The 243,793-nt window shown below is 45.9% G+C and overlaps 3 protein-coding genes and 1 pseudogene across 4 annotated transcripts in view; 3 read left to right on the forward strand and 1 right to left on the reverse strand.

Moving 5' to 3' along the window:
* The window catches only part of lpgat1 (lysophosphatidylglycerol acyltransferase 1), a 263,316-nt gene extending 225,149 nt beyond the window's left edge, over positions 1–38,167 (forward strand). Inside the window, exons 7-8 of the mRNA XM_072506379.1 lie at positions 13,454–13,560; positions 33,461–38,167. Coding sequence (XP_072362480.1) covers positions 13,454–13,560; positions 33,461–33,615 — 262 coding nt within the window. The 3' untranslated portion in view covers positions 33,616–38,167. The remainder of the gene's footprint in view (positions 1–13,453; positions 13,561–33,460) is intronic.
* A 35,505-nt stretch (positions 38,168–73,672) lies between these two features.
* ints7 (integrator complex subunit 7) lies at positions 73,673–181,248 on the reverse strand. The gene is made up of 20 exons (XM_072508625.1): positions 181,099–181,248; positions 177,220–177,349; positions 176,979–177,125; positions 176,042–176,179; positions 161,448–161,494; positions 138,824–139,023; positions 137,908–138,030; positions 136,297–136,414; positions 134,118–134,249; positions 125,409–125,506; positions 115,675–115,914; positions 113,690–113,827; positions 109,757–109,963; positions 108,361–108,555; positions 107,145–107,248; positions 106,452–106,520; positions 92,995–93,127; positions 84,370–84,468; positions 81,797–81,982; positions 73,673–78,132 (listed from the first exon to the last, which is right to left on the reverse strand). Exons 1-20 carry the CDS (start codon positions 181,190–181,192, stop codon positions 77,842–77,844), a joined length of 2,889 nt encoding a protein of 962 aa, XP_072364726.1. The 5' UTR covers positions 181,193–181,248; the 3' UTR covers positions 73,673–77,841.
* Positions 161,884–173,253, forward strand: LOC140429180 (large ribosomal subunit protein eL24-like; annotated as a pseudogene).
* On the forward strand, positions 181,235–240,046 carry dtl (denticleless E3 ubiquitin protein ligase homolog (Drosophila)). 2 transcript variants are annotated; one of them, XM_072508639.1, is made up of 15 exons: positions 181,235–181,430; positions 184,303–184,425; positions 185,188–185,283; positions 186,354–186,415; positions 186,501–186,621; positions 186,721–186,786; positions 200,702–200,817; positions 200,958–201,031; positions 214,481–214,584; positions 214,997–215,101; positions 217,532–217,644; positions 226,829–226,918; positions 227,876–227,990; positions 229,221–230,070; positions 237,928–240,046. In XM_072508639.1, exons 1-15 carry the CDS (start codon positions 181,250–181,252, stop codon positions 238,022–238,024), a joined length of 2,313 nt encoding a protein of 770 aa, XP_072364740.1. In that variant the 5' UTR covers positions 181,235–181,249; the 3' UTR covers positions 238,025–240,046. The 2 variants fall into 2 exon arrangements, with proteins under 2 accessions (XP_072364740.1, XP_072364750.1); XM_072508649.1 differs by having other exon boundaries at positions 229,221–230,056.
* Positions 240,047–243,793: the final 3,747 nt, after the last annotated feature.

Consider the following 243,793-nt stretch of genomic DNA (forward strand, 5'->3'; position numbering starts at 1 on the left):
TCGTGATCCCACACAGCATGCACAGGCTTATCTTCGAACAACTGCACGAAGGCCATCTCGGCGTTGAGAAGTGCTGGCGGAGGGCCCGAAAGGCTGTATACTGGCCGGGAATAAGTGAGGACATTGCTAACACTGTGCTCAATTGCCCCACCTGTTAGTGGTTTCAGCCGGCACAACCCCGTGAGACCCTTCAGCCCCATGAGTTGCAAAGCAGAAAAGGGCATCCATATCGTTAAAAGGCTCCTCTGCAAGGCTCAGGATCTGACTTCTGCCTCGCCTTGCTGGCCTATAGCTCGGCCCCACTGTCCACGGGCCTATCATCGGCCCAGCTGCTTATGGGTCGCACCCTCAGGACCACTGTGCCATCCATTCACGTCCCAGACCTCGACCATGCTCCGGTACTTCGACGGATGCAGCAACAGCGTGAGCAACAAAAGGCGACACATGATGCTCAGGCGACTGATCTTCCTGCCCCGGTGCCTGGAGATAATGTCTGCATACACCTTCCGGAGGGCGGCTGGTCGGCAACCGCTGAGGTTCTCCGACAGATAGCTCCCCGCTCGTTCCTGGTTTGTCTGCCTGATGGCTCTATTCGCCGTCGCAATCGGCGTGCCCTTCGTCTGGTTTCGTGCTCGCTACGTGATCCTCCACCGGTGCCACGCCCTCCTGTTGTCCCTGCAATGGACTTTGTTGACCTTCCGGACACCCTGCATCCTCCTCACTCGACCGTGGCCCGGCCCGTTCCTCAGCCGGTGGATCCTGACCCACCCTTGAGGCGGTCAATCCGAATTCGTCGCCCACCTGAGAGACTTAATTTATGAACCTTTTCATATTGGACTCACTGACTTGTTCTGACATACCGTTTCAGACTTTTTGCCATACTGTTTAAGATTTTGTTATTGTTTGTTAATAATATTGGTTTCGTTCTTGGTGTAACATAGTTAGTTTCCGCACCTTGCACCTTCCTGTGTATATAGTATAGCCACATGTACATATTGTTGTAAATATTGCACACACATGATTAGATGCATTCACCACACTTCTTTATTTATTATCATGTAGGCACATATTCTTTGCGAAAAAGGGGGATGTCATGATATTTAGATCAGCATATCATGGTGCAATCAAACACACACTGATGGACATGCAGTAGGACCAACCAACACACACACAACATCGCAGCCAATCACCAGTGAGAGCACACGCCCTGTAAAAACTGGGGACACTCCAGTTCCCGCTCATTCCAGCAGCAGCCAGCTCAGAGCCTGCCACTCAGACATTCACCATGCGCTGAGTGCCTCGCCCAGATAGTGATAGGACAGGGTCCACAGATTAGCTGGTAATGCACGTACCCAAGTTAGCAGTGTGCTGTTACAGTTGAGTAGTTAATAAAATTGAGTTACACCATCTCCAGCCGTGTTGGATCGTTTGTACATCAGAACACCCAACACCGCCTGAGGAACCCCTGCACAGACCCTCGCAAGGCAAACTTTATCCTCTCCAGCTTGATGAATCCTGCCATGTCATTGATCCAAGTTTCCACACTAAGGGGCTTTGCATCCTTCCATAGTAGCAAAATCCTCCGCCGGGCTACCAGGGACGCAAAGGCCAGAATTCCGGCCTCTTTCGCCTCCTGCACTCCCAGCTCGTCCGATACCCCAAATAATGCTAATCCCCAGCTCGGCTTGACCCGGGCATTCACCACCTTGGACATAGTCCTCGCAAAACCCCTCCAAAACCCATCCAGTGCCGGGCACGACCAGAACATATGGACGTGATTTGCCGGGCTCCCTGAGCACCTCCCACATCTGTCCTCCACCCCAAAGAACCTACTCAACCTTGCCCCTGTCATATGCGCTCTGTGAGTAACCTTGAACTGTATTAGGCTGAGCCTGGCACAAGAGGAAGAAGAATTAACCCTACTCAGGGCATCAACCCACAGACCCTCATCTATCTCCTCCCCAAGCTGCTCCTCCCACTTGCCCTTTAACTCCTCCACCGAGGCCTCCTCCTGTTCCTGCAGCTCCTGATAAATCGCCGAAACCTTGCCTTCTCCAACCCGTACACCCGAAATCACCCTGTCCTGAATCCCACGTGCCGGAAGCAGCAGGAATTCCCTCACCTGCCGCCTCACAAACGCCCTCACTTGCATGTACCTGAAAACGTTTCCTGGGGGTAGCCCAAACTTCTCCTCCAACGCCCCTAGGCTCGCAAACGTCCCATCGATGAACAGGTCCCCCATTCTTCTAATCCCTGCCCGGTGCCAGCTCCGAAACCCCCATCCAACCTTCCCGGGACGAACCGATGGTTCTCCCGAATCGGGGACCAAACCGAGGCCCCCACCTCGCCCCTTTGTCGCCTCCACTGCCCCCAGATCTTCAGCGTCGCCGCCACCACCGGACTCGTGGTGTACCTTGTCGGCGAGAGCGGCAGCGGTGCCGTCACCAGCGCCCTCAGGCTCGTGCCCACACAGGACGCCATCTCTAACCTCTTCCACGCCGCCCCCTCTCCCTCCATTACCCACTTACGGACCATCGCCCCGTCCCTGCTACGCTCCAGAAACACCCTTGGGGTCTTATTCGCCCACACAAATCCCATGATGCTCCTGCTTAGCCGTTTGAAAAAGGCCTTGGAGATCAAAATGGGAAGGCACTGGAACACAGAGAAACCTCGGAAGGACCGTCATTTTTACCGACTGCACCCTACCCGCCAGTGAGAGTGGCAGCATATCCCATCTTTTAAAATCCTCCTCCATCTGCTCACCAACCGCATCAAATTAAGCTTGTGCAGGGCCCCCCAAAACCTAGCTACTTGGATCCCCAGGTACCGAAAGCTCCTTTCCACCCTCTTCAGCGGTAACCCTTCTATCCCCCTTCCCTGGTCCCCTGAGTGCACCACAAAGAGCTCACTCTTCCCTACGTTGAGTTTATACCCCGAAAAGTCCCCAAACTCCCTAAGGATCCGCATGACCTCCGCCATCCCCTCCACTGGATCCGCAACATACAACAACAGGTCATCGGCATACAACGACACCCGGTGTTCCTCCCCCCCCCCCCCCCCCCCGACTAATCCCCTCCATTTCCTGGACTCCCTCAGTGCCATGGCCAGCGGCTCAATTGCCAGTGCAAACAACAAGGGGGATAAGGGGCACCCCTGTCTCATCCCCCGGTACAGCCGAAAGTACTCCGACCTCCGCCAGTTCGTAGCCACACTTGCCACCGGGGCTCTATATAGCAGTCTGAACCAACTGATGAACCCCTCCCCGAACCCAAACCTCCGCAACACTTCCCATAGATACTCCCACTCCACCCGATCAAAAGCCTTTTCCGCGTCCATAGCTGCCACTACCTCCGCTTCCCCCTCCACCGAGGGCATCGTAATCACATTGAGGAGCCTCCACACATTTGTATTTAGCTGCCTACCCTTCACGAAACCCATCTGGTCCTCATGAATCATCCCCGGGATACAGTCCTCAATTCTCATCGCCAGCAACTTAGCGTCAACATTGAGGAGCGAGATCGGTCTCTACGACCCACATTACAATGGATCCTTGTCCCGCTTCAAGCTCAAAGAAATCAGCGCCCTGGACATTGTCGGGGGCAAGGTCCCCTCCTCCCTCACCTTATTAAAGGTCCTCACTAGCAACGGGCCCAGCAGGTCCACGTATTTCCTATAAAATTCAACCGGGAACCCATCCGGCCCCGGGGCCCTCCCCGCCTGCATGTTCCCCAATCCTTTAACCAGCTCCTCCAGCCCAATCGGCGCCCCCAAACCAGCCCCCTGCTCCTCCTCCACCCTCCGGAACCTCAGCTGATCTAGGAATCGTCGCATCTCCATCTCCCCCGCTGGGGGCTCAGAGCAGTACAGATCCCCATAGAAGTCCCTAAATACCTTGTTTATTCTCACCACACTCCGCACCGTATTCCGCCCTCTATCCCTAACTCCACCAATCTCCCTCGCTGCCTCCCTCTTACGAAGCTGATGTGCCAGCATCCGACTCGCCTTCTCCCCATACTCATAAACCGCCCCTTGCGCTTTCCTCCACTGTGCCTCTGCTTTCCCTGTAGTCATCCGGTCGAACTCCGTCTGGAGGTTCCGTCGCTCCCTAAGAAGCCCCTCCTCGGGGGGCCTCTGCATGACTCCTGTCCTCCCTTAAAATCTCCCCCACCAACCTCTCCCTCTCCCTCCTCTCTCTCTTCTCCCTGTGGGCCCTAATGGAGATTAGCTCTCCCCTGACCACCGCCTTCAACGCCTCCCAGACTACCCCCACCTGCACCTCCCCGTTGTCGTTGGCCTCCAAGTATCTTTCAATACACCCCACCCCCCCCCACCCGCCCGCACACACCCTCATCCGCCAACAGTCCCACATCGATTGATAAATTGATAAATTCTTGATTTCTCGAGGAATTAAGGGCTATGGAGAGAGAGCGGGTAAATGGAGTTGAAATCAGCCATGATTGAATGGTGGAGTGGACTCGATGGGCCGAATGGCCTTCCGCTCCTATGTCTTATGGTCTTATCGAGGCGCCACAGGGAGCGCTGATCGCTCTCCTCCCCAACTCCAGCTCCACCCAATGCGGGGGCGCGGTCCGAGATGGCTATGGCCGAGTATTCCGTTCCCTCCACTTTTGGGATTAGCGCCCTACTCAAAATGAAAAAATCTATCCGGGAGTAGGCTCTATGGACGTGGGAAAAGAAGGAAAATTCCCTGGCCTGCGGCCTGGCAAACCGCCCCCCTTTCATAAATCCGGCATCATCCCAATTCGGGGCATATACATTCACCAATACCACCCGCACCCCCTGCAACCTACCACTTACCATCACATATCGACCTCCATTATCCGCTACAATATTCAGTGCCTCGAACGACACCTGCTTCCCCACCGGTATTGCAACCCCTCTGTTCTTCCCATCCAGCCCTGAATGAAAGACTTGCCCTACCCATCCCTTTCTCAGCCTAATCTGACCTGCCACCTTCAAATGTGTCTCCTGGAGCATAACCACGTCTGCCTTCGGTCCCTTTAAGTGCGCGAACACCCGGGCCCTCTTGACCGGCCCATTCAGGCCCCTCACATTCCAAGTTATCAGCCAGATCAGGGGGCTACTCGTCCGTCCCCCGTCCCCCCCTGCCGACTAGCCATCTCCTTTTCTAGGCCAGCCACATGCCTGCACCTCCCGCACCCTCCAGTCGCCCAGGCGGCGGACCCCCGCCCCGACCACCTCTCCTACTGCCAGCTCCCCTTTGGCCAATGCAGTAGCAACCCAGATCCCCCCCCTCCCCCGCTAGACCCTCATCGAGCCATTTTGCTCCCCCCATGACACTCCCGTAAGTCAGCTGACTCCTGCTGACCCCGGCCTCTCACGCCATTCCATCGACCCCCCCAGTGTGAGGATCCCCCACCCCTTGGCAGTCAGTGTGCGCTCCTCTCCAGCACTGCCCCCCCCCCGGTCCCGCCCCCATCCTTCCCTAGCGCTGGAAAAAGCCCGCACTTTCCGTCTGAGCCGGCCCCACCCCCTCTGGCGCATCTCCTTTTTGCGGCCTTACCCCAACTCCCCCTCCCAGGCCTCCACCCCCCCTTTTCCTCCGCGGGGCCCTGCCCCTCCAACACTGACGCCCACATTTTCCCACAGCCCCCACATCAAATTCATTCGCTCATCCCCACCCAGCACCGAAACAAAAAGAACATTCCCCAAACGCAGTAAACACTGTAAACATCCCCCCACGACAAACCCTCAGTTTGAGTCCAACTTTTCAGCCTGGATAAAGTTCCATGCCTCATCAGGCGTTTCAAAATAGGGGTGCCGATCTTGGAACGTGACCCACAATCGTGCTGGCTGCAGCATCCTGAACTTCACCCCCTTCCAATGGAGAACCGCCTTAGCCCGGTTAAAACCAGCTCTCTTCTTAGCCACCTCCGCACTCCAGTCCTGGTAAATTCAGATCTCCGTGTTCTCCCACCTGCTGCTCCGTTCTTTTTTGGCCCATCTCAGGACACACTCTCTGTCCATAAAAAGGTGGAACCTCACCACTACAGCCCTCGGCGGCTCGTTGGCTTTGGGTCTCCTTGCCAGGACCCGATGAGTCCCATCCAGCTCCAGGGGCCTTGGGAAAGCTCCCGCGCCCATCAACGAATTAAGCATCGTGCTCATATATGCCCCGGCATCGGGCCCCTCCACTCCTTCAGGGAGACCCAGAATCTGAAGATTCTTCCTCCTCGACCTATTCTCCAGGTCCTCAAATTTTTCCTGCCATCCCTTGTGCAGCGCCTCGTGCGCCTCCACCTTCACCGCCAGGCCCAAGATCTCGTCATCGTTCTCCGAGGCTTTTTGCCGCACCTTCTGGATCGCCACCCCTTGGGCCTTCTGGGTCTCCACAAGCTTCTCAATCGCCGCCTTCATTGGCGCCAGCATTTCTGTCTTCAGCTCCGCAAAGCAGCGTTTAAGGAATTCCTGCTGCTCCTGCGACCACTGCGCCCACGCTGCTTGGTCTCCACCCGCCGCCATATTGCTTTTCCTCCCTCGCACTTTCCGCTGCACCAGGATCACTTTTTTAACCGCTCCACCCCTGCTCCAATCCATATAATGTCGCCTTGCTGTCCCCTTCCCACACTGGGAACCGTCGAACAAATGCCGTTGGAGCCCCTCTAAAGTGCCCAAAAGTCCGTTCCCAGCGGGAGCTGCCGAATGTGCGACCTACTTAGGCATAGCCGCAACCGGGAGTCACTATTTTTTGAGGATATGACCAGTCCAGTGGTCAAGGGTGAACAAGTGGATGTTGTTTATCTGGACTTTCAAAAGGCTTTTGACAAAGTCCCATACAGGAGATTAGCAAAATTAAATTAAAGCTCATGGTGTTGGGGGTGATGTATTGACGTGGATAGAGAACTGGTTGGCAGTCAGGAAGCAGAGAGTGGGAATAAACGGGTCCTTTTCAGAGTTCAGTACTGGGACCCAGCTGTTCAAAATATACATTAATGACTTGGACGAAGGAATTGCATGCAATAGCTCCAAATTTGCAGATGACACTAAGCTAGGTAGCAGTGTGTGCTGTGAGGAGGATGCAAAGAGGCTGGCTGAGTGGGCAAATACTTGGCAAATGCAATAAAATGTGGGTAAATGTGAGGTTATCCACTTTGGTGGCAAAGGCAGGCAGATTATTATCTGAATGGTGGCAGTTTAAGAAAAGGGCAAGTGCAACGAGACCTGAGTGTCATGGTGGAACAATCGCTGACGGTTGGCATGCAGGTACAGCAGGCGGTGAGGAAAGCTAATGGCACGCTGGCCTTCATAGCGAGAGGATCTCAGTATATGAGTTGGGACGTATTGCTGCAGTTATACAGGGCCTTGGTTAGGGCGGCACAGTGGTGCAGTGGTTAGCACTGCTGCCTCACGGCGCCAAGGAACCAGGTTCAATCCCGGCCCCGTGTCACTGTTTGCACGTACTCCTCGTGTCTGTGTGGGTCTCGCCCCCACAACCCAAAAATGTGCAGGGTAGGTGGATTGGCCACTCCAAATTGCTCTTTAATTGGAAAAAAAAAAGAATTGGGCACTCTAAATTTATTTATTTAAAAAAATATATATATCCAGGGCCTTGGTGAGGCCACATTTTGATATTTTGTGCAATTTTGGTCCCCTTGTTTGAGGAAGGGCATTCTTGCTATTGAGGGTGTCCAGCAGAGGTTCACCAGACTAATTCCCGAGATAGCAGGACTGACCTATGAAGAAAGGCTGGATCGACTGGGCTTGTACTCACTGGAATTTAGAAGAATGAGAGGGGATCTCATAGAAACATATAAAATCCTGATGGGACTGAACAGGCTAGATGCGGGAAGAATGTGCGACCTACTTAGGCATAGCTGCAACCGGGAGTCACTATTTTCTGAGGATATGACCAGTCCAGTGGTCTGATGTTGGGGCGTCCGGAACTAGGGTCACATTCTAAGAATAAGGGGTAAGCCATTCATGACTGAGGTGAAGAAGAACTTCTTCTCAGAGTTGTGAACTTGCGGAATTCTCTACCACAGAAAGGTATTGGGGCCACTTTGTTGGATATATTCAAGAGGGAGCTGGATGTGGCCCTTGCGGCTAAAGGGATCAAGGGGTATGGAGAGAAAACTGGAGTGGGATACCCAATTTGCATGATCAGCCGTGATCATATTGAATGGTGGTGCAGGCTTGAAGGGTCAAATGGCCTACTCGTGTACTTATTTTCTAAGTCCCCCATCGTTGGCAGGTAGGGTGCAGGTGGTTAAGATGAACATTTTGCAGCGGTTCTTATTTTTGTTTCAGTGCTTACCAGTCTTTTTGCCAAAATCGGTTTTTTGGGTGAGTGGAAAGGTTGGTTTAGTTGTTTGTGTGGACAGGTAAGGTGGGAAAGATTAGGAGGTCGGTAGTTCGGAGAGGCAGCAGTCGGAGGGCTTGGCCCTTCCAAACCTGTTATACTATTATTGGGCGGCGAACACTGAGAAGGTGCAGGGTTGGAGCAGGGAGACGGATGCTTTGTGGGTGAGGATGGAGGCAGGCTCTTTTAAGGGGTCGGGGTTGCGGGTGCTGGCAATGGCACTGCTCCCGTTTGCCCCAGGGAATTTATTGAGGCATCCTGTGGTGGTGGCCACGCTGAAAATATGGAGCTAATTTTGGCAGTACTTTAGGTTGAGGGAGGGGTGGAGGTTGATGCCGATCCAAGGGAATCACGGGTTTGAGCCAGGAGGTTGGATGCGAGGTTTTGGAGATGGGAGGAGCAAGGTGTGATGGATATGAAGGACTTGATTTTGGACGGACGGTTTGCAAGTTTTGAGACGTTTGGGGTCCCACGTGGGGAGGGTTTCGGGTACATGCAGGTGCAGGATTTTGCGAAAAAGGTTCCCCCGACCTTTCTGGTGGCACCGTTATTATTGCTGGAGGGGATGTTGTCTGATGGGTTTGGAGGGAAGGGTCATCTCGGCGATCTATGGGAGGATTTTGGAGGAGGATAGGGTATCTCTGGAGGGGGGTGAAGGCTAAGTGGGAGGAGGAGCTCGGGATGGTGATGTGAGGTGCTGCGAAGGGTGAATGCCTCAACCTTGTGTGCGAGGCTGGGGTTGATACAGCTAAAGGTTGTACACAGAGTACACCTGACAAAGTCAAGGATGAGCCTGCTGTTTGAGAGGTGGAGGATATTTGTGAGCGGTGTGGGAGGGGCCCAGCCAATCACATACACATATTCTGGTCCAGCCTGAAGTTGGAAACATTTTTGAGGTCGTTCTTTGTCACCATGTCGGCGACCTTGCATGCGCATTTAGAGCCCAGTCACCTGTGGGTTATATTCGGGTGTCTGAGACTTGCTGGAGTTGCAGAAGGGAGCGGGGGCACATGTTTTAGCCTTTGCCTCGTTGATCGCTCGCAGGCGGGTTCAGTTGAGGTGAAGGTCAGCTTCTTCACCTTGTGCCTTGGTATGGCTGGGGGATTTAATGAAGTTCTTGTCTTGGAAAAGGTGAAATTCACTTTTAGAGGGGTTCAGTGAAGAGCGTAGGAAAGCATGCCAGGAGAAACATTAGGAATACCAAAAAATGAGATGTCAACCTGGTGAAGCTACAACACAGGACTATTTGTGTGCCAAACAGCATAAGCAACAAGTAATAGACAGAGCTATGCGATTCCACAACCAACGTATCAGATCTAAATTCTGCAGCCCTGCCACATCCAGCCGTGAATAGTGGTGGACTATTAAACAACTCACTGGAGAAGGAAACTCCACAAATATCCCCATCCTCAATGATGGAGGTGCCCAGCACATATGTGCAAAAGACAAAGCTGAGGCATTCGCAACAATCTTCGGCCAGAAGTGCTGAATGGATGATCCATCTCGGTCTCCTCCAGAGGTCCCCAGCATCACAGATGCTAGTCTTCAGGCAATACGATTCACGCCACGTGATGTCAACACACAACTGAAGGCACTGGATACTACAAAGGCTATGGGTCCTGATAATATCCCTGCAATAGTACTGACGACTTGTGCTCCAGAACTTGCTGCACCCCTCGCCAAGCTGTTCCAGTACAGCTGTAACACTGGCATCTACCCGGCAATGTGGAAAATTGCCCAGGTGTGTCTTGTACACAAGAAACAGGACAAATCCAACCCAGCCAATCACCACATTATCAATCTACCCTCCGTGATCAGCAAAGTGATGGAATGAGTCATCAACGGTGCTCTCAAGTGGCACTTACTTGGTAATAACGTGCTCACTTTGGGTTCTGCCAGGGTCACTCAGCTCCTGACCTCATTACAGCCTTGGTTCAAACATGGCCAAAAGAGCTGAATGCCAGAGGTGCGGTGAGAGTGACTGCCCTTGACATCAAGGCAGCATTTGACCGAGTATGGCATCAAGGAGCTCTAGCTAAACTGGAGTCAATGGGAATCAGGGGGGACCTCTCCACTGGTTGGAGTCATACCTGGCACAAAGGAAAGGTGGTTGTGGTCGTTGGAGGTCAATCATCTCAGCTCCAGGACATAATTGCAGGAGTTCCTCAGGGTAGTGTCCTCATCCCAAATATCTTCAGCTGCTTCAACAATGACCTCCCTTCCATCATAAGGTCAGAAGAGGGGATGTTTCTTGATGACTACACAATGTTCAGCACCATTCGTGAATCCTCAGATAATGAAGCAGTACATGTCCAAATGCAGCAAGACCTGGACAATATCCAGGCTTGGGCTGACAAATGGCAAGTTACATTCGTGCCACACAAAGTGCCAGGCAAGGACAATCTCCGACAAGGGAGGATCTAACCATCACTCCTTAACATTCAATGGCATTACCATTGCTGAATCCTCCCACAATCAACAGCCTGGGGGTAACCATTGATCTGAAACTGAACTGGACTAGCCACGCAGGTCAAAGGCTAGGAATCCTACGATGAGTACCCCCCCCCCCCCTCCCCAAAAAAGCCTGTCTACCATCTACAAGGCACAAGTCAGAAGTGTAATGGAATACTCTCCACTTGTCTGGATGAGTGCAGCTCCAACAACACTCCAGGTGCTTGACACAATCCAGGACAAAGCAGCCCGCTTGATTGCTCCAAACACTCCACCACCACAAACAGTGGCAGCCGTGTGTACCATCTACACGATGCACTGCAGTAACTCACCAAGGTTCCTTAGACAGCACCTTCCAAACCCACAACCACTACCATGTAGAAGGACAAGAGCAGCAGATACCTGGGAACCCCACCACCTGGCGGTTCCCCTCCAAATCACTCACCACCCTGACTTGGAAATATATCACCGTTCCTTCACTGTCGCTGGGACAAAATCCTGGAACTTCCTTCCTCACAGCACAATGGGTGTACCTACACCTCCAGGACTCCAGCGGTTCAAAAAGGCAGCTCACCACCACCTTCTGAAGGGCAACTACAGATAGACAATAAATGCTGGCCTAACCAGCGACGGCCACATCCCGTAAATGAATTTTTAAAAACATGAGTGGTTCCATAAAAGATGGGGTTTGTTTATACTACATTTCGGGGAGCTGGTTGCTGTCAACTGCTAGGGGGGTAGGGAAACAACAAGGTGGGGAAGTTGGTTGGGGTTTTGTGGGTGGTTCAGGAATTGGCGTTGGGTTTATAATGTTATGTGTTAAATGTAAAATTGTTAAAATTTGAATAAAAATACTTTTTTCTAAAAATCATCAAAACAGTCGAGTCAGTGTGGCACATTCCTTGACACAACATGTAAATGATAAAATTGTTGTACTTAAAAATATTGAAGAAATTTGCAATCAGCATTAATTTCTGCATAGAAGGAAGAAAGTACTGAGCTAAGTATTCTCAGTTTTAAGTGTCAGCTTTCAGCTTGGGAAGATTGTGGGTTCAAGCCCTATTCCAGGACTAGAGCATTTAATCTAGACTAACACTTGTGGCTGGACTTTACACCCACAAATTGGCAGCCCTGCCAGGCATCTACGTAAAATATGGCAGGTGACGATAGGTCGGCAATGCAATGCCATCCCACCTGCCTCTGATAATAGGCAGCACGGTAGCACAAGTGGATAGCACTGTGGCTTCACAGCGCCAGGGTCCCAGGTTCGATTCTCCGCTGGGTCACTGTCTGTGCGGAGTCTGCACATTCTCCCCGTGTCTGCGTGGGTTTCCTCCCACAGTCCAAAGACGTGCAGGTTAGGTGGATTGGCCATGATAAATTGCCCTAGTGACCAAAAAGGTTAGGAGGGATTATTGGGTTACCGGGATAGGGTGGAAGTGAGGGCTTAAGTGGGTCGGTGCAGACTCGATGGGCTGAATGGCCTCCTTCTGCACTGTATGTTCTATATACATGTTCTATGTAATACGAAAGGTGAGCAGGTACTGAAATCTGAAGCCTGCCTTCCTAGTTGGGGAAAAAATAAATAACAGGCTGTTGAGCTTGTTAAATGGGTCATTCAGACACTACGACAGTAAACACACGTTGGGCTCCTTGAATCATTCCTATCCTCTGTACTGTCTCTTTTACTACATTTAAGAGCATCTGCCTTTTCATTTCTACCACCCCACTCATTGTAATTAGTGTTCTGTTCATTACCACTTCACTTCTCCCTCCAGCTGCTTTTGTGGGTTTGCAAACAATTTCTTTTGGTCCCCTATGTGTTTATAGACAAGCTCATAGCCATCAGCTAAAGCTGCAGTGTCATTTATTTTAGAAACTTTATGGACTTCTAGATGGGACCTGATTCCTAAAGGAATACAATGTTTAAATTCTTCTAATAACACCCCTTAAAGCTTTTTAAATCCTGATATAATTTCATCGACCAACACCATTCGTCAAATACTATCTTTTTCTCTAGCAACGTGAAATACGTTAGCCTTATATCTAGGTTGAAATGTTAATTAACTATCTTTGATCCCAACTTGGAAGTAAATGGAACCTTAACAGCACAACTGTTTCCAACCCGATGCCGATCACACTTTTTGTGGGACATTGGGAGGCTCAGTACCGACTTATGGTATACCCAGAAATTGGTGCTGTTGTCTCAAAGTCTGATATTGTGCATCATCTTCCCAGTAAAACATCATCTTCCCAGTAAAACAATGAGACGTCCATTGATCTTTAACAATCAGACCATCCAGGTTTACTAGAGGGCAGTCTGCAGAACCAATCACATAATCTCCTTCATAAGTACCATCCCAAAAACATCATAATCTTATACAGCTCACAATTGTGACACCACCAAGATGTAGATGTTGAAGAGATGTGCTCTGAGTATTAAGGTCAGTGGGAAGTGGCTGGACTTTTTCTTAGTTGCAATGTTCTTGGACTGATATTTACATGGTAGAAATACTCTGGGAACCTGTCAGTTGTTTACTATGCAAGGGAATAAAAAAAAGTTGGTTTTAAAGAAAATATTCAGCAGTGAAATGAATATCCTTAGGCACCAATTTTGCCTCTAATTAGTTAAAGAATACTTACCTTGTTTCTTTCCTACAGGATCTATCCCATTAAGGATGTTCCCATGGAAAGTGAGGCACTCACTAGATGGCTGTACCAGCGGTTTGTCGAAAAAGATGAACTCTTGGCACATTTTTATGAAACAGGTGAGATCTGCTTAGCTGCTCAGGGTGTGAAAAGAGCTTAAATTTTAAGTTTTGTTTCCTGAGCCACGGACCTCCTTGTATGGCCTTTATATTGTACTGTCCTAGCAATAGAATCCAAATCTCAGTTTGCCTTGCCACTGCTCTTGTGTCATGATTTATGGACTTTAATCTATCAGCACTGACTCCCAGGTCCTATAAGCTTTTGCAGACACCACTGCATCAGAATTCACCAGATCCAAAGACTACAGTATTTATCTACATTAAGGAACATTTGTTACTGGCATAGTTACTCCCCTAATGCGTTTTAATCAATCTGGAAACTTTCTGGTTGGAAGGATTTAGCTACTCATTAAATACTGTTACCTAAGTTGCTGTCGTTTGCTTTAAGGAAGGTAGCTGACAGCTTTTGTTCTGGAATTTGCGGTACATCATGTGTAACCTCAACTACTTTGAATTCTTAATTTTTAATTTTAAATGAAGAGTAAATTAACCAACAGTGGTGCTTAGCAACTGGGGCCTTGTAAGGTAAAGAGCTTTTAAGTTTTAGTTCAGCTAATTTGATTGCAGTTGGAGATAGGTAGAGGGGGAAAAGGCAGCTCTCGCAGCTCTGCAAGAAGCAGTTGGTTTTAGATGACGAAAGAGGGGGTATCTCTCTTAGCCTTGCTAGAAGAAAAGTTATACTATGGAGTACTGGTTAAGAAAAAAGATACCGGAAACCTTAAGTCCAATTAGTTAAGGAAACTAGAGAAAGGAAGAGAAGTAGTCTGGAGTACGGAATAGAGGAAACTGGGAACTAGAACAGATTACTGTTCAGTAAAGTTACACAGTTGAAAAAGCATTAGATCGCGACAGGCCAGAAAGATATCTGCTGTAGCGTTAAGGTTTAAATTGGGAAATTACAACAATTTGGAAGACTTTATTTGAAATAATTATGAAAATCGGTGGCTAGACCTAAAAGCTGTTAAGACAATTGAAGGCTGAAGGGAGGGGGTGTAAAACCTGAAAGTGCAACATTGGATGGAGGGGAAAAAGAAGATTTAAAAGTGTGACTTTTGAAAGCAAAATTTGAAATCACTCGTGTGGAGGTGGGAGTTCAGTAAAACAATGTGGCTCACAGTATAAGAATCATCTGGGGGGCATTTTGAGGAGAGTCCACAGACATTTACTTGGGTTCAGAGAGGAGTGTGTCTTACCACAGTCATCTTGCCTGCTTAATGTGGTATATATCAATGAGACCAGTGTAGCTTAAGACTTACTTTGTATTCCATGTTAATCCTAAAGCCTCTGTGTAATTGTTAAGCCTAAAGGGGGAGTAAAGGAGTATTTTCTTATAATCAATTTTTCATGTTTAATCATTTTTTTCTTATTAAAATTAATTAGCAATTCTGTGACTCTGTTCCTCCATGTTTTACAAAAAATAAAAGTTACGGTCTTTTGAGTCAGGGTTCCAATCTAGGATCATCCCAACCAGTTATAATATGAACTGGAACCGTAACAATTCTGAATCACAAACACTCTGTTATGGGCGAGGCGTTTTCAGAACCCCAAAATGTATCATGGAATTCAACCAACCTCTCCCTTTAGTGGATTTGTTGCTTTTCCGAGTACGCGGCTTTTTCCCTAGGTGTGGGATTACAATTATGGACACGTGGATTTTTAAACACAAAACACTGTTTATTCCATGAACTCAACTTAACATCTTAAATAAACATTGGATCTCTTAACATCCCTTACTTCAAAGATAACTCAGAAAATATTGCAACAGTAAATAACTCCTTAAAATGTTCCTTCAAACTTCCAAGAGACTTAACACCTTTAAACAGTATCACATCAGGTTAAAGGATATATATATTTTCAGACACACACAAACTGCTTTTTCCAACTGGCTTTCTCCTTTTAATCAGCTCACAGCAAACCAGGCAGGCACTTTGAAACTGCTCTCAGCAAAACCAGCCAGGCACATTTTTAAAACTGAAACTTCAAAATGATTGAACTGAGCTGAGCTCCACCCACTCTCTGACATCACTGTTTTCTTAAAGGTACATTGCTTACACATCCATTTCTTAAAGGCACTCTTGCATGACAACTCAGTGTAGGAAAGCAGGTGTACATGTCTCCATTAACGATCCATGGACCAAAAACAATAAAGCCAAAATAAAAGAAATGAAAGGAATAACCAGGAAAGGCCCTTGCAGTAGTTACCCAGTAATTGCACGGTAGCACAGTGGATAGCACTGTTGCTTCACAGCTCCAGGGTCCCAGGTTTGATTCCCGGCTTGGGTCACTATCTGTGCGGAGTCTGCACGTTCTCCCCTTGTCTGCGTGGGTTTCCTCCGGGTGCTACGGTTTCCTCCCCCAAGTCCCAAGAAGAGGTGCTGTAAGGTGAATTGGATATTCTAAATTCCAAACTCCAAAACCTCAGACTTGGCTCCTCACTCTGCAACTGGATCCTTGACTTCCTGACCCACAGACCACAGTCAGTAAGGATAAACAATGACACGTCCTCCACGATAATCCTTAACACTGAGGCCCCGCAAGGCTGCAAACTTAGCCCTCTACCATATTCTCTATACATACACGACTGTGTGACAAACTCTGGCTCCAACTCCATCTACAGTTTGCTGATGACAAGACCGTGGCGGGTCGGATCTCGAACAACGATGAGTCAAAGTACAGGAGGGCGATAGAGAAGTTAGTGACATTGTGCAACAACATCAATCTCACTCTGAATGTCAGCAAAACTAAGGAGCTGGTCATTGACTTCAGGAAGCGAAGTGTTGTACACACCCCTGTCTGCATCAATGGTGCCGAGGTGGAGATGTTTGACAGCTTCAAATTCCTAGATGTTCACATCACAAAATCTGTCCTAGTCCACCCACGTCAATGCTATGACCAAAATAACACCACAACGCCTATACATGGGTTGGTTTAGCACAGGGCAAAATTGCTGGCTTTGAAAACAGGCCAGCAGCACAGTTCACTTCCCGTACCAGCCTCCCCAAACAGGCGCCGGAATGTGGTGACTAGGGGCTTTTCGCAGTAACTTCATTTGAAGCCTACTTGTGACAATAAGCGATTTTCATTTCATTTCACTTCCTCAGGAAACTAAGGAAATTTGGCATGTAGCACTGACCCTTATCAATTTTTACAGATGCACCATAGAAAGCATCCTATCTGGCTAAATCACAGCCTTGTATGGCAACTGCTCGGCCCAAGACCATAAGAAACTACTGAGAGTCGCAAACAGCCCCCCCCTCCCCCTCCATTGACTCTTGTCTATATCTCCCACTGCCTCGGGAACGCGGGCAGCATAATCAAAGACCCCTCCCATCTGGGGTATTCCCTCTTCCAACCTTGTTCATCATGCAGCAGATGCAAAAGTCTGAGAACACGCACTAACAGATTCAAAAGCAGCTTCTTCCCCGCTACTACCAGACTCTTGAATGGCCCTCTTCTGGACTGAACTGATCTCTCCATGCATCTTCTCCACTGTGTAGCACTGCACTCCGTATGCTTCACCCGATGTCTATACATTGTGTAGCTATCGTTTGTTCTATGTTTTTCATGTATGGTACGATCTGACTGGACTGTACGCAGAACAATACTTTTCACTGTACCTCGTTACACGTGACAAATCTAAAGTTCACTCACCATGCTGACTTGGAAATATATCGCTGTTCCTTCATTGTCACTGGGTCAAAATTCTGGAACTCCTTCCCTAACAGCACTGTGGGTGTACATACACACCATTAAAAACAGCACTTTAAGGAGACAGCTCACCACCACCTTCTCGAGGGCAATTCGGCATGGGCTATAAAGACTGGCCTAGTCATCGATGTGCACATCCCATGAACAATTTTTAAAAAACTTGCCCACCCCTGCCGACCACCCAACACTCTAACCCAATCTAATTATACATCCACCAAATCTGACTACCCATTCACACTCTTACCATTCTCCCCTCACCCACCTATCGAACCTAACCCACCTACCCACTCCATTCACCAGGCTTCGGCCCACTTGCCCGTTCATTCACCTGTCGCCTGTCCACCCACTTGTCCGTCCATTCGCCGGCTTGCCTGTCCACTAACATTAAATTTTGACCTTTAAACTTGCCAAATGGTAACTAGTGCTCTAAAATGGTGTGCCCTGACTTCTCCTGATTCTGCTTTGCTCCAACAGAGTTCCCTGAAGGACAGTGTATTGTGTATTTCTGTGAAACCTGGAATCAGAAGGTCCTCTTAGAAATGCACAGCAGTGTCGAGTCAGAGGAGTTGACAAGCACAGTGGCAATCTGACTATCATTGCCACTGCTTGATAGATCCTGGACAACAAAGTTACAGCCTGAAGAAGGCAACTTGTTCACTGAACAAGTGCTATCACCAACCTTTCAACTGCACGTTTTTCCTGATCCAATTTCGCTGCCTTTTCCCCTATATCTTTTTATAGTTTTTTGTTTCTGTACCTTTTATTTATATAGCACCTATAACCTAAACAAAAATACACTGGATTATGGGCTCTCAGGTTCCCCGGCTGTTTAAAGCTGACAGTGAGCAGGCATGTTAATCTATGAGGGGAATGTGGCACAGTGGTTAGCACAGCCCATGGTCCAGGGTTCAATTCCGGCCTCAGGTGACTATCTGTGTGGAGTTTGCACTTTCTCCCTGTGTCTGCATGGGTTTCCTCAGAGTGCTCCGATTTTCTCCCATAGTCCAAAAATGTGCAGGTTAGGTGGATTGGCCATGCAAAATTGCCCCTTAGTATTCAGACGTTGAGATGGGGTTATGGGGATACGGTGGAAGCGTGGGCTTAAGTAGGGTGCTCTTTCAAGGGCCGATGCAGACTCGATGGGCCGAATGGCCTCCTTCTGCACTGCAGATTCTATGATCTATTTTGATCTGCCATACATGATTATACAGTCTTCTTCAGAGAGGTGAGAGGACGTTATTGGTCACTAGAAGGCGGCCAAGGTCACTGATGGGGTAAAAACTGCGACGCAAGATGGGAAGTTTTATCTGACTGCGTGAGCTTGGTGAGGATAGAAGAGGTGCTTCGCTCTCAGGCACTGGATATATTATGAAAGCTAGGACAATACATCCTTATTAACATAGGAACAGGAGGAGGCCATTCAGCCCCTCGAGCCTGCCCCACCATTCAATGAGATCATGGCTGATCTGTGAACTTACTCCATGTATCTACTGTTGGCCCATATCCCTTAATATCTTTTGCTCACAAAAATCTATCTCAGATTTAAAATTAACAACTGATCTAGCTTCAACTGCTGGTTGTGGGAGAGAGTTCTAAACCTCTACCACCCTTTGAGTGAAGAAATTCTTCCTAACATCTCTCCTGAATGGTCCAGCCCTAATCTTTAGACGATGCCCCCTTGCCAGTGTGTGGACATCTGAAATGCCATTGGAGCAACCATGGATCTCGTTCCCCCAGTTTTCCTGCAGTTAAGAGTGGAGGAGAAATGATGCAGTGACACAAATGGCATCAGGTCACCAGCATGGAGCTCAGTCTGTGGCAAGACAGAATTCTGAGAAAGGTCAATGGGGACAAAACTGGGCCAGTCAGACAAAGATCTGTGACGTGGGCTAAAGTACAGCGATCTCGCATGAACTTGCTTCAGATATTAGAGAGTCAATGCCAGTGAGGATTACAAATGCCTCGGGAGGCCATCTCAGACCTGTGTACTGTGCTGCAGGACGACCTTCCGGCTCTGGGACCCAATGCGTGTGGTTCTGAAAGTCGCTGCGGCCTTAAACTTCGATGTAAGTGGTTTCTTCGCAGGCTGCACCAGAGGGGTGTGCAGGATCGCCCAGTAAGCTGCTGATCATGGGCATGGGCAGCACGGTAGCACAGTTGTTTCACAGCTCCAGGGTTCCAGGTTCGATTCCCGGCTTGGGTCACTGTCTGTGCAGAGTCTGCACATTCTCCCCGTGTCTGCGTGGGTTTTCTCCGGGTGCTCCGGTTTCCTCCCACAGTCCAAAGATGTGCAGGCTAGGTGGATTGGCCATGCTAAATTGCCCTTAGTGTCCAAAAAGGCTAGGTGGGGTTACTGGGTTACGGGGATAGGTTGGCAGGGTGGCCTTCAGTGGGGTGCTCTTTCCAAGAGCTGGTGCAGACTCGATAGGCCGAATGGTCTCCTTCTGCACTGTAAATTCTGAAAGTCGCTGTGGAAAGAGAACCCTACCTAAGCTCACATCTCCACCCTATCCCCCATAACCCAGTAACCCAAACCTAACCTTTTTTGGGGGACACTAATGGCAATTGATCATGGCCAATCCACCTAACCTGCATGATATTCTAGGAGACCTGGGTTATCCACTCAAGACCTGGTTAATGGCACCAGTGTGGAATCTTTGAGTGTCGAAGAGTGGTATAACGAATGCTGTGGGTCCATACGAATGAAAATTAAGCATGCAATCCAGATATTCCTTCCTATCGCACGTGTACAAAGTATACTCCAGGATTGATTTTATTTTGTGGTGAGCCAATAGGTGTTGGTGGGGGTGGTGGGGCAGAGTAAGCGGGAATCAGAATCACTGACCACGTGCTGCACTGGCTGGAGGTTCGACTTCGCTCGAGGCAGGAATAGAGGCTGGGATGGAGGCTAGGCTCTGGGCTGTTAGCGGACAGGGGCTTCTGCGATAAGGTGTGGCCAGTGATTAAGGACTATGTGGAGCTGAACCAAAATGGGACGGTATCGACGGCTGTATTCTGGGAGGTATTGAAGGTGGTGGTTCTGGGGGAGATGACCTCATTCAAGACACATGGGGATCGGGAGAGGAGTATGGACGGTTACTGGATGAGATAGCTGATTTAGGTAGGGACTATTCGAGGGACCACACTGTGGAGGAATTGACGAAGAGAAAGAAGTTACAGGGGTAGTTTGACAGGCTGACGACTGGAAGGGCTGTTGGGCAGCTACAGAGGGTGAGAAGGGTGTAATATGAATATGGAGACAAGGTGAGCCGCATGCTAGCCCATCAGCTATGGAGGCAGTCCGCATCCAGAGCATCTCTAAGTGTGCCAACAGGGAAGGGGGGGTAGTGTCGGAGCTGGGGAGGATGAACTAGGTGTTCAGGGAATATTACGAGAAATTGTAGAGGGCCGGGCGGGGACTGAGGAAGGGGATATGGGGCAGTTTCTGGACGGACTGGATTTCCCAAGGCTGGAGGAGGAAAGGAGGCAGACGCTAGAGGAGCCATTAGGGTTGAGAGAGGTGATGGGAAGCATAAGAGGAATGAAGTCGGGGAAGGCCCTGGGGCCAAGCAGTTAACCGGCGAAGTTTTATAAGGCACCACATTTATTGGGGGCGTTTAGTGTGGTGCTGCTGGAGACAATGACACAGGCGACAATCACGTTAATTCCAAAGAAAGGGAAGGACCCACTGGAGTGTGGGTCATATAGGCCCATATCACTGTTAAATACGGATCTGAAAGTGTTGCCTAAGTTGGTGGCAGGGAAGATGGAAGGATGCGTTCCGGGGATGGTTGCAGAGGATCAAACGGGCTTCATGAAGGGTAGGCAACACTCTAGTAATAGGCGGTTATTGAATGTGATCGTGACCCCATCGAGGGGATGGGTACCAGAGGTAAGTGTTGCCTATGGACACAGAGAAGGCTTTTGACTGGGTGGAGTGGCAATACCTGTTTGAAGTTCTGGGAAGGTTCGGGTTTGGGTCAAAGTTTGTTGCATGGGTGCGGTTGCTGTACGTGGTTCTGCTGGTAAGTGTAACGGGAGTTTTGAGTTTCATAGGGGAACAAGGCAGGTATGTCCTCTGTCACTGCTGTTGTTTGCACTAGCGATGGAACTCTTGGCGATGGCCCTTAGGGAGTTGGCAGAGTGGCAGGGGATTATGAGGAGGAATAGGGAGCACCAGGTACCGTTGTGTGCAGATAACCTGTTGTATGTGTCAGACCCGCTGGAGAGTATGGGAATAATTATGGGCTTATTAGAGGGGTTCGGGGCACCTTGGGTTACAAGTTGAACGTGGGAAAAAGCGAGGTGTTTCCGGTGAGAGAGGCGGGTAGGGGAGCGAATTTGGGAATGTTGTCATTTAGGGTAGCCAGGGACAGGTTTAGGTATCTGGGGATCCAGGTGACGGGGGAGTGAGCGACGTTGCACAAATGGAACCTAACAAAGTTGGTGGAGAAGATAAAGGAGGACTTCAGGAGGTGGGATATGCTGCACCTGACTCTGGCGGGATGGGTCCAAGTGGTCAAAATAAATGGCCTGCCAAGGTTCCTATTTATATTCCAGACACTCCCGATCTTTATCCTGAAGGCCTTTTTACGGAAGCTGGACGCAGTGATTTTGGAGCTTATGTAGGCGGGGAAGGTGTCAAGGGTAAAGAGGGCCCTGCTACAGAGGCAGAGGCAGAAAGGTGGGTTGGAGGGCAGCACGGTGGCGCAGTGGTTAGCACTGGCAGCAGCCGAGGTCCCAGGTTCGATCCCGGCTCTGGGTCACTGTCCGTGTGGGGTTTGTACATTCTCCCCGTGTTTGCGTGGGTTTCGCCCCTACAATCCAAAGATGTGTAGAGTAGGTGGATTGACCACGCTAAATTACCTCTTAATTGGAAAAAATGAATTGGGTACTCCAAAATTTAAAAAAAAAAGAAAGGAGGGTTGGTGTTACAGAACCTGCTACACTATTATTGAGCATTGAATGTTGAGAAAGAGATGGTGGTGGGAAGGAGAGGGGTTAGGATGGAAGAAGGGTCCTGTAGGGGATCCAGCCTGAGGGCCATGGTGACGGCGACACTGCCGCTGGCATCGAGGAGGTATACGAAGAGCCTGGTTATACATTCCATGATTGGGGTGTGGAACCAGCTGAGGAGACACTTCAGGTTGGAGGAGATGTCAGTGTTAATGCCATTGTGTGAGAACCACGGGTTCAAACCGGGGAGATGGATGGTATGTGCAGGAGGTGAGGAGAAATGGGCAGGTGTGGGCAAGGGATTTATATTTGGAGGAGAGGTTCGCAAGTCTGGAAGAGCTGCAGGAAAGGGTAGAGCTCCCGAAGGGGAGTGAATTCAGGTATTTACAAGTGAGGGACTTGACATGGAAGGTGTGGAAAGGATTCACCAGGCTGCCGAAATATACCTTTCTGGAATGGTTGCTGCTGCCGGATGAAGAAGGGGAGGGTAGGATTGAGGACATATGTGGGTGGCTGGGGGAGCAGGGGGGCTCGCAAGTGGTGAGGATCGGGGAGAAATGAGAGGAGGAGTTGTGGGGGGATGATAGTTTGTGGAGTGAGGAACTGCGCAGGATGAATTCAATCTCCTCGTGTGCGAGGATGAGTCTGATACAGTTTAAGATGGTACATAGGGTCCACATGTTTGGGAGGGGATGAGTGGGTTCTTCCAGGGGTGGAAAATGAGTGTGAAAAGTGTGGGCGGGGACCAGCAAACCATGCGCATAGGTTCTGGGGATGTGAGAGTTTGAGAGGTACTGGGTAGGAGTGTTCGGGACGTTAGCAAAGGTGGTGGGGGTAGAGGCTGGGCCGAACCCTTTGGCGATTTTTGGGGTATGAGAGAGACCGGAGCTCATTGAGAGGAGGAAGGCTGATGTTGCGGCCTTCAGCTCTCTGGTTGCCTGGCGAAGAATCTTGCTGGAATGGTCATCAACAACGCCATCAGGGGTGGCGGTTGGCTAGGGGATCTGTTTGATTTCCTCTGGTTTCATAGAATTTACAGTGCAGAAGGAGTCCATTCGGCCCATCGAGTCTGCACCGGCTCTTGGAAAGAGCACCCTACCCAAGGTCAACACCTCCACCCTATCCCCACAACCCAGCAACCCCACCCAACACTAAGGGCAATTTTGGACACGAAGGGCAATTTATCATGGCCAATCCACCTAATCTGCAATCACATTCTGCTTGTGCTGACCAGAACTGCACACAGTGCGCTATCTGTATCCTAACGAGTGTTTTCTACGGCTCCATCATAACCTCCCTGCCTCGTCAGTTGCCCAAGGCACTAAACAAAAGCAATATAAAGAAACGTAGTTGACATTTTTCGACACCAAGCCACAGAAGGCAAAATCAGAACACAGGACCAAAAGCTTGGTCAAAAAGAGGTATGTTTGAAGGAGCATCTTTAAAGGGGAGAAAAAATACATGGTTGGAGAAGATTAAGTTTGAATTGAGGGCTGGGTGGGAGTGTTCGCAGTCTTAACCAGGATAGTGGAGGAGGAGGTGGACCTGGACCCATTGGTGGCTATATTTGGGGTCTCAGAGAAGCCGGAGCTTATGGAGAGGAGGAAGGCCGATGTCTTGGCCTTCGCCTCTCTGATTGCACGGTGACTAATTTTGCTGGAGTGGCGGTCGTCAATGCCACCGGGGGTAGCGGCTTGGTTGGGTGACTTGTACGACTTAGAGAAGATAAGGTATGAGTTAAGGGGCTCTTCAGGGGGGTTTGAGGAAAGGTGGGGGATGTTTGTGACCGTGTTTGAGGAGCTGTTCGTTGCGGGGGATTGGGGAGGTGAAAAAGGGGCAAAATCTGTACACACTGTATAGTTGATTGTAGGGAAGCATTTTTTGGGGGGTGTTTGTTCGCTGTAACCTGTTTTGATACATGTTTGTAATAAAATTATTTTTTTTTAAACGTTTGAATGGTGGGGATCAGCGGAGGGCTTTCAGACACGGTGGGGACTGTTCACGATCATGTTTGAGGAATTGTTCGTCGTTGGTGGGGGGCAAGGAGGGAGGAGGTGAAAAAGTGGAAAAACTTGAACAAACTGTAAAATTGCAAGATAGGGAGAATGTTCCCCAGATTATGTATGTTTTTGTACTTTTGGATATGTATGGAGTAAAATACATTTTTTTTAAATTAAATGGGGGAGACCACAAAACTCTTCTGGCACATAGGATCTGGGTGCCCCAGAATCAAAAAAAAAAGTTGGTTTGCAGGTATAGCAAGTGATTAGGTTGGCAAATGGAATGTTGCCGTTTATTGCAAGTGGAATTGATTATAAAAGTAGGGAAGTGCTGCTACATCTGTACATGGCCATGGAGCATCTGGAGTATTGTTTACTGTTTTGCTCTCTTTAATTAAAGGATATAATTGCATTGGAAGCAGTTCAGAGCAGGTTCACTCGACTAATTCCTTGGATGAAGGGGGCTGTTTTATGAGAGAAAGATGAAACAGGTTGGCCCTGTCTCCTTTGGAGTTGACAAGAATGAAAGATGATCTTATTGAAGCACATCAGATCCTAAAGGAACTTGATAGCATGGATTCTAACAGGGCTTTTCCTGTTATGGGAGAGACTAGAGCTAAGGGACACTGTTTAAAAATTAGGGGTCTCCCATTTAAGACTCTGAAAAGGAGAAACCTTTTCCCTGAGGTTTGTTAGTCTGTGGAATTATCTTGCCCAGAAATCAGAGGAGGCAGGATCATTGAATATATTAAAGGCTGAGTTAGATGGATTTTTGATTGACCAGGGAGTCACATAAAGTGGAGTTGAGGTCACAATTTGATCAGCAATGACTTTATCAAATTGTGGAACAGGCTCAAGGGGCCAAATGACCAACTCCTCCTAATCCTTCTGTTCCTGTGGGTATCCTGGAAGAGAACCTTCGGGGAGGTATCGCTGAACTGTGTTGCCACTATTTGTCTGATTAGTGCCATTTGTCTGTTAGCCACCCTCTGCTCTACCCTTCTTTGAGCCAAGTCTCTGTTATAGCCACAGCGTCATATTTCGACTAAGTAATCTGCACTTGTACTACAAACTTGCATTCACATACACAATAATCCTGATTTAGACTTTATTATTTCTCACTTACTCTGAACCACCTAATAACTTACTATTTCCTATTCTAGTGTTATCTATCTTTCCCAGTATTCTGTGCACCTTGATATTCCCCTGACGGACTTCCGGGTGCGGCGATGACCAGCTGAGTCGCACGTTTCGGCAGCTCCCGGTGAAACGGACTTTTGGGCTCTTGATAGGAGCCCCAACGGCAATTTTGACGGCTAAAAACACTGTGCGGTAAACCAGAAGGGAATCCCCCCTGGATACGGATGAAAAAAGGAGGAGAAAGTGGCCAGATTGCAGTGGATCCTTTGGAACAGCGGCAAGGAAGACAAGCAAAAACCAAGATGGCGTCGGAAGGTGGCAGTTTAACATGGGGCCCTGAACAACAAGAGTTCTTGAAATGCTGTGTGGAAGAGCTCAAAAAGGAAATGAAGAAAGAGCTGTTGGCCCCGATACTACAGGCGATCGAAGGGCTAAAGGAGGAACAAAAGACCCAGGAGCGGGAGCTTCGGGTCGTGAAGGCAAAGGCAGCCGAGAATGAGGACGACATACAGGGCCTGGTGGTGAAGACGGAGACGCATGAGGCACATCAGAAACGATGTGTGGAAAGGTTGGAGGCACTGGAGAACAATGCAAGGAGGAACAACCTGAGGATTCTTGGTCTTCCTGAAGGTGCGGAGGGAGCGGACGTCGGGGCATATGTGAGCACGATGCTGCACTCGTTAATGGGAGCGGAGGCCCCGGCGGGTCCGTTGGAGGTGGAGGGAGCATACCGAGTGATGGCGCGAGGGCCGAGAGCAGGAGAAATTCCCAGAGCCATAGTGGTGAGATTCCTCCGTTTTAAGGATAGAGAAATGGTCCTTAGATGGGCAAAGAAAACTCGGAGCAGTAAATGGGAGAACGCGGTGATCCGCGTTTATCAAGACTGGAGGTGGCGAGAAGGAGGGCGAGCTTTAATCGGGCCAAGGCGGTGCTTCATAAAAAGAAGATAAAATTTGGAATGCTGCAACCGGCAAGACTGTGGGTCACTTATCGAGGGAGGCACCACTACTTTGAGACGGCGGATGAAGCGTGGACTTTTATTGTGGAAGAAAAACTGGAATGAGCGGGTTATTAAAAAGAACGTTTGAACAAAGTGGTGGGGCGAATGTGGGGGGCGAAGAGGGGGGTTAAAAAGGGGGGAAAGAGGAGTTTTATGTACTAATCCTGCGATGTGGTAACTTTTCTCTCTTCCACAGGTGGTGATGGGGGGAGGAGGGGAGGTGGAGGAGATGGGGCGTTGGCCATTGGGGGCGGGGCCAAGGGAGAAGCGCGGGCTTGGTTCCCGCGCTATGATAATCATGGCGGGAATAGAGAAGCAGGAAGGAGGGGGCGTCGCACGGTGCAAGCCGAGGTCACGGGGGGAAGCCGAGGTCGGCCAGAGTTTGCTGACTTCTGGGAGCAACATGGGGGGAGTAATTACGCTAGCGGGGGATCTAGCGGGGGGGGGGGGAGGGGGGAATTACTGGGTTGCTGCTGCTGGGGAGAGGGGGAGCTGGTATGGGAGGGGATGGGCGGGGGGGCACCGCCTGGGGGAGATACAGCTGCGTGGGAACCGGGTGAGGAGCTGGAAAAAGGGGATGGCTAATCGACAGGGGGGGGGGGGGGGGGGGGGGGGGGGCGGTGGGCGGTAGGAAGCCCCCCCAACCCGGCTGATCACGTGGAACGTGAGAGGGCTGAACGGGCCGATAAAGAGGGCACGGGTACTCGCACACCTTAAGAAACTTAAGGCAGATGTGGTTATGTTACAGGAAACGCACCTGAAACTGATAGACCAGGTTAGGCTACGCAAAGGATGGGTGGGGCAGGTGTTCCATTCGGGGCTAGATGCGAAAAACAGGGGGGTGGCTATATTAGTGGGGAAGCGGGTAATGTTCGAGGCAAAGACTATAGTGGCGGATAACGAGGGCAGATACTTGATGGTGAGTGGCAAACTACAGGGGGAGACGGTGGTTTTGGTAAACGTATATGCCCCGAACTGGGATGATGCCAATTTTATGAGGCGGATGCTAGGACGCATTCCGGACCTAGAGATGGGAAAGCTGATAATGGGGGGAGATTTTAATACGGTGTTGGAACCAGGGCTGGATAGGTCGAAGTCCAGGACTGGAAGGAGGCCGGCAGCAGCCAAGGTACTTAAAGATTTTATGGAGCAGATGGGAGGTGTAGACCCGTGGAGATTTAGCGTGGAGATAAGGAGTTCTCGTTTTTCTCCTATGTCCATAAAGTCTACTCGCGAATAGACTTTTGTGCTGGGAAGGGCGTTGATCCCGAAGGTGAGGGGAACGGAGTATACAGCCATAGCCATTTCGGATCACGCTCCACCCTGGGTGGACTTGGAGATAGGGGAGGAAACAGGAGGGCGCCCACCCTGGAGAATGGACATGTGACTAATGGCAGATGAGGGGGTGTGTCTAAGGGTGAGGGGGTGCATTGAAAAGTACTTGGAACTCAATGATAATGGGGAGGTCCAGGTGGGAGTGGTCTGGGAGGCGCTGAAGGCGGTGGTTAGAGGGGAGCTGATATCAATAAGGGCACATAAAGGGAAGCAGGAGAGTAAGGAACGGGAGCGATTGCTGCAAGAACTTTTGAGGGTGGACAGACAATATGCGGAAGCACCGGAGGAGGGACTGTACAGGGAGAGGCAAAGGCTACATGTAGAATTTGACTTGCTGACTACGGGCACTGCAGAGGCACAATGGAGGAAGGCACAGGGTGTACAGTACGAATATGGGGAGAAGGTGAGCAGGTTGCTGGCACACCAATTGAGGAAAAGGGGAGCAGCGAGGGAAATAGGGGGAGTGAGGGATGAGGAAGGAGAGATGGAGCGGGGAGCGGAGAGAGTGAATGGAGTGTTCAAGACATTTTATAAAAAATGATATGAAGCTCAACCCCCGGATGGGAGGGAGAGAATGATGGGCTTCTTGGGTCGGCTGGAATTTCCCAAGGTGGAAGAGCAGGAAAGGGTGGGACTGGGAGCACAGATCGAGGTAGAAGAAGTGGTGAAAGGAATTAGGAGCAAGCAGGCGGGAAAGGCCCCGGGACCGGATGGATTCCCAGTCGAATTCTATAGAAAATATGTGGACTTGCTCGCCCCGGTATTGACGAGGACCTTTAATGAGGCAAAGGAAAGGGGACAACTGCCCCCGACTATGTCTGAAGCAACGATATCGCTTCTCTTAAAGAAGGAAAAGGACCCGCTACAATGCGGGTCCTATAGACCTATTTCCCTCCTAAATGTAGATGCCAAGATCCTGGCCAAGGTAATGGCAATGAGAATAGAGGAATGTGTCCCGGGGGTGGTCCACGAGGACCAAACTGGGTTTGTGAAGGGGAGACAGCTGAACACGAATATACGGAAGCTGTTAGGGGTAATGATGATGGCCCCACCAGAGGGGGAAACGGAGATAGTAGTGGCGATGGATGCCGAGAAAGCATTTGATAGAGTGGAGTGGGATTATTTATGGGAGGTGTTGAGGAGATTTGGTTTTGGAGAGGGGTATGTTAGATGGGTGCAGCTGTTGTATAGGGCCCCGATGGCGAGCGTGGTCACGAATGGACGGGGATCTGCATATTTTCGGCTCCATAGAGGGACAAGGCAGGGATGCCCTCTGTCCCCATTATTGTTTGCACTGGCGATTGAGCCCCTGGCGATAGCGTTGAGAGGTTCCAAGAGGTGGAGGGGAGTACTTAGAGGAGGAGAAGAACACCGGGTATCTTTGTATGCGGACGATTTGCTACTATACGTGGCAGACCCGGCGGAGGGGATGCCAGAAATAATGCGGATACTTGGGGAGTTTGGGGATTTCTCAGGGTATAAATTGAACATGGGGAAAAGTGAGTTGTTTGTGGTGCATCCAGGGGAGCAGAGTAGAGAAATAGAGGACCTACCGTTGAGAAAGGTAACAAGGGACTTTCGTTACCTGGGGATCCAGATAGCCAAGAATTGGGGCACATTGCATAGGTTAAATTTAACGCGGTTGGTGGAACAAATGGAGGAGGATTTCAAGAGATGGGATATGGTATCCCTGTCACTGGCAGGGAGGGTGCAGGCGGTTAAGATGGTGGTCCTCCCGAGATTCCTCTTTGTGTTTCAGTGCCTCCCGGTGGTGATCACGAAGGCTTTTTTTTAAAAAGGATTGAAAAGAGCATCATGGGTTTTGTGTGGGCCGGGAAGACCCCGAGAGTGAGGAAGGGATTCTTACAGCGTAGCAGGGATCGGGGGGGGGCTGGCACTACCGAGCCTAAGTGAGTATTATTGGGCCGCTAATATTTCAATGGTGAGTAAGTGGATGGGAGAGGAGGAGGGAGCGGCGTGGAAGAGATTAGAGAGGGCGTCCTGTAGGGGGACTAGCCTACAGGCTATGGTGACAGCCCCATTGCCGTTCTCACCGAGGAACTACACCACAAGCCCGGTGGTGGTGGCTACACTGAAGATTTGGGGACAGTGGAGACGGCATAGGGGAAAGACTGGAGCCTTGGGGGGGGTCCCCGATAAGAAACAACCATAGGTTTGCCCCGGGGGGAATGGATGGGGGATATGGAATGTGGCAAAGAGCAGGAATAACGCAACTGAAAGATCTGTTTGTGGATGGGAAGTTCGCGAGTCTGGGAGCGCTGACCGAGAAATATGGGTTGCCCCAAGGGAATGCATTCAGGTATATGCAACTGAGGGCTTTTGCGAGGCAACAGGTGAGGGAATTCCCGCAGCTCCCGACACAAGAGGTGCAGGACAGAGTGATCTCAAAGACATGGGTGGGGGATGGTAAGGTGACAGATATATATAGGGAAATGAGGGACGAGGGGGAGACTGTGGTAGATGAACTAAAAGGGAAATGGGAAGAAGAGCTGGGGGAGGAGATCGAGGAGGGGCTGTGGGCAGATGCCCTAAGCAGGGTAAACTCGTCGTCCTCGTGTGCCAGGCTAAGCGTGATTCAGTTTAAGGTATTACACAGGGCGTATATGACTGGAGCACGGCTCAGTAAATTTTTTTGGGTGGAGGATAGGTGTGCGAGGTGCTCGAGAAGCCCAGCGAATCATACCCATATGTTTTGGTCATGCCCGGCACTACAGCGGTTTTGGATGGGGGTGACAAAGGTGCTTTCAAAAGTAGTGGGGGTCCGGGTCGAACCAAGCTGGGGGTTGGCTATATTTGGGGTTGCACAAGAGCCGGGAGTGCAGGAGGCGAGAGAGGCCGATGTTTTGGCCTTTGCGTCCCTAGTAGCCCGGCGCAGGATATTGTTAATGTGGAAAGAAGCCAAGCCCCCGGGGGTGGAGACCTGGATAAATGACATGGCAGGGTTTATAAAGCTAGAGCGGATTAAGTTCGTTCTAAGGGGGTCGGCTCAAGGGTTCACCAGGCGGTGGCAACCGTTCGTCGAATACCTCGCAGAAAGATAGATGGAATGGAAAAAAGAAGGCAGCAGCAGCAGCCCAGGATCCGGGCAGGGGGAGGGGGGGAGGGGCAGGGGGAGGGTGGAGGGGGAGGGGCGGAGGGGGAGTGGCGGGGGGAGGGGCGCAGGGGGGGGGCGGGGAGGGGGAGGGGGGGCGCGGGGGCGGGGAGGGAGGGGGGGGCGGGAGGGGGGGGAGGAGGAACCAGAAGGACTCTTGTTAATATATACTGTATAATATATATAGGTCGTTGCGACAGATAATTATATATTGGACTGTTAAATTATATTTTTGTAGAGTGTTATTTGTGATAAGGCAGTTGCCAATTAGGGTTAGTTTTCATTTTTGTTGTTTATTATTTATTCATTTTTTGTTTATAAAATAGGTCATTGTTATTTGTGTTGTTATAATATTGTGTAAAGGATGCACAATGTACTGTGTTGGTTGACCAAAAATTTTCAATAAAATATTTATTAAAAAAAAAAGATATTCCCCTGACAGTACCTCCTGGTCCCCACACCCCTGTGAAGTTTGTTCAAACCCTTCCCAATAGTACTCGCAAATCTCCCCACTCAGTCCCGGCACTGTTTGCGTGCAACACCTCTGGCTGTTAAAGTGCTTGTCCCAATGTTGCAGGAATCTAAAACCTTCCTTCCTACACCATCCTTCCAGCTATGCTTCATCTGCTTTATCCTATTTATATACTCGCCCATGGTACTGGAAGTAATCCAGAGATTACTGCTTTTGAGGTCCTGCTTGCGAATGTCCTAACTAGCTCCCTAAATTCTGGCTGCAGGATCACATCCCTCTTTCTGCCTATGTCATTCATACCAATGTGGGCCATGACTGCCGCTGTTCATCTTCCCTCCTCATGGTGCTCTGCAGCAGTTCAGTGACATCCTTGTCCCTGACACCATGGAGGTAACTCACCCATCTTGGATTCATGGCTGCAGCCATGGGATGGGATTTTAAGACCCTGACACCAGCAGACATTGATACGGTAGGTCAGAAAAAATCTGGAGAGCCATTAACAGCTGTCCAAATTTTCCTGTCCTGCCCACGATGATGCCCATCGTTATTGAGGCCAGAAAATCCTGCCTGCAGAAACACCTGTATATTCTGCTCACTATTGTATCCAGTATCATTATTACTCTTCCAATCTTATTTTTGCTCCCCTGTACATTTGAACCACCAGTGGTGCCATGGAACTGGCTCAGGCCACACTTCCCCGGTGTACCACCATTCATTTTTAAAAATAAATTTAGAGTACCCAATTCATTTTTTACAATAAAGGGGCAATTTACCTACCCTTCGCATTTTTGGGTTGTGGGGGCGAAACCCACGCAAACACGGGGAGAATGTGCAAACTCCACATGGACAGTGACCCAGAGCCGGGATTGAACCTGGGACCTTAGCGCCGTGAGGCAGCAATGCTAACCACTGTGCCACCATGCTGCCCCGTGTACCATCATTCTAATCATTTAGAACTGAACAACAGTTGGCCAGTGAAATGCACTACTGTACTATCTGCCGGTTTCTTCTTGACTGTCTGATGGTCACCCATTCCCTCTCTCCCAGCATATTTTTAAACTGCAGTGTGTCTACATCTATATATGTGCCATGTACAAAACTCTTAAACCTCACGGATGCACCGCAGCGATGCCAACTGCTACTCAAACACTGAAACTCAGAGCTCAAGCAGCTGCAACTGACAACAGTTCCTGCACAAATGGTTATCCAGGACATGAGTTGGAGCAGCCCTGCCATTTATATTCAATAACATACCTTCCGACTACTTGTAAACCTTAATACTGCTAATAGACTTTACTACTGTTAATAATTTCACCTACTACTACAGTAACCTGATTTAAATTCTAAATTTCCCAGCCCCTAATTTGAAGCAAGTATTGAGTTTCAATAGAAAAGCGAAACATACTCACCAACCAATCACTTACCCAGTTTCCAGTGATGTCACACTTTGATTTGGTGTCTCCTGCTGGTCTCTCAATGACTCACGCTCTCTCTCCAACGCCCCTTTTAGCCCCTCTTAGCCCCTCTCTGCTCTCCTGCTGGTCTCTCAGTGACTTGCGCTCTCTCTCCAACGCTCCTTTTAGCCCCTCTACACTCTCGCCTCTCCTGCTGGCCTCTCAGTGACTCGTGTTTTCTCTCCAACGCTCCTTTTAGCCCCAGTACGCTCTCGCCTCTCCTGCTGGTCTCTCAGTGACTCGTGCTTTCTCTCCAATGCCCTTTTTAGCCCCTCTACTCGCTCGCCTCTCCTGCTGGTCTCTCAGTGACTCGCGCTCTCTCTCCAACGCTCCTTTTAACCCCGCTACGCTCTTACCTCTCCTGCTGGTCTCTCAGTGACTCATGCTCTCTCTCCAATGCTCCTTTTAGCCCCTTTACGCTCTCACCTCTCCTGCTGGTCTCTCAGTGACTCGCACTGTGTTGGATGATGGCAAGTGAGTCATTTCAGAGGGGGAGGAAATGTCAGTCCTGTCCTTCGGAAGTTTATACCCTGTCCACCTGTGATACAAACCTGCAGCTCTCCACAGACCTGTTACTCCCACGAGTGGAGGAGTGCAATCATGGCAGGGAGGTGGAGGGAATGTTGATTTTGGGTGGGGATTATCCAATAGATTAAAATTAAACCGCTTCCTTTTACCAAATTACCAAGATAACAGAAACCATTTTTGTTTTTTTTTCCACAGGAGCATTCCCACCTCCCAAAGGTCAAACAACAGCAACTTCCAGAGCTATGACCCTTGACCCATTGTGGCTCTTCCTAATACAACTAATGGGATTTCTTTCTGGCTACATGTGGTATAACGTTCTGCAGTATATGTATAACGGCCTGGGGCTTTAGGAATTTTCAGAACTAAACATTGAATTAGGACTTGAACCCAAGCACGTGTGTCAGTGTCCATGTGTGAATGTAAATGTTTCTTGAAGGATGATAAAAAAAGAAGGATGGATTGGTTGCCTCTCATTTTTCGTCAAGATTTTTAGACTCAAATTTAAAATATTAATCCAGATCATCAAGTCTACAGCCTGGTGTTAAGAGTTCTAACATGTTTACATGGTCTTTAAAATCCTCACTGTTCAATTATGCTGCATATCTACGATATCCTCTTTGAGAGAAAAAAGTCGGCGAATACTTTGTTGTTGCAGTTAAAACCAAACCATCACTTCCTATTGCTTCAGGAGGCAAAATTGCCAACAGACAAGACTGTCAGGAGGACGCCCATATCTCCTATCTTCCCCACATTAAAATGATCCAGATGAGAAACTCGTCAGTGCTGCCACTGTTTTATATATTTTTGGCAGCGAGAAGTTTTTGTTTTCCTTAGCAGTTATTCAATATACTTTGGTTTGTGATTCATTAAATGGCTACTGGTCTAAAGCAACTAAAATTCTAGTGATTGCAGTCATTAATTGTGACATTTTGACACTTACACAGTTACAGATAAAATAGTTAGGAAAGCTGAAAAAACATGCTTCATTCTAGTTCTAGTATGTATGATACATTTTGAATAAAGTTTAGTTGAAATGACCAAATAAAGTGATGCAGCCAATCATGAAATATCTTACAATTAGTAAGAAGCTGCTAGATGTAGTTAGTTCAGGACAATTACAGCATTGCTGTTGCAGAATAGCCGGGCTGTCAGATAGCACAGAAAGTATTTGTTACAAAAGACTTCATACGATGGACTAGAAACAGCAAAAAAAGTTCACAATTTAGTGCAGGACATCTGAATAACTTTTACTCCTTTATTGAACTCATTGAATTTGTCTGCATCTTTTATTGTACACATTCTACGACTTAGTTGAATTGTGTCAATGTTACTGATGGGATTGTATGAATTGATGCAGATGATTTTTAATCTTGATCCATATATCTGTTGAGTCTGGAGATTTTTTTTGGTTGTTCCAATTTGATGCTTGTAAATCATGACTTTTTCAAAAGATAAAATGACTTCAGTCCCGATTCATCTCCTGAACTTCAATATTTCATTTCAATTAATGGGCTGGCAGCCGAGGTGTTAAGATGGAGCTTCACTACCTGACACTGGATTCTGCCACCCACTTAGGAAACCAGTTCAATTGCTCTTTGGTCATTTTGGTGAGCAAAATGGCTCACCTTAGGAAGAGGGAAAATGCATTACTATGTATTTTAATCTTTTGGGACTGAAGGTAGACACACTAGTTTATTTATGATGTGTGTCTTAAATCAAAATATTCCATGTCAAAAATTAGGTAAAGCAGTGACAAAACAAATCTTTAATTGGGTGGTTTTTTACCCCTCCAGTCACAAATGAAGGAAATGCATTTTCAAAAATCCTTCCTGCCTAGATGTTTTAGGAGTCGAGGAGATGTCTGTGTTCACATATGTTGCTGGGAGCACATGTGGTGGTCTGTTGCACTATGTTCCATCTGTATATCTACCCTTTCCCTTCAACAAGTGTGCACCCAGTTGGGTAAACATTATACTACATTGGCAGAAACGTTGTGAAGCAGTTGATAGCTCTTTCTGATCTTTACTGCAGCAGTAGATACCATGGAGGTGACAGTCATCAAAAAGACAAATGGCCTATTTTGATTAGCCAGCAATTTCAAAGTACTATTTGATGACCAGTCAGCATGTGGCTGTAAATGAGTAAGCATTATGAAATAAAATATTTAATAGAGGAGTTTGGATCCCCTGAATGGAAGCTAGTCAAACAGCATTCCTTTAAAACCAGAAGTTACAATAACTTAAAACCCAACAGGATGGGAGAAAGGGAGAGTTAGCTAGTTGAAAATGATGTAGAATAGTTGGACAAAAATGAGTAATTATAGAATCTGTACACAGATGGTGATATGTTGAGTTTTTTTGAAAAAATCATAAAGAATCTATAAATGACAAAATGATGTAATCACTCTCTCTCGCCTCCAACGCCTGCCGTGCCCTCTTTAAGGAGATAACTCTGAACTTCATAATTTTTAGTTTAAGCACTGTCATACACCAGCTGGATGTTGGTTACACTGAATTATTGAAAATTTAATTGTTTAATTCGCTGATCTGACTGTATTGCACCTTTTTAAAGAATTACCTTTTTGTGTATTCCGTTTCAGTGTTAATTGTTGTTACTTTGACTAGTCTGAAATCCTCATTTCTTTCAATTAGGTAGAAGTGTGCTACTGCAAAGCTGTAGTAGAAGACTGCAGATATCAAAGTAATAATAAATTAGTTACTGAAACCTGCTACATGCCACAAGGCAGTAGGATATTTTTGCTTTTGTAATTTTGGGATTGTCAACTCAAAAATGTTAAAATTAGTAATTTCAAGAAGTCTATAACTTGTTGAATAATTAATTCTTTATTAAGTCACTGTATATAAGGTATGAGGCTCCAACACATTTGGCTTTTGCTCTTGAATTGCATTACATGACTTGAGATTGTCTGCTTTAAAATGTCTGTACTTCTGCTTTAATAAGTAGAAACATTGTTTAAATTGCTTGTTTAATACATCAACGGTGTCCCAATGGTTGGAATATGGGTTTTATTTTAGAAATAAATATAACCAACGTTTTGCCATTTTTTAAGATTAGGTATGAGTATCCTCAATGGAGTTACACTGGCTCTCTTCGGCCTATTTCTAAGTAACGAGACCAGTGTAACACAAAACAATACAATCCATATGGGTAGAGCCAATGATTATGGAGAGCAGAAACCAATCTGACACCTCACCTGGGTCACCCTCTAGACTAATCTCTTTCCTTCAGTTTTCATATGGCAATCCCCACATCATTCACAAATCAATCATTCAACACACTCCAGCCTTCAGAGTTTCAGTCATCCTACACTGACTAATGTGGATTTATATTCATTGTTCAATTTCAAACTAAAATCACTGAAGTAACAAAAATGAACTTAAGATTTGACTAAACGTAAATTGGTGTCCTTTCCCACCACAATCCCCAGTTCTATAGTCAGAATTCCTGGAACAAATCTAGATCAACAACAGTTTACATTACATTGTTTAATGTTGCTGCACACTTGGGGGTTTGAAGTCATCCTTAAGATCTTTCAACTCAGAGGCTCCTGTCCTGAGTTGGTTTGCACACCGTCAGCTTTCTGGGATCCCTCTTCTTGCGTAGCTTCTGGGTACCTTGCAACTCACAACTGTAATCCATACACCTTCCCGCAGCACCTATACTAGGGTGACTGTAATTGCCTCAATGTTAGCTCTTAAAGCTACTCAAAACATGCAAACTGGAAGCATGTAAAACAATGTACGGTAATGGGATTGTTTAATATAAATAAATCTGGCTGCAGCATTTCAGAAAGGAAAATCATTTGGAAGCCTGCAGTTATAATAAAAATGATATATATCTCCATCCACATAGATACATTTTGACCCTTCGCCATTTACTGAGTATCAGCTACTCACCAATCCATCTGTTTTTTCTGGCTTAGGTTAACATATGGAATGGGGAGGGGGGAACCATTGAAAGAGATAGGGGTAGCAAAGACTCATTTAGGTAGGAGACAAGCCAGAGCAGTTAACTTTTATGGAGGAGCTGTAAAAAAAAATGAGGGAATTAGCCTTGCATCTTATCAAGTGGGTTCTTCAAAAGTGTTATTTACAATGTACCTTTTCAAATTTTGGTTTTTTATAATGACATTGATTTCCACAGAAATGTGGAGAATCCTATTCACATTTATACTTTCATAGATAAAGATTTATTTCATTGGGATCAGAGAAGTTGTAGAGAAAATTAAATATTGGTTTTAATGGCCTCCCCAATTTTTCTTGAAGAATATTTACTCCCCTGTTCCCCAGCAACTTGTGGAATCCACCTTCCTGAAAATATCTGTTTTTGCTGAAGTAATGCTGCTAGTTCACAGTATCTTTCTTGTAAAATATTTCGTGTTCTGAATGTTAATCTTCTGTGTGAAGAAATTAGGAAAGTTTCCTGTATAAGTCCCAAATTAATGGATGAACAAAACTAAGACTCCATATCCAGGAAGGAAGCATTCAAAACCACAGGTGGGAATACATCTTGAGGTAGTTTGCTAAATTTAAATCTGCCGATTGTTTGCCAGAGAGTCTAATGGAGGAGTTTGCAAAAAAGAGTTAATGCTACAAATCTGAAACAAATGAATTTTAAATATTGCTGTTTATTTTCTATGAGTCCTGCATAAAGATAGTTGACAGGTGTGTGTTGAATTTACTCTTGCCATTTTCTTTTAAAACATGCTGTTTACAATGTTTTTAATCTTAACTCGTACATAATCCTCTACCAGGTTACTGTCAATGTCAAACTGCAAAAACTCTTGATAATCTTTGTACCTAATTGTATTCATTATTTTACAACTATTGTATACTAAAATATGCACAGAAGGGATATTAATAAAATATTACATTAAAAATGTTTGATATGCATACTACTTCACTTTTTTTAATATTCATTTACTGGATTTGGGCGTCTCTGGTTAGGCCAGCGTTATTTGCCCATCCCTAGTTGCCCTTCAGAAGGTGGTGGTGAGTTGCCTTCTTGAACCACTCCAGTCCTTGAAGTGTAGGTACACCCACTGTGCTGTTAGGGAGGCAGTTCCAGGATGTTGCCCCAGCGACGGTGAAGGAACGGCGATATATTTCCAAGTCAGGGTGGTGAGTGACTTGAAGGGGAACCTCCAGGTGGTGAGGCTCCCAGGTATCTGCTGCTCTTGTCCTTCTAGATGGTTGTGCTCGTGGGTTTGGAAGGTGCAGTCTAAGGAACCTTGGTAAGTTACTGCAGTGCATCTTGTCGATGGTACACACAGCTACCACTGTTCATCGGTGGTGAAGGGTTTGAATGTTTGTGGAGGGGGGGCAATCAAGCTGGCTGCTTTGTCCTGGATGATGTAGAGCTTCTTGAGTGTTGTTGGAGCTGCACTCATACAGGCAAGTGGAGAATATTTCATTACACTCCTGACTTGTGCCTTGTAGATGGTGGACAGGATTTGGGGAGTCAGGAGGTGAGTTACTCGCCACCGGATTTCTAGCCTTTGACCTGCTTTGGTAGCCACATTATTGATATGGCTACTCCAGTTCAATTTCTGGTCAATGGTAACCCCCAGGGTGTTTATTTCTAAAGGTGAGAACTTTTCAAGTCTGCAATGTTATTTATATACACTAATGGGGAAATAGTTTCATATCTACTTGTGACAGTAAAGATTATTATTATCTAGGTGTTGTAGGTTGCACGTTGCTGTGTACAGTAATGTGTGTGGCGGAATTTTGGTCAGTTCAATGCAGAGATCGATATTTTAAGATGTTATTCTCTCAGACGCCACTATTCAGGGGAAAAGCTGTAGAATAAATCCATGTAGCCAAATTCATACTTGCCAGTTTGATCAAAATCAATAATTATTTTACAAAAGTCAATTGTAGTTCATTCTCACGAAGAATTAATTGAGTTGTAACATTTGCTATATGGTAAAAGATACAGATGTAACATTGATAGAGGAATCTGGAAGCATAATTAAAAACATGATTATTATTAATAAGGTAGAAAAAGACCATTTTTAATTAACTTTTTGTATTTTCATGTGTGAAAATTGAGGGAAATCATTCTGTCTCTTCCACCCGCTCCCCACACACACATCTTTAACTTAAGATGCCCACAGAAATTGGTTTCTGAATTAAGAATTATCTATCAACGATGCAACAGCACTAAGAAATTTCACGGTTATAAAATTTAATTAAATCAGCCAATGGGCCTGTGCTGCTTGAAATAAAAATAGAAAATGCTGAAACTACTCAGTAGACCAGACAACATTTGTGGAGTGAAACGGTTAACATTTCAGGTCATCATGATCCTTCATATCTGTACTTTGAGAATTGAATTGCAAGGGCTCAAGGCTGCATGGGGCCCGAGAGCCACGGGTTAATCATCTCGGATTCATGTCCACCTTGGTTCGATGGTGTCAGAGCATCTTATCTTTGTGTGGCTTGACTAACACTGTCCTCTGTTTACTTATACAATAGCTTATCTGGAGATGTAACAATAGCATCCCCATTTGATATTTCATTTCTTTTATACATTTGCAGATTTAGTTACTACATCATTAAGGTATTTCATTTCAAGGTAAGGTGACCATTCAAAGTAACTATTTAGATCAGACTTACTTAGTTCAGTCAGAAACAAATTATCTTTGTATAATTATATAAAAGTAAGGAATGCTACTCAGTGACTGAGTAGATCTCCACTGCATTCTGCCCAGTATGTGAGAGGAGAATCTCCTTTTTCTTAATACTTTCTCCAGTCCTAGCTGTAAGTCATACATCTCCACCCATGCAGTGGAATCCGCCAGCCTAATTTGGCAGTGACCACAGCAAGTTCAACTGAAGAGTATTAATGCAGGAGCTGCGAGTGAACAATCACTGGAATGTTAACTGTCTTTCATTGTCTCCAGAAAACTAAGCCAAATGCCTATTGGAAACTTTATCTTTGCCTGCCATGTTGACCTGAGAATTTAGCTCTTTGAGACCTTTGATTAGCTCAAAAATAGAACTTTTAATATGTATTGCACGACAATCCCTTGCGATGGGACACACTTGTTCTAAAGCACATGTTGGAAACACGATAAAAGCAGTGGTGAATTGAAGTGTGCTGATAGATGTGTCTTCTGCTTTCTTCACAAATTATGGGTGGTACAGGAACCAGGATCAGATCACCAGTAGGTGATACATATCATCCTTGAATTACAGAATTTGGTATTTAGTAGGCTTGCTGAGTACATTATTTTGACTACATACCTGAGGTAATTGAAACAATTGATCAGGTTAGTTCCCCCTAAATCCTCCACTCCATACCATAGTCCATCGCTATTCTCTAAGTCTGTGGCTTGAATCTCTTTTTAGTAAGGTCACAGCTACTCTTTGGTCTATTTGAAGAATGGCCAGAGGCACGATGGGGCATTTGTCACTGCCCCCTTATGAGCAGCAATGCTGCTGCAGCATTTTCTTGTTGCTCTTTCTGCCCAATGTACTCCGATACTCCCTACCGGCCATTCCTCCTGAAATTCTGCTAACAGATTAAGAATCACTGTCCCCTATCTACATTTTCCTCCAGAATATTGAACACACCAACAAGGAAGTCCCTTGCCAGCACATTGTGGGCAATTGAATTGACAGCAGGATGACATCAGCGTGGCAGAAAATTGGGTCCCAAACCAGCACCATTCCCAGCACCTAGATATCCATCACTGACCATGCTTCAGTTTTACCAGCGGTAGGAGAAGCATTAGACAGTATTCTTGCCTGTGGGCCAAGTGTAACCAATTAATGACCACTTAAGAGCTATAGAGGTCTACAACACAGAAAAGGCCCTTTGGCCCATCACATTTGCATCAGTCAAAATCAACAACCTAACCACTCTAATCCCAGTTTCCAGCATGTGGCCCATAGCTTTGTATGCCTCGGCATCGCAAGTGCTCATCTAAATACTTTTTAAATGCTATGAGGATCTCTACCTCCACCACCCTTTCAGGCAGTGAGTTCCAGACTCCCACCATCCTCTGGGTGAAAAAGTATTTACTCATCCTCTTGCCCTTTACCTTAAATCTATGCCCCCGATCAATGATCCCTCCACCAAGGGGAAACATTTTGTTTTATCTACTGTATCTATGGCCCTCATAATTGTATTCATCAGTCTCTTGTGCCCCAAGAACAATAACCTCAGTGTATCCAATCTCTCTTCGTGGCTAAAACCCCGGCAACATCCTGGTAAATCTCTGCGCCCTTTCCATGGCTTTCACATCCCTTCTAGAATGTGGATTCCAGCACTGCACACAATACTCTAGCTGTGGCTTAACCAACATTTTATACAGTTCCAGCATAACCTCCCTGCTCTTAAACTCAATGCCTCGGCTAATATAGGCAAGTATACCATATGCCTTAACCACTGTATCCACCTGTCCTGCTACCTTAAGGGACTGGTGTACGTGCACACCAAGGTCCCCCTCATCCTCGGTGCTTTCCAGGGTCCTGTCATTCATCATGTTTCCCTTGCCTTGCTTCCCTGCCCAAGTGCATCACCTCACACTTATCCTGATTGAATTCCATTTGCCACTGATCAACCAGTCTATATTCTCCTGTAATCTAAGGCTACCCTGACCATTTACCGCCCCACCAATTTTCGGATCATCCACAAACTTACTGATCAACCCTCCTACATTCATATCTAAATCATTTATATAAACCACAGCGAGAGCCCCAAAACTGATCCCTGCGGGACCACACTGGACACAGGCTTCCAGTCAGAAAAGCACCCCGCGACCATCACCCTCTGCTTCCTGCCACTCCACTAATTCTGGATCCAATTTGCCAACTTTCCTTGGATCCCAGGGGCTCTTACCATTTCTATCGGTCTCCCATGTGGGACCTTATCAAAAGCCTTGCTGAAGTCCAAGTCGACTATGTCAAATGCATTTCCTTCATCTACACACCTGGTCACCTCTTCGAAAAATTCAATTAAGTTGGCCAGATATGACATCCACTTAACAAAACCATGCTGACTGTTCTTGATTACCCCATCTGTCCAAATCTGATTAATTCTGTCTCTCAGAATTGCTTCCAATAATTTCCCCAAAGAGGTTAGACTGACAGACCAGGGGCGAAATTCTCCGGAAGCGGCGCGATGTCCGCCGACTGGTGCCCAAAACGGCGCAAACAGACGGGCATCGCGCCGCCCTGAAGGTGCGGAATGCTCCGCATCTTTGGGGCCGAGCCCCAACCCTGAGGGGCTAGGTCGGCGCCAGACGAATTTCCGCCCCGCCAGCTGGCGGAAAAGGCCTTTGGTGCCCCGCCAGCTGGCGCGGAAATGACATCTCCGGGCGGCGCATGCGTGGGAAGCTGTCAGCAGCCGCTGACAGCTTCCCACGCATGCGCAGTGAAGGGAGTCTCTTCTGCCTCCGCCATGGTGGAGACCGTGGCGGAGGCGGAAGGGAAAGAGTGCCCCCACGGCACAGGCCCGCCCATGGATCGGTGGGCCCCGATCGCGGGCCAGGCCACCGTGGGGGCACTCCCGGGGCCAGATCGCCCCGCGCCCCCCCCCCCCCCCCCCCAGGACCCCGGAGCCCGCCCGCGCCGCATTGTCCTGCCGGTAAGGTAGGTGGTTTAATTTACGCCGGCGGGACAGGCATTTTAGCGGCGGGACTTCGGCCCATCCGGGCCGGAGAATCGCGCGTGGGGGCCCGCCAACCGGCGAGGCGCGATTCCCGCCCCCGCCGAATCTCCGGTGCCGGAGACTTCGGCAACCGACGGGGGCAGGATTCACGTCAGCCCCCGGCGATTCTCTGACCCGGTGGGGGGCCGGAGAATCTCGCCCTTGCAGTTTCCTGGTTTATCCCTTCCTCCCTCTTGAATAATGGTACTACATAGCTATCCTCCAGTCCCCTAACCCTCTCCTATGGCCAGAGAGGAATTTAAAATTATTGCCAGCCTCCCTTACCTCACTCAGGAGCAAGTTTGTCACAGACCTTCTCCCTGATTTATATGCCCACATCGTCCCTCTCACTAGTGAACGCCAACACAAAGTATTCATTTGGAACCCTACCTATGTCCTACAGCTCCACACAAATTGCCACTGTGGTCCTTAATGGGCCCTAGTTATCCTTTTACCTTTAACATACTTGTAAAACAACTTAGGATTCTCCTTTATTTTACCTGCCAGTATCCATTCATGTCCCCTTTTTGGTCTCCTAATTTCCTCCTTAAGTTCCCTCTTGCACATTCTATATGCCTCTGGGGCTTCTGCTGTTTTGAGCACTTGATATCAGCAATAAGCCTCCTTTTTTCTTTTTATCCAATGCTGCATGTCCCTCAATATCTAGAATTCAGGACTTCCAGGTGCGGCGATGACCAGCTAAGTCGCACGTTTCGGCAGCTCCCGTTGGAACAGACTTTTGGACTCTTAATAGGAGCCCCAACGGCAATTTAAACGGCCAAAAACACTGTGCGGTAAACCAGAAGGGAATCCCCCCCCCCCCCCCGGACACGCATGGATAAAGGAGAGGATAGTGGCCGGATTGCGGAGGATCCTCTGGAGCAGCGGCAAGGAAGGCAAGCTCAAAGCAAGATGGCGTCGGAAGGTGGCCGTTTGTTATGGGGCCCGGACCAACAAGAGTTCCTGCGGCGCTGTGTGGAAGAGCTGAAAAAGGAGTTGAAGAAGGAGCTGTTGGCCCCGATATTACAGGCGATTGAAGGGCTAAAGGAGGAGCAGAAGACCCAAGAGCTGGAGCTTCGGGTCGTGAAGGCAAAGGCTGCTAAAAATGAAGACTAAATACAGGGCCTGGTGGTGAAGACAGAGACGCACGAGGCACAGCACAAAAGGTGTGTGGAAAGGCTGGAAGTACTGGAGAATAATTCGAGGAGGAAGAATTTAAGAGTTCTGGGTCTTCCCGAAGGCGCAGAAGGGGCGGACGTCGGGACATATGTGAGCACGATGCTTCACTCGCTAATGGGATCGGAGGCCCCGAATGGGCCTTTGGAGGTGGAGGGAGCTTATCGAGTTTTGGCGCGAAGACCAAAGGCTGGAGAAATACCTCGAGCTATAGTGGTGAGGTGTCTCCGCTACAATGACAGAGAGACTGTCCTCAGATGGGCGAAGAAAACTCGGAGCTGTAGGTGGGAGAAGTCGGTGATCCGCGTATACCAGGATTGGAGTGCGGAGGTGGCGAGAAGGAGGGCAAGTTTTAATTGGGCTAAGGCGGTGCTTCACAAAAAGAAGATCCAGTTTGGAATGTTGCAACCGGCGAAATTGTGGGTCACACACCAAGGGAAGCACCACTACTTTGAGATGGCAGAAGAGGCGTGGACATTCATTGTGGATGAGAAGCTGGAATAGTCTAGCGAGAGAAAGAACTTTTGGGACAAAGTGGTGGGGTGACTATGTGGGGCGAGGAAAAAGGGGGGGGGATGATTTTTCAATTTGTTAATCTTGCGATCCTGTAACTTTTCTCTCTTCCCCCCCCCCCCCCATGTTGGGTGGGGGGGAGGGGAGAGGAGTATGAGGAACTGTGGGCGCCGGCCATTAGGGGCGGGGCCGAGTGGGAAACGCGGGCCTTGTTCCCGCGCTATGGTAATTATGGCGGGAACAGGGACGCAGGAAGGAGGGGGCCTCGCACAGTGGGGGCCGAGGATAAGGGGGGAAGCTGAGGTCAGCCAGAGTTCGCTGACTTCTGGGAGCAACATGGGGGTGCAACTACGCTAGAGGCGGATCTAGCGGGGGGAGGGGGGGGTTAACTGGGTTGCTGCTGCTAAGGAGAAGGGGGAGCTGTTATGGGATGGGGTGGTCGAGGCGGGAGGGCGCTGTCGGGGGAATACACGGGTACGTGGGAACCGGGTGAGGAGCTGGGCTAAAAAAGGGGATGGCTAGTCGACAAGGGAGGGGGGGTAAAGAGCCCCCCAACCCGGCTGATCACGTGGAACGTGAGAGGGCTGAACGGGCTGATTAAAAGGGCACGGGTACTCGCACACCTAAAGAAATTAAAGGCGGATGTGGTTATGTTGCAGGAGACGCATCTGAAACTGATAGACCAGGTCAGACTACGTAAAGGATGGGTGGGGCAGGTGTTTCATTCGGGTTTAGATGCGAAGAACAGGGGGGTGGCTATCTTAGTGGGGAAACGGGTACTGTTTGAGGCAAAGACCATAGTGGCGGATAGTGGGGGTAGATATGTGATGGTGAGTAGCAGATTGCAAAGGGAGGCAGTGGTTCTGGTGAACGTATACGCCCCGAACTGGGATGATGCAAATTTTATGAGGCGTATGTTGGAACGTATCCCGGACCTGGAGGCGGGAAAGTTGGTAATGGGGGGAGACTTCAATACGGTGCTTGATCCAGGGCTCGACCGGTCGAGGTCCAGGACCGGGAGGAGGCCGGCAGCGGCCAGGGTGCTCAAGGACTTCATGGAGCAGATGGGAGGGGTAGACCCCTGGAGATTTAGTAGGCCTAGGAGTAAGGAGTTCTCATTTTTCTCCCATGTTCACAAAGTATACTCACGAATAGACTTTTTTGTCTTGGGAAGGGCACTGATTCCGAAGGTGACAGGGACGGAATATACGGCCATAGCTGTTTCGGACCACGCTCCACATTGGGTAGACCTGGAGGTAGGAGAGGAAAAAGAACAGCACCCACTCTGGAGAATGGATATGGGCTTATTGGCGGATGAGGGGATATGTCTAAGGGTGAGGGGGTGCATCGAAAGGTACTTGGAGCTTAATGACAATGGAGAGGTTCAGGTGGGAGTGGTCTGGGAGGCGTTGAAGGCGGTGGTTAGAGGGGAACTGATATCCATAAGGGCACATAAAGGGAAGCAAGAGGGTAAAGAAAGGGAGCGATTGCTGAAAGAACTTTTGAGGGTGGACAGGCAATACGCGGAGGCACCGGAGGAGGGACTGTACAGGGAAAGACAAAGGCTACATGTGGAATTTGACCTGCTGACCACGGGTAAGGCAGAGGCACAGTGGAGGAGGGCACAGGGTGTACAGTATGAGTATGGAGAGAAGGCGAGTCGGCTACTGGCCCACCAATTGAGGAAGAGGGGAGCAGCGAGGGAGATAGATGGGGTGAGAGATGAGGAGGGAGAGATGGAACGGGGAGCGGAGAGAGTGAACGGGGTGTTCAAGGCATTTTATGAGAGGTTATATAAGGCTCAGCCCCCGGAAGAAGGGAAGGAGGGAATGAGGTGTTTCTTGGATCAGCTGGAATTCCCTAAGGTGGAGGAGCAGGAGAGCGCAGGACTGGGAGCACAGATTGAGATGGAGGAGGTGGTAAAAGGGATTGGGAGCACGCAGGTGGGGAAGGCCCCGGGACCGGACGGATTCCCGGTGGAATTTTATAGGAAGTATATGGACTTACTGGCCCCTCTTTTGACGAGAACCTTTAATGAGGCTAGGGAAAGGGGGCAGCTGCCCCCGACTATGTCGGAGGCAACAATATCGCTCCTTTTGGAGAAGGAAAAAGACCTGCTGCAGTGTGGGTCCTACAGGCCCATTTCCCTTTTAAATGTAGATGCTAAGCTCCTGGCCAAGGTGATGGCGACGAGGATAGAGGACTGTGTCCCGGGGGTGGTCCACGAGGATCAAACTGGGTTCGTTAAGGGGAGACAGCTGAACACGAACATACGGAGGTTGCTAGGGGTAATGATGATGCCCCCACCAGAGGGGGAGGCGGAGATAGTGGTGGCGATGGACGCCGAGAAAGTATTCGACAGAGTGGAGTGGGATTATCTGTGGGAGGTGCTGAGGAGATTTGGTTTTGGAGAGGGTATATCGGATGGGTACAGCTGCTGTATAGGGCCCCGGTGGCGAGCGTGGTCACGAACAGACAGAGGTCTGATTACTTCCGTCTTCATAGAGGGACGAGGCAGGGGTGTCCCCTGTCTCCGTTACTGTTTGCATTGGCGATTGAGCCCCTGGCCATAGCACTGAGGGGCACCAGGAAGTGGAGGGGAGTACTCAGGGGAGGAGAAGAACACCGGGTATCCTTGTATGCAGATGATTTATTGCTGTATGTTGCGGACCCAGTGGAGGGGATGCCTGAGATAATGCAGACACTCAGGGAGTTTGGGGAATTTTCGGGGTACAAATTGAATATGGGTAAGAGTGAGTTGTTTGTGGTGCATCCGGGGGAGCAGAGCAGGGGAATAGATGACTTACCGCTGAGGAAGGTGACAAGAGATTTCCGGTACTTAGGGATTCAGATAGCCAGGAGTTGGGGAACCTTACATAGGCTTAATTTAACAAGATTGGTGGAACAGATGGAGGAGGATTTTAAGAGATGGGACATGGTGCCCCTGTCACTGGTGGGTAGGGTGCAGGCGGTCAAAATGGTAGTCCTCCCGAGATTCCTCTTTGCGTTTCAGTGCCTTCCGGTGATGGTCACAAAGGCTTTTTTCAAGAGAATTGAGAAAAGTGTCATGAGTTTTGTGTGGGCCGGGAAGACCCCGAGAGTGAGGAGGGGGTTCTTGCAGCATAGCAGGGATAGGGTGGGGCTGGCACTACCGAGCCTAAGTGAATACTACTGGGCCGCCAATATCTCAATGGTGTGTAAGTGGATGGGAGAAGGGGAGGGAGCGGCGTGGAAGAGATTGGAGATGGCGTCCTGCAAGGGAACCAGCCTACAAGCAATGGTGATGGCGCCGTTGCCGTTCTCCCCGAAGAAATACACCACAAGTCCAGTGGTGGTGGCAACACTAAAAATTTGGGGGCAGTGGAGACGACAAAGGGGAAGGACGGGAGCCTCGGTGCGGTCCCCGATAAGAAATAACCATAGGTTTGTCCCGGGGAGAATGGATGGGGGATTTGGAGCATGGCAGAGAGCTGGGGTTGTGCAACTGAGAGATCTGTTCGTAGACGGGACGTTTGCGAGTCTGGGAGCGCTGATGCAAAAATATGGGTTGCCCCAAGGGAATGAATTTCGATACAATCAACTGAGGGCTTTTGCGAGGCAGCAGGTGAGGGAATTCCCGCAGCTCCCGACGCAGGAGGTTCAGGATAGAGTGATCTCAGGGACATGGGTGGGGGATGGTAGGGTGTCGGATATATGCAGGGAAATGAGGGACGAGGGGGAGATCCTGGTGGATGAGCTGAAGGGGAAATGGGAAGAAGAGCTGGGGGAAGAGATTGAGGAGGGGCTGTGGGCTGATGCCCTACGTAGGGTAAACTCGTCGTCCTCGTGCGCCAGGCTAAGCCTGATACAATTCAAGGTTTTACACAGGTCGCATATGACCGGAGCAAGGCTCAGTAAATTTTTTGGGGTAGAGGATAGGTGTGGGAGATGCTCGAGAAGCCCAGCAAACCACACCCACATGTTTTGGTCATGTCCGGCACTGCAGGGGTTCTGGGTGGGGGTGGCAAAGGTGCTTTCGAAGGTGGTGGGGGTCCGGGTCGAGCCAGGCTGGGGGTTGGCTATATTTGGGGTTGCAGAAGAGCCGGGAGTGCAGGAGGCGAAAGAGGCTGATGTCTTGGCCTTTGCGTCCCTAGTAGCCCGGCGAAGGATATTGCTACTGTGGAAGGAAGCCAAACCCCCGGGCGTGGAGACCTGGATAAATTACATGGCAGGGTTTATAAAACTAGAACGGATAAAGTTCGCACTAAGGGGTTCGGCTCAAGGGTTCACCAGGCGGTGGCAACCGTTCATTGACTACCTCGCAGAACGATAAAGGAAATGGGAAGGTAGCAGCAGCAACCCGGGGAGGGGGCCGGGCCGGTCCTCAGGGATGTTTGTGTATAGATATTTGTACCAGGTTATGTATATTGGATTGCTTGATTTTATTTTTGGAGAGTTATTATTTTTGAAACGGCAGTTGCCATTTAGTTTATATATTATTTATTTATTTGTTAAAACGGCCACTGTTATTTATACTGTTTTATTGTTGTAAAAAGGAAAACCTTTGTATTGTTTTGTTTGGCCAAAAAATTTTGAATAAAATATATATATTTTTTTTTTAAATCTAGAATTCACTAGATTTGTTGGTCCCACCCTTTTTCTTTATTGGAACATGTTGGCCCTGTGCCCCCTATTTCCTTCTTGAATATGTCCCACTATTTTGTCACAGATTTACCTAACATTGCTCCCAGTCCACTGGCCAACTCGTATCTGATCTTAGTAAAAACGGTCTTCCCCCAGTTTAGAACTTTGATTTCAGGCCCATCCTTATCCTTAAGGGTCTCCTTCTTCAGTTGCTGGGGCTTTACCCACTGCAGAAAATGTCCAGCCTGCCCAGTGGCAAGAGGGGGCATTGTCTCCTTTTTGGGCCTCCTGTGGTAGAAGCTTGTGTACAGTGGGGTCCCGCAGGGATCAGTGTTGGGGCTCTTGCTGTGTGGGAGAATGTGCAAATTCCACACTGACAGTGACCCAGGGCCGGGATCGAGCCTGGGACTTCGGCACCGTGAGGCAGCCGTGCTAACCACTGCGCCAGCGTGCTGCCCAGCCTGTGTATTTTTGATATGTTTGAGTTGAGGGTGATTACTTAAAATTGTTTTACTACAAACTCTGGAGTTCTGGAGATTCTCCTTTGGATTGGGTTCCACCTGCCATTTTTAGAGGTCCTGCCTCCATTTCCGATATATCCTATTTTGACCAAGGTAGGATGTGACTCCCACACGTGGTAAACCTGAACTCATTAGGACCACGCAAACTCAGTGCCGAGTTCAAACAGACCTCATTTTTGCTGTCGGAGAAACAAATCTTTGGCGTGATCATAAATGCTCTTGAAGGGCAGGTAAGATGCACAACTGTTAAGCTGTTGTTGTTTAAATATTTATTCCTTTAAAAATTGAAAAATAAAATGTCTGCCTGTGTCATGAGGACTGAAAAAAGTGGTTTCAATAACTTGGCATAACCCTAAGTGCTATCATTATAGTGTTATTAATGCTTGGCTGCTTTCCACAACGTATCATCACAGCATGGGGTTGTAAGTTCAGTTTGATTGACAGCTGAAAGAGGTTCTTAATACATCAGCTATCTTTGACGTGGAGTTATAACTACAAATACTTGCTCGTATAAGGGATTGGGTACGTGAGTAGATTTAAATTCATTGAGTAGGCTTTCTTCAATGGTAATATATTTAGAACTTTGTTTCATTTCAGCATGACTTCTAAAGTCTGCCTATGGCAGATACTAGGTGAGTTGGCATGGAGTGTGTCAAGGCAAAGGTGATTGGTGGCAGAGTATGGATTGGCATGAGTTAGCCCTAAGTTAGCATAGGGACCTTTGGGGTGGGTTATGAGTTGACATTAAGCAAGGGGCTATAGTGGCCATGTGGGTGGGTGAAGGCATAAGTTGGCATATATGGGCAGGAGGAGTGAACCAGGTTTGAGAGGTGATGGCTAGAGGGCCTAATGCTGTTTAACAAAACTGGGACAAAGTTGCAGACTCGCTCAGCAGCCCTGTGTCCATTTCCGATCTGTGTCTGGGAGCAGTGGGCCAAACTTCATTTCATGTCCACCTGTGTCAACCCTTGCACTCCTCTTCCCCCCCCCCCCCCCCCCCCCCCCCCCCCCCACGCAACCCAGGAGAGAAAATCACACCATTAGGAACAGTTTTTCCCACGTTGTGTGCTACAAGCTGGGAAACGTCCTGGGAGTGAAAATATTGGCCAAGTATCTGATTGGGATATGCTTTAAGTCCATACCAGGTATTCTCTTAGCTGCGGCATCCCTGTTCTCTCCCAGAAGTGGATCCTTTGCGCTTTTCAAGAAGGGGTATACACAAATTACATTTGATAGTAAGTAGCAATGAACCCCCTGTGTGTACTGGAAACCGTCATGTCACACATACATTTCTGTGTCTCCTATCTTTCCTGAAGGTGACCTGAACAGGTTAGTTAGAAAAGGCCAAATTTAAATAAACAAGAAAAATAAACCTGCATTTGTCTGGCACATTTCCTAACTACTGAGCATCTCCAACACTTTACAGCCACCAATGCAGCACTTTGAAAGTGTAGCTGCTGTTGTAATGAAGGAAGCACAGCAGCCAATTTGCACCCAGCAAACTGCAGTGATGAGGACAAGATTAAATACTGGCCAGGACATGAGAGAAGTCCTCTACCCTTCTTCAAAACAACAAATGGGGTTCCTTTACATGTACCTAAGCAGACATAAGGTTTAATGTCTCAACACCGCTCCTCTAACAGTGCAGCACTGGAGTGTCAGTGTTGATTTTTGTGCTCAAAGCCTGGAGTGGGATTTGAGCCCACTGAGTGGTATCTACTGAGTCGTGACACAAGCTGGTTTAGATGTAGCATTTGAACAAATGGAATATAGTTTTCAGTGAAATGTAAATTATTTTCTATTCCTTGCAATATCAAAAATAACACATGCCTATCTACTGTAGATTAAATTTTACAAGTCATTGTTAACTGTACTGACTGGCAGTTAACAAAACAACTGGGACAAAGTTGCAGAGAACAGGGAGTATTGTAGGGAGGAAAATCTAGCTCACTATGTTGAGGATTAGCAAGTCAAACCCACACCTGCTCTCTGAGGTGGGGATTTCTTGGCTACTATCCGCTGCTGAAATAAGGCCAATGCAACAGATTGTAAGTATCATTACAATGCAATAATTAGATATTTCAAACTGAGTCTTTATTTTGGCTTCTGGGTCAACTGAATGGCTTGTATGCTTTGTAGATTTAATCTACTGTGAGCTATAATTAATTTACAATTAGCACATTAATATAAGTTTCCCACATTTTCTCTTAAGGTCCTGAAATGTGACAGGATCAAATCACATCCCTATTTGTGACTGGAAATTACATTGAAGATACCAGTTTCACAGCATTTTGTCTCTGATCAAGTGTTTCACACACGTTATTTTTGAAGTACCCTGTACTGTCATCAGTATATAGGCAAATGCAGTATCCAATTTGCACGCAAAATTATCCCACAAACCAATGAGACAAATGGCCAATTTGGCTGTAATATTTTTTAACTAATTAATTGCAAAAACAGTAGTGTTGATAACACTCGAAGCACTTACTGATAATTATCCCCATAGTTACCAGTTTATTGAACCTGTCAGGGGAACGATTAGTCTAGCTTCTGATCCCTGCAGGGAGTGACAGCTGAACATGGCTGTGTGAAAACATTTTGTTATTTTGACCCTGTCCAGTCTTTACCTTAAAACAATATTGTTGGTGGAGCAATTGAGATAATAGAATCATAGAATTTACAGTGCAGAAGGAGGCCATTCGGCCCATCAAGTCTGCACCAGCCCTTACAAAGAGCATCCTACTCAAGCCCACGTATCTACCCGAACCCAGTAACCCCCACACAGCCTTTTTGGACACTAAGGGCAATTTAACATGGCCAATCCACCTAACCTGCACATCTTTGGACTGTGGGAGGAAACCGGAACACCCGGAGGAAACCCACGCAGACCCGGGGAGAACGTGCAGACTCCAGACGGACAGTGACCCAAGCCGGGAATCAAACCTGGGACCCTGGAGCTGTGAAGCAACTGTGCGAACCACTATGCTACCATGGTGATAGGTGGCTGATGGGAAAAGGCTCCTGGTCCTTGGATATTGGCTTATAAGGCAGCTCGGTAACTAGGATATTATAAAGCGATTAAACCAGGTGTGGGAACTTTTATTATTCTGAACTCAAATGTTGCATCATCAAATGAAATCTGCTGGGCATTGATTTTCTGCTTCTGTTTAATATTTGCTTTTAGTAAACTTGACTGATAGTTTATAGTATGAGTCACAAAATCAAATAGTGTTTTTTTTTCTGTTTATCTGCAGTCTAGGACAATGGAGGAGTACTCGTGTCAATTGCATTCACCTATTTACAGTAACTAAGGCTTTGTTTAACACTGAATATCACATGACAAAGTATTGTGCATGTAATGTCGTACTCCATTGTACCAGAGGTAACTAGCAGGAAGAAATTTGGACATGTCATGGATGTGCACTCTTATAAGCTCCAGCAGTGGAATGTGCAATAAAATGCATTCAGTGGAACAACATTGGAGCAACATAGTGACAAAATACAGCATGCCACTAAGTTGGGATCTGCATAATTATTTCTGGGGGGGGAATGACTGACGGTGAGAACATAGAAGCTTTCTGTCAGTGGTGAAGGTATGGTGAAGGTGCTTCAGTCAGACAGGCCTAGTCTTAGCAACATGAGCCAACATTGGTGTGAGGGTCGGGAGAGAGGTAAGCAGATCAGTGGTAGCATAATGTAACTGGATTAGTAAGCCAGTGGGCCAGACTAATGCTCTGGAGACCCGAGTTCAAATCGCACCAAGGCTACAATTGAAATTTATATTTGATCAAATACTTTTTTAAATTCATTTATGGGATGTGGGCATCGCTGGCTGGGCCATCGTTTATTGCTCACCCCTAATTGCCCAATTATTTTTTTTCCAATTAAGGGGCAATTTAGCGTGGCCAATCCACTTACCCTGCACATCTTTTTCGGTTGTGAGGGTGGAACCTACGCAGATACAGGAGAATGTGCAAACTCCACACGGATAGTGACCCAGGACTAGGATTGAACCCAGGTCCTTGGCACTGAAGCAGCAGTGCTAACCACTGCACTACCGTGCCTCCCTTTGAGAGACCATTTAAGAGCCAACCACATTGCTGTGGATCTGGAGTCACAGACCAGGTAAGAATGGCAGTCTTCCTTCCCTAAAGGACATTAGTGAACCAGATTTTATGCGATAATCAATAATAGTTCCAGGGTCGTCATTAGACTTCTAATTCCAGATTTTTATTCGATTCAAATTTCAACCATCTGCCATGGTGGAACTCTAATCTGAACCCCAAGAGCATTACCCTGGGTCTCTGGAACTTTAGGCCAGTGACAATACCAAAGGCCACTGCCTCCCCGTCTGGAGTAGAATGCTAGTCTCATTGATAACGATGATGAAGATAATAGATTGTTCTTAAAAACCCATCTAGTTCACCAATGTCCTTCAGGGGAGAAAACCTGCCACCTTACCCATTGTGTCTACATATCACTACATGTGACTACATACCAATAGCAATGTGGTGGGCTCTTAATTGTGCTCTGAAATGGCCCAGCAAAGGCAATTAAGGATGGGCAACAAATGCTTCCCAACAAACTCAAGATGAATGTAAAAGAATAACAAGAGGTTTTAGTGCACTAGTCCAGCTAAGAAAATCTGGTGAGCTGAAAGTACAGATTTATTTGTAAATCAGACTAGGCATCAGCAAACGTTTAAAAAATGTGCTAGGTGTCATGATGGAGGAGGAAAAAACAAATTACGCACAAAATATTGAACTTTAAATAAGACCTGTGAGTTTTTAAAATGGACATACAAGCCATAGATGGCTGAGGATTGTGAAGGCAGTCACAGACTGAATTGCTAGGTGGGTGATACTTAATGTTCACCCACCCTGTTTCTAAAGCATCCAGGAACTGATCACCCTTTCCAGTAAAGGCAAAAGGACATAATGGCCATCTCATTTGAAGAGATCATATGAATGATGCCAGAGAGAATTGTGGATTCCATCTTCCCACTTGGAATATTGTATGTGTGTCCATGTGTGACCAGTGTTGGGAGTGTCCGAAGGTGTGTGACATGGAGGGAAAAAACAGGTATCTTGCTCTCTGACTGTGAAAGTCAGCCCACTCAGCGAAGGGATTGCAGCTGAAAAGAGAGTGGGGAAGGTTCTCTGCTAAGTTACAGAACACTGCTGAAGTCAACTCGATTGCAGTCTGGAATCTGAACAGCTGCAACATTTCACCAACCACTCCTCATGAGTCATGGATTGTTCCACCTACCCTTTTTGTAAAACTTACTTCAGACTCCATTCTCACTTCTAATCTGTATGAATGTAGATGCATTTTTTCCCTTGCTTTTAGTAATTAATAAACTCTATAAAACGTATCTGGCAGTGGGGTGTGAACTGGAGCAATAGGTCAGATGGTGAAATAACTTGTGGGGGAACTAGAGAATAGAGCCAGTAAGACTCCGAGGAAGAGCAGGCAGGGAGATGTTGCTGAACACAGCAGGACTGGTGGTCTGAAGTACATTTGTTTCAATGCGAGATGTATAACAGGTAAGGCAGATGAACTAGAGCTTGGCACTATGATGTTGCTGCTATTACAGAGACTTGGTTGAGGGAGGGACAGGATTGGCAGCTAAACATTCCCGGATTTAAATGTTTCAGGCAGGATAGAGGGGGATGTAAAATGGGTTGGGGAGTTGCATTACTGGTTAAGGAGAATATCACAGCTGTACTGCAGGAGGACACCTCAGAGGCTCATGGAGAGTGGCAATATGGGTAGAGCTCAGGAATAGGAAGGGTGCAATCACAATGTTGGGGGTTTACTACAGGCCCCCCAACAGCCAGCAGGTGATAGAGGAGCAGATATGTAGGCAGATTTTGATAAGGTGTAAAAACAACAGGGTTGTTGTGGGTGATTTTAACTTTCCCTATGGTTGTGTTGGGTGCTCCGGATCCGTGGACACAGACAGGCCACCAACACTTAAAATAGTGCAACACTACTTTATTAAGTTAGAAACTGTTGAACATACTTTCACTGTGAGTTAACACGATGTTAGAATAAACTAAAGACCTCTGCCTGTCCTAACCAGTCTATGCACTCAGCACATGGTGAGGATCTGCGCTGTAAGCTGTGAGCTCTGTCCTTCTGAGAAGCTGCATCCCGAATGAGCGGGAACTCAGATGCCCTCTGTCTATATAGGGAGTGTGCTCTAACTGGTGATTGGCTGCGGTGTTGTGTGTGTTGATTGGTCTTGCTGTGTGTCCATCAGTGCGTGTGTGTCTGCACCATGAAATACTGGTGTATATTATGACACCTATATTGAGTGGGACTCCCTTAGTGCTAGGGGCTAAGTTGGGGCAGAGTTTGTAAGGAGCATCCAGGAGGGCTTCTTGAAACAATTTGTTTCATTCAGGACTGGATATGAAGATGAGGGGGGTGGCGTTCGAGGTGGGGAACATTGTGGCTGATTCGGGGGGAAGGTTTGTGATGGTTAGTGGAAGGGTGCTTTTCTGAATGGAGGGTTCTGACTAGTGCTATTCCAAGGGAGCAGTGCTGGGACCTTTGCTGTTTATAGAAAATATAAATGATTTGGAGGTGAATGTAACTGGTCTGATTAGTAAGTTTGTGGGCAACACAAAGGTTGGTGGATTTGCGGATAGCAATGAGGGACAGTAGGATACAGCAGGATATACATCGATTGGAGACTTGGGTGTAGAGATGGCAGATGGAGTGTAATCCGGACAAATGTGAGGTAATCACGGTAGCACAGTGTTTCGCACTGTTACTTCACAGCGCCAGGGTCCCAAGTTCGATTCCCGGCTTGGGCCACAGTCTGTGAACAGGCACATTCTCCCTGTGTCTGCGTGGATTTCCTCCGGGTGCTCCGGTTTCCTCCCACAAGTCCGAAAGACGTGCTGTTCGGCGAATTGGACATTCTGAATTCTCCCCGAACAGGTGCCAGAAAAATGAAAATGAAAATGAAAATCGCTTATTGTCACAAGTAGGCTTCAAATGAAGTTACTGTGGAAAGCCCCTAGTCGCCTCATTCCGGAGCCTGTTCGGGGAGGCTGGTACGGGAATTGAACCGTGCTGCTGGCCTACCTAGGTCTGCTTTCAAGGCCAGCGATTTAGCCCTGTGAGGCTACTAGAGACTTTTCACAGTAACTTAATTGCAATTTTAATGTAAACCTACTTGTGACAATAAAGATTATTATAGATTATTATATTATAATGCATTTTGGAAGGTGCAACACAGGTGGAAAATATACTGTACATGGCAGAACCCTTAAAAATATTGACAGGCACTCCTAAGTGTATTGATCGGCAGAGGGATCTGGGTGTCCAGGTCCACAGGTCACTGAAAGTGGCAATGCAGGTGGAGAAGGTAGTCAAGAAGGCATATAGCATGCTTGCCTTCATCGACCAGGGCATTGAGTATAAAAATTGGCAAGACATGCTCAGCCGTATAGAACCTTAGTTACCCCGCACTTGGAATATAGTGTTCAATTCTGGTCGCCACACTAGCAGAAGGATGTGGAGGCTTTGGAGAGGGTATAGAAAAGGTTTACGAGGATGTTGCCTGGTAGGGAGGGCATTAGCTATGAGGAGACGTTGGATAAATTCAGTTTGTTCTCACTGGAACAACAGAGATTGAGGGACATCCTGATAGAGGTCTACAAAATTATGAGATGCATGGACAGAGTGGATAGCTAGAAGCTTTTTCCCAGGGTGGAAGAGTCAATTCCTCGGGGAAATAGGTTTAGGGTGCGGTTTAAAGTGCGAGGGGCAAAGTTTAGGGGAGATGTGCGAGGAAAGTTTTTTATACCGAGGGTAGTGGGTGCCTGGAACTCGCTGCCGGAGGAGGTGGTGGAAGCAGGTACGATAGTGATGTTTAAGGGGCATCTTGGCAAATACATGAATTAGGATGGGAATAGGGTGTTATGGATGCTGGAAGTGTAGGAGGTTTTAGGTTAGATGGGCAGTATGGTCGGCGCAGGCTTGGAGGGCCGAAGGGCCTGTTCCTGTGCTGTACTTTTCTTTGTTCTTTGTATTGGGTACCTGCGAAAAGGGATCCTTTTTAAATTAAATCTTGTTGCTACCAGCAGAGGGTGGGTTGAATGGAGACACAGAACCAGTTCATCCTTCCTCATTGGGCTTGTACCAATTTGGGGGATATCCCAGTCAGATGGTGACAAATTGAGGGGTCTCACCCGATCGACAACAGAAAATACCAATAGAATGACAGGTGGCATGGTGGCACTGTGCCACATTATGCTATTGAGAAGATATTTTTCAACTGCTTGTTAGGGGAAAGGTGTTTGAGATAATAAGGAAAATTACTTTTTTTAAATCTGCAATTTCTTTTCATTTTATAAATTTAGATTACCCAATTTCTTTTCTTTCCAATTAAGGGCTAATTTAGCATAGCCAATCCACCTACCCTGCACATCTTTTTTGGTTTGTGGGGGTGAGACCAACGCAGACACGGGGAGAATGTGCAAGCTCCACAAGGACAGTGACACGGGGCCGGGATCGAAACCCGGTCCTCAGCGCCGTGAGACAGCAGTGCTAACCACTGTGTCACCGCGCCGCCCGAAAAACAACAGAAATAATGCAGGAGTACAAGAAGAGGCATGTGATAGATGAGCCTTATGTCAATGCTAACCCTGTAAAATTGGCATTCAGGAGCGTCTCCAGAATTTTAGAACAATAGACCAACAGGTAAAAGCAGTGCTGGATTTGTTCCTGTTTATAATCCATGGTGAATATTAGTGATGTATATTATGAAAGTGGGAGCTGAGTGTCCTACAAGTACAAAGGGAATCTGTTTCTTGGCAAATATTAGGTATCTGATATTAGGTACCAGCAAGACCTCTGAATCTGAAGGTTGTAAATTCAAGTCCTAGTACATACAGCACTTGAACATGTAACTATGTTACAATAGTGCAGTACTGTGGCAGTATTGTGCTGTTGGAGAGGTCATCTTTCAGATGAAAATTAAACCAAAGTCCCTTCTGCTTATGCAGTTGAACATAAAAGATTGCATGGTAGTACTTGAAAAGAGCAGGGTGTTGCTCCTAATGTCCTGTTTAAGATATATCCCTTAAACAACACCTAATTACGTCACACCTAATTTCTATTTGCAGAACCTTACCGCATTTAAGTTGTTGCTGCATTTTGCCTACTATACAATTCTAACTGCACAAAATGATTAATTGGCTCTAAGTATGTTGTGATGCCCTGTATCAAAGAATTACAGGAGGCCATTCGAGTCTGCACTGACCCTTGGAAGAGATTACTTAAGCCCATGCCTCTACCCTATCCCCATAACCCAACCTAACCTTTTGGACACTAAGGGGCAATTTAGCATGGCCAATCCACCTAACCTGCACATCTTTGAACTGTGGGAGGAAACCAGATCACCCTGAGGAAACCCACACAGACACGGGGAGAAAGTGCAAACTCCACACAGACACAATAAGAAGTCTCACAACACCAGGTTAAAGTCCAACAGGTTTGTTTCGAATCACTAGCTTTCGGAGCACAGCTCCTTCATCAGGTGCGACCCCAAACCATCTACACGTTTGCTGACTACTGGGTTGGATCTCGGACAACGATGAGTCAGAATAAAGGAGGGAGATAGAGAACTTAATGGAGTGGTGTAATGACAACAATCTCTCCCTCAATGTCAGCAAAACTATAGAGCTGGTAATTGACTTCAGGAAGCAAAATATCGTGCACACCCCTGTCTGCATCAATGGTGCCGAGGTGGAGATGGTTGACAGCTTCAAATTCCTAGATGTGCACATTACCAACAATCTGGCCTGGTCCACCCATGTCGACACTATGCCCAAGAAAGCACAACAGCACCTATACTTTCTCAGGAAACTAAGGAAATTCGGCATGTCCACATTGACTCTTACCAACTTTTACAGATGCACCATAGAAAGCATCCTATCGGGCTGCATCACAGCCTGGTATGGCAACTGCTCGGCCCAACATCGCAAGAAACTTCAGAGAGTCGTGAACACCGCCCCAGCCCATCACACAAACCTGTCTGTCATCCATTGACTCTGTCTACACCTCCCGCTGCCTTGGGAAAGCGGGCAGCATGATCAAAGACCCCCTTCTTCCAAAAGTGAAAAGATTCACTTTTCCAACTTCTTCCATCGGGCAAGAGATACAAAAGTCTGAGAACATGCACGAACAGCTTCAAAAACAGTTTCTTCCCCACTGTCACCAGACTCCTAAACGGCCCTCTTATGGACTCATCTGATCTCTTCACACATCTTCACTATGAGTAGTACTACACTCCTGTATGCTTCACCCGATGCCTGTGTCTATGTATTTACATTGTGTATTTTATGTTTGCCCTATCTATTTTCTTTTCATGTACGGAATGAAATGTCTGAACTGTACGCAGAACAATACTTTTCACAGAACCGCGGTACACGTGACAATAACCAAATCCAATCCAATTAGAGAAAAAGTACGAGAGAAACTAAAGGCCAATAAGTCCCCTGGGCCTGATGGGTTGCATCCTAGGATATTAAAGGAAGTAGCAACAGAGACAATGGATACACTGGTAATCTAACCAAAAATCCATAATGTAATCCAGTAGAGTCAGCATGGCTTCATGAAGGGGAAAACATGCCTACAAATCTATTAGAATTCTTTGAGGTGATAACAATCAGGATAGTTAAACGGAAACCAAAAGGTGTAATATACTTGGATTTCCAAAAAGCTATTGCACAAAAGACTACTAAATAAAATACGAGCCCATGGTGCTGGGAGTAGTGTATTAACATGAATAGAGACTTGTCTAACTGATATTTTACAATGCATATTAATGACTTGGACGAGGGAAATCTATGTACTATTGCCAAATTTGCAGATTACACAAAAATAGGTGGGAAGGCACGTGGTGAGGATGCGACAAAAAGCCTACAGAGGGATATAGACAGGTTAAGTAAGTGGGCACAAAACTTAGCAGATGGAATTGAACATAGGAAAATGTGGTTACTTTGGTAGGAAGAATAAAGGAGCTGGATATTATTTAAACGGAGAAAGGCTGCAGAAAGCTGCAGCACAGAGGGATTTGGGGGTACTTGTGCATAAGTCACAAAAAGCTAGGTAATAGGGAAAGCAATGGAATGTTGACCGTCATTTCAAAGGGAATTAAGTCTTGCTAAATCTGTATATATTTTTTGTGCAGCTGATGAGGCTGATAAGCTGCTGTCCAAGGCCACTATCCTTAGTAGGACACCAGTCCCAGCGGCAGCCAAGCCAAGGGTCTGCCTCCCCCCCCCCCCACTCCTCCCTCTCCACCGTCCCCATCCCCAGCCACAATGTCAACTCGTGGGACTCCTGCCGCCCACGCAGAACTCAGTCCGTGGTAAAGAGAGAGTAAAAATAATCAAGTCCTGGCATCTTTCTATTTATGCAGCATGGGGAAATCTATCCTATCAACATTTATTATCTGTTTCTTCTGACTCAAACCTCCCCCAATTCTTAGGAAGGGCACTTTAACCAATCTACAAATCCATTATTTTGCTTTTATAACCCACAAATTAAAATTAATATATTTGTATTATTACTTTTCATGCTTTATTTAAAGGACCCAGGAGAAAGTAAACAAAACAGTGAGGCCTAGCTGTGATATCATAGGTTATGTCTCATAGTACATAAGCATTTCACGTCGTCTGTATCAAAAACACATTGTTGGACCAGCCATGTCTCCACTAACATTTCCTCACATGGTGGGCGAGTTTGAGGTTCTAGAAAGTATTCAGAGGATTACTAGATTAATGCTCAGTTTAAAACATCCTGGGCGGAATTCTCCGTTTCTCAGACTAAGGGCTGGATTCTCCGATTTTGAGTCTATGTCCAGAACATGTGTCTAGTATTGCAACCAAAAAGTCGGCGGCGCCCCCGCACTGATGCTCCGCCCATTGGGGGACTAGCAGCCGCGCCCCGTAAAGCCCTACCTGCAGTTACAAACGGAGAATTGCCGGGTCTGTGGCTGCGCATGCACACAGCGGCGACCTGAGGCCGCCGCGCCGTACATTGCATGGCCGTGCACGGTACCGGCCTGCCAGATAGTGCCTCCCTGTAACTCCCCCTCGTCACCCCCAGACCACTCCCAACCAGTCCCCCCAGCCCCCACCGAAGCCTCCCCCGGTCAGCAGAAGCCCCCCCCCCCCGACTGTGGCGTAAAAACGGATTTTCCGGCCAATCGCTGGATGCGATTTCGGTGTTGGCAATCGGAGAACCCAGCCCTAAGTGTTGATGCCGACGCAGAATTAGTGGAGTTCCACTACAGCAAAACTGCCGCCACATCTGGAGCGATTCCGCTACTTTGGGGCGAGCACCGGCGCGACGTGGAACACAATCGATTCTAATGAGAATTCACCGGTTTTGCGAATGACACTCGGGAGGTTGACAAGCTGCAGCCGCATATACACATTACAATACCCACACACACCATCCCAGACAACAAGATGGTAGTGAGGAGAGCAGCCCCAAAGGTACACCACCACCCTCACTCCCATACCACCCCAACATCACCCTCACCCTACACCATCCTGTAGCCACCTAAATTGGCCAGCTTCCGATTTAAAATGGCGAACGGCAAAGGCTGATGGGAAAGTCAGCCAACATAAACAGAACCAGCAGGTGCAGGTTTGCTGTATATTTAATTCTGCAAAAGGCCAGACAACATCGATACAAGCGACCATCAGCATAACAAAGTAGCAGCCATCTACATACTGATGAGCAATCCCCGGGAACAATAAGTAACATTTTTGACACACAAAGCAAAGCCAGACTCCCCGGCGCCAGCAGGAGCCAACACAAAGGAGGTGAACGAGCACCTCAAGACCGGCGATCGATCAGGGAACCGCTCCAGTATTGGAGAAATCGAACCAAGCGATTGGGACAAAGTCCAATCACTTGGGACCAGGTACAGGGTCCGCCCCGAAAGGCAGGAAGCCCCTGGGGACTATAAGAGTTAAGCCCCAAGTTCAAATCGCTCTCATCACCTCTTCGTCCTGCCCGGGTCATCCAGCAACACGAACCAACATTGACCGTGACCGGTGCAGTGACCACCGACAGAAGTAAGTCTTAAGTCAACGCTCACTACGAGATAGACGCTCCTAGCTACCAATCTGTACCAACTTCGAATCCCGCAGACTCAGAACCCGAACGAAAGGCCATTTGTTCCCCTGACCTGGTGGGCCAGTCCGAAGTTAAGTATAGACCTGTTAGTTGTAGAAGTAGCTTAGACGTAGAATTTGTGCATGAGTAGCGATTACTGTATATAATAAATGTGCTTTGATTTGAATCTTACTAATCGGTGTATTGGATTATTGATCATTACTTGGACTTGAACCTCGTGGCGGTATCATAAAGATACCTGTCGACTCGAGAGCAAAGGTAATAAAACAGAGCAATTGAACCAATGGAAGGTTTGCAACAATCCCTACCCTCACCACCCCACACACACACACTCACCAGCACCCCCCCCCCCCCCCCCCCCCCCCCCGGCCGGTGTCTTATCTTGTGTCTTGCAGGACCCGCTGGAGATGGGGTGGGTCCATCTGGTGTCCCCCCCTAGTGGAGCTCCCCTGTGAGCCGTGCAGTGACACTGAGAGCAGTTCGAACACCAGCCCTCTGCCCGAGACTCAGGAGACCCCGGAGCTCAGGATGGAGGATGACAGATTTCCCATTCAGCTGTCTCCAACACCCTCCACCATCCCAGAGACATTAACTTTGGTTGGGCATTTTAGTGAAGAGGCTCCTAGGACACACTCTGGTGCGCACCACACAGTTGCTCCGGTACAGAAGGTGGAGGTAGGAACTCGCAAGGAGGTGGACGGAAGGAGGGCAGACTGACCAACGGGATTGGTGCCGTTCAGACGAGTTTCGGGCTTCTGGAACGGACGGTCCCATCGATTGTGGAGATGCAGTCGAGAACCAGGGACTACGTGAGGGGTTGTCGGCAAGCATCCAGCACCTGCAGGTGCAGTTGGAGGAGTCCAAGCGGTTGCAGCCGCAGGAGGTGGTGCTGATCAAGCGTGCCACTCAGGCCAACACTCCACGGGTGGTGTCCGCGATGGAGGCATTGGGGGTGACGGTTTTGGCTATGGATCAGCATGTCCAAGGCCTGGGGCATTCTGTGCGGGAGCTGGCCGAGGCCAAGGGCAGGGTTGCCGTCTCACAGGCAACCATGTGCCAGAGTCACCTGTGCATCGCAGCAGTGCTCATGTGCGTGGCCCAGTCACAGCAGGCCATGGCTGGTAATGTCAGTGGCATTGCCCAGGCGCTGGCCAAAGTGGCACAGACACAGAGAGAGGTGGCCGAGTCCATGCCCTGGCCAGTCCCCCCCCCGCCCCACCCCCTCCTATTGGTGAACCTGGAGGGAATCAGAGCATCCCATGTGTGTTGTCCTTGGCGCACACGGCATCCCATGCCTGCCTAGGCCTCATGTCCTGCCCATCCTCGCTCTCCCCCGCATCCTCCTCATCGGACGAGGCCTGGTGGTCCACCTCCTCCTCCACCACATCGATCCTCTGCTGCACGATGTTGTGGAGGACACAGGCTGCCACGATGTGGGCGACCCTCTCAGCATCATACTGGAGGGCCCCTCCAGAGCAGCCCAGGCACCTGAACCGCATCTTCAAGAGGCCGGAGCACCGTTCAATCACGCTCTTGATTGCTTTGTGGGCGTTGTTGTACTGGGGCTCCGCATTGGTCTGTGACCTCCGGACAGGTGTCATCAGCCATGGCCGCAGTGGATAACCCCTGTCACCCAGAAGCCAACCCCCCATTGTGGAATGAGCCTAGACAGGTGGTTGAGGTTTCAGTATGGGAACATTTTGGGAGTAAGACATAGATACATAGAAGATAGGAGCAGGAAGAGGCCTTTTGGCCCTTCGAGCCTGCTTGGCCATTCATCACGATCATGGCTGATCATCCAACTCAATAGCCTAATCCTGCTTTCTCCCATAGCCTTTGATCCCCAAGTGCTATATCTAGCCGCCTCTTGAATATATTCAAAGTTTTAGCATCAACTACTTCCGGTAGTAATGAATTCCACAGGCTCACCACTCTTTGGGTGGAGAAATGTCTCTTCATCTCTGTCTGAAATGGTTTACCCTGAATCCTCAGACTGTGACTCCTGGTTTTGGACACACCCATCATTGGTAACATGTTCCCTGCATCTATCCTGTCTAGTCCTGTTAGAATTTTATAAGTCTCTATGAGATCCCCCCTCATTCTTCTGAACTCCAACGAGAACAATCCCACCCGAGTCAATCTCTCCTCATATGACAGTCCCATCATCCCTGGTATCAGTCTGGCAAATCTTCGCTGCACTCCCTCGAGAGCAAGAACTTCCTTCCTCGGAGAAGGAGACCAAAACTGCACACAATACTCCAGGTGTGGCCTCACCAAGGCCCTGTACAATTGCAGCAACACATCCCTGCTTCTATACTTGAAACCTCTCGCAATGAAGGCCAACATACCATTAGCCTTCTTTACCGCCTTCTGCACCTGCATGCTTACCTTCAGCGACTGGTGCACAAGGACATCCAGGTCCCGCTGCACACTCCCCTCTCCCAATTTACAACCATTCAGGTAGTAATCTGCCTTCCTGGTTTTGCTTCCAAAGTGAATAACCTCACACTTATCCAAATTATACTGCATCTACCATTGATTTGCCACTCGCCCAACCTCTCCAGATCATGCTGTAGGAGCCACAATTCGATAGGTTTTAGGGGACTTTTGGGCAAAGATGAGGGTAACCCTCGCATTAAGGTGCTAAACTGAGGAAAGGCAAATTACGATAACATTAGACAGGAATTGAAGAATTTGGATTGGGTGCGGCTGTTGGATAGTAAATCAACATCGGACATGTGGGAGTATTTAAAGCGACAGTTGATTAGGATTCCGGAAAGTCATGTTCCTGAGAGAACCAAGGGTAAGTACAGGACGTTTATGGTGCCTTGGATAACAAAGGATAATGTGAACCTTGTCAAAAAGAAAAAGGAGACTTTTGTACGGTCTAGAAGGGTGGGAACAGTCAAAACCCTTGAGGTGTATAAAGAAAGTAGGAAGGTACTGAAGTGGGAAATTAGGAGGGGTCATGAAAAGTCCTCGGCAAGTAGGATTAAGGTGAATCCCAAAGCTTTTTATTCATGTGTAAAAAACAAGAGGGTGGCCAGGGAAAGGATTGGACCACTTAAGGACACTGGGGGAAATCTATGCGTTGAGCCAGAGGAAATGGGTGAGGTACTAAATGAGTACTTTGCATCAGTGTTCACCAAAGAAAGGGACTTTGTGGAAGATGATTCTTGGGTAGGGTGTATTGACAGTCTGGATCATGTTATGTTATTGGGTCTTTTAAAAGATATTAAGGTAGATAAGTCTCCTGGGCCGGATGGGATTTACCTCAGAAAAGCAAGGGAGGAAATTTCAGGTGCCTTGACTGACATCTTTATATCCTTATTGGCTGCAGGTGAGATCCCAGAGGACTGGAGAATAGCTAATGTGGTACCGCTGTTTAAGAAAGGTAGCAGGGATAATCCTGGAAACTGCGCTGGTGAGCCTCACATTGGTAGTTGGTAAAGTATTGGAGAGAATTCTCAGGGTCAGAGTTTATACCCATTTGGAAACAAATGGACTCATAAGCGATAGACAGCATGGTTTTGTGAAGGGGAGATCGTGCTTCATTAACTTGATTGAGTTTGTGGGGAGGGCGGTGGATGTTGTTTACATGGACTTCTAGGTGCCTCATGACAGACTGGTACAAAAGGTGAAGTCACACGGGATTAGAGGTGAGGTGGTAAGATGGATACAGAACTGGCTCGGTCACAGAAGGCAATGGGTAGCAGTAGAAGGTTGTGACTAGTGGTGTTCCACAGGGATCTGTGCTTGGGCCTCTGTTGTTTATAGTGTACACAAATGATTTGGAGGAAAATGTAACCGATCTGATTAATAAGTTTGCGGACGACACCAAGGTTGGTAGAGTGGCACATAGTGTTGAGGATTGTCAGAAGATACAGCAGGACATAGGTTGGAGATTTGGGCAGATGTTAAAGTCAATATTTTCCCGCTTTTGTAGTAGAAAGATTGTAGTAGAAAGATTCAACACACTCGTTAAGACAGATTAACAAAGTTTTATTTTCGAAACAACTGCATGCAGTACTGGCTGAAATTTGAAGTCAGAGAGCAGTCAACAAAACTGCTGAGTCTTTCACAAGTTCCGCGCTTTCGCAGAGAATTAGCTCAATATTTATACATTAATGTTATCAAGATTACGTGACAACAGTATAGTCAGGAGTTTGATCGAAAATACAAACGGAAGCATAGAACAGACCATTTTTGGTCACATCACCCATACCATTATTTTGTCCTTGGAGGGAACATTGAAAGGTCGGAATAGAATTGTTTCTTCCTGAACTTATCTTGTTTTAATTCCTACTGCCCTGGGTTACGAGGAGTTAGTTTTATCAGGAGTTGCCGAGGTTCAGTGTTTTGGAATGGCTCGACCTTCACTGATCTTTTCAGACTTCAAGTTATGCAGAGTTGGCCTTATCAGTCTTACAGTCTGAAATGGTTAGGGCAGCATTTCTTACATGGGCCTGGTGAGCCGGAATGAGTAGTTTCAGCCTTTCTTACATTGTCTCAAACCTTTTGACCAGTCTTCCCATTGACCAGTTTTCCCATCATGCCATTACTTAATTCGTACTATATCACACAGAGAAATGGCAAATGGAGTTTAATCCAGACAAATGTAAGGTGAAACATAGAGGGGAAATATACTGTAAATGGCAGAACTCTTAGGAATATAGAAAATCAAAGAGATCTGGGCGCGCAGCTCCACAGATCTTTGAAGGTTGCAACACAAGTGGACAAGGTAGTCAAGAAAGCATACGGAATGCATGCCTTCATTGGACAGGGCATAAGAGTACAAAAACTGACAAGTCATGCGACAGTTGTATGCAAAGTTGGTACGGCCGCACTTGGAATATTGCGCACAATTCTGCTCACCACACTACCTGAAGGATGTGGAGGCTTTGGAGAGGGTACAGAGGAGGTTTACCAGGAATTTGCCAGGTCTGGAGGGTGTTAGCTATGCGGAGAGGCTGGACAGACTCGGACTGTTTTCATTAGAAAGACGGAGGTTGAGGGGTGACCTGATGGAGGTCTACAAGATTATGTGGGGCTTGGATAGAGTGGATGGGCAGGCACTCTTTCCCAGGGTGGAGGGCGGTCAGTCATCAGGGGGCATAGGTTTAAGGTCCGTGGGACAAAGTTTAGAGGAGATGTGCGAGGCAGGTTTTTTTACACAGAGTGTGGTGAGTGCCTGGAACGCATTACCAGGGGAGGTTGTGGAAGCAGATACATTAACGGCATTCAAAAGGCATCTTGACAAATACATGGATAGGATGGGTATAGAGGGATATGACACAAGGAAGTGCTGAGGGTTTTGGCCAAGGTTGGTATCATGACTGGTACAGGCTTGGAGGGCCGAAGGGCCTGTGCCTGTGCTGTATTGTTCTTTGTATATCAGCTGCACATTCATTGAGTGGAACCCCTTTCAGTTGATGTACAGCGGCCTGTCATCTGCAGGTGCTCGTAGGGGAACAACATCCCATCATCAATCCCTGGACCCGGATATCCCATCGATGGCGGCGAACCCCGCTGCCCGGACATTCTGGTGGGCTCGGTCCACATGGAAATGGATGTATTGAGCCGGGTGGGCAGATAGGGCCTGAGTGACAGCACAGGTGCACCTGGGCCCCGCGGTCTGTGAGGTCCCAGACAGATCCCCACGGCGCCCGGAAGGACCCCGTTGCGTAGAAGTTCATGGTGACCGTCACCTTGATGGCCACTGGGAATGGGTGTCCTCCCCAATAACCCTGGGGTGCCAGGTGTACCATCATCTGACATATGTCGCACTATCCCTCTGTTCAGCCGGAGTCTTCGACGGCATTCCCAGTCCTGCAGATCCTCGAATGACAGGCGCTGCCGGTACATGCAAAATGGCATTTTGGCGTAAAAACAGATTCTCCGGACATTTAATCAGGTGGGAGTGTAGCGATTGGTGACCCTGTCATCTTCCCACCTCCATCTCGATTTAGTCTGTGGCAGCAAGTCCCATGAATGGCCTTCTCACCTTGATACCAATTGGATTGGATTTTGTTTATTGTCACGTGTACTGAGGTACAGTGAAAAGTATTTTTCTGCGAGCAGCTCAACAGATCATTAAGTACATGGGAAGAAAAGGAAATAAAAGAAAATACATAATAGGGCAACGCAAGGTACACAATGTAACTACATAAACACCGGCATTGGGTGAAGCATACAGGGGTGGAGTGTTAATGAGGTCTGTCCATAAGAGGGTCGTTTAGGAGTCTGGTAACAGCGGGGAAGAAGCTGTTTTTGAGGCTGTTCGTGCGTGTTCTCAGACTTCTGTATCTCCTGCCCGATGGAAGAAGTTGGAAGAGTGAGTAAGCCGGGTGGGATAATGCTGATTATGCTGCCCACTTTCCCCAGGCAGGGGGACGTGTAGATGGAGTCAATGGATGGGAGGCAGGTTTGTGTGATGGATTGGGCTGTGTTCACGACTCTCTGAAGTTTCTTATGGTCTTGGGCCGAGCAGTTGCCATACCAGGCTGTGATGCAGCCAGATAGGATGCTTTCTATGGTGCATCTGTAGAAGTTGGTACGAGTTAATGTGGACATGCCGAATTTCCTTAGTTTCCTGAGGAAGTATAGGCGCTGTTGTGCTTTATTGGTGGTAGCGCCGACGTGGGTGGACCAGGACAGAATTTTGGAAATGTGTACCCCATGGAATTTGAAACAGCTAACCATCTCCACCTCGGCCCCGTTGATGCTCTCAGGGGTGTGTACAGTACTTTGCTTCCTGAAGTCAATGACCAGCTCTTTTGTTTTCCTGGCATTGAGGGAGAGATTATTGTCGCTGCACCTCTCCACTAGGTTCTCTATCTCCCTGCTGTATTCTGACTCGTCGTTATTCAAGATACAGCCCACTATAGTCATATCGTCAGCAAACATGTAGATGGAGTTGGAACCAAATTTTGCCAAAATCTCCGCTGCGGGGAAGTACTGGACGACAAAGGGTATTCTGTCAGTTGTGTCCCGTGTTTGTCTTCCGAGGAGGTTGGTGCAGAGAAACTACGACATCATCTTCGCAGCCTTCAACACGCCATTGATGAAGACGAACATCTTGCCAAGGTCATCGCCACCCCCCACTAATTGCCTTCAAACAACCGTGCAACCTCAAACAGACCATGGTTTGCAGCAAATTACTCAGCCTTCAGAAGTGACCACATGACACAACCCTGCCATGGCAATCTCTGCAAGTCATGCCAGATCATCGACATGCATCCCACCATTACACAAGAGAACACCACCCATCAGGTCCGTGGTACATATTCGTGCGACTCAGCCAATGTTGACCTCATACGCTGCAGGAAAGGATGCCCCAAAGCGTGGTACATTGGCGAGACCATGCAGACGCTGCGACAACAAATGAACGGACATCGCGTGACAATCACCAGGAGGGAATGTTCACTTCCAGTCGGGGAACACTTCAGCAGTCAAGGGCATTCAGCCTCTGATCTCCGGGTAAGCGTTCTCCAAGGTGGCCTTCAGGACGCCCAACGCAGAATCGCCGAGCAGAAACTTATAGCCAAGTTCCACACACGAGTACGGCCTCAACCGGGACCTCGAATTCATGTCGCATTACATTCACCCCCCACTATCTGGCCTGGACTTGTGAAATCTTACCAACTGTCCTGGCTTGAGACAATTCACACCTCTTTAACCTGTGATTATCCCGCTCTCCAGTTGCTCCATCTGGACCTGTAAAGACTTAATTACCTGCAAAGACTCGCATTCAAATTATCGTCTTCCATCATTGACTTTGTCTATATGTTTCTGGAACCCACCTCTTCATTCACCTGAAGATGGAGCTGTGCTCCGAAAGCAAGTGATTCAAAACAAACCTGTTGGACTTTAACCTGGTGTTGTAAGACTGGTTGGAGGCTATGGCGGGAAGATCACCAGAGGTGGAGGGCGGTGACCATCCTGGAAACAATGGTTTGATGTATCATAGTGGGGTCATGGTCCAGGAGGAGATAGGAGGAAGTGTCTTGAGAGTTGGCACTCAGCCTCTGCACAGTAGGGGTCAGTATGCCAAACAACAGCAATCCACCCTGGTCAAGCAGGTTTGATCACGAGGTCAGGGTCGGACCTAAGAGAATGGAGTGCAGCAAGTTCAGAGGGTGACATGTTGGGAGTAAGTGAGGGGGCAGAGAAATTGAGATGGCCGATGTCACGTTGAGTTTTCAATGAAAGGATCAAGTGCAGGTAGGAGGCCAGAGAATAGGGTCCAGGTAGAGAAAGAATGCTAGAAGTGGGTGAAAGGATCCATTGAATGGGGGAAATACTCCTGTCCAATGAAGTGGGCACAGAGAAGAACATGTTCTTATTACAGCAATATTTTCTGTTGCATACTTGTACCATAAATTTGAAACATTCATTGTACCTCAATAAAAGGTGCTTAATTATGTTGTATCACCACTCCCAATAATTTCAGCTGTAACCAGTAAAGACTGCACTCAACAGAGGCCAGCAAATAAACGGTTAATTGATGTATTGTTTGAAACTGGAGCTAGGATTTTGGTGAGTTCAGATTTTTTGCATAATTAGTCTTCATATCTCATGTTCTTCTGGATGAAACCAGATGGTAAGTACATTGCAGTCTCATATGTATTTATGGATGAATCTGCTGACATAAGGTGTTGAAGAAACAACTACATGCACGAGAGGTTCATCATCAAATTTACAGTCATACTAACAGCTGCAGATATGAAAGTCTGTCAAAATTGATTTCTTTTGAAGTGCTTGAGTATTGCTGTAAAAAGACAATTTGTCAAAGCTTTTTGTCCCACACTCATCAGGACAATCACAAGAATAGCAACGTCAGAAAAACAACAATTTTATACCAGAAGAGAGTGCTGATTGGTTGGCATGGAGAATGCACTGGTTAATGGTGACAATTAACTGCCAAGCACTGCTTGAAAATTAAAATTGGCAGCTTGACTCAGATAGGGGCAGCATGGTAGCATAGTGGATAGCATAATTGCTTCACAGCTCCAGGGTCCCAGGTTCGATTCCGGCTTGGGTCACTGTCTGTGCGGAGTCTGCACATCCTCCCCGTGTGTGCGTGGGTTTCCTCCGGGTGCTCCGGTTTCCTCCCACAGTCCAAAGATGTGCAGGTTAGGTGGATTGGCCATGATAAATTGCCCTTAGTGTCCACAATTGCCCTTAGTGTTGGGTGGGGTTACTGGGTTATAGGGATAGGGTGGAGGTGTTGACCTTGGGTAGGGTGCTCTTTCCAAGAGCCGGTGCAGACTCGATGGGCCGAATGGCCACCTTCTGCACTGTAAATTCTATGACTTCTATGGTCAAGGTCATGCGCTGAGGAATAAACCAGTAAATGATTATCATTTATTACATACGTAATACACAGGGCCCTATTCTTTGCAGACAGAAAGAACATGTACACATATTGCGTCCGTTTCAGCTAAATGAATAGAAGCGATAATATGTCGAATGCAATAATTAAAGAGAGATGTTTAGTAGTGTTTAGCTGTATTGTTGAGGGGAGATAAGAGTTTAGCTGCGCTTGGTGCAATCTTGTTATTTGATTGCATTGATTGGTGGCTGTGCTTACATTGGGAAACTGTCCTAAGCCTGAACAATATTGGGTCCTGGTGTTTGGTGGTACTGCATTGGGATGGTTGGAGATTGTATTTGCCATGATGTAGGGGTAGAGGGAGGGATTGGATATGAGGCTTCACTTGCTGGTGGATTTCTGGGATGTCAGCAATGAAAGGAGGACTGGGCTAGGCAATGGTAGAGAAATTCCATGTGACACAGTGTTAGTTTGTGACTTTCTGAAGAATCTTTGTTAGTTCTGATTTGTTGTTTTGTGATTACTTCTAGGATACCTATCTGTATCTATCTGTTATTCCACGGGGCGATTCTGTGGCCCCTCGTGCAGGCACAAATCGTGTTATGACCAGAGACTCCCATGGGAGGGCCATAAGGTAATTTGAACGGGCGAGAACTCATTTTGAGGTTCTCTCCGCCCCGGGCGGCGACGTAACCTGGTCCATGCCCTCTAATTTAAATATGCAGAATTGACTTTAAGCCAAACTCACCGGGTCCCTTCAATTCTCCCACCAGCCGGCGCAATGTGAAGCCGGTGGGAATCACTGCTGGTCTTCAAAAATGGAGACCAGATGTGATGACTACGCCAGGGGGCGCGGAGGCCATTGAAGCCACAGGGTGGTCAGGGACATGGCTAGGAAGTGCTCTGGCACTGCCAGGGTTCCAGAGGGCAATACCAGGTTGGCACTATCAAGGGGTGACCCCATAGTGGGGTGTCGCTCACTTGGGGGGTGGGTCTGATGACAGAGATTGGAGATGCGGGGGGGGGGGGGGGTGTGGTCCTTTCTATCAAAGAAATGTCTAAGTGTGGGTGGAGTGCGATCTGGATTGCGCCGATCTACCTGGCAGGAATTGCACTGTGTGGTTAGGACTGCTGCCTCACAGCGCTGAGGACCCGGGTTTGATCCCGGCCCCAAGTCAGTGGCCACGTGGAGTTTGCACATTCTCCCAGTGTCAGGTGGATTGGCCATCCAAAATTGCCCCTTAATTGGGGGGGGGGGGGGAAAGAATTGTGCACTTAAAATCTATTTTAAAGAAGAAATTTTCTTGGAGAATTGCGCCCTAGTTTCTCTCACAGATGTAAGAAAATGCAAACATGCCAATTACTATTAACAAAATACAGGTAATATTTTTAGCTTTCAAAATTCAACTGGTTTGTTTTAATTTGGAAAAACAAAACAACAATGTGATAAACAGCTGTTAGAAAGACAAGTCTACATTTTTCTAACAGTGATCAACGTGGAGAGCAATGAAAGGTTGGTTGCTCCAAAATTTGACATTTTTAAAAATGAATTCAATGAGGAAAGCCAGGTTTCTCTTAATTTAATGTATTTCTTGAAATTCAAAACATGTACAGCCAGGCTCTCTAGCACAAATTCACAGATTTTCTTTTTTTAAACCTCAAAATAAAGATTAACGGTTTCTTGAAATCATTTTGAAAAATATTTGATCACAATCTGCTGGAGGCTAATTAAAAATATTCCATCATTTGAGAGTTTCCTGGAAAATTAAGTACCCAATACACGGTTCACAATTTAACTTTAACTTGGAACACTGAGAACAAATATTAAATCCACACCCAGCCAGCAGCAGAAACCAAGGAGCTCAAAAAAGGCGTTAAAGATAGAAAAGACAATTCAATGTTACATGTTACTGTGTTGGGAGTTATTAAAAATATATTTAAACCTTTCTTTTGGACAAAGGAAACCCCAGATACTGAGAAAAGAAATGGCTGAGGCATTTAAAAAAAAGTATTTTAAGCAATTCGTGGGAACCCAGAGTCAGATTACAAACAATGACAATATTACATTGATAAAGTCCAATTTAAATGTGGACAAATCAAATTTATAATTAGAAAAGTTTCACACAATGTGTTAAAATAATGACAGGGGATATCAAGTTGTGTCAAGGTAAAATTAGATTGATTTCCAAGGATATGAAACCACTTCAATAATCATTAAAAGCTACGAGCTGCAAAGTGTTAGGAAATGAAGATAGCATTCATGTCGAGAGGGCTAGAATACAAGAGCAGGGATGTGCTTCTGAGGCTGTGTAAGGCTCTGGTCAGACCCCATTTGGAGTATTGTGAGCAGCTTTGGGCCCCATATCGAAGGAAGGATGTGGTGGCCTTGGAAAGGGTCCAGAGGAGGTTCACAAGAATGATCCCTGGAATGAAGAGCTTGTTGTCTAAGGAATGATTGAGGACTATGGGTTTGTATTCGTTGGAGTTTCGAAGGATGAGGGGGGATCTCATTGAAACTTACAGGATACTGCGAGGCCTGGATAGAGTGGACATGGAGAGGGTGTATCCACTAGTAGGAAAAACTAGAACCAAAGGGCAGTCTCAGACTAAAGGGATGATCCTTTAAAACAGAGATGAGGAGGAATTTCTTCAACCAGAGAGTAGTGAATCTGTGGAATTCTTTGCCGCAGAAGGCTGTGGAGGCCAAGTCACTGGGTGTCTTTAAGACAAAGATAGATAAGTTCTTGATTAATAAGGGGATCAGGGGTTATGAGAAGGCAGGAGAATGGGGATGAGAAAAATATCAGCCATGATCGATGGGCCAGGTGGCCTAATTCTGCTCCCTTGTCTTATGGTCTTATAAATGATATTTTAAAAATCCTATTACGGCGAGGTATATATAAATGTAACAAAGATCCAACTGGAGATTTTGGGTGCTTAAAGTCCATTGGCAACTGCCAGGATCCAGAAGTAGTAAGCATTACATAAATCTACAATCTATATTTGTAATTCTGGAGACAGTAAAGGTTACTCATCAGTAGATTACAGGAAATGGCCTTCACATAAAACATGCAAGGCAAATGATGATCCATTATCTTGACTGCTTTTTATCTGAGCAAACTTCATGGAGCATTTAAAAACTGAAATTCTTCATTTCCAGAATGTACAATAAACCAAACATTTTTCTTTTAAAAATCACAGGGGCAGTAAATATTAAGGTCTTCTGGTCTATGAGAACAAGAAGAAACTGATGCACATTTTATATTTTGCTTCCTCACCGCAGAAGAACAATAAGATTTGTTCTTTTCTATGCTCACCGCCTGATATTCCAGAGCCTCATCACTTACAAAGCATTATTCAGGAATGTGAAGAATGTGATTCTTCACATATCTGGATAGGTGCGGCTGCAACAATACTCCAGAAGCTCAATATCATTCAGGACAAAACTGTCCACTTGACCAGCATTCCATCCACTGCCTTAAACATCTGCCAGTGGTGCAGTGTGTACTATGCACAGAATGCACTGCAGCAACTTGCTCATGACGACAGGATGCAGAAATTTGCAGCAAAGGTTCTTCAGCAGAACCCCCACCACTGAGAATGGAAAAAGCACCAGCTACAAGGGTACACCATCAAGTTCCCTCCCAAGACATTCACCTCTTTCTGACTTTGACATGCATTACTGTTCCTTCAGTGCTGGTCAACCTCCTGGAAACCCCCTCCCACCTCCCAGCATTTTTTTTTTAAATTTAGAGTACCCAATTCATTTTTTCCAATTAAGTGGCAATTTAGCGTGTTCAATCCACCTACCCTGCACATCCTTGGGTTGTGGGAGCGAAACCCACGCAAACATGGGGAGAATGTGCAAACTCCACACGGACAGTGACCCAGAGCTGGGATCGAACCTGGGACCTCAGCGCCGTGAGACTGCAGTGCTACCACTGCGCCACCGTGCTGCCCTCCCACCTCACAGGATTGAGACGGCTCTTTCATTGTATAGACAGCAGCATTTCAAGAAGATCCAGCATCACCTTCTCAAGGGACACTCAGGGCTGGCATTAAATGTTGGCCATCGATGGCCAGGTTCATGTTTTTTTTAAAAGATGGGAGTTGAAGGTGGGGAAATGTGAGGTCTATCACACTGATCAGAAAAGATTTAATCAGGGTATTTTCTTAGCGGTGAAGACTCGGAGCTGTGGAGGAGCAACTGGATTTGGCTGTCTATGTGCACTGGTCCTAGAAACTGGTGCCCAAATACAAAAGTAATCAAGAAGATTAACTGAATGGTGACTTATCGCAAAAGGACTTGGAATTCAATAGTAAGAAATAGAAATTCTTCAACTGCACAGAGCCTTGTTCAGCCCTCATGTGGAGTACTGCATTCAGATTTGGCCAGTCCCTCAGGGAGGAATACTGACCATGGAGGGGTACAGTATAGACTCACCAGAATTCTATTGGGGCTTAAAAGATTAAATCGTGAAGAGAAGTTGCAGAAACTTGGATTTTATTCCATTGGTGTCTAAAATAATAAAGGGATTTGATGGGATTCAACTGACGTACAATTGAGAAACAATTTCTTGTGGTGGGAGAAATCCAGAACAAGAGGGCATAATCTTAAAATCAGAGTTCGATCATTTCGGAGTCAAATCAGGAAGGGTATTTTCACACAAAGTGTGGTAGATATCTGGGACTCCCTCTCCTCTAAAAGGCTATGGAAAGCTCGGTATTGAAATTTTCGAGGCGGATTGATAAGCTCTTGTTAGCTAAGGGAATCGGGGATAAGAGGCAAAGGCTGATAAATAATCAGTCATGGCAGAGCAAGCTAAGGAGGTTTAATGGTATACTCATTCCCAACAATGGCCAGGACAGAGAACCACAATATTACCTTCATGGATACTGCCTCTGGATGTTCCTTTAAAAAGTGTGGCACTTCCAGCTGTGCCACAGCCATTAACATTTGCATCAATTCACAATCATTTGAGAGACACTGCTTGATCCAAGTTCACAATCCCTCCAAATTCAAAAATAGCAGATAAAGAATTAACTTACAAAAGCATAACCAAAAAATACTTTCATATCTAGGCTCTGGCAGGTACTACCTTCAAATTGATTTGCTACAAAACTTAGCTTAGTTATAGCCAGTTAAATCACAGCATTGCAAATCTGAAATACAGAGTTTAGAGAATCTTTTAAATTATTCGTTCATGGGATGTGGGCGTTGCATTTATTGCCCATTTCTGAGGGTTTTTAAGAGTCAACCACATTGCTGTGGGTCTGGAGTCACATATTGTGGCGGATTTGGTTTTTTTCTGAACGACAGGGCTGAAAGAGTTGGCGAAGAAAGCAAGATGAAACCCAGTGGAGAGTTGGTTGGGAAAAAAAACGATTAATGTGGGCTACAAATTGCAGACTACAATATCAGGAATTTATAAGACAGAGTGCATCCCTGATGTCCCCTAACACAGCATTGAGCATCTGATATTTGGCAGAAGTCTTCATTACCTTGCAAAATATTCTCACACACAGTCTATTTCCTAAGTGCAAGTAATTCATCATTAAAATCTGCAGAGTGCATTCCTTTGCAGCTGTGATTGTTGTTGTGACTGCTGTTGCTGCTGCTGCTGCAGACGTAACTGCTGAGAGAATGGATCCTCCATGGATTTGATAGCAATGGTAGTTTTGGGTCCTGTTTTCCAAATGATGCCATTAGAGTCAATAACAGATGCTTCAACAGAAACACTGTGGTTCCCAAGTGCAGTAAAACACAACAGGAACTGAGTACTGAAATAGTCATTGTGTGGCTCCACCCGCTGCTCCATTTCATTCGTCATACTCTCCAACAATAGCTGGGAAATGGATAGAACAATAAATTTAAACTCATACCACATCAATCAGCATTATAATGCTCAGAAATTCTACTGAAGTTATAACTTCAATTGACTTTATAAATCCAAACTTTTAACAGTCGCAATTACACATCTAGTTCTAATAAAATACAATCAATGAACATTGTGAACAATCTATCAGGTGACAATTGGAAAAAGATCTAAACACACAGCTGCACTACACAGTAACAGCAGGATTTATCTTGAATTAAACACGTTCATTTTCAGTAACATACAACATTCAAAGACCAGGTTAAGGCTATGCATGAAGACACATGGCAAGCTATCTAAGGAAGGAACAAAATCTGTTGCCCTTACCTGGTCTGACCTACCTGTGAGTCCAAACCTAGAATAATGTGGTTGACTCCTAAATACCCTCTGAAATGACCTAGCAAACCACGCAGTTGTATCAAAACTACCACATGTCTCTGAGGAATTAAATCAAAGGACCACCCAGCATTGACTTAGGTACTGAACTTCTTGGCAAACGTAGCTTTGTCGACCCGTGTGGGCAGCACGGTAGCATTGTGGATAGCACAATTGCTTCACAGCTCCAGGGTCCCAGGTTCGATTCCGGCTTGGGTCACTGTCTGTGCGGAGTCTGCACATCCTCCCCGTGTGTGCGTGGGTTTCCTCCGGGTGCTCCGGTTTCCTCCCACAGTCCAAAGATGTGCAGGTTAGGTGGATTGGCCATTATAAATTGCCCTTAAGTGTCCAAATTGCCCTTCGTGTTGGGTGGGGTTACTGGGTTATGGGGATAGGGTGGAGGTGTTGACCTTGGATAGGGTGCTCTTTCCAAGAGCCGGTGCAGACTCGATGGGCCGAATGGCCTCCTTCTGTACTGTAATTTCTATGAAATCTATGACCCTGCAAAGTCCTCTTTACTAACATCAGGGAATTTGTGCCAAAATTGGGAGAGCTGTACCACAGACCAGACAAATAACAAACAGCCTGACAGAGCCATACTCACCAAATCATACCCTACAGATAGTGTCTCAGACTTCACCATCACCATTCCTGGGTCTGTCCCACCAGCATGACAGACCCAGCAGAGGTGACGGCATAGTGGTATACAGTCGGGAGGGAGTCACCCTGGAAGTCCTCAACATCGATTCCGGAATCCTCGAAACCTCAAGACATCAGATTAAACATGGACGAGGAAGTGTCCTGCTGATTACCACATACTGTACTACCGCCATCCCACCAGCTGATGAATCCTCTATGTTGAACACCACTTGGGGGAAGCACTCAGCGTGGCAAGGGCACCGAATGTATTCTGGGCAGGGGAGTTCAATGTCCATCACCAAGTGAGGCTCGGTAGCATCACTATTGACCAAACTGGTCAAGTCCTAAAGGACATAACTGCTAGACTGGGTCTGTGGCAGGGAGTGCGGGAACCAACAAGAGGGGAAAAACATACTTGATCTCATTCTCACCAACCTGCCTGCCACAGATGCATCTGTCCATGACAGTATTAGTAGGAATTGACCACCTTGTGGAGGCAAAGTCCTGTCTTCACACTGAGGGTCCTTCCATCGTGTTGTGTGGTCCTACACCCGGGCTAAATGGGATAGATTTCAAACAGATCTAGCAACTCAAAATGGGGCATCTCTGAGGCATTTTGGGCTATCAGCAGCAGAATTATACTCAACCACAATCTGTAACCTCATGGCCCAGCATATCCCCCACTCTACCATTACCACCAAGCCAGGGGATCAACCCTGGTTCAATGAAGAGTGCAGGAGGGCATGCCAGGAGCAGCACCAGGAATACCTATAAATAAGCTGGCAACGTTGAGACGCTACGATACAGAACTTTGTGTGCCAAACAGCCGATGCAGCAAGTAATAGACAGAGCTAAGCAATTCCACAACCAACGGATCAGATCCAAGCTCTGCAGTCCTGCCACATCCAGTCATGAATGGTGGTGGACAATTACACAACTTACTGGAGGAAGAGGCTCCTTAAATATCCCCATCCTTTATGATGGAGGGCCCAGCACATCTGTGCAAAAGATTTGCAAAAATCTTCAGCCAGATGTGCCACAAGTATGATCCATTTTGGCCTCCTCCGAGGGTCCCCAGCACCACAGATGCCAGTCTTCAACCAATTCAATTTACTCCATGTGATATTAAGAGACAGCTGAAGGGTATGAGCCCCGACAATATTTTGGCAATAGTACTGAAGACATGTGCTCCATAACTTGCCGCACCCCTAGCCAAGCTATTCCAGTTTATTTTTTTCCAATTAAGGGGCAATTTAGCATGGCCAATCAACCTACCCTGCAAATCGTTTGGGTTGTGGGGGTGAGACCTCACGCATACGTGGGGAGAATGTGCAAACTCCACACGGACAGTGACCCAGGGCCGGGATCGAATCTGGGTCCTCAGCTCCATCAGGCAGCAGTGCTAATCATTGCGCCGCCATGCTGCCTGATGCTGTTACAATACTGACATGTACTTGGCAATGTGGAAAATGCTAGATTGCCCCTTGGTGTCTAAAGATGGGTAGGTTAGATGGGGTTATGGGGATAGGGTGGGGGAGTGGGCCTAGCTAGGGTGCTCTTTCAGTGGGTCCATGCAAACTCAATAGACCAAATGGCCTCCTCCTCCACTGTAGGAATTCTATGATTCTCTGAATCATTGATGAAACAGCCCTCGGTTGGGTCTCAGGCACTACCTGAGGAACTCCTGTAGTGAGGTCCAGGAGCTGAGATGATTGTCCTCCAATGACCTCAACCATCTTCCTTTGTGCTAAGTATGACTCCAAGAGAAGAAAGTTTTACCCCGATTCCCATTTACTCCAATGTTTCTAGGGCTCCTTGATGCCACACTCGATGCCATGCTAAATTGCCCTTAATGTACAAAACGGTTAGGTTATATATTAATAGTAAATTACTAGAAGTCCATTATTAGAATCCTTACACTGCAGTAGGAGGCCATTTGGCCAAGCGAGTCTGCGCCAGCCCTCTGAAAGAGCACCCTACCTGGGCCCAAACGCCCACCATGTCCCGATAACCCCACCTAACCTAGACATATTTGGGTACTTGAGGGACAATTTAGCATTGCCAATCCACCTAACCTACAATTCTTTGGACTGTGGCAGGAAACAGGAGTACCATTATGATCCTTCACTGTTGCTGGGTCAAATTCCTGGAACTCCCTTCCAAACAGCACTGTGGGTATACCTACAGCACATGGGCTAAAGTGTCTCAAAAAGGCAGCTTAGCACCACCTTAAGTGATTTTCATTTCATTTCTGAAGGTCAACTAGGGATTGGCAATAAATGCTGACCTCGCCTGCAATGCCCACATCCCATGAATGAATAAATTAAAAACTGCATCATAACATGTACAACATATCACCAAGGAATACGTTAATCAGTAATGTAAAATGAAAACTGCACCGATATTCTAATCTTGAACATTTCCATTCTAACACCAACAATCTACAAGAACTACAGATACGAGTTAGAAATCATATTCAGAAACATATTCTTCACAAACATTCATCAATATTAGTTTTTTACAACACAATACATGAATAAATGTTTCATTAGGTTATTAAGACTGTGCTAGAGCCTATTTTGGTTAAATTCAGCTTTTAAAATCCTATAGGGGACACTACCTTGTAATCTTGCACACCCTTGGTCTGTAGTGAGGACGAAACATTGAGGCAAACTGCCTGAATTTTCCGGAAGAACCCAGGCTTCGAGCCATGCTGGATAACTCCTTCCACTTTCAGAGCCAGTTGTTGGTTATTCTGCACGGTGATTGGTTCCATTGGAGTGCGGGGCGAAGGTGACAGTGCTAACTGCAAAAACATTAGAGAAAATGTATTAGTTTTATTTGCAGCTACCCCCTATGGAAAAGTTGAATTAATAAAAAGCCAGTACCAACTTTTCTTAATTCAGTTAGGTTAGAGGCTAGCTCAAAGCGGTGATATTTGGGTTATTCAGTCGAAGTGTTCCGCAAAGCAGAAATTTTATTTTACAGTTCCAAGAAGTGTGGTGTCAAACAGCACTCTGGACAGTAGCTAATAAGGCCTAATTTCATAAGGGAGTACGTGTCAGGTAATTATAGGCCAGTCAATTTAACATCTGTGGTGGGGAACATTTTGGAATCTTTAATTAAAGGTGAAATATCTGAATGACCAAAGTATATTTTAGAAGGAGCCAACATTAAATTTTGTGTGGTAACCTGATACAGTTCTGTGAAGACATTATGGATATGGTGGAGGAAATGCAGTTGACATGGCGCACATCAATTTTCAGAAAGCCTTTAAAAAGAAAATCAAGGGGTACGGAATGAGGGGAAAGAGTAGTAAACTGGATTAGAAACTGGTTGAAATGGAAGAAAGAGTGGTGAGTTAAGGACAAGGTGACGTAAAAGTGACTGCCCTTGGCATCAAGGCAGCATTTGATCGAGTGTGGAATCAAGGAGCCTCAGCAATATTGAAGTCGATAAGAATCAGAGGAAAACTCTCCACTGATTGAAATCATATACAGCACAAAGGAAAATGGCTATGGTTGTTGAAGGCCAATTATCTCAGTCCCAGGGCATTGCTGCAGGAGATCCTCTGGGAAGTGTCCTAGGCTCAACCGTCTTCAGCGACTTCATCAACAATTTTTTTCCTCTGTCAGAAGCAGGGATGTTTGCTGCACAATATTCGGTACCATATAAAACTCATCAGGTACTGAAGCGGTCTGTGTCCAAATGTAACAAGACCTTGGCAACACTCAGGCTTGGGCTGATAAATGGCTGGTAACACTCTTGCCACACATGTGCGGGCGATGACCATCTTCAATAAGAGAGCACCTGACCATCTCCTCCTTCAAATTCAACTGCATCACCACTGCTGAACTCCTATGACCAGTTTCTTGGGTGTTACCATTAACCAGAAACTGAACTGGACCTGACACTAGGAATTCTGAGTGAGTGTCTCACCTCCAGTATCCCCAAAGCTGGTCCACCAGCAAGGTATAAGTCACAGGGGTGATCAAATGCTCTCCATTTACCTCGATGAGTGCGGCTTTAACAACACTCAAAAAGCAGCCCACTTAATCGGCAATCCATCCATCACCATAACATTGACTCGCTCCACCAGTGACACACAGTGGCAGCACTATAAGATGCACTGTAGCAACTCACCAAGGCCCCTTCGACAGCACCTTCCAAATCCACCTAGAAGGACAATGGCAGCTGACGCATAGGAACACCGCCACTTGCAAGATCCCTTTCAAGCCACACACCATCGCGACTTGGAACTATATAACTGTTCCTTCACAGGTGCCAAATCAAAACCCTGGAACTCTCTTCCAAACACCACCGTGGGTGTGCCTGTACCAGATGGACTGCAACGATTTTAAAAGGTGGTTCGCCACCACCTTCTCAAGGGCAATTGGGGATAAGCAATGAATGCTGGCCCCATCAGTGACACCCACACCCCATGAAAACATCCAATAAAAAAGAATTCTGAGAGTGGTAGAGGTGGCATCCCACAGAGTTCTATTCTGAGACTGCGTCTGTTCATTGTGTATATCAATGAATTGGCTCCGAGGCCAGAAGTAGTGGTAGCCAAGTTTGCAGGTGTTACTACAAAAAATGGGATTGAAAATAATACTGATGGCCAAAGGAAGCTTTGGGGATTGTTGATAAGACATTGGATGGCTAATAAAGTGGCAGATGAAATGCAAAAGCAAGAAGTGTGAGGTGCTACATTGTGATATACCAAATGTTGAATGTAGCAGGCTGGGTGAATGTGGACAGAGACAAGGAGTGTGAGGAGTTCGAAACTGGGGAAGTAGGAGTTACTTGTGACTTAAAATTTTATTTAAAAGATTTTTTAAAATTACTCAAGAATGAAGTATACTATTTAAGGGCAGTGCGGTGGCGCAGTGGGTTAGCCCTGCTGCCTCACGGCGCCAAGGTCCCAGGTTCGATCCCGGCTCTGGGTCACTGTCCGTGTGGAGTTTGCACATTCTCCCCGTGTTTGCATGGGTTTCGCCCCCACAACCCAAAGATGTGCAGGCTAGGTGGATTGGCCATGCTAAATTGCCCCTTAATTGGAAAAAATGAATTGGGTACTCTAAATTTTTTTTTAAAGAATGAAGTATACTATTTCAGAACCGGAGGAATCACCTTCCAACAATGTAATTAAGATCAGAAGTAAAAATCAGACAGTTAATTTAATAGACATACCTTAATGCTGGTAGATTGAAGCTTTTGGAAGAAATATCTCTGGAATGACAAGGGGACTCTCAACAAGGAAATAATAGCCCCACAAAGGCACATGGTATGCTGGAATCAAATTACAAGCTATGATCAATAAGCATCACATTGGCAGGAAATAAAATGCTTAGTATATGACACTAATTGTATAGGTTTTTAATAATCTACGTGCAGATAATTAAATAAGTTATTTACCTGCAAAATTACATGTATAGTTTTTGAAAGCTAAACTAAATCAATATATCATTAAATCCCCACCAGTCTTTTGACAAGTTTTCCTCAATTCTCAGCCAAGAACTGACCTCCTTGCCCCCCATCTCCACTGTCTTCCAATTATTTATCTGCCTCCTAAATTCCGCTTGATTTGAAGAATGCACTTGGTCAACTCCATATGTGCAAAATCATAGAAGACCAACATATTATACACAGTAAATGTGTTTTATTTGATTTAAGAGTGTTAACCATAAGCTACTTAGCGAGGAATTATGTCAAAAAAGACATCACAAAGGTTAAAACAATTTTGTTAAATTTTGTTATTCTGGAGGTGAATTATTTTAATATTAAACATAAATACTACAGTAATTCTTTATCTAATTAAATAAATGCTCATCTTATTGATATTTTAGCTAAGCGAATAAAAAGGAAAATAACTGGGGACATACTGAACTGGGACCCGAACACCAGACTAACAGGTTACATATGTTCTACAATAGTCTCAATAGTGAAAGAAAGATCATTCATTCCTAGGACTCTTTTATGAACTCAGGACATCTCAAAAGCTTAACAGTCACTCAGGTACTTGTGAAGTGTACTCATTGCTTTAATGAAACATGACACCAAAGTCCCACAACAGCACTATGAGTCAAATAATCAGGTTATCTGGTTTAGTGGTGTTGATTGAAAGACGGTTGGGAAAAAAAAGTATCATGAAATTTTTAATGTTCATCCAAGAGGTCAAACTCAACTGAAAGAAGGCACCTGTAACAGTGCAAGATTCCTTCAGTACTTCACTGAGGTGTCACCCTGGACTATCTGCTCATGTCTGTGCAGTGGGGCATGGACATGCACACTAACTCAGAAGCAACATTACTACTACTGAGCTGCAACTGACACCTGAAGAAACACAACCGACATTGCTGAATGTCCAGCTAGTCTGTGCACTACTGAATTGGCACAACTATCTGTTGTACGTGGATGCAGTGAGAGGGACTGGTTGAGGTTTTCCTGTGTTCCTCCTCTGGTCAAGTCATCTGCAAACTGTACTGTTCATACATGAGCTCATACAAATTTAGGTGGGAAAGTTATCTGTGATGTGGACACAATGAGGCTGCAGAGGGATATCGGCAGGTTGGGCAAGAGGTCAAGGACATAGTAGGTGGAATACAACTAGGCCAAGTTGCTTGGCAGGACAAATATAAAAAGCAGAATATTTTTGAATGCGGAGAGGCTTGCATTTAGAGGGGCCTGACTGCCCGTGTACCTGAATCACACAAGATATATATGTAGGTACAATAAGCAATTACAAAGATAAATGGTTTGTTAACTTTTGTCACAAAGGAATTGATGCAGAAGAGTAAAGATGTCTTTCAACAATTATACAAGGCAGACTTCCGGTGGTGGCTATTAGGGAGTAAGTCGCACACTTGGTGGCTCCCGCTCTGGCCGGGATTTTGTACCTTTTCCCCCGACTTTTTCGTGGCTTTAAATTTTGGTTTTGAAAGTGCGGACATTTAGGCTCTGGATCCACACAGTGGTGCATGGAATGGAGAACTCCAAGGGACCGGAAAGGAAGAAATAGAAAGATAACCAAGGCATCGATGCAGGAGCTGATGCAGGTCATCCAAGAGGGCTTTGCCAGACAGAAACGAGATTGTCTCGACCCAATAGAGGAGTCGATCGATCGGCTGTAACGCAGGCTGGATGCCCAGGATCGGACGATCCAGAAGTTGGAGAAAGCGCTGGCGGACCAGGAGGAGCACCAAATGGTGGTCGAGCTGGAGGTCGGGATCCTGAAGAGCTCGCCGGCAGAACTTAAGAATTGTCGGTCTCCCTGAAGGGACTGAGGGGGCTGATGTGGGCGCTTTTGTGGTAAATATGTTCCAGAAGCTTCTGGGGGAGGGGGCTTTTCCCCGACTGTTGGAGGTGGACAGGGCGATGGCGAGGAAGCCACAGCTGGGGGACCCCCCAAGGGGATGGTGGTTCGGTTCCACAGATTTTTAGATAAAGAGTGCGTTCTCCAGTGGGCCAAACGTACCGGGAGCTGCAAGTGGGACAATAGCATATTGCGCATCTATCAGGAACTGAGCGTGGAGGTGGCCAGAAGGAGGGCAGGCTTCAGGCAAGTGAAGGAGATCCTGTTCAAGAAGAAGGTGAAATTCGGGCTCCTCTACCCGGCCGCGCCTTTGGGTCACACATGAGGACCAGCACCACTATTTTGAGTCGCCCGAAGAGGCGATGGACTTTGCCATGAAGGGTCTGGTGCTGAACTGAGAACTTTTCAGACTTAAGTGGCAGTATCTTTCTCTTTTCGTGAACGATGTAGATATGGTTAGATTGTTGCCTTTTTTCTGTTTTTGAAGTTTGGGTGAAGATGGGGGGAGTAAATTTATTCGGTTTTTGTTGGGTTTTACGGTTTTGATGGGGATGGTTGGTGGGGGCTTTTTATTTTGTATTACTTTAATTTGCACTATTGAGGGGTATGCTGTGAGGGTCTCTGTCTGTTTTGGGCTGTCTCCTATGGTAATTAGGAGATTGTTCGGTTTTGGTTTGATGAGGGAAGTGGTTTCGATGGGCGGTGGGAGGGGAGTAGGGAACAATAGGTGGGAAACTTTTTGGCGCCGGAGGCGAGGGTTACCAGGCTAGTTGGGTGAACTAGTCTACAGAAGCACAGTATTGGTTCGCGTATTGGTTCAATACAGGGCAGGGGTTGGGTTATAGGGTGATGTTGCTAGAGGGGGGGGGGAATTACTCTGTTGACGAGGGAGGGTCCTAGGTTCAGGGACGGAGAGGAGGTCCGGGGTGGGGGCTACCTGGAGGCGAGCAGATGGAGGTGCGGCACATGGGTGGGGGGACGGGCCCAGGAAGGGGGATGGCTGATCGGTGGGGGGTGGGGGGTGCCCCCCCCAACCAGGCTGATCACCTGGAATGTTAGAGGGTTGAATGGGCCTGTCAAGAGGGCCCGTGTGTTCGTGCACCTGAGGGCTCTGAAGGCGGACGTGGTGATGTTGCAAGAGACACACCTGAAAGTAGCGGATCAAGTTAGGCTGAGGGAGGGTTAGGTCAGTCAGGTCTTCCATTCGGGGCTGGATACCAAGACGAGAGGGGTGGCGATTTTAATTAATAAGCGGGTGCAATTCCAGGCGGTTAGTATAGTCTTGGACGGGGGGGCGGGGGAGGGCGTTATTTCATGGGGAGCGGTAAGCTGGAGGGGAGGAAGGTGGTATTGGTTAACGTGTATGCGCCGCATTGGGACGATGTTGAATTCATTTAGAGTGTACTAGGGAAGATACCGGATCTGGACTCGCACAAGCTGGTGATGGGAGGGGATTTTAATACGGTTATCGACCCCGGCCTGGACCGGTTGTGCTAGAAAACGGGGAGGGTGCCAGCGATAGCAATGGAGCTGATAGGGTTCATGGAGCAGGTGGGAGGGTTCGACCCATGGAGGTTTAGGCAGCCGACGGTTAGGAGCTCTCTTTCTACTCGCATGTACATAAAGTGTATTCCCGGATTGAATTTTTCATTTTGAGTAGGGATTTGCTGGCGGGGTACTAGGCCATCATTATTTCGGATTATGCCCCACATTGGGTGGAACTGCAGGTTAGTGAGGAGAGCTTCCAGAGCCCGCAGTGGCGATTGGACGTGTGCTTGTTGGCGGACGACGCGGTGTGCGAGAGAGTAAGGAAGTGTATGCAGAACTACCTGCAGGTCAAATACACGGGAGAAGTCTCAGCAGCGGTGGTCTGGGAGGCGCTGAAGGCAGTGGTGAGAGGGGAGCTGATCTCAATCTGGGCTCATAGGGACAGGAAGGATAGGGCAGAGACGGACCGACTGATCAAGGAGATCTTACGGATAGATAGGAGGTATGCGGTGACCCCGGGGTGGAACTGTTAAGGCAACGCCGGAGGCGGCAGGCTCAGTTTGGGGTGCTGTTCACGGGCAAGGCAGTGGAGCAGCTTAGAAAGGCGAGGGGGACGTTGTCTGAACATGGGGAGAAGGCCAGCAGAATGCTGGCACAGCAGTTGAGGAAGAGGGAGGCGGCCAGGGGAATTGATAAGGTGGTCGACGGAGATGGGAACCTGGTAGGGGATTCGGCTGGGCTAAACAGGGCATTCAGGGACTTTTACAGCGGACTGTATCGCTCGGAACCCCCCAAGGGGCCTGAGGAGATGAGACGCTTTCTGGATGGGCTGACTTTCCCAAGGGTGGGCAGGGAGCTGGGGGCTCCGATTAGGGCCAAAGAAATAACTGAGGGCTTGAAGGCAATGCAGTCGGGTAAAGCCCCGGGGCTGGACGGGTTCCCGGTGGAATTTTACAAGAAATGTTCGGGGATATTAGGGCTGAGGTTCCTGGTCAAGGTTCTTAACGAGGCGAGGGATAGAGGGGTGCTGCCCCCGACGATGTCACAGGCCACCATTTTGTTAATACCCGGAGCTGTGTGGGTCCTATAGGCCGATCTTGTTGCTTAATGTGGACGCTAAGCTGCTGGCCAAAGTGTTGGCCCCCTGGATTGAAGATTGTGTGCTGGAGGTGATTATGGAGGACCAAACCGGATTTGTCAAGGATAGGCAGTTGGTGGCCAATATAAGAAGGCTGCTTAATGTGATCATGATGCCCCCGGAGAGAAGGGAAGTTGAGGTAGTTGCGGCCATGGATGCGGAGAAGGTGTTCAACCGGGTAGAGTGGGACTATCTATGGGAGGTGCTGGGACGGTTTGGGTTTGGTAGGGGCTTTATCGACTGGGTCAGGTTGTTGTACCAGGCCCCGGAAGCCAGTGTAAGGACGAACAGGACGACCTCGGACTATTTTAGGCTGCACCGGGGGACAAGACAGGGATGTCCCCTTTCCCCACTGCTGTTTGTGTTAGCCATAGAGCCGCTGGCAATTGCTCGGAGAGCTTCTAGGGGCTAGAAAGGGCTGGTTAGGGGGGGTGGAGCATAGGTTATCACTGTACGCGGATGACCTACTCCTATATGTAGCAGATCCAGGGGCAGGGATGGGGGAGATTCTGGAGATTCTGGGGGAATTTGGCCGGTTTTCGGGATACAAACTGAATATGACGAAGAGTGAGATGTTTGTAGTCCAGGCAAGAGGTCAGGAGGGTCGGCTGGGGGAGTTACTGTTCAGGTTGGTGGGGGACAATTTTAGATATCTGGGGATACAAGTGGCGTGCGACTGGGGCCGGTTACACAAGTTAAACTTGTCCCGGTTGGTTGAGCAGATGAGGGGCGAGTTTCGGAGATGGGATGTGCTTCCGCTATCACTGGCGGGGAGGGTGCAGACGGTTAAGATGACGGTATTGCCGAGATTTTTATTTGTGTTCCAATGCCTCCCGATTTTCATCCCGCGGTCCTTTTTTAAGAGGATCAACAAAATCATTTTGGGCTTTGTTTGGGCAGGTAAGTCCCCACGGGTGAAAAAGGTGATGCTCGAGAGGAATCAGGGGGAGGGGGGCTTGCCCTGCCAAATTTTAGTAATTATTACTGGGCTGCCAATATTGCAATGGTAAGGAAGTGGGTGGTGGGGACGGGGAGGTTTGGGAGCGGATGGAGGCAGCTTCATGCAGGGGCACCAGCTTGGGGGCGCTGATAACGGCACCTTTGCCGTTCCCGCCGGCGAGATATTCCACCAGTCCCGTGGTGGTGGCGGTCCTGAGGATCTGGGGTCAGTGGAGGAGGTACGTTGGTGCAGTGAGTGCATCGGTTTGGTCCCCAATATGTGACAACCATCGGTTTACTCCGGGGAGCTTAGATGGGGGATTTCGGGTATGACAAAGGGCGGGAATTGAGAAGATGGGGGTCCTATTTCTGGAAGAGAGCTTCCCCAGCTTGAGGAGCTGGAGGAGACGTTCGGGCTGCCAGCAGTGAATGACTTCAGATATCTACAGGTGCGGGACTTTCTGCGCAGGCAGGTATCATCCTTCCCACTCCTGCCACTAAGAGGGATTCAAGATAGTGTCTCGGGGTTGGGTGGGGGAGGGGAGCGTCTCGGACATCTACAAACAATTAATGGGGGTGGAGGAGACGCATATAGAGGAGCTGAAGCATAAGTGGGAGGAGGAACTGGGGGGTGAGATGGAGGACGGCCTATGGGCGGAGGGGTTGAGCAGGGTGTTATTGAAAATATGGAAAGATGTGTCATTTGAAACATGGAAGTCTGGCAATATCTGGTCTGAGAGAAACATGAGAGAATACAGGGCAAGATCCCACAAAGGGTTAACAGCAGCTGCCAGGGAAGGATTGTAAAATGCAGATAGCCTTGGTCAAGCAGGCTTAGCAAACAAGACAAACAGGATTTTGAATGAAGCCAAAAACAATGGCTCACACCTTCATTGAAAGTAACTATCTTAGTAAACATCTGGAAAAGCATGGATGAGGCTCAGTTGAATTTGGTGAGAATTCTAGGTGTGAAAATTTGCTAGTACCAGGTAAATTAAAGAAAACTGGAGACTATCAGTCTACGAGAAACATAATTTAAAGCCAAAATCAAAGTCAAAATTATGAGCTGAGGACACAATTGGAAAATAAAATTATAGAAATGACAGGAATTAAAAGTAACACCTCTTGAAGTCAAAGCATTTTGAACATCACAAAGGACACAATGTAATCAGATCTATGAGATGAGGTTATGTCAAAATGAATACTTAGTTGGATTAGAATGTTTAGATCAAAGATACTTTTTACAATCAAAGAGAATCAAGAGTTACTTTACAAGAACGTCATAAAAACTAGATAACTGTTGGAAATATATAAAAACCCGAAGAAAGGGGACAGCCAGCAGAGCCAGCCAGCTCTCATAGCTCGGTACATGGGAAAGATAGGACATAGCAACCGAGCTTATCAGTGAATACATCTAAAGAAGACCAGATTTTAAAAAGACTGATTGTCAAGTTGGGCCTGAAGGTCCCTTCAACCAACCAGAAGGATCCAGAAGCAAGATCTTTTTCCTTTCTGTAAAGACAGTGATTGCATCTTTTAAAAAGAAAAAAAAATAATAATAAAATAACTTAGAAGTTTTAACCTGAAACAGTGGTTATTAGCCTACTTTACTTACTTAGCAACGCAGGACCCAGGATATCAATGCTACTGAGGGGTAAGTAGAAAAAATTCTTCGGTGAATGTATGGGTTATACGGGGGGGGGGGATAACTTGAAAATATAGTTTGACCTGAATAGCACCCACTGAAGCCTGTATCGGAGTCGGGGAGTGAGAATTCCTGTTCACCATTTAGAATATCGACCCTTTTTTTGGTATAGGGGGAATTCTAAGAATAGTGGTGAGTTTTTAACTTCAAGTGTTAACGCGACCGCTACATGCGCAAGGCTCAGCTTGATCCAATTTAAGGTGGTGCACCGGGCGCACATGACAGCGGCCCGAATGTGCAGATTTTTTGGGGCGGAAGACAAGTGTGTCAGATGTGCGGGTGGACCAGCGAACCATGTCCACATGTTCTGGGCTTGCCAAAACTTAGGGGTTACTTGAGACAAGGGCGGAAATGAGTTCAGGGGTAGCGATTTTTGGGGTGTTGGAAGACCCGGGTGTCCAGGAGAAAGAGGCAGATGTTCTGGCCTTTGCCTCCTTGGTAGCCCGGCGACAGATATTACTGGCTTGGAGGGATTCTAGGCCTCCGAAGCCGGAGGTCTGGTTAACCGACATGGTGAGCTTTCTCGGCCTGGAAAAGATCAGGTTCGCCTTGAGAGGGTCGGTGTCAGGGTTCGCCCAGAGGTGGCAACCATTCATTGACTTCTTTGCGGAGAATTAATCGTCAGCAGGGAGAGGTGGGGGTGGTTAGGGTAGCATAAAGATGGGGGTTAAATAGGCGGGCCTTGGAGGGACGGATGTCGGCGGCTGCATTATGACTATCGTTCTTTGTACTCTATTTTTCATACTGTGGTTGTTTGTAATGCCAAAAATACCTCATTAAAATTGTTTGTTAAAAAAAAACAATTATACAAGGCATTGATGAAGTGACACCTGGGGAGCACTGTGCAGTCAGCTTTGGTTTCCTTGCCCAAGAAGGACATATTTGCCAGAGTGGCAGTGCAACAAACGTTTGTTAGACTGAGGGAACTGCCCTGGGAGGAAAGATTCAGGAGGCTATGGCTACATTCTCTAAAATTTACATGAATGAGAGGTCATTTAATTGAAACATACAAATTCTTAAGGAGCTTGACAGGGTAGATGCTGAGAATATGTTTTTCCTGCCTGGGGAATCATAACTGTAATCCACACCAAGTTATCATATTCAGGAAAGAGCAAAGCTTGGTGGAGAAATTAAACATTTTACACTATTTGAGGAGCTGAACATTTTTTCACAAAACAAAGGCATTTTATGGGCACATTTATTACTGAACCAGCTGCAATCTACACTACTTACCAGGTAGGAAACAGGAGGATACTTTCTGCTGAGAGACTCAACGTCCTCCAGTACTTGAGTAAACACAGACAGCATGCTTCTTTCATACTCGCTCTCAGCATACACATTCCCACTACATCCGTATTCTTGGAAACTACAGGAGAGTCAATTAAAACAAATCACCTTCAGAGGTTTTTTTTAGCAACACTATTTTGGGATTTTAGCCAAGTCAGCTTATACACATTGTACGTCATAGTTTACTCACTCTACTAGAGCTAGTTTCATATGCTTTTGACAGAATTGATGGGAATGTCTGCAATTTTGTTTAGAGCACAGAAGGAGGGTGAGAAAAAGCTAGATAAGCTGCTTCAATACTGAGATAAACATAGCAGCACATCCATTATTGTTCTGTGTAATTTTCTATCTATATGGTCTAAATAAAGATTTGCGATGAATAGGGTAGATGCATCTTCCAGATTAAACCTTAGTGCAGAGATAAAAAGGAAACAAAGGAAATAAAATTATAATTTAAAAATAACTTTAAGATCCTCAAGAGTCCTAGCAGTGTTGGCCCCCGATGGCATCCACTACGAGGATGCTACCGGGACTTGATGGTTTGAGTTAGAATGAGTTATAAGGAGAGGCTGGATAGACTGGGACTTTTTTCCCTGGAGCATAGGAGGCTTAGCGATGATCTTATAGAGGTCTATAAAACGATGAGGGGCATAGATAAGATAGATAGTCAACATTTTTTCCCAAAGGTAGGGGAGACTAAAACTAGAGGGCATGGGTTTAAGGTGAGAGGGGAGAGATACAAAAGGGTCCAGAGGGCAATTCTTTCACACAGAGGGTGGTGAACTGCCAGAGGCAGTAGTAGAGGCAGGTACAAATTTGTCTTTTAAAAAGCATTTGGACAGTTATATGCGAAAGATGGGTATAGAGGGATATGGGCCAAATGCGGGCAATTGGGACTAGCTTAGTGGTAAAAACTGGGAGGCATGGACAAGTTGGGCCGAAGGGCCTGTTTTCGTGCTGTAAACCTCGATGACTCTAGGTAGACTGTCTCATTTAAAGGTATCAAAATTTGCAGCTGCTTCCATTTTAACATAATTTTGATGATATGGAAGTGCAAAAGACTCTTACATACGAGCTATTTTTGGGCTCCATTGGTCAAGTTGCATGTCTAAGTTATGGAACTATTTCACAATTGTGTCCAAGTTTTTTTTAAACTAAATTCAAGATTTGTTTTTGTAATTTACCAGAATGTTGCCTGGTATGGAGGGCATTAGCTATGAGGAGTGGTTGAATAAACTCGGTTTGTTCTCACTGGAACGAAGGAGGTTGAGGGGCAACCTGAAAGAGGTCTATAAAATGATGAGGGGCATAGACAGAGTGGATAGTCAGAGGCTTTTCCCCAGGGTAGAGGGGTCAATTACTAGGGAGAACTAGAACAAAGAAATGTACAGCACAGGAACAGGCCCTTCGGCCCTCCAAGCCCGTGCCGACCATACTGCCCGACTAAACTACAATCTTCTACACTTCCTGGGTCCGTATCCTTCTATTCCCATCCTATTCATATATTTGTCAAGATGCCCCTTGAATGTCCCTATCGTCCCTGCTTCCACTACCTCCTCCGGTAGTGAGTTCCAGGCACCCACTACCCTCTGCGTAAAAAACATGCCTCGTACATCTACTCTAAACCTTGCCCCTCTCACCTTAAACCTATGCCCCCTAGTAATTGACCCCTCTACCCTGGGGAAAAGCCTCTGACTATCCACTCTGTCTATGCCCCTCATAATTTTGTATACCTCTATCAGGTCGCCCCTCAACCTCCTTCGTTCCAGTGAGAACAAACCGAGTTTATTCAATCGCTCCTCATAGCTTATGCCCTCCATACCAGGCAACATTCTGGTAAATCTCTTCTGCGCCCTCTCTAAAGCCTCCACATCCTTCTGGTAGTGTGGCGACCAGAATTGAACACTATACTCCAAGTGTGGCCTAACTAAGGTTCTATACAGCTGCAACATGACTTGCCAATTCTTATACTCAATGCCCCGGCCAATGAAGGCAAGCATGCCGTATGCCTTCTTGACTACCTTCTCCACCTGTGTTGCCCCTTTCAATGACCTGTGGACCTGTACTCCTAGATCTCTTTGACTTTCAATACTCTTGAGGGTTCTACCATTCACTGTATATTCCCTACCTGCATTGGCCCTTCCAAAATGCATTACCTCACATTTGTCCGGATTAAACTCCATCTGCCATCTCTCCGCCCAAGTCTCCAGACAATCTAAATCCTGCTGTATCCTCAGACAGTCCTCATCGCTATCCGCAATTCCACCAACCTTTGTGTCGTCTGCAAACTTACTAATCAGACCAGTTACATTTTCCTCCAAATCATTTATATATACCACAAAGAGCAAAGGTCCCAGCACTGATCCCTGTGGAACACCACTGGTCACAGCCCTCCAATTAGAAAAGCATCCCTCCATTGCTACCCTCTGCCTTCTATGGCCTAGCCAGTTCTGTATCCACCTTGCCAGTTCACCCCTGATCCCGTGTGACTTCACCTTTTGTACTAGTCTACCATGAGGGACCTTGTCAAAGGCCTTACTGAAGTCCATATAGACAACATCTACTGCCCTACCTGCATCAATCATCTTAGTGACCTCCTCGAAAAACTCTATCAAGTTAGTGAGACACGACCTCCCCTTCACAAAACCGTGCTGCCTCTCACTAATACGTCCATTTGCTTCCAAATGGGAGTAGATCCTGTCTTGAAGAATTCTCTCCAGTAATTTCCCTACCACTGAAGTAAGGCTCACCGGCCTGTAGTTCCCTGGATTATCCTTGCTACCCTTCTTAAACAGAGGAACAACATTGGCTATTCTCCAGTCCTCCGGGACATCCCCTGAAGACAGCGAGGATCCAAAGCTTTCTGTCAAGGCCTCAGCAATTTCCTCTCCAGCCTCCTTCAGTATTCTGGGGTAGATCCCATCAGGCCCTGGGGACTTATCTACCTTAATATTTTTTAAGACACCCAACACCTCGTCTTTTTGGATCACAATGTGACCCAGGCTATCTACACCCCCTTCTCCAGACTCAACATCTACCAATTCCTTCTCTTTGGTGAATACTGATGCAAAGTATTCATTTAGTACCTCGCCCATTTCCTCTGGCTCCACACATAGATTCCCTTGCCTATCCTTCAGTGGGCCAACCCTTTCCCTGGCTACCCTCTTGCTTTTTATGTACGTGTAAAAAGCCTTGGGATTTTCCTTAACCCTATTTGCCAATGACTTTTCATGACCCCTTCTAGCCCTCCTGACTCCTTGCTTAAGTTCCTTCCTACTTTCCTTATATGCCACACAGGCTTTGTCTGTTCCCAGCCTTTTAGCCCTGACAAATGCCTCCTTTTTCTTTTTGACGAGGCCTACAATATCACTCGTCATCCAAGGTTCCCGAAAATTGCCGTATTTATCTTTCTTCCTCACAGGAACATGCCTGTCCTCACAACTGACACTTGAAAGCCTCCCACATGTCAGATGTTGATTTGCCCTCAAACATCCGCCCCCAATCTATGTTCTTCAGTTCCCACCTAATATTGTTATAATTAGCCTTCCCCCAATTTAGCACATTCATCCTCGGACCACTCTTATCCTTGTCCACCAGTACTTTAAAACTTACTGATAGGTTTAAGGTGCGAGGGGCAAGTTTTAGAGATGTATGAGGAAAGTTTTTTTTACACAGAGGGTAGTGGGTGCCTGGAACACGCTGCCGGAGGAGGTGGTGGAAGCAGGGACGATAGTGACATTAAGGGGCATCTTGACAAATACATGAATAGGATGGGAATAGAGGGATACGGACCCAGGACGTGTAGAAGATTTTAGTTTAGTCGGGCAGCATGGTCGGCACGGACTTGGAGGGCCGAAGGGCCTGTTCCTGTGCTGTACTTTTCTTTGTTCTTTGTTGTTCTTATTTTCTGGACGATTTGCAACCGATGCAGGCAAAGAATAGTGAATTCAAAACAAAAGCTGCTGCACTTACTCAGCAGGTTAAGCAGCATTTCCAGCATTTTTTGTTTAATCTCAGATTTCAAGTACCCGCACTATTTTGTTTTTGCAGGCAAGGAACAATGTTGAGGTTATGCACTTGGCAGAATACATGAATTGCATTGCTTTTCTTTCTCACGCAGTGTCCTGGTAAAGGTTTTGTTCCAAACAAGGTGACATTACACTGCAGTGAGAGAATATTTATCGAGCACTTTCACAACAGTTGAACAAATTGCTACAATTTTGTTGTACTGCTCAAGAAATCAATATTTATTTGAAGTGTAACGTGGAATTAAATTAGGGCTCCATATTTTGCAACCCCAAACTCCCAAAAACTCAGCAAAGTTGGGGGAAGAGAAGGCCAAAATATTTCATCTAGAGTAATACTGTCTCATTGACAACTGAGAATCATAGAATACCAATAGTGCAGAAGGAGGCAATTCTGCCTATCGACTCTGCACCAACCCTCAGAAACATTATCCTACCTAGGCCCACTCCCCTTCCCTATCCCCGCCTAACCTGCACATCCTTGGACACAAAGGGCAATTTAGCATGGCCAATCCACCTAACCTGCACACCTTTGGACAGTGGAAGGAAACCAGAGTACCGAGAGGGACGGGGAGAAAATGCTAACTCCACACAGACAGTCATCAAAGGCTGGAATTGAACCCGGGTCCTTGGCACTATGAGGCAGTAGTGCACCCACTGTGCCATCCCATGGAATAAATAAATTTTGGCATAGAACTTCAGTGTCTCCATTTTACACCCTCTGTGAAACCTACTGTCTGAGCAAATGCCTACAAATTATGAATTATGTTGACAAAAATCATCCCCCTCTACCAATTAGTCTAAGACACGGCATCTAAAACCATCAGAAACAATCCTGGACTAATCTGGTATGGAAGATATTCTCATTCAATGTAGGGGGAAGCCATTTTTTCCCCATAATTATGAGAAAGCAAATTATTTCTGCTACTTCGAAAATGATTTACAGCATTAATATTGCAGCATTTGGTTTAGGAAAAATAAATAAATAAATAATCTTTATTGTTACAAGTAGGCTTACATTAACATTGCAATTAAGTTACTGTGAAAAGCCCCTAGTCGTCACATTCCGACGCCTGTTCGGATACACAGAGGGAAAATTCCGAATTCTCAGCTGTTACGGGAATTGAACCCGCGCTGCTGGCCTTGTTCTGCATCACAAACCAGCTGTCTAGCCCACTGAGCTAAACCAGCCCCTAAAATAGGATCTTCTGTAATATACTAATCCAACAAAGGCTAAATTGTTATAATTACAGTAAGTGTGCAAGATATCAATGTATGTTCAGCAAAAGGCTAAATAGTTAGTACCAGTTAGAATTTGGGAGCAGCTCCCTGAGAACTACAGAAGCATTGCTTGCACAGAAAGTGCAACAAGTATATCTGTCAGCACCAAAGTTCGGACTTCCGGTGGCGGCGGGTAGGAGGAAGCCACGCATTGGAGGGCTCCCGCCCGAGAATTGATTTTTTGGAGTATTGATGCCCCGCCCCAGGAGCAACTTTTGAGGAAACAAGGGTAGGAAGGCATAGAGAAGAGCGATGTCCAAAGCTCAAAGAAAAACAGCTGTGAAAAAGGGGCCAATGATGGTCCGCCGGTGGGTGGAAAAGTCGGCTCAGGAACAGGAAGGAAGGCGGAGGCACCGGGTGAGGCCGCACTGCTCACGGCAGAAAGGATGACCGAGGCGATGGCCGCGGAACTTAAAAGACAGTTCACAAAACACATGGAAGCGATGAGGAAGGAGTTGGGGTGGTGTTGAAAGCGCTGGTGGAGGAGGCGATTGCCCCGTGAGGGCGGCAGTATCGAGTGCAGTGGCTGAGGTGCGGGAGCAAGGTGAGACGCTGAAGGAAGTGGAAGGGGCACTAGCACAACAGTGATCAGCTCACCTCGATGGGGAAGGAGCTGCGGAGGATGATAGAGACCAACACGGGTCTGCGAGCCAAAATGGAAGACCTGGAAGACAGATCCAGGCGGCAGAATCTGAGGATCGTGGGTCTGCCCGAAGGGGTGGAAGGCCCGAGGCCGACGGAGTATTTTGCCACGATGTTGGCAGAGCTATTGGGGGAGGGGGATGATTCCTCTCGATACGAACTGGATTGGGCTCATAGGTCGTGGAGGCCTATACATAAAGCGAGTGAGCCGCCAAGAGTGGTGACTGTTTGTTTCCGTAGGTACCACGTGAAGAAGGCCCTGTGCTGGGCAAAGCAGAAGTAGGAGGTGCCGTGGGTTGGAGTTGGTATACGCATATGCCAGGACTTTATGGTGGAGTTGGCAAGGAGGCGGGTGGCCTTCGGCCGAGTGAAGACGGCACTATATAACAGCAAGATGCAGTGCGGCATAGTGTATCCAGCCAAGCTGAGGGTGACGTACAAATCCAAAGACTTATATTTTGAGATGGTGGGAGTGGCGGAGGTGTTTGCGAAGGCAGAAGGGCTGTGGCAGAACTGAGAAATGGGACTGAGGACTGGTCTTGTACTGAGGGTAGGGGACTGGTAGGAGAGTATGTACCTTTATCTTTTCACTGCATGTTGTTGTATGTACTAAATGAGTCGACGCTGTCTATTTGGACAAGGTAGGAGTTGGGGCTTTCCTTTGAATTGATGGTTCTTTGGACCTTGTGTGTTTATGCTGGGGTTGTGTGTTAAGGGGGATTTCTTTGTTTTCCTGGGACCGGGCAGGGGGGGAAGGAGACCCAGGCGGGGACCTCCACACTGGCTGAAGCAAGCCGGCCAGCGAACGGCAGCGAGTTGGGGGGAGGGGCTGCGGCAACCAGAGCCTGGTAGAACAGGTTTCGATCAGCCTAGCCGGGGTGAGAAGTTGGGGGAAGGGACCGATACTGGGTGAGGTGTTTCGAGAGGAAGTGGAGGGGAGGAGCCTGGGGAGGGGGGGGGGGGGGGGTTTGCAATTCGTGGGTGTCATTCATTGTACACTTTCGGGGATTGGACGACCTTGTAAATTAGCGGGGGCGGGGGGTGGACTATGTATGTTAATGGTGACCATGGGCGATTCCTGATTCCTTTTCTGGGTTTTCTTTATTTGATGATTATGTTGTCATGTGGGCTGTTGTGTGGGGGTTGGTGAGAGGATGGGATTGTTGTTGTTAATAAGGGATGTGACATTGTACCGTTACTGTTTACTGTTTATTGGTGGGGGTAAATTTTGAAGAAAATGTGAAAAAGAAGAAAAACATTTTTTTAAAAAGTTTATGTCAGAAAATAATGACTGAAAAAATAATTTTGATCAATAATCTTCATAATTTATTCCACAATTTTGTTTCTAGGGTGTGGGCAACCCAGGCAAGCCATATTTCCTGGCATCCCTAGTTACTGTGATGTTAATGGTGGCCCTGCTCCTCAAACCTCTGCAGTCTTTGTAATAAACTGTGTTTAACATCCAAATCAGGATGGTATGCTCAAGACCCTGCTGTTATTATCCCTGATGGATGAGATAATGTTGCTGGGGCATGTTTTCAAAGTAAGATTGGTGAGTTTTTAAAAAAAAGTTATACATGGGATGTGGGTGTTGCTGGCTAGGATAACATTTATTCTCCATTCCTAATTGCTCTTAAGAAGGTGGGGAGTACATCTGGTGTAGGTCCACCCAGAGTGCTGTTTGGGAGGGAGTTCAGGATTTTGAGCCAGCGACAGTGAAGGAACAGTGATATATTTCCAGGTTGGGATGGTGAGTGGTTTGGAGTGGAACTCCTAGGTGGTGGTGATATCCTTGTCCTTCCGTATGATTGTAGTCATGGGTTTGGCAGGTGCTGCCTAAAGTCCTGGTGAGTTCTACAGTGAGGGTACACATTACTGCTACTGTGCTTCGGTGATGGAGGGAATAAATGTTTGTGGACGGGGTGCCAATCAAGCGGGCTGCTTTGTCCACAATGGTTCCAAGCTTCGAGTGCTGCTGGAGCTGCACTCATCCAGGCAAGTGGGGAGTATTCCATTACACTTCTGACTTCTGCCTTACAGATGGTGGACAGGCTTTGGAAAGTCAGGTGGTGAGTTACTTGCAGCAGGATTCCTCGCGTCTGACCTGCTCTGTAGCCACAGTATTTATGTGGCTAGTCCAGTTCAGCTTCTGGTCAATGGTAATTGATAGTGGGGGATTCAGTGACGGCAATGTCATTGAATATCAAGGGACGATTGTTAAGATTCTCTCTTGTTGAAGATGGTCATTGCCTGACACTTGTGGCATGAATGTTACTTGCCACTTGTCAGCCCAAGCCTGGATATTGCCCAGGTTTTGCTGCCTTTAGATGTGGACTGCTTCAGTATCTAAAGAGTAATGAATGGCACTGAATATTGTGCAGTCATCAGCGAACATCCCCACTTCTGACCTTATGATGAAGCAGCTGAAGATGGTTGGGCCAAGGACACTACCCTGAGGAACGTCTTCTTTGATTTCATGGAACCGAGATGATTGACATCCGACAACCACAACCATCTTCCTTTGTGCTAGACATGACCCCCAACCAGTTTTAGCCCCAAATCTACATTGACTCCAGTTTTGCTAGGGCTCCTTAATGTCACACTTGGTCAAATGCTGCTCTGATGTCAGGAAAAGTCACACTCTCCTCACCTCTGGAGGTATGCTCTTTTGTCCATGTTTGTCCCAAGGCTGTAAAGAGGTTAGGAGCCAACTGAACGTGGCAGCACCCGGACTGAGGGTCCACTGATTGCACTGTTGATGACCCCCCTTCCATTGATTGAGAGTAGACTGATGGGGTGGTAATTGGCCAGGTTGAATTTGTCCTATTTTTATGTACAGTACATACCGGAGCAATTTTCCACATTGCCGGGTAGCTGTCAGTGTTGTACCTTTATTATAACAGCTTTGTTAGGGGCATGGGCCCATAGCATTTGCAATATCCAGTGCCTTCATCCGTTTCTTGGTATCACATGGAATGAATTGAATTGGCTGAAGACTGGCATTTGTTACGCTTCTGGAGGAGGCCAAGGTGGAACACCCATGTGGCACTTCTGGCTGAAAATAGCTGCAAATGCTTTAGTTTTGTCTTCTGCACTGATGTTCTGAGCTTGCCCCATCATAAAGGATGGGGATATTTAAGGAGCCACCTCCTCCAGTGAGTTGTTAAATTGCCTATCACTGTTCACGATTGGATGTGGCAGGACTGCAGAGCTTAGGTCTGATGCGCTGGTTGCGAAATCACTTAGCTCCTGCTTATGCCGTTTGGCACACAAGTAGTCCTGTGTTGTAGCTTCACCAGGTTGACACCTCATTCTTAGGTATGCCTGGTGCTACTCCTAGCATGCCCTCCTGCACTCTTCAGTGAACCAGGGTTGATCCCCTGGCTTGCTTGTAATGGAAGAGTGGGAGATATGCTGGGCCATGAGGTTACAGATTGTGGTTGAGTCCAGTTCTGTTGCTACTGATGGTCCACAGCACCTCATGGTTGCCCAGTCTTTAGTTGCTAAATCTGTTTGAAATTTATCCCATTTAGCAAGGTGGTGGTACCATACAACACAATGGAGAGTATCCTCAATGTGAAGACGGGACTTTGTCTCCATGAGCATTGTCTGGGGGTCACTCCTACCGATACTGTCCTGGACAGATACATCTGTGGCAGGCAAGTTGGTGAGGATGAGTTGCTGCAGCACATCCTGTAGACATTGCATCTTGCAGCCGCAGTTTAATGATAATGGGACAGAATGGATATGGTGTTCAGTGGCAGGGACGTCAATCAAGCTAACTGTTCTGTCTGAGATGGTACTGAAATTCTTGAGTGGTATTGGGGCTATATTGATGTAGGCTAGTTGAGGGCATTCCTTTGCACTCACAATTAAGCCCAGAGATAGGGTAAAGACATCAAGAGATCATCAAGGGACCCATTTGTCAGAATCTACCCAGTCTCTGTCCTACTCTGGCTGCCAGAATATTGAGATATCTGGCCCAGTCAGCTTCTGCTCATGGTTGATAGCAAAGTAAGATGATGCTCATGCCACTGAAGACCAGGGAGAGGCAGCTGGGTATTTGCTTTGGAGCTGCTTATTACCTGCACAGTTGCAGCTGCAAATGGTTCTGTACTTTTGACAGTTAATTCTATTCTAACTGGGAGTATCCTGTAAAACCATAATGGGAGTTACGTACAGGCCTCCTAACAGTGGTCAGGACCAGGGGCACAAAATGCACCACGAAATAGAAAGTGCATGTCAGAAAGGCAAGGTCACAGTGATCATGGGGGACTTCAATATGCAGGTGGACTGGGTAAATAATGCTGCCAGTGGACCCAAGGAAAGGGAATTCATTGAATATTTACAGGAGGGCTTTTTGGAACAGCTTGTGATGGAGCCCACGAGGGAACAGGCCATTCTGGACTTAATGTAATGAGCCAGACTTGATTAAAGATCTTAAAGTAAGGGAACATTTAGGAGGCAGTGATCATAATATGGTAGAATTCAATCTGCAATTTGAAAGAAAGAAGGTAGAATCAGATGTAAAGGTGTTACAGTTAAATAAAGGTAACTACAGGGGCATGAGGGAGGAACTGACGAAAATCGACTGGGAGCAGAGCCTAGTGGGAAAGACAGTAGAACAGCAATGGCAGGGGTTTCTGGGAGTAATTGAGGACACAGTACAGAGGTTCGTCCCAAAGAAAAGAAAGGTTATCAGAGGGGGAATTAGGCAGCCATGGCTGACAAAGGAAGTTAGGGAATGCATCAAAGCAAAAGAGAAAGCCTATAATGTGGCAAAGAGTAGTGGGGAAGTCAGAAGATTGGGAAGGCTACAAAAACAAACAGAGGATAACAAAGAGAGAAATAAGGAAAGAGAGGATCAAATATGAAGGTAGGCTAGCCAGTAACATTAGGAATGATAGTAAAAGTTTCTTTAAATACATTAAAAACAAACGTGAGGCAAAAGTAGACATTGGGCCGCTCCAAAATGACGCTGGTAATCTAGTGATGGGAGACAAGGAAATAGCTGAGGAACTAAATAAGTACTTTGCGTCAGTCTTCACAGTAGAAGACATGAGTAATATCCCAACAATTCAGGAGAGTCAAGGGGCAGAGTTGAATTTGGTAGCCATCACAAAGGAGAAAGTGCTAGAGAAACTAAGAGGTCTAAAAATTGATAAATCTCCGGGCCCAGATGGGCTACATCCTAGAGTTCTAAAGGAGATAGCTGAAGAAATAGTGGAGGCGTTAGTTATGATCTTTCAAAAGTCACTGGAGTCAGGGAAAGTCCCAGAGGATTGGAAAATCGCTGTTGTAACCCCCCTGTTCAAGAAGGGAACAAGGAAAAAGATGGAAAATTATAGGCCAATTAGCCTAACCTCGGTTGTTGGCAAGATTCTAGAATCCATCGTTAAGGATGAGATTTCTAAATTCTTGGAAGTGCAGGGTCGGATTAGGACAAGTCAGCATGGATTTAGTAAGGGGAGGTCGTGCCTGACAAACCTGTTAAGAGTTCTTTGAAGAGATAACAAATAGGTTAGACCAAGGAGAGCCAATGGATGTTATCTATCTGGACTTCCAAAAGGCCTTTGATAAGGTGCCTCACGGGAGACTGCTGAGTAAAATAAGGGCCCATGGTATTCGAGGCAAGGTACTAACATGGATTGACGATTGGCTGTGAGGCAGAAGGCAGAGAGTTGAGATAAAAGGTTCTTTTTCGGAATGGCAACCGGTGACGAGTGGTGTCCCGCAGGGTTCAGTGTTGGGGCCACAGCTGTTCTCTTTATATATTAACGATCTAGATGACTGGATGGGGGCATGCTGGCTAAGTTTGCCGATGATACAAAGATAGGTGGAGGGGCAGGTAGTATTGAGGAGGTGGGGAGGCTGCAGAAAGATTTAGACAGTTTAGGAGAGTGGTCCAAGAAATGGCTGATGAAATTCAACGTGGGCAAGTGCGAGGTCTTGCACTTTGGAAAAAAGAATAGAGGCATGGACTATTTTCTAAACGGTGACAAAATTCATAATGCTGAAGTGCAAAGGGACTTGGGAGTCCTAGTCCAGGATTCTCTAAAGGTAAACTTGCAGGTTGAGTTCCTAATTAAGAAAGCAAATGCAATGTTGTCATTTATCTCAAGAGGCTTGGAATATAAAAGCAGGGATGTACTTCTGAAGCTTTATAAAGCATTAATTAGGCCCCATTTAGAATACTGTGAGCAATTTTGGGCCCCACATCTCAGGAAGGACATACTGGCACTGGAGCGGGTCCAGCGGAGATTCACACGGATGATCCCAGGAATGGTAGGCCTAACATACGATGAACGTCTGAGAATCCTGGGATTATATTCATTGGAGTTTAGGAGGTTGAGGGGAGATCTAATAGAAACTTACAAGATAATGAATGGCTTAGATAGGGTGGACGTAGGGAAGTTGTTTCCATTAGCAGGGGAGACTAGGACCCGGGGGCACAGCCTTAGAATAAAAGGGAGTCACTTTAGAACAGAGATGAGGAGAAATTTCTTCAGCCAGAGAGTGGTGGGTCTGTGGAATTCATTGCCACAGAGGGCGGTGGAGGCCGGGTCGTTGAGTGTCTTTAAGACAGAAGTTGATAAATTCTTGATTTCTTGAGGAATTAAGGGCTATGGAGAGAGAGCGGGTAAATGGAGTTGAAATCAGCCATGATTGAATGGTGGAGTGGACTCGATGGGCCGAATGGCCTTACTTCCACTCCTTTGTCTTATGGTCTTAAAAGACAAAATAATAAACACCCTTTATGAGAGCCAATATCAATATCGTGCACAATTGGTATTATCACAACAATTCATCCGTCCTAATTGTTGTGTTATGCTGCTTCGGATAACACCGGCTGCTACTTGATGCAGTCTTAACTAAAGGATGCTCCAGACTCTGAAATGAGTTCAATGTGTTTATTGAACTATTAACACAGTTCTCAAATGAGTTCGACTCTCTGCTAATCTAACTGTACCAGCTTGCTCTAAGCCACGTGCTGGGGTGTGATGCTGCTGATCAGCCCTGTCTAACTCTCTAGATGTCTGTCTGTGGAAAGAGGCAGGATGTGAGTCCCTCATCACTTTTATAGTGTTTATGTCATGCCCTCTTGTGGTGATGCCACCTGAGTGTCCTGACTGCCCATTGGTTGTGTCCTATTCTGAGTGTTCATTGGTTGCATGTTTGCATATCATGACACTAATCAGAGATTAATGTTTAACAGAAATTCCCAAGACAGTTCTCTGTAGAATTCCATTAAATTTCCAACTCAAGTGAATTTGAATTCGGAGTTCAAAATGCTCATCCCATTAGTCTGGGTTGGATTGAGAGTTTAAGTGGAATGCTTACCCATTGCACATTCAAGTTCTTCCTGCAAAACAAGTTCCTGTCGAAGATAATTGATAGCATGTTGCTACATCATAGAAACTGCCACACAATGAAAGGCATACTAGAAGTCATTACCTCGCAGAATCTGGATCCAGAATTAGCGCTTCAATCGAATGAGAAATCAGTAGGCAACTTTGTTGCTGTCTATGAATAAAGTTAAGGCCACACACCGTGTTTAGCAAATAATTAAATTGCACCACCTTGTTCCCAATTGTGTACAAGTCATCAAAATTGCATCTTGCTAAGTACAATGGCTCAAAGAGTCTTAAAGCCAGAAATAAACCATCAAAACGTATATTATTGAAATGTGCCATTTATTCTGCTGAAATCTCAAACTTTTAACTTCAGTGGAGGCATAAAATTGGCAGCAGTATTTGGTCACCATTTGTACATGGCACTTCTTTGCCTTTGAAAATCAGGCAGGATGTGTAAGAATTGGCCAATCCAATACCGCAAGATTAACCCCCTACTCCCGATCACTACCCTCCAATATCAATGAATGAAGTAAAGTGCATGGGCAGGATTGAGTTAATGTGTAGAAAATGAAAGATTTGTCAGGATTCATTTTAATGACTATGAAACACAAGACTATTTGAGCCTTTCTGTGCAACTCAAAACAATTCAGTTTGCATTTACGACCATTAATGGAAGGCCATCACAAAACAATCACTTGCTGAAATTGGCAGTTTTTGACTATCTGGAGGCAGGAAATCATTTATCTCAATTGATGTTCAAAACAAAAATTTACAGCTCAGCAGAAAAGGATACAGCTCAACATTTCTCAAGGTAGCAGAGTCAGCATCAAAGGAAGATTGATAAAGGTCATGGTAGCGCGTTGCTAAACTTCTGAACTCTTCCATTGATATCTTCATCTAAATGAATGAAAACACACCAGATTAGAATGATTGCACATCCTTTTACTTAGCATTTCAAAACTGAAAAATAATAAATGAGTCGCATAACCTTAAACTTAAAAAGCAAAATTGGCTGTTGTTTTCATGTGAAGAAAGTTTTGCCAGAATTCAGCTAAAGCATGAAAAAAAAACACGCCCGTGAGTCAGTTAAAGGAAGTAACTTGATCAAAAGGTTCAGGTAGAAGAAAGATCAAAATTCATAAATAGCAGTTGAAATGTTCGATCCACACGCTTACTTTGAACCTACTTCTGGCAATCTTCCAAACACTTGCTATTTTCAGTACATTTGTACCAAATTGTGACCCATGTCTGTGTATACATTACGATTACTGACACCATGCCATTCCTGTGAATTCATATCATCACTCCCAAAAGATAATCACTAATCTTTCCACTCCAATGGCAAGAAATCAAGTTGATAAAAAAATGCTTTGTCCTGTGTAGGCTAAACGGTGGACATTGTTGACCGTGAACTTCATTGTACTGCAGCAATTTGCAAGTACATGGATAGCATCATAGAATCATAGAATTTACAGTGCAGGAGGCTGCTATTTGGCCCATCGGGTCTGCACCGGCCCTTGGAAAGAGCATCCTACCTAAGCCCATGCCTTCACCCTATCCCGTAACCCAGTAACCCCACTTAACCTTTTTAGACACTAAGGGCAATTTAGCATGGCCAATCCACCTAACCTGCACATCTTTGGACTGTGGGAGGAAACCGGAGCATCCGGAGGAAACCCACGCACACACGGGGAGAGCTTGCAGATTTCAGACAGACAGTGACCCAAGCCGGGAATCGAACCTGGGACCCTGGAGCTGTGAAGCAACTGTGTTAACCACTGTGCTACTGTGTTTGTACATCAACTATGTAAACATCACTGCTCAGTTGCCTGGTGTAATGACAAATGATTCAGAGGACATTCAACCTACTCCAGCTGCCAATTAGGCTTTATGTTTTCATTTCAATTGTTTCATTGTGTTGAAGATCCTCCAGACCAATCTGTTAGTGATCATCTAGCCCAATCCTAATGTGGTCCTGATCCAAAGCATCTAGTAAAACATCTACATACCTGGTTGGTAATACGGCCACATCTCTGCAAATCATTTCCAGATGCCATAGCAATGGCTGTGGCAATGGCAGGCGGAGGGCTGGTCTTCAGGCTGTTACAGGTACAAATCAGCTGGGAGAATGCCTGCAGCATGTCAATCCTCAGTTTGACAAATTCACACTGAAAAGTCAGGGGGTTGGAAGGTGTGCTTGCAGCCTGAAAGGAATATTACATTTAATGCAGCTTGTTACTGTCATGCTCCCAAACTATCTCGCAAGTTTAAAAAAATTAATTTGCAGGTTTGCTTTATGTTCCTACAATTGCCCCAAGTAAGATGATTATAAAAGAAAATGAGGCAGCAAGAGTTTCTTTTGGGGATGGGGTTGACATGTCTGAAGACACAATCTGTGCAAGTGGGATACAGAACATCTTTATCATGACAAGGAGTCTTTTAAAAATAGGAAAGCTGGAGTGCACTCAGGCTTGTTTATCAGAAAGTATGAGGGGTTTCACTGTGGCAGAGAGGTTAGAAATGCTGGAAGAAAATGAGAAGCTTCGTTTGTAATGCTGCATGTTATTTATTTCTACTAAAATTTTTACGGGAAGATAAACCACATGGATTGAATTCAGTCATAATGGCTGATCTTTACATTTGTCTTGTTGAGAAATAAAGCAGCTTAACGATTCATGTCTGACCATCTCCTGCAAGGTATTGGCTCAATCCACTTTTAGAGACTGAATCACATGTACAAAAGGTAATCATATCTGGTTCACATCACAAGGGGATATTATTGATATGCTATGTTGTCAAGCAAGTAGAAATATGGCAGCTAGCATTAACTCAGCAAAAGAATGCTTAATCTGCGGAGCACCCAACACCACTAAACCCGAGACTGTGCCTACCCCAAACCCAAATCTGTAATACGGGCAGCTTTCAGTCATCTGGCAGCTTACATATTGAAGGATGTTTGAAAATGGTCAAAGTCTCTATTGCCTCTCCAACCGCCCCTCAGTGTTCTAGGATCTATAACATTAGAGCACTTTGAGTTTAACCTACTTCCTCAATTGCAGTTAACCCAAAACCTTAAATTAGAGTAACCCCAGCGAAAAGGATAATCATACTTAAATTGCATTGCACTCAAACCAGTTTTCCTGCCATCTCAACGGTGCTTTGTTTTTTGAAAAGAATTTGATGCTTTTGTTTGTAAATTAAATTTATAAAGGGTTTTATATGTCTTAATATATCTTGCCTTCAAATTGCTCAACAAACATATAACACAGCTGCCAATTGCAAAGTCCTCTGGGAAGCCGACAAAACAGTAGTCATCTATTCAGCAACAATATAAATCTGAAAGAACTGGACCACTGCGAAAACTAAAGTTTAAAACTGGACGCATGCATTTTGAATTGAACTCACTGTCAGTGACGCGATGCCTCTTTGGTAGTATTTCAAAGCTTTGGCAATACAGGCCAGTGCAACACTAGATTCGTTGTCCTGCAGGCCAGCCAGACATTGCTCTGCTTTTGAGAATTCCTTCAAACTGTTTAGCCAGAAGTAAAAATGTTCAGAAGCTACTTGCGTCAACAAGCCATGGTAAAGCTCTCCAGCCATATCGTGGTTTCCCTGAAAATACCAGTAAAGAGAAATATTGGTCAAAAGACATCCTTGCAAACTGGCGACATTTCATTATGTAAGCATGGAATGGGTAGAAGAGATTCTTGCCTAAATTCTGAACAGGCGAAAAACACAGGTTTTCTTTCCCATGGAAAGTACTTGGCTTCCTCTCATCCCCTCTCTGTCGTGACCAAACTTGGAATCTCAGGGGAACTGCAGGTTAAATTTATGATCTGTCACAGCACAATGTCGAGCCTAAATCTTCAGCGCCCATCAACCCGGTTGATCTTTAATACCTTCTGAAATGGCTTAGCAACCCATTCTGTTGCCGAACAATTGCTACATAATCAATTTGTCTGCCATATAAAGTTAACTACGAGAATGGTTAATGGTCTCAGTACCATGTGCATGGCATGCTTTATTTCCCTGAAAGCAAACAAATATATGGTATCTCTGCAAAGGGCACTTGGGATGCCACGCTCATGTTTCTACAATTTTAACCCTAGTAGACGCTAACATTGAATCTAAGCTGATGAATTTCATTTGTTCGTATATTAGCTAATTTAAAAAATGGTGAACAGGCTGAGGTGGGGATATAAAACTGGCTCTTTAAAGAGAAACATTGCTAAACAATGGAAATCTATGGAGGTTAACTTGTTCCTATGGGAACAATATACATCTGGTCATTGCAAATCTAAACTGTTTAATCAAGTAGAAGAAAACAGAAACCTGGCAGTTTGCTCAGTTTCCAACCCAGACTCTCCAATCAGATGGTGACATTTCTTTCTCATGTGAAAAATGTTAACAATTATTATTTTTTATTTTTGGTGGGTGGGGGGGACCAAGTGGAAAGGAAAAAACTAGAAAAAGATCAAGTTGTTCAGGATTTTCAATGCGACATTGATGCTCTACCTGGTATCTGCCACTAGAGGCTGCAAATAAACTGTAATAAAAATTTGCAGCCAAAGTCAGAACGTGTTCAATCACAATGAAGAATACATGATTGACATGTTAGTTGAAGATTATTCTGATAAATTCTTGGGCTGAAATAAGAGGATATCAAATCAGCTCAAAGTTCATGTACTATACTGACACCATGTGCCAGAGTTGGCCAAACTTCAAGCCACATATGATCATCTTCAGCCAACTAAGAGCCACCAGGGACAAGATAAATGTGAAAATCAGTCAAGACAATATTGATTTTACTTGAAAAAAGCTACAACCACCTATTGAACAACAAATTTGAATCAAGAGTACCTGTGTCCCAATACAGTAGATTCTTCCATTCCTGTTCTGTATTTAACTTTTTCCAAATAGAGGCCACAAGGTCAGCAGCGAGAGTGAGTTAGGGAGCAAAATAAATTAGCGCTGAGGGGCACACAGCCCGACGTATGACGGTGGAAACTATGAATGAAATTGCGTGACCCGCGGGAACAAATTGTTCATCCTAACTACCCTCCCAGTGCTTTTGCCTGCTCGCCGGTTCTCTCCTGTGATGCCGTTTGTTGCCGAGGCTACACCCAATGGTTAACCTCCCTCGGATGCTTGATTTAATTGGTTTCACAGCGCAAGGAATGAGCTGCACTCTTGTGTGCCAAAGAGCTGCATGCCACTTGCAAACTGTGGCCAGGTCAACTCTGTCATACACCAACAAGTCATAAACCTCCAAATTTTAACTAATGTCTGCAAGATGGCTTTCAGAATATGCATTGAAGAGGTTGAATTAATTGTTTGGACTCTGGTGAAAGGATAAAGGTGAATGAATACATTTCATATAAAGTATGACTGTTTCTTAGACATGACCTGCCGTTACAAATCCTGGTTGGCTCTCTATAATCAGTTCAAATTTCTTCAAGGGTCATCATCCTGTTCTCAATTATAAATTCCAATAACTTCCCCACAACAGACGCTCGACTAACAAGCCTATAATTTCAAAGTTTTCACTCTCACCTTTCTTAAGTAATGGAGCTTTGATATTTTTCAATATTAAAATACAATTCCTGAATTTAAAGTGCTTTGGATGATTCTGGTTAAAGTATCTTCAATTTCAACTACTGCCCTTGAAATCCTAGGGTAGAAACGATCTGATCCTGGCAATTTGGCAATCTTTAAGTGCCTTTATTTTTGCTAATAGCGTTTTCTTGCAATTCCAGTCCTTGATTAATTATTTCTTCCTTGAAATGTCAGATAGGTTATCCTCTTCCTCCTCTGTGAACAGGCAGTGGAAATAGATACTCACTAGGGCATGGTTGGTCAATCAGTCTGACAACATGCAAATGATCGAAACGGTTGAGCGAAGTGCCAATGCACAATCAAAGACAAACGTTGTTGGGGTGTAGTGGTTACTTTCAGAGAGGCAGGAACAAAAACATGCAGGGGCTGTTCAAACAGAACCAGAAAACGGCAAAATGTTGTTACAGGGTAATGGAGAACAGCAGTTGAACTTGTCAAATGTTGCAGAGATGTAGAGGATGATAAGGAAGGATAATGTACCCTGGCTCTGCTGCAGTCACAAAGGGTGAAATTTGTGATTTTGGTCAGAGCAAACATGATGCTATCAACAGGGCAGAAACCAGACAAGAGAGAATTGCAAGAGAGTTTTAAGCATGAATCGGGGAAACAACACCCCAAGCCTCTCAGTATCCGGATTGTCTGGGAAGCAAAAGCCCAAACTTTCCAGTATCCGGGTCGTCAGAGACTGGACATACAAATAGAGATGCATGTCAGGGCCCTGCGGAAGTCATGGCAAGTGTCCAACAAGTTTTAACTTCTGATGGGCAATTTGCCTGCTCCCAGAACTCTCCTCAATTGTCTCAGAATTAAAAATCGGAGACTTCAGACAGTTCCAATTTACTCACCCAAATGGCTCACCCGAACCCACCCCAGCACTCTAACCATTCACTCATCATTGACTAAACCATTTACTAACATTAAAACTGGACCTTTAAACTTACCATATAAGGCAGCTAGTGCCTCCTGTGCAACTCTACCCTAATGTGACAGAGCTCTCTGAGGGACACTGTGCCCAAGTTCATCCTATGTTCATCGTTAATACCAATAAATTGGCGGGATTCTCCGTTTCTGAGTCTAAGTGTTGACGCCGATGCAGAAATCATGAACTTTCACAGGCTCAGAAGACCCGGTAAGAGATACAGAGAAGTGTGCGGTCAGGGAAAGTTCGAGCAGAGTGGCAATTCCACTCTTCAGAAGATCTGCACCAATATGTTCAAGTGGCTCAAAGAGGAAAGAGAGGCTAGGGCTGGATTATTAAAAGAATCCACCTCCTGGTCCTCTTAACCATACCTTCTGGCCCCTCCGGGCAGATGGATAATGGAATGTTTTCCGGAGATGGGGCGTGCAGAAGGGTAATGGAAGTTTTGAGGGAAAGAAACAAGGATTGCATTCAAGCAACAAACACAAGAAAACTGCCTTTCTTTTGCTTCCACTCCTATCTGTTTGAACATAACCAGCAAATATTCTCACTGACAGAAAATCTAATAGTGCATCAAGCTCTCAAGTACACCTTGGCACAGTCTCAAGAACAATACTGAAAGAACCCTGGGTGCTTTCACTGAACAGGAAATAAAGAGGGGGAAACCTTTAGAAAGGAAGTGAACACGCTCCAGTTTCCAAGTTACTTTTAGGAGAGACGGATGTTCCTCATAAAGCTCAGATTTTGACACATCAACAAAACCTGCTTAGATTTTGGCTATAATTCATTCATAAAATGCTCACCATTCTGGAAGCCTGTCGGGCAATTCTGTAAACTGTCCAGCCATTGGCTACATTTTCCAATTGTTGTTTTATGACACTTTTGACATCAGAAGACAAAGTTTTTTGATTGGCTACAAAAATGACTGTAGCCAATGCTACCTGGCAGGAAAGAAGAAACATGTTAATCAAAAAGTTATAAAAATAATTATTTAAAATGCAAAACAACTTACATTTATAAAGTGCCTTTAACGTTATAAAATATCCAAAGGTGTTTTACAGGGCCATAATCAAACATAATGTGAGCACATACTAAAAATACTGGACAATTGCAGAAGGTCTGACAGCACCAATGGAGAGAGAAGGGAGCTAATGTTTAAAGTCTGGATCACTCTTTGTCAAAGCCAGACTAGAAATGTTAGCTCCCTCTCTCTCTCCACAGATGCTGTCAGACCTGCTGCAATTGTCCAGTATTTTCTGTTTTTGTTTCAGATTCCAGGCTCCGCTTTTATCATAATGTTAGCATATAACAAGTTGACCAAAAGCTGAAATGTAAATAAACAGAAGACAAGTCAAATTAGTTTTGGTGTTACTTTGCAGTGGCAATTTCATTTTTAAAAAATTAGGCATAAACATAACTATTTCTTGAAAAAATAATTATATTTGAAAACAATTTTGTATTTTGGAGCGACATTATCAAGCAAAAATTGCCTTGGAGGCAAAATGCAAATGTTCTTTGGTAATGAAAAAAATCACTTTTAAAAGGAATAATGATCAATTCGGAGTAAAATAAAGTTAATTTTTACTTAAGCAATTATTTCAAAATAATTGTAACAAATCCTAAGTTAATACCTTAAAATTGGCGGGATTCTCCGTTTCTGAGACAAAGTGTTGACGGCGCCGCAGAATTCGCCAACTTTCACAACAGAAAAGCTGGCACCGAAACTGGACCGATTCAGCGACTGTGGAGGGGCGAGCACCAGTGCCAAGTGGATCATAATCGATTCCAATGAAAAATGGTGCGGGGTTCACCAGGTCCATGATTGACACTCGGGAGGCTGACAAACTGGAGCCGCATATACATATTACAATCTCCACACACACTAATCCCAACCAACTGGGGTCAGCTGGGGCCAGAGGGCACTGGGGAGGGGGGAAACACCTATATGTGACGGGGTGTTAGCAGCGTGTGCAGCTAGCTGCATGGCTGTCTTTCCGGTTGCGGCAATGATGTTCCATGCCCGTCTACTCCGACCCCACAGCTCATCTCTTGGCCATCCCCCGGCCCAGGCAGATCCCCCCCCCCACCCCCCGGCCAGTGGCACAACTGTCATCAAACTATGATGATGTTGGACACTTTCCGTACTCCCTCTCTCTCCCTCAGCAACCCGGAGGATACCGGGTCAGGCCTGCTAATGACATGCAAACGGTGTTTACTGTACGTGTGTTACGGACCACATTGACGCCGCTGTCGAGGTGACAGTGAAATACGATTTGTCGTCAAATTGGCGCCCGCTGTGATGCTAGCGTCGGAACCTATTCTCCGCTCAATTTGCTTTTCCGGCGTCAGCCAATGGAGAATCCCGCCCATAGACTTTATGGGTCAATTCGAAAAAGTTTATAATTCTGGCATTTAGCAGGTAAACTTCCTGAATCCATAACATACGATAAAACGCTCTTAGAAAGTTATAGGTTGCAAAAAAAAGCAAATTATGAACAACAAATTAAATAATGTTTTCATAAAGAGAAATGCGGTAGCTGTCGCCTGTGGGAATCATTAAAATATATTTGATCAGGTGTAATTGAGAGCTGGCAGAGATGCAATGGACTTAATGGCCTCTTTCTGTGCAGTAACATTTTATGATTTTCCCAGTGATTCCACTTGTCATTGGCTATTTAGCCAGTGGATTATTTATTTGTGCAAAATCAGTAACACCAGACTCTGAAGTCCTCATGTTCCTTTCATTTAAATGCACGATTCTCATTAAATAAATCTTGAGATTTTTTACCAAAAGTTCTTGTTGTTTGTCTGTCGATGAAGATCCAATCATTTTGTACAACTCCATTAATTCTCCGAGCATCCCTTCTCCCAAGACAGGCAACTGCACTGCTATTGCTGCAAGGCAATGACACATTGGAATACGAGCGGTGTCCTGTGCACTATGAAGTTGGGTCAGCAGAGATTCAACCACTGGTTGGCTCAAGTGTGGGCGGCTACGCATCAGCTTTACCATGCAAGTAAATGCAGTCTGGGCACGAGGAAAAAGGGCAAGCATGTGAGCATATCAAATCGACAAATCCACTGTTTTCAAAGAAGCACATTAGGATGCGACAAATATCAAAACACAAAGAGCACAGATATCCAGCCCAGAAAATATAAAATGCCATACTTTACAGAACCATCAGAAAAATATGGTACTGACTCGTGGTATTAAAAATCACAGCAACAAAGACATCATTACTGCTGCCAACACTATGGGAGACCTGGGAAGGATAATGTGTCAAAATGCAAAACGTGACACTAAACTGCCACGTAGGTTTGTTTATTCAGCATCGCAAAGCCTGTCTTTCCCCTACCCAACCTGCTCGATGTCTGATCCTCCAGTATTGACACCATGTTTCACCTTCCCCGCCCATACTTATTTATTTATTTTATTTTATTAATAAATTTAGAGTACCCAATTATTTTTTTTCCAATTGAGGGGCAATTTAGCATGGCCAATCCACCTATCCTGCACATCTTTGGGTTGTGCGGGTGAGACCCACAGACACTGGGAGAATGTACAAACTCACACGGACAGTGACCAGAATCGAACCTGGGTCCTCAGTGCCGTACATGGAACATACAGTGCAGAAGGAGGCCATTCGGCCCATCGAGTCTGCACCGACCCACTTAAGCCCTCACTTCCACCCTATCCCCGTAACCCAATAACCCCTCCTAACCTTTTGGAGACTAAGGGCAATTTAACATGGCCAATCCACCTAACCTGCACGTCTTTGGACTGTGGGAGGAAACCGGAGCACCCGGAGGAAACCCACGCAGACACAGGGAGAACGTGCAGACTCCGCACAGACAGTGACCCAGCGGGGAATCGAACCTGGGACCCTGGCGCTGTGAAGCCACAGTGCTAACCATTTGTGCTACTGTGCTGCCCGTAGGCAACAGTGCCACCGTGTCGCCTTTCCCCTCCCATCCTAATGTCACAGCTGATATTTTCCCGCAAAGTCACGGTGAAGGGAGAAAAGGAGCGCAGGGAGAAAGAGCAGGAGAGCGAAAGGGTGAGTGCAAGAAAAGGGGCAGGGGGAAAGAGAGCGAGAGGTGAAAATAGAGAAACAGCTGAATGCAAGAGAAGACAAAGAATCAAAAGAAAACAGTGGGAAACAAGTGGAGACACTGACATTATATGGAGTGGTTTACTTTTTGATTTATGTGCATTAGATAAACCTGTATATACTTCAGATGTTTATATTGCAAAATTCTAATGAGTTCTGCATACTTGATCTTCATAAATAGGACCAGCAGTAAAAAAGGAAGCATTTATATGCAAATTCAGAAACATTCAATATCTTAATGACGCTAAGTTACAATATAATGATGATTCTTTTGAGCATTAAAACATTGTCAAAATATTACTACTCTAGAAGTAGTGCTGGAAAATTGAATTTTTACAGGATGTGGGCTCCACTGGCTAGGCCAGCATTTGTTCCCCATCCCTAATTGATAGTCACCGGGAAATTGAGGAGCAAAAATGTGCGCAATTAAAAATAATGAGGGAATTATTTTAGGTGATTTCAACTTTCCCAAAATTAATTGAGATAGCCATTATGATAAAGGCTTAGATGGAGTAGAGTTCTTAAAATGTATACAGGAGAATCTTTTAGCTCGATATGTGGAGGATCCAACAAGGGTGCAGTGCTGCTGAAACTAATTCTGTGGAATGAAGCCGGACAAGTGGTTGATGTGCTGGTGGGGGAGCATTTTGGTGAAAGCGACCACAACATGGCACAATTTACATTTGTTATGGACAAAGTGTAGCCACCTAAAATGGCTGATTCCCGAGTAAAATGGTCAAACCCAGACCTAAAATGGCGAACTAAAGAGGCTGATGGGAAAATCAGCCAACAGGACTCACACGGACAGCTGCAGGCAAAACAGTGTATTCGGCTCTGGGGAAGTCAGCCCAGACCGATACCTGCAACCATTAACAGCACATCAACCCAGCCATCTGCATAGTAAGCAGCCATCCCCGGGAACAATGGCTACACATTAGCAACATGAAGCCGATCCAGACTTTTCGGCGCCAGCAGTGGCTGAGACAAAGAAAGGTGGACGACCACCCCCCGATCAAGGAATTGCCCCATTATTGGAGCATATCGAACCCAGTGTTTGGGACCAAGTCCAATCACTTGGAACCAGGGTCAAGGTCCGCCCCGAGAGGCGGGAAGCCCCTGGGAACTATAAAAATAGGGGCCAAGTTCAGATCGACCCTTCTTCTCCTGCTCGCAACCTTCGAGACCCTTCGACGAAGAAACAAGTAAGTCTTACTCCAGCGATCACTACCAGATAGGTGCTCCAGACTATCGACCCGTACCAGCCTTTTTGAATCCCGCAGGCCAGACCCAATTCGATAGACCATTCGTTTCCCTGAGCTGGTGGGCCATCACGAAAGTTAAGTATTGGCCTTTAGTGGTAGGTAATAGTCTAGAAGTAGGATTATTGTATAAGTATTTATTGCTGTATATAATAAATGATCGTTGATTTAACATTTATTAAGCGGTGTGCTGCATTATTAATCATTACTTGAGCTTGAACCACGTGGCGGTATCAGAAAGATACCTGGTGACTCGTGAGCAAAGGTGACAGAATTAGAGCTAATAAAACGAAGGCTAATGAGAGCAACAAAAGAAATGGACAAGTTGCAAAAATTTGGATTGGGCGAGAGTAGATTTTAACAAAATAAGGCAGTATTTGGCCAAGGTAGACTGGAAAGAGTTACTTGTGGGGAAACCTACAGAAGAGCAATGGGGGTCATTCAAAGGTACATGCCCAAAATGTTCCCTTCAGACAAATAGGAAGGTGTGACAAATCCAGAGAACCATGGATGACCAGAGACATTCAGGATATGATGAGAAGGAAAAGAGAGGCTTTTAACAAGTATGAGGGGAGTAAGTCTGCAGACGCATTAGTGGAGTACACTAAGTGGAGGATGAAGCTTAAGAAATCAATTAGGAGAGCGAAGAGGGGATATGAGAAAGCTGTGGCTGGTAAAAGTAGGGAAAATCCCAAGATATTCTATAAGTGTATCAATGGGAAGAGGATAACCAGGGAAAGAGCAGGGCCCATTAAAGACCAAGGGGGAAATCTGTGGGCAGAGCCAGAGGACATTGGTAGGGTGTTGAACGAATATTTCACATCTGTCTTCACCCGAGAAAGAGGATAAAAATATGGAACTTGGAGAGAAAGATTGTGAGGTACTTGAGCAAATTGTCACAGGGAGTGGTAAGGTACTGGAGGTAATGTCGGGCTTCAAAGTGAACAAATCTCCAGGTCCGGATGAGTTGTGTCCCAGGCTGCTGTGGGAGGCGAGGGAGGAGATTGCCGGGGCTCTGACCCAAAGTTTTAAGTCCTCTTTGGCCACGAGAGAGCTGCCAGAGGACTGGAGAACAGCTAATGTGGTCCCACTATTTAAGAAAGGTTATAGAGACAAGACAGGAAACGACAGACCAGTGAGTCTCACGTCAGTGGTTGGGAGACTACTGAAGAAGATTCTGTAGGAGAGAATCTATCTCCACTTGGATAGGCAGGTTTGATCAGGGATAGTCAGCATGGCTTTGTCAGAGGGAGGTCATGCCTGACAAATATGATTGAATATTTTGAGCATGCAACCAAGTGTGTAGATAAGAGTAGTGCTGTGATGTAGTTTACATGGATTTCAGCAAAGCCTTTGTGCAGGTCCGACATGGGAGACTTATTTTTATGTTTAGCGGTAGGAGACAGAGGGTGATGATAGACGGCTGCTTTAGTGGCTGGAAGCTAGTGACCAGTGGCGTACCACAGGGATCCATCCGTGCTGGGCCCCTTACTGTTTGTCATTTATATAAATGACATAGAAGACAATGTGGTAGGTAGGATCAGTAAGTTTGCGAATAACACAAAGATTGGCTGGGTGGTTAACAGTGAGGTTGAGTGTCTTGGATTACAGGGATGGTCAAATGGGCAGATGGAATTTAACCCGGAAAAGTGTGAGGTGATACTGTTTGAAAGGAGTAATTTAACAAGGAAGCATAATATGCAAGGTCTGACAGTGGGAAGTTCCGAAGAACAAAGGGACGTTGCCATGTTTGTCCACTTGCTTTCATTAATCGAGGCATAGATTACAAAAGCAAGGAGGTCATGATGGAGCTGTCTAGAACTTTGGTGAGGCCACAGCTGGAGTACTGTGTGCAATTCTGGCCGCCAATTTATAGGAACGATGTAATTGTACTGGAGGGGCTGCAGAGAGGATTCACCAGAATGTTGCCCGGGGTGGATCATTTAAGTTATAAATAGAGGTTGGATATGTTTGGTTTTTTTTCTCTGGAACAAAGACTGAGGGATCACCTGATTGAGGTGTACAATATTATGAGGGGCATGGACAGGGTGGATAGGGAGCAGCTGCTTCCCTTAGTTGAAGGGTCAATTACAAGCAGACACAAGTTCAAAGTGAGGGGTGGGAGGTTTATGGGGGATTTGAGGAAAAGCTTTTTTACCCCGAGAGTGGTGACGGTCTGGAATGCATTGCCTGGGATAGAGGCGGGACGCCATAACGTTCAAGGCTATGGGCCAAGTGCAGGCAAGTGGGATTAGGTGGGTAGCTCAGGGCCTTTCATGCGCAAGTGCAGACTCGATGGGTCGAAGTGCCTCTTCTGCACTGTAGTATTCTGTGAATTGCCCTCGAGAAGATGCTGGTGAACTTCTGCACTCCATGGGGTGTAGGTACACCCACTGTGCTATGAGGGAGGGAGATCCAGTATTTTGACCCAGCAGCGCTGTATTACCAAGTCAGGATGGCGTGTAACTTGGAACGGAACCTTCAGGTGGTGGCATTGCCATGTATATGCTGCCCTTGTCCTTCTATATGGTAGTGGTCGTGGGTTTCGAAGGTACTGCAAAGGAGCCTTGCCGAGTTCCTGCAGTGTATCTTGTAGATGGTACACGCTGCTGCTGTTCGTCGGTGGTGGAGGGAGTGAATATTTGTGGAAGGAGTGCCAATCAAGTGGGCTGCTTTGTCCTGTTTGGTGTGGAGTTCTTGAGTGTTGTTGAAGCTGCACTCATCTATGTAAGTGGGATCCAGGCTTGATGGCCGGTGCAGATGCAATGGGCCAAAGGACATCCTTCTGTGCTGTAAAACTCTAACTCTGGAAGCTTACATATTTCAAAAGTGAAGGGAAAAGCGTACAATGATGTTCAGTGATTTATCACAACAATGACCTCTCAATGCCGCATACATTAAAATCGTAAATGCTGTCAGAGCAGTAAAGATTGCAGGAACAATAACACGTGTGCCTTTCCCAAGGATGACCTTGTATTCCCTCAGATAGGCAGTTTACAGTGGCATGCTGTGGGGCTGAGAACAAATTGCCAACTCATGTAGCTGTAATTAGTAGATAGATGCAATATTAGAAAAGTATGTTTGTATCGCAAACAATGAAGGAGTGGGGGATAACTCACGTTCATATTTATAGTTCATATTGTAGAAACACTTAACACATTACATCCAAGTCTATTATTAAGATGATTTCATATTGTTGCCCATTTCCATTTTTCTTTTCACTAAATAGAATCGTGCAGGACTGAAGAAGGCCACCTGTCCAGTCATACCTCTGCTGGCTCTTTGAAAAAGCGAATCAATATATTAGCCCCAGCCTTTTCCCATTACTCTGTTAGCCCCAGCCTTTTCCCATTACTCTGTTAGCCCCAGCCTTTTCCCCATAACTCTGTTAGCCCCAGCCCTTTCCCCATAACTCTGTTCGCCCCAGCCTTTTCCCCATAACTCTATTAGCCCCAGCCTTTTCCCATTACTCTGTTAGCCCCAGCCTTTTCCCCATAACTCTTTTAGCCCCAGCCTTTTCCCCATAACTGTTAGCCCCAGCCCTTTTCCCCATAACTCTGTTAGCCCCAGCCTTTTCCCCATAACTCTGTTAGCCCTTGCCCTTTCCCCATAGCTCTGTTAGCCCCAGCCTTTTCCCCATAACTCTGTTCGCCCCAGCCTTTTCCCCATAACTCTTTTAGCCCCAGCCTTTTCCCATTACTCTGTTAGCCCCAGCCCTTTCCCCATAACTCTTTTAGCCCCAGCCTTTTCCCATTACTCTGTTAGCCCCAGCCCTTTCCCCATAACTCTTTTAGCCCCAGCCTTTTCCCCATAACTGTTAGCCCCAGCCCTTTCCCCATAGCTCTGTTAGCCCCAGCCCTTTCCCCATAACTCTGTTAGCCCCAGCCCTTGCCCCATAACTCTTTTAGCCCCAGCCTTTTCCCCATAACTGTTAGCCCCAGCCCTTTCCCCATAGCTCTGTTAGCCCCAGCCCTTTCCCCATTACTCTGTAAGCCCCTGCACTTTCCCCATAACTCTTTTAGCCCCAGCCTTTTCCCCATAACTGTTAGCCCCAGCCCTTTCCCCATAGCTCTGTTAGCCCCAGCCCTTTCCCCATTACTCTGTTAGCCCCAGCCCTTTCCCCATAACTCTTTTAGCCCCAGCCTTTTCCCCATAACTGTTAGCCCCAGCCCTTTCCCCATAGCTCGGTTAGCCCCAGCCCTTTCCCCATTACTCTGTTAGCCCCAGCCCTTTCCCCATAACTCTGTTAGCCCCAGCCTTTTCCCCATAACTGTTAGCCCCAGCCTTTTCCCCATAACTCTTTTAGCCCCAGCCATTTCCCATTACTCTGTTAGCCCCAGCCTTTTCCCCATAACTCTGTTAGCCCCAGCCTTTTCCCCATTACTCTGTTAGCCCCAGCCTTTTCCCCATAACTCCGTTAGCCCCAGCGCTTTTCCCTATAACTCGGTTAGCCCCAGCCCTTTCCCATAACTCTGTTAGCCCCAGCCCTTTCCCCATAACTCTGTTAGCCCCAGGCCCCAGCCTTTTCCCCATTACTCTGTTAGCCCCAGCCTTTTCCCCATAACTCTGTTCGCCCCAGCCTTTTCCCCATAACTCTTTTAGCCCCAGCCTTTTCCCATTACTCTGTTAGCCCCAGCCTTTTCCCCATAACTGTTAGCCCCAGCCCTTTTCCCCATAACTCTGTTAGCCCCAGCCTTTTCCCCATAACTGTTAGCCCCAGCCCTTTCCCCATAACTCTGTTAGCCCCAGCCCTTTCCCCATAACTCTGTTCGCCCCAGCCCTTTCCCCATAACTCTTTTAGCCCCAGCCTTTTCCCATTACTCTGTTAGCCCCAGCCCTTTCCCCATAACTCTGTTAGCCCCAGCCTTTTCCCCATTACTCTGTTAGCCCCAGCCCTTTCCCCATAACTCTGTTAGCCCCAGCCCTTTCCCCATAGCTCTGTTAGCCCCAGCCTTTTCCCCATAACTCTGTTCGCCCCAGCCTTTTCCCCATAACTCTTTTAGCCCCAGCCTTTTCCCATTACTCTGTTAGCCCCAGCCCTTTCCCCATATCTCTTTTAGCCCCAGCCTTTTCCCATTACTCTGTTAGCCCCAGCCCTTTCCCCATAACTCTTTTAGCCCCAGCCTTTTCCCCATAACTGTTAGCCCCAGCCCTTTCCCCATAGCTCTGTTAGCCCCAGCCTTTTCCCCATAACTCTGTTCGCCCCAGCCTTTTCCCCATAACTCTTTTAGCCCCAGCCTTTTCCCATTACTCTGTTAACCCCAGCCCTTTCCCCATAACTCTTTTAGCCCCAGCCTTTTCCCATTACTCTGTTAGCCCCAGCCCTTTCCCCATAACTCTTTTAGCCCCAGCCTTTTCCCCATAACTGTTAGCCCCAGCCCTTTCCCCATAGCTCTGTTAGCCCCAGCCCTTTCCCCATTACTCTGTTAGCCCCAGCCCTTTCCCCATAACTCTGTTAGCCCCAGCCTTTTCCCCATAACTGTTAGCCCCAGCCCTTTCCCCATAACTCTGTTAGCCCCAGCCTTTTCCCATTACTCTGTTAGCCCCAGCCCTTTCCCCATAACTCTTTTAGCCCCAGCCCTTTTCCCCATAACTCTGTTAGCCCCAGCCTTTTCCCCATAACTGTTAGCCCCAGCCCTTTCCCCATAACTCTTTTAGCCGCAGCCTTTTCCCATTACTCTGTTAGCCCCAGCCCTTTCCCCATAACTCTTTTAGCCCCAGCCTTTTCCCATTACTCTGTTAGCCCCAGCCCTTTCCCCATAACTCTTTTAGCCCCAGCCTTTTCCCCATAACTGTTAGCCCCAGCCCTTTCCCCATTACTCTGTTAGCCCCAGCCCTTTCCCCATAACTCTGTTAGCCCCAGCCTTTTCCCCATAACTGTTAGCCCCAGCCCTTTCCCCATAACTCTGTTAGCCCCAGCCTTTTCCCATTACTCTGTTAGCCCCAGCCCTTTCCCCATAACTCTTTTAGCCCCAGCCTTTTCCCCATAACTGTTAGCCCCAGCCCTTTTCCCCATAACTCTGTTAGCCCCAGCCTTTTCCCCATAACTGTTAGCCCCAGCCCTTTCCCCATAACTCTTTTAGCCGCAGCCTTTTCCCATTACTCTGTTAGCCCCAGCCCTTGCCCCATAACTCTTTTAGCCCCAGCCCTTTCCCCATAGCTCTGTTAGCCCCAGCCCTTTCCCCATAACTCTGTTAGCCCCAGCCCTTTCCCCATAACTCTGTTCGCCCCAGCCCTTGCCCCATAACTCTTTTAGCCCCAGCCTTTTCCCCATAACTCCGTTAGCCCCAGCGCTTTTCCCTATAACTCGGTTAGCCCCAGCCTTTTCCCCATAACAGAGTTTGAAAGTTCCTATGGCATCTGATACCTCCATCCATTCTGGTACAACATTCCAGATCTTACCAACCCTCTGTGGCAAACTCCTAATTTCCTCCCTCGTTCTTTTACCAATTAAAAAAAGTCTATGCCATCTGGTTACTGACCCATCTTCCAGGAAAAACTTGTTTTTAAAAAAAATTTCGGCATGCTTCCCACCCCTTTTATTATTCTTAGGCAATGATTTCATTACAATTGAAACGGGCAGTGAATTTTGCCAGTGGCCCAGGCTTCAAATAGGCTCGACAAGAAACGACCCTCATTATAGCTCTAGCAGTTTATCTATTTCACTGAAACTGCAATTTAAATTAATTCTGCTCAAGTCAGGCATCTTTCTGTAAAGGAGGGACAAAAAAATAACGATTGTGATTCCTACTAAAATCAGCATTTGCAGCACCCTGATGTCAAGCCACCTAATAATGTGTTCTCTCAGCCAAAGTGATATATCCTGTTAAGAAGGGGAAGAGGTACATATCCTCCATTGAAGGGCAACACATTCGGAAAACGGGCTGAGTTTTTTATTAACTCTTTAATTAAACAGTTTTAATTAAAACACACTGCAGCTTTCATTTCAAACAGCACTGATGAGAAAAAGTACAGTACAACAAAAAAAGACATTTGTTTTATAATCCTTTCTTTTTTTTTTTGGTTGCCACACTCAAATTGAAGAGAATGCACTGCATCTACATCCTGGGCAGACTAAAAATAATCCTTCTGTGGTAATAGGGCTCTCACATGATCCATCCCACTCATCCATGAGCAAATTCATTCCTTACCTTTAAAGCATTATGTGCTCCTACACCACTTTCCTGGCTGCAAAGGACTAGGATAGACTGCAGGGCAGAAACTGCATCTTGCTCCAAAGACAGAAAATCTGCAAGCAGCAAATGTGTTTAAAAAATAAAGTAGATGGTAGTTGAATATTATTCTATCTCCAGTGATAAGCAGCAAATAGAAAGTTTTAAATTGTAGGAGGTTGGGAACTGTAAATATTTAGTTTTAATACTGGCTAAGCAATTTCTCTTCTATGTAATAGTAGTATTGACACAAGGCAAAACTGTGGACGTTCTTATCCTCAGCAAATTCACATCAATTTTTGTATAACTCAGTCACAATATAAGGGACAGCAGGGTGGTGCAGTTGTTGCACTGCTGCCTCACAGAGCTGAGGACTCGGGTTCGATCCCGGCCCCGGGTCACTGTACGTGTGGAGTTTGCACATTTTCCCTGTGTCTGCGTGGGTCTCACCCCCACAACACAAAAAGATGTGCAAGGTAGGTGGATTGGCCACGCTAAATTGCCCCTGAATTGGAAAAAATGAATTAGGTACTCTTAATTTATTTTTATTTTTTTAAACCCAGTCACAGTATCTACAGCTGCACCAAGGAAGGGACTGCATCGTGATATATTTGAATTGGGAAGTTGGAAAAGGAAGATCATTATGATGGATGGCAGTGGAAGAAGCAACTGTAATTTTTTTTTAATATAAATTTAGAGTGCCCAATTCATTTTTTCAAATTAAGGGGCAATTTAGCGTGGCCAATCCACCTCACTTGCACATCTTTGGGTTGCTGGTGCGAAACCCATGCAAACGCGGGGAGAATATGCAAACTCCACACGAACAGTGACCCAGAGCCGGGATTGAACCTGGGACCTCAGTGCCATGAGACAGCAGTGCTAAGCACTGCGCCACCGTGCTGCCCTACCAATTGTAATGTTAGCAGTTTACAGAAGAACAGATTCACCACAGATTCTATGGTCAGAATTTTCTACAATGAATGGATGATACGTTTTTACTAATACCCCAAATGATAGACAATATAATAAACTTAACATGTATTTGTGACCAATTTTCTACTTGAACAGCTTTTTGGGGGATTTTTTTTTCAATTCACAGGAATAAAGGTGTACCTTTATGCAGCAAACCTTTTGGCAGTTTCAAAACATCATTTCAGTTTATTTCATAGAATTTACAGTGCAGAAGGAGGCCACCCGGCCCATCGAGTCCGCACCGGCTCCTGGAAAGAGCACCCTACCCAAGGTCAACACCTCCACCCTATCCCCATAACCCAGTAACCCCACCCAACACTAAGGGAAATTTTGGACACTAAGGGCAATTTATCATGGCCAATCCACCTAACCTGCACATCTTTGGACTGTGGGAGGAAACCGGAGCACCCGGAGGAAACCCACGCACACACGGGTTATACTTTAAAAAGTCACTGAATAAGAATTAGCTACAACCTGTAAAGTGACATTCTTGTCAATCAGAATATAGATTAGAAACATAGAAAAAATAGGAGCAGAAGGAGGCCATTCAGTCCTTCAAGCCTGCTCTGCCATTCATTATGATCATGCTGATCATCCAGCTCAATAGCCTAATGCCACTTTCCCCCATATCCTTGATCCCCTTCGCCCCAAGTGCTATATCCAAGTGCTATATCTAACTGTGTCTTGAAACCATACACTGTTTTGGACTCAACTACTTCCTGTGGTCACGAAGTCCACTCTCTGGGTAAAGAAATTTCTCCCCATCTCTGTCCTAAATGGTCTCACCCGTATCCTCAGACTGTGCCCCCTGGTTCTGGACACACCCACCATCGGGAAAATCCTTCCTGCACCTACCCTGTCCAGTCCTGTTAGAATTTTATAGGTTTCTATGAGATCTCCCCATATTCTTCTGAACTCCAGCGAATACATTCCTAACCGATTCAACTCTCCTCGTACGTCAGTCCTGCCATCCCAGGAATCAGTCTGGTATACCTTCGCTGCAGGACTTCTGGTGGCGGCTATGGTGTGAGAGGTCGCACATTTGGTGACTCCCGCTCGTGGTGAACTTTTTGGACCTTTTCCCTGGCTAACGACTGGGCTGTGAGAGTGTAAAAGGTGCAGGTGGGGTGGAACGAGAGTGTGTCCCACCGGTCCATGGATTTGTGGACCAGAAGTGGTCGAAAAAGGAGGGAACAATCGTTGAAAACCTGTGTGGTGTCTGTGGGAAGATAGCAGAGGGTTAGGAACCGATCCTGCCCGCTCAGTGGTCAACGGAGGTGCTGGTGGGCTTCCTCCATGAAAAATCTGCTCAGCAGAGGAAGGAGAACTTGGAGGACCTGGCCAGGTAGTGGACCCGATAAAAGCAGGGATCGATCACAGGGGGCATTCAGCCCTTGGAAGTGGACTGGACGCACAGGGCGTTAATGAGGAAGCCACAGGGAAACAAGCTGCCGAGGGCGATGGTGGTGCGGAATTTGAGGTGGGCCAGGCAGACGAGGTGGTGCACCTGGGAAGGTAGTGAGCTGCGCGTGTATCAGAACCTTGGTGCGGAGCTGACCAAAAGGAAAGCAAGTTTCAACAAGGTGAGGTGTCCCTTTTTAAGAAGGAGGTGAAGTTTGGCATGCTGTACCCAGCATGCCTGTGGGTAACATAGAAAGATCAGGAACTCTATTTTGGGATGCCAGAGGAGGCGATGGATTTTGTTAGAAACAATGAACCAGCAGGTGAAGGAGGACATTGAATTCTGGAGGAAATGCTCCTGTTCTGTTCTTTTGGGGGGTTTGTTTGACACTTTTGCACTGTGTTTGGGTTTGTTTTTTCTTGATGGGAGATAGTGGGTTGCTCTTCCCTGTGTCTTTGGTGGGGCTATTAAGTTTGCATTGAGAGGAAGGTCGAGTGGGGGGGGGGGGGGGGACTACCAAGGTAGCTGGGCGGGGTAGTTCATGGAAGCGCAGTGGGGGGTGAACAGGCTGGGCGGATGGGGGTTGGGGTTATTTGTGTTGGGGGGGGAGGGGGGGAAAAGGGTGAATTGCTGACGGGAGGGGCTTCTAAAAGGTGATATGAGGGTCGATGACGGTGCATGCCCGAGGGTGGGCCTGAGGAGGTGCGGGATGTGGGTTGGAGGCTAGCCCGGGAGGGGTTATGGTTGATCGAGGGACTGTTCACATGGAATGTGAGAGGGTTGATTGGGTCAGTCAAGAGGGCCCGTGTATTCGCGCATTTGAAAAGCTTGGAGGCGGACGTGGAGATGATACAGGAGATACACCTGAGGGTGGTAGCTCAAGACAAGGCTCAGGAAAGTGTGGGTAGGGCAGGTATTCCATTCGGGGCTAGATTCCAAAACAAGGGGGGTGGCGATTTTGGTCACCAAGTGGGTGGCGTTTGAAGTGGGAAGTATAGTGGCAGACTCTGGGGGGAGGTATGTTATGGTGAGTGGGAAATTGGTGGGGATGCCGGTGGTGCTGGTGAACATTTATGCCCCAAACTGGGACGATGTAGTATCCGAACTGTATGCGGATGACCTGCTTCTGTACATTTCGGACCCGCTGCAAGGATTAAAGGGATTATGGGGATCCTAGAGGAATTCGGCCGGTTTTCGGGATATAAATTGAACATGGGAAAAAGTGAGGTCTTTCTGATCCAAGCGCGGGTGCAGACAAAGAGGCTGATAGAGATGCCGTTCAAGGGGTGGGTGGGAGCTTTCGGTATTTGGACATCCAGGTGGCGCGGGAGTGGGAGCAGCTGAACAAGCTGAATCTGGCTCGGTTAGTGGAACAGATGAAGGGGGACGTTAGAAGTTGGGATGCACTCTCGTTTTCATTGGCGGAGAGGGTGCAGATGGTGAAGTTGACGATTCTCCCAGAGCCTTCCAAGTTTTATCCCAAGGCTTTCGTCAAGAGGGTGGATGTGGTGATTTCTGCGTTTGCATGGGTGGGTGGTGTTGCTCGCTTTAGCCTTAGTCTACTTATTCTTATTCTGTCATCTTTGCTCATGAGTCGCCAGGTATCTTTCTGATACCGCCACGTGGTTTAAGTCCAAGTAATGATTAATAATGCAACACACCGCTTAGTAAGAGTTAAATCAACGCTCATTTATTATATACAGCAATTAATACTTATACAATAATCCTACTTCTAGACTACTACCTACCACTAAAGGCCAATACTTAACTTTGGAAATGGCCCACCAGGTCAGGGAAACGAATGGTCTTTCGAATTGGTTCTGAGCCTGCGGGATTCAAAAGCTGGTACAAGTCGATAGTCAGGAGTGCCTATCTGGTAGCGATCGCTGGAGTAAAACTTACGGTTTCTTGTAGAAGGGTCTTGAAGGTTGCGAGCAGGAAAAGAAGGGTCGAGTTGAACTTGGCCCCTATTCTTATAGTCCCCAGGGGCTTCCCGCCTCTCGGGGCAGACCTTGTACCTGGTTCCAAGTGATTGGACTTGGTCCCAATCACTTGGTTCGATACGCTCCAATACTGGAGCGATTCCTTGATCGGGGGGTGGTCGTTTACCTTTCTTTGTCCCAGCCCCTGCTAGCGCCGAAAGGTCTGGGTCGGCTTTGAGTTGCTAATTTGTAGCAATTGTTCCCAGGGATGGCTGCTTAATATGCAGATGGCTGGGTTGTTGTGGTGTTGATGGCTGCAGGTATCGGTCTGGACTGACTTCCCCAGAGGCGAATACACTGTTTTACCTGCAGCTGTCCGTTTGAGTCCTGTTGGCTAATTTTCCCATCAGCCTCTTCCGTTCGCCATTTTAGATCGGGATTTGATCATTCTAATCGGGAGTCAGCCATTTCACGTGGCTACAGTGGGTGGGTAAAACCCCGTGGGTGAAGAAGGTGCTGCTGGACCGGGGTCGGGGGGGGGGGGGGGGGGGGGGGGGCTGGCACTATCAAGCTTTATAAATTATTATTGGACGGCTAGCATAGCAATGGTCAGCAAGTGGGTAGGGGATGGGGGGGGGGGGGGGTCAGTATAGGAGCGGGTGGAGGTGGCCTCATGTATGAGCACTAGTCTAGGGTCACTGTTAATGGTGCCTCTGCCATTCTCGCCGGCTCGGTACTCCACAAGCCCGGTAGTAATGGCTGCCCTGAAGGTGTGGGGACAGTGGCGGAAGCAGATAGAGGTGGAGGAGGCGTCAGTGTGGGCACCAATTTATAGCAACCACTGGTTTGCGTCGGGGGGACTAAATGGGGGATTTCTGGAGTGGCAGCAGGCTGGAATCGAGCGGTTTTGGGATTTGTTTACAGGTGGGAGCTTTCCATGTTTGGAGGAATTGGAGGAGGAGTTCGAACTGCCAGGTGGGTATGGGTTCCGCTACTTGCAGGTGAGGGACTTTGTGCGGACGCAGGTTTCTACCTTTCTGCATCTGCTGCCCCAGGGGGTACAGGACAAGGTAGTGTCGAAAGCTGGAGTAGGGGTGGGGAAGGTATCGGAAATTTATAAAGAGCTCATGGATTGGGAGGGAGCCCCGAGAGGGGAAGTGAAGCGAAAGTGGGGAGGAATAAATGGGCAGGGAGTTGGAGGTCAAGTTATGGGAGGATGCTATGAGGCGAGTCAACACGTCCTCATCGTGTGCCAGGCTTAGCCTGATACAATTTAAGGTGGTCCACAGGAACCACATGACTGTGGCCCGGATGAGCAGGTTCTTTGAAGGGGTGGAGGATTGGTGTGGGTGGTGAGCGGGAGGCCCGCGAATCATGTCCATATGTTTTGGGCATGTCCAAGGCTTAGAGGATTTTGGCCGGGAATTGCCGACGTCATGTCGAAGGTACTGAAGGCAAAGGTGGTCCCGAGTCCAGAGGTGGCGATGTTTGGTGTGTTGGAAAACCCAGGAGTCCAGGGGGCAAGAGAGGCTGATGTTTTGGCCTTTGCCTCCCTGGTAGCCTGGAGACGGATCTTATTGGCCTGGAGGGACTCTGAACCCCTGAAATCAAGGGTATGGGTTAGCGACATGGCTGATTTTCTCAGGCTTGAGAAGATCAAATTCGCCATAGCCGTTTATCAACTTCTTTGGGGAAAATTAAGCTGTCAGTGGGAAATTGGGATGAGAGAATTGAGTATGTAAGCCATGTTGGCTGGGTTTGGTTTCTGGTTGGGTGTTGTTGTTCACTTTATTTTTTCTTTTTCTCTTGAAAATTGTTAAAATTATAAATGCCTTAATAAAAACATATTTTTTTAAGAAACCTTCGCTGCCCTCCCTCTATAGCTAGAACATCTTTCCTCAGATAAGGAGACCAAAACTGCACACAATATTCCAGGTGTGGCCTCACCAAGGCCCTGTATAATTGCAGCAAGCCATCCGTGTTTCTGTACTCAAATCCTCTCGCAATGAAGACCAGCATGCTATTCGCCTTCTTTACCGCCTGCTGCACCTGCATGATTACCTTCAGTGACTGGTGTACGAGGACACCCAGGTCTCGTTGCACTTCCCCTCTCCTAATTTATGGCCATGCAGATAATAGAATACTTTCTTGTTTTTGCTACCAAAGTGGATAACCTCGCATTTATCCAAATTATACTGAAATGTCATTCATTTTCCCACTCACTCAACTTGTCCAAATCACACTTAAGGATCTCTGCATCCTCCTTACAGCTCATCCTCCCACTCAATTTGGTGTCATCTGCCAATTTGGAGATATGGCGCTTTGTACCCTCATCTGAATCATTAATATATATTGTGAATAGTTGGGGTCTTAGCACCAATTCCTGTGGTACCCCACTAGTCACTGCCTCCAATTTGAAAAAGACCCATTAATTCCTACTCTTTGTTTCTTTTCTGCCAACCAGTTTTCTATCCATCTCAATACACTACCCCAATCCCAAGCACTTTAATTTTACACATTAATCTTTTATGCAGGACTTTGTCAAGCGCCTTCTGAAAGTCCAAATACACCGCATCCACTGACTCCCCTCCATCAATTTTAGTTCTATAGTCAGCCCACTATACAACTAGATTATGTCCAGCATAGTTTTATAACAGGATCTTACAAAAAGTTCAGAAAAAAAATCTACAAGTTCCCCTCGCATATGTTTTTTTGCTTCAATTCTCCTCCTCTCCCCTATCGTACTCACAATCCCATACTACACCCCAGTAAGATTCAAGAAGATCCCCATCTGTGGAATATCCTAGACACTTTATGGAGCAGCTGAGTTCTGACTTTGTGAACTAAAGGACTGCAATGTACTAGCTGCTGAGTCTGTTTCAACTCATACGCAGAGACTTCAGAAGTGTTGTCTGACTAATGTAACACAGCAGCCAGATTATTAACTTTTCAGAAGACAAGCGCAGACTCAAGACGCTGAAATGGACACTCTTCCTCAATCTCAAATCTGACTGTAATGTCTTCCTGTCAATTGGCTCCTACTCTAACTACTGCTTTTCAACCAGGTGTTTTCTCATGCTTAAATTTGGGCGTTCCACTGAACCCAATTCAGGCCACTCCCAGGTTCAGCCTTGTTCACTTGTACTCTTTCATCCATTCCTTTTATAAACAAAAAAATGAATCTTCGATTCTTTCAATAAAAAAATTCAAATCAAAATTCATTATTTTAAAATTACATGCTTAACAATAGGAGTACAGATTGTTAAATATAAAGATAAAAATGATTTTGGATAATTGTACTTTAAATCAATTTGTTTAAGTTAACTATTTTCCTCAAGGAGATTCTTTCTATTTTTAATCAGATTTAGTAACCAAAACATGATTTTAAAATTATGCGAGTACAAGAACTTTAAAACATATTCCTATTATTGACACTCAAGAGGTGAAGCTGCATGTTGGTTCACATTTATTTTTAGTTTTTAAGAGTGCCAATGACTCATGGAGCTAGAAATTTAAAGAAGCTCCACGATAGGTTAGTTAAATATATGGTTGTTAGGGCGGCATCTGCCCACAACTTCCATCGGTGAGTCTATTTGTCCTAACAAAATTTTAAGACGAACAGTAAAAGCATATTAAATCTTAGGGCAGGATTAAAGTACAATTTGCCAACCCTCAAAAGTGATTTTTCAGCTTTTATTGTAAACAGTAACAAAAATGCAATGCTGACATGAATAATTTTGCACCAGATCTGCAGTATTTTTTTAATTTAAATTTAGAGTGCCCAATTCATTTTTTCCAATTAAGGGGCAATTTAGCATGTTCAATCCACCAACCTTGCACATCTTTGGGTTGTGGGGGCGAAACCCACGCAAACGCGGGGTGAATGTGCAAACTCCACAAAGACAGTGACCCAGAGCCAGGATCGAACCTGGGACCTCGGTGCCGTGAGACTGCAGTGCTCCCACTGCGTCACCTTACTGCCCTCCGATCTGCAGTATTAACAGAATATTCGATACAGAATTTATCCTGGTCATATCAAAACTATAACATCTCACTTGGACAATCGGTATCGATGGACTGGTTCCACTGACCACTCATTTGACAAACTACAATATCTAAATTTTGTCCACATTTGATTGTAAATGTCATTTGAAATACGTATAGGTCCTATTCATTATAAAATGAATTTGTCTTCAATTTAGATTCCTGAATGATTTTCGGAATTTTTTCAATTGACAATTCCACGAATGGAGGGAATGTATATTTGTTTTCTTGTCTCCAGTGTTGCATTAAGATTTAAAGTAATTATTCAACCTAGATTGGGCACAAAGACCTTCTAAAATTCTTGCAATCAATCTAAAGGAACACAACACATTTGTTATTCAAGATTACCTTTCTCTAAGCAGGAAGCTACATTTGTCAGAACAGTGACACTGTGGGCTGCAATTGCACTGTTGCTATGGTAACAACACACTTGTACAAGTTTTATCAGGTCATCAGGACGTACTGGAGCAGAAGTGTTTCCTTTTAAAGGAGGAGAAATGCAAACATAATTAGCTGCATTCATATTTCAATCACACAGCATACAAATCAGGCAGTCCAATCATGTATTTACATCAAAGAATGGAATATAAATAAGCAGGTTAAGAGCTTTTGGTTTAATCCTGGAACTGCTTTTGTCAATTTCAGCCCAGAAACAAATTCATGACAGTGTAACTATCAAATATTCATATTACAAATAAAGTAGATGACCAATTTCAGTGATATTTTAACATTCAGCTGGACTCCTACACAGAATTTTCTTAAAGTGGGTGCTGTAAGCTACTAAATATATAAGTGCTGTAAATATACACTTCCTGATTAAAGATACAAAAAGATTCCCAGTGAACAGCGCACCCATTAGGGTAACACAGTGAGGACCTAGATTCACAAACTACCTAGACAGGTGTTAATAGTAATTTTAAAAAGTACCAGTGAAGAAATATTTTTCCCTCCATTTCCTTCCTCAATGTTTTCATAGGCTGACACTCCAGTACCGTATTGTGCGAGTGCTGCCCTGTTGGAGATGTCATCTTTTACAGGAGATGTTAAACCAAGGCTCCATCTGTCCTCGGTGAATTTAAAAGACCCTTTCCATTGGCACTATGTTGAACAGCAGCAGAGTTGCTGTTCTGGTCAATATTTATCAATAAAATTGATTATCTGTCTTTCAACATGTTTTTTGTGGAAGCTTCAAGTATGCAAATTAGCTGCTGTATTAACAACAGTATAATGGAGACAGCATTTCTGAAGTAAATTAATGGTGGTAGTGTTGGGATATCCTGAGGTTGTGAAAGGGACTATATAAATGCAAGTGCCTCCCGACCCCACTCCGCGCCACACCTGACTCTGGAGTAAATGCTGCACCACAGCAGCTAATCTCTAGCATTTCTGCCAACAGGCCCCCTCCAATCTTTGTTTGTGAGCTGAGACAGTGGGCGCGATTTAACATCCAAAAAACAGAACCCTGTTCTGGGCGTATAGCAGGTAACACCGTGCACAGAGCCCGACAGCCCAGAGACGTCCAATGTGCTGGGTTTGCTACATGCTTATGTGGACCAGTGCTGAACCATGCCATGGCGAGGTCTCCCAGGCGAGGCTGTTAGTTCCCGTGCCTGGGGAGAATCTGGTGTGGAAATTTAAATGCTCTCGTTAGATCGCGTAAGGCATTCAGAGTTTGGTAAATCTCCTGAGAGGCCTCTCAAGAGATTTAATGACTTTGTCGCGACAGTGAGTACGGCACGACGAGGCTATTAGATCGCGTCCAATGACTATTAACACTGGCTGCACGCCTTCCATTGTCAAACACACAGGCCAAAAATCTCTGCCCATTCATGCCAACGGGAATTTCTGGTCCCAACGGCAGCGCACTCCCTCTTGCGGATTTCCCGGAGGCGTGGAATTCCCATTGGCAGCTGCAGGAGCAGAGAACCCGCCGCCAGAGAACGGTGCGCCGCCAACAAATTCAAAGCTGGGAGGCCAGAGAATCCCACCCACAGTTTCCAAAAGATTAATTGAGTTTGATTGTATCCAGGTGGTGGCATTAACTGGAGATTCACTTATGCTCCCACATTGTTTCTTCATTAATATGGGGATTAGGGGTTATGGGGAGAAGGCGGGAGAATGGGGATGAGAAAAATATCAGCCATGATTGAATGGAGGAGCAGACTCAATGGGCCGAGTGGCCTTATGGTCATAAATACCAGATTGAAACTGTGGTTAGTGGGTTTAGAGTTGCATGTTTGTGATGCTTCTCTGTATATAAAAGTTCATAAGTATAGCGAGATTAGACTCCTCTACTAGCCTTCCCACCCGGCTATTTGAAATACACTGTCATTCACCTCAGCCTATGAAACTCAACTGAATGGGGATTGAACAGTTAGGAAGCCATGCCTGGGGATATGCAATTGAACCCAATCTGACCTACCTATTAATAGAGAGTACCAAAGAACAGCAGCGGAGGGAGACAGCAATTTCACACAGATGAGTAAAATCACTAATAGTAAAAAGTTAAAAATATCACTGGCCTTACCTTGTGAATTATAGTAATACTGCTTCATAGCTATAGTTCCAGAGAGTGTGGACAAAACAGAAAGTGTACCCAATTTCATGCTATCGTAAGGGGTCTGTAGGGCACATTCACACAGTGCCTTAGGGAAGAGAAAAAGCATGTTACCATTATGTCATCAGGGAGAGCGTTGAAGATAAGTCATTCCAGAAACAGTTAGATGTTATAATGATAAGACAACAGATTTGGTATTTGGGAAGGATGGGATCAAATAGGTTGAAGGAATCTCCTTCATCCATACCTTTAATTTGTTAAACATCAAATAGTTGTGATTTATAAGGATAAATGTTATTGAAATAACGGATTAATTATAAATCATTACAAGTATTGAACAATCCCGACTCCAAACACTTCAGCACTGTATCTGTCACTGGTGATATTCTATCAGGCAGCAAACCTAAACAGACCCTTAGCACTATCTGTAAACACATACATATATCAGCAACTTGCATTATGAAGTAACTTTTATATGAAGAAAGAGCCCAAGGCTCTTCAGAAATAGCCATAGGAATACAAACACTAAGCCAGGAAGGTTCAGATTAGAATGAGTAACCAAAAGCCTGGTCAAACACTATGGTGCCGGAGGTTTTTAAAAAGGTGAAGAGATGGTGAAGTTTAAACAAAGAGCTAAAGAGAGTGCAACTAAGATGGTTGAAAGCTCTGCTGCCAATAATGGGGAAGAGAGATGAGGAGAAATTATTTTACACAATGAGCTGTTCCAATCTGGAATGCACTGCCTGACAGATAGTGTAAGCAGATTCAACAGTAGCTTTCAAAAGAGTTAGCATAAGCATAAAAGGGCCAAGTGGCCTGCTTCTGTGCTGTATGATCCGGTGAACAATCTGACATTCCAAAGACATATAAAGTGTTGGAGGTGTAATATCACCAGAAAGTTAGATTATTTAAAACAAAATGGGCTCAATGAATTTCACCTAAAAATGTGATTGCCATGGTAGCACGTTTGAGCTGTGCACAGGAATGATAGAGGAAAGGAGACAGAATTATTTCCAAGCCATGCTGATGTGCTTCTTCATAGCTGATCCACAATCATACAGGAACATCATTGAACACTTATCTTTTGTTACTCCTTGACACAGACATTGAAGATGGCCAAGGAGAGAGCACAAAAGGATTTGAAACACAGGCCCCCAAAAAAGTACAGCAATTCACAATGGGCTCTCACAGTAATAATAATAATCTTTTATTGTCACAAGTATGAAGTTACTGTGAAAAGCCCCTAGTCGTCACATTCTGGCGCCTGTTTGGATAAGCTAGTATGGGAATTGAACCCGCGCTGCTGGCCTTGTTCTGCATTACAAACCAGCTGTCTAGCCCACTGAGCTACAACCAGATAAAATTGCATTATTTGTTGAAGTACACATTTTTCTACACTGTGGTAACAAAGAATTTTTCGAATAACTTTAAAAAGGACCATCTGGTCAAAAGGTGGAACTGTGCGTGTTTAGGACAACTAACTGTAACCAAAATTGCTTAAGCAATTCCTTAAAGAATCATGCCAAATTAATTCAGTCAACCATTTCTCAGTATTCATGCCTGGATTTAATCTGAAAATACCTGAATGTTATCTCTGCTCCACATGTGTGGGGTTTTATTGGCCAACAATTTCAGATCCTGAACAGAAAGTCTCTTTACAGCTTTTCTGGGGTCTTCTTTCAAATATTGCAGCAAAAGCTCAATCTGTTTAATACGTGGGTAAAGCATGACAGAAGACAGAACAAATTAGTCACAGCATACAATGTACCGAAATTTCAACCACACATTTTTTTTAAAGCGTTCTCAGGAACGTTTGAACACAATGCCTATTTTGACTATGGTATTTTCTTTATAAAATTCACCAAAATCCTTGTGTGAAACAACAGTTTGTTTGGGCCCTCGTTACATTATTCCTTTTCTTCTACCCTCTGCAGGCTTTCAAATCAGAGCTTCGTCCATCTAACCACTGCTTCTCTTTATTATCTGTCTTCTAAATACCTGTTTCAATCTTCGGACGGTCCTGCATCATGGGTGGGAAATGACCTTCCAAATAAGTTTCTCAACATAGTCTACAAACCTTTTTAACAAGGCAATCTTTTGAGTAACTACTAGGTTATTGCTCATTATATTTAACATTCATTAATTCACCACATTGAATAATATAAACCAATAACAATATTGCATAGCTTAAATTGAATAACAGTTTGCACTAACAAAATAACCATAGGGAACTATTACAGTTCAAAAGTCAAAGAGTGAAAAAACCCAGATTGTATCTTAAAGGCAATTTAGCGCTTCTGCAGTCTCATGTGGATAGTAGGACTAACTTAACTTTTATGGACAGAAGATCTCAAGTTACCTATCCATGATTTCCCACCATTATCCCTGCTGAGAGCATTGAGTTCGACTGAATAAATTACTGAAACACACTCATATTTCAGTGGACCGTACGAGTGGTTTTCTAATGAATGAGTGCTCTTTAAAAGATAACCCTTACCTGCTTTGGAATATCAACCAGTGATGAAGCAGCTAGCTGTGTAAAAGTATGTAGGGTAACTACTACCATCTTGGTGGAAGGGTACAATGCCACTAATTGCTGAAGAAGGACCCGGGTGCTGGAGGCGAGAGTAGCATCATGATGCATATGCTGCAGAATGGGAATCAGTTTTAACTTCAGATCCACAGGTGTAGCTAATCCTGGAAAACAAAGCTTTAAATAATTAAGACTGAGCTATTTTTTCTTGCCAACAATACTTCTCATATGCAATAACTGCAGCACATCCTGGACAAATGCTAATGATTGGATGTGGTATGCATAGAATGCCCAAGTCAGATAGGCGAAAGGCACAAACTGTGATGCAAAGCTGAATGAAGGTGGAGATAAATTCTGGATGAGAAAAGTTTTTTTGCACAGAAATCACAATGCTTTATCTGTCATTGGTTCACTTTATCATATTTCCATCTTCAGGGTTGATTTGTCATCCTCAGACAGCTTATTTTACATAAAGAAAACAAAGTCAAGTGAGGACTTCTTCATTTCTCAAATGATATGCATGCACCGCAAGAAAGGAATACAGCTTAACTTGATAGCATATGATACCCCCAGAGCCCAAAAGTGCACAAGAAAACATGATATTCCAGATACTTGGTAACCCACATGATCACCTATTTACATGGGGAATGATTCTCTGGAAAAATTTGCAAGATAGCGAGCGGGAATTGCCGGGCGTTTCCCGGTGCTTGGCCCAGGAAAGCAACACTTTTCAATGTTAATTGGTCCATTTTAAAAAAATATATATATTTTATTGAAAATGTTTTCGATCACAATTTTTTCCCTTTACAAATCAAACATAACAGTAAAGAAAATTTAACAAATAGCTAATCAACATGGTAATCTAATCGTTTAACATAAACTAAAATTTCCACCCCCCCGCCCCCCCCCGGCTGCTGCTGCTGGTCATCTGTCTTCCCTCTAACGTTCCCCTAGGTAGTCGAGGAATGGTTGCCACCGCCTGGTGAACCCTTGAGCCGATCCTCTCAGCGCAAACTTTATCTGCTCCAGTTTAATGAACCCCGCCATATCGTTTACCCAGGCCTCCAGTCCAGGGGGTTTCGCCTCCTTCCACAGGAGTAGAATCCTACGCCGGGCGACTAGGGACGCAAAGGCCACAACATCGGCCTCTTTCGCCTCCTGCACTCCCGGCTCATCCGCAACTCCAAATAAAGCTAGCCCCCAGCCTGGTTTGACCCGGGCCTTCACCACCTTGGAAATCACTCCCATCACTCCCTTCCAATACCCCTCCAGTGCCGGGCACGACCAAAACATATGTGCGTGGTTTGCCGGGCTTCTGCCGCACCTCCCACACTTGTCCTCTACTCCGAAGAACCTGCTCAGTATTTCTCCCATTATGTGTGCTCTATGTAGCACCTTGAATTGAATCAGGCTAAGCCTGGCGCACGAGGAAGAGGAATTTACCCTGCTTAGGGCATCAGCCCACATACCCTCCTCTATCTCCTCCCCTAGCTCTTCTTCCCACTTTCCTTTTAATTCGCCCACCAACTCCTCCCCCTCCTCCCTCATCTCTCGGTATATCTCTGTCACCTTGCCCTCTCCGACCCACACCCCCGAAAGTACTCTGTCCTGAATCCCCTGTGCCGGGAGCAGCGGAAATTCCCTCACCTGTTGTCTTGTGAACGCCCTCACCTGCATATATCTAAGGAAGTTTCCCCGGGGCAACTTATACTTTTCCTCCAATGCTCCCAAGCTCGCAAACGTCCCATCTATAAATAAATCTCCCACACTCCTAATTCCCAACTGGTGCCAGCTCTGAAATCCTCCATCCATTCTTCCTGGGGCAAACCTATGGTTGTTCCTGATTGGGGACCCCACCAGGGCTCCCCGCACACCTCTCCATTGTCCCCAGATATTCAATGTTGCCGCCACCACCGGGTTCGTGGTAAACTTTTTTGGTGAGAGCGGTAGCGGCGCCGTCACCAGCGTCTCTAAGCTCGTCCCTTTACAGGACTTTCTCTCCAGTCTTTTCCACGCCGCTCCCTCTCCCTCCATCATCCATTTACGAATCATCGCCACATTGGCGGCCCAATAGTAGTCGCCCAAATTCGGTAGCGCCAATCCTCCTCTGTCCCTGCTACGTTGTAGGAACCCCCTCCTTACCCTCGGGACTTTCCCTGCCCACACGAAGCTCGTGATGCTCCTGTCTATTTTTTAAAAAAAGGTCTTAGTGATTAGTATAGGGAGACATTGAAATACAAATAAGAACCTCGGGAGGACCATCACCTTAATTGCCTGCACTCTGCCCGCCAACGACAGAGGCTGCATGTCCCACCTCTTGAAGTCCTCCTCCATCTGTTCTACCAATCGTGTGAGATTAAGTCTGTGTAAGGTTCCCCAGCTCCTAGCGATCTGAATCCCCAGGTATCGGAATTTTCTTTCCACTTTCCTTCGAGGCAGGCCTTCTATCTCTCTACTCTGGTCCCCTGGGTGTATCACGAATAGTTCACTCTTCCCCATGTTAAGCCTATATCCCGAGAAATCTCCGAACTCCCTCAATATCTGCATGACCTCTATCATCCCCCCTGCTGGGTCCGACACATACAACAGTAGGTCATCTGCGTATAGCGAGACTCGGTGTTCTTCTCCCCCTCTAATCACCCCTCTCCATTTCCTGGAGTCTCTCAACGCCATGGCCAGAGGTTCAATTGCCAACGCGAACAGCAGTGGAGACAGCGGGCATCCCTGTCTTGTTCCCCTATATAGTCGGAAATACTCCGATCTTTGCCGACCCGTGACTACACTTGCCGTTGGGGCCCCATAAAGAAGTTTGACCCAGCTAATAAACCCGTTCCCGAACCCAAACCTCCTTAACACCTCCCATAAGTACTCCCACTCCACTCTATCAAATGCCTTCTCTGCATCCATTGCCGCCACTATCTCTGCCTCCCCCTCCACTGGGGGCATCATTATCACCCCTAATAGTCGTCGCACGTTGACATTCAGTTGTCTCCCCTTTACGAACCCTGTCTGGTCTTCGTGCACCACCCCCAGGACACAGTCCTCCATCCTCGATGCCAGTACCTTTGCCATCAATTTGGCGTCCACATTCAATAATGAAATAGGTCTATAGGACCCACACTGCAACGGATCTTTATCCCTCTTCAGAATTAGCGATAACGTTGCCTCTGACATTGTCGGGGGTAAAGTCCCTCCTTCCCTGGCCTCATTGAACGTCCTCACCAACAACGGGGCCAACAAGTCCACGTATTTTCTATAAAATTCCACCGGGAACCCGTCTGGTCCCGGAGCCTTCCCTGCTTGCATGTTCCCCAGCCCCTTAATAACCTCGTCCACCCCAATCGGTGCCCCCAGGCCTTCCACCTCCTGCTCCTCCACCCTCGGGAACCTCAATTGATCCAAGAACTGCCGCATCCCCTCCTCTCCCTCTGGGGGTTGGGACCTATACAGTCCCTCATAAAAGGTCTTGAACACCTCATTTATCTTCCCTGCTCTTCGCACCGTGGCTCCCTTTTCGTCTCTAATTCCCCCTATCTCCCTCGCCGCTGTCCTCTTTCGCAACTGATGAGCCAGCAGGCGACTAGCCTTTTCCCCATATTCATACCTCCTCCCCTGTGCCTTCCTCCACAGCACCTCCGCCTTTCTGGTGGTCAAGAGGTCAAACTCTGTCTGGAGTCGCCTCCTCTCCCTGTACAGTCCCTCCTCCGGGGTCTCTGCAAATTCCCTGTCCACCCTTAGAATCTCCCCCAGTAATCGTTCCCTTTCCTTGGCCTCTGTTTTCCCTTTGTGGGCCCCAATGGAGATCAGCTCTCCTCTGACCACCGCTTTTAGTGCTTCCCATACCACTCCCACACGGACCTCCCCGTCGTCATTGGCCTCCAGGTATCTCTCAATACACCCCCGCACTCTTCCACACACTCCCTCATCCGCCAACAATCCCACATCTAATCGCCAGAGTGCTCTCTGCTCCCTTTCCTCTCCTAGTTCCAGGTCCACCCAGTGTGGGGCATGATCCGAAACCGCTATGGCTGAATACTCAGCTTCTTCCACCCTTGAGATCAACGACCTTCCCAGAACAAAAAAATCTATCCGGGAGTACACTTTATGGACATGGGAGAAGAAGGAGAACTCCCTGGCCCTCGGTCTAAGAAATCGCCATGGATCCACTCCCCCCATTTGGTCCATAAACCCCTTGAGCACCTTGGCCGCTGCCGGCCTTCTTCCGGTCTTTGATCTGGATCTATCTAACCCTGGGTCCAGCACGGTATTGAAGTCCCCTCCCAAGATCAAGTTTCCTACCTCCAGGTCCGGTATACGACCCAACATCCGTCTCATAAATCCCGCATTGTCCCAATTCGGGGCATATACATTAACCAATACAACCTCCATTCCCTCCAGCTTGCCACTCACCATTACATATCTACCTCCGCTATCTGCTACGATGTTCTTTGCTTCAAATGCTACCCGTTTTCCCACCAATATGGCCACCCCTCTATTCTTTGCATCTAGTCCTGAGTGGAACACCTGTCCCACTCATCCTTTCCTTAACCTAACTTGGTCCGCCACCTTCAGGTGCGTCTCTTGGAGCATAGCCACGTCTGCCCTTAGTCCTTTCATGCGCGAGCACACGGGCCCTTTTAATCGGTCCATTCAGGCCTCTCACGTTCCACGTGATCAGCCTCACTAGGGGGCTACCTGCCCCCCTCCCGTGTCGACTAGCCATCACCTTCTCTAGGCCAGTCCCATATCCCGCCTCCGCGCTCCCACCCACTCCCCAGGTGTCGCATTCCATCCCCGTCCACCCACTCTTTGACCATTTCCTTTTTGATTTCCGCAGCAGCAACCCAGTTGTCCCCCCCCCCTCCCCCCGCTAGATCCCTTTCTAGCGTGATTGCTCCCCCCATATTACTTCCGCAAGTCAGCTGACTTCAACTGACCCCGGCTACTCCTGCTCACTCCTTGACCCCCTCCGTGTGGGGAACTCCCATCCGCCTTGCGCCTGTCTTCCCGCCATAATCTTTCTGGCGCGGGAACATCCCTTTATATGACCCGCCTCTTGTGGCGCAGCTCCCTTTCCTCTCCCCCTCCCATTCCTCATTCTCCGCCTATGTCCCTTCTTTCCCCCCTCACCGGCGCCCACATTTCCTAGTGTCTCTCCCCATCCCAATTTACTTCTCTATTTACATCAACCATAACAATAACAATAACATTCCCTACAGTATCAGTCCCTCAGTTCCGATCCAATTTCTCCTCTTTAATAAAGGTCCATGCTTCTTCCGCCGTATCGAAATAATGGAGTCTCTCCTGGTACGTAACCCATAGTCGTGCCGGCTGCAGCATCCCGAACTTCACCTTTTTGTGTAACACCTCCTTGGCTGGGTTAAAACTCGCCCTCCTTCTCGCCACCTCCGCACTCCAATCCTGGTACACCCGTACCACTGCATTCTCCCATCTGCTACTCCGCACCTTTTTAGCCCATCTCAGGACCTCTTCTCTATCTTGAAGGCGGTGAAATCGCACGATTGTCGCCCTGGATGGGTCTCCCGCTTTTGGTCTTCTCGCCGGGATCCGATGTGCCCACTCCACCTCCAAGGGGCCCGTAGGGGCCTCAGCTCCCATCAATGAGCTTAGCATCGTACTTACATAAGCTCCACAGTCCGCTCATTCCACTCCCTCAGGGAGACCCAGTATCCGAAAGTTCTTCCTTCGCGCTCTGTTTTCTAGGGCCTCAATCCTTTCAATGCACTTTTTATGGAGTGCCTCGTGCGTCTGTGTTTTGACCGCCAGGCCCAGGATCTCGTCCTCATTATCCGTCACCTTCTGCTCCACCACACGGAGCTCTGTCTCCTGGGTCCTTTGTGCCTCCTTGAGCCCCTCAATTGCCTGTAGCATCGGGGTCAGCACCTCCCTCTTTAGTAGCTCCACACACCGTCTCAGGAATTTGTCTTGCTCGGGCCCCCATGTCGCCTGGGCTTTCTCCGCCGCCATCTTGTGTCTTCTCCCTTTCTGTCCCTTTCGTCGAAGATTCCTCGCGCTGCAGCCGCCGATATGTTCCTCTTTCGTTGGGGGGGGGGGGGGGGGGGGGGGGGGGGGGACACGGGACGACGACTCCCTATTCACTCACCCCACACCGGGTTTCGTCGCCCAAAAATTTCCCGTTGGGGCTCTTAAAAGAGCCCGAAGGTCCGTTGGAGCTGCCGAAACGTGCGGCTTAGCTGGTCATCGCCGCAACCGGAAGTCGTTAATTGGTCCACTTAACAAGGTGTCATGGGCTTCTCGCCCCGAATGCCGGCTCGCCAGCCAATTCGCTGGGCGCGCTCACCAGCCCCCCACTAACAAGGTTGTGCAGCACAAGCTGCACTTGCTCAGCCAACCCCATCCAACTCACAACAAGGGTGCCGAGGAGACCAACCCCAAGATTCGGGGATGCTGACCTGGGGCGGCTCTTGAATGCGGTGGAGGACAGGAGGGATGCCCTGTTTCTCTGAGGGTCCCAGAGGGTGAGCCACAAGGCAGCCAGTGTTGCCTGGGACACGATGGCGGCAGCAGTCAGCTCGGGCAGTGTGACCAGGACCAACGACCTACACTGGGCACAAGGTGTAGACACCAGAGTCCCACCATGAGTGAAGGTGACGGTCATGGCTGAGGGTCTCGGTAATATGTCTGCCTCACTGGGGGATGTCACCCAGTACCAGGCCGACCTTGATGGGGCTCTGCGGGACATGTCCCGCTCTCAGATGAGAATGGCTGAGGCACTGCAAAGCATGGCCCGGTCACTGGGAGATGTGTCCCAGTCACTGAGGAGCATCGCCGAGGGCATCAACACGATGGTGCGGACTATTGGGAACCACCAGCCTCCCGTACCAGCCTCCCCGAACAGGCACCGGAATGTGGTGACTAGGGGCTTTTCACAGTAACTTCATTTGAAGCCTACTTGTGATAATAAGCGATTTTCATTTCATTTTCACCAGGGCTGGAAAAGCCAAATGATGCTGGGGCAGCCGGGGCCTGAACCAGCTGGCCCTCCATCCCAAGGCATGTCGGAAAATAGGGTATTGTACAGCACATTAAACAACCCTTTGCATAAACATCATGATGCCTCGGTCACTTTCTTCCGCAATGCGGGCTGACCCCCGGACCCTTTGCCTGTCTCGCCAAGCAACCCCTCTTCCCCGTGGCACCCACGCACCCTCTGCCCGTGGTCGTGGCCCGAGAACTGTGTCACATCCCCTGGGTGTTTGGATGTTGGCTCCTGCGTGTGTGGTGTTGACTCCCACACAGTGCCCAGGCATCAAGGTGTGATCGGAATGCTAGGCAATGACTCCCACATGCTACATGGCCCGCCTACCCACGGGAACTCACTTGACATGTGTCACGTGCTCACTTAACCACGACTGCCTATTTCCTATTAGCGATTGCCTTCAGCCACGCCGCCAGAGGCCTCAGCAGTCGGTGGGGCTTATGGGGGATCGGTGGGGCAGATGGGTAGGGACAGGTGTTGCTCCCAGAATGGGGTTGGGATCCAAGGGTTGGCATGGTGCTGCTGCGAGTGAGCACCTCCCCCCCCACCCTCCGATGGCAGCCCACCCATGCAGAGGGTCCTCCACCACCCGCCGAGCACTGGGGGTGGCAAGCCCAGTGCCACCGGTCTCTTTGCCTGTGAGCAAGATTACTACTCACCTCTTCGGCTCCCCACAGAAGCCTTTCCATCAAGTTCACGTTTTTAAAAAGGAGTACCAATTGGCGCCAGAGTGCGCACTTGCTGGGGAGGCTGGTGAATGACAGGAGGCCATTGGATGATGGTTGGCTCTTGTTAATTGTATGGAAATGGGGCTTAAGTGGTGATAATTGGTTTCTCGCTGAGCTGCGGCAAGATTCCAAATTCGCCTACGGGAGCAGGTCGGTTGCATTGCAAACTGTTTGGTGCCTGGCGCGATTCCCATTTTTGGCCTCTCCCGCTATACACCTGCCTCGCTACGCTTGAGCGCGAGTGTAACGAGGCCAGAAGATCACGGCCAAAAGTTATAAAACCCAGAGGCCATTGTACCAGCTCACTGACCTCAAGCTAAATTGAAACGAACTCTCCCAAAACAATAACTCTGTGGGGTAGATAATTGGGCTTGTGATTAATTGTTAGTCTGTGGAATTCTCATCCCCAGAGAGAGCAGTGGAGGCTGCGTCTTTGCATTTATTCAAGATAGAGTTAGACAGAGTTATGGGAGGCAGCCAGATAAGTGGAGTTGAGACCAGAAGCAGATCAGCCATGATCTTATTGAATGGCGAAGCAGACTCAAAGTGCTGAACGGCCTCCTGCTAAGTCGTATGTTCTTATGATGTATAGGTCAATATCTTGCAAACACTGAAGACAACACGGGCAGCACTGTGGCTTCACAGCGCCAGGGTCCCAGGTTCGATTCCCCGCTGGGTCACTGTCTGTGCGGAGTCTGCACGTTCTCCCAGTGTCTGCGTGGGTTTCCTCCGGGTGCTCCAGTTTCCTCCTCCCACAGTCCAAAGACGTTAGGTTAGGTGGATTGGCCATGCTAAATAGCCCTTAGTGTCCCAAAAGGTTAGGAGGGGATATTGGGTTACGGGGATAGGGTGGAAGTGAGGGCTTAAGTGGGTCGGTGCAGACTCGATGGGCCGAATGGCCTCCTTCTGCACTTTATGTTCTATGTACAACACTACTAGATATGTAACCGTATTTTCCCATTCTACAAACTGCAGCAAGCATATCCAAATAGTATCAATATAGGATGGGAAAGCATTTGTGTCAAATCCAGACCAACTATGAGGACCAATGTGCCAAAGATAGTCTGTACTCAATTCAATTTGCGCAATAACTAGCAGCATCTCTGTGAGGACTGTTTCATGGGAGATAGCCTGGTACACTATCAATTGGAACCCAACTAAAAGACAATAAAAAAGGTGGTATGGAAAAAATGGCCCTCAACTAGACTGGGTTTGATCCCTGTAAAATAGCAGCATTTTGGGGCTCATTCCACCCAATCTCTACATCTCATATCAGTCCAAAATCCCAATCTGTGCCCTTCATCTTTCTGACTCTGGCATCCTGTACGTATTCCATTCCACCCTTCGTTCTCCATTCCAAACAGAGCCTTCAGTCACCTTCCTCTACTATCTCGGACACCCATCCTGAACACAAGATAATGTTGTGTCTGCAACATTGCTGTACATTCCCTTCTTGGTTATAAAGTTGCAGGGGAGACAGGTGGTGATTGCGATGAGGAGAGATGGTGTTATTACCAATGTAGCTTAGTGTGGCCGGAATGAATCCTTTTGAGAGTAGAGACTCAGCCATAGTGCATCAAGAGTGGGGCAGGTTGTTCTGTTGTGAACGATGTTGAGTTTCAGTTGTTGCAGTGGCACTCATCAAAGACATGGCAAATAATCATAGAGTCCATACAGCGCAGGTGGCGGCCATTCGACCCATCAAGTCTGTGCCAACCGTCTGAAGGAGCACTCTACCTAGGCCCACTCCCCACTCTATCCCCGTGCAATGATCGTGGCCATTCTACATGACTTGTACATCTTTGTACATTAAGGGGCAATTTAGCATGGCCAATCCACCTAACCTGCACATGGACTGTGTGAGGAAACCGGAGCACCCGGAGGAAACCCACGCAGACATGGGGAGAATGTGAAAACTCCACACAGACAGTCACCCAAGGCTGGAATCGAACCCAGGTCCCTGGTGCTGTAAGGTAGCAGTGCTAACCACTATGCCATCAGGCCAACAGAAAGAAAACCTAACAGAAACAATTACAATAGAACATAGAACGATACAGCACAGTACAGGCCCTTCGGCCCACGATGTTGCACCGAAACAAAAGCCATCTAACCTACACTATGCCATTATCATCCATATGTTTATCCAATAAACTTTTAAATGCCCTCAATGTTGGCGAGTTCACTACTGTAGCAGGTAGGGCATTCCACGGCCCCTCTACTCTTTGCGTAAAGAACCTACCTCTGACCTATATCTATTACCCCTCAGTTTAAAGCTATGTCCCCTCGTGCCAACCATTTCCATCCGCGGGAGAAGGCTCTCACTGTCCACCCTATCTAACCCCCTGATCATTTTGTATGCCTCTATTAAGTCTCCTCTTAACCTTCTTCTCTCTAACGAAAACAACCTCAAGTCCATCAGCCTTTCCTCATAAGATTTTCCCTCCATACCAGGCAACATCCTGGTAAATCTCCTCTGCACCCGCTCCAAAGCCTCCACGTCCTTCCTATAATGCGGTGACCAGAACTGTACGCAATACTCCAAATGCGGCCGTACCAGAGTTTTGTACAGCTGCAACATGACCTCCTGACTCCGGAACTCAATCCCTCTACCAATATAGGCCAACACTCCATAGGCCTTCTTCACAACCCTATCAACCTGGGTGGCAACTTTCAGGGATCTATGTACATGGACACCTAGATCCCTCTGCTCATCCACACTTTCAAGAACTTTACCATTAGCCAAATATTCCGCATTCCTGTTATTCCTTCCAAAGTGAATCACCTCACACTTCTCTACATTAAACTCCATTTGCCACCTCTCAGCCCAGCTCTGCAGCTTATCTATATCCCTCTGTAACCTGCTACATCCTTCCACACTATCGACAACACCACCGACTTTAGTATCGTCTGCAAATTTACTCACCCACCCTTCTGCGCCTTCCTCTAGGTCATTGATAAAAATGACAAACAGCAACGGCCCCAGAACAGATCCTTGTGGTACTCCACTTGTGACTGAACTTCATTCTGAACATTTCCCATCAACCACCACCCTCTGTCTTCTTTCAGCTAGCCAATTTCTGATCCACATCTCTAAATCACCCTCAATCCCCAGCCTCCGTATTTTCTGCAATAGCCTACCGTGGGGAACCTTATCAAACGCTTTGCTGAAATCCATATACACATCAACTGCTCTACCCTCGTCTACCTGTTCAGTCACCTTCTCAAAGAACTCGATAAGGTTTGTGAGGCATGACCTACCCTTCACAAAGCCATGCTGACTATCCCTGATCATATTATTCCTATCTAGATGATTATAAATCTTGTCTCTTATAATCCCCTCCAAGACTTTACCCACTACAGACGTGAGGCTCACCGGTCTATAGTTGCCGGGGTTGTCTCTGCTCCCTTTTTTGAACAAAGGGACCACATTTGCTATCCTCCAGTCCTCTGGCACTATTCCTGTAGCCAATGATGACATAAAAATCAAAGCCAAAAGGTCCAGCAATCTCTTCTCTGGCCTCCCAGAGAATCCTAGGTTAAATCGCATCAGGACGCGGGGACTTATCTATTTTCAGCCTGTCCAGAATTGCCAACACCTCTTCCCTACATACCTCAATGCCATCTAATCTATTAGCCTGGGGCTCAGCATTCTCCTCCACAACATTATCTTTTTCCTGAGTGAATACTGACGAAAAATATTCATTTAGTATCTCCACACACAACTTCCCATCCCTGTCCTTGACTGGTCCTACTCTTTCCCTAGTCATTCGCTTATTCCTGACATACCTATAGAAAGCTTTTGGGTTTTCCTTGATCCTTCCTGCCAAATACTTCTCATGTCCCCTCCTTGCTCGTCTTAGCTCTCATTTATCAGGATGTTGCCTGGTATGGAGGGCATTAGTTATGAGGAGGCCTTGAATAAACTCGGTTTGTTCTCACTGGAACGACGGAGGTTGAGGGGCGACCTGATAGAGGTCTACAAAATTCTGAGGGGCATAGACAGGGTGGATAGTCAGAGACTTTTTCCCAGGGTAGAGGGGTCAATTACTAGGGGGCATAGGTTTAAGGTGCGAGGGGCAAGGTTTAGAGGAGATGTACGAGGCAAGTTTTTTTACACAGAATGTAGTGAGTGCCTGGAACTCGCTGCCGGAGGAGGTGGTGGAAGCAGGGACGATAGTGACAGTTAAGGGGCATCTTGACAAATACATGAATAGGATGAGAATAGAGGGATACGGACCCCGGAAGTGTAGAAGATTTTAGTTTAGACGGGCAGAATGGTCGGTGCAGGCTTGGAGGGCCGAAGGGCCTGTTCCTTTCTTTGTTCTTTGATAATGATAGTGCCCTTGAATGTCCAGAAGGGATGGGCTGGGCTTTCGTCCAAAAATGTGCAAGTTAGGTGCATTGGCCATGTTAAATTGCCCTTAGTGTCCATCGGTTAATTGGGTTGCAGGGTTATGGGGATGGGTGGGCCTTGGTGGGGTTCTCTTTCAGAGGTTTGATGCAGACTTGATGCGCCAAATGGCCTACTTCTGCACTATAGGTACTCTATGTATTCTATTAACTTGTCCAAGACAGTCATTAACCGGAATATGTGGCAAGATTGTTTCCTGCGGCTTTTCAGTCTAAACCTGATGTTAATTAGGTCCTGCTTTAATCTATCATGGCCTGCTTCATTATTGAAGGAATTCTGAATGGAGGTGAACACTGAGGAATCATTATCAGTGAAGGACCCCACATCTGCTACCAACTGGGAAAAGATGCCATTTCTGTCTGTCTGCTTATACCTTTTTCAGTTATTTATGACAGTTATCTGAAAAACTGCTTACACAGAAAGAAAAATGTCCAACCTTCAAGTGATTTGTCTTCTGTCTCGGTTATTGGGAGGAAAATGGTTCTGTTTTCAAACACCCTCATTCAATTAAGAGTTTTACACAAAATGTTTTATTCTGGTGCAGCTAACATCATAAAGTCCTACCACTGAACAAAAACTGCCGAAAGAAATTATTTATTTATTAGTTAATGGGATGTAAGCATCATTGGCTCAGCCAGCATTTATTTTCCCTCACTAATTTCCCTCGCAGTGGTCATGGTGAGACACATTTTTAAACTACTGCAATCCATGTGGTGTAGCTACACCCACAGCGCTGCTAGAAAGTTTCAGAATTTTGACTCAGTGACAGTGAAGGACTGGTGGCTTGGTGGTGAGGGGTGGAAAATGCAGGTGGTGGTGTTCCCATGCACCTATTGTCCTTGTCCTCTAGGTGGCAGAGGTCGCAGGTTTGGAAAGTGCAATCAATGGAACCTTGATGAGTTGCTGCAGGGCATCCTGTATATCAGGGCTTTTTAATCTGCGGGTCGCGGGTGTCGAGGGGGGTCGCGGAACAATCGGTTGAGTCTTTCCCGATTTTGGGAGAAGCGCCTAATGGCCGCAACTGGCAGATAAATTGAGAATGCCGTCCGCAACCTGCTTTTAAATTTAGAATGCCGGCCGCAACCGGCTTTTAAATGGAATGATGCAGTCTTCCGGCCAGAAGCAGCGGCTGAGAGCAGGCCACGTGCACGGCACGTACACGGAGGAGAGATTCCTTCATTTTCTAGCTGCGAGCAAGCAAGGCAACAGGACTGTGAAGAACTGAAGATAGATTGTTTTAAACAAATAAAAAACTGAATTCAGGTACAAAGGTGATTTTGTGAGGTATGGCTTTGTTAATTGTGCAAATACAAATCAGGATGCAAAGCTCATGTGTTATATGAAGGGAAGTACTGGCAAATGAAAGTTTAAAACCCTCAAAACTTCAAAGGCATAGCGAGTCTGAAGACAAACCTCTCAATTTATTTTCAAAGAATGCAGCAAGAACTTAAATCATGAGCTTAGCAGAAATGTAACCTTGAATGGTAAAGCATGTGAGATCATGCGGACCAAACAGGCTCACCTGTCACATTAACAGTAAGCGAAAGTGGTGGGTCACGAAGGTCAGCCGGTTGGTAAAAGTGGGTCCCAGCAAAAAAGTTTGAAAAACACTGCTTTCGATTTTACACACTGCGGCCACTATGCGTCATTTTGTCCTGGATGGTTTTGAGCTTCTGAGTGTTGTTGGAGCTGCGCCCATTCAGGCAAGTGGCGAGTATTCCATCATAATCCTGACTTGTGCCTTATAGATGGTGGACTGAAAGGACAACCCTGTAAAACAGAGATGAGGAGGAATTTCTTCAGCCAGAGGGTGGTGAATCTGTGGAACTCTTTGGCTGTGGAGGCCAAAACACTGAATGTCTTTAAGACAGAGATAGATAGGTTCTTGATTATTAATGGGATATGGGGTTGTGGGAAGAAGGCATGAGAATGGGATGAGAAACCTATCAGCCATGATTGATGGACCAAATGGCCTAATCCTGCTCCTATGCCTTAAGGACAGGCTTTCAGGAGTCAGGAGGTGAGTAACCAACTGTAGAATTCCCAGTTTCTCATGTGCTCTTGAACCTACCATATTTAGAAGACTGACCCAGTTCAGTGTCTGGTCAATGGTAACCCCCATAGTGGGAGATTCGCCAATGGTAATGCTGTTGAATGTCAAGGGGAGATGGATAGATTCTCTCTTGTTGGGGATGATCTTTGCCTGGCACTTGTGTGGCATGAATGTTACATGTCACTTATCAGCCCAAGACCAAAGGACTGTCCAGGTCTTGCTACATATTGGATTGGATTTGGATTGGATTTGTTTATTGTCACCTGTACCGAGGTACAGTGAAAAGTATTTTTCTGCGAGCAGCTCAGCATGGGACATGGGAAGAAAAGAGAAGAAAAGAAAATACGTAATAGGGCAACACAAGGTATACAATGTAACTACATGAGCACCGGCATCGGATGAAGCATACAGGGGTGTCGTTTAATGAGGTCAGTCCATAAGAGGGTCATTTAGGGGTCTGGTAACAGCGGGGCAGAAGCTGTTTTTGAGTCTGTTCGTGCGTGTTCTCAGACTTCTGTAACTCCTGCCCGATGGAAGAGTGAGTAAGCTGGGTGGGAGGGGGTCTTTGATTATGCTGCCCGCTTTCCCCAGGCAGCGGGAGGTGTAAATGGAGTCAATGGATGGGAGGCAGGTTCGTGTGATGGGCTGGGCGGTGTTCACGACTCTCTGAAGTTTCTTGCGGTCCTGGGCCGAGCAGTTGCCATACCAGGCTGTGATGCAGCCAGATAGGATGCTTTCTATGATGCATCTGTAAAAGTTGGTAAGAGTTAATGTGGACATGCCGAATTTCCTTAGTTTCCTGATGAAGTATAGGCGCTGTTGTGCTTTCTTGGTGGTAGCGTCGACATGGGTGGACCAGGACAGATTTTTCGAGATGTGCACCCCTAGCAATTTGAAACTGCCAACCATCTCCACCTCGGCCCCGTTGATGCTGACAGGGGTGTGCACAGTACTTTGCTTCCTGAAGTCAATGACATGGATTGCTTCAGTATCCACGGAATCGCAAATGATACTGAACATTTAGCAATCATCAGCGAACATCGCCACTTCTGTTATGACGTAAGGAAGGCTATTGATGAAGCAGCTGAAGATGGCTGGATTGAGGACACAACTTTGAGAACTACTGCGATGTGTCCTAAGACTGAGATGATAGACCTCCAACAATCACAACCATCGTCCTTTGTGTATGTTCTGACTCCAATTAGTGGAGAGTTTTTCCCCTGATACCCACTGATTACAATTTTGCTAGGTTTCTTTGATGCTACATTCAGTCAAATACAGCACTGATGTCAAGGGCAGTCACTTTCACCTCTGGAGTTCAGCTTTCATGTCCATATTTGGGCTAAGGCTGTAGTGTGGTCAGGAAAGGAGCAGCCCTGGCAGAACCCAAACTGAGCATCAGTGAGCAGGCTATAAATCAGTAATTACAGCTTGATACCACTGTTGTTGACACCTTCCATCTCTTTGTTGGTGATCGAGTAGATTTAGGATTATGTGTGTGCCAACGACATAGGTAGGACTAAGAAAGCTGCTGTTTGTATGAACAGCAGGGACAAGATTAAAAAGCAGAACAAAGGTAATAATCTCTGGATTACTACCTGTCCATGAGCAAATTAGCAGAGGGTAAATAAGATTAGAGTTGAATGCATGGCTCAAAAGATTAATGTGAGAGAAATGGGGTTTGATTCAAAGGGAGCTGTACAGTTCAGATAGCGGTCACCTGAACTGAGCTGGGAACAGTGTCAGTGTAATTCTTAGCAGCACACTTTGGATTGTTCAGCAAGTGCTGTCCAATCATGGAATCACACCTAGCGTTAAACCTTATATTCTGAGTTTTGCAAGCACGGGCTTGTTGGATATGATCAGTATCTGCCAATTGCGAACAGCCGAAGGGACATGCTGGTTGAGATGATCTGTCAATCATTGGAACATGCGGCCTGCGTAACTCACATTGCACTGGCACTGAAATTCATGAACCACGTAGGCAGAATGTCTATTTGGCTTGATCACATTCATGGAAAATAGCACTTCCGTTGCTACTGCATTGTAGCAGTATGAAACGACTACATTCACCTGTTACTCAAATTTCTGAGATACCTTACCCTTCCAGGGTAATTTGGGATAAACACATTTCAGGTCTGAAAATGGGGGCCTTAGCCCCATACCCGAGTACACATGATACACAGTGACCAATGATCCGATCAGGGTAGCCACTATCCTGCAGGGGAGGCGGTGGCATAGTGGTATTGTCGCCAGACTAGTAATCCAGAGACCCAGGATAATGATCTGGGAACCCGGATTTGAATCCCACAACAGGTGATGGAATTTAAACTCAATAAAATATCTGGAATTAAAAGTCTGTTGATGGCCATGAAACCATTGTCAATTGTCATAAAAGCCCACCTGGTTCACTGATGTCCTTCAGAGTCTGGCCTACACGTGACTCCAGACCGACAGCAATGTGATTGACTCTTAAATGCCCTCTCAGATGGCCTAGCAAGCCAATCTGTTGTATTCAACCGCTATAAAAACACAAAAAAGGAATGAAACCGGACAGACCACCCGTCATACTGCAGTGGTTCAAGAAGGCAACTCACCACCGCCTTCTGAAAGGCAACTCGGGATGGGCAATATATGCTGGCCTAACCAGCGACACCCACATCCCACACATCAATTTTTTAAAAAGATGCGCCTTACTTTGGAATCAAGCTTACACGGTGAGCAAATGACAAGGGATCTATTTACGGGTTCACCGACAAGGCCAATCTTGTAATGCCTGAAGCGGTAGGAAATGGGTTTGCTACTATTGTCGACTGCAAGCCTACTTTCACTGGTTAATACCCAGGTTAGAATTCCTACAGATTCTGGAGAGTGAGCGTAAATACATACATATCAATTTATGAAGCAAAAATGTTGGAAGTCATGGATCTGGGTCTGACCCAGGACATTGATATTGTTTCCTGATATAGCAACATGTGTTTGGACCACAATCAAGCGCAGCAACTGACTTGCAAAACCTTGTTTCAGCAGCTCCTTAAAATTGAGTGAGTCTTTGGAAAATAACCTTTCTAAATAGGCCTGATAGCGCTCCATGTTAATCTGATTAGATCTTATCACAACAGACAAGTCCCCATTGGACAAGGGTTTCTCTAAATCTTTCTGAACTTTCAAGCTATTTTAGGATGATGCCAATAACTTGATATGTTGACCCAAATAGCCACCTATAGAGATACTGTCATAAGGAAACCTATGAACACCAGCCAATAACTCTCAAATTCCAGAAAACAGGGTCAGCATGGCGGCACCGTGGTTAGCACAGCTGCATCACGGTGCCGAGGTCCCAGGTTCGATCCCGGCTCTGGGTCACTGGCCGCGTGGAGTTTGAACATTCTCCCCGTGTTTGCATGGGTTTTAGCCCCCACAACCCAAAGATGTGCAGGCTAGGTGGATTGGCCACGGTAAATTGCACCTTAATTGGAAAAAATGTACACGTAGAATTTGCCTTGTTGACTTCGGGTAATGCAGAGGCACAATGGAGGAAGGCACAGGGTGTACAGTACGAACACGGGGAGAAGGCGAGCAGGTTGCTGGCCCACCAACTGAGGAAAAGGGGAGCAGCGAGGGAGATAGGGGGGGGGGGGGGGTGAGAGATGAGGAGGGAGAGATGGAGCGGGGAGCGGAGAGAGTGAATGGAGTGTTCAAGGCATTTTACGAAAGATTATATGAAGCTCAGCCTCCGGATGGGAAGGAGAGAATGATGTGCTTTCTGGATCAGTTGGAATTTCCTACGGTGGAGGAGCAGGAGAGGGTGGGACTGGGAGCACAGATTGAGACGGAGGAAGTAGTGAAAGGGATTGGGAGCATGCAGGCGGGGAAGGCCCCGGGACCAGACGGATTCCCAGTTGAATTCTATAGGAAATATATGGACTTGCTGGCCCCGCTACTGATGAGAACCTTTAATGAGGCGAGGGAAAGGGGGCAGCTGCCCCCGACTATGTCAGAGGCAACGATATCGCTTCTCCTAAAGAAGGAAAAAGACCCGCTGTAATGCGGGTCCTACAGGCCCATTTCCCTCCTGAATGTGGACGCTAAGATTCTGGCCAAGGTAATGGCAATGAGGATAGAGGATTGTGTCCCGGGGGTGGTTCATGAGGACCAAACTGGGTTTGTGAAGGGGAGACAGCTGAATACAAATATACGGAGGCTGCTAGGGGTAATGATGATGCCCCCACCAGAGGGGGAAGCGGAGATAGTGGTGGCGATGGATGCCGAGAAAGCATTTGATAGAGTGGAGTGGGATTATTTGTGGGAGATTTGGCTTTGGGGATGGGTATATCAGGTGGGTACAGTTGCTGTATAGGGCCCCGATGGCGAGCGTGGTCACGAATGGACGGGGGTCTGACTATTTTCGGCTCCATAGAGGGACGAAGCAGGGATGTCCTCTGTCCCCGTTATTGTTTGAACTGGCGATTGAACCCCTGGCCATAGCATTGAGGGGTTCCAGGAAGTGGAGGGGAGTACTCAGGGGGGGGGGGAGAAGAACACCGGGTATCTCTGTATGCGGATGATTTGTTGCTATATGTGGCGGACCCGGCGGAGGGGATGCCAGAGATAATGTGGATACTTGGGGAGTTTGGGGATTTTTCAGGGTATAAACTGAACATGGGGAAAAGTGAGCTGTTTGTGGTGCATCCAGGGGAGCAGAGCAGAGAGATAGAGGATTTACCGTTGAGGAAGGTAACAAGGGACTTCCGGTACTTGGGGATCCAGATAGCCAAGATTTGGGGTACATTACACAGGCTTAATTTAACGCGGTTGGTGGAACAGATGGAGGAGGACTTTAAGAGATGGGACATGGTGTCCCTGTCATTGGCAGGTAGGGTGCAGGCGGTTAAAATGGTGGTCCTCCCGAGATTCCTTTTTGTGTTTCAGTGCCTCCCGGTGGTGATCACAAAGGCTTTTTTCAAAAGAATCGAGAAGAGTATTATGAGTTTTGTGTGGGCTGGGAAGACCCCGAGAGTGAGGAGGGGATTCTTGCAGCGTAGTAGGGACAGGGGGGGCTGACACTACCGAGCCTAAGTGAGTACTACTGGGCCGCCAATGTTTCAATGGTGTGTAAGTGGATGGGAGAAGGGGAGGGAGTGGCGTGGATGAGATTGGAGAGGGCGTCCTGCAGGGGGACTAGCCTACAAGCAATGGTGACGGCACCGTTGCCGTTCTCACCAAAGAAATACACCACAAGCCCGGTGGTGGTGGCCACATTGAAAATTTGGGGGCAGTGGAGACGGCATAGGGGAAGGACGGGAGCTTCGGTGCGGTCCCCGATAAAAAACAATCATAGGTTCGTTCCGGGGAGAATGGATGGGGGATTTGGAGCATGGCAAAGAGCTGGGGTTGTACAACTGAGAGATCTGTTTGTAGATGGGACGTTTGCGAGTCTGGGAGCGCTGACGGAAAAATATGGGTTGCCCCAAGGGAATGCATTTCGGTACACGCAATTGAGGGCTTTTGCGAGGCAACAGGTGAGGGAATTCCCGCAGCTCCCGACGCAGGAGGTGCAGGATAGAGTGATCTCAGAGACATAGGTGGGGGATGGTAAGGTGTCGGACATATACAGGGAAATGAGGGACGAGGGGGAGATCATGGTAGATGAGCTGAAAGGGAAATGGGAAGAACTGGGGGAGGAGATTGAGGAGGGGCTGTGGGCTGATGCCCTACGTAGGGTAAACACATCGTCCTCGTGTGCCAGGCTAAGCCTGATACAATTTAAGGTGTTACACAGGGCGCATATGACTGGAGCACGGCTTAGTAAATTTTTTGGGGTAGAGGATAGGTGTGCGAGATGCTCGAGAGGCCCAGCGAATCATACCCACATGTTCTGGTCATGCCCGGCACTACAGGGGTTCTGGGTGGAGGTGGCAAAGGTGCTTTCGAAGGTGGTGGGGGTCCGGGTCGAACCAAGCTGGGGGTTGGCTATATTTGGGGTTGCAGAAGAGCCGGGAGTGCAGGAGGCGAGAGAGGCTGACGTGTTGGCCTTTGCGTCCCTAGTAGCCCGGCGCAGGATATTGTTAATGTGGAAGGAAGCCAAACCCCCGGGTGTGGAGACCTGGATAAACGACATGGCAGGGTTTATAAAGTTAGAACGGATTACGTTCGTGTTAAGGGGTTCGGCTCAGGGGTTCACCAGGCGGTGGCAACCGTTCGTCGATTACCTCACAGAAAGATAGAGGGAATGTAAAAGAAGTAGACAACAGCAGCAACCCGGGGGGGGGGGGGGGGGGGGGGGAGGAGGAATCGGACGGACTCTCAGGGATGTTATTGTATATGTATAGTTATTTGTTATAGGTAATTGTATATTGGATTGTTGGATTGTATTTTTGGAGAGTATTTATTTTGGACAAGGCAGTTGCCATTCAGTTTTGTTTTTGTTTATATATTATTTTTTTTTTTTTTTTTAAACTGGCCACTGTTATTTATATTGCTTTATTGTTGTGTAAAAGAAACACTACGTACGGTTATGTTTGGCCAAAAATCTTGAATAAAATATATATATTTTTTAAATTGTAAACAATGAATTGGGTGCTCTAAATTTATATATTTTTTAAATTCCAGAGAACGGCTCCACTCCAAGATCAAGTTTCAGCAACTTTAGGTGGATGAGAATGCTTTAACCCCAGCCACTGGATCACCAATGACTCAGAGGAGCTAGTCTGTCACTGTGGATGGGAGAATTCTTATTGATCACCAGTCTTGTTCAGGCAGGCAACCCAAATGTAAAAGAAACAAAAATGTAAAATCAGTTTTCAGCCTAAGCACATGAATTTCTCCTCAAAATTTACGATTCTCACCATTTTATATGCAAGCTGCCCATTACTGCATCACTCGCACAAAAGAATGACAAGTAAAATATCTTTCATTTCCTGGTTGTCTTCCAGTTCTTTCTAACTCCCACTTCTGTCATACAATGCTTCCAATATATATCCATTTACTGAAATATTCTATGTAAAACAATCAGCATTTTTACAGCACAAAAAAAGACACGAGTCAGCATGTATCAAGTCAGGGGTGAAAAATGGGTCTCATTAGAAAGGAGTCACAACATAAAGAAATAGACCTAGTGGCAGGGGAGACACCATTTACCTCAGCTAACAGTCTTATCACACTTGCTGTAGATATTCAGTCATGTTCCCAATTGATGGAAGGTATGGAAAAAAAAACAAGAAGGCTTGCGTTTGGGAGATGGACTTGGACAGCAGTGCAAGGGCCTGGACCCAGAAGGAAGACAGCAGGTTGAGTGAAGAATGGGAATGAGCACGTTGGCTCATTGGAAACCAGGAGAAGGGAGCAAAATAGAATATTCAAGTGGTGCAGAAAGCAGAGCAGTGAAGAGAAATGGAGTGCTGATCGTTTTCTGATCTTCACGTGACTGCAGTAATGGTATCTGGTAACCATGTTATGAATGCAAGTTTTTAGAAGATAGTTATGTTTAAATTATCACACAATTTAAGGGAAAACAGAATGTCCTGGGAAAAGGGATGGTGTGAAGTTGTATTGGATTATGTTTGGCAAAAGGTCAGGTGATGGTTGCCATGGGAACAGGGGGCCCAGGTTAAGACGTCACTCCTGAACAGATAGAAAGTTGTTTCTAACTTCGTGCAGACTTCCAGGCAGTCTGAATTAAAATGAAACGTGGACATTAGTGAGCCTGCTTGTGACAATAAAGATTATTATTATTATGACAGGAAAGCAGCTGCATTGCAAGCAGCAGGGAAAGAAACAGTTTTCTGCTAGTTACCAGGTGGAATGCTGGTGTAAATATGCTTTCTGAGTGAAGAAAAGGAACCTGCATAGATGTACGGTCACTGATGGATTTGCTGTGTTGAGGCCAGGACAAGGATTCACCAGAGTGAGACTTGTTGCTGGAAGACATGGTCACTGGATGTTACAACTCAGTGAAATGGGGAGAAGTGAACCCATTGGAAGCTGGCAGTGACTTTCAACTGTTTCCTGTAAAGACTGTAGTTACATATATGATCGGCTTTGGGCTATCACTCATGCTAAAACGCGAATGAGCGTTATATTTTCCATAGTTTAGAGTATTAGTTATCTACTACATAATGTTTAGATAATATTGATTTTAGTCGTTACTGCAAAATTCTTAAAACTCAAAATCTTGTGCGATTTCTTTAAGTTGGTCACTGGGAATTCAACTTTTAAAAAACGATTGGTTTCTATGGGGGGTCATAACGATCACATGACCACTGTGATGCCTGAGAACATATAAGCTATATATACATAATGTTTTGCTTTAAAATAATGGATAGAGTGGAAAGGCAATAATAACCTTGAAGTTACATCCTTTTTTGAAGTCTTACCTTCAATCATTTCACCAACTTTGTTGCAAATTCCTGCAGCAAAATCCCTAGGGTGGGGGCAGAGAAGAGGTGGGGAGACCAGGGAGAAACAAATGGAAACATACTTTAAAATTTTGCAAAAGAAAACGCTGAAAGCAACAAAAGGGATTCATTTTAATTCTTCACAATTTTAGTTACTGTTACTGCAGTTTAAATTTTTATTTGACAGTTTCCAAAGAGTGCATGTGAAATAGCATGTTGGTTGTACACTTGAATTATTTCTGCACCCTGGTTCCAAGTTCCAACTCTGCTTTTCTCTGAACATATGCTGTCGAACCTGGCAAGTTTGCCCAGCATTTTCTGGTTTCATTTTATAAAAAGGTGCACCAGGGTGGGAGTGGGCAGGGATCTAACAACAGAACGTCCTTATTATCTCAATTGGATATTGTGTTTTTGCATGTGCTCAGACATCGACCTCTCTTTAGCCAAGACCCATTCTGGATGCAGTGACTGGGTGGCACTTGGTCATTTAGATGTCATAAAGGAACAATCGCTTCATAATGGTGTGAAACATGCAAAACTGTGCATAACAATTGTATATAAATTAGATCTCCAATTTTTTTTTTTTTTTTTTAATCGTTTTTTTAAAAATGGGATGTGGCAGCATTTATTGCTCAGCACTAACTGTCCTTGAGGGACAGTTAAGAGTCAACCATGTTGCTGTGGATCTGGAGTCACATGTAAGCCAGGCCATGTAAGGATGGCAGATTTAATCCTAATAATCTTTATTGTCACAAGTAGGCTTACATTGCAATGAAGTTACATTCCGGCATCTGTATGGGCACACAGAGAGAGAATTCAGAATGTCCAAATTACCTAACAGCGCGTCTTTCGGGACTAGTGGGAGGAAACCGGAGCGCCCGGAGGAAGCCCACGCAGACACAGGGAGAACGTGCAGACTCCGCACAGACAGTGACCCAGCCGGGAATAGAACCTGGGACCCTGGTGCTGTGAAGCCACAGTGCTAACCACTGTGCTACTGAGATTTCCTTCCCTAAAGGACAGTAGTGAGCCGGATGGGATTTTAAAGACAATCGACAATGGTTTCATGGTCATCATTAGACATTTTAATTCCAGATTTTTATTGAATTCAAATTTTACCATCCGCAGTGGAGGGATTTGAACCTGGGTCCACAGAGCAGTACTCTGGATCTCTGCTTTACTCGTCCAATGACAATACCACTGTGCCACCATGCTGCCCCCATTAAAATAATGATGACCGGTTCACAATCAACATCTACAGACTTTAATATTAAAGCAAAATATTGTGGATAGAACTCTTAAAATGAATTGCTCGAATATTCTTTTTTGAACTCCATGTGGAGAACACTGAAGCCGAAATTATAATAATAACCTCATAAAAGTCTTTGAAAAATATGATACGGTACAGAGGAAGTGGTTTCTATAGACTTTCAACAAACACTTTTTTAAAATTTAGAGTACCCAATTCATTTTTTCCAATTAAGGAGTAATTTAGCATGGCCAATCCACCTACCCTGTACATCTTTGGGTTGTGGGGGCGAAACCTACGCAAACACAGGGAGAATGTGCAAACTCCATATGGACAGTGACCCGAGACCGGGATTGAACCAGAGTCCCAGCAGTGCTAACCACTGTGCCACCATACACTTTTTATTTTTAAAAAAAGTGAGCTCATGTCTCCTTGGTGTAATGTGAGAGTACCTTTAAGAAATGGGTGTTTATAAATGGGTATGTATATAAATAACTGTAGTGAGAGTACCTTTAAGAAATGGGTGTTTATCACTGCAGTGATGTCAGAGAGTGGGTGGAGCTGGGCTGTCTGTCAGCTTTTTACTTTCGTTTTGGGCTGTTTGCTGCAGGTGTGTTTTAGTTTTGTTTTCAGAGCTAGATAGCTGCAGTCACAGCCAGAAGGTGTAGGAGTTTCACTCTCTGTAATCTAAAAACTGTAAATCGATCCTTTGGTGATTTAAAACTAATAACTGCTCTCAGTAGACTTTAACCTGATGTGATTCTCTTAAAAGTTCTTTTTTTTAAGTCTTATGGATGGTAAAAGTACAGTTTAAGGATTACTTAGTGTTGTATTCTTTGGGAGATGTATTTGAATTAATGGTTGCTAAGATGTTCACTGTATGTTTTAAAATGGTTAACTTGAGTTCATAGAATAAACATTGTTTGCTTTAAAAAATACTTTTCCATTTCTGCTGGACCACACCTGTAGAGTGGGCCGTGTGCTCCCCATACCACAATCTATTAAAAGTTGTGGGTTAGGTGAACTCCATGATACACTTTGGGGTTCTCTAAACCTTGGCCCATAACAAACTGGGAGGGGGATAAAAGTCTATACTGGATTGGCTTAGTGAGCTTAAAGACAATGAGGGGTGAGCATATTGTGGTTGCTTTTCAGGTGTGGTATTTTAGTTTAAGTAGGGAGTGTGTTGTGGACAATGGCTCTTTCAGAGGCTCAGATGTTTTTGGGGGTGCAGACAGTCACACACACTACCTTACGGACAGAGACTAAAAGCAGACTGTTAGATTTGGCAAAAACATTGCAGTTAACATTACCTGACAAAATGCAAAAAGATGAGGTAATTATGGCGGTGGCTAAGCATTTAAAGTTGCCCGAGATACAGTTTGACTCTTTGGAAATGGCAAAAATTCAGTTACAACTTAAACAAATGGAACATGAGAAAGGATTATAGCAGCTTGAATACGAAAGAGATAGAGAGGAACAAGAAAGAGATAGGGAGATACAGATCAGGGAAAAAGATGAAAAGAGAGAGTTTGAACTTCAGAAAATTGCCATGAAACATGAGTCAGTTAAAATTGTCAGGAGTAAAGAGAAACGTACAGTTGGATGATAGTGATGAGGATAGTGCGAAAGAGCGTCATCGTCGAAGGCTTGGTGGGGATCTATTTAAATATGTCCAAGCATTGCCAAGGTTTGATGAAAAGGAGGCAGAAGCCTTTTTCATTTCATTTGAGATGGTAGCTAAACAAATGAAGTGGCCACAGGACATGTGGGTATTACTGATTCAAACAAAGCTGCTAGGTAGGGCTAGTGAAGGGTTTGCATCACTATCAGAGGAGATATCTGGGACATATGAGGAGGTGACAAAAAACATCTTAGGTGCATATGAACGAGTGCCTGAAGCTTACAGACAAAGGTTTAGAAATTTAAGGAAAGAATTTGGTCAAACATACATGGAGTTTGAAAGGATCAAACAGAGTAATTTTGATAGGTGGATAAGGGCTTTGAAAAATAGATCAAACATATGAAGCTCTCAAGAGAAATTATACTTTTGGAGTTTAAAAGTTCAATTCTTGATGTAGTGAGAACTCATGTAGAAGAGCAGAGGGTTAAAACTGTGAGATTAGCAGCAGAAATGGCAGATGATTATGAATTAGTTCATAAATCAAAGTTTGGTTTCCGACATCAGTTTCAGCCTGTGAGGGATAGAAACTGGGGACATGAGAAATACTCAAGTGGTAAAGGGAAAGGTGATCTGATGGGAGATAATAAGGAGAGTGTACCTCAGATTAAAAAAGAAATCCAGGAGGGTGGAAAAGAAATGAAATGTTTCAAATGTTTTCACTGTAACAAACAAGGCCATGTAAAGTCACAGTGTTGGTGGTTGAAGAAAAGCACTGGGAAGGCTGATGTGGTAAAACAGGATAAGACAGTGGGGATTGTTAAAGTGGTATGGGAAAGCCCAAGTGCAGCAAAGGAGGTGCAAAAGATTGTACAGCCTGATCAAGAGGTGATTGATAAGAAGGTGCCAGATCTCTTCAAAGAATTTACTTGTGTGGGTGAAGTTTACTCACGTGTATCAGGAGGAGCAGGTAAAGAAGTCACAATTTTAAGAGATATGGGAGCGAGTCAATCTTTAATGGTAAGAGATGAGGAGTTATGTAGTTTGGGAAGAATGTTGCCAGAAAAGGTGGTAATATGTGGAATTCAGGGTGAGAGGAGTAGTGTTCCATTATATAAGGTAAGGTTGGAAAGTCCAGTGAAGAGTGGTGAAGTGGTAGTAGGACTAATAGAGAAACTATCTTGTCCAGGAATACAGTTTATCTTGGGTAATGATATAGCTGGATCGCAGGTGGGATTGATGCCTACTGTGGTTGATAAGCCAGTGGAAAACAGACAACTAAAGTGTTGGAAGGACGAATATCCTGGGATTTTCCGGATTGTGTCGTAACAAGGTCGCAAAGTCATATGTTAAGACAAGAGGAGAAATCAGAGATCGAAGATGAAGTTGAAGTGCAATTAGCAGAAACGATTTTTGATCAGATGGTTGAAAATAAACAAGAACAGGTGGAGGATGGGGCGGATATTTTTAGTTCAGGAAAATTGGCAGAGTTACAACAGAAAGATGAAGAAATAAAATGGATGTATCAGAAAGCATACACGGAAGAGGAATCTGAGTGTATACCAGAGTGTTATTACTGTAAAAGTAATATCTTGATGAGAAAATGGAGACCTTTACATATGCAGACGGATGAAAAGTGGGCAGAAGTTCATCTAGTAGTATTGCCAGTAGGGTATAGAAAGGAGGTGTTGCGAGTTGCACATGAGGTATCAGTGGGAGGTCATTTAGGAATAAGGAAAACTCAAGCTAAAATCCAAAAACATTTTTACTGGCCATAAAGATGTAAAATTTTGTCAATCATGTCACACATGTCAAGTGATAGGAAAACCTCAAGCGGTGATAAAACCAGCGCCTTTAATACCCATTCCAGCATTTGAGGAACCTTTTACAAGGGTCCTAATTGATTGCTTGGGACCGCTTCCTAAAACAAAAAGTGGGAATCAATATCTTTTGACTATAATGGATGTGTCTACTACGTTTCCAGAGGCCATTCCAGTACGTTATATTACAGCTAAAAAGATTGTGAAGAAATTACTTAAATTCTTTACTAGATATGGACTACCCACAGAAATACAATCAGATCAAGGATCAAATTTTACCTCAAGGTTATTCAAAGAAGTTACGGATAGGTTAGGAATAAAACAATTGAAATCAACTGCGTACCATCCAGAATCGCACGGAGCGTTAGAAAGGTGGCATCAGACATTAAAGACAATGTTGAGGGCTTATTGTCCCAATTATCCAGAGGATTGGGATAAAGGAATTCCATTCGTACTGCTTGCAATTAGGGATGCACCAAATTTAGTCCTTTTGAACTAATTTTTGGTCATGAGGTAAGAGGACCGCTTAAATTGATTGAGGAAAAATTGGTGAGTGAGAAATCAGAACTTACATTATTGGATTACGTGTCAAATTTTAGGGAACGGTTAAATAGAGCAGGTGAATTGGTGAGACACCATTTAAAAGTTGCACATAATGTGATGAAACAGGTAGCGGACAAGAAATCCAAAGTTCGTAGTTTGCCAGTGGAGATAAAGTTTTAGTGTTGTTACCAATGGTAGGTGAGCCTTTAAAAGCTAGGTTTTGTGGACCTTATGAGATTGAAAGGAAATTAAGTGAGGTGAATTATGTGGTAAAAACGCCAGATAGAAGGAAGACTCACCGAGTGTGTCATGTGAATATGTTTAAAAGGTACTTTGATTGTATATTCTCTTTTTGCACTATGTTAATGTTCACTCTATTTTGCTGTGTTCGGATTATTACTATTTGTTATGAAAACTTTGCAAAACTTTAATTAAAATTTTTTTATTTCTTTTAAAAAGGTACTTTGAAAGGGAAGGAGAGAAAAAGGACGAGGTTTTAATGATTCTAACTCAAACTGATGAACCAAATCCAAATGACTGTGAATTTGACACACCTCAAATTAAATTGGAAAATGAGGATGTTCTTAAAAATTGGGATAAATTGTTGAGTTACCTTCTAGAGGAAAAACGGACTGACCTGAAACAGTTATTGATATCACATGGTAAGTTTGTGGAGATAAATTGGGAAGTACTAAAATGGCTATACACGATGTAGATGTGGGAAATGCAGTTCCAATCAAACAACATCCATACAGACTTAACCCTTTAAAATTTACACAGGTTAACAAAGAGATTGAGAGTATGCTTAAAAATGGCATAATTGAAGTGGGTTGCAGCCAATGGAACTCACCCATAGTGATGGTGCCTAAACCAGACGGTACCCAACGGTTGTGTGTGGATTATAGAAAGGTTAATGCAGTTACAAGAACGGACTCTTATCCTATCCCACGTTTGGAGGATTGCATTGAGAAAGTGGGACAATCAGCTTTTATTTCCAAACTGGATTTACTTAAAGGTTACTGGCAGGTACCTTTATCCGAAAGGGCGAAGGATATTTCAGCTTTTGTGACGCCAGATGGTATATACCAATTCAAAGTTATGCCATTTGGCATGAAAAACGCCCCAGCCACATTTCAACGGTTAACTAACAAAGTCGTTTCAGGATTACCCAATTGTGCGGTATACATCGACGATCTGGTAATTTTCAGCCAGACATGGAAAGAACATTTAAAATATCTGATGGAGGTATTCGATCAACTTCAGGCGGCGGGTTTGGTGATAAACGTAGCCAAAAGTGAATTTGGAAAAGCCCAAGTCACTTTCCTTGGCTATGCAATCGGACAGGGCTGAATGGTCCCACGGGATGGGAAAACAAAAGTTATTGGGGAGTTTCCGATACCCTCAACACGACGGGAAATAATGCGATTTCTTGGTATGAGTGGATTTTACTGGAAATTTGTACCGAATTTCAGCAGTGTGGTCGCTCCACTGACGGACTTGCTCAAGAAGCGTAACAAATTTCAGTGGACAGCGGAGTGTCAACACGCATTTGACAGCCTGAAGGCTGTGTTAACCACTGCTCCTGTGTTAGCCATCCCAAATTATACGAAACCTTTCAAAGTGGCGTTTGATGCGAGTGATGTGGGTGTAGGTGCGGTGCTTTCTACAAGACGCCGCTGATGGGCTAGAGAGGCCTATTGGTTATTTTTCAAAGAAATTGAATTCTCACTAGAAAAAGTATTCAACGATTAAGAAGGAGACGTTGAGTTTGGTGCTAGCTTTGCAACATTTTCACATTTATGTGACCAGCAATCCGCCTGACATCATTATACATACTGATCATAATCCGTTGACGTTTTTGGAGCGATTCCGGAATAACAATGCAAGGCTGTTTCGCTGGAGTTTATTGTTACAGTCATTTCATTTAAAAACAGTACATGTGGCAGGACGGGAAAACGTGATAGCCGATGTTTTGTCACGAATGTGATGAACGGAAGCAGTTTCAGTTGGAGGAAGAAGAACGAAAAAAAAAATGGACTATATTATTATACCTGTTTGCGCGTGTTGTTTTTATTAAACAAAAAGTATATTTACTGTGTGCATTTCTTAAAGGATAGTGAAAAGGTGAAAAATGAAACCATCTTGAAATTGATGGGCTTTTTTTCTTGGGGGGAGGTGCCATGTGAGAGTACCTTTAAGAAATGGGTGTTTATAAATGGGTATGTATATAAATATCTGTAGTGAGAGTACCTTTAAGAAATGGGTGTTTAGTACTGCAGTGATGTCAGAGAGTGGGTGGAGTTGGGCTGTCTGTCAGCTTTTTACTTTCGTTTTGGGCTGTTTGCTGCAGGGTGTGTTTTAGCTCGTGTTCAGAGCTGGATAGCTGCAGTCACAGCCAGAAGGTGTAGGAGTCTCTCTCTCTGTATCTAAAAACTGTAAATCGATCCTTTGGTGATTTAAAACTAATAACTGCTCTCAGTAGTGACTTTAACCTGATCTCTTAAAAGTTCTTTTTTTAATCTTATGGATGGTAAAAGGACAGTTTCAGGATTACTTAGTGTTGTATTCTTTGGGGTTGTATTTGAATTAATGATTGCTAAGATGTTCACTGTATGTTTTATAAAGGTTAACTTGAGTTCATAGAATAAACATTGTTTGCTTTAAAAAATACTTTTCCATTTCTGCTGCATCACACCTGTAGAGTGGGCCGTGTGCTCCCCATACCACAATCTATTAAAAGTTGTGGGTCAGGTGAACTCCATGATACACTTTGGGTTTCTCTAAACCCTGGCCCATAACATTGGTCTCACCCTTACAACCCAAAGATGTGCAGGGTAGGTGGATTGGCTATGCTAAATTGCCGCTTAATTGGAAAAAAAAGAATTGGGTACTTTAAAGTTAAAAAAATTGAATAAAAAGTGCAACATATTTTGCAAGTAAAGATAAAGAATTGAACTGCAACTTGAATGGTAATATTTAAATTGGAGTAGAGGAGCGGATAAACAAGAGAAGCAAAAGAACTACAGATGCACTGTCATTAAAAACTAAATACCTTCAAAGTGAATTGGGTGGCTCAGTGGTTAGCACTGCTGCTTCACAGCACCAGGGACCCGGGTTCAATTCTGGCCTTGGGTGACTGTCTGTGTGGAGTTTGCACATTTTCCCCGTGTCTGCATGGGTTTCCTCCCGGTCCTCTGGTTTTCTCCCACAGTCCCAAGATGTGCAGGTTAGGTGGATTGGCCATGCAAAATTGCCCCTTAGTTTCCATGGATGTGCAGGTTAGGTTACGGGATTACGGGTATAGGGCGGAGTGGATCAATGTAGACTCGATGGGCCCTGCACTGTAGGGATTCTATGATTTATTTCTGATAATCTTCAACAAAATTTTAAAGGGTAAATGGAATGAGGAAACCTGGCTGAGACTGAGTGGCCTCTGTGGTAAAATAACGAAGACAAATTTCACACGTCAAATGGCCTGTTTATGTATTTCACAATCATGTACTACTCTGAAAAATAAAATTTCTAGTTTTGCAACATGCAGAGCAACACTTGTTCTTGTTCCTGGTCTCAGTACAGTTCAATATCATTAGACTAGTTACGTCCCCACTATCAGTTGCTCCACTTTATGTAATTTCTCCCCCCTCCCACACACACACACACACACACAGATGGAGAAGGAAAGCAATGAACATGTTTAGCTGAAAGAGTGCTATGGATGAGACATAGAAAAAAAGCAGGAGGAAGCTATTCGGCCCTTCGAGCCTGATCCACCATTCATTATGGTCATGGCTGATCATCAACTTCAATATCCTGATCCCGCCTTCCCCTCATATCCCTTTAGCCCCAAGAGCTATATCTAATTCCTTCTTGAAATTACACACGTTTTTGCTTCATCTACTTTCTGTGATAGCGAATTCCACAGATTCACCACTCTCTGGGTGAAGAAATTTCTCCTCACCTCAGTCCTAAATGGTTTACCCCTTATCCTCAAACTATGACAGGGGCGGCACGGTAGCACAGTGGTTAGCACTGTTGCTTCACAGCGCCAGTGACCTGGGTTTGATTCCCGGCTTGGGTCACTGTCTGCACGTTCTCCCAGTGTCTGCGTGGGTTTCCTCCGGGTGCTCCGGTTTCCTCCCACAGCCCAAAGATCTGCAGGTTAGGTGGACTGACCATGTTAAATTGTCCAAAATGGTTAGGTTGGGTTGCGGCGATAGGGTGCAGGTGTGGGCTGAAGTAGGGTTCTCTTTACAAGGGCCAGTGCAGACTCAATGGGCTGAATGGCCTCCTTTTGCACTGTAAATTCTATGATCCATGTCTCCTAGTTGTGGCCTCCCCCACCATCGGGAACATTCTTTCTGAATCAACCTTGTCTAATCCTGTTGGAATTTTGTAAGTTTCTAGGAGATCCTCTCTCACTCTTCTAAACTCTAATGAATAGAATCTGAATTGATTTAGTCTCTCCTCATATGACAGTCCCACCATCCCAGGAATCAGTCTCGTAAACCTCCACTGCACTCCCTCCATAGCAAGAATATCCTTCTTCAGAGAAGGACAACAAAACTGCACACAATACTCCAGGTGTGGCCTCACAATGCCCTATACAATTGTAGTAAAACATCTCTATTCCTATACTCAAACCCTCCCGCTATGTAGGCCAACATACCATTTGCTTTCTTTACTGCCTGCTGTACCTGTGCGCTTACTTTCTTCCTTTTAAAAAAAATTGAGAGTACCCAATTCTTTTTTTCCAATTAAGGGGCAATTTAGCGTGGCCAATTCACCTACCCTGCACATCTTTGGGTTGTGGGGGTGAGACCCACGCAGACACAGGGAGAACGTGTAAACTCCACACGGACAGTGACCCAGAGCCGGGATCATACCCGGGTCCGCGGCACCGTGAGGCAGCAGTGCTAACCACTGTGCCGCCATGTCGTCCACGCGTGCTTACCTTCAGCGACTGATGCACGAGGAGACCAAGGTCTCGTTGAGTATTCAACTCTCTCAATTTACACCCATTCAAATAATAATGTGCCTTCCTATTTTTGTGACTGAAGCGGGTAACCTCAAATTTATCCACATTATACTGCACCTGCCATGCATGTGCCCACTCACTCAGTATGTTCAAATCCCACTGAAGCGTCTCTGAATCCTCCTCACAGCTCACCCTCCCACCTAACGTTGTATCATCTGCAAATCTGGAGATAATACATTTAGCTCCTTCGTCCAAATCATTAATATATAATGTGAACAGCTGGGGTCCTAGTACAGAACCCTGCTAGTCACTGCCTACCAATCAGAAAAGACCCATTTATTCCAACGTTTTGCTTCCTGTCTGCTAACTAGCTTTTTATCCATCTCAAGACACTACACATAATCCCATGCGCTTTAAGTTTACATATTAATCTGCTGAGATCTTGGCGAAACCCTTCTGAAAATCTAAATAAACCACATCCACCGGTTCTCCCTGGTCAACTCTACCAGTTCCATCTTCTGGTCAACTCTACTACTTTTATCTTCAGACACAGAAGCTGTGTTATTTGGTTGATTTACTGTTATCTAATTTCACTGTTTATAATATTTCTGTTGTACTGAATGATGTATTTATTTTGCAAGTTATTCCATCTGGGAATACACAGTGCTGCAGATGCACAGCACAGTATTTCAACTTGTGCATTGTTTTGTCTGGGCAAATGTCCGAAGGAACCCAACTCCAGTTTTAACATTTATTCATATAAAGTGGCGCTAACCAGGAATGTAACCACACGTTATATTGAGCTCTTATATAACAGTAACTTCTTGTTTTGCAGTTTACACAAAACAGCAATAAAAAGTTGAAAACTCTGCCTTATTTTACATTCATTTAATTAGCGAATTGTAAGAAAAGTCATTTAAATTTCCTTCACTGATCAAGTTTATTCAGATCATTACACAAAAAAGTGAAATACAGCATGCTTAATGAATTGCAACAAATGGTGGAGAGAAGCAATACAGATGGTGTAATCAGGTTCAAATAAATTGAACTATATTGTTCCCCCCCGCCATCTTCGTTGTTGAGCTGAAGGTCGAGCTGTGCAGTTTCAATGGGAATAAAATATACCCGGGTCACAGGAAGTGATATGCCAGAATTGAAGGGAAGGTTTTCCAGTTTCTGAACTCAAAATGCGAGTCAGCATTCCTCTCCAAGAGAAACCCTCGATAGATCAACTGGATTGTCTTGTACAAGCGCAAGCACAAAAAAGGACAGTCTGAAGGGATTGAGAAAAAGCGCTCCCATTGTGCAGTGAAGTTCCAACAGGCTATTACTGGTGCCTCTCTTGCTGAGATTATGGCCAAGAGGAATCAGAAACCCAAGGTGCGCAAGGCTCAACGTGAACAAGCAATCAGGGCTGCCAGGGAAGCAAAAGAGGCCAAAGCAGCAACAAAGTCAGTGCAGCTGCAGCTAAGGCTACTCAGAAGACAGCACCCAAACAGAAGTTTGCTAAGCCAATGAAGTCTCAGATGCCACGTGTTGGTGGAAAATGCTAAATAGCATCAACTGTTGATGTAAAATAAAACCGGAATAAAATTCAGTGATTGACATGTCAAAAGAAAATGAGCTTGAATAGGTTTAATCATCGAATGACACAGCACAAGAAGCTGTTTGATCAATCTGGCCAACTCTTTGCAGAGATATCTAATTAGGCCCACTCTCTTACCTCTTCCTCAGACCTGGAAATTTTTCTTCTTAGAATATTTGTCAAATTGCCTTTTAAAAGTTATTGAAACTGCTTCTACTTCCATTTCAAGCAGTGCAAACCAGATCACAACAACAAATTATGCAAGATTTTGTCCTCCTCACGTCTGGTTCTTTCACATTAAATCTCTGTCATCTTGTTATTCCCCCTTCTGCCACACCAAACAGTTCCTCTTTATTTTCACTTTCAAAACCCCTCGCGATTTTGAATACACATACAAAGTCTGTGCTCTAAAAGTAATCTTAGCTTCCCCAGTCCCTTTGCTTAACCAAACACCCTCATCCCAATCGAATAAATCTCCATTGCATCCTCTCCAAGGCCTCAACATACTTCCTGAAGTGTGGTGCCCATAATTGGGAACAGCACTCCAGCTGGGGTCTAATCCATTTATAAAGGCTCATCACAACTTCTCTCCCTCTGTACTTTATGCCTCCATTGAAAAAGTCAAGAATCCCATGTGCTTTTTTAAAAAAAAGACAGCTTTCTCAACTTGTCCTGCCAACTTCAAAGATTTGTGTACCTGCATCCCCAGAGCTCCGTTCCAACATTCCCTTTAAAACTGTATCATTTAGTTTGTCTCACCGCTCCTCATTCATCTCAGGAGTTCAACTTTATGTCATGCATCTGTCCATTTCACTAGTCTATGTCCTTCTGAAGTCCATTACTAGAATCCTTACAGTGCAGAAGGAGGCTATTCAGCCCAGCGAGTCTGTGCCGGCCCTTTGAAAGTGCACCCTACCTAGACCCAAACGGCTACCATCTCCCTGTAACCCCACCTAATCTCCACATATTTGGATACTCATGGGGCAATTTAGCATAGCCAATCCATCTAACCTACAAACGTTTGGACTGTGGCAGGAAAACGGAGCACCCGGAAGAAATCCACGGAGACACGGGGAAAACGTACAAACTCCACATAGTCACCGAAGGCCGGAATTTAACCCGGTCCCAGCGCTGTGAGGCAGCAGTCCTAACCGCTCTGGCATCATTCCTCCCCCATTGTTTAGCACGGGCTGAATTCTCTGTTTGGGGCACAGGGCAGGTATTAGTAGGATGGGGGACCAGTTCATAGACGGGAAGTTTGCGAACCTTGGGGAGCTGGAGGAGAAATTCGGGCTCCCCACTGGAAATGCTTTCAGATATATGCAGTTAAGGGCATTCGCTAGGTGACAGGGGGTGGAGTTTCCGCTGCTGCCGGCGCGCAGGGTCCAGGACAGGGTGCTTTTGGGGGTGTGGGTTGGAGAGGGTAGGATCTAGGCAACTTATCAGGTGATGCAGGAGGAGGAGGCCTCGGCGGAGGAGTTAAAAGGTAAGTGGGAGAAGGAGCTGGGGGGGGAGATCGACGAGGGTATGTGGGTGGAGGCCCTGGGAAGGGTAAACTCTTCCTCCTCTTGCGTGAGGCTCAGCCTGATACAATTTAAGGCGCTGCACAGGGCGCACATGACCGGGGCAAGGTTTAGCCGGTTCTTTGGGAGTGAGGACAGATGTGCGAGGTGTTTGGGGAGCCCAGCAAACCACACCCACATGTTCTGGGCATGTCCAGCGTTGGAGGAGTTCTGGAGGGGCGTAGCGTGGACAGTGTCAAGGGTAGTGAATTCCAGGGTTAGGCCTAGCTGGGGGCTCGCAGTATTTGGGGTGTCGGACGAGCCGGGAGTGCAGGAGGCGAAAGAGGCCGGTATTCTGGCCTTTGCGTCCCTGGTAGCCCGGCGAAGGATTCTGCTTCAGTGGAAGGATGAGAGACCCCCCAAGCGTGGAATCCTGGATTAACGACATGGCAGGGTTTATTAAATTGGAGAAGGTGAAATGTGCCTTAAGGGGATCTGTGCAAGGGTTCTTCAGGCGGTGGCAGCCGTTCCTAGACTTCCTGGCGGAGCGTTAGGAGATGGTCAGCAGTAGCAGCAATCCAGAGGGGCGGGCAGTCTTAGAAACCTCAAACACAACATCCCACTTCAGTGCTGCAACAGTATCTTTAATCATTACTCTTGCCACCCACCCCCATTTAATTTTTTTCCACCCCTATCTTTCCTGGATACTTTGTAACAAGGAACATTAAGTGTCCATTCCACCCCTTATTTGAATCATGTCCCTGTTTTATCTCTCATGTGGCAATTTGTGCCTAAAGCTCACTTATTCAACCTTGCAACCTACACTCAAACATGTTAGTTTGCCTCACATTTCTCCACATTTGGTTCCTCATATTTCTGAATGACAATTTATTCTAATGATATTTACCTCTTTGGACCTCGTTCCTCTACTCAATGCTTCATCCTGGTGCCCAACCCCATGCCAATTCGTTCACTGATTTTGCAACAGCTAGGATGCCTTGCCTGGCATCAGCAACTTACCAAACTCTTACCACAAACAAAACAACACAGCAAGACATCCTTGATTTGACTGCCACTTCACAGAATCAATTGGCCAATGCCGTCTCTAGTTCCTTGAGGGGCACTGTAGTTACTCACTGCACAGTTTTGTTGACAGTAACCATATTTGAACACATATCTATATGAACGAATGTTCCTGCTTTGCATCCAAAATCAGAATTGAGGCGCAATTGTTCTCAAACTTCCAAATTGTTCTCGGCTTTATAGACTTGTACTTACTTGGATTGTGCAGAAAAATGGGCAGCAGCAAAAATGGCAGCTTCCACTTCGATATTATCATGTGAATCTAGACTTTGTCGAATGCTGTGATGAGCATTTTTTCTGTCAGGAATAATAGAAGCCATACTTCCCAGCATACTGCAAAAAGATACAATCCAGTGACTCTCACTGATTAGGTACATGATGATTGACATACATATAACAGACACACATGAAAAAAACAACAGCAACCTTGTAAATCCACAAAGTAGGAATCTATCATGGGGATTATACCAAGTTACAGATCATAAGAGCATTGCTCTTGAAAGTACAATGTTCATATCATCCCAGAAGCTACATTAGATGGCTTGAAATTCCTCTAGGATATGCCTAACATAAATAACACAAGGGACAATTCTTTATAAATTCTGCTCAGCTGATTTTTCAGAACTCACACCAAAGAAATAACTGTGACTTAACATTCATCAAGTAGATTGCAGATGAAAATGGAGAAAAGATTCTGTTGTACATAGTGGACAGATGACTGAACTAAGTACCAAGCTGTAAGTCAATCGAAGGATCGAGATGATATCAACAGTATGAGCAAATCTTGATGGATTACAATTAAAAAGCAAAATTATATTACCTTGAAAAGACCAGATCTAACAAATTATATATATATATATATGCACCACAATTTTACTCAGTTTCAGGCCAGTTATTACAGTTGATTTCTGGGAAATCCTACGACCAATATAGCAAGCAACTCTTGAAAATACTCAAGGGGTTTAATCAATCATCAGTTGTAGAGGTCAGTGTGGTCACAGCGTAGTTTATTTACCAAATGTTTTGCATAAATTTGATTTACTTATGTTGGCTAAATATCTGCAAAGTCACAACAAATATTAGTGGCTCAAAGGCACAGCTTGTTTTCAGGCTTCACTGGAATTTGGCTTACCGGAGAGTGATGGCTCTGGCCACTGGATCATTGCTGTGGATTACTGAGAAGACTCTCTTCACAAACTCGTCAACATTTAAGATTTTCTCCAAGTGCTTTTCACTCTGCTGAGTCACCTTTAGTACACACAATCTCAAAAAGTTGTTTCTGAAGAAGGGATGCAGTAAAGTTGGTTAAGTTGTATTGTTTTAAAACAATGAGTAATTTTTAGAATAGCCTTTCCTGAGATTACAATGCTTACCCAACTCTGAAGATGTCTGCAAGTTTTAAAAAGGCAGAATTTATAAGAATTGGAAATGGGTACTTTTGGAACAGCCGAGGGAAACGAACAACTGCTTCACACTGCTCACCAAGTTTCCCTGATCTCAGTCCTTGAGAGAAAGGATACAAAACATTATGTTGGTCTCTCAACTCAATCTGTTGGAAAAATCTGCTGACAAACCTGTTGGAATTCTTTGAAGATGTAACCAGTACAGTTGATAAGGGGGAGTCAGTCGATGTGGTATATTTGGACTTTCAGAAGGTGTTTGACAAAGTTCCGTAAAAGAGATTATTATGCAAAATTAAAGCACCTGGGATTGGGGGAAATGATACAAAACTGGTTGGCAGAGAGGAAACAAAGAGTAGGGATTACTGGGTCCTTTTCAAAGTGGCAGTCAGTAACTAGTGGGGTACCACAGGGATCGGTGCTGGGACCCCAGTTATTCACAATATATATTAATGAATTGGATGTGGGAACAAAATGTAACATCTCGAAGTTGGCAGATGATACCGAGTTAGGCGGTCAGGTGAATTGTGATGAAGATGCAGGGATCCTACAGCATGATCTGGACAGGTTGGGCGAGAGGGCAAATCAATGGCAGATGCAGTATAATTGGGATAAGTGTGAGGTTATTCACTTTGGAAGCAAAAACAGGAAGGCAGATTACTACCTGAATGGTTGTAAATTGGGAGAGGGGAGTGTGCAGCGGGACCTGGGTGTCCTTGTGCACCAGTCGCTGAAGGTAAGCATGCAGGTGCAGCAGGCGGTAAAGAAGGTGAATGGTATGTTGGCCTTCATTGCGAGGAGAAGTTTCGAGTATAGAAGCAGGGATGTGTTGCTGCAATTGTACAGGGACTTGGTGAGGCCACACCTGGAGTATTGTGTGTAGTTTTGGTCTCCTTCTCTGAGGAAGGGTGTTCTTGCTCTCAAGGGAGTGTAGCGAAGGTTGACAAGACCGATTCCAGGGATGGCAGGACTGTCATATGAGGAGAGATTGACTAGGCTGGGATTGTTCTCACTGGAGTTCAGAAGAATGAGGGGGGATCTCAGAGACATATAAAATTTTAACGGGACTAGACAGGGTAGAAGCAGGGAAGATGTTACCAATGATGGGTGTGTCCAGAACCAGGGGTCGCAGTCTGAGGATTCAGGGTAAACCATTTCGGACAGAGATAAGGAGACATTTCTTCACACAAAGAGTGGTGAGCCTGTGGAATTCATTACCACAGGAGGTAGTTGATGCTAAAACTTTGAATATATTCAAGAGGCAGCTAGATACAGCACTTGGGGAGAATGGGATCAAAGGCTATGGGGAGAAAGCAGGATTGAGTGGATGATCAGCCATGATCTTGGCGAGTGGCGGAGCAGGATCAAAGGGCCAAAAGGCCTTCTCCTGCTCCTATCTTCTATGTATCTATGCATCTCACTGCAATATGTTTTAAGATATATACATTTAACATACAAGTCAGGTCAGAATCACAATTTTTTTATTTTTGCACTTTTAAATTCTGAATCCTGCTTGTGAGGCAGATAAAACAATACAACTTTCTTTGTAGCAGAATTCTATCTGCAACCAGTTTTGACCTCTACTCATGGCTGCTCATTGAATCATTTCTAAATAAAAGTCAAAACTTGTGGTTTCAATTTATCCCTCTAATATTTTAAAATATAATGTTTTCGCTCACAGTCCAAAAATGTGCAGATTAGGTGGATAGGCCATGCTAAATTGCCCCTTCGTGTCCGAAAGGTGAGGTCGGGCCATGGGGATAGGGTGGAGGGATGGACTTAAGTAGAGTGCTTTTTCCAAGGGCCGGTGCAGATTTGATGGGCCGAATGGCCTCCTTCAGCACTATAAATTCTATGATTAGTTTCAATAAAAATACAGTACTTATTAAACAGCATTTGTGTACATTTCTCAAACGGCTGTTCTGAGGCCAAATGTAGATACCAGGAATGAAATTCTATTGATTAAATGTACACCATGAAATCCCACCCTCAAACAGTTAGTTTCCATTCCCCGATTTGTCTCCCACTGCAGCTCTTGGTTCATTTGTATTAGTGCTGATTTGAACTGGGAAAAGCGAAATGTCAACCACTGTGAAAGTAGGTGGAGAGCAAGGAAGTAAGAGTGGCTCTCCAAGAACATTCAAAATATCACAGGAGATTGGATTTGACACGTTTGTGCTCATATCACAATTTTAATGCATTTTTGCAAGTACTCCACAGCACAATTTCAACATACTTCATTTTGGAATTCTGGGTCACCAATTTCTATTATTAGTGGATCTGTAGTCAATTTAAATGAATATCCCAACTGCATTTGACCATATTAGAAACTTGACAAACTTAAAAAGGTAATCTCCTAGAACAGGTTTGTCAAAATTATCTCTATAGTGGAAAGAGGCTTAGGATTACAAACACCTCATAAAGCTTGAGTATTGCTGAAAAAGATAAATGTTTGTCAAAGCTTTTAGTCTTGCACACATCAGGACAATTCACAATAAAATGCCAGTCAGGGGAGTAGCATATTTATACTGTATGAGATGAGAGTGCTGATTGGTTGGCAAATGGACTCTGATTGATTGAGGCATTGCCATGGAGTACGCACCAATTGATGGCAACTGGGTCACTGCCAAGAATGGTTTGAAATTTAAACCAGGCAGCTCAGCTCCAAGTAATCAAGACATTGACCTGGGGAGTGAACCAGTTAAATGACTGTCATTTTGTTTAGATGAACAAGGCATATTGTGTGTACATGTTCTTTCTGTCACAGGGCGCTGTGTATTAAAATATGTAGCTTCCAGTAGACACAAATGCAAGCCCGACTGACGATCTTAAATTGGTTGTCAGTGTAATTCTTAGCACAATGAGGATTATTTATTGAATCCAAAAGAGAAAATACTGGAAAATCTCAGCAGGTCTGGCAGCAGCTGTAGGGAGAGAAAAGAGCTCACGTTTCGAGTCCAGATGACCCTTTGTCAAAGCTAAAGAGCATAGAAAGTGGGAGATATTTATACTGTGGGGTGAGGGAATGAAAGGTGCGTCATAGCCACAGAAACCAATGGGAAAGAATGTGAATAGCCACAGAAACCAAGTGAAAAGACTGCTAATGGCAGCCCCCAGAGCGAATAAGTGTGAAAGGCCAAACAGCAGAGAAACTAAAATCAGAGGGTAAGCTGTGACAGATGTAGGGGGAAGCAAAGGGAGAAAACGTAAGTAGAGTGGGGGGGGGGGGGGGGATATGTATATATATATATAAAGAAAGACAGGAAAAAAAATAAAAGATAAAATACAGTTAAAATGAAATGGAATGGAAACAGAGGGGTTGAGGTGGAGTAGAGCTAATCATCTGAAGTTGTTGAATTCGATGAGACCGGAAAGCTAAAATCACAGAGGGTAAACTGTGACAGATGGGGGGGGGGGGGGGTGGAGGGAGAGAAAAGATATTTATTGAATGTTGTCCAATTGGGGAATCATATCTAATGATGGACTCTGTGTTTTGAGTTTTGCAGGGACGGGCTGGTAGGTATGGCTATAAATTTCCTATTTTCTTAAGAGACAGAATCAATGAGCATTCGTCAATGTAGCCGCCGTGTTGAAATAACACTCTTACGGATGGAAGAGTTTAAATCTGATTGTGCAGATCGCCACCATCAAGAGATAAGGTTGGGAGAAGTGCGGCTGAGGGAATTATAAAAAAAAGAAAAGGGTTGCTCCTGTCCAGAGATGTCTCCATGAACCCAGGTGGATGTTTTTGTTTAAATCCAGCTCTGCGCCCCATTGGAATCAGCCGAGTTTGTTAAATCCAAGCGGGTGAGGCGACAGCGGCTGCAGTTCCCGCTCCCCCGGCTCCGGTACCTTTATCCAGCTCCATCAGGGCAGAATTCGCGTCCATCTCCTGCTCTCCATAACCGCCTTCCGACAGGAAGGGTCTGGCTGCCGCCAGCGCCATGACTGCAACCGCCTAGGCCTCAACCCGCCTCCTCCCAGTAATGCCTCGGGAGCGGAAATGACGGCGCGGCTGCCAGGGAGTGACGCGCACTTCCACCCTGCGAACCAATCAGCGCGAGTGACGTCTATTTGGCGGGAGGTTGAGTTGTGGGGAGAGCGCGGGAGTATTGTACAGATCCTGATTCTCAAGATGCTGTTCCGAACTGTCCTCAATAGCAGAATTCGCAGTAAAAGGCTGGGTGAGAGACTGCTCCTTTTTCTTTTTATGGTTTTTTTTTCAACAGCATGTCTCTAAGGTTTTCTGTAACAGTATTTGCTTGCATTTTGTTCATGAGAATATATCTGTATTCTGCCGGACCATCTGCTGTTAGTTGAAGAGAAATTCATCTCACTTTTCATGTTTTTCGTTTATTAATTTTAAAAGTAAAATTCCCTGAAGGTCAATTGTCTGAAGTGCTTGCTTGATACAGGTAATGCTCAGGGCGGCTATCTAATTATGTTGAAGTATACAGGTTCGAGATACCGACAACATTACATTTACCGAGTTGATCTCAATTGGTACCGGCTTTAGAGTAGAGGAAGAAACGTTATTTTCTGGCAACCCCTACTGAATCCGTTCCTACGTGTCTCATTTAAATTGGTGATGTTGATAAGGAGTTGCGTATAATATAACCAGGTTTGAGCTATTTACGATGGGTATTTTTGAATGAGTTTAATCAAGGTGTTTTTTAAACGGGAATAGCATACATTTTAGATTTTCCTGGCGTTAAATATTTTTCAAGGTACCAAAAGGGAAATACTTTTTTTAAAAAATAATCTAACTGCCATCAAGTCCTGTTAATCAACCGCCCCCCCCCCCCAATGTGTTTGCTGATATGTACTGGGCTTCTGGCTAAGATGTTAAAATGTGCATCCCTGTCTTCAAAATGCTCCATTACCTTGCCCCTCACTACCTGGGTAGTCTCCAGCCCCACACCCCTTTGAGATATCTGCACTGTAATTCTGGTCTTTTGAGCTTCCCTGGTATTAATTACTGGCTATGTGTACAGCCGCCTCGGCCTTTAAATTTCCTCCCTAAACACCTCCGCCTGTCTTTATTCATTTAAGACACTGATTTAAAACTCACTTTGACCACGCTTTTGTTCATCATCCCGTATCTCCATATCTACCTTGGTGTCATAGTTTGTTTTATAATGCTACTTTTTAAAAAAATTACAATAAAGCTACTATTTAAATACAAGGTGTTGAATCTATTTGTGAAGAGGCTAGAGAAACTTTAGACCAAAGATAATTAAGTGGTGAATTAATAGAAATGTCTTGATGGGGACAACCCGTTTCTACTGGTAGTTAGAATGAATATTTTTACACTGACATATAACAATTTGGAATAGATACATAGAATTTACAGCCCATCAAGTCTGCACCGGCCCTTGGAAACAGCACCTCACTTAAGCCACTACCTCCACCATATCCCAGTCACCCCACCTAAGCTAAGGGCAATTTAGCATGTCTAATCCACCTAACCTGCACATCTTTGGACTGTGGGAAGAAACCGGAGCACCCGGAGGAAACCCTGCAGACACGGGGAGAACGTGAATACTTCGCACAGACAGTGACCCAAGCCGGGAATCGAACCTGGGACCCTGGAGCTGTGAAGTAACTGTGCTAACCACTGTGCTACCATGCCTCCCATACCTGGAAGGCTGGTTGAAACAGATTCTGTAGAAAATTTCAAAACTGAATTGGATATGTACTTGGACAAGGGAAAGCCTGTGGCTCTGTCAGGCAGTGTAGAGGATTGCGAATTGGATAGCTCTTGCAAAGGGATGCAATGGGCCAAATGGCCTCTGCTGTACGATTCTGTGTCCGGCGTTAAATATACATTTCATGGGTATTTTATCAAATTATGTTTCATGCTATGATCTTGCAGCATATCAGTAAGGGTTAGACTAGATGGAAAAGGAAGTTAGTCTCCGTTTGGACATTTTTGTATGTTCCCACAATGATTTGTGTTGCTATTTGAGCTTTGCCTTTCAGCTGACGATTTCTATCCAACAATGGTTAGATAGTGCTCGGGGTGGCAGTGGTTAGTACTGCTGCCTCACAGCGCAGGAGACCCAGGTTCAATTCTGATCTTGGGTGACTGTGCAAACTCCAGAGACATTCTCCATGTGTCTGCATGGGTTTCCTCCCACAGTTCAAATATGTGCAGGTTAGGTGGATTGACCATGCTAAATTGTCACTTACTGTCCAAAGATGTGTAGGTTGGGTGGGGTTACGGATAGGGTGCAGGAATGGGCCTAGTTGGGTTCTCATTCAGAGGGTCGGTGCAGACCGGATGGGCCAAATGGCCTCCAGCGCTGTAGGAATTCTATGATTCTAGTGCAGAATGAAGCTGGAAGAAAAATTCTACTTGAGGTGCCATATGGTGCATAGGTCCACTATCCAGCTGTTCTTGTGCGACACACATTTAGAACTGCTTCCCACAGGCAATATATGTCCTCCTGATTTGAACTGGGACTGAGCTACACCAATCAAAGATTCCAACATGATCTCGGCTCAGCAGAGATTTACCTAAGCGATTGATCCTTTCCTGAGGAGAAACGTAACACGAGTTGCTTTTCCCGACTTCAAAGTTGAAAAGTATGGATGTTGGATGAGAACGAAATTGAGATCACCTGAGATACCTTTCAGATTGTGTATGGTTAATGACCACTTAAATGTGGGACCGAAAGATGGGCGGCTAGTCTTTGATGGTAGGGAGGGGGCAATAAAGCCGAAGAAAAATTCAACTCAATTAACGTAGTTGAGAATTTCTCTTCAGCTTTCCTTTTGGATACTGATTTGTTTGTGCTTCATTTCTGTACAGACTGTTGTAAATGTGCATATGTGGAATAGCTGATGGATAGGAATTAAGAGCAGGAGTAGGTCATTTGGCCCCTGGAGACCGCTCTGCCATTTGGTAAGAACATGGCTGATCGGGCTAGCCTGATTTTAAAAAAAAATAAAAAAAATTGATACAAAATGTAAAAGTTTTATTGAAGTTGTGTGAGTATTTATTTATTGTTTGCTGCTCCATCAGTTTCAGTATAATTTTAACTTTCCCATCAGAACCACACCGTTACCCCTTAGAGACCCTGCTGCAATATTACCAATGTAATCGACGGGATGAACACACTTCGTATGGTGACCTCGGGATACCGGTTCCTCCTTTTGTCTGCTTGTGGTCTACAGGTAAATTGACCTATCCAGGGCTTGCAATGAAAATGGAACTTTATACACACTCGTTGCATCTCACTAATTTTCTTTAACTGAGATATCCAAAATAACCACCGAGTATCTCTGAAATGTTATTCAGTATATTGATGGGAATAAAGAGGCAAAGTTAACTACATAATCTGATTCAACATGCTTTCGCAATTCAAGTATATGTCTTCCTTCAGTTATGTTGAGGAACAACGGTGTGAACCAATTGGTCATTGAAAATATGGTAAGCAATAACATTGTTGCCTCATGGCGCCGAGGACCCAGGTTTGATCCTGGCCCCGGGTCACTGTCTGTGTGGAGTTTGCACATTCTCCCCGTGTCTGCGTGAATCACACCCCCACAAACCCAAAAAGATGTGCAGGGTAGGTGAATTGGTCAGGCTAAATTGCCCCTTAATTGGGGGGGAAAAAGAATTGGGTACTCTAAAATAAAATTAAAAACGTGGTGAGCTGTTTGAGTTTTAGTGCTACCCAACAGCTATTAATCAACGGTGCGATTTATTTAACTTGCATACTTCAGTTGAGAAATGTTATTGATGGCATTAGAGTTGTCATCTGCCCATCAAACTAGAAGAGCTTCCATAAAATTGTACAGAGAGAATCGTGCTGAAAGGGCCTTTTAATCCAAATACATGTCAATACAAAATTGGGATCCCTTCCTAGTCTTCATTTGTGTAACTTAGTATTGCTAACTAAATATTGTGAATGTTTTAACATGATTGCTTTACAGCAGATCAGTTGAGTCAAGTGCTTGGAGTAGCGAATGAAGAAGGCATAGTCAGGCTGTATGATGCAGAACAACACAAGGCGGACCCAACTTTTCGAGGTGTGTGAAGATTTTGCTTGTCCAACTTAAGATATTGTGCATCCAGCTCTAAGAATTTAATGGGGAACTTACCCGGCACGCCTACTGGCAAACCGAAGACCCGGACATTTTCGCTCATTTTCGCTCCGGCCTTGATTCTCCAGATCCTCCAGGATTTCTGACATGCCAAATAGCTCGTTTTTCAAAGATTGCAAACGGGCCTCAACCGAGGAAATTACATTTTTGATGGTTAGGATTCTCTCCTCGTTCCATCAAGCTTCTTACTAATATTCTGCAGTTCAACCTAATGAGCATTGATATTCTGTGCCATTAAGGCTTCAATAATAGCAGTTGTCAGCTGTAATGCTTTCAGGAGTGCCAGATCGAGAGCCTTCTGACTGCTCCCTTTTGTCGACCATTTTATTTCTCTGCATTTTGTCACTACCCCTTTGCCAGAATCTTCCAGGGACAGATGATTGAGCAATCATTCCCACAGTATGGGCTGTGTAAGCCCGGTAAATGGGATTAATGGATGGGTTGTGCCAGAACCCATGGGAAGGCTGCTTAAATTACATGATTTACAACCCCCCCCCCAACCCCCTTTGATAATTTAACCTTTAACTTAAAGACAAAGCAACTCGTAACCTAATTTCACGTAGGGTGTCTTTGTGTGAAGTATGGTGATCCCAAGGTCTGTTTATGGTAATGATACAAGTTTGCTTTAATGATTTGATTTCAGCTTTTTACTAAATATTGTGCAATATTAAACACATTGTCTATAACCGCTAAAAGTAGCAAACAGTGGGAATCGCCCTTCCCAACCAACAATTTATGGTACTGTTCTTGATCATTCTAACATTGATTTCACCCGTGACAGGACTGTTGACTCTCTACCATAATGATGTGAAACACACAATGTTGTATGGAGACTTAATCTAATTTTGGACGGGCAAAAGTGCTGAATTTTTTACGGCTTAAATTGACAGTATATTTGCACATAGTTCTTTTGCACATAGATCCCAATGACAACTTTGTCTCTGTTTTCTAATCTGATTTCTACTCCCTAAATTAGATTTTTAAAATCTTTTCAGCATGGCTGGCACACAGTAATGCAGTGTTTGACCTTGCTTGGGTTCCTGGAGAGCCAAAATTAGTAAGTACATTTTCCTTGTACATTGCTTCAACAGAGATGGGTGTGTTGATAGTGTTGCTGAACATTTGTGCTGTGTGTTCTGAAGGTTACAGCTTCAGGAGATCAGACCGCAAAACTCTGGGATGTGTATGCGAGTGAACTCCTCGGCACATTTAAAGGGCATCAGTGCAGCCTCAAGTCTGTGGCATTTGGAAAGCAAGAAAAAGGTACTGCTTAGAATTGTTTTGATTTGTAGAGTTGTAGTTAGGGAGGAATAATCGGTTTTCATTTCATCCGCTTATCCAATTATTTTTTTTTCTTTAAAGCTGTATTTTGCACTGGTGGAAGAGATGGCAACATAATAGTCTGGGACACTCGCTGCAGTAAGAAAGGTAAGTGCTGCCTAAAGCTAGTTACGTGAACGCAATTTGTTGAAGTGTCAATAGTGTTTTGGAGTCATGGTGACTAACATTTTTTAAACTTCATCGCCTTTCAATCTTGAGCCTCTCTGCCCAATAAAACATGTTGCATTGCATCGTTCCCTGAACCCCTGCCATTGAAAGTATGTAGTAAGCCCCTGAGAGATGCACAAGAAATTCCTCACTACCACTGTTGCTCTTATTGGCCTAAGTTTTATTAGCTCTAATTCTGTCACCTTTGCTCACGAGTCGCCAGGTATCTTTCTGATACCGCCACGTGGTTCAAGTCCAAGTAATGATTAATAATGCAGCACACCGCTTAGTAAAAGTTAAATCAACGATCATTTATTAAATACAGCAATAAATACTTATACAATAATCCTACTTCTAGACTACTACCTACCACAAAAGGCCAATACTTAACTTTGGTGATGGCCCACCAGGTCAGGGAAACGAATGGTCTATCGAATTGGGTCTGGCCTGCGGGATTCAAAAAGGCTGGTACGGGTCGATAATCTGGAGCACCTATCTGGTAGCGATCGCTGGAGTAAGACTTACTTGTTTCTTCGTCGAAGGGTCTCTAAGGTTGCGAGCAGGAAGATAAGGGTCGATCTGAACTTGGCGCCTATTTTTATAGTTCCCAGGGGCTTCCCGCCTCTCGGGGCGGACCTTGACCCTGGTTCCAAGTGATTGGATTTGGTCCCAATTTTTGGGTGATGCCAAATATCGTGAGGACGTTCTGCATGACCCGTCCCGTAAAGTGAGAACCTTGGTCCGATTCAATACTGCGGGGGAGTCCCCATCTTGTAAAGATGTGGTGGGTTAGGATCTTGGCTGTGGTTTTAGCGGTGTTGGTGCGGGCTGGAAATGCTTCCACCCACTTTGTAAAAGTGTCAATGACCACCAGAACACATTTATAGCCATTCCTGCAAGGGGGCAATGGACCTATAAAATCAATCTGGAGGTTAGTCCAGGGGCCGTTAACGGGTTGGGTGTGGCTGAGTTGGGCCTTTTTGGCATATCTGTCGGGGTTGTTCTGCGCACAGATAAGGCAATTCTCAATGTAATGGCTTACATGGAATAAACAAATTAACTGGTTCCTATCCTGCTCAGGAACTAGATAAAGGGTGTCCTTTAACACCACACCGTCATGTGTGGTTAGTGTATTTCTGAACCTCTCGTAGGAGACTGGAAACCTCCCTTTCACGATCTCAGTGAGAGCGCTATCCTGCTTCTGGGCCTCTACTAGATCCTCGATCCTAGTCTGCGTGACCTGAACTACACTCACTGGCGCGCTTTCGGGGGGTTTCCAAAAGTACCCATGCCTGGATCCTGCCTTAGCCAGTGCGTCGGCTTTTACATTTCCGGACTTTTATGATGCCAAAAGTCCTGTTCTGGGCTTTTTGTAAAATATGGCGGAGTAATGGGGCTGAGGGGAGGGGTTTCACGTCCGCGGAAACAAATCCTCTTGTTTCCCACAGGGGCAGAAATTCTGTAAGGCTGTTGCAGACATCGAGGCTGTCTGAGTATATGTCTGCTGGGCTGGGGAAGGAATCTGGGTGCTCTACTATGTACGCGATGGCCGCAAGCTCTGCTGCCTGCGCGCCTAAGTGTCCGGGGAGTTTTAATGCTATCTCCTCGAGGGTGTGTCTCTGTGCGTCCTCAACATAAATCCCGCAACCTGTTATGCGTTGCCCATCTAAGACTGTGGAAGATCCATCCACACAAATCCTAATGGGTTCACACGTGTCCAGGTGAGGGGGGCTCTGAGATGGATTTGCTATTTTTCTGGGGGGTGTTTTAGCTATAAAGGGGCCTGTATTATGGTGTGGAGAGATGATTTCACATTCATGGGGGGTTCTGGGGTACTGCAAATTGTCCGCTAAGTATGTGTGAGTCTTTGTCCGTTTTACTGTGATGTCCCCTCCTTGCAAGAGAAGGGTCCACCTAGCTGCGCGTATTTGGCTGACGGTACCGTCCTTAAGTTGTCCGTCCAGTAAAAGTTGGGTGTGGGTGTGTTCGGTCAAAATGGTGATGGGGTTCAGTCTGGTAATGTAGGAAAAGTACTGGACTGCCCAGAAAACTGCGAGCAGGTGCCTCTCACAGGCTGAAAATCCCTGCTCCACAGCATCTAAAATTCGGGAGGCATAAGCCACGGGTCTTAACTGGTCGTGCCGTTCCTGCAGGAGCATGGCTGACAGGGTGCGGTCTGTGGTCACTACCTCTATGGCGTAAGGGGAAAGCGGGTCTGGAACTTGCAGTGCGGGGGCGGCTATGAGCGCCTGTTTTAATGATTCCACAGCATCCGTATGCTGCGGAAGCCACTCCCAGGAGGCTCCCTTCTTTCGCCTTGCAGGTGAAACCGTCAATGAAACGACCGGAGGGCTGAAACGTTCTGGGGAAGGGGCAATTTAGCGATCAAGTCAATTCTTTTATGCTCGATCTCGCGTTTGCCGTGTGTGATAATTGTACCCAAATATACCACTTTTTCTTCCAATATCTGGGCCTTTTTTAGGATGACTTTACAGCCAATGGAATGTAATTATTCCAGGAGTTCGGACAGAAGCTCAATGTGCTCTTCCTTTGTGCCTGTCTGCAGTAGTAGATCATCTACATACTGTACTAGACATTCGGGGCGAGAAAATGTTGCTAGTCCATTTGCCAGCTGTCGGTGGAAAATGGAGGGGGAGTTGTGGAAGCCTTGTGGCAGGCAATGTCCACGTGTACTGCTGCGTTCTAAAAGTGAAGGCAAATTTATACTGGCACGCCTTTGCCAATGGAATGGACCAGAATCCATTACTGACGTCCAAAACCGTGAAATATTTGGGATCTAGGGTCAGGTCCTGTTACTTGTACGGAGCCAGTCATCCGTCCACAGTCGTGCTTGTGGGTCGCGAATGATGCCCTGTTCTTTTGCAGGACTGCCCTAACCTGCCTGTCCGTGCTAAGCGTGGTGGGGTTGAACCAAAACTCGCCTACTGCGCTAATTTTGTTCATGTAGTCCCCTATGTTGAGCGTTGCGGGGGCTCTAGCGGATTTTGCCATCTTCCAGACACACTGGTTGACTGGATCGAAGGATAGGTGGTGGGAATTCATAAAATCAATCCCCAGGATGTGTTCTGCTGTGTGGGGCAGGTCGACTAAAACTACGGGGTGTTTCGTGGTAATGTTTCCTATCTGGATGGGTACAGGGGCCGTGATGTGTCCCTGCTGTGAGTGGCCTGTAAAGCCGCTGAGGGTGATAGTGGCTGCAGTGGGCCACGTGTCTTTTTGAAATAAGGTGGAGGAATTTATGGTGGTGCGGGACCCTCCTGTGTCCCAAAGAAACTCGATATGCTGTCCCCTAATTTTCGCTGCGACTACGGGTCATCCTGACCTATCCCAAAGGGTATCGCAGACCCAACTGGGGGAGCCCGTACACCGTCAGTCTGTTTCGGTCAAGTCCGTCTGATCCGAATGGGCGCTAATGCTGTGGATGGGCTCTGCCTGTTTCTTAATCAGAGTGCCTGTCTGTTGGGCTCTCTGTGGCTTTTTGGGGCCATTGCACTCTTTTGCAAAATGTCCCAACTGTCTGCAGTTGTAACATTCGTGTGACTTGGGTGGGGGGCTGTTCTTTCCCTCATTTACCCAGGCGGAGTTGTGAGGTGTGGCTTTTACTGCCCGCATGTCTGCGGCGGCTTGCTTTTCCTCGGTGGTTTTAGCGGCGGGTCGATTGTGAACAGACTGCTCCCAAACGCGGGACAATCTTTTAACCACCCACTTCTCGTTATGAGCCTCCTCCGAGGGATCATAACTATTACAGGCATTCTGTCCTGCCTCTGTGGCATGGGAGATAAGGGTGCGGGTCCATTTGGCCATATTGTCTGGGGACAAATGGGCACGGTCTACGTCTCCAAAAACGGCTTCGAAGTGAATCCACAGGTGTCCTGCGAACGCTGTGGGGTGCTCAGACATCTTCTGCCTACACTTATTTAGGCCATCTACGGGGTCACCCCGGTTATACCCGATCGCATCCAGGACCGCGGTATGCATTTCTGCAAGGGTGCCTCCTCCTACGTTCTGTGGGTCGGGAAGGGCTGTTGCTACCAATGGATCCAAACTTAGAACCATGAGCTTTACATGCTCTCTCTCATCCAGGCAGTACATGGTCGCCTGATGTTTGACGGTGGCAAAGAAATGGCGTGGGTCTGAAGCGGGGAGGAACGGTGTGATTTTTGCACACGCGTCCCGTAATTGGATCACTGTCGGGGGGGTGGAATATAGGAATTCCGCCTCGTCTGATGTGGCGGTGCGGTGGGTTGTTACAGGGTTCATGGGAGCCTGAACTACCTGCTGTGTGGGAGGTGCTTTTCTCCTTTGGGGCTTTCCCTGCACACATGTTCCCTGAACATATCTCTGCGCTGTTTCCTGTAATTCTTCCCACTGCTTCCTGATACTTTGAAACTAAGATTGAAATTTGACAATATGCGCATTTACTAAGACTGGTTCAGCACAGAGCTAAATCGCTGGCTTTGAAAGCAGACCTAGGCAGGCCAGCAGCACGGTTCAATTCCCGTACCAGCCTCCCCGAACAGGCGCCGGAATGTGGCGACTCGGGGCTTTTCACAGTAACTTCATTTGAAGCCTACTTGTGACAATAAGCGATTTCCATTTTTTCATTTCATTCATTGATTGCTCATTGTTAGCTTCTGATTGGCTAGTAGGCTCTTCAGAGGCATCCACAATCGAAGCTTTTCTAGTACCTTCCAATGCGGACATGGGATGTGGGAAGAAATGGAAATTGTCTTGAAAGTAGAATGGTGGGATTAAATAGAGAGCAGTTTCTGCCACAATTACCGTTGACTTGATTCAATTTCTTCTGGCCATCCAATTATAAGTATGTATTTTAAAGGTAATCTTTTCACCCAGGTACTGTAAATAATTATCTGAATGGTAATCATTAATTACCTCTTGGTTACCCTTGTGCCGGCCGTAAAGGTTTGTAAAAATTAAAAATGAGTTCAAATGGTCTGTATCCAGTCTACACTGACTGACACCAAAAGATTCTAATTCAAGCGCAAAACTGCCATCAAAAGCCAGGTAGATCTGGCTGGTAGCACAAACAGAAACCAGTTCCTGATTCATTATAAAGGTGTGCTTTTTTTTTAAGTTGAAAAGAGCAGAAGGAGCTTTCGCCTGCAGCTGATTTTGCTATTGGCAGCTTAGAAACGCTTGGTGATGACCACTAGCTGTGATCATTTTGTTCTTTGAATTGATGTTTTATCTTATAAAATTCACATAGCACGGTATGTTGCACGGTAGCACAAGTGGATAGCACTGTGGCTTCACAGCGCCAGGGTCCCAGGTTCGATTCCTCACTGGGTCACTGACTGTGTGGAGTCTGCATGTTCTCCCCGTGTATGCGTGGGTTTCCTCCGGGTGCTCCGGTTTCCTCCCGCAGTCCAAAGACATGCAGGTTAGGTGGATTGGCCATGCTAAATTGCCCTTAGTGACCAAAAAGGTTAAATGGGGTTATTGGGTTACGGGGATAGGGTGGAAGTGAGGGCTGAAGTGGGTCGGTGCAGACTCGATGGGCCGAATGGCCTCCTTCTGCACTGTATGTTCTTTGAAGAAAAATGGAATGAAATCACTCCGTTTACATCCGAGTATTGCAACTTACTCCATCTGGACAATGCGTAACTTAATGCACTGTGCAATACTTGTGGATTATTGTTTTCAGGTTCATATAAGAACATAAGAACGAGGAGCAGGAGTAGGCCATCTGGCCCCTTGAGCCTGTTCTGCCATTCAATGAGATCATGGCTGATCTTTTGTGGACTCAGCTCCACTTTCCGGCCCGAACACGATAACCCTTAATCCCTTTATTCTTCAAAAAACTATCTATCTTTATCTTCAAAACATTTAATGAAGGAGCCTCAACTGCTTCACTGGGCAAGGAATTCCATAGATTCACAGCCCTTTGGGTGAAGAAGTTCCTCCTAAACTCAGTCCTAAATCTACTTCCCCTTATTTTGAGGCTATGCCCCCTAGTTCTGCTTTCACCCGCCAGTGGAAACAACCTGCCCGCATCTATCCTATCTATTCCCTTCATAATTTTATATGTTTCTATAAGATCCCCCCTCATCCTTCTAAATTCCAACGAGTACAGTCCCAGTCTACTCAACCTCTCGTCATAATCTAATCCCCATAACTCGGGATCAACCTAGTGAATCTCCTCTGCACACCCTCCAGTGCCAGTACGTCCTTACTCGAGTAAGGAGACCAAAACTGAACACACTACTCCAGGTGTGGCCTCACTAACACCTTATACAATTGCAGCATAACCTCCCTAATCTTGAACACCATCCCTCTAGCAATGAAGGACAAAATTCCATTTGCCGCCTTAATCACCTGATGCACCTGTAAACCAACTTTTTGCGACTCATGCACGAGCACACCCAGGTCTCTCTGCACAGCAGCAAGTTTTAATATTTCATCATTTAAATAATCCCTTTTGCTGTTATTCCTACAAAATGGATAACCTCACATTTGTCAACATTGTATTCCATCTGCCAGACCCTAGTCCATTCACTTAGCCTATCCAAATCCCTCTGCAGACTTCCAGTATCCTCTGCACTTTTTGCTTTACCGCTCATCTTAGTGTCGTCTGCAAACTTGGACACATTGCTCTTGCTCCCCAACTCCAAATCATCTATATAAATTGTGAACAATGTGGGCCCAACACTGATCCCTGAGGGACACTACTAGCTACTGATTGCCAACCAGAGAAATGCCCATTAATCCCCACTCTCTGCTTTCTGTTAGTTAACCAATCCTCTACCCATGCTACCACGTTACCCTCAATGCCATGCATCTTTAGTTTATGCAGCAACCTTTTGTGTGGCACCTTGTCAAAAGCTTTCTGGAAATCCAGATATACCACATCCATTGGCTCCCCGTTATCTACTGCACTGGTAACGTCCTCAAAATTCTACCAAATTAGTCAGACACGACCTACCCTTTGTGAACCCATTCTGCGTCTGCCCAATGGGACAATTTCCCTCCAGGTGCCCCTCTATTTCCTCCTCAATGATAGATTCCAGCATTTTCCCTACAACCGAAGTTAAGCTTACCGGCCTATAATTACCCGCTTTCTGCCTACCTCCTTTTTTAAACAGTGGTGTCACATTTGCTACTTTCCAATCCTCTGGGACCACCCCCAGAGTCTAGTGAATTTTGATAAATTATCACTAGTGCGTTTACAATTTCCCTAGCCATCTCTTTTAACACTCTGTGATGCATCCCATCAGGGCCAGGAGACTTGTCTACCTTTAGCCCCATTAGCTTGCCCAATACTGCCTCCTTAGTGATTACAATCATCTCAAGGTCCTCACCTATCATATCTTTATTTCCATCAGTCACTGGCATGTTATTTGTGTCTTCCACTGTGAAGACTGACCCAAAAAACCTGTTCAGCTCCTCAGCCATTTCCCCGTCTCCTATTATGAAATCTCCCTTCTCATCTTCCAAAGGACCAATATTTACCTTTGCCGCTCTTTTTTGTCTTATATATTTGTAGAAGCTTTTACTATCTGCTTTTATGTTCTGAGCAGAACAGTCTACCTTACTCTTCTCTATAGCCTTTTCAGTAGCTTTCTGTTGTCCCCTAAAGACTTCCCAGTCCTCTAGTCTCCCACTAATTTTTGCCACTTTGTATGTTTTTTCCTTCAATTTGATACTCTCCCTCACCTCCTTAGATATCCATGGTCGATTTTTCCCCTTTCTACCGTCTTTCGTTTTTGTCGGTCTGAACCTTTTCTGAACACTGTGAAAGATCGCTCGGAAGGTTCTCCACTGTTCCTCAACTGTTTCACCATAAAGTCTTTGCTCCCAGTCTACCTTAGCTAGTTCTTCTCTCATCCCATTGTAATCGCCTTTGTTTAAGCACAAAACACGAGTGTTTGATTTTACCTTGTCATCCTCCAACTGTATTTTAAATTCCACCATATTGTGGTCGCTCCTTCCAAGAGGATCCCGAACTATGAGATCATTAATCAATCCTGCCTCATTACACAGGACCAGATCTAGGACCGCTTGTTCCCTTGTAGGTTCCATTACATATTGTTCCAGGAAATTATCCCGGACACATTCTATAAACTCCTCCTCAAGGCTGCCTTTACCAACCTGGTTAAACCAATCGACGTGCAGATTAAAATTTCCCATGATAACCGCTGTACCATTTCTACATGCACCTGTTATTTCTTTTCTTATTGCCTGCTCTACCATCCTGTTACTATTTGTTGGTGGCCTATAGACTACTCCTATCAGTGACCTTTTCGCCTTACTACTCCTGATTTCCACCCAAATTGATTCAACCTTGTCCTCCATAGCACTAAATTGGGCTTCCGGTTGCGGCTATGCCTAGGTAGGTCACACGTTCGGCAGCTCCCGCCAAGAACAGACTTTTTTGGGCCCTTTTGAGGAGCCCCAGCGGCACTTGTACGACGGTTCCCAGTGTGGGAAGGTGATAGTAAGTTTCCCCCAGCACTGTATGGAGTGGAGCGATCAAAAAAGTGGTTTGAGAGCGGGGGAGGAAAAGCAAGATGGTGGCAGGTGGAGATCAAGCAGCGTGGGCGCGGGAGCAGCAAGAGTTTCTTAAAAACTGCTTTACGGAGCTGGGAGCAGAAATGCTGGTGCCAGTGAAGGTGTCGATCGAAAAGCTGGTGGAGACGCAGAAGGCCCAAGGTGCGGCGATTCGAGAGGTGCGGCAGAAGGCCTCAGAGAACAAGGACAAGATTTTGGGCCTGGCAGTGAAGGTGGAGGCGCACGAGGCGCTACACAAGAAGTGGCAGGGGAAGTTTGAGGACCTGGAGAACAGGTCGAGGAGGAAGAATCTTCGGATTCTGGGTCTCCCTGAAGGAGTGGAGAGGTCCGACGCTGGGGCATATGTAGTTACAATGCTCAACACGCTGATGGGCGCGGGAGCTTTCCTGAGGCCCCTGGAGCTGGATGGGGCTCATCGAGTCCTGACAAGGAGGCCAAAAGCCAACGAGCCGCCAGGGGCTGTAGTGGTGAGGTTCCACCACTTTATGGACAGAGTGCATCCTGAGATGGGCGAAGAAAGAACGGAGCAGCAGGTGGGAGAATACGGAGATCCGTGTCTACCAGGACTGGAGTGTGGAGGTGGCCAAGAAGAGAGCTGGTTTTAATCGGGCCAAGGCGGTTCTCCATAGGAAGGGGGTGAAGTTTGGAATGCTGCAACCAGCGCGATTGTGGGCCCCGTTTCAGGACCGTCACCACTGGAGGAAAATGCAGGGGGGCAGTGGATGAGTATGGGGAGAAGGCGAGCCGGATGCTGGCAAATCAGCTTCGTAATAAACAAGGTATTTAGGAACTTCTATGGGTTCTGTAGAGGTCGGATATAATAAGCTCAACGTGGGGAAGAGTGAGCTCTTTGTGGTGCATGTGGGGGACCAGGGAAGGGGGATAGACGAGCTACCGCTGAAGAGGGCGGAGAGGAGCTTCCTATACCTGGGGATCCAGGTAGCTAGAAGCTGGGGGGCCCTGCACAAGCTTGGTGGAACAGATGGAGGAGGATTTCATGAGATGGGATATGCTGCCACTCTCCATGGCGGGTAGGATGCAGTCGGTCAAGATGACGGTCCGCCCGAGGTTCATGTTTGTGTTCCATCCTAATCTCCAAGGTTTTTTTTAAACGGGTAAGCAGGAGTATTATGGGATTCGTATGGGCGAATAAGACCCCAAGGGTGAAGAGGGTGTTTTTGGAGCATAGCAGGGGGGGGGGGGGGGGCTGGCGCTGCCAAATCTATGTGGCTATTATTGGGCAGCTAATTTGGCGATGATCCGTCAGTGGACGAGTCTGGGGGCGCTGGTGACGGCACCGTTGCCGCTTCCGCCGACAAGGTATACCACGAGTCCGATGGTGGCAGCGACTCTGAAGATCTGGGGGAAGTGGATGCAACATGGGGGCGAGGTGGAGGCCTCGGTCTGGTCCCCGATACAAGAGAACCACAGGTTTGTTCCGGGTAGGATGGATGGGGGGTTTCTGAGCTCTCATCGGGCAGGGATTAAAAGAATGGGGGACCTATTCATCGATGGGACTTCTGCGAGCCATGGGGCGCTAGAGGAGAAATTTGGGTTACCTCCTGGGAATGCTTTTAGGTACATGCAAGTGTGGGCGTTTGTGAGCAGGTGAGGGAATTTTCGCTGCTCCCAGCACAAAGGATTCAGGACTGGGTGATTTCGGGTGTATGGGTTGGAGAAGGCAAGGTCTCGGTGATCTATCAGGAACTGCAGGAGGCGGAGGAAGCCTCAGTGGAGGAGTTAAAGGGTGAGTGGGAGGAGGAGCTGGATGAAGATCTGTGGGCTGATGCCCTGAGTAGAGTTAATTCTTCCTCTTGCGCCAGGCTCTGCCTAATACAGGTCAAAGTTGTCCATAGGGCACATATGACAGGAGCGAGGATGAGTAGGGTTTTTGTGGTGGAGGACAGGTGTGAGGTGCTCGGGGAGCCCAGCAAATCACGCACATGTTCTGGACGTGCCCGGCGCTGGAGGGGTTCTGGAGGGGCTTTGCGAGGACTATGTCCAAAGTGCTGAACACCCAGGTCAAGCCGAGCTGGGGGCTAGCATTATTTGGGGTATCGGCCGAGCTGGGAGTGCAGGAGCCGAAAGAGGCCGGTGTTCTGGCCTTTGCGTCCCTGGTAGCCCAGTGGAGGATTCTGCTACTGTGGAGGGATGCGAAGCCCCCAAGCATGGAAGCTTGGATTAACGATATGGCAGGGTTCATCAAGCTGGAAAGGATAAAGTTTGCCTTGCGAGGGTCTGTGCAGGGGTTCTCCAGGTGGTGGCAACCGTTCCTAGACTTTCTTGCGGAACGTTAGGTGGAGGTCAGCAGCAGCAGCAACCCGGGTGGGGGGTGCGTTTGGTTTTTCTGTTTTGTTTAGGTTAGAGTGGGGCAGATTCCTTACTGGCGTGTTTATTTGTTAAATGGGGTTTATTGTATTTTGTTGGAAATCTCATGTATAACTTTAGCTTGTTTTGTGCTTTATTCTTTCCTACTTCCCTACTACCGACGTTAAGCTCACTGGCCTATAATTACCCGCTTTCTGCCTACCTCCTTTTTTAAACTGTGGTGTCACGTTTGCTAATTTCCAATCCACCGGGACCACCCCAGAGTCTATTGAATTTTGGTAAATTATCACTAGTGCATTTGCAATTTCCCTAGCCATCTCTTTTAGCACTCTGGGATGCATTCCATCAGGGCCAGGAGATTTGTCTTCCTTTAGTCCCATTAGCTTGTCCATCACTACCTGCTTAGTAATAACAATCCTCTCAAGGTCCTCACCTGTTATAGCCTTATTTCTTTTTTTTTCTTGAAATTTTTTATTTAAAACAGATTGGTAACATTTACAAGAAGGCCATATACGAAAGCCTTAACATATTGAAAACGAACAGTGGGAAAGAATAAACATATTAATAAGGCACTTCCCCTATCAGATCTGTTTGCCCATGCCCCACGTGTTCAACTAAACTAATGTGGCTCTAACCCCCCCCCCGGGTGCTGCTGCTGTCGGTTTCCTACGCTGTTCCCTGCAAGCGACCTTCTCCCCCGGGGGATCTCTGATCACCCCCCCCCCCCCCCCTTGCCCACTTAAGTCTTCTCTGCTCTCCTTCCCGGCTGCCCCCCCCCCCCCGTTGCAATCTCCCAAAATCACCCTAAGCAGTGCGCCCTCCAGCCCCCGCTCTCTGTCCAGGCTGAAAACAATCTTAGATAAAACATTACAGTACAGGATAATTTAACAGACCGCCGCCACACAAAAGCTCTGAGCCCAGAGTCCTTTAGTTCAAGTCCAGCTACTTTTAATAAAAGTCCATTCCTAGTCAAAGCAAGTTCAGGTTAACAGACCGCCGCCACTGTAGAGCACTGAAAAAACTAAGTGCCCGTTAGTTCAAGTCCAGCTTCTTCGCTTTAATGAAGGCCCAAACCTGTTCTGGTGTCTCGAAGTAGTGATGGATTTCCTCAATCGTAACCCAAAGCTTCGCAGGATACAGCATTCCAAACCTCACCTGCTTTTTGTAGAGGGCTGCCTTTACCTTAATGAATCCTGCACGCCTCTTGGCCAGCTCCGTTCCCAAGTCCTGGTAGATGTGCACCTCGCAGTTCTCCCATCTGCTGCTCCTCTCCGCCTTGGCCCATCGCAGCACATGTTCCCTGTCAGCAAGCCGATGAAAGCAAACCACCAAGGTCCTCGGTCGGTCGCCCGTCCTGGGCTTCCTTGCGGGGGCTCCATGCGCCCCATCCAACTCCAGGGGTCGAGGGAAGGCCTCCGGTCCCATCAGCGCCCCGAGCATACCCATCACGTATGCACCCGCATCCGATCCCTCACAGTCCTCGGGGAGGCCAACGATCCTCCGGTTCTGCCTCCTGGCTCTATTCCCCAGCTCTTCAAGCTGCTCCTTCATCCTCCTCTGGCGGGAGTTCAGCTCCTCCGCCTTGTGCTCCAGCTCCATTACCGTGTCCGCCTGGCTGGAGAACTTCACCTCGACCTCCCTTAGCGCCTTCTCTTGGACCGCCTGCGCCTCGACCATTCGGTCCATCACCGCCCTCATCGGGTCCAACGTGTCCCTCTTCAGTTCGGTGAAGCAGTTCCTGAAGAACTCCATCTGTTGCTCCCTTGGCCAGTGAGCCTCTGCTCCCTGCCGTCCGCCATGCTTCGCTGCCCGGTCTGGGGTCCCCGCTGCTCCTGCTTCGATCTTTGCCGCTCCACTCAACCACTTCTGGTCCAACTGTCCATACCCGGGGGGGGGGGAAACCTCTTCCTTTCGTCTCCTCCACCGATTCAGGTCGTCAGGTCCCGAAAAAAATCCTGTGAAACAGGTCCGTTTGCCCATCGCGGGTGGGAGCAATCTGACCTGCTTCCTCGAGGGCGCCCAAAGTAATCATCCATAGCCTCATTTCTATCAGTCGCTGGCATGTTATTTGTGTCTTCCACTGTGAAGACCGACCCAAAAAACCTGTTCAGTGACCTCTTTTTGACTCTCGGGTATTACATATAGTTTAGTTTTCAATTCCTAATTTATTGAATCAATTCTAACGGTGAAGAGGGGAAACGGGCTCACCTAAGTAAGGACACATTTGTTGGGTTATGCGGAAATAGGAAGGGACCAATAAGATGGTTCTTTCAAACAGCCAGCACAAGCATGTACGGCTGAAAGGCCTATTTCTGTGTGTTTGATTTGAAGGCCTAAGTGCCTCATCTTTTAAACCAGGGAGCTGGGTGCAAATGTCCTTCATGGATAGGGTGCAGGTTCTTGCTCTAATATTCCTCTCCATTTTATTTTGTCCACGTGTAACATAATTACACACTTTCAACAGCTTTTTGTAACAAGTTTTTGCCTCCCAACTTGGATGTGTTACTGCGATTTGTTAAAGTAAGTATCAACTTGATTAATTGTGATATCCGTGATCCCAACATTTCTGCAACCCTTGGTGTTTGGACTGAAATATTAACTGATTGTATTGTCAGATTGTTAAAATATTCTTTAGTAGGAGGAAAATGACAAAACAAAATTGTGCCATGCATAATGTTTAAAAAATTGATGATCGTATTCAATCATGGAATTTACAGTGTAGAACGAGGCCATTCGGCACATCGAGTTCGCACCGGCCCTTGGAAAGAGCACCCTACTTCGGCCCACGCCTCCACCCTATTCCAGCAACCCCACCTAACCTTTTGGACACTAAGGGGCAATTTAGCATGGCCAATCCACCTAACCTGCACATCTTTGGACTATGGGAGGAAACGGAAACTTTTAGTTTGATTTTTCTAAGAGTTTGTGCGGTTATAACTGGGCAAGGTTATTCATGGGACTCTTTGCTTCTGGTTAGATGGATTTTACAGACAAGTGAAGCAAATTACTGGTGCTCACAACACGCAGGCCAAGCAGACTCCTCCAAAACAGAAGAAACGACGACCGGCTGCACGAGGACTTGCTCCTTCTGTTGTAAGATTGCTTTTCACCAGCTCTCTGTACCTATCTGTAGTGGTGCTCTGATCACTGGTGCTTCAGTGGTTGAGTTTCCAGTCTTCTGATAATGGTCAGGATTGTTCCGTGTGCCAAGTTGTGTCTTTTGTTTTCCACAGGATTTTTTGCAGAGTGTAACAGTGGTGATTTTTCGAGATGAGAAAACTTTGATCTCAGCGGGGGCAGTGGACGGGTAAGTGGAACTTGGAGCGGGAATGAGAGCTGTGTTTCCGTAAGGAAACAGCAATTGCTTAATTACACTGTTTGCATTGTGTCTGGGCCCTGTTGCTCTGATTAGCCTTCGTTTTATTAGTTCTAATTCTGTCACGTTTGCTCACGAGTCGCCAGGTATCTTTCTGATACCGCCACGTGGTTCAAGCTCAAGTTATGATTAATAATACAGCACACCGCTTAGTAAGAGTTAAAACAACGATCATTTATTATATACAGCAATAAATGCTTATACAATAATCCTACTTTCTATATCAAAACCTACCACTACTGGCCAATACTTAACTTTAGGAATGGCCCACCAGGTCAGGGAAACAAATGGTTTATCGAATTGGGTCTGGCCTGCGGGATTCAAAGGCTGATACAGGTCGATGGCTAGGAGTCTCTATCGGGTAGCGATCGCTGGAGTCAAGCTTACTTGTTTCTTTGTCGAAGGTTCTTGCGAAGGTTGCGAGCAGGAAGAGAAGGGAGAGAGAGAGAGATCTGAACTTGGCCCCTATTTTTATAGTTCCCAGGGGCTTCCCGCCTCTCGGGGCGGCCCTTCACCCTGAGTCCCAAGTGATTGGACTTGTTCCCAATCACTGGGTTCGATACGTCCAATAACGGGCCGATTCCTCGATCGGGGGGGGTGGTCATTCACCTGTCTTTGTTTCGGCCACTGCAGGCGCCGACAGATCTGGCCCGGCATTCAATTGCTAATATGTTGCAATTGTTCCCGGGGATAGCCGATTAAACTGCAGATGTCTGGGTTGATGTGCTGCTAATGGTCTTGAGTATCGATCTGGGCCGACTTCCCCAGAGCCGAATATGCTGTTCTGTCTGCAGCTGTCCGTTTGTGTCCTGTTGGCTGCTTTTCCCATCAGCCTTTTCGGTGAGCCATTTTAAATCGGGTTTTGGCCAAATTAATAGGGAATCAGCCATTTTAGGTGGCTACAGTCGCTCCTTGTGATCCTAACGCGAAGTGTGAAGGATCACATAAATGTTGTCCTTTCCGTTCCCTGACTGGAGGAGGGACACCTCCTACATGGCCACTACTCTGACCCTAGCTATGCACAAAGATTTACCGAAACAATTCTTGAGGGCGCTATGTCAGGCAGGGGCATGTATTAACAATTAAACTAGGAACCTCTAATTTCTACCTTAATACGCTATACTCCATAAACATTGCATTATACTATCTTCCTAAAACATACAACAATAATCACAACATTTAATATACTCTTTCCTGACTTGGCAGTCAAGCTCAGGATCATACATTTTTTTTTTGTTCATGACAAGTTTTGTACATCTCTTTATTTACAGTAATAACGCAAGTGAATGCTCTTTATTATTCTGGTTTCATAGGTCGCTGGGGTCTGGTCACAACCGAATATAGGGGATCGGATCCGATATACCGGGGTTCGAGCGCGGTACGCTCTCCTTTTTCACTTGCGGAGGTGCATGGTCTGTACTGCACAGCAGAGTATGGCCAATGCTAACAGTGCCTCGATAACGTACGACAGGGAGTACCAAGTTATGAACTTGGCACACCAGGATAATGCAGCGTGGCTGGTGACTGGGCCCTCGGTACTGCGGGGCAGTGAAACGTTAACGGCAGGGAGGTTTGGAGTAATGGGGTCCGCGTTCCCGCGCAACCAAATGTCCAAAAATATGTTGAGCATGATGACCGAAGTCCTCATGGTTGTCCTCTTTCTTTTCTTTCTCTGTGTTCTCTGTTTTTCTCCGGTCCTGCTGAAGCTTCTGGAGTTCTGTAAAACAAGCATAGTATCTGTAACTACCTTGGTTTAATATCCGGTGTGTTAGTGTGTCTGTCCTTCTTGGGGCCAATTAAACCCTTATAATTGGTCACTATATGTGACTTCTCCCCCATTTTCTTTTCAAAACAAATGTTAGGACACGGCACACTTCCCAATGGTGGGCCAGTGCTAAGTTTAGCATCCAAATGTTCCAGGATGTAAATAGCATTTGGCAGCAACCCAAAGGTTGCCTAAATAAATAAACCTGTTTTTGAAAGGAAAAGGTCAAATGAGGTGCGTATGGGCCGCGACGGGTAAGATTTGGATGGAGTCCCTGGGTAGGACTGCTACCAATACCGTATCTCCCCTACCCGAGCGTCTTTGACCAACGGGGGGGGGGTCCCCAGGCAGGGCGGATCTCATGCCGTTTCTTCATTGCCTGAGCAACCGACAAGAAGGGAAAGTCAGGGAACCAAGAGGTGAAGTAATCAGTGGCAAGCGTAGCTGCTTAGGAATACAAAAAAGCACGAAAAGACAAAACTCCGGAGAGGTTACGATAGTCCCCATCCCACAAAATATGACAGTGTATGGAAAGGCTCAGTAAACCAAGGTCCACCACACTAAGAAAACAAAAAGGGACGGTCAATAGAGAATTAAAGGTGCTATATTTAAATGCGCGCAGTGTACGGAACAAGGTAGATGAGCTTGTGGCCCAGATTGTGACTGGCAGGTATGATGTGGTAGGCATCACAGAGACGTGGTTGCAGGGCGGTTCAGGACTGGCATTTAAACATCCAGGGATTCACAACCTATCGAAAAGACAGGGAGGTGGGCAGAGGGGGCGGGGTTGCCTTGTTAATTAGGAATGAAATTAAATCAATAGCACTAAATGACATAGGGTCAGATGATGTGGAGTCTGTGTGGGTAGAGTTGAGGAACCACAAAGGCAAAAAAACCATAATGGGAGTTATGTACAGGCCTCCTAACAGTGGTCAGGACCGGGGGCACAAAATGCACCACGAAATAGAAAATGCATGTCAGAAAGGCAAGGTCACAGTGATCATGGGGGACTTCAATATGCAGGTGGATTGGGTAAATAATGCTGCCAGTGGACCCAAGGAAAGGGAATTCATTGAATGTTTACAGGAGGCCTTTTTGGAACAGCTTGTGATGGAGCCCACGAGGGAACAGGCCATTCTGGACTTAGTGTTATGTAATGAGCCAGACTTGATTAAAGATCTTAAAGTAAGGGAACATTTAGGAGGCAGTGATCATAATATGGTAGAATTCAATCTCCAATTTGAAAGAAAGAAGGTAGAATCAGATGTAAAGGTGTTACAGTTAAATAAAGGTAACTACAGGGACATGAGGGAGGAACTGACGAAAATCGACTGGGAGCAGAGACCAGTGGGAAAGACAGTAGAACAGCAATGGCAGGAGTTTCTGGGAGTAATTGAGGACACAGTACAGAGGTTCATCCCAAAGAAAAGAAAGGTTATCAGAGGGGGGATTAGGCAGCCATGGCTGACAAAGGAAGTTAGGGGATGCATCAAAGCAAAAGAGAAAGCCTATAATGTGGCAAAGAGCAGTGGGAAGTCAGAAGATTGGGAAGGCTACAAAAACAAACAGAGGATAACAGAGAGAAATAAGGAAAGAGAGAATCAAATATGAAGGTAGGCTAGCCAGTAACATTAGGAATGATAGTAAAAGTTTCTTTAAATACATTAAAAACAAACGGGAGGCAAAAGTTGACATTGGGCCGCTCCAAAATGACGCTGGTAATTTTGTGATGGGAGACAAGGAAATAGCTGAGGAACTAAATAAGTACATTGCGTCAGTCTTCACAGTAGAAGACATGAGTAATATCCCAACAATTCAGGAGAGTCAAGGGGCAGAGTTGAATATGGTAGCCATCACAAAGGAGAAAGTGCTAGAGAAACTAAGAGGTCTAAAAATTGATAAATCTCTGGGCCCAGGTGGGCTACATCCTAGAGTTCTAAAGGAGATAGCTGAAGAAATAGTGGAGGTGTTAGGTATGATCTTTCAAAAGTCACTGGAGTCAGGGAAAGTCCCAGAGGATTGGAAAATCGCTGTTGTAACCCCCCTGTTCAAGAAGGGAACAAGGAAAAAGATGGAAAATTATAGGCCAATTAGCCTAACCTCGTTTGTTGGCAAGATTCTAGAATCCATTGTTCAGGATGAGATTTCTAAATTCTTGGAAGTGCAGGGTCGGATTAGGACAAGTCAGCATGGATTTAGTAAGGGGAGGTCGTGCCTGACAAACCTGTTAGAGTTCTTTGATGAGATAACAAATAGGTTAGACCAAGGAGAACCAATGGATGTTATCTATCTTGACTTCCAAAAGGCCTTTGATAAGGTGCCTCATGGGAGACTGCTGAGTAAAATAAGGGCCCATGGTATTCGAGGCAAGGTACTAACATGGATTGACAATTGGCTGTCAGGCAGAAGGCAGAGAGTTGGGATAAAAGGTTCTTTTTCGGAATGGCAACCGGTGACGAGTGGTGTCCCGCAGGGTTCAGTGTTGGGGCCACAGCTGTTCTCTTTATATATTAACGATCTAGATGACGGGACTGGGGGCATTCTGGCTATGTTTGCCTATGATACAAAGATAGGTGGAGGGGCAGGTAGTATTGAGGAGGTGGGGAGGCTGCAGAAAGATTTAGACAGTTTAGGAGTGGTCCAAAAAATGGCTGATGAAATTCAACGTGGGCAAGTGCGAGGTCTTGCACTTAGGAAAAAAGAATAGAGGCATGGACTATTTTCTAAATGGTGACAAAATTCATAATGCTGAAGTGCAAAGGGACTTGGGAGTCCTAGTCCAGGATTCTCTAAAGGTAAACTTGCAGGTTGAGTCCGTAATTAAGAAAGCAAATGCAATGTTGTCATTTATCTCAAGAGGCTTGGAATATAAAAGCAGGGATGTACTTCTGAAGCTTTATAAAGCATTAGTTAGGCCCCATTTGGAATACTGTGAGCAATGTTGGGCCCCCCACCTCAGGAAGGACATACTGGCACTGGAGCGGGTCCAGCGGAGATTCACACGGATGATCCCAGGAATGGTCGGCCTAACATACGATGAACGTCTGAGGATCCTGGGATTATATTCATTGGAGTTTAGGAGGTTGAGGGGAGATCTAATAGAAACTTGCAAGATAATGAATGGCTTAGATAGGGTGGATGTAGGGAAGTTGTTTCCATTAGCAGGGGAGACTAGGACCCGGGGGCACAGCCTTAGAATAAAAGGGAGTCACTTTAGAACAGAGATGAGGAGAAATTTCTTCAGCCAGAGAGTGGTGGGTCTGTGGAATTCACTGCCACAGAGGGCGGTGGAGGCCGGGACGTTGAGTGTCTTTAAGACAGAAGTTGATAAATTCTTGATTTCTCGAGGAATTAAGGGCTATGGAGAGAGAGCGGGTAAATGGAGTTGAAATCAGCCATGATTGAATGGCGGAGTGGCCTTACTTCCGCTCCTATGTCTTAAGAACGGGCAAAAATGTAGTCATCATGGTGGGGTTGCTGTTCTGAATCTCCCGTCAAATCAGAAGAGCAGTTACGATCGGACGTCTGATACCCGAACAAGTATCAGCTGAAAAGCTAGTTCCTCTGAACAAGCGTCTGGTCTCGGTGGGCCTCTGAGGCAAGCCCTCAGAAGTTTCGGCAGGATGGGCGTGTGGCCGCGGTGGGTGTCAGTGGGGAAAAAGCTAAAAAGTTCAGGTGAATGGGTGTGTGGCGGTGAGAACATTCTCCTGTTCGACGAACAACATTAAACAAACATACAAACAACCGAAAACATCCTGCAGGTTCCATCAGGAAGGACAACACTTTTCACCAAGTGTCTCCTTTAAATCATCATGTGGACACCTCAGTTCTCTGTTGCGAACAGGGTCGCAAAGGGGCTGGCGGCGTGGGAGTCAGACCCGAGGTTGTCACCTTCTCCCGGGTGCCAAACTCTGGAGTGAATTAGAGCGGAAAGGGCTGCGTGGTGTGAGTTGGGGTCGTTCTCGTCGTTGCGGACGAGTCTGCAGGAGTTGTCGCGGTGCCAATGAGTTGGGTCGAGTTGGGTGGGAACAAAGTCGGGGTCGTCCATGTGGTTCGGTGGTCGTGGTGTGGTTTGTTTAAGAAAGTGATGAGGAAGGGATCACTGGAGTCGAAGTCGGAGTCGCTGGGTGTGGGACCAGGATAGTAGGGAGGCGTGCTGTGGCTGTCGTCACAGTCACTGTCTCTGCTGCTGCAGTCTGTGGGCATTCTGGGGCGGAGTGTAAAGTTTGTGGGTGGAGTCAGGGGCGAGTCCATGTGTGGACTGGACGTGGAAGGGGTTGGTGTGGTTACGTTGGCTGTGGGCGGGGTTTGGTCTGCTGCGTCAAGCATGACGTGGTGGGCGTGGTTTGACTGTGCTCCATAAACCGTTAGCTGGTTTATGTGAAACCACGCAGTCTTGCCATTTTGGTATTTGATTTTATATACCGATGGGCTTACTTTATCCATATTGGAGTACGGACCCGAGTATTTCGGAGACCGAAATGTGCTGGGGTTATACACAGACATCACTTGTTGTCCTATATTATACTCTGTTGCATGTACTGCCTTATCAAAACAGGCCTTGCTCTGTTTTCTTTTAGTGCCCAGTTTAACAGCGGCTGCTACCTGAGCCGTTTTTATATTTGCGAGTAATTGTTCAACGGCTTTCTCATGGGTGAGGGCCGTAACTTCAGGGCTGGTCAGGTCTAAACCCAACAAGTACTCTGTCCCTTTCATGGGGCGTCCGGTCATGAGGGTGTGTGGGGTGAAACCTGTGGAGGTGGAAACAGTGTTACGCAAAAACATCAGCGCAAAGGGGAGGACCGAATCCCAAGTGGTGTTATTCTGCTGGACCATTTTCCTAAGGGTGGTTTTTAGGGTCCGATTCATGCGCTCCACTATACCACTCGACTGAGGGTGGTACGCAATGTGAAATTTTTGGGTTATGCCAAATATCGTGAGGACGTTCTGCATGACCCGTCCCGTAAAGTGAGAACCTTGGTCCGATTCAATACTGCGGGGGAGTCCCCATCTTGTAAAGATGTGGTGGGTTAGGATTTTGGCTGTGGTTTTCGCGGTGTTGGTGCGGGCTGGAAATGCTTCCACCCACTTTGTAAAAGTGTCTATGACCACTAGAACATATTTATAGCCATTCCTGCAAGGGGGCAATGGACCTATAAAATCGATCTGGAGGTTAGTCCAGGGGCCGTTAACGGGTCGGATGTGGCTGAGATGTGCCTTTTTTGGCATATCTATTTGGGTTGTTCTGAGCGCACATGAGGCAATTCTCAATGTAATGGGATACATCCTCTTTGAGATTAGGCCACCAACAAAGCTGTTTGAGGTGGGTTCGATTCCCTGGTGTCCATGACCATCATGGAATAAACAGATCATTTGATTCCTATCCTGCTCAGGAACTATGTAAAGGGTGTCCTTTAGCACCACACCGTCATGTGTGGTTATTGTATTTCTGTACCTCTCGTATGAGGCTGGAAACTTCCCTTTCACGATTTCAGTGAGAGTGCTATCCTGCTTCTGGGCTTCTACTAGATCTTCGATCCTAGTCTGCGCGACCTGAACTGCACTCACTGGGGCGCTCTCGGGGGGGGCTTCCAAAAATACCCATGCCTGGATCCTGCCTTAGCCAGTGCGTCGGCTTTTACATTTCCAGGGGGGGAGGAACGATGGTGGCTGCGGACTTTTATAATGCCAAAAGTCCTGTTCTGGGCTTTTTTCAGAACATGGCGGAGTAATGGGGCTGAGGGGAGGGGTTTCCCATCCGCGGAAACAAATCCTCTCGTTTCCCAGAGGGGCAGAAATTCAGTGAGGCTGTTGCACACGTATAGACTGTCTGAATATATGTCTGCTGGGCTGGGGAAGGAGTCTGGGTGCTCCACAATGTAAGCGATGGCCGCAAGCTCTGCTGCCTGCGCGCCTAAGTGTCCGGGTAATTTTAATGCGATTTCCTCGCGGGCGCGTCCCTGCGCGTCCTCCACATAAATCCCACAACCTGTTATGCGTTGCCCATCCAGGACTGTGGACGATCCATCCACATAAATCCTAATGGGGTCACACGTGTCCGGGTGAGGGGGGTTCTGAGATGGAGTGGCTAGTTTTCTGGGGGGTGTTTTAGCTATAAAAGGGCCTGTATTATGGTGGGGCGAGATGATTTCACACTCATGGGGGGTTCTGGGGTACTGTAGATTGTCCGCTAAGTATGTGTGAGTCTTTGTCCGTTTTACTGTGATGTCCCGTCCTTGTAAGAGAAGGGTCCACCGAGCAGCGCGGATTTGGCTGACGGTACCGTCCTTAAGTCGTCCGTCCAGTAAAAGTTGGGTGGGGGTGTGCTCGGTCAAAATGGTGATGGGGTTCAGTCCGGTAATGTATGAAAAGTACTGGACTGCCCAGAAAACTGCGAGCAGGTGCCTCTCACAGGCTGAGAATCCCTGCTCCACAGCATCTAAAATCCGGGAGGCATAAGCCACGGGTTTTAGCTGGTCGTGCCGTTCCTGCAGGAGCATGGCTGAAAGGGTGCAGTCTGTGGTCGCTACCTCTGGCGTAAGGGGAAAGCGGGTCGGGAACTTGTAGTGCGGGGGCAACTATGAGTGCCTGTTTTAATGATTCCACAGCATCCGTATGCTGCGGAAGCCATTCCCAGGGGGTTCCTTTCTTTAGGAGGTCTGAGAGGGGCGCTGCCTTGCTGGCGAAACCGTCAATGTGGTTTCGGCAGTAGCCAACCAGTCCTAAAAATGACCGGAGGGCTGAAACGTGTTGGGGAAGGGGCAATTTAGCGATTGAGTCAGTTCTTTTGTGCTCGATCTCGCGTTTGCCGTGTGTGATAATTGTACCCAAATATACCACTTTTTCTTCCAATATCTGGGCCTTTTTGGGGTTTACTTTACAGCCAATGGAATGTAATTATTCCAGGAGTTCGGACAGAAGCTCAATGTGCTCTTCCTTTGTGTCTGTCTGCAGTAGTAGATCGTCTACATACTGTACCAGACATTCGGGGCGAGAAAATTTTGCTAGTCCATTTGCCAGCTGTCGGTGGAAAATGGAGGGGGAGTTGTGGAAGCCTTGTGGCAGGCATGTCCACGTGTACTGCTGTGCTCTGAAAGTGAAGGCAAATTTATACTGGCACGCCTTTGCCAATGGAATGGACCAGAACCCATTACTGACGTCCAAAACCGTGAAATATCGGGCAAGGAGTCCCTGTTTGAGCATGGTCTTGGGACTTGTTGCAACGGTGGGGGCTGCTCCGGGGGTGACTTTATTGAGTTTCCGATAATCAATGGTCAAATGCCATGATCCGTCGGGTTTCCTTACTGGCCAAATCGGGGCATTATTAGTTGAGGCTACCGATCTTAGGACGCCCTGCTCTAATAAGCTTTCTATGACCTTTAGGATTTCTCCCTCTGCTTCTAGGGGAAATCTGTACTGTTTTGGGGGTCTTGGGTCCGGTCCGGTTATTTGTACGGAACCGGTCATCCGTCCACAGTCGTGTTTGTGGGTTGCAAATGCTGCCCTGTTCTTTTGCAGGACTGCCCTAACCTGTCGGTCCGTGCTGAGTGTGCTGGGGTTGAACCAAAACTCGCCTACTGCGCTAATTTTGTTCATATAATCCCCTATATTGAGTGTTGCGGGGGCTCTAGCGGATTTCGCCATCTTCCAGACACACTGGTTGACTGGATCGAAAGAGAGGTGATGAGAGTTCATGAAGTCGATCCCCAAAATGTGCTCTGCTGTTGGGGGCAGGTCGACTAACACTACGGGGTGTTTTGTACTAATGGTCCCGATCTGGATGGGTACAGGGCTTGTGATATGTCCCTGTTGTGAGTGGCCTGTGAAGCCGCTGAGGGTGATAGTGGCTGTGGTGGGCCACGTGTCCTTACCAAGGGTGGAGGAATTTAAGGTTGTGCGGGACCCTCCTGTGTCCCAGAGAAGTTAGATCGGCTGTCCCCTATCCTTTGCTGCGACTACGGGTCGTCCTGACCTATCCCAAAGGGTATTGCAGACCCAGCTGGGGGAGCCTGTACACCGTCAGTCCGTTCCGGTCAAGTCTGTCTGATCGGACTGGGCACTAACGCTATGTATGGGCTCTGCCTTTTTCTTATTGAGAGTGCCTGTCTGTTGGGCTCTCTGTGGTTTTTTAGGGGCCTTGCATTCTTTGGCAAAATGTCCCAACTGTCCGCAATTGTAGCATTCTTGTGGTTTTGCTGGGGGGCTGCTCTTTCCCTCGTTTACCCAGGCGGGGTTCTGAAGAGTGGTTCTTACTGCCTGCACGTCTGCGGCGGCTTGGTTTTCCTCAGGGGTTCTAGCTGCGGGTTTACCGTGAGCCGCTTGTTCCCAAATGCGGGACAATCTTTTGACCACCCACTTCTCATTACGAGCCTCCTCCGAGGGGGTCATAATTACTACAGGCATTCTGTCCTGCTTCCGTGGCATGGGAGATAAGGGTGCGGGTCCATTTGGCCACATTGTCTGCGGACAAATGGGCACGGTCTACATTTCCGAAAACTGCTTCAAAGTGAATCCACAAGCGTCCTGTGAACACTGTGGGGTGTTCAGACCTTTTTCTGTCTGCATTTATTTAGACCGTCTACGGGATCGCCCCGGTTGTACCCGATCGCATCCAGGATCGCGGTATGCATTTCTGCAAGGGTGCCTCCTCCTACATTCTGTGGGTCGGGAAGGGCTGCTGCGACGGATGGGTCTAAGCTGAGGACCATGAGCTTTACCTGTTCTTTCTCATCCAGGCCGTACATGGTCGCCTGGTGTTTGACGGTGGCAAAGAAATGGTGTGGATCTGAAGCGGGGAGGAACGGTGCGATTTTAGCATACGCGTCCCGTAATTGGGTCACTGTGAGGGGGGGTGGAATATAATACTTCCGCCTCGTCTGCTGTGGCGGTGTGGTGGGTTGTTACAGGGTTCATGGGAGCCTGTATTACCTGCTGTGTGGGGGGTGGGGGTGCTCTCCTCCTTTGGGGTTTTCCCTGCGCACATGCTCCCTGAACATATCTCTGCGCTGTCTCTTGCAATTCTTCCCAATCAGGGCCGTCTTCCTGGTCCAAACTTTCCCCAAAGGTGTCTTGGAATCCCTTTTGGACAGAAAGCATTGCTTGCAGGTCTGTAATTTGCTTTCGGCACTTTGCATGGTCTAAAGTACTCTGCCTTTGTTCCGTGGTTGCAGCGTGGAGTGCTCTCAAGGCTGCCTTGAGGTCACTACATTGCTTCTGTAGTGTCACCACCTGCTTCTCCGTCTCTTTCTTAACCAGGATGGCACGCTGCGTGTCCTGATATGCCTTCTCATACTGGGATTGAAAACTGCTTAAATGCGCCAGACAAGACTGGTGACCCCGTTTGGCGTCAGCCACCTCTTCGTCCTTGGCTTCTAACTGCCTTTTCAATTCCAGGTTCTCTTTCTCCATCTCGCATACATCGATTTTACTCATACGATGTATGCCTTCTATTTCTTTTCGGAGCGTCCTGACGGCCTCCTCTGTGCCTCGCAATTGTGCCATGCAGGACATGATTGGCATGGGCTTGCGCGCTTTCGCTAAGCTTTTCTTCTGGATTTCACTCATGTTCTCCCACCAAGTATGCCCTATACTTCCAGAACCTGAGTCATCGTTATTACAGAAACCGCTCCACACGGGCCAACCTTTGCCCTGCAGAAATTTGCGAATTTCCATATTCCAAATGGGACACTGTCCCACTCTAACGCTGCTGATCGGTGCGACCACAAATTCTTCGGGGTTCATGAGGCGCTGCATTGCCTGCATGGCCATCTCTCTTATCTGCTCGTTACGTTCAAATTTGGAACAGGGGGCTAAGGTGGTGTCGTAGATGCGGGTACGGCTTGCGCTAATTTCCGAAAATACAGACTTCCGACAGTTTTGACGCAACAAAATCTATCAGTTTTACCTTATAGCCCTGTTAGTTACGCATGAATACACACACTTCCGAATTGTGAATTATTAACCAGAACCGCTTGAACACTTGTGGGTTTTTTTTGTTTTTGTTTCCGATTGGATTCTATTCAAATTGTTGAGGTTCTCCCGGAGTGGTTTTCCACTTCCATGTCGGGTCCCGGCGGAGTCGCCAAAATGTTGCTCTTATTAGCCTTAGTTTTATTAGTTCTAATTCTCGGGGGGTGGTCGTTCACCTGTCTTTGTTTCGGCCACTGCAGGCGCCGACAGGTCTGGCCCGGCATTCAATTGCTAATATGTTGCAATTGTTCCCGGGGATAGCCGATTAAACTGCAGATGTCTGGGTTGATGTGCTGCTAATGGTCTTGAGTATCGATCTGGGCCGACTTCCCCAGAGCCGAATATGCTATTCTGTCTGCAGCTGTCCGTTTGTGTCCTGTTGGCTGCTTTTCCCATCAGCCTTTTCAGTGAGCCATTTTAAATCGGGTTTTGGCCAAATTAATAGGGAATCAGCCATTTTAGGTGGCTACAGCCCTGTTAACTTATTTAAAATGGTTGTCTTCTAGATTTATGATGTTTAATGAATCATGATTTCTCTCTGCATCTTCCTTGGTTTGTGTTCTCTCTTTTATGCACTCTCCCCACCTCTTCGTCTGCCCCTGCACAAGCACTTCGCTCCTCCCATTTCCATTATGATTCAAAATTTACGCCAAAGCTTTGCTGAAAATTGTGGCCTTTAGTTAAAAACCTGAGGAAGCCTTGTTACTCTCCTCTTCTCTCTATTTTACTATGCTACTTAATATTCTAGTCAGTGAAATGCAGATTTCAGTGTATGAGGATAGAGAAAAAGGAATGGACCAAGAAAGGGGATGAGTGGATGCAGAATGCCAAAGAGGAGGAGGGGGAAGTCGAAGTTGGGTGAATGAATTCTCAAGAGATCAGTTCTAGTCAGCTAAAAGATGCTGGGGTGGGTGAGTTAGGATTTGCTCACAAACGTAGTGGTTGGGGGGTGGGGGGGGAAACCGTTGGCATTGGGTCTATGGAGAGGTGCTCCCCTTAGCTGCCTGGACTTAGATCAGATAAATGCCAGTGTGGAGTGGGGGATAGGTTGGCTCCAAACATCCTCGGCACTGTTCAGTGGGGAGGTCAGACATTTGGTGCATTTCTGCTCAAGTGTGGGTTGGGCTGGAGGAGGGGTTCGCTCCACATTGCTCTGCACATTTGGAGGGGTGGGGGGGGGGGGGAGAATGGTTCTGTGGGGGAGGGATTCCATAATCTCTGCTTGGAGGAGGCAAGTCTAAACACCAATTGGATCAATGACCTAACCACCTATTTTAGTGGGTATAAGAAAAACTGGGAAAACCTCGTAGGTTGGGCAGCATCTGTAGAAAGAGCAACCATGCTTCAGTTGCTGAGTTTTTCCAGCATCTGCATTATTTGCTTTTGTATCTGTTGTAGTGATGTTTGTTGAAGGATAAAGGTTGAAATAATGCTGTGGGACCCAAGAGGATGTTGGGTTTAATGTCTCGTTTGAAGGACAGCACCTTCAGGACTGCAATGAAGTATCATTTTAGATTACAACCTTCAAATGCTGATTTGGGTCTTAAACGTGAATGAGGGCGCGATCACTAAACCAAGGCTGACATTTCTTCAGGGTATTTATGCAATGTCTGTCACATTAAAAATGGGTTATGTTTATCTTCCAGCGTCATCAAAGTGTGGGATTTGAGGAAGAACTACACCCTTCATCACCAAGATCCTGTGCCAGTCCAGTCCTTCCCTTATCCAGGAACCAGTGCACGGAAGCTCGGTATATATACTTTTACTGTCAGTGCAACTTGGGAGAGGGTGAGGATTCATTGATATGTGGTTAGGAATCTGCTCTTGAATGCAGCATTATTCCCCTGAAGGAGCAGGGGAAATGGTGCATGGCCTATTTTGATTCAAATAGCAGTGGCAGGAAGCAAGTCCTGCAGAGGTAAAATATTGAAGTAATTAATGTCATGAAATATTGAATATTTAAAACTATTGAGTTCTGGTCTGAATATTTTTTTTTAAATATAGACTGCAGTTTGACTAAGGCCTGTTTTGAGCTACTTATTTGCATTGTGTAAGCAATAGTTGATTCAGTTGTAAGTACATTTAGTTTCTGGCAATGCACAAAATAGATTGTTAAACAATACCGTAAAATAATTAAGGCATTTCAATCCTTTCACTTGTAGGATATTCCAGTCTTGTCTTGGACTCAAAAGGCTCCAATCTTTTTGCGAACTGCACTGATGATAACATTTACATGTATAATATGACTGGCCTGAAAACCGTGCCAGGTGAGTAAGGGATGGCTTGTCTGTTACACTTGTGTTAAAGAGAGGACATTTTTTCATTTACTTGGGAAGCATATTGTTAATTGCTCTACTGTCCTTTTTTTCTCTTAAAAATTAAAACTAGATTATTTTTGATGTGTAGATGCGATTACTTAAAAGTTCTGATGAATACGTGCCTCAGAGTAGAACAAGTGGTATTTAACCTCCAATGTTGGCACAAAGTTAAAAACTTAATATAAATTTGGAGTCTGGGCCAAACTGACTTTGAAATAGAGGGTGAGTTGAGACATTTTCACCATGCCTCATTAAGCTGTGGTGGCATAATAGCAATATCATTGGACTAGCATTCCAGTGGCCCAGGCTAATGCTCTGGGGACATTGATTCAAATCCCAGCATGACAGCTGGTGGAATTAAAATTCAATTAAATCTGGAATGAAGAGCTAGTCTCCGTAATAGTGGCCTGGATTCGCCGATCCCGGGTCGGAGAATCAGCGGGGGCGGGGCGCAAGAATCGCGCCGCCGATTTGCCGCTGCGCCGGTCGGGGGCCATTGAAAGTGCCCCCCCCCCGGCGATTCTCCACGCTCGACGGGCCGAGTGCGGCATGGGTTATGCATGGTCCCACCTGGCGGGACCTTGGAGTTCTGGCTGCGGGGGCTGTCCTGGTGGGGGGGAGGATCCGTCTCCGAGGGGGGGCCTCCACAGAGGCAACAAGTCAGGAGTGTAATAGAATATTTTCCACTTGCCTCGGTGAGCGCAGCTCCAACAACACTGAAGGGGTTTGTCACCATCTAAGACAAAGTAGCCCACATGATTGGAGCCCCATCCACTCATTCACCCTCCACACTGCAGCAGTGTGTTATCACCGACAAGCTATACTTCAGCAACTCACCAAGGCTCCTTCGATAGCACCTTCCATACTCGCAAACTCTACAATCTAGAAGGATACACGGGAACACCACCTCCTCCAAGCTTTTACACACCATCCTGACTTGGAATTATAATCATCGTTGCTGGGTCAAAATCCTGGAATTTTCTTCGATAGCACGGAGGGTCTACCCTGCACCACATGGACTGCAATTCAAGCAGCTCTCCATCACCTTTACAAGGGCAATTTGGGATTGAAAATAAATGCTGGCCGAGCCAACAATGCCTGCATCCCATGAAAGAATATTTTTAAAATCTCGAATGCATTCAGAACTCTGTTCGGGCACTGACCTTTTGTACACCATTCTTGTGTTGATGCAAAGTGAAACAGCTGCATGCCAAGATGAAAGTTGTCATCTGAATACAAAGAAAAGGCATTCCATTTAGACAGCACATTTCATGATCTCTGTGTTCCAAACTGCTTTATTAAGTGTTGCCAGCTGTAATGTAAGGAAATGTAGCAGTCAGCTAACTTAAAGTAAAGTCCCACATGCAGCATTGAGATAAATCACAAGGTAATCTGTTTAAGTGAAGGTTTTATGTCCATCTGCCTTACTTGATCAGCAGGCAAAACCCCTTTCTAAAGTGATAACTGAGTTGTTGGAACTTGAGGTAAAGTCTACAGGATGTGTTTTTTCTTTTTACTTTCCTTTCCTAAAGTCTCCCTACATTTAATACCAGCTGGTTGAGGGAATGAGTTGGAGATTTATTTCAGGTCTTTAGCTGACAACACTAACGTTTGCAATGTTCTTCCCGGAGTGAAGGACTTCTGTTTTGTAAGCTGCATTCCCTATGAAAAGTTTAATTTGCCTTGACTGCACCATGTGAGATTAGAACATAGTTGTGTGCGGAAATATGGGTGCATCTCAAGCACTCCTGCACTGTAGTTTCCTCCACTATCTATTATTGACTGCTTACATTGATATTATGGTTTAGCCTTAATGGGACGTGCCATTTATCAAATTCAGGGCTGCAGTCAAGGTGATAATTGAAGGTTTTCTACCATTGGGGAAGAATGTGAACTCATGGGGAATATAAATAAATACATTAGTAGCATTATAGCTGGCACAGTAGCACAGTGGTTAGCGTGTTGCTTCATAGCACCAGGGTCCCAAGTTCGATTCCCAGCTTGGGTCACTGTCTGTGCGGAGTCTGCACGTTCTCCCCGTGTCTGCGTAGGTTTCCTCCAGGTGCTCCGGTTTCCTCCCACTAGTCCCAAAAGACTTGCTGTTAGGTGAATTGGACATTCTGAATTCTCCCTGAACAGGTGCCGGAATGTGGCGACTAGGGGCATTTCACGGTAACTTCATTGCAGCGTTAATGTAAGTCTACTTGTGACAATAAAGATTATTATTATTGAGCTGCTTTACCTACTCTGCATGTTTTTTAAATTTCCAATAATTTAAGACTCCAATCTGATGCTAAGTTGCCCAAGCAGGTCAAATCATAATTCATGGAATTTATTTTGTCCTCCTTTTTAATGATTGGTGTTCTATGTTTTATGTAGTGGAAACCTTCACTGGTCACCAGAACTCCACCTTCTATATTAAGGCCAATCTTAGTTTGGATGATCAATTCCTCCTCAGTGGATCCACTGACCATAACGCCTATATCTGGAAGGTGAGTGACTGTTGTGCAGTTAGAAGTGGAAACGGGTGCAGCAAGCCAAAATGCTTAGTAACACTACACTCTTCAGTCTGATTCAAAGAGCACTCCAGGTGTCTCCCCTCTTTTCTCAAGCGTGGTACAGTTAGACTGGAAGCAAATGAAATGTATTGAGTTACGGCAACCTCAAGCCCAGTTGTTTGCCATGTAAAAGTAGTACATTTCTGCCTCTTCAATAGTCTGTTTTCCTCTATGTGCAAGTTCATTTTGCCAAACGGTTTGATAGAATTCCCTCTACTGCACCTAAAATGCTTATTTTTCAAATCTTTTCTCTTCAAATAGTTATCCAAGCCTCTTTTGGAAGCCATGCTTGAACCATGCTCTCAGGAAGTGCTTCGAGATCCTATCTATTGGCTGTATTAAAAATGTTTTTCCACATGTCATCTCTGGTTCTTTTCCGTTCACTTCAAAGCAGTGTCCCCTGATCCTCACTTTCTACTCTGAGCTCTCTTCTCTGAGGAGAACAGTCCCAGCTTCTCCAATTTGTCCTCAGAAATTTAGTCTCATCCCTGGAACCATTCTTTTAAACCTTTTCTGTGCCCTCAATCAGGAGAGTAGTTATGATTGTTGTCTGCCGACAGACTAGTTCCTCTGAACTATTGTCTGGGACAAACTTTTACCTTTAACAGCCGGGGGGGTTTAAAGGAGTGGTGACGTGGGGTTGTGAAAACTTTTGAGTTTACACACAACACTTAACAATCACATTAACGAACAAACATTGAACAAACATGCTGCAGGTTTCATCAGAAAGGACATCGTAAATCACATTTGGACTGGGGTGTAACTAGCATATGGAGGTAGTGTAGTGTGGCCGAAGAAGAGAGGAAGGAGGAGTGAAACAAAAATGAAGTGGCCTTACTGAGGTATCCCTACCAGGAGAAGTGGTGGGTAAGCGCTCACAGTTTGCATGGGGCAGCTGGGACCATGTAGCTGCTGTGGGTGGTGTTCTCTTTCATATCTGGGGGCTAGTCTAGCTGGTGAGGGTCTCCTGCAATCTCGGGCGAAATATCCTGACTGCCCACAGTTGTAACATGACCCCTGGGGCACATAAGGTGGAGCAGGCTCTGGTGCATTGTTCCCTTGGGTATGGTTCCCTGGGTGGGGGGGTCGGGGCTGTTGGTGTCTTTGCTGGTTCGGGGGGCATTTGTGGGCTGATTCAGTTGCTGTTTCAGGGGGGCTTGACATTCTCGTGCGTAATGTCCTAATTGTCCGCAATTGTAACATTCTTGAGCTGAGGGAATTGAGGCTGTTTTTGTTAGAGAGAAGAAGGTTAAGAGGAGACTTAATTGAGGCATACAAGATGATCAGAGGATTGGACAGGGTGGACAGTGAGAGCCGCCTTCCTCGGATGGTGATGTCTAGCACGAGGGGACATAGAACATCAATTTAAAGCTAAGGCCTTCACATCCTACCTGAAATGTGTGTCCAGAACTGGCCACGATGGTCCAGTTGGTGTGAATTGGATGAATTATTACAATGTCAGATTTGACAGACTCATTGGGGGAGAAATGAATTCAAGTTCCTCAAGGATAGATAGCACTGTGAGCCACTACCTGCATGGGTACTTAATTGATTATATTATTAGAATTCGGGCTATGAGAGCAGTCTTTTTCTCCCCTATTATTTTTAAGACCATAAGACATAGTAGTGGAAGTAAGGCCATTCGGCCCATCGAGTCCACTCCACCATTCAATCATGGCTGATTTCAACTCCATTTACCCGCTCTCTCTCCATAGCCCTTAATTCCTCAAGAAATCAAGAATTTATCAACTTCTGTCTTAAAGACACTCAACGACCCGGCCTCCACCGCCCTCTGTGGCAATGAATTCCACAGGCCCGCCACTCTCTGGCTGAAGAAATTTCTCCTCATCTCTGTTCTAAAGTGACTCCCTTTTATTCTAAGGCTGTACCCCCGGGTCCTAGTCTCCCCTGCTAATGGAAACAACTTCCTTACGTCCACCCTATCTAAGCCATTCATTATCTTGTAAGTTTCTATTATCATAGAAAATACAGTGCAGAAGGAGGCCATTCGGCCCATTGAGTCTGCACCCTACCCAAGGTCAACACCTCCACCCTATCCCCATAACCCAGTAACCCCACCCAACACTAAGGGCAATTTTGGACACGAAGGGCAATTTATCATGGCCAATCCACCTAACCTGCACATCTTTGGACTGTGGGAGGAAACCAGAGCACCCGGAGGAAACCCACGCACACACTGGAGGATGTGCAGACTCCGCACAGACAGTGACCCAGCGGGGAATCGAACCTGGGACCCTGGAGCTGTGAAGCAATTGTGCTATCCACAATGCTACCATGTTGCCCATATTAGATCTCCCCTCAACCTCCTAAACTCCAATGAATATAATCCCAGGATCCTCAGACGTTCATCGTATGTTAGGCCTACCATTCCTGGGATCATCCGTGTGAATCTCCGCTGGACCCGCTCCAGTGCCAGTTGCCAGTATGTCCTTCCTGAGGTGGGGGGCCCAACATTGCTCACAGTATTCCAAATGGGGCCTAACTAATGCTTTATAAAGCTTCAGAAGTACATCCCTGCTTTTATATTCCAAGCCTCTTGAGATAAATGACAACATTGCATTTGCTTTCTTAATTACGGACTCAACCTGCAAGTTTACCTTTAGAGAATCATGGACTAGGACTCCCAAGTCCCTTTGCACTTCAGCATTATGAATTTTGTCACCATTTAGAAAATAGTCCATGCCTCTATTCTTTTTTTCCAAAGTGCAAGACCTCGCACTTGCCCACGTTGAATTTCATCAGCCATTTTTTGGACCACTCCTAAACTGTCTAAATCTTTCTGCAGCCTCCCCACCTCCTCCATACTACCTGCCCCTCCACCTATCTTTGTATCATAGGCAAACTTAGCCAGAATGCCCCCAGTCCCGTCATCTAGATCGTTAATATATAAAGAGAACAGCTGTGGCCCCAACACTGAACCCTGCGGGACACCACTCGTCACCGGTTGCCATTCCGAAAAAGAACCTTTTATCCCAACTCTCTGCCTTCTGCCTGACAGCCAATTGTCAATCCATGTTAGTACCTTGCCTCGAATACCATGGGCCCTTATTTTACTCAGCAGTCTCCCGTGAGGCACCTTATCAAAGGCCTTTTGGAAGTCAAGATAGATAACATCCATTGGCTCTCCTTGGTCTAACCTATTTGTTATCTCGTCAAAGAACTCTAACAGGTTTGTCAGGCACGACCTCCCCTTACTAAATCCATGCTGACTTGTCCTAATCCGACCCTGCACTTCCAAGAATTTAGAAATCTCATCCTGAACAATGGATTCTAGAATCTTGCCAACAAACGAGGTTAGGCTAATTGGCCTATAATTTTCCATCTTTTTCCTTGTTCCCTTCTTGAACAGGGGGGTTACAACAGCGATTTTCCAATCCTCTGGGACTTTCCCTGACTCCAGTGACTTTTGAAAGATCATACCTAACGCCTCCACTATTTCTTCAGCTATCTCCTTTAGAACTCTAGGATGTAGCCCATCTGGGCCCGGAGATTTATCAATTTTTAGACCTCTTAGTTTCTCTAGCACTTTCTCCTTTGTGATGGCTACCATATCTAACTCTGCCCCCTGACTCTCCTGAATTGTTGGGATATTACTCATGTCTTCTACTGTGAAGACTGACGCAAAGTACTTATTTAGATCCTCTGCTATTTCCTTGTCTCCCATCACTAGATTACCAGTGTCATTTTGGAGCGGCCCAATGTCTACTTTTGCCTCCCGTTTGTTTTTAATGTATTTAAAGAAACTTTTACTGTCATTCCTAATGTTGCTGGCTAGCCTACCTTCATAATTGATCCTCTCTTTCCTTATTTCTCTCTTTGTTATCCTCTGTTTGTTTTTGTAGCCTTCCCAATCTTCTGACTTCCCACTACTCTTTGCCACATTATAGGCTTTCTCTTTTGCTTTGATGCATTCCCTAACTTCCTTTGTCAGCCATGGCTGCCTAATCCCCCCTCTGATAACCTTTCTTTTCTTTGGGATGAACCTCTGTACTGTGTCCTCAATTACTCCCAGAAACTCCTGCCATTGCTGTTCTACTGTCTTTCCCACTGGGCTCTGCTCCCAGTCGATTTTCGTCAGTTCCTCCCTCATGCCCCTGTAGTTACCTTTATTTAACTGTAACACCTTTACATCTGATTCTACCTTCTTTCTTTCAAATTGGAGATTGAATTCTACCATATTATGATCACTGCCTCCTAAGTGCTCCGTTACTTTAAGATCTTTAATCAAGTCTGGCTCATTACATAACACTAAGTCCAGAATGGCCTGTTCCCTCGTGGGCTCCATCACAAGCTGTTCCAAAAAGGCCTCCTGTAAACATTCAATGAATTCCCTTTCCTTGGGTCCACTGGCAGCATTATTTACCCAGTCCACCTGCATATTGAAGTCCCCCATGATCACTGTGACCTTGCCTTTCTGACATGCATTTTCTATTTCGTGGTGCATTTTGAGCCCCTGGTCCTGACCACTGTTAGGAGGTCTATACATAACTCCCATTATGGTTTTTTTGCCTTTGTGGTTACTCAACTCTACCCACAGAGACTCCACATCATCTGACCCTATGTCATTTAGTGCTATTGATTTAATTTCATTCCTAATTAACAAGGCAACCCCGCCCCCTCTGCCCACCTCTCTGTCTTTTCGATAGGTTGTGAATCCCTGGATGTTTAAATGCCAGTCCTGAACCGCCCTGCAACCACGTCTGTGATGCCTACCACATCATACCTGCCAGTCACAATCTGGGCCACAAGCTCATCTACCTTGTTCCGGACACTACGCGCATTTAAATATAGCACCTTTAATTCTCTATTGACCGTCCCTTTTTGTTTTCTTAGTGTGGTGGACCTTGGTTTACTGAGCCTTTCCATACACTGTCATATTTTGTGGGATGGGGACTATCGTAACCTCTCCGGAGTTTTGTCTTTTCGTGCTTTTTTGTATTCCTAAGCAGCTACGCTTCCCACTGATTACTTCACCTCTTGGTTCCCTGACTCCCCCCCCCCCCCCCCCCAATCTCTAGTTTAAAGTCCTATTGACCACCCTATTTACTCTTTTCGCCAGAACACTGGTCCTAGCTCGGTTCAGGTGGAGACCATCCCAACAGTAGAGGTCCCCCCTGTCCCAAAACTGATGCCAGTGTCCCATGAAAAGGAACCCCTCTTTCCCACACCACTCTTTCAGCCACGTGTTAACTTCCCTTATTCTTTCCTCCCTATGCCAATTTGCACGTGGCTCGGGCAGTAATCTGGAGATTATGACTCTTGAGGACCTGTTTTTTAATTTGAATCCTAGCTCTTTATAATCTCGAAACAGGTCCTCTTTTCTAGACTTGCCTATGTTGTTGGTACCGACATGGACCACAACAACTGGATCCTCCCTCTCCAGTATCCTTTCAAGCCGGTCAGAGATGTCCCGCACCCTAGCACCCCAGGCAACATACCATGCGGGACTCTTTATCCTGCTCACAAAGGATACTATCTATTCCCCTGATAATAGAATCCCCTACAACTACAACTTGTCTATTTGCTCCCTCCCCTTGAATGGCCTGCTGAACCATGGTGCCTTGGTCAGCTGACTCATCCTTCCTGCAGCCCTGTTCGCCATCCACACAGGGAGCAAGTGCCTCATACCTGTTGGACAGGGTCAAGGGCTGAGGCTCCTGAGTTCCTGACTGCTGGTACCCTTTACCTGCCTGACTTGCAGTCACACCCTGCTGTCCCTGGCCACTGGCAGGATTTAAACTACTTACTCTGACAGGTGTGGCTGCCTCCTGAAACAGTGTCCAGGTAAGTCTCCCCCTCCTGGATGTGCCTCAGTGTTTGAAGCTCAGACTCCAGCTCATCAACTCTGAGCTGTAGCTCTTCGAGCAGCCAACACTTATGGCAGATGTGGTCGCTGCAGCTCGCACTGGGATCTGCCAACTCCCACATCAAGCAGCTCAAGCACACCACCTGACCAGCCATCACTAATTAATTAATTAGTTGAATTTAAGTTTACGAGTTTAGCGGTGTTTTTTTTTAAATTTGGGGCAGATTTGCTATCAGCCAATCAGATCACAGCTTCCCTCTGATGTCACTTTTTGGGGGGGGGAAACTGGAAAACAGGAAGTTACCGTTAGGTTTTTATACACTGAGACTGCTCCTCCTCCTCCGAATGGCTCCCAAAATTAGGCCCGAAGAAAGAGAGAGAACAAAACAGTCGGGAAAAAGCACATTCTCCCACTCTTCACCGAATTACCTCACTGCACCAAATTACCAAATTCTCACTCTGTCTGTGTCTCTTTCACTCACTCAGGCTGTGTCTCCTTGACCAGCGCAATGCTTACTAAGTGCGCTTTCTGTCTGTCAATTATACAGACTTTAGGATGACTCACACTAAAACTTCAAAGAGAAGAATACAATGTGTACCTTTGTGCCCCTTAACAGGCCTCCGGTGACTGCCAGATCACTGCCTCTCAGCAATTAGGGTGGGGGCAGCTTCAGCCAATCAGACACTAATCTACACTGCACTTTTAACTGAAAAACAGCCCAATTAGATTAACCACTTACCTTTCCCAATTACCTCACTGCACCAAATTACCAAATTCTCACTCTGTTTGTGTCTCACTCACTTGGGCTGTGTCTCCTTGACCAGCGCAATGCTTTTTCTGCATAAGCCTGGGCTGGATTGCATTTAGTTCAGAATCTAAATTAAATGTTTGATTTTTGGTGTTTTAAGTATTAGCATATTTTTACTTTGCGAAATTATTATTGCCCAAGTTCAACTTCTGGGTTTTGGTTTAATTTGTTCCAGTGTCTCATTAAATCTATTTTGTGCCCAGCTCAGTCTCACTGTAAATCTACATTTTTTTTTTTCTCCCCGGTTAGATTTTTCATGTTTGATTTCATTGTCACAGCCAATCTGTTAGCTGTCACATCTGCGTCATTGCTGAAATGGAGGGTGACTCATCGCAGGAAATTGAAAGCCTGCAGAACTGGTGTAGGAGGTTAGGAATCTTCCTGTGATTGTTTCTTCGAAAGACTGAGAAGGGGAAGAGAGATTTATGGGGGTTAACTCCTCTGAAATGACTTCCTCCAGCTCAAAATTCACTGTTTGAGCAGCGAGTCTTCTAAATCAATACCTATTTCATTTTCAGCTATCTTCCTGCGGCCGTCAAAGAACACAATTAATTTCAGTCTTCAACAATGTGGCTTGGCTCCGTGTTGAAATCACAGCTGTTGTTTCTGTATTGTGCAGGAGTCGACTTAACCAGCACCTTCAGGCCTTTTCTGGTACTTCATTGGGAAGTGAAAATCTGACCCATATGAACCAGGAGGCACCCACCTAATCGCTCTTCTCTAATGTGTCAGCTGATCCAACTGATGCAGAAAAATTGGCTAGTACATTCTGCTGGAAAGTTATTCCAGGTAGATTAAATGAAAACGGGATTCATCTTGGCTGTGACACCTTTGTAATTGAATAGGTTAACTTCACTATTTTGCGTCAGTGAAGGTTTCATGGAGCTGTTTACTGCACTACACCACCGCATGAGTCATTTCCTTCAGAAAAGGAAGAGGAGATACTGCTGAATGATTAACTCGCTACAACTGCGTCCATTCAGTTGTGCTGTTCCAGATTAAATTGAAAGAGCGGAACCTTTTTCTCCACAAAATTTAGGCTCTGACTCCAAACTGTTCTGTGATATCCTGTGCGGATGGATAGTTTGGATTTATTGTCACGCGTACCGAGGTACAGTGAAAAACATTGCTCTGCACACAGTCCAGGCAGATTGTTCCATACATGAAAAACATACGATAAATACATAGACATCGGGTGAAGCATACGGAGTATAGTGTCACAACAGTAGAGAAGATGCGTACAAATATCAATTCAGTCCATAGGAGGATCATTCAGAAGTCCGATAACAGCGGTGATGAAGCTGTTTTTGAATCTGTTAGTGCATGTTCTCAGATTTTTGTATCTCCTGCCTGATGGAAGAAGTCGCAAGAGAAGGTCTTTGATTATGCTGCCCGCTTTCCCAAGGCAGCAGGAGGTGTAGTCAGTCAATGGATGGGAGGCGGGTTTGTGTGATGGACCGGGCTGTGTTCATGACTCTCGTTTCTTGCGGGCCGAGCAGTTACCATACCAGGCTGTGATGCAGCCAGATAGGAGGCTTTCTACGGTACATTTGTAAAAATTGGTAACAGTCAATGTGGACATGCCGAATTTCCTTGGTTTCCTAAGGAAGTACAGGAGCTGTTGTGCTTTCTTGGTCGTAGTGTCGACGTGGATGAAACAGGGCATATTGTTGGTGATGTGTACCTAGGAATCTAAAGCTGTCAACCATCTCTACTTCGGCACCATTGATGCAGACAGGAGTATGTGCGATACTTTGCTTCCTGAAGTTGGTGACCAGCTCTTTATTTTTGCTGATGTTGAGGAAGAGATTGTTGGCGTTACACCACAACACTGGGTTCTCTATCTCCTTCCTATACTCTGACTCGTTGTTTGAGATCCGACCCATTACAGTTATGTCACCAGCAAACATGTAGACGGGAGTCGGAGCTGAATTTTGCCACACAGTCGTGTGTGTGGATCGGGCGTATAGTAGGGGACTAAGTACTCAGCCTGGGTGGAGTGGAGTGGGGGGCGGGGGGGGGGGGGGGTGAAAATGGGTGAACTTGATCGAGGCAGGCTGACATATGAGCCTATCCTCTTTAGATGGAGGGATGTTTGAGCTTCGAGTTGACATTCTGTCATCTTATCACTTGCAATTTAGGTTACATTAATGAGCCAAAAACTGTACCATATGATCTCGAAGCACTCCTGGAGTCTTTTTGGCAACATTCCAGTCTAGACTGGGTTGTATCTGAAGCATTTAGTTGCCATGACTGAATGCACATTGAAACTTCACAATAATAATTTGAGTCTGAATTGCAGCACTCATTAGAAGTTGTCCCGCTTTGACTTTCGCTACCTGAATACGATATGGGATTTATAATTGCATTTGAAGAGGCCTAATCAAGCTAAACATGATGCTGTAGTGCAATAGATAAATGTTTGATTTGTTAAATTATCTTGCTTTCGGAAAAATCAATTTAATCCTCATTGTTATTTCAGGTCTCTGATCCTCATTGTCCTCCAGCAGTGCTCCATGGGCACTCTCAAGAGGTGACCTGTGTGTCCTGGTGCCCTTCAGACTTCTCAAAGGTCAGTGTGTGTGCTTGTGATTGAACCCTGGTACTATATGACTGGCAATTTTGCTACAGTGTGAACCTTGTTTGTTCTAGATTGTCGAACAAAGTCTCTTTTCAATGCGCAACTGTGCCCATTGATCTTGCCCAAGCAAATTCTGCCGAATTGAAACATCTGGGGCAACAGATTGGAGCCAATTCATTAACCTGATTATTTACTTTGAAAATTGAAGATTTATTTTGTTTCCATCAAATATGTAAAACATTATTTTTTAAAAACTTTGCAATGTCCTGTTGGTTGGTTGACTTTACAACTGTAAGTTGGTCAACTCGCATTTGAGCCAGTAGGGGGTGGTATTTAAGCCAAGCGATTCTACAAAATTTCACTAAAGCTACGTGAATAACTAAATCTTGCCACACCAAAATAAGAATCTTGATGTGTACAATTCGACTAAACTCCCAAGAGTATTCGAATTACATCTGAGTTAGCAAGTCTTGTAAGACCACATCTCTAATGTAGTCTTTAAAGAAACAATTATTTTGGGTGATTTTATAATTTTGCTTTATCGGTTAAGGGGCTTTTTTTTTAAATTTAAATCATCCAAAGACCCAAAATGATGTCCACTCTAAAAGCTAAAATGACTAAACTGCATGAAGGTAGGCTCTCAGGGTGGCATGTGGTTCAAATCCCAGCCCTGGGTCACTGTCCGTGTGGAGTTTGCATGTTCTCCCCATGTCTGCGTGGGTTTCACCCCCACAACCCAAAGATGTGCAGGTTAGGTGGATTGGCCACGCTAAATTGCCCCTTAATTGGGAAAAAAAATAATTGGATACTCTAAATTTATTTTTAAAAATAAATGAAGGTAGGCTCTCAGCTATATAAATAAGAGCCCCTCCTGTAAATCTATACACCACAAAACCACAAGCATTTGTGATTTTGGAGTCCTAACTTTATTTCCATCTTCTCTTTTAGATTGCCACTTGTTCCGATGATAATACTGTTCGAATCTGGCGTCTCAATCGAAAAATGGATGTGCCGAGGTCTGATTTGGTGGGAACTGCATGCCAGAAGAAGCATTTGGAGAAAGGTAACACTGTCTCGTAACACATGGCCTTAAGGCGGTCTTGTGTACAGTTATCACAGAAGTTCCGGTTAGCACAGATTTACAGTGCAGAAGGAGGCCATTTGGTCCATCGAGTCTGAACCAGCCCTTGGAAAGAGCACCCTATTTAAGCCCAAACCTCCACCCTATCCCAGTAACCCCACCAACCTTTTTGGACACTGAGGGCAATTTAGCATGACCAAGCCACCTAACCTGCATATCTTTGGACTGTGGGAGGAAACCGGAGCACCCGGAGGAAACCCATGCAGACACGGGGAGAACCTGCAGACTCCACACAGACAGTGACCCAAGCTGGGAATCGAATCTGGGACCCTGGAGCTGTGCACTAACAGTGATGGCATGATTTGAACTGTATGTATACATTACTACAGAGCTACTGAATGTAACTCACCAACCTCAAACATAATCAAATAATATTGAAATATACTTCCTTCTTGGGCAAATTATGCTAAACAAGAGCAATATTGTCAAACTTCTAAAAAAAATAGAAGTTGTTTGTAACAAGCAGCAGGTCAAATGAAAGAAAAACTAGGTTAATGTTTTAGCAGTGAGCCTTTAGAAAAAGTAGTATTGTTCCAAATTCTTAACCTATCTTTCTCCTTCAAATGCCATCTGGCCAGCTGTACTTTTCCAATTTTGTATGTTTTTAATTCAGAAAATATGCTGGTATATTCATTTTTCTGCTATTAAATATCTTCATTGGCTATTAAGCACCATAATGATGATAAGCTTGAGGGTGTCAGTCACGTAGCTACTTGTCACTTAAACTTCCAGTCTTGATTGCAATATGCTTAGTTGACTATTTGCCATAATGGAGAGGCAAGTGTTGGACATGGTCAGCTGAACAGGCATAAATCATGTGTCAACTGATCTCCCTGCAGTTGGGACTGCTAGTTGCAATTTTCCATCTTGTGCTCTGCAGCGAGTATGAACATAGAACTGCATAAAGTAAGTCTTTTCAAGCAAATTGGAGTTTTGTGATGAATTATTGTACTGGTGACGACAAACTTTGCAGACACAAAATTGTAGGAATATGCTGGATGTTTATGTACCTTACAGGTACATTCCAAATACTTTCCTGATAGCATGACAATGCTGTTTGCAGAGTTTCTGGATTAGCAACCTTAATTTGCAGTTTCTTTATTACTTTTGAAGTTTTGAATTTAATAAGTCTTATTACCTTGTTTTGAACAGATGCTACGGTTCAGCCAATACAGGATACTCCTCCAAAAACATCAGTGATAGAAGGCCCAAATCTACCAACACCACAACAAGGTGCATGTACCCCTCATGTCAATGGAGGCTCTTCCAGTACACCCACCTCTGTGACTCAAAGGTCCTTGGGCAATAATTGTACACCACGTCAGCTAGTTCAAACAAGTTCTACTTCTCCAAAGTCTACCTCCGGGAAAATGTCAATCAAGAAATGGATTGTTAAGAGCCCCAGCACTCCGGCCTCTCTCTCTGATACCCCCAACACTTCACCAAGGAGTGTGCTGGCCCTTGTTGAAGGAAGTCCGTCAAACAATGCCTCGGAAGCTGTAAACAACCAGGTTTTCGAGAGGAAAGCTAAAAGGAGATTGGACACCAGTGGTGGATCAGTAATGACCAAAAGTAAAAATGAAGACAACAACATTGTAGCAGAAGTCAGTCCCCTTTCTAAAAGATGTAAATTTGCTATCTGCTGCTTAAAGGAGCAGAGTAGGGAAAACTCATCTATTGAAGATACAATAGATAAAGCGGTGAAAAGGTGTGACTGTAATACTGGGGAAAACCACCCTCTGGCAAGCTCTTTGCCTAGTCTAGACCTGGAAGCTTCTTCTTTCTGCAGAATCCACTGCAGGCAGCGAACCACAATAGTGGACAAAGAAAATGGCTCTCCTCAAAGGTCAAACTGGCTTGCAGATCTAAGAGACAAACAGAAACTTGAAATGGGCATTAGGATGGCAAGATCACCCAACAGTCCGACAATCTCATTGAGTCCAGCTACGAAGAAAAGGGAAGAAAGGACTGCGACAACGGGTTTGCCAGTAAGTCATTGCCAGTAAGTCACAGCTGAACTGCTGTGTACTATATTATGATAGGCCCAGCCATCAGGATAATGGTTATGAAATAAACTTTATAAACACAGACATGTTTAAGTTGCATAGATTCCAATTAGGATTTTGTTTTTGTTGACATTCAAAAGTTGCGATTAATTGCTTTTCTTCAGTTGGTTATTTTAAACGCTAAGCCTCAGGGCATGAGGAGTTCCTCCTTTTGGTTATCCATAATTCACACTCCCTGATGATACTTTCCAAATGCACTATACAGGTTTAAATACTCTTTTTGTTTTTAGAATCCCAATTAATGCTTCTTTTGTATTTTAAAAAAAACAAAACACCCATTTTGTTTTTGCTGTCATTCAGACAATTAGCATGAATTTTAAGAATTGCATTTCCTCCTCTCTCTGTGTCTGTCTGTGATGGAATTATGACAAGCTATTATTATTATTATTGGTGAAGAATTCAGTTGCTGAATGATGTCTGAATTTATTTGTGTATGATCAGCCCTGTAATTTGTTTTTTGTTAAAATGTTATTGGAGTCCTAACAAGTGGCAGATATGAAGTAAAATTCTCCAGGTCAATTAGATTTTTAAAAATTTGTTCGTATCACTGGTAAGATCAGTGTTTATTATCCACTCCTAATTACCTTTGAGAAAATGGTAGTGAGTCACCTTGAACCAAGCTTTGAGTGTTGGAGCTGCTTTCATCCAGGCAAGTGTTATGGGCCAGGGTTTAGAGAACCCCAAGGTATTCACCTGACTTTTAATAGATTGTGGTATGGGGAGCACACGGCCCACTCTACAGATATGGTACAGCAGAAATGGGAAAGTATTTTTTAAAGCAAAACAATGTTTATTCTATGAACTCAAGTTAACCTTTTTAAACCATACAGTGAACATCTTGGCAACTAGCAATTCAAATACAACCCCCAAAGAATACAACACTAAGTAATCCTTAATAACTTTCCAAACAACATCCAGATGACACAAGAATCACCTTTTAACAGAAGCACATTAGCTTTACATTCACTACTGAGAACATTTCTAATTCTGAATTCACCAAATGACCAAGAGCTAGTCTTTTCATGGCAGAGAGATCAACAGTACACCTTGCAGCAAACAGCCTAAAACAAAAGTAAAAAGCTGACACAGCCCAGCTCCACCCACACTCTGACATCACTAATAAACTCCCATTTCTTAAAGGTGCTCTCACATGACACCTCTCCCCAGGAAACAAAAATAAACCATCAACTTCAAGATGGTTTCATTTTTCACCTTTTCACCATTCTTTAAGAAATGCACACAGTAAATATACTTTTTCGTTTCAAAAAACAACACACGCAAACAGGTATAATAATATAGTCCATTTTTGTTGTTCTTCAACTGAAATCCATCGCGATTGACAGTCTCTTTGAACAAGAAGGTCCCTGCTCGATCCATCCATTTCTCTACGCCTCAGCATTTCACTTTAAGGTCAGATACTTTAGTTCAATCTGATCACAGAGTCCCTTGTAATTCTCCAACACAGGAGCATTGGTTATCACAGCTTTCAGGCAGTCAAATGCCTGTTGAAACTCTGCTGTCCATTGAAATTTTCGACGTTTCTTCAGCAAGTCCATCAGTGGAGCAATCATGCTACAAAACTTATTCACAAATGTTCGATCAAATCCACTCATGCCAAGAAATCGCATTATTTCCCTTCGTCTTGAGAGTATTGAAAATTCCTCAATAACTGTTGGTTTCACATCCCGTGTGACCATTCGATCCTGTCTGATTGTATGGCCAAGGAAAGTGACTTGGGCTTTTCCAAATTCACTTTTGGCTAGGTATATCACCAGACCCGCTTCCTGAAGTCGATCGATTAACTCCATCAGATGTTTTAAATGTTCTTTCCATGTCTGGCTGAAAATTACCAGATCGTGGACGTATACCGCATAATTGGATAATCCTGAAACAAATTTGTTAGTTAACCGTTGAAATGTGGCTGGTGTGTTTTTCATGCCAAATGGCATAACTTTGAATTGGTATATACCATCTGGAGTCACAAAAGCTGAAATCTCCTTCGCCCTTTTGGATAAACGTACCTGCCAGTAACCTTTAAGTAAATGCAGTTTGGAAATAAAAGCTGATTGTCCCACTTTCTCAATGCAATCCTCCAAACGTGGGATAGGATAAGAGTCCATTCTTGTAACTGCATTAACCATTCTATAGTCCACACACAACCGTTGGGTATGGTTGAGCTCCATTGGCTGCAACCCACTTCAATTATGCCACTTTTAAGCATACTCTCAATCTCTTTGTTAACCTGTACCAATTTTAACGGGTTAAGTCTATATGGATGTTGTTTGATCGGAACAGCCTTTCCCACATCTGCATCATGTATAGCCATTTTAGTACTTCCCAATTTATCTCCACAAACTTGCCCTTGTGATATCAATAATTCTTTTTCAGGTCAGTCCGTTTTTCCTCTGGAAGGTAACTCAATAATTTATTCCAATTTTTATGAACATCCTTGTTTTCCAATTTAATTTGAGGTATGTCAAATTCACAGTCATCTGGATTTGGTTCGTCAATTTGAGTTAGAATCATTAAAACCTCCTCCTTTTTCCTTCTTTCCCTTTCAAAGTACCTTTTAAGCATATTCACATGACACACTCGGTGAGTCTTCCTTCTATCTGGTGTTTTTACCACATAATTCACCTCACTTAATTTCCTTTCAATCTGATAAGGTCCACAAAACCTAGCTTTTAAAGGTTCACCTACCACTGGTAACAATACTAAAACTTTATCTCCACTGGCAAAACTGCGAACTTTGGATTTCTTGTCCGCTACCCGTTTCATCACATTTTGTGCAACTTTTAAATGTTGTCTAGCCAATTCACCTGCTCTATTTAATTGTTTCCTAAAATTTGACACGGAATCCAATAATGTAATTTCCTATTTCTTCGTCACCAATTTTTCCTTAATCAATTTAAGCGGTCCTCTTACCTCATGACCAAAAATTTGTTCAAAAGGACTGAATTTGGTTGACTCATTAGGTGCATCCCTAATTGCAAACAGTACAAATGGAATTCCTTTATCCCAATCCTCTGGATAATTGGGACAATAAGCCCTCAACATTGTCCTTAATGTCTGATGCCACCTTTCTAACGCTCTCTGCGATTCTGGATCGTATGCAGTTGATTTCAATTGTTTTATTCCTAAGCTATCCATAACTTCTTTGAATAACCGAGAAGTAAAATTCGATCCTTGATCCGATTGTATTTCTGTGGGTAGTCCATATCAAGTAAAGAATTTAAGTAACTCCGCCACAATCTTTTTAGTTGTAATATTACGTACTGGAATGGCCTCTGGAAACCTAGTAGACACATCCATTATAATCAAAAGATATTGATTCCCACTTTTCGTTTTAGGAAGCAGTCCTACACAATCAATTAGGACCCTTGTAAAAGCTTCCTTAAATGCTGGAATGGGTATTAAGGGCGCTGGTTTTATCACCGCTTGAGGTTTCCCTATCACTTGACATGTGTGACATGATTGACAAAATTTACCTACATCTTTATGTAGACCAGGCCAATAAAAATGTTTTTGTATTTTAGCTTGAGTTTTTCTTATTCCCAAATGACCTCCCACTATTACCTCATGTGCAACTCGCAACACCTCCTTTCTATACTCTACCGGCAATACTACTTGATGAACTTCTGCCCACTTTTCATCCACCTGCAGATGTAAAGGTCTCCATTTTCTCATCAAGACATTACTTTTACGGTAATAACACTCTGGTATGCACTCAGATTCCTCTTCCGTATATGCTTTCTGATACATCGTTTTATTTCTATGCCTTTCTGTTGTAACTCAGCCAATGTTCCTGAACTAAAAATATCCACCTCATCCTCCATCTGTTCTTGTTCTTTTTCAACCATCTGATCAAAAATTGTTTCTGATAATTGCACTTCAACGTCATCTTCACTCTTTGATTCCTCCGCTTGTCTTAACCTGTGACTTTGCGACCTTGTTACTACACAATCCAGAAAAATCCCAGGATATTTGTCCTTCAACACTTCAGTTGTCTGATTTTCCACTGGCTTATCAACCACAGTAGGCATCATTCCCATCTGTGATCCAGCTATATCATTACCCAAGATAAACTGTATTACTGGGCAAGATAGTTTCTCTATTACTCCTACTACCACTTCACCACTCTTCACTGGACTTTCCTACCTTACCTTATATAATGGAACACTACTCCTCTCACCCAGAATTCCACATATCACCACCTTTTCTGGCAACGTTCTTCCCAAACGACATAACTCCTCATCTCTTGCCATTAAAGATTGACTAGCTCCCGTATCTCTCAAAATTGTGACTTCTTTACCTGCTCCTCCTGATACACATGAGTAAACTTTACCCACATAAGTAAATTCTTTAAAGAGATCTGGCACCTTCTTATCAATCACCTCTTGATCAGGCTGTACAATCTTTTGCACCTCCTTCGCTTCACTTGGGCTTTCCTTTACCACTTTAACAAACCCCACTGTCTTATCCTGTTTTACCACATCAACCTTCCCAGTGCTTTTCTTCAGCCACCAATACTGTGACTTGGCATGGCCTAGTTTATTACAGTGAAAACATTTGAAACTTTTCATGTCTCTTCCACCCTCCTGGATTTCTTTTTTAATCTGAGGTACACTCTCCTTATTGTCTCCCATCAGATCACCTTTACTTTTACCACTTGAGTATTTCTCATGTCCCCGGTTTCTATCCCTCACAGGCTGAAACTGATGTCGGAAACCAAGCTTTGATTTATGAACTAATTTATAATCATCTGCCATTTCTGCTGCTAACCTTGCAGTTTTAACCCTCTGCTCTTCCACATGAGTTCTCACTACATCAGGAATTGAATTTTTAAATTCCTCCAAAAGTATAATTTCTCTGAGAGCTTCATATGTTTGGTCTATTTTCAAAGCCCTTATCCACCTATCAAAATTACTCTGTTTGATCCTTTCAAACTCCATGCATGTTTGACCAAATTCTTTCCTTAAATTTCTAAACCTTTGTCTGTAAGCTTCTGGCACTAGTTCATATGCACCCAAGATGGATTTTTTTTCACCTCCTCATACGTCCCAGATACCTCCTCCGGTAGTGATGCAAACACTTCACTAGCCCTACCTATCAGCTTTGTGTGAATCAGTAATACCCACATGTCCTGTGGCCATTTCATTTGTTTAGCCACCTTCTCAAATGAAATGAAAAAGGCTTCTGCCTCCTTCTCATCAAACCTTGGCAATGCTTGGACATATTTAAATAGATTCCCACCAAGCCTTCGACTTTAATGCTGTTTCTCACTATCCTCATCACTATCATCCAACCGTACGTTTCCCTTTACATCTGCCAATTTTAACTGACTGTCATGTTTCATGGCCATTTTCTGAAGTTCAAATTCTCTCTCTTTATCTTTTCCCTGATCTTTATCTCCCTTTCTCTTTCTTTTTATTCTGCTAGGGATATTCTTTATTTTCTCCTTCTCTCCTTTTCTTTTTCCTCTCTCTCTCTCTCTCTCTCTTTCGTATTCAAGCTGCTTTAATTCTTTCTCATGTTCCATTTGTTTAAGTTGTAACTGAATTTTTGCCATTTCCAACGAGTCAAACTGTATCTCAGGCAACTTTAAATGCTTAGCCACCGCCATAATTACCTCACCTTTTCGTTTTTTGTCAGGTAATATTAACTGCAATGTTTTTGCCAAATCTAACAGTCTGCTTTTAGTCTCTGTCCATAAAGTACTGCGTGTGACCGTCTCCACCCCCAAAACTTCTGACCCTCTGAAAGAGCCATCGTCCACAACACACTCCATATTTAAACTAGAATACCACACCTGAAAAGCAACCACAATATGCTCACCCCTCACTGTCTTTAAGTTCACTAAGCCAATCCAATAGATAAGACTTTTATCCCCCTCGAGCCCCCAATTTGTTATGGGCCAGGGTTTAGAGAACCCCAAAGTGTATCATGGAGTTCACCTGACCCACAACTTTTAATAGATTGTGGTATGGGGAGCACACTGCCCACTCTACAGGTGTGGTACAGCAGAAATGGGAAAGTATTTTTTAACGCAAAACAATGTTTATTCTATGAACTAAGTTGACCTTTTTAAAACATACAGTGAACATCTTAGCAACCATCAATTCAAATACAACCCCCAAAGAATACAACACTAAGTAATCCTTAATAACTTCCCAAACAACATCCAGAAGACAGAATAAACACCTTTTAACAGAAGCACATTAGGTTTACATTCACTACTGAAAACATTTATAATTCTGAAGTCACCAAATGATCAAGAGCTAGTCTTTTCGTGGCAGAGTGATCAACAGTACACCTCTGTCTGGCATCAGCTCCAACACTGAAAACGAAACTAAAACACACCCTGCAGCAAACAGCCTAAAACGAAAGTAAAAAGCTGACAGACAGCCCAGTTCCACCAACACGCCACACTCTGACATCACTAATAAACACCCATCTCTTAAAGGTACTCTCACATGACACGAGAGTATTCCACCTTGCTTGTGACTTGTTCCTTGTGTAATAATCTTAATTGTCACAAGTAGGCTTACATTAACACTGCAATGAAGTTACTGTGAGAAGTCCCTAGTCGCAATATTCCGGTGCCTGTTCAGGTACACAGAGGGAGAATTCAGAATATCCAATTCACCTACCAGATAATAATTCACTAGGAGAACATGCAGATTCAGCACAGACAGTGACCCAAGCCGGGATTGAACCTGGGACCCTGGCGCTGTGAAGCAACAATGCTAGCCTCTGCTGCCCTGACGTCCATGTGTAGATGATGAATTGGCATTGAGGAGTCAGGAGATGAGTTATGTGGTGAACCACTGTTATTGTTGTTCCACTGTTACTTACAACGCTGTATATATATTCGGTGGCTCACTCGGGCGTTGAGGACCCGAAGCTTGTGCTCCCCTGAGACGGCATCAGTGAAAGAGTCGAGGTAGGCCTCAAAACAGCTTAGCCATTGCTGGAAGATCGCGGTGGCGTCGGCTGCCTCTGGGTCCAAGTCCAATCGCTCAGGATTGAGTGACTTATCCATCGTACTATCTTAGAGTATTAAATTGATGCACCATCAATTACACACGAGGCAAGTTGTAGAAAATGAAGTAATGGTTTTAATACTCTTAAGATGTAGCCTGGCTGCTGCTGAATCCAGACTGGAGACAGGGCTACAGATCAGTCAACTAGATCCAACACCCAGTGGGGTGGAGCCACGGAAGGACAACAATATATAATACAGTGAGTAACAATGGAACAAACAGTAACAGAATATTTACAGCACTGTAAGTAACAGTGGAACTACAATAACAGTGGTTCACCACAAGTTACTCTCTGTAAATCCCCCAGCCTCTAACTTGCTCTTGTAGCCACAGTACCTATGTGGCTGGTCCAGTTACATTTAAGGTCAATGGTGACCCAGATGTAAATTGTGGGGTATTCCGTGTTGCTGTTGAATGTCACGGGAAAGTGATTAGGTTCTCTTACTGGAGATGGTCATTTCCTTATTCTTGTGTGGCACAAAAGTAATTTGCCATTTATCTGTCCACGCCCAATGTTGTACAGATCTTGCTGCATCTAGGCATAAACTGCTAACCATAAAATACCCTTGCATGCTTTGCCTCAGTTATATCAGTTTGCTGGTGCCATTGACACTTTCCATTTAAACTAAATCGACTAAAACTCAGAACAACTATTGGTTAATTTGTATTCCATGTGCAAACTATTAGCATCTGGAAAATATATTACTTGTGGCAAAGTTTACATCACAAGCTGCTACTTTCTCTCCGCAGACTCCAGCTTCAACGCGCAAGATCTCTTCATATTTTCAGCAGAAGCCATCTGACTGACCAGATTGTACTGCTGAGAATGGGCGAATTATTGACTTAAATGAATGCTGCATTGTGACCTCGCAGCATTCTTGATGGAACACTTGTCTTCACTGCAGTTTTTTATGTCTGTGTACCATCTGCGATGTGCAGTTGTTTCAATTAGTTTGTCAGTTTAACTGGATTAATATTTTAAAACTGCTTGAATCAAAAAAGGTCCTACTCCTCGCTCGATAACCATTCAAATTCTGATACATTAAAATACCTGCTAGGAATGGAACTCCGTACTATAGATCCAAGGCTTTGCCTTAAGTATTGGTTCATGTACAGAGAAGGCCAGTAGATTTTTCTGTACGTTTATGGAGGGCTGAAATCTGCCACTTGCACCAAAACTAACTCATCTTTCAGTATTGGGAAGTGAGCACTTGCAAGTAATAAAGGACAACAAGCAAAAATAAAATTCTTGTATTTAATTAAACGATGCTTAAGTAAGTACTAAAATCATTTTTTGTTTGCCTACAAAAATGTGATTCCATTTGAATGTTATCTGATTTTTAAACAACATTTTCCAACATAACTTTATTCTCCCTTACCTTGTAAAAGGCACTGAATTGCAATCATGTACACACGGTTGTGTTACACTGGTCAGTTTTGACCTTATTGTTGTTCAAACTATGCTCCACATATTTCAACATGTTTGTAGTTTCACATCCTGTATAATTTTTGTTTGAATACAAACCTGGATATAAGCACACAGCTTGGAACTAACTTATTTGCATAGTTTATATACATTTTACAATCTTGCTAAATAACTTTTTCAGTGTCAAGGTGGTGTAATGATATTGTGGAACAATGATACTGGAGAAGGCATATTAGTTTCTTCAGTCAAAGCCCTAGTGTATTTACGTTGAGCAGTGGAACCTCACTGCCATTCCCCAGCCCTCTTTTAATCTTCCAATTTCAATGCATACAGAACTCGCCCAATGTGAATTGCTGGTGTGCTATCACCTTCCATTATGTTACGATAACCTTTCAGGAATGTTCTGTTAATGATGTTCCTAACTACTGCACGTCAAGGTTAACTTACTGATGCTGCTAAAAAGTGTTGTAGCTCAAGCTTATTGAATTGTCTGCAGTAGTTTTACTGGGTAGTCCCTGTAGTACAATTGTTTCATGTAAGAGTTTCACCTCTTTCTCAAGCAGTTTTAAATTGCAAATTAAAGTTGCAGCTTGTATTGAGCCTCTCAAAGTAATTACAAGGTTTTAATTGATTTCTTCCATGAAGTTTGGATAAATTTGTACCTGCAGTTTGAAGCAAGGATCTGCTTCCAAAGTAAGTAGTGTGTTCTCCATTCTCCCCTACAGTACTGAATGCAGCACAGTGCTTGAAATGCATATTGTTTTGCATGCTTTCCATTACCAACCTAGTGTTTTCTTAATGGAAAGGGATCAATGCCTAGCTTGGTTGTGATGACAAGTAGAACAGCATGCAAGTCTGCTTGACGGCAGTAGTCATGGTTTATTCGTTCTCTGCCAGTATCTTGGGTCACCTTTATCACAACTGGGTTGTAACATCACCGACTAGAAAAAAAACAGCCTTTAGTTTCAGCTACTGTCAGGAACCAAGGTGCAGCTGCAGAGCTCCGCAACAATAACAGCTATGCTGCCACCAGAGACATAACTGAGGAGATTTTGGTGTGTTTAAAGCAACACTTCTTTACTCTTCACCAGCTCTTCCTCTAGGTCTGACTCTGTACCCAGCTTCACTGTTATGTTACGTGCCAGACAACCTTTTCACAAAAATGCTCTACTGCTGTTACTTGGGCATCAAGGAATGCAGGCAGTAGAGGAAAAGCCGGAGCAATATCACCCACCCGTGTTCCAGCTGTTGTAGCTTTTGGAAAGCACATCATTCAAAAGTGGCTTTACATGAGGGGAGGCAGCAGGATAGTGGTATTGTCATTGGATTAGTAATCCAGAGACCGAGGGTAATGGGTGGATCTGGGTTTGAATCCCACCACAGCAAATGGTGATATTGGAATTCGACAAAATATCTGGAATTAAAAATCTAATGACCATGAAACCATTGTCAATTCTCTTTTTTAAAACCATCTGGGGGCAGCACGGTGGCGCAGTGGGTTAGCCCTGATGCCTCAAGGCGCCGAGGTCCCAGGATCGATCCCGGCTCTGGGTCACTGTCCGTGTGGAGTTTGCACATTCTCCCCGTGTTTGCGTGGGGTTCACCCCACAACCCAAAGATGTGCAGGTTAGGTGGATTGGCCACGCTAAATTGGCCCTTAATTGGAAAAAAAAATGAATTGGGTACTCAACATTTTTTTTTTAAATACCATCTGGTTTAACTAAATGTCCATTTAGGGAAGGAAATCTGCCATCCTTGCCTGGTCTGGTCTAAACATCTCTTCAGACTCTTAACTTCCCTCTGGAAATGTATGGTAGCACAATGGGTAGCACTGTTGCTTCACAGCTCCAGGGTCATAGATGTTCAGAGCATGGAACCAGGCCCTTCGGCCCAGCTTGTCCATGCCGCCCAGTTTCTATCACTAAGCTAGTCCCACCTGCCCGCATTTGGCCCACATCCCTCTATACCCACCCTGCCCATGTAACTGTCTAACTGCTTTTTTTAAAAGACCTCCAAGAGGTACCTCCTCTGCACCCAATCAAAAGCCTTTTCAACATCAATGGAGAGGATTACCTCAGGCACCATATCCATAAGAGAGCGAGGACCACATTCAAAAGTCTCCTGATGATGCAGTGGTTAGCGCTGCTGCCTCACGGTGCTGTGGACCCGGGTTTGAAGGGTAGCACAGTGGCTTCACAGCTCCAGGTTAGATTCCCAGCTTGGGTCACTGCCTGTACGCAGTCTGCATGTTCTCCCTGTGTCTGCGTGGGTTTCCTCTGGGTGCTCCGGTTTCCCCCCATAAGTCCCGAAAGATATGCTGTTAGGTAATTTGGAAATTCTGAATTCTCTGTGTACCCAAACAGGTGCTGAATATGGCGACTGGGGGATTTTCACAGCAACTTCATTGCTATGTTGATGTATGCCTACTTGTGACAATAAAGATTATCATTATAAAATGGCGTAAGAAGCCACTCCGTTCAAGGGCAATTAGGGCCCAACCAGGGATGCCCACATCCTCTGAATGAAATTCTTCCCATTCCAGAATCATCTTGCAATCTTTACCACTGCTGACCTTACTCCTGTCCCACTAATGGGTCTTTCCCCTACTTCACTACAAATATGGGACGTGACTGCATGTTAAAATTCAGTTCCACTGAGAAGAAGCTCAACCATGTCCATAGGTGTTCTCTACCGATTAATTGGCTGGTTTCAGTACTGTAGGCATGGAAGCTGCGTTTCGTTTGTAAATGTCCCAATTTCAGATGCAATAGGTACGTTATTTTCCTTCTAAAATGCACCGTTCACAAGCTGGGTACTTGCCGATTGTATTATCGGACCGTGCTCCACATTGTGGATTTGTGACTTGAGATGGGGTCCTACAGCTCCGAGTTTTCTTCGCCCATCTGAGAACTATCTCTCTGTCATTGTAGCGGAGAAACCTCACCACTATAGCTCGAGGTATTTCTCCAGCCTTTGGTTTTCGCGCCAGAACTCGATAAGCTCCGTCCACCTCCAAAGGGCCCGTCGGGGCCTCCGATCCCATTAGCGAGTGAAGCATCGTGCTCACGTATGTCCCGACGTCTGCGCCTTCGGGAAGACCCAGGATTCTTAAATTCTTCCTCCTCGAGTTATTCTCCAGTGCTTCCAACCTCTCCACACACCTTTTGAGCTGTGCCTCGTGCGTTTCTGCCTTCACCACCAGGCCCTGTATTTCATCCTCGTTTTCAGCAGTCTGCCTTCACGACCCAAAGCTCCAGCTCTTGGGTCCTCTGCTCCTCCTTTAGTCCTTCGATCGCCTGCAATATCGGGGCCAACAGCTCCTTCAGCTCTTCCACACAGCGCCGCAGGAACTCTTGTTGCTCCGGGCCCCATAACAAACGGCCACCTTCCGACGCCATCTTGCTTTGAGCTTCCCTTCCTTGCCGCTGCTCCAGAGGATCCTCCGCAATCCGGCCGCTATCTTCTCCCTTTTCCATGCGTGTCAGGGGGGATTCCCTTCTGGTTTACCGCACAGTGTTTTTGCCATTTAAATTGCCGTTGGGGCTCCTATTAAGAGCCCAAAAGTCCGTTCCAACGGGAGCTGCCGAAACGTGCGACCTAGCTGGTCATCGCTGCACCCGGAAGTTTCGTCAGTACTTTTTTTGACGACCTGCTTGTTAGTCTCATTCCAATTCCCCCAAATCCTGCTGTAGAATCTCATCTCTCTAACTATGTCACTTGTATTAATGAGGATCACATTGTCAGAGTGTGCTGCAGCTCCACTGCAACATTCTTGACCCTGGTACTTGAAAGACAATATGTCATCCCGGAATCACATCTGTGTATCAGAAACATCTGCCTCCCCCTAATTATAGAAGACCCGTGTCTCTATGGCTTTTCCAGTCTCCCTCCTGCCCCTCTACAGCTTTTCCAGTCTTCTCCTGCCCCTCTATAGCTGTGTGATATATGGTACCATGGGCTTGGCTCTCGCTGCACTCACTGGTTGGTGAGTGAGATGCTCTTGAGATGACCAGCTTGGTCCTCCTTGACTGCCTGTGGTCACCTTTCTGGCCCCAACCTGTGGGGATAACGTATCTAGAAATGAGCTATTCACGTCACTCTAAAACTCATGGATGCACTGCAGTGATTCTAGATGTCACTCGAGATCTGGAATAGATGACACTTCCTGCACGTGTGGTTGGCTGGACAAGAGATGTCTTAAAATTCCTACATAGCACATGATGTGCATAAAACAGGACTGAGTTGCCCCGCCATGCCCTTCTTTTATTCGATTATTTTTCTTAGTTAATCTTTTTCAAATTAGCTTATTTTTAGTTTTAAAAATCTGATTTCGTAATCTATTTTAAAAGCTTAAATCTTTACCTGTATATTTGCCCTCACCATCGCTTATGCTGTGATATCACTGATTTTTTTTGGAGCTATGCTATTCACCTCTCCTACTGCTGTCTCTTTTAATTAGTTAAAATTATTATTCAATCTGCTCTTGTACATTTTGGACCCGTTGGAGGGGATGGGGGAAGTAATGCGAATCTTGGGGGAATTTGGCAATTTTTCAAGATAGAAATTGAACAGGGGGAAAAGCGAGATGTTTGCGATCCAGGCAAGAGGACAGGAGAAGAGACTGGGAGAGCTGCCGCTTAGAATGGCAGGGAAGAGGTTTCGATATCTGGGAATCCAGGTGGCCCGGAAATGGGAGGTACTGCACAAGTTAAACCTATCCCGGTTGGTAGAACAAATGGAAGGGACTTTAAGAGATGGGACATGCTCCCGATATCACTGGTGGGGAGCGTACAGACTGTGAAGATGACGGTCCTCCCCAGATTTCTGTTTGTCTTTCAGTGCCTCCCCATCTTCATCCCTAAGGCCTTTTTTAAGCGGGTGAATAAGATTATTTTGGGCTTTGTGTGGGCGAGTAAAACCCAGCGAGTGAAGTAAGTGTTGCTGGAGCGCAGTCGGGGGGTGGGTGGGTTGGCGCTGCCAAACTTCTGTAATTACTACTGGGCAGCTAATATAGCCATGATTAGGAAGTGGGTAGTGGGGGAGGGGTCGGCATGGGAGCGGATGGAGGCGGCGTCATGTAAAGACACCAGTCTGGGAGCATTGGTAACGGCACCTCTGCCGTTCTCGCCGGCCCAATATTCCACAAGTCCGGTGGTAATGGCGGCTCTGAGGATCTGGGGGCATTGGAGG

Source organism: Scyliorhinus torazame, chromosome 1, assembly GCF_047496885.1.
Source record: "Scyliorhinus torazame isolate Kashiwa2021f chromosome 1, sScyTor2.1, whole genome shotgun sequence".
Taxonomy (NCBI): Eukaryota; Metazoa; Chordata; class Chondrichthyes; order Carcharhiniformes; family Scyliorhinidae; genus Scyliorhinus; species Scyliorhinus torazame.

Excerpts from the sequence above, each read along its gene's own strand:
- ints7 (XM_072508625.1), bottom strand. The coding sequence starts at position 181,192 with ATGGCGCTGGCGGCAGCCAGACCCTTCCTGTCGGAAGGCGGTTATGGA. Across the intron at positions 161,495-176,041 it reads CATTTTTCTGCACAATCCAA|GGATTTTGCTGCAGGAATTT; the intron begins GTAAGTACAAGT and ends CCCCCACCCTAG. Across the intron at positions 108,556-109,756 it reads GAGGCATCGCGTCACTGACA|GCTGCAAGCACACCTTCCAA; the intron begins GTGAGTTCAATT and ends TATTCCTTTCAG.
- dtl (XM_072508639.1), top strand. The coding sequence starts at position 181,250 with ATGACGGCGCGGCTGCCAGGGAGTGACGCGCACTTCCACCCTGCGAAC. Across the intron at positions 186,787-200,701 it reads CACTCGCTGCAGTAAGAAAG|ATGGATTTTACAGACAAGTG; the intron begins GTAAGTGCTGCC and ends GCTTCTGGTTAG. Across the intron at positions 230,071-237,927 it reads TTGCCAGTAAGTCATTGCCA|ACTCCAGCTTCAACGCGCAA; the intron begins GTAAGTCACAGC and ends TTCTCTCCGCAG.